At 39.7% G+C, this 280,000-nt stretch overlaps 15 protein-coding genes across 22 annotated transcripts in view; 9 read left to right on the top strand and 6 right to left on the bottom strand.

The window, feature by feature from the left end:
- Window positions 1-26,853, bottom strand: part of ctnnd2b (catenin (cadherin-associated protein), delta 2b) — a 47,238-nt gene extending 20,385 nt beyond the window's left edge. Inside the window, exons 1-9 of one of the 4 annotated variants that reach the window (XM_030773503.1) lie at window positions 26,725-26,853; window positions 18,995-19,107; window positions 10,127-10,161; window positions 9,168-9,284; window positions 6,530-6,699; window positions 5,646-6,183; window positions 4,896-5,039; window positions 3,462-3,777; window positions 1,933-1,989 (exon numbers count right to left, since the gene is read on the bottom strand). In XM_030773503.1, the coding sequence (XP_030629363.1) occupies window positions 1,933-1,989; window positions 3,462-3,777; window positions 4,896-5,039; window positions 5,646-6,183; window positions 6,530-6,699; window positions 9,168-9,284; window positions 10,127-10,161; window positions 18,995-19,107; window positions 26,725-26,853 (1,619 nt within the window). The remainder of the gene's footprint in view (window positions 1-1,932; window positions 1,990-3,461; window positions 3,778-4,895; window positions 5,040-5,645; window positions 6,184-6,529; window positions 6,700-9,167; window positions 9,285-10,126; window positions 10,162-18,994; window positions 19,108-26,724) is intronic. The other 3 variants (XM_030773505.1, XM_030773506.1, XM_030773504.1) reach the window with 3 other exon arrangements.
- Window positions 26,854-44,513: 17,660 nt separating this feature from the next.
- On the bottom strand, window positions 44,514-45,392 carry LOC115812110 (probable G-protein coupled receptor 141). The gene has a single exon (XM_030774601.1). The coding sequence runs from the start codon at window positions 45,390-45,392 to the stop codon at window positions 44,514-44,516; it is 879 nt and encodes a 292-aa protein (XP_030630461.1).
- An 8,436-nt stretch (window positions 45,393-53,828) lies between these two features.
- LOC115811539 (retinol dehydrogenase 12) lies at window positions 53,829-56,015 on the top strand. Its single transcript, XM_030773781.1, has 7 exons — window positions 53,829-53,851; window positions 54,147-54,262; window positions 54,593-54,748; window positions 54,867-54,971; window positions 55,115-55,324; window positions 55,555-55,747; window positions 55,913-56,015. The coding sequence occupies exons 1-7, from the start codon at window positions 53,829-53,831 to the stop codon at window positions 56,013-56,015; spliced, it is 906 nt and encodes a 301-aa protein (XP_030629641.1).
- Window positions 56,016-57,829: 1,814 nt separating this feature from the next.
- LOC115811858 (protein transport protein Sec61 subunit gamma) lies at window positions 57,830-59,601 on the top strand. The gene is made up of 4 exons (XM_030774253.1): window positions 57,830-57,948; window positions 58,139-58,267; window positions 58,713-58,815; window positions 59,200-59,601. Exons 2-4 carry the CDS (start codon window positions 58,174-58,176, stop codon window positions 59,207-59,209), a joined length of 207 nt encoding a protein of 68 aa, XP_030630113.1. The 5' UTR covers window positions 57,830-57,948; window positions 58,139-58,173; the 3' UTR covers window positions 59,210-59,601.
- Window positions 59,602-62,320: 2,719 nt separating this feature from the next.
- Window positions 62,321-70,850, bottom strand: LOC115812109 (oxygen-regulated protein 1). The gene is made up of 4 exons (XM_030774598.1): window positions 70,796-70,850; window positions 69,207-69,890; window positions 68,306-68,465; window positions 62,321-68,112 (listed from the first exon to the last, which is right to left on the bottom strand). Exons 2-4 carry the CDS (start codon window positions 69,873-69,875, stop codon window positions 62,354-62,356), a joined length of 6,588 nt encoding a protein of 2,195 aa, XP_030630458.1. The 5' UTR covers window positions 69,876-69,890; window positions 70,796-70,850; the 3' UTR covers window positions 62,321-62,353.
- A 2,382-nt stretch (window positions 70,851-73,232) lies between these two features.
- Window positions 73,233-76,639, top strand: tcea1 (transcription elongation factor A (SII), 1). Its single transcript, XM_030775375.1, has 10 exons — window positions 73,233-73,359; window positions 74,248-74,310; window positions 74,411-74,516; window positions 74,644-74,746; window positions 74,943-75,088; window positions 75,337-75,393; window positions 75,637-75,791; window positions 75,917-76,063; window positions 76,166-76,237; window positions 76,397-76,639. Exons 1-10 carry the CDS (start codon window positions 73,285-73,287, stop codon window positions 76,403-76,405), a joined length of 933 nt encoding a protein of 310 aa, XP_030631235.1. The 5' UTR covers window positions 73,233-73,284; the 3' UTR covers window positions 76,406-76,639.
- A 5,639-nt stretch (window positions 76,640-82,278) lies between these two features.
- rgs20 (regulator of G protein signaling 20) lies at window positions 82,279-91,876 on the bottom strand. Of its 2 annotated transcripts, none has more exons than XM_030775614.1 (5): window positions 91,748-91,876; window positions 83,781-83,944; window positions 83,261-83,350; window positions 82,571-82,805; window positions 82,279-82,467 (listed from the first exon to the last, which is right to left on the bottom strand). In XM_030775614.1, exons 2-5 carry the CDS (start codon window positions 83,939-83,941, stop codon window positions 82,279-82,281), a joined length of 675 nt encoding a protein of 224 aa, XP_030631474.1. In that variant the 5' UTR covers window positions 83,942-83,944; window positions 91,748-91,876. The 2 variants fall into 2 exon arrangements, with proteins under 2 accessions (XP_030631474.1, XP_030631473.1); XM_030775613.1 differs by lacking the exon at window positions 91,748-91,876 and adding an exon at window positions 86,055-86,117.
- A 1,493-nt stretch (window positions 91,877-93,369) lies between these two features.
- Window positions 93,370-119,821, top strand: atp6v1h (ATPase H+ transporting V1 subunit H). 2 transcript variants are annotated; one of them, XM_030773962.1, is made up of 13 exons: window positions 93,370-93,514; window positions 94,752-94,851; window positions 95,282-95,371; window positions 96,708-96,821; window positions 99,007-99,111; window positions 102,190-102,243; window positions 103,670-103,767; window positions 104,746-104,938; window positions 109,845-110,023; window positions 110,227-110,352; window positions 111,785-111,886; window positions 113,748-113,861; window positions 119,422-119,821. In XM_030773962.1, exons 1-13 carry the CDS (start codon window positions 93,411-93,413, stop codon window positions 119,483-119,485), a joined length of 1,443 nt encoding a protein of 480 aa, XP_030629822.1. In that variant the 5' UTR covers window positions 93,370-93,410; the 3' UTR covers window positions 119,486-119,821. The 2 variants fall into 2 exon arrangements, with proteins under 2 accessions (XP_030629822.1, XP_030629824.1); XM_030773964.1 differs by lacking the exon at window positions 102,190-102,243.
- Window positions 119,822-129,174: 9,353 nt separating this feature from the next.
- On the top strand, window positions 129,175-131,220 carry oprk1 (opioid receptor, kappa 1). 2 transcript variants are annotated; one of them, XM_030773622.1, is made up of 3 exons: window positions 129,175-129,419; window positions 129,916-130,268; window positions 130,685-131,220. In XM_030773622.1, the coding sequence occupies exons 1-3, from the start codon at window positions 129,175-129,177 to the stop codon at window positions 131,218-131,220; spliced, it is 1,134 nt and encodes a 377-aa protein (XP_030629482.1). The 2 variants fall into 2 exon arrangements, with proteins under 2 accessions (XP_030629482.1, XP_030629481.1); XM_030773621.1 differs by having other exon boundaries at window positions 129,916-130,285; window positions 130,696-131,220.
- A 4,838-nt stretch (window positions 131,221-136,058) lies between these two features.
- On the top strand, window positions 136,059-138,752 carry chmp5a (charged multivesicular body protein 5a). The gene is made up of 8 exons (XM_030774233.1): window positions 136,059-136,127; window positions 136,572-136,676; window positions 137,168-137,214; window positions 137,366-137,459; window positions 137,743-137,814; window positions 138,086-138,194; window positions 138,304-138,419; window positions 138,656-138,752. Exons 1-8 carry the CDS (start codon window positions 136,059-136,061, stop codon window positions 138,704-138,706), a joined length of 663 nt encoding a protein of 220 aa, XP_030630093.1. The 3' UTR covers window positions 138,707-138,752.
- A 655-nt stretch (window positions 138,753-139,407) lies between these two features.
- Window positions 139,408-142,195, top strand: bag1 (BCL2 associated athanogene 1). The gene is made up of 7 exons (XM_030775207.1): window positions 139,408-139,496; window positions 139,837-139,962; window positions 140,078-140,160; window positions 140,274-140,387; window positions 140,779-140,886; window positions 141,036-141,098; window positions 141,219-142,195. Exons 1-7 carry the CDS (start codon window positions 139,460-139,462, stop codon window positions 141,306-141,308), a joined length of 621 nt encoding a protein of 206 aa, XP_030631067.1. The 5' UTR covers window positions 139,408-139,459; the 3' UTR covers window positions 141,309-142,195.
- Window positions 142,196-142,309: 114 nt separating this feature from the next.
- On the bottom strand, window positions 142,310-144,690 carry myl12.2 (myosin, light chain 12, genome duplicate 2). Its single transcript, XM_030773768.1, has 4 exons — window positions 144,620-144,690; window positions 143,529-143,735; window positions 143,162-143,323; window positions 142,310-142,860 (listed from the first exon to the last, which is right to left on the bottom strand). Exons 2-4 carry the CDS (start codon window positions 143,710-143,712, stop codon window positions 142,688-142,690), a joined length of 519 nt encoding a protein of 172 aa, XP_030629628.1. The 5' UTR covers window positions 143,713-143,735; window positions 144,620-144,690; the 3' UTR covers window positions 142,310-142,687.
- A 2,524-nt stretch (window positions 144,691-147,214) lies between these two features.
- myom1a (myomesin 1a (skelemin)) lies at window positions 147,215-168,244 on the top strand. Its single transcript, XM_030773756.1, has 37 exons — window positions 147,215-147,357; window positions 150,276-150,407; window positions 150,867-151,047; window positions 151,401-151,558; window positions 151,743-151,835; window positions 152,042-152,130; window positions 152,792-152,827; window positions 152,998-153,159; window positions 153,516-153,677; window positions 154,418-154,559; window positions 154,776-154,975; window positions 155,166-155,222; window positions 155,445-155,569; window positions 155,693-155,876; window positions 156,239-156,413; window positions 156,607-156,728; window positions 158,304-158,500; window positions 158,877-159,003; window positions 159,342-159,526; window positions 159,807-159,921; window positions 160,013-160,169; window positions 160,467-160,573; window positions 161,164-161,208; window positions 161,330-161,466; window positions 161,992-162,136; window positions 162,465-162,524; window positions 162,662-162,729; window positions 162,866-162,991; window positions 163,908-163,976; window positions 164,289-164,376; window positions 164,520-164,558; window positions 164,758-164,863; window positions 165,424-165,587; window positions 166,099-166,135; window positions 166,524-166,546; window positions 166,852-166,907; window positions 167,171-168,244. The coding sequence occupies exons 1-37, from the start codon at window positions 147,215-147,217 to the stop codon at window positions 167,429-167,431; spliced, it is 4,473 nt and encodes a 1,490-aa protein (XP_030629616.1). The 3' UTR covers window positions 167,432-168,244.
- A 738-nt stretch (window positions 168,245-168,982) lies between these two features.
- Window positions 168,983-190,459, top strand: lpin2 (lipin 2). 2 transcript variants are annotated; one of them, XM_030773829.1, is made up of 20 exons: window positions 168,983-169,191; window positions 175,735-175,935; window positions 178,797-178,892; window positions 179,086-179,396; window positions 179,638-179,745; window positions 179,899-180,031; window positions 180,290-180,656; window positions 180,906-181,005; window positions 181,188-181,375; window positions 181,583-181,676; window positions 181,778-181,847; window positions 182,126-182,218; window positions 183,047-183,129; window positions 183,454-183,601; window positions 184,458-184,606; window positions 185,769-185,855; window positions 186,093-186,245; window positions 186,567-186,681; window positions 187,129-187,232; window positions 187,512-190,459. In XM_030773829.1, the coding sequence occupies exons 2-20, from the start codon at window positions 175,744-175,746 to the stop codon at window positions 187,657-187,659; spliced, it is 2,739 nt and encodes a 912-aa protein (XP_030629689.1). In that variant the 5' UTR covers window positions 168,983-169,191; window positions 175,735-175,743; the 3' UTR covers window positions 187,660-190,459. The 2 variants fall into 2 exon arrangements, with proteins under 2 accessions (XP_030629689.1, XP_030629688.1); XM_030773828.1 differs by lacking the exon at window positions 168,983-169,191 and adding an exon at window positions 171,985-172,257.
- Window positions 190,460-191,561: 1,102 nt separating this feature from the next.
- On the bottom strand, window positions 191,562-203,003 carry emilin2a (elastin microfibril interfacer 2a). The gene is made up of 8 exons (XM_030774597.1): window positions 202,915-203,003; window positions 202,097-202,222; window positions 199,739-199,932; window positions 197,615-199,549; window positions 193,215-193,598; window positions 192,823-192,873; window positions 192,393-192,533; window positions 191,562-191,893 (listed from the first exon to the last, which is right to left on the bottom strand). Exons 1-8 carry the CDS (start codon window positions 203,001-203,003, stop codon window positions 191,562-191,564), a joined length of 3,252 nt encoding a protein of 1,083 aa, XP_030630457.1.
- Between the last annotated feature and the right edge of the window lie 76,997 nt (window positions 203,004-280,000).

Genomic DNA, 280,000 nt, shown 5'->3' with positions numbered 1-280,000 from the left:
ACTCTGTGCCTCTTTCAGTCCTTACAGCCATCGTCACTGAATCACCTGAATAGACATAGCATTTAACAGCCCCGTGTACTTAAAATCACTCTACGTGCAAAGCCATTTTTCTCATGTCAAAGATTAGAGTTTGCTTGACGGGCGCTGATATACAATCGCGCCGCATTTCAAAGTGACGTACTCAACGCTCCACGCTTGTAAATTTCATCTTTGTGTTCCAACATTATTTGACTTCGCAATGTGAGTTCGCAATGTGCTGTAAACGTTTGCTTTGGAAGGCAATGTCTAATTGCGAAATTTAAATTGATTACTTCTCTTGACTTTGTTTTATTTTCCGATCAGCAGTGGAGAGAGGAGAGAGTCGAGAGTCGTTTATACTGAAACTGGTCCCGCGTGAAGTCCTGATTCCATATCAGTTTGACAGAAATGAAATCCCAAGAGTCGTTAATGGAAATATAAATATGATATGTACAGCTGGTCACACTGGGGATAAAGCTGTGCTGGCAGGGTGTGAGCCAGTGACCCACTGGTGACCCCTCTTTACGAGATGGAGAACTTGACAGCGTTCGGTGATTCAGTATACACATGCGTGAACGCTCCTGTGAGACATCTCGAACTGTCTGATGTGAGGGGAAGGTCAGAAAATGTCAGTCGATGTGGACTGTCAAAGTCTATGACCCATTCATCTCTAGGCTCTTGAACTGTGTATGGATCAGAGAGTCAACTCAACTCGCCAAGGTTTGCCATGCTGAAAAGTACGTCTCAATTTTACAAAAAAAAATTAATGCATCAATCACTACAGACAGCAAGAGACAGCACAGTGGATCTCAAAAATGCAAGAAGATTCGACCCTTTATCAAAGGAAACTTTGATTCAAATGATCAGATGTATGGGTCAATGGCTAAAAGCCATATTCCTCATCTTACAGCTGTAATTTTACCATCTGAGACTATATCAGATGTTCAAAGTCTGATTCCAACTGCAGGGTAATATATCCCATATGAACATAATGTTATTATGAAAACAAACAAATAATATGAAGAAAGCAACGAGGGAAATCACTGAGTGTATGGCTAAGATCCCACTGTGTTTTAATCTGTTTAATCACTAGAAAATATAATCTGAGATTTTGATTTAGACTTCAAATCCTACTGTCAACAAAAAATGTTTTAAGAATTTCCTTTTTGTGCCATTTTGTCAAATATTGTACTTTCAAACTTAATATAAACTATCATATCGGAAAACGGCAATTGGCGGTCCGTTAATATGTATAAAATTGCAAAGACAGATTAAATCAAATATACTGAGGCAAACAAGAACAAGAAAATAAACCGAACCATGCTGAAACACAAAATGACAATGTACAATGGATAATCAACACAAAGGGAAAAGACAGACACAATGTGATGCTCTTTGTAGCAAAAAAGGACAAATAGTTCACAATTATATCTGCACTAGAACTTTTCAGTAGGTTCTCCATTTTCAGAGGCATGTGACTCTCTCCTTCTTGAATAAACCCCATAAAATCAAAAATGTACTCAGGACTAAACAACTAGACACTAATATGCCTCTTCGTAAGTCAAAAATAGCTCTGGACAAGACAACATTAATGAGTTAACCAATAAGAGGACAAATGCCAAAAGCTCAAAGAAAAAGTCATAAGAGTCAAAGCTACTTGATTTTGAGAGTAAATCCATTCAAATCATTATAAAAGACAACTATTGTGTCTGTTTACATCTATTCTAAATCTTCTTTGCATGAAAACAACAAACAAAGCATGATTTTTTTCTCAAAATAAGGGCACTATGAAGCCAAATAAATACCCCCCCCCTCCCAAAATTGTCATATTTGCAATGTACTATCATCAGTTTTGAATAAATAGGAGATAAGCAGAGATTGTAAAAATGAAAAAATAAATAAATGTTGGATTACTTTGTCATTCTTTGCTCGGCTTGATTTTGATTCCAGACAAGGAATTCAGGGTCGTACCTATCAGGAGACAGGCAGAGAAAAAGAGAGGGTAGGTGTCTAGCACAAAGGGATTTGACATTAAAAAAAAAAAGTAATAATAATGCTGTTTTGAGTTTTACCTTTTTTTTTCTTCAATGCATAAAAAAATAACATATTTGCATTTGACTGTAGACATGCACTTTTAAAACACTGAAGTTGTGGCTGGTATGTATTAAAGAGGGGTCTCACAGAAAAGTTCAAGGTCCAAGTCGCCCCAAAGAGAATCAATATGCAATAAAACTTCATGTTGGACTATAAACGTTCACCTAAAATCCTTTAAGGCTACACTGTATCATTAGATATACACCATAAAGTCGATTTCCAGTGCAGTTAGCATCAAATTACATGCTGGGCAGTTCAGTTTCTGCATCATAATCCTATAGAAGCCATTGAGATTACAATGGAAGACTCTAGCATATATAACTATATAAATACATGTGACTTAGACCATGTGAACGAGGTTATTGACAAGTGACATTTTAAAATAAAAGATTAGATCAGCACATTTTTGTAAACTTTACAAACATTATGAAAACTAATTCCATATCCTTTTGTTACTTTATGTTCTTTACTATATTCTCCTCTATGGTTTTGAGATCACATATGTGAAAACGTATGCTGTGTCAGACCCACCCTTTAATATTCAATATCACACGAAGGGAATTAAAGAAAACATAGACGTTTAACTGACAGTTCATAAATGTACATTTGTCTGGGCATGTCGGGGGTTTTGGTTGCAGCCAACAAATGCATTGCATCACAAAGCATTCCACTAGGTATCATTCCAGTAGCAGTGTATAAACATAAACGGGAAATCAAACATGAGGAAGAAATTAAAGGGATGACAAGAAATCAATAAAACAAACAAGCTAAAAAATCAAAAAGAATATAAACACAAGCCTAATGCTGCTTTCAATTCTTAATCCAAGCTAGCGGTTATACTGAATGCTAGCGCTGGCCTCTCAACATTTACAGTCAGTATTTTATACTGTGATCCAATGATGAGTTTGCTTCATATTAGTACAGAAAAGTAGTACATTAAGTGGAATAAGAAAACATGAATTAAAATGAGCTCTGCACTGAGCTGAACCTCTGAATAATGAAGTCCTGATAGCATACCCTGTTGTGTGACCTAAGCTACCTGCTGGCATAGGTCTCTATGACTTTCTCGCGTTCTGCGGTACATATAAATGCAGACACTCTGAACATAACATGGGAGATAAAACAAAGTGAACCCTATAACATGCTGTAAAGTGCTCTCCTAACAAAGGTTTTTTGATACATCATTCATGTCAGTCAGGTTAGTCATTCTTCAGTAACCACATGACAGACATCTCATGACTGATTCATACAGGCAGATGTGACTTTGGTAGCTCTGTGAAGTGCTTCCCATTCCAAGTGCCCTGTCTATCAATGAGAGCCAGTGTGGATTAAAGAGCACCGAGACTCACCTGGGATCCTTCTGAATGCTATCCACAGAGGACGAGCGCACCAGTGTGGCCTCTGGGGGCAGAGTGGGCCCAGATTTACTGTAGGGAGAATCTGTGGAAGGGCAGAACTGAAGGGTGCGGTACGGGTTGGCGTAATCGGCCGCGGCGGAGCCGGGTCCGGCGGGGTAGCCGGCTCTGGGGAAGGTCCCCGTGGCGTTCTGGCTCCCTGTGCGCTGCAAGGGGATGGGGTCAACACCAGGGGAGTTCGGGGCTATGGCAGGAGAGTAGGGACAGAGTAGATAGTTCAGGACCTGTTCACAAAACTGGTTCATAGGATCTTAGGTACAGCAGAGGAACAAACGTATCAGCACGAGAGCCACGTGTGAGAGGAGAGGAGAGGGATAAGAAAAGCAAAATAAAACCAGAGTCAAACACAGAACCACACACACACACACACACATACACATACACAAAGCAAATTACTAAAATTACTAGCATTACTGGAAAATGCTAATACTCTGTTCATGGTGTATTTCACAATGATCTAAAATGCCCTTGTGAGTTACTCATTACAAAACTCAGCCAATAATTAGTGCTTTTATAATCATAACAATATCTTAGTAGCCCTAAGTAACAGTGATCTTATTAAAAAAAATCTTGAGCAGTATACAGAAAATGTTAGACATACTTAAAATGCATTGTAAAGACGTATCATAAGTCTCTTGTTAGTGCTGTTGCATTCTCTTGCCTATAAAGATCTCTATTTTGAATAGAACATTTCATACGTGAAGATTATACATCTAAATCTTTCTGCATATCACCGGTTTATTTGAGCATGTCCGTTTAGGTCAGTGAAACCAAACAATAATTAGGGGGTGTGTAGGCATAAAGGGTGAATGTGAGTGCCACTTGAGGCTAAATGTAAACTTCATAAATAACTTGAAGGACACTCGTTTTCTAGGACAGTAAACAAGATGTTCATTTATCGAGGCGTACTTTACAAAGTCGCTGCCTTCAGGTTTGGCGCTTAATATTAATTTGTTTTATGAAAATGTCTGAAGGCAAAACAAGATGTAAAAAAAAAAAAAAGACAGCTCAGAAAACATACTGATAAGGGGATCCAAACACCTGAGACTGGAAAATCAAGATAAGCTAGAACAACCGCTGCAATCTGATAACAAAAGATGCAATTAAAGTGCTGTTATTTGTCTGTTTACTCTCGTTGATAATGGAAACACTGTGGAAAATCTGCTCTCTGTGTGAATCGTAAAAACACAGAAGCATTTGAAAAAACTTAATTAACAAAGAGCTTTATACCTATGACATGTATTTGCATAGTATAGTGACGGTGGTGGGGGTGTAGGTGTGTGTGTGGGGGGGGGGGGGGGGGGGGGGGGGGTTGTGCATTCTGTTATGTGATTGACAGGAGAGAGAGGTCAGATGTGTGAGTCTCACCCTGGCCCTGGTTGAAGTTTCTCAGAGGAGCTTTCTGATAGACTCTGTCCTCATAAATGGGGTCAATGTGATGTTCAGGAGACTGCAGAGGTCTTAACTCAGAGCCCAGGTGACTGTGTTGGCTGCTGTAAGATGCCCTGGAGCCTTTAAAAAAAGGAAAAAATTAAAAAAATACCACAAACTGCCGTCACAACCAAGCTGCTCTAGATATATGCTGCACTTGCTAAACGAACATCCCTAGCTTCATTTATGCTCATGGAGATTAGAATATAATGTATATAATGTCATACTGACAGTATAGACTCACTCAGATTTTGATATGAGAAAGCTGACGGATAACCAAATATGGTCATTTAGCCAGCTGGAATGCACGCTACATAATCCTTCCATGTTGCATTACATTGTTGTGAGGATTATAGAAACCTCTGGTTTTTGTCATTTAAAATCTGGCTAATGAGGAAACACTACTTTTTTTTACATTTAAAGCTATTTTTTTCATGTTTGTACGCTGTCCAAGCCACTTTTAAGCTTTTTTTTTTTTTACATTATTCCGATGTTTACAGCATTTTCTGGCTAGGCTCTAGATATGCTAATGCAAAAACCGCAGGACTGTGAGCCAAAAATATCCTTCGTGTTCTTTAGAGTGACTTCTCACATTCTCCAAGGACTTTTATGGGACTTTGTATATCGACTTTCCACCTTTATTATGGGGAGTAAAAACCTACTTGTGCTGTTCTGTATTGAACTGACCTGCCAGGCTGCCAGGTCTCTGGAGAGTAGCGTTGGCATACAGGTCGTGGGATATCTTGTACTGGTCAGAGGAATGCAGCATGCGCTTGGTAGGCGAGAGGGTGGCGTAGCTGCCAATAGCTGAGCTGAGCTGGTGAAGAGGGGACGAGCTGGAGATGTTGCCCTGGACAGAGGCCATGTGGAGGGGGGACGAGGACGAAGCCGCCCCCGCCGCCATGTTGATGGGAGAGCTGGTGCTGTAGGATTTGGCCAGCCTGCTGGGGGACTGTTTGGGCGACTGCTGCAGGGTGGCGTAACTGGGCATGTCGGAGGCAGAGCCCAAGCGCTGGAGTTTGGAGGGCGAGCCCAGGGCCTGCACGGAGAGAGGGGAGCTCACGCGCTGGGCCGGCAGAGTCGCGCAGGAGTAATACACGGACGCCGAAGGCTGCGCGTCAGGCATGTGGAAGGCGCTGCCATGACTCGTGCCGAATGAGTCTCTGGACTGAGCCTGAGAAGCTGGGTCACCTCCAGCGAGCTGGGCTGCACGGTTAGACGTCACCTAAAGGAAAGATGGAGAGACGGAGAGCGAAAAAGACAGCGAGAGCGAGAGAAAGGGGTTTAGCGGGTAGATTGGATCATAAAACATTAAACTGTAATACTGAGGACTGAAATTGTCAGCATGAAAAGTGGGCTGTGAGTTTCTCAAAGACAGAAACGCACCAACCATCATGTTTTTGTCAACATCAAGCCTCTGTTTTTTTTTTGTTTGTTTTTTTATAACACTTGTATGATAGAACAGTGCTCTGTCTGCACTGATAAAACTAAACGGAACCGCTAGAATGCAGCCGAAACAATGACTGTGAATGTAGAGAGCTGCACATATGCCACCAGCCATTCGTACTCACCTGATTATAACTGTGCACAGCCCCACCCACCTGGCCACCGCGTGGAAGGGGCTGTGGGGTCGGCAGGTCGCCGAGAGCCAGGGTCTGGTTGCTATGGTAACCACCGGGATAGGGGAAGGTGCCCTCTTGATTGTTGAGCTGCAGTGCACTCTGAGATAGGATCCCTGTTCCTATGACGGCAGTTGATTTAAGAAAAAAAAAAAAAAAATAAATAAATAAAAGAGCAGCAGGAGAGAATGTCTTAATAATAACCTTCTATCTTTTCATTCAGTCACTCTCTCCCCCTCTCTCTCTCCCTCTCCCTCTCTCTCACTTTATATTACTTCGTTTTCAAACATCAGTCTGTGCTACTACCTTTCTCTGTCTACCTGTCTCTGTCTGTTTCAACCATTGCTCTTTCTTACGCACCCTCTTTCAACCTACATCTTCTTTCTCTCTCACAGACACTCTCTTTCTCTCTCTCTCTCTCTTTCTGTCGTTTTTCCACTCTCTCCCGACACCAGAATGAGGAGATGGATGGAGTGGGCATGCATAATTAAGCAGGGCTAGCAGCGAGTCAGTGAACACACATGTTAGAGAATGAGGTCAGCAGGACCAGAAATCATGCTTTAAGCCTGTCTAACTCACAGGCCATTTCACTGTTAAACAATTTACATAACCCTGTTATCAGTCCCCCCCGTCGCACAAAACACATAGATCTTGTTTTGAATGCAGATTTGTTTATGGAAGACTACTGTGAGGGTTTCAACAATCCTGCACTGCATGTGGTCAAAGATCCAAAATGCTAACTCACCACACTTGCCAAACATTAAAGCCCATGTTTACACCATTTTAAGACCTTGAAAGAGATATATGTGTGAAATGACTGATCTTTAAAATAATCCAATAGAGTTTTCTCTTTAAAAGATCAATTTCTCTTACACAATCAACCAAGCAGTTAAAATAAACCCACGAGATTTGCTCTCTTCAGCCACCTCTCTTTGGATCTTCAAAGTAAATCTAAACTGTTCTGTAGGACTTCATTCTCACATTAGTGGAAAGTCAATAAAGATCTTATCTCACATCAGTCTCTACAAATGAGGAAACAAACACACACACACACACACACACACACACACTCACACACACAAAAACCCATAACGGCTCAAGCTCTTCCTTAGCCTGAGAAAATCATAACAACTGGGACGTTGGTCTAACCCAGTAATATTAATGCCTGTTCAACTACGGTGGATGAAAACTTCACCACTAAAACCACTCCTGTCAGGTTTGTGCGCTGAGGCGTTTTGTGGTAAGATTTTTGAGTATTTCATAAATGCATAATCATCCTTTATGTTTCATCCGCAGACCCAGTTTGACCATCTTAAGAGATGTGAGAGTGCATTTACGTTGTTGTTTTTTTTCCTGTCGTACGGAGAGAAATATCTGTGTGCAGGTGGCTGGTCACTAAGTGTGTCTTATCTATGCAGGGAAAAGGGGTTTTATCTCTGCTCTGCCTGACCCGTAACTCAGATCAGAGGAAGTAAATTTTTCATCAAGCAGCTATTTTTACCAGGCAGCAAGAGTGAGAGGGAGAGAGCAACACTACTGTATCAGAGGAGTCAATACCACCAGCACAGAGCTCTGGAATACAGGCTTCTCTCAACGTACTGGAACATGAAAGATCAGCTCCGTTCGAATTGCTTATCTCACAATCAAACGGCTCGGGTCTTGTGAAGTCTGTCTTCAACATTCTTTTTAATGTTGACTTTCTACGCTTCTATATGCGCTGCAGCTTTGTAAATATTAAACTATATTTCAAAGCTTCCGTAGTATTGATATTATAGGGTTTATCGCAGTTTTTTTTTTTTTTTTTTTTTTTTTAAAGTAAATGTGCACAGAGCTATAGTGTACTATGTAAATACAGAATAGCGCGGTGGAAAGATTTTGCCCTTGGATTAGACGTCAGCCAAAAGTAAAAATCCAACAATAGTTTCTCAACAATCTGTAATCAAACCCTCAGAAAATTTAACATTTGAAAGTAGCAGGCATTAGCCAAAGGGCCTTTTTGAACTTTCAGATGTCTCTGCTTTTCAGATTGTTCTCTGCATATTTCTCCATTTCAGATGAGATCACCCTGATCTTTTCACTGGGATGAATATGCATGTGATTACTCGGGAAGAATTTTATTCGATGATTTACCCTCTCCTCTTCAAAATTTGTTCTCTATTGTGTCCAAGAAGTGCTGTCAATAGCTCAACGAGAAGAAATTTGCACGTCGAGCTATTGATATGCATGCAGAAAGCACCATGGCAGGTAATACTTTCCAAATCGTCTTCTGAATAGTGCACCCAACACAGGCATCTTCAGAATGAATAGATGTGGTGAAGAATCAGACAGAGAACACAGAATGTACACCTGCATAGATACCTGTTACCTTTTCTGATGAAGCGTATTCATACTCTCTATGACATCATTCACAAACAGACACATAGTGCCTGATCACGCTTCAACAGCCTAATACGTCTCAGACATCAACGGTATACTTGTTCTATAAATACGACTTAAAGGTCAAAATAACACATAATGAAGATTCCATGGGTATTGTTTGTGGCTGTAACCTCACTAAAAGTAAACCAATCAAAATCTGAAGAATGCTTACTGTCGCCTGCTGAGAATTCCTGTGAGTCCAGAATTCCTGATTCCTGGAGTGACCTGATGCAGGAATCCACGAGTTCCAGGCCAGTCGTAAGCTCTTCCTCAATATCCTTTGGACCGTCTGCATGAGAAAGGCAGGAGGTGAGACAGAAGGATTTTCCCAGGTGCAGTCACCATTTATACAAGGACAGCGACTACTGACACACAGCAAAATCTCAAGAGGAAATGAGCGAGCAGAAACCAACAACATACACAAAGCAGCATCCCCACTGGAGATGCATTTCGATTGTTGCAACATTACGTAGCGTCTGTTTAGATCTGTCTGTGTGAGTAGGCGACGACTTGTTTTGATCAAAGCTGGTAAGAGATAAAACCTCACACAAGTGGTTTTAAACCAATTAACCTCTCACCATCTGGTTGGAAGCTAGTGAATTAAAGTCCGGCTTCAGTCATTCATATGATTTGCAGCCTTAGTTACTCTGTGCTGGTAAAGGTGTAATTTCATATCAAGCTTTAATTCATCCTATTGGTTCTGAACTTTTCAATCAAACATGAACCTTAGCCATTATTCATTCCGCGTTCCTTCCTTGCCTCCGATTCCCAGAGTCTATGTTTGATGTTTTACAGGGCAGAGGGTGTTATCTTTGGCTAACATTCTCCTGTAACACAATCAATCTACTCAGATGCGCTCGTATTTTATCGAGGCGGACGTGGTTCTGCCGCGGCGTGGACCTGACAGATGATGACAGCTGCTCGCATGCCGTTTGACAAAGCGAGCGCTACTTGGAAGACGTTTGAAGTGTCATGAATCGTGAATCACGCGGACCATCCATCTGCAATAGTCATCTCTGATATTAAATGCTGAAGGAAGTAAACGGTTAGCGAGTGCGAGTGTACGTACGTGTCATCTACCTCAAACGGGTCTATATCGGTAACAAAGCTATTAAAAACAGTAAATATTACCTTGGTTGTTCCAGCGAAACTTCTCATCTGCAGAACTGTAAAACAAATGAATGAAACAGCTATGTAGTAGTGGCATGACATACATATGAGATGCTGTAAATTACTCTCCTCCCCCCCCCCCTCTCTATCTCTCTCTCTCTCCCTCTCTCTTTCTCTCTCTCTCTCTCTCTCTCTCTCTATACATATATATATATATATATACACACAGTACATATATTACCTCCCACTAATTTCACAGTCTAATCCAGATCTTCGTATGAACAACAGAAGATGATCAATGCATCAGAGATTGCATTGTACTGTCTCTTGGTATGATCTAACTAAGAGGTATCAGAGTTTGGACAGGTTGTGTAACGTTGACTGGAGAAGATATGACAGTGTGAAGAACAACAGTTTAAAGTGCTGCAAACATGACTGCAGGGGCCCTGTTCCTAATGCACTGATGCAGTTCCTCTGGGATGTCCAACCCACACAACAAAGCAGCGCGCGAAAGACCCTGAGTGCAGTAATGCATTTCTAATCTGAAGTAATGCATATTTTATCCATAAAATACTAAAGCTCTCTGCGCTTTTATTGCAAACACCAGAGGCTTAATTTGTTGTTTTTGACAAAACAACAATCATGACAATCAAGGCAATTAACAATACTGTGTTTGTATAGAAGCATTTAAACTGTGACTTTCCGATCATACTTTCTTCCACAGCTCAATCCCTCTCTAAATTTGCCTGAATAATTTAAAACACATCTGTTTTTATTTATTTATTTATTTTTTTTTTTTTATGAAACAGTCCTTTTCTTTAATCTCACAACCCACCCACAGATCAATGAGGAATTATCTCCATTTTTGGAACACACAAACAGTGATAATGATAATTATGGATTAGCAGGAGATGGAGGCTCTGAAGAATATGGAAGTCCATATTTAGAGATCGATGTCAGGGTGTGACCGCACACGGCAAACAGCATATTGGCTAAGACCAAATGACATCAGGGGACTAAACACTCATTCATTGTCCCTGTGGCCGTGCAGCAGCTGCGAAATCATCCCATTGATTTTCCAGCAGCAAGTGTGTGTGTGTGTGTGTGTGTGTGTGTGTGTGTGCGTGTGTGTGTGTGTGTACATATTGTGCGACTGTCTGTGTTTGAGCACAGGGTGACGAATCACAGTAGAAAACAAAACACCACATGTTAATGAGACCATGAAGCTGCCCCTTCTCAAAGCGTATTCATCGCCGACTCTTCCAAGAACAATGAGGGGACAGCCTGACATAGACCTGTGAGTGAGAGACAGACACAGGCTACGGGGACTGAGTACTAGGTACTCAGACTTACTAATGAGGAGACCTAACGCAATCTAAATCAGACAGTCACAACTTTCAGCCAAAGTCTATTCAAATTCACTCAATTACTGACAAAGCCTTATTATGTTAGAGCGTCCAGTGACAGAACTGAAGTGAGTGTATCATCCGAGATAACAAAGAAACTTTTTCATTGATATTCAACATTTTTACGCTCAATATTAAAATCAACTCAGAATATATGCTCCTCTTGTAAATAAGCCAGTCACATGGTATGCTTTTTCCTCTAAAACAGATAACACATCACACAAAAGGGCTCACAAAGAATTTATTCCAGCAAGATAAAACGAGGCAGGTGAGAGTGAGAGAGTTTGCCAGCAGGGTAATCATTAAAGCCTAATAAATTCAGAGAGTCATTTTTATTCACTAGACCCTGAACTCCTGAATAAAGAAAAGATGGATGGAGTGATCACTTTTTGTCTGTTGTGGGTCAGTGTGTGGTCAAACAGTTCATCATTGTTCTTTATGCAACCCATTTCCACAGTCAAATAACAGCAGAGGTAAGTTCCCCACTGTAACCTGATTTACCTGCCCTTATTATAACACTATGAGCTCTACCAAACTCCTATTCATCTATTCAAACATAACGAGTCATCTTTTATGTACAAATGCATTACCACTCATAAATAAATATATATCGTCAAAAAACATTTTTCCAGCAAAACTGATAATTAGTAACAGGTCATGTCCATTGTTTACTAGTGGTTTTGTCAGAATCCATTAAATTTACATTTTGGCAATTTCTTCTTTTTTTTTTTTGTGGTCTTATTGAAAGTCATGCAAAAGTATTGCCAAACTGGTTTCATTATGCTATTGCCACACCTCCTGCACAGAGTGCATTAACAGGGCAAGAAAAAAAAAACCCAAAAAACATTCAAACTACAAATGTGCGTGTTTTTAATTCGTAGAGGTCCGGACCGATGTCTTTTTCAGGGTTTGGCTCGAAAGCTCAAAATTAGATGTTTCAGGAGGAGACAAGTGACTGCAGTGGAAAATGGAACGATTTTTGGCAAGTGAGAAAATAACTGGATTTTTTCGATTCAAGACATAGCTTTTTTCAGTCATTCAAAACTGTGAGTGTGTGAATCAATGTGTGTATGTGTGCACTCTCTCGCATGTGTGTGTGTGTGTGTGTGTGTGTGTGTGTGTGTGTCTGTGTGTGTGTGTGTGTGAGTGTGTGTGTGTGTGTGTGTGTGTGTGTGGGGCCAAATAACAAAAAAAAAAAAAAAGTGAAAGTGTGCTATGACAGGCGAGAACAAAGCAGAGAGCTCCTTTTGTTCCCCCCTAATACATGAGAAAGGACTGAGAGAGGGAGGCTTGCCCCGCACTGCTGGAGGTCACTCAACTCCTCACAATACTCTCACACAAACACACACAGACACATGCCAGTCTACGGAGGAGCTGCTCCTTCGCTATAAATAGCTCACGGTCTCCTCTTGAGAACACGAGAAAAAAAATTACTCTTTCCATCTACGTGTTGAAAACCAATGGAAGGTGAAAAAAGGGGGGGGGGGGACTGGTTTAAAACTGTGTCTCTCATAGAGTGTAATTTGCGCACTTGACCAGTTATGTTCCATGCTCAGAGAGGAGAGGAAGATCTCCATAGGAAACGTAGAGGTGAAAGGTTTACTTTTCTCACATCCACTGGCCCCTGCCACAGTGTAATTCTCCGCTCTGTTGGCACCGGTGCCTGATGCACAGTGTGAAAGGAATCAGTGTAATTGTACTAATGAGGCCAGGCCAAAGGCACTCATCCGTGCAAAAAATCGGGATACCCATCATTCATCTGCAGATCAGCATGAGCAACAGATCAATGTCAGGACAACGGTACGTGTGTAAACTAAACACAGAGATTGGCCTAACAGAAACCACGCCAGCAGAATGGATGAACAAAGTCATTTGACTCATTGAATAACAGCACATTTGAATTCCAAGAACTAGGCCTGAGCATTCTGACCTAGAAAAAGCAATTACGTCTAAACTAGTGTCTATGGTGTTTGTGCAATGTGTGTATGATAATATGATGAAACATAGCTTAGCTGTCTATAGAAGTACCACGAGATAAAGCGACTGTTTTCTCGACAAGCAAAAAAAAAAAAAAAACCATGAACAGGTTTTGTGCTAGAGATTATGGACGTGACTTGTTGGAGATTATGGACGTGACACTCTATGAGGCTTTATTATTCTCATGTGGAAATGAAGCCAGATCCCAAACAAAGTGACAGAGAGAGAGAGAGGGAGAGAGAGAGAGAGAGAGAGAGAGAGAGAGAGAGAGAGAGAGAGAGAGAGAGAGAGGGAGAGGGAGAGGGAGAGAGAGAGAGAGAGAGAGAGAGGGAGAGAGAGCGAGAGAGAGAGAGAGAGAGAGAGAGAGGGAGAGAGAGAGGGGGGGGGGCTCCTACTAAGGTTACTAAGGAAGAACACGCTGAGTCATGGCATGCTTTATGAAAGGGAAAGTTAGGAAACAGAAAGCACATTGCTGTGTAAGTGTCACAGCAGTTCCGTAAATACACCGTGAATCTAAAACATTCAGCACTTTGTCAGGCAACAAAGAACAAGCACTTTCACTACAAAATGAAATGCTAAAGACCACTGGTATAAGGCCAAGACACACGCTTAGCTACATCTAAACCACTAGACAGTGTGCCTGACAGCACAGTAGTACAACAACCTGTCTGGCCTTACATCAAGACACATCGACCAGCCACAACAGATATGTTGTACATATGAAGACAATATAGTTCAGGTCATTTGGCACATCTTCCTGTGATATTAATATAATACAATGCCAGCTGAACAGAAGCTCAATAGCGGCCATGTGCTATCCATGAAAATACCATGGAGAGAAATAAATGATATACTTCCCCACTTATTGTGTACTTATCTCCATTCTCTTTGGAATTAGGATATAGGGGGGTGTTTTTATAGTGTTGGTTTCAGCCAGTGATATGTGCCATATGTTTGGGGAAGTATATTCCTGCTGCCCCAGGATTCTGTAATGTTAGGGTTGGGGAAACAGTATCTCAGAGGAGACACGGTGTGACAAGAATGGGTAGCACACTCTTATAGCAATGCTCCAGCTGGCACACACACACACGCACGCGCGCACGCGCGCACGCGCACACACACACACACACACACACACACACACACACACACACACGCACACACAAAGCTGTCAAACACGGCCACTTCCTATGCTAACTCATTCAAACACTGAGTCATACGGTGTTAATGTATGTGTGTGGAGTTCTGTTCGTCTTAAGCAGAGACATGTTCCTACTGTTGAACTAGTACCCTGTGATTCTGTTTGAACGAGGAAGACAAGATTACCCCATTTAACCCACGATAATGTTAATGCTAACAGTCTCAGGGAAGCTCATTTTGTATTCTTTAGAACATCATATTACATCTTAAAGCAAAAGCTAACCTCTGCTGATGTAAGGGTGTCCAAATTGTCCAATACATCATTTCAGTAGATCAATATTTAACAATGTTTTTTTTTTGTTTTTTACATTTTGATATTCAATAAGTGTATGAATGTGCTATTTCCCTAACTGCACAGACAAAATTAGCGTGATAACATTGCATAAAGACCAGTGCTAAGAGCTGCTGACTTATCCCACCTGCTGTAAGGACAAATGTGAGCACTATTAACAAGACTATACATCACTCAAAAAACATGCACTAACGAGAAACAGATTTTTTTTAAAGGTTTATAAAAATCATTAATTCATTTCATCTGAAGTCAATACCATTTACGACCCGGGAAATCAGCGTTGCTCTGAATGTATTTTAGGTTGTTACAAACAATGAGCATTCGTAGTGGAATAAGTGCAGAAGTCATAAAAGAATGAATGTTCATTTTAAATCCCCAGTCGTACTAAACGCTTAGATGGAATTCAGTCAAAAAAAAAAAAAAAAAAAAAAAAAAATCACAAAATCGCAGTTGGGCAGTCATACATCAGAGATTACGGTTTCCAGTGTGACCTCCTTCTAGAATTCTCTGGTGGTCATTCTCTCTCTGTACAGTCTGTCTGTTGGGCCGGATTCTTCCCAGCTGCTCTTGTGACTGGATCAGGAGTCTTTCAGTCACCGTTACTCAGCCTGGGTTTAAGTCTGCAATGTTAAGCTGAAGTCATACAGCCCATGCTCTTCTCTCAGTCTGGGGGAGCAGAGGCTTTCATCTCCTCTTAAGCCTGACAGATTGGCTGCCAAATCAATACGCTCTGACTTCCCCCTACTGTACATGGTGGATGCTTAGTATGAGTCAGCCAGTGCTGCAGACACCCTTAATAAGCCTAATATCCTGTCGAACCAGAGAGGGTCTGTCTGGGCACGGACACCCTGGGGTTGGCGAACAGACACGATGGCTTTTATGGGGCTTATTACTCAAAGCATCCATTCCAGAACTTCAAATGCAGCAGTCTTTAACCTTGTCACTTCACCAGATCGATAGGAAAGACCTTATGGATTGGGATGGACTTTGTCATTTAGCATTCTACTGATGGCTTTTGTTTACAAAAGAGAGAGAAGTGTGTGTGTGTGTGTGTGCGCGCGGGCGCGTGTGTGTCTGTGTGTGTGTGTGTGTGTGTGTGTGTGTGTAGAAGGAGGGTTAAGGCAGAGTGGCAGATGGATATTTAAAGATGCTGGGATTCCTATTAACCTGTGTGCCGTTATGTGAAACTGTCCTCTGACGTCCAACCCACTTTTTTTTGAAGTCTTGTCCTTATTTATAATGGATATAGCACAGTCCCTATTTGTCTGTACTCTTCAGAAGTCAAAGCCATTACCTCTGTGTGTCCTTTAAAAAAACCCTCCCATCCATGTATCATCTGAACATAAAGATGCCAGAACTTTTTTTACGGTGCATCGTGAGGATGGCATTTAAGAGACTTATAATGCAATTTTATATAATACCGTTTTAATGGAACCTTCAAATGGCCTTCTACATACACTTAATTTGCATTTAAGACACACTTGACCTGTATATTAGCAATAAGACGGTCTTGATAAAAAGCGGAGCAAGTCACTTTGTTGAAACAGAAACCGCAGATTCCAACACATCATACTGCTACGTTTTTCGTCTGCCTTTTCTTAAGTGTAAGGTTGGCGCATTAAAATGAAATACCTCAAGTCACAACAATGCAATAAATTCATGAATGAAACAGCTTATGTTTATAAGAAAAAAAAACAACCCTCGGTTTGAATTTGTGCCATCTTTAATAATTAAACAATAGAGCGCAATTATTCCGGAATGAAGCATTAAACCTGTTACACACGTCACCACTTCAAAGCCGCACGATCCCTGCTTCTACTGTTCTAGAACGGTCTCTATTGGCAACGTTCATTGCAGTTCCTATACAGAGACAGTATGACCAAAAAGCCCACAGGAGACTGCAGGACTAATCTGGCAGGAAAACAGTCTAACAGCTTTAGCTTAATACTCTCTCGCTGCGCTCGGTAGACAGCGTTTAGCGAGAAAAACCTCACACAACAGGAAGAAGCTCGACAGAGAGCATTTAACACAGAGTCAAAGGACTCACTCAGAGCAGCAGATGTTTGGGGTAGAGCCTGGGTTTGGGCCACACAAGCCCCACAGTGGACAATAAGACCACTTAGGGTGGCATTTTCCGGGGCATTAAACACCAACGCAGAGGCCCTTAACACACACACCAATCAGAGTTTTGGGAGAGAGAGAGAGAGAGAATATCACTGATTACCTCAAGATTTATCACCAAATTTAGGCTTGTATTCACTTTAACTCAAACTTAAACCTATGTAAAAAAAAAAATACTCTCATTAAATAGTTACTAACTAGTAAATGGTCCAAAGCAAGTCCTAAAAATGACATTACTCTTCACAACATTTCTCACTGTTTTAACACAGAAAAAACTCGCAAATAATAATCTGGATTTGGACCGTTCACCCGAGTGAATAAAGGTTTGGGTTTCACCTACTGTACGCAACTGCTTGAGAACAAGATGTACATAAGTTACAACAAGCAATACTGCCTGAGGTTTAAGGTAAAAACATTTCCAGATTGTCAAATCTGCTTTACAGGACTACTGAGTCATGCATGTCATTGCATTTAACTTTCGTGCTGAAGTAAAGGCCACGAAAGCGGTGGAAGAGATCACAAATATCTTCTGCTTGGATTAAAACTCAACAGCAGAATTGTCACACAAAACAGAGTTTGATAAATCTGCAGATGTGAGTGTGATGGTACTCCCATTTAAGACTCAGCTGAGTCATGCGATAACAACCCCTGGGAGGACAGAAACCCAGGCAGCGTCGTTGTTTTCATGTGTGCGCAGAGCTTTTTTTCTGTGTGATTTCTAAGTGGATGATTCTGATCATGAAAACGATAATTCTGTGAAGGTTGGAAAAGTGAACGTCACCGTACCAACGACCACGACAGAACGACATGGCGTAAAGCTCTGGGTGCGAATGCGTTCTTGTTGAGCTTGCTCTCTGTCGTATGACTCAGATACCCACTGATTAGGAGAGCTATGTCTGTGTCTGTCAGGATTAAGTTCACAATCTGATATGAAACCAAACCCCCCCCCAAAAAAACAGCCTTTTTCTGTCCACTTCAGATTCTCCACTTCCATTCTCATACATATCAGTCATGAAAAACAGTTCAAACTATGATTACTAAGGTAAATTATGAGTCTGAGGTTACAGATGATTGCAGTACAGACCAGCATGATGCAACAAAACAACAACAACTACAGCAACATTTTTTGGAGCTTAGGACATTGTGACATGCGACATTTTCATTGTCGGACAGACAACAATAGCTAAAGCAGAACAAGCACATTTTTTTTTTGGACACTGAAAATGAGTTATGATTTTCACCACCCAGATCCCATTAACTGCTTGATCTTTGAAGCCACCGCGTTTTTGCAGGTATAAAACCGGCTGAGCTAAGTCATTTTCGGCATCACGTTTATGTGCTGCAGAGGGTTGAATGGTTAATTAAAGGTCAAAAAATTAACACTTTCAGACACTCTAAGTGATTACTTTCATGCAAATGAAGATGAAAGTAACACTGAAAACATTATTGATTAGTTTCCAAATGTAAGGTCTTCTCCATAAAAAATTATTTTGGTCATTATTTTGACTTTCTGAACAACATTATTTAAAAATTATTTAATCACTGTTTTAGATATTTTAGATATTTCAAACTTGTGTTTGAAATATCTAAAATATCTGGTTCATCACAACTCTTTTTGGTCCCAGTTCATGCGTGGTGTCCTTAATGGCTTTTTTTTTACAATCTAACTGTAACTGTGCAGCTGTGTACGCCCAAATCAACCATGCATGCGCAACCGTCCAATAACGTGGAGCCTGTGTAGTTAACTTCATCAGTATACTATTAAAAAGTACATAAATACAGGAACAAAAGGAGCAGATAAGTGTGATAAAAAAAAAGGACTGAAATAGATTAGGACAATGGCTATTACTTTATAAGGAAGTAAGGTAGTAGTGGATCACCATGGAAACCCACCTGATGCTGCTCATGCTTCCCGTCTCAGATCCCAGCTTGCATCGCTCCAGCTGGGTGGCCACAATCTGCCTCTCTGCCTCCAGTTCACGAGTCAGTCGCTCAAACTGCAGCTCCTACAGCACAAAACAGAGCGCGTAAACCAAACAGTCGCTTCTGCGGTCACTGACATTTAGACAAGAGACCCCCAATTACCAATGTCCTGTAAAAAAAAATCCGTATAGACGCGTGTTTGTTCGTGTGTCTGTGTTTACCTGTATGTTTGTTTCACCTGTGTCTGTATTTTTAACCCATACTGACACACGTTGAGAGATAGAGAGCCCCTGAAAAGTAATAATCATTTATATGACGTTACCTAAGCTGCACTGCAGTATGTTTCTGTTCTGGTTAACCGAAACAACCCTAAGGCTAAATCACAGCCTGACAGTTTTTCGATCAGAAGATGAGCACAGAGAAAAAAAATAAAGAGCAGGAGGCATGACTGTACTATTTTACATGTTAAGAACACTTTAAACAGGAATGCTTAAACTAAATAAATTACTGCATCAATAATTAACATATTGAAGGGTTTTTTAACAAGATCTCATTGAAAGTCTAATTAAACAGGAATGGCCTCACTTAGATTTGAGCTCACAAATATTTGTGCTCCTCTGTTTGTAATAACAGAAAACAGTGAGCACAAACTATTCAAAATCCAAGTGAATTTGGTCAAATAAGTCTCATAACAATATGCGTACTGCACCAATGGAGATCTCTTAGCAACAGCACAATGTGTGCCCCTCAGAACCCATCTTAATTAGACATGCACTGTTTCACATTAACTGACAAACTTGTCAATGTTAAATCAGAGGATGAAATCCCAACACACCCCTTTAAAGAGATCACTATAAAAATCTAGTCTGAACAAAAGAGAGAGAGAGAAAGAGAGAGAGATAGAGAGAGAGAGCAGGGGAGAGAGAGACGGCACTGTGTGCTATGCCCTGGGCAATGGCAGTCAACGCGATGCGGCTACGTCCATTGTGACAAGGCAGAAATGAGTTCACTTAGCCACAAGGTCAAAGACTCTCCTCAGGGACAGTTAGACCAAAGACTGCATCACCTGCCATTTTGGGCACAAGCCCAGATGAAGGCTACAAAAATGCCCATTCAACACGTGGAAGAAAGGTCTACACATGACTACAGTGAGTCCAAGTGAGTTGAGCTAAACCGCCACAGATGTACCAGAAATAAGAAACTCTATAATGATACGCGAATGATTTAGATAAAGTTGAGCGTTTAAACAGCTCTTGGCTTGTCTAAAACAGATCGAATAGATGTAAATTATTTGTGCCTGTTGGTTTTTCACCTAAGCGTCACAGGAGAAGAGCATCCCCAAACACAGTGTTCTAGGGCAAATGTTTGAATGAGAGAGGCATGGTATTTTCAAACAGAAACAGGAGCTAAAATCAGTATGATAATTACAGCAAAAACAAACATTGTCTCTGTTTACTTTATCTCAGAGCCCAGAAAACATGAATGAAAACCCATTAAGTCTAAATCTGATCCACAAACACAGAACTGCAACAAAAACAAAAAAATGCAAACTAGGCTACGCGCAAGCACAATGCTTTCCATTCCTTTGCATGCGAGTGTGAAAAACACCTGTTGCCCTATCAGATAAAGTATGGACAAAAAAAATAAAGAAAAAAAAAGAAAACGCATACCTTCACATGTACCATACTCCAGAGAGTGCACAGACAAAGAGTAATCCAGCATTCGTAACATTAACATCCCGTTACGATGTGCTCATCTCCACTTATCAAGGGAAAAAAAGTCATTAGAGAAACTGCAAAACCCTGGTAGTGACTGCCTTCTAGCCATGAAGAATAGGAGTTCAGTCAGGCACAAAGGTCACCATGGCAACGGAGAATTTAGAACCCCTTTGGCATTATTTATGCAACATTGCATCACAAAAGGTCCCTCCCACCAGCCTGCCTGCCAAATCCTGCCGCCCTCCAATCACTCTTCCGCCTGCTCCTCTCCTCTACCTCTCTTACCGACACCATCTGCGCCCCCCGCTGCATAGGGGGGCGGGGGGGTGGGGGTGGCTGGGCCTCACTGAAAAGCTCACAGAAACGACAGAGAGAATGAAGTGTTTTTCAGGGGTTGAGATGGCAGAGACACTTAGCTCCTTTGGGCTTTGCTGAGCTGTGAGCTCCATATCTCCGGGGATGCTGAGGTGCTTACTTTGCTTCACTGACATACTATGGACTGCCCTCCTGAGTAGAGACTAGACTAAACCCTCAAATGTGGGCCACAAGAATTGGTTAAATATAGGCACTTTGTAAAAGCAGCAGAGAGGGAGGGGAAGAAAGAGAGAGAGAGAGATAGACAGAAAGAGAGAGAGAGAGACAGACAGAGAGAGGTCTACTGATGCATGATCTAATTGTCATCATTGGCTGTACTCCATTCAGACTCCTTCGGTCCAGGAAGCATAAGGCAATGTTGGAAGTAATCCAATCGATATAAGTTTGTTTGTCCATGCACCTTTGAATATCATACATAATCATGCACCTTGAACTTTAAAAACTTCCTCAACTAATGCATGAAACCATATGTAATCCTCACTCTGAAAACTGTGCTCAAGTGTTATTAGGAAAAGCATAGTAAAATACAGGGTGTTCGACAAGGACAAGGAAAAGAAATACATACCCATGAGTCCACAGTGCTGTACAGTAAAAAAAGACCATTAAACCAATTACTGGAGAAAAAGAATAGCTAGGGAATGGTAAATTAGATTTTGCAGCTTTAGGAGCTGAGTATAGTGTTCTGGTCTAAATGCCTAATTGTGCCCTGTGGACAAAGAATGACATTTAACTTGTCTTCTTTTTTCTTTTTTTTTTTCATTTGAGACCATTTGATTACAAAATGTCAAACTGAGTAGACCACAAGTTCCTTGTACAATTCAGTCCGATTTTTAAAAGTCCGCTAATCTAAACAAGTTTATCCACAACTTAAACCAGACCTATACTCTCATACAGTCACCTCCATCAATGTAACCCTGTCCAAAAAAAATGGAAATAAATGACTTATTGAAGAAGTAACATAGGTAAACCTGTTTGGTTCATAAAATACCATTCACTACCACATTTGAAAATTACCATCACTGTTCAACCAAAGTGAACCTCTGTGAAACAGGCGTTTCTAACCTCAAGTCCCTCTGTCCTCAAAGGCCAAACAAAAATCCCATTGCATTGCTCATCATTTAATGCTGATTGTTAGATAAAGTGGCTGTGCATTTGTTTTTTTTAAAGCCATGGATCAGCCTTTGCTTTTAGTTACCATGATGTGGGTCATCTCTTAGCGCCCTAAGCCATGCTAAAAGCTTAGACATTCAGTTCCACTTTACCATCATTTTATATTTCCCATGGAGACAGACCGGGAACCTGATTAAAATGTCAACACTGCCCAGTTTTCAAGCGGTCCAGAGAGAGGGAACGCAGCCTGAACTAACACACTTTATCACTCCACATAAAAATCTGACATACTTTAATGCTAACCGCCCGCCGTAATTAGAGGACTCCCCGTGTAATCGATTCTCTCGATGCAGCCGGTAGTAAGTAAAGCTTTACCAAGGTGCTTCCATTTTTATGACGCTACATCTACCAGCACTGTAACTCCTAATCTATTCAATAAACTACATCTCCAAACAGCACTGTAACTCCTAATCTATTCAATAAACTACATCTCCAAACAGCACTGTAACTCCTAATCTATTCAATAAACTACATCTCCAAACAGCACTGTAACTCCTAACCTATTCAATAAACTACATCTCCAAACAGCACTGTAACTCCTAACCTATTCAATAAACTACATCTCCAAACAGCACTGCTTTACTGCATACCTCTATAGTCTTACAGAAATTGATGATGAGAATACTTAAGAGGCACTAGACTGTAATTTAACATTTGTTTCAGCTCCCAAATAGAGTCTGCTTAATTCCCATCACAAAGTCTCTGTATGTGCTGAGCAAAACAAACATGTGTTTTGGGAGACTGATATGACACTAAAACGGCCTTGCTTACTTTATCACTGTATTTACTGAGTACTTACTTTAGCACTGTATGTACTGAGTACTTACTTTATCACTGTATTTACTGAGTACTTACTTTAGATCAGTTGAGGTCATATGTTCTTGATGATCGCTTTGGCAAATTAAATGCCTCTGTCGATATGTGGGTATTTTACTAATGTGAACTGTAAATACATATAAAACATATCTTAATTATAATGAGGTGCAGACTGGAATTACATTAACTCGTTTCATATTCTCAAATACAGTTCCCACAACCCAAAAGCAAGTGCGAAATTACAAGAGCTTCATTTAATTTAATATATGACTTTAATTACTTTATGACCAAAAGGATTGCAATGACTTATCTTCTGGCAAAAACCCATTTGTTCAAACAACCATTACAATCAGACAGTGATTAAAAGAGCTGATTAGCACTCCCTCAGAAAAACGAATAATCACAGTCAGAATAGTGTGGGAGCGTTTTTGAACACTTGCTAGGTCTGGCATCAAGTCTGGTAAACAAAAAGAAAAAAGAAAAAAGAAAAGAAAAGAAAAGAAAAAGAAAAGAAAAGAAAAGCAGAATGACCACCTTAACATGGCCATTCTCGTTTTAAACAATAACCAGTCATAAAAAGACAAGTGAAGTCCAAAACGAGTGGAATCAAGTAGTAAGCATTCCTGAATATCCAATAAGAATCACCGGACAGATAACTTCAAATATTCCAAGTCATTCCAAGATTTTTTCCGTGTAACCCGGAAACCTACAGAATGAGAGAGTGTCGTCTTTGCATTCAGCTTTGCATGTCATTTCGTCATACAGCATCGTGTGGATTTCCTGTCTTCACCTATGCAATTTTACTAACAAAAGCCTTGGCATTTTGGGTAAGCCTGCTACGTGTTTATGTGTAAAGGTAGAACACAACAGGGCCAGGCAAAATGTCTGCTTGACAAAAACAGCCCCGCTGGAGTACACTCCAGAGAATGTCATTGAAAACAGTGTGAAACATGACGTAAGCCGTGACATTGGCGCAGGGGACAGGCTGTAGATGTAATGAATGTGTGGAGAGTCATTTCTTGATCCCTCCAGAGGTCAAGTCGGATCCGAAACCGCGGGGGTTTGAATCCTCCAGCCGACGCTTTTGCAAGGAGACAAAAAGCCGCTGATGTCACACTATTCATTTCTGTAATTCAAACCGTTGTGTTGCAGCTGGCGCAAAACGCGTTCCATCATTGTAACGATGTCAGTAGCTAACTGACCTTATCGTAGGTTACTTGTTTTACCACACTGTGAAAGCAGGAATGAATGCCATTTTACCAGTGCTGTATAGTGCAGTCATCTTTATTTGCTGGCGTATGCAACACAGAAAAGTGCAAAACAAGCAATATAGTTGTGGGTTTGTGGTCATTTAGATGTTGATGTGCACACAGTGTTACTACAGAGAATAGAGTGATGATTAAGGTTTTGGACATGGTATATTAAACAGCTCTCTCTCCCTTTGGTTTTGCCTGAGCACGTCTCAAAAGTCTCATGTCCTTTCTTTTCATATTTTCCATGTGATCTTCACAGCAATCTTCAGAGTTGCCAAGTCATATGGCAGCTAAACAGAAGATTGCCATCTAGTGGTGGATCAAGAGCGAATCTGGTCATAACAAAAATAACACACGTGCATACTGCAGGGGGTCTAGGTTACAGATCAATTCCGTATTTTCAAAAGAGGCTTGTGTATTTCAAATGAAAAAGAACACGGAATTTTCAAATGGAATCCATTTCTGAGTGTACCCCATGTAAAACAAACAAACAAACCATGCAGAAATACTCATAAGAATGTATAGAAAAAGAAGAAACGAATTTTGCAGTTAATCATTCAGGAGCAACAGTCAAAGGATGTCCAAATCTCATAAAAATCCAATACTCCATCCCAGTGAAGTGTAGAGGGGTGTGGTTCACAGTTGAACTCCTCAATAAGGCAATGCACAGGAAGTGGGCACATTCTCCCAGTGCCCTCAAGTGAAAGGCATCATAAAAAAGGATGACGGGCTTTTTTATTTTTATCTCGACCGCTCTCTCTCTCTCTCTCTGATAGGAAAGCTATTAGAATGGCCCACAGCGGCCCACGGCTCTGGCCTACTTTACCATTCCCCATGTAGATTTCCGACCCTGAAAGCTTGTCTTTTTTTTTTTTTCTTTTTTTTTTCAGTCCCGTTGTTAAAAGCGGTAGCGCAAGCAAAACCACTGCCAGGAAGTGGAGGGGATGTCAAGATCTATAGCCATCTACACTTGGCCTCGGACTGACTCCAGAATGGCTTCTGGCCATCTCAGTGGATACGGATCAAACGTGAAACGTTATTTGTTCAAGCTGTACATTACTGAACACTGATATCATACTTCCTCAAGTGTGGGGCTTCTATAAGCTCTTTGTCAAAACAGCATTCGCCCAGAACTTCAGGTTGGTCGTAATGTTTCAGCGGCGAGTGATTCAATTTGTATTCTTACCGCGATCTTCTGCTTACGCGGCCGTTCAACCTGACTGATGCACTAATTGTAAGTCACTTTGGTATAACAGCATCTGCTAAATACCAAATTGTAATAGTTGTAAATTGACTACTCATGTGCAATGACTGGTCTGTTTTAACATTATGTTGAATGATTTCCAATGCAGGCTACCTATTAGCAGTAATTCTAATTATTTTAAACAATTATCTGTAAATATGTGATATGGACCATGATAAATGTATTATTTAATCGTGGGCATCCGTAAAAATGCTGTTAAAATATGTCTAACTAATAAGGTGCAGGTCACACTTAAACTTCACTATCTTTCTTTCTGATCTCACAATCAATACAAAAGTTAAAATTCAGTGCAACTCATCCTCATTTGAACATTTAAGGTGAACAGACATACTCTCTCCAACCCAAAACAGGGTTCAGAAGTTTAAATTACTGGGGCTATTACGTGTACTATTCACCAAGTTCCCCTTAAATAAAATGTGAACTATCCATCACCAAAAAAAAAAAAAATCTAAACTAAAAAAAGACCTAAACATCAGGCCTCACTGACACATGTAATCGATGTATATGATAAATAACATTCAAATTCAAAACTCTGTTGTGCCAGAAAGAGCATCTGTTTGTGTATCCTCTGTGGGAGAATGTAAGGAATGAAATGGGATGGCATAATTACTGTTTACATGAAGTAGTAATCTAGAGGAATTGCAATTAAAGTCTATTTTTTTAGTTTGTCATATTTTCTGGTTAGGTTTTGGGCGAAACGGACAGAGCAGAACTACAAATTAGGCCTTTAGTAAATAGATGATCTATGGGGATTTCTAAATAACTCCGCAGGGTGTGTACCAGTCTTGTGGAAGGTTACAGCAAAATCATTTTAAAATTCTTTATTACGAATCAGTGATTAAATAGTTCATAGAAGAGGAGGCAAACTTCCTCCTGGTGAGTGCCGCGCCCCCAGCGTGAATTCGGCTCAAACCCCAATCTATCATGCTGGGTTCTAATATCCAGATGCTCCTAGGGACCTCTTAGCTGCAATATGTCTTAGACTAAGGCTGGAACAAATTCAATCAGGAGGGTAGTTCAATCTCCAGGATGGGGGGGGGGGGGGGGGGGGGGGGGTTCAGCCTCAGCTAAATTTGAGGGCCACCCTCGGTCAGCAGGACCCACCTGTTCTTTGACGGAGGCCAGGATTGCCGAGGTGGTCTCCGTCTCAGTTCCTCCTCCGTTTGAGGCGTTCAGTACTGGGCTCAGCATGCTGGGGTTCTCTGGCTCAGTCGGCTGGTCTGGAACTGGCATTACTCCTGCAAAGCAACATGGGAAGTGTCGCAGTGTGTCAGACAGGAGACAATTGCCGTTTTAAGCCACGACAGCTATGGAAAAAAAATAAACCCTAACGCACAAAACCTGCGACAGCCGGCTATAAATATACTATATGAAAACATGTAAATACTGCAAACATGAAATCTGTCAATGTGATACTCCACAGCAAAACATTTCATGAACATCTCATGTGTGCCTGTATGTGGTACACCAGACATCATGTATTATACATATCCAGAACATTTCATCAGATGTTTTAATCGTCAATATTTTTTTAAACTTTAACAAAAGAACTACAGTATCACTGTTCATTAATAACTCATATTCGTTGTGCAGTTAAGCCAGGCGTCTGTGACCCAGCCTTGAAATTGAGGAAGCAGCAGTAATGTCTACTTTAGCACAACCTTGTGTATTATCTGCAAAATAAGAGGACCTTCCTTTACTAGGACAGCACTCATCCAACGAGAGTTTCAAGGATCGTAAGAATCTGACATGGATCTGTTTTCTCTATTTTGGATATTCACACACACCCTCATTCTCGCTCTCTCTCTCTCTCTCTCTCTCTTCCTCTCGTTCTGTCTCTGTCTCTGTCTCCCTCCCTCTCTCCCTCTCTCTGTCTTTTCTCTCTCCCTCTATTCACTGAGCACTCTCTCGCTCCTTTCTCTGTCTCCCTCTTCTCTATCTCTCTCTTATGACCTACTTTTGCTCCTTGTCCCTCATGGTTTGTGACTCCCAAACATGGCTCTTGGTGTCATCCTATTATTTGGTGTCGTCAGTTTTTTAGTAAAGACCTTAACATTAGACTGCCTGTGATTTCAGTAATGAAATCTGACTAAAACGCTCTGGGACTCCCAAATCACTGCTCTCTTTCTCTGAACAGCACATCATTCTCTGCCACAGTTTCCCTCCTTCAGACACCCTCACCACCGTCACCACCTCCATCACCTCCTCTCCAGCCCCAAATGTTAGCCGGTGCTCCTCCGAAAACATGCTTCTGCATGAACAGCAGGAGTAGACAGAAAATGGCTGCTGACACGCAGGGTATGTCCAGTGAACATTCAAAACAATGTAATGAACACAGCAAAGCTTTACAAAAGAAACCCAAAGCTACCACCTGAGATATGTAAATAATAACCGCTAAAGAATACATACTTTTCAGATCGATTGCCTGATAAAGCAAATACAAAATGGACCTTCACCTCTTATTACATCTTATTAGTGTTTTTTTTTTTTTTCTTTTTTCTGCAAAGCCTTGTGATGTCATTCAAACCCTTTATAGTCTGAAGAGTGGGAGAGAGATTTCATCATTTCTGGGTCAAACTGATGACCAATCAGAAAGGACAGACTCAGGGTACATCAGAGTATGGCAGCTTAACCAATAATAGCACCAGCTGCTGGTGTATATGGTGAGCGGGTTACGGCGGATTACACTGTGTGGTGATAATGTTGGTTACGCCTCCGTATCCGATAGATAACATCCTGAAATGAAATGTCAAAGATAATCTTAATCATTCCGAAAATTAGAAATCTCTACAAACATCATAATGCATTGACTGTCACCATAAGTCACTTTAAGTGTAACTGTTGAAGGGGGGAAAAGACTGCCAATCCACATTGGTCAAAAAATATAACTTAAGGTTTTCAGTCATACCACAAAAAAAGCATAGTAATGAATGCCTCATGGAATGCATATAAATGTTTTAAAATGACAAGTGCTGAAACCGCCCGTGATAAAGGACATCTCTGTTTCTAAACGCAATCTCTTTTACATTTCCATTTACTGAAGACTGGAAAACCACACAAAGCCAGATGACCTCGCCCAGCCCTCAAAAAGATGGCTCCCTCGTCTTTTCATTGAAATGAACCACATTGTTTCACTTATTTAGCGACGGCTCTAATTCAGCAGGAACACCTCCTTCTTAGTTTCCTCTCGCTTTTCAAACAAGGATACATCTGAGCTAAACTCTACAGCTGGGAGAATGGTATCAAATCCAGGCCCCGTGGAGGTTTGTCAGATGCGGCATACGAGAACGGGAGATAGATTTCGGTGCTGGAGTATAAGGAATGCCAAATGTAAGAATACTGGCAGAGATTCTGTGTTGTGCTCCGATGATATTTTTTTTCCTATTGTAAGTGAACAGTCATTAAACCTTCATCAAACCACCATTCATCTGTTAATTAAGCATAAACTGTAGACAGCATCTTTTTTTCTCAGATTGCTGAGGAAAATAACTTTGATTTACTGTTTAATGAATTGCCTGCGAAATGGTGACTACTGTAAACAGGTTTTGTTTGCTTGTTTGTTGTTTGTTTTGCTTAGCCTAAATAGCTGTCAATACAACAAAAACAGACTGTTTGTATCTGGTATTCTTTTGGATATAACGACAGGTTGTTATTTTCTGGTAAACTTATTGTGTAATGCTGTATCAGGGAAATTTTAAACAAAACAGTTCAATATCCAATGTCAACAAAACTGAGACCTGCCAGTAAATAGACATTTACTCACTGGCTCAAAAAAGGTTTGGTGTAGCAGGTAAAAAAACACCAGTAACACAAAAAAGCCTATTTTAAAAGGACATGAAATAAATACAGAGGCACCGAAGCAACATATACCTTAAAAGCAGAACTTTAAAGTGAAATCACAGGGGGGTTTTTTTTCGGGAGCAATTTGATAGGACACACACAGTCTGCTAAACTCAGAATCAACTGACTCATCTTCAGGTCTCCCAATAAACTGCTTCACTAGTCTCTATTTTTTTTCCCACAGTTCTATTTCTAGTTGACTGCAGATTGGTGCAAAAATAAGACCATCTTTCATCACGTTCAAATTTTCCTCCAATTTGAAAAATCACCTGCCTCGAAGGTAGAAACCGAGAATGCAAAGTCATAACAAACAGAAAATAGATGGCAGATTGTTTTCTTAAGATTTTAGAGCTTAGCATCCTTGAAATCATTGAACTTTGGAAATTTATGAAATCTCTGATCAAGCAACTTCAAGTGACGAACGTTCCTGAGACCTAGACCTCCAGTTCAAACTGCGGCATACAATTTCCTGTTTTATTTTGAATAAAAGAGAATCCCACTGTGCATCGTTCTGCGGATGTGCCCGTCTTCCTCCAGATATTATCATAAGCATGCTGTAAAGCTTATCAGTTAGACAGCATCACTTGGCGCAAGTTCATTTAAAAACAGGTTTCTCAAACATTCATAGCATAAAATGAATTCCTCTCCTTGTATGACATACATTTTTTTAAAAAAAAATTATGCCATCCTTGTATACCCGGTTTTACATGTGAAGTTTGAGGCTGTGACTGTTGGATACAAAATCCATAACAACAAATCTTTTATTATGAAAGGATTAATATACTCCACTGTTTCACAACAGTGGGAGCATAGCACTACATTTACTGGTGTATGACTGAATACACCTGTCAGCAAAGATAACACCATGTGAGTCTGCTAATTGCAGCCCATGAGCTACCTGCAGCGTCCTCTGAGACTCCTTAGACTCCATAGCAACCGTCTCAACAACAAACTAGTGTCTAATGATATATTCCTGAGATGAATTCTTATATTCTTCTAAAGGTGGGAAATACTCTTCTGATGACATTCTTGCAAAGTGTTTTTTTTTTTTTTTTTATTTTAATGATGTATCAACACAAATGACAATGAAACCGAACAAAGAGAATGTTACAATCCTGGGTAAATAATTTACACACATTAAATTGAAAAGCCAAACAGATGCCAGAGATTCAGTCAATCAGAGAGACATAAGAGCAGTGGAGCAATGCGAAGAATATATCACAACTGTTGCTTGCCATTGTGTGTGTGTGTGTGTGTGTGTGTGTGTGTGTGTGTGTGTGTGTGCGTGCGTGGGTGTGTGTGTGTGTGCGTGGGTGTGTGTGTGTGTCTGTGCATGTGTGTTTTAAATACCAAATTGATTGTACTGGGTATAAAACAGAGATATACTTCTAAGCACACTGGAGGATTAACATTGTTCAATGAGGTCTTAAAAGAATTTAATCTGTTCTTCCAAAGCCGGGAACACTCCGGGATGATGTCAAATATCCAACCTCAACATGGCTCTGGAACTGCACATGGTTCCTGATGCTGGAGCATATTGTGCTTCTTCTGCTTTGTGATCACAAACAGGCCCAGTTCTCTGACAACTAGAGCTAAAAGCCTAATTCAGTACATAGCCATATGAAATTAAGAACCGGTTTTATGATCTTAACTCCTCTTAAGAAGAACTGGGTAGTCAGAAGAGAATTACACAGCATTTTAACTAATGTGAAAAGGGATCATTAGTCTGTAATGAGTAATTGTAGCACACGAAATTAAGGAGAAAGCGGGAAAAAAAATGGTTACGCCTTCTTAATATATGATTATCAATAGAACTCAAAGGGCAATTATATACCACTGAGGTCTTGGTGGTGCTAGTTAAGGTTTATATAGATATGTCACACAGTCAAAATGGCACGGATATGCTTCTCTTAGAAAAGCAGTACAAAGCAGAGGCAATTAAAGTGCTCCTCGACTAACTCTCTCAAAAGACGGCTGGGCGTGACATCGATGATAAAGAGTAATTATGTGAGACTTGCTGTGATCAAACAGGCCCTACTGCTTATTAGGGTTTTCTCTCACACTCTCTCTGGTGATTATATAGTGAGGGAATGCTCATTTTTCAATGACCACTACTGTTTGCTTTTATTGTCATCAAATAATACAACACGACAGTACATTAAGGGGACTTTTTTTTTCCTTTTTTTTTTTTTTTACAGTCAAAATCCTGCAGTGAAAGAATAAGATTAACAAGGTTTGCAATTCAGGTTCCTAGGTTTCTTTCGAAAACTAAACTGGGTCAGGTAAACATTTGATCTCCTCCAATTTTAAGCAGTCGCTCCATCGGCTACGTCATGGCGGTTTATCCTATGGTTTGATTTAGTAAGCCAAAGAGCTCCTAAAAAAAAAAAAATGTTTCTTGGAGTCCAATAAAGGTTCATTAATAGTCTCCACCTTTCTTCTTCAATGAAAAAATTGCAGTTGGTTAACTACTGCTGTATTCCAAAATAAGCCTGTAACACTTTTTCTTGATATGTAACTTTAAATATGCCAACATATTGCCTGAGTAACATCATTTGTTGGTTCTTCAATACATCTCCCTGAAATGCAGCAAATAAGCAAACATGCTTTACGTGGTTCCTTCAAGTAGAGAATAAAGAGAGTCCAGAAAGATGCCTGTAGTCTGTCATCCAAACTGATCCATGGCTTCCCATGCTACGTGGCTGATTGCAATGGGTTCTGTGAGATCACTGACCTGGTGAAAGATTAATGACCTCATTCATAGTCTTGAGATTGAGGATGGCTGGATGCATGATTGCCTACTGTGGTCTGTGATACACAAGGCATCTCTGCATGACACGGGCATCCAACATCAAACATCTCCCTGGCCTTTACTTCTCCCCCTGCCCTGAGGCCAGTGCATCAGTGTCATGCCTAACATACACACATGACCATCCTTAGCCAAGTGGATGAGTGTCATGGCAGTGGAACCACATCCACTGGCGTTTAGCTCATTCATTCCGTTATTCAGCTAATTTGAGTGTGCGTTTACACACATCCGTAAGAGACCTTCTCTCCTACCTGCACGTGCCGATTTATTTCAGGCTATTTTGAGACAACGTAATATTCTGTGTGTGTTTGTGTGAGATAATGAGTTTGCTGACATGGTGGCCGAATGGTAATTGGCCACAGTGCAGAGCTACAGAACACCCCTGCTGGTAAGAGAATAGCACAGTGGCAGGAACAGACAAGCACCACAGGACTGCTGAGCAAAGAAACCAAGTAAAGGAACAGGCCTGGCCTCTGTGGACAGAATACTGTGACATCTTCACCCGGGAGTCATTCACAGCAAATATATTGACCCAATTCCAATCTGGCAATCAGTGTTACAGAGTAAACAAGATGTTTCAGACGGTGTCTGTCTGTTTGTTTCAGGTACCGCAGAAATTGAATGATGCCCTAAACCATACTGGATATATTACTACGCTGTAAATCTTCATCCAAAACGAGTCGACCCATTTTATGCGCGTATAATTATGATAATGATGGAAGCATTGCTATGTTTGTCTTGGCTTGGTTATTATAAGGCACAAACATGTTTCTTTAACAGGCCTGTAGTAAGGCAATAACTACATATGTTACTCAAGATGAACAGCAAGACCATAACAGAAAAGGAAATTAAAAAAAATAATAATAATAAAGCAGCATTGTACATCTGACACGGACTTGGCTTGGAAAAATCTGGAGAAGACATCCATGAGATGTATTACAGACTTGAGGGAACATGTGACCAAAGCCTATAAATTATTTCACAATACAGTATGGATTAATAGCTTAACAATTAATCAAGTTACACCAGATGGCACACTTTTGTAATTTCTAATTACAAAATAGGTAAATGTTAATTCTAACTGTAATTCCAAATGTGTTATTTACAATTTTCACATAAGGTCCCTCACAGATTTCCTACAAATGTAATATTTTCTGACCAAAACTACTACAAAAGAAAAAGACAAACACATGCCCTAGAGATTAAATTTTGGTCTATAAATCTATATTTAGATAGCAAGAGCCCTGCTGTCTCTCACATATTTCATATTTCATGTGTCAGTGGTTTTCTTAATCACAAGAGCAAATGCTCAGTGAGCACAGCTTGTCTCTCCCGACTGCAGGTCGTCATGATCCAAGAACGCTCAGACTATCAGGTAGAGACCGATCTTGACACTCCCATCAGATTTTGAATTGGTGATTCAGAAGCTAAGGGGGAAAAAAAGACTTTTTGGTGGCGAAATGGAGGGTTGTCCATCAAAAAAAAAAAAAAAAAAAGAAAGAAAGAAAGAAAGAAAGAAGAGATGTGTTCATCTTGCAAAAAGTATACAAGAGAAAATGGTTCGCTTGCGCAATGTCAATCTGGGCAAGAGATAGTGACAGAAAATGACTTGCTGTGCTCTCCCTGGGGAAGAGAGATATCCAATAGGCTGCCTGTGGCAGTTTAACAGACAAGATGGTGGTGATTGGGCGCAATTAGCAAATACTTAGGTTTTACATTCATTCTGCGTAGCTTAGACAGTGTCCCATTTTCAAACCTTGAACAGTGGAAACGTTGCACATGGGGCAACAGTGGAACGCGCATTTCACTTGGGCGAACAAAAACCTATGTAGCAATCGGCCGAATATCTCACGGGCTTTTGTGATACGGCTGGATCTCATACTCTGTCTTGGCACTGATTATGAGTGAATAATAGCAAATGTATTGATTTCTATTGTACGCTTTTCTTTTTTGAAAGCGCTGTTTGGCCCCAGCAGCGATCTGCAATCAGATTTTTTAACTGATTTCACGAGGCTGTGTTATGATTATGCTTATTCACAAAGATGATAACTGAAAGGCCCATGTCTGCAGAATCAACCACATTTAAAGTCACGACTGGCTTCTCTGTCACCAGAAGCTTCACACACTGAAATATTATGAGAAAAAATGTAAGATCCAGGCGTAGAGACTGAAGTCACGTCAAATATTCATTGATCTCACTGCTTATTCCTTCAGAGAACTGAAACACTGTTCCTCTTACACAGGAATGTGATCAAACCTTAACTAACGAGGGTACCAAAGAGCAGCCTGATAAAAAGAGAGGGAAATTTTTTTTTCATGTGTGAGCATTGCATGGTGAACACTGAATTAAATATACAATTCAAAGATCCTGAGGATTTAAAGCAGAGGTTTTTTGGGGACATATGCTAATCTCTTCTTTGTAACTCCATAGGATTCCTCCTTTTCTTGATTAATGTTAATGAGTCATTCCTAATGGGATGTTACATCAGTAGAATTTGAGAATAATGTGTATTAAATATCAAAATGCAAAAATATATATATATATCAGTCTATTTTCAAATCCTGATCAGCAGCTAGGATGGATGGTAAATGAAATCAACCAACATTTTTTTTCCCTTCTGTACGTGGACCCCCTTTCAAGTCACGTGACTTTTCTAGATCCAGAGAGATCCTGAGATCATCACAACGCTTATAGTGATACAAATATGATGATGACGGGGAATAATAAGCTATAACCAAATCCCTATTATTAACACTAATGCAGCCCATTTGGCGCAAATGCACCATTTAAATAATTAATGATAATAACAGCACTCCAGTCAGAAACATTTTCAGAAGCAGTCAGTAGGATTAATGACCCTAGCCTGTGTCCATTATCATCCATCATGAAAGGGGCTATGAGAAAACGTCAGGCTGTAGCATCATCCGACAAACGGTTCGCGACTTAACACATCACACCTGTCCATCAAAAACAAAAAAAAAAATCACAGTCAAACAGATGAATGACGAATTAAAAAAAAAAAAAAAAAGCTTACATGAAGGGGCAGTCGTTTTGAATCACAGGCACAAAGCAACAACCTGTGCATCACCTGTGAAATCACATCGCATATGGTTACCTCCAGCCACTGCACTCCTGCACGGGCACTGCCGTGTGAATGAGCATGCTCACAGTCTGTGCATGTGACCTGTGGTTCGTGACATCCTCTGTCATCATCATCGCTCACAGTTCTATGGAGATCCAGAGCAAACCACCCTTGGATCCAATCAGGTGAACTGATGTAATGTAACATTTCTATATCTCCAAGGTGACTGTGAATACCTCAGATCCAAATGTTACCACCATGAGAAATCTTTGCAAATCTTTCACATCACTGAGTTCAAAAGAGAGTTTTAAGTGTGTTTTTGAGAAAACAGTGGGTTCAGTTTTGTGTTAGTCATAAGCAATGTTATTTCTTAAATGTTCAAAAAAAAAAGCATGCCAATATTTGAAGGTTCCTTGCTTCTTAATGCAGAGAAAAACGTGACAACAGTGTGATGCACAAATGATGAGGCAGAATCAAAGCAAGCCCACTCCACTTAATGGGATGAGAAGCCTAACCTAGAGGAAAATAGGTTTTTGGTTGACAATGATATAAGGATTTATAATATACTGTGATCGTATAATTCAAATAAAACTAACATTAACTGACAAATTAGCCGCACAAAGGAGATTCAGTGGCATAAATTAGTAAAGTTGTAAAATGAGGGAGAGCTGAATTGCTCCACTCATCCTCTCGCAGGGATTAATCTGAAACGGAGAAGTACTTAATGTCTTTCTTTTACTTCCCTACAATCTACAAACAAAAAGTATTGGAACATGCTATCATACTGTATGTATTACAAAATTGCTCTATACGAATAGAATTTAAAAAAAAAACGTAATCACTTATAAGTACATACACTGTGGAATGCATAAAATAGTGGGGGGAAAATACATTTCAGGTCCAGGTACCATGATGAAAACATGAAGACCTTCAATATGTCTTTAATAATTTCTTTTAAGAAGTCAAGGAGGACCGACTTGGGAAAAAATATGTATGGTGTAAGATTTCATTTAGGCCTAGGATGGTGGCCAGCGCAGTGCAAAAAATGGCCACTACGTGAGGCGTCATGTGCGATATTTGCTCTCTAACAGTGTAAAAATGCTTAGGCTGAATCAATTCATAGTGTTTAAAGCACGGTGAACCGCCTATAATAAAGACTGCAACCAGTTTTCTTAACAATGAGCCCGCATGCGATGTAAATGCAATAGTGTCAATATTGTAAAATTTTTGGTAGCCACATAGTGAAAACATAGAGACACATTTGTGTGCAAGTCATGAATTACACGAATGAAATATCATATTCAACCAAAGATTAAACTGCGTGAAACGTAAAAGGCGTAAATCCAGACAAAAGACCGATGGTCTATCGAGATGCTCGTCGACCAGTTTAATCTTATAAATACAACACTGAAATTTAGGTCAATAGGGAAGTAATACGTTTTTTTTTCCTCTCAGCGCAAAACCCCCATCCGCCTTGGATGGAGAATCAGTCTCTAGCTAATGGATTCCATTTTCAGTCCTCAACCAACGCTCCATACGCCCATTCAGGCGAGAGGATCAAACAATTTGTGAATCCTATGAACGCACAAACTGACAGAAACAAAAGATCCATTGCTGGTAAAGCGAGCAAAAACTGATAACCATTTCTTGTCCCACCCTAAGACACTATATACATCCGCTGTATTCAATAGACTTCGGCTATTAATGCAGCGAAGGTGTGGAGTATGACATCTGGAAAGGCAACTGGAATGACATTGCGCTTACCGAATAATATCCAGGGGGACGACGCTCTTTTTGACTCCCCTGATTACTGCCGACAGTTCAAAAGGAGTGGAATATAACAATCATCTCTCAGGGCTGGCATTGAAAATAGGCTGTTGGCTGGGTGGTAGTAGGGAGGAGTATGGATAGCATCCGTTGAATAGACCATCCGGGGAAAACCGCTGGGCAGGAGCGAGACCGGAAAACTGCGGTGAGCGGTAGGAGACAGCGTCTCTAGCTCTCTCCTCCTCTCATCTGTACCATCCTCTCTTTCAAACACCGTACTGCAGTGACTGCACATGGGAGCACGCAGCGACATCTCCTGGTCAAATCCAAGGCACCAACGTATTTCCCACAATTTACAAGACGCAGAAACTGGACCCATTTTTACGACCTATTTGTTGTCCTCAGTGATGTTGATTTTCTTCTCCGTATAGAAGAGCAGGTTCCTTCTTCCTAAATAAATAAATATACCTTCTTTGTACTTTTCATTGTTTAATGTGATACCAAAGGGATTTTGCGCGGCATTTTATCTCACATTTCGCTTCCATTTAAAACTGCCCCCCCCCCCCCCTCCTCCGTAGTGCATTCCCGAAAAACGCCAAATTTTCAAGTATTGATTTCCTTGCAAGATTTACTGAAGTTGTCTGAATTCATTTAGGCTTTTACATCTGTTAACACTTGCAGTGTTAAGTACTCTTGAGAGGGATGTTTTCATTTACTCAAGCGAGAGTGGGTTATATAAACACAGAAACGTGATTACATAATTTAGAGTTAAATGAACACTGTAGAATTTGTTCTGTTGGTAGACCTGAAGTGGGTCAGCTGACAACAGCGTCTGTACATTTTTGGTCCCAACAAATAAAAACGTATGTAAAACAGGTTGGTTCAGCGTGGTCCAGTATGATTTTTTTCCCATGCAGCTGCAGAGAATATTACTTTCATTAAATAAAAAAAATCATTGTGAAGATTGACAATTCCACCTGCATTTATCACATTAGCGAATGTTCACTGATAAATACATTAGACAACTTTCATGTAGGCTGTGGGTGCAACTGTGATGTCACCAGGCCTGAACAGAGAAAGGCAGATGGGATCTTCATGTTGAGACATACAAAGCAACAGAGGAGTGGATAAATATTAACCACTTCACCTCTAGCAGCCAGCAGAACATTCGATAAAGATTATATGTAAGGAAGATGTATGGGGAGTAAATCTAGATCGAGATATTTCCAATTATTGATGTCAATGTGGGGTTTTTTATGATAGAAGGAATTACAGTAAAATGTGTGTGTGTGTGTGTGTGTGTGTGTGTGCGTGTGCATGCGTGCGTGCGTGACTGCGTGTGTGTGTGTGTTTGTGCATGTGTGAGCGTGTGTGTATGTGTGTATTTGTGCATGTATGAGTATGTGTGTTTGTGCATGTATGAGCGTGTGTGTGTGAGTTTGTGCATGTATGAGCGTGTGTGTGTGTGTGTTTGTGCATGTATGAGCGTGTGTGTGTGTGTGTGTGTGTTTATGTGTGTGTATGTGTGTGTATGTGTGTGTGTGTGTGTGTGTGTGTGTGCGTGCGTGGTTAGGCACTGAGAGGTTCTATCCAGATGCCCTGAAAAGGGGACACTCATCTAACCCATGAGTAATGTGCAGGGCCCAGATGGTAGACCGAATCTTAGAATGCTCAAACTCATCCCCATGAGTCATTTAACAAAGAGGAGTTCATAAGTTAATCAGTCACTGGGAAAGCTACACTGAGAGGACCAAAACGGGACTTTGGTCAGGACACTAAGGTTACCACTAGACTCTTACTGAGAGGATCCTGAAGATACATCCGCTCCTCTTTCCCTCTCATTCTAAAGCTGGAAACCTGAAAAGCACTTTAAAACCTTTGTACACATCAGCACCCAAGACCAGAGGGGTCGATGTCTCGTTCCGACTCCTCAATATTGTTTCCAATTGCAATATATTTTTTTTCCCCCAAGACGTCTATCATCCTAATTCACACAAAGCTCAACTCTGCTTCGACTTTTTTATTTAAACATTTTGTGGCTGTACCGGAAGAAATATATAAATATATATTTCTGTTCAAATAAATCCACCTTACTGTCCACACTTCATAAGTTTCATGTTCCTTAACCTGCCTCTCAACACTTATTGCTACATTTTTAAACTCTTCATTTTTTTAAGGCAGAGGACTTTCTCACCTGTATCCTTCTAAACCGCTTAAACCTCCACGCTGGCTGAAATGGGTTTATTTGGGATGAGTGTATTCTCCATTTCAGCCATATCATTCTCTTGACTGCATGGGCAAATTATGACGAATGCTGATCCTTAAAAGCAAAATAAGATTATTCTTGGTCCTTTGCCAACTACAGGACTAGTGCGCAGCAAATTCATCAGCCTCACATTAACTCTAAAATAGTTAAATTAGCTTAAGTTAATGCTAAACTTCTCAGTATGGCAAAGCTCTTCATGTTAAAAGCCCATCTCTGGTGTGATCATCTTTGCTGTGGTTAGGCCAGCACTTATACAACCATGTTTGTAATACACCAATTATCATCATGTATGGACAAATGGTCTCCCTTTTCAGGCAATAAGAGGTCTTTTCAAAAACCTAAAAGAGGTGGTTTGGTTTAAGTCTACACATCACAGTAGACTGACCTGTTCTACATGTTCTGTGTTCACCTGCTATTGTTTCATTGCAGTTCATTGCTAATCTGTGTCACTGTAGCAGCTCCCATCTCAGACCCATCTCAGGCGTATACACATAGGTGTTCTTCGAGAGAATACAGTTTTGCTCGTCTTTGTTTGTATTTTAGTTGTTATTCATGGACTTGGGAAAATTCACATTTACACGTATTCATTTAGCAAATGCTTTTATCCAAAGTGACTTCCAAGGCAGGGAGGGTGCAAACAAAGAAAATAGCCATTAAGGAGCTGACTGTTGCTTATTCAGTTAAGGCTGAAATATTCAATTAAAGCTGAGATGCATGACAAAATATATGACAAAGCAATGCAAGGATGTTGGTTTGGGGGGTTGGGGGGGGGGCAAAGGTGATGTAAACAGAAGAATATCATTTGTGTGTCAATCTAAGTCTCGAATGAAAATTCAGTGATGATGTCATTTGAACAAACCACCATTGTATGGACACTGTTGTAATCCTTAGGCAGAGCCTATTTCTGTGAGTCGACAGCCAAACCTACCGTCACAGCACAGTCTGGCCCCGTGGACTTCCGATGTGGATCAGCGTCCACCCCTGTGTGGATACAGAGAAACTCGTCCACTCTGTGACCCCGAGGAAAAGATTAGTGAATGAAAGACCGTGGATTTAGTCTTCCATTAAACACACACTTCACACCATAGTATCACATCCTGTCAACCCAGTCAAACAAAGAAGGCCAGACAATGTCAGAAATGTGACCTTGCATGAACTCAGTCATGCTGATGTTTGAACCAAATCACTCTCATTTGAAATTACTCGCGTAATTCAGAGAGCCCTGCTGTACTTTCATGCTACTATGTTGCAGAAGTACACACACATGCCTCAGTTAGCTGTCTCAGCAATGGTTTGAATTCAGCATTGGTATAAAGAGATTTTATCACACATAGAACTGTCTCACACCAAATCAGATGAGGCTTTTATTGTGCTCCTGAATCTAGTTTTTAGAATACCAAAAAAGAAAACGATCTTTGCTCTTCAGAACTCTCTGATCGATTGCTCGTTTGAGTAGTCCGTTATATATGCGTATAAGTGCAGGATGCAAACGTTATATTGTCATGGGGGTTATTGCGTTTCCACACATATTAAGTGTGTAAATTTGTCGTCATTTCTTTCTCACTGGTAGGAGGTTATATTCGTTATATTATGTTTTAAGGTTATATTCGTGCTCTTAACTACTCACTTCTGAGGAGCTCATGAAATACATCTAGCAGTTGTACAAATATGTTGGGAATATTCATGGCCCCTTCCATTTATCTTAAATGTGATACATATAGAAGTGCATTACACACACACACTGTGACTATGTGTGTGTCTGTGTGTGTGTGTGCGTGCGCTCATGCACATGTGAGTGTGTGTGTGTATATCACAAAAGTAGTGATAAAGCTTCCCAGTGGATTCCCACTTCTGTACTTTGTTCTTTATGTAAATTAAGTCATGAAATTTACTGGTACAATAGCATACACACACACATACACACAAAGAGAGGTGAGGCAAGGCAAGTTTATTTACATAGCACATTTCATGCACAAGGCCATTCAATGTGCTTCACACAAGGCATATAGAACATTAGATAAGAATTACAGAATAACATAGGTAAATACAAATAAAAAGTGATAATATAGTGTATAAGAGAGAAAAACCAAAGAGTTAAAACTGAAAAGTAAGAGAATACATAAAAAGAATAATAGTCAAGGTGCATAGGCAGTGCAGTGAAGTCTAGATTTAAAAGTGGTTAGAGTTGGGGTGCTTCTGAGGTCTTCTGGAAGTTTGTTCCAGCTATGTGCAGCGTAGTAACTAAACACTGCCTCACCATGTTTAGTTCTAACTTTAGGAATAGTAAACTGACCAGTCACAGATGACCTAAGGGGTCTAGAGGGTTCATATGGTGACATCATGTCAGAGATGTGTTTTGGTCCTAAACCATTGAGCGATTTGTAAACAATCAACAGTATATTAAAGTCAGTTCTTTGACTAACTGGAAGCCAGTGCAGAGACCTGAGAACTGGTGCAATGTTCTTGTTTACGTGGAGCTTTCTTGGTTTTAGTTAGAACCCTAGCGGCAGTGTTCTGGATAAGCTGTAGCTGTCTGAGAGCTTTTTTTCAGGAGCCCTGAAAAAAGATCATTACCGTAATCTAACCTACTGTAGATAAAGACATGGATGAGCTATTCTAAGTCTTGTTCAGATATGAATCCTCTATCTCCTGCTATCTATTCTCTCTAACTTATGTATAATATAAATTTGACTTTACTATAGACATGTAAGGCCCTTTGAGACTATAAATAGTGATGTTGGGCTCTAAATAAACTTGCATTATTATTATTATCATTATTATTACATTTTTAAGATGGTAATGGGCTGACTTTGTGATTAAGTTGATGTGGCTATTAAAATTTAGATATGAGTCCATAATTACACTTAGATTTCTGGTTTTTAGTGTGTAGAGAGAGAGAGAGAGAGAGAGAGACTAAAGGTGAGTGCTAACTTTCAGCCTTTCTTTATGGACACTAAAAACAGTTATCTCAGTTTTGTCTTTATTTAGTTGAAGGAAATTCAGACACATCCGATCATTGATTTGTTTAATGCACTGGAGCAGCAAATCTATGGGACCATAGTCACTTGGCGAGAGAGCTATGTAAATTTGAGTGTCGTGCACATAAATATGGTAAGCAATCTTGTTATTTTGCATAATTTTGCTTAATGGCAGCATGTAAAGGTTAAATAAAAGAGGCCAGAGGATGAAACCATGGGAACTTCACGCATCATGTTGATTCGCTCTGATACACAGTTCCCAATGTAGACAAAATAGTCCCTGTGCTGCAAACAGGACTTGAACCAATTAAGGGCCGAGCTGAAAAGTCCGACCCAGTTTTCCAGTCTGTTTAACAGTGTTGTATGGTCTATGGTGTCAAAAGCTGCATAAAGATCCAGTGATACTAGAACTGAAAATTTCTCAGAATCTGTATTTAAAAGAAATGTTATTAATAAGAGCAGTCTCAGTCCTGTGATTGGAAGTTGTCAAAGGAGCCATTTGATGTTATACAGTTGCTAAGTCACTGGTAGATGGCCTTTTTGATGATTTTACTTATGAAGGGAAAGTTTGATATAGGTCTGTAGTTGCTAATTACAGAGGCTCAATAACTGCAGTTTTAAAAAACTTTGGATGTAGTGGTGGTATCAATTGTTTTGTTTGACATGGAAGTATGGATGGCTTGTCTAATACCATGAATTTTATCGCTACGGAAGGTAGCAAACTCATTGCATTCACACTAGTGGAAAGGAGTTCAGGAGCTATTGATGGTGGGGGATCAGTTAGCTTATAAACAGTGGCAAATAGAATGCATGTATTATTGATATTACTATTAATGATGGATTGTCCAGCCCCTCTCAATTTTGAATTGTAATTATGAAGTCTGTCTTTACAGATGTCACAGTGAATCTGGAGTTTTGTTTTCTACCATTTGCACTCAGCTTTTCAGCACCCCCTTTTTTTGTTTGTTTGTTTGTTTGTTTGTTTTGTTTTTTCACAGATGTAGCATTTTTCCACCATGCTTTTTGCTCACCAGAGATCAATTTGACCCTAGCAGAAGCAAAGTCAACAATAATATTCACTAATATTTTGGAACTGGGGTTATATAGAAGATCATTAACAGAGGTTGAAATAAGGGTTGGTGACAAAGAGATAGCCACCTTGAACAATGCATTAGTATTCTCATTGATAAACCGTTTTTTAACAGTTTCTGATCTGATATAGATGTCAGGGGTAATAGACATATGAAAAAAACACACCGAAGTAGTCAGATAAGGCTAGGTCAACTGCAACAACATTTGAAATACTGAGATATTGATATTAAATCCAGAGTACACCCCCGAGAGGAGAGAGAGAGAGAGAGAGAGAGAGAGATGTACATATATTCAGGTGCTCCCTGACTTGGTTCAACTTACGATTTCTCGGCTTTGCAGTGAACCGCACTTCAAATTTTGAATTTTGGTCTTTTCCCGGGCTAGCGATATGCAGTAGGAGACTCTCTCATGATACTGGGCAGCAGCAGGGAGCCGCATCTCCCACTCAGCCACGTGATCACATGAGTAAACAACCAATACTCTACAGTGTACTGTGTTGCCCAGCATTTCTGAGCATGTTGAAGGCTAGGCTAAACTATGACGTTTGTTGGGTTATATGTACAGTATTAAATGCATTCTTGACTTTCGATGGGTTTATTGGGACTAACCCCATCATAAGTCAGGCAACACCTGTATACAAATGTCCACATGTACAGACATAAACAAATAGTTTAGTATGATGCTTCATGTGTCATACTAGACGTATGAAACAGTCATGTCATAATGTACATTTACAATATATACTCATCAAACATTATGCAATTACGTTCAACTGTGACAGATGAAATACTTGCAACACATTCATGATACTGACAATTTTTTATACTTTATGTTGAATATACAGAATAAATTAACATATTCATATGCTGTTCATAACAAAACAGGGGTCAAAAGCACCTGCAAACATACCACAACAGCAAAAGCATTGCGTCATTTCTGCATTCGAGTTTGATGATCCGAAAATCTAAATTAGGCCTTTAATGCATAAGTCCCTTAAAACCACACGGAAGGCCAAAATATTAAAAGTTTTTACGTCAACCAGCCACTCAGGTCTCTGATCAAAAATGACAACAATTAGAGCATGCGGGCCTACAACCAGGCCTACTGAGAAAAGTTAGCATATCAAAACAGCTGAGAGCAGTGACTGCCAAAAAAACTTCATTTTGCATTTCAAGATCAGGATGGTAGTTACTCACATAGTATATTCTGAACAAATGGTATGGCATGAAGCATACAACCATCACTAGCACAAAACACAGGCTCTTTATCTGGGCCCAGAACTCCTGGTGAGAAAACGATGACTGACCGTATTTTTTGTAAACACAATACAAAATGTACAGTTGGCAACAGGCTAAACCTATTGTAGTCAGGAGAACTCCAGCGCTGAGAATGTAGTTTATCGTTACTACCGCCGGGTTTTTTAATGCCCCGCCGAAATTGAAGCACAGGGTTTCGTTTCGGTCTTTGCTCTGGCCGTAATTTTCGAACGTTACCGGGAGGGCCACGCACAGAATGATTACCCAGACCGCCAAGCTGGCACCCAGCGCATGAAGCCTCCGGTAGAACTCCATCCGGTCGGGTCGCTGAAAGAAGTTGACGTAACGCGCGACTAGAATAACCACGTAGAAGATGATGGCCACGTACATGTGCGCGTGGATCAAGCTGCTCACTAGCTTGCAGAAATTAGTACCCAGGTGCCAGTGGTTGACAGCATAGAAGTAAATGCGGAAGGGTACAGACAGCAGGAAGAGGATGTGGACCACAATGAGGTTGACTACAGCCAGGGTGGTGACTGAGCGTATGTTTGACTTAAGGACGCCGATCATCATCGCAACGCTCACGATCCCCCCAAGGAAGACAATGATGTATATGCCCAGAAGAGAGTATCTGTAGGCTGCCGGCAGGTCATAATACGTTCGATTGCTGTCACTCCCCATCTCGCCGGCCTTAAAAAAAAAAAACAAACAAGAAAGATTAAACCTGTGTATGTCATAATGCATTGTACAGCAATCCCCAAGTGACACGATCAGTGGAAAGGTCACAGAAGGTGCTCTGGCATGCGTAGGACTATAATCATGCTAAAATGGTTGCTTTGATTGTCTCCTCAAAGGCTTAGGCACTTCAGACCTTGGTACCAAAAAAAAAAAGAAAGAAAGAAAGAAAGAAAAAAAAAAGGCAGAATTCATGAAAGGGCAGAATTGTGCCGTGTGGCTAGAACTGGAGATATCTCTGGATTTTTTTTATGGTTTGTGTTTAATGCAGCTAGTGTTAATGCTTTCTCATTGACTTTTTCTTTTGGCCTTGTGTGATGTGAATGAATGTTCTGTTCCACCATGATGTATTTGATAGAAGCAAAAACAAAATCCTCTTTAATTGCCCTAATGTGGATTTTATATTACTGTTGTTGTTTTTTATTTTATTTTTCCTCCTCTTGGTTTAATGTTATTCCAAATGCGAAACTTTTCCTTAATTTTAATTAACCTGGAACGCAAAACAAAGCAGAAAGATTAAAATTGCAGAACATTGTTGTGTGGTAGGGTTGCAGTTGGTCACACTGTGTTCCCTTTTACAAACTCTGTGGTCAGCCAGGGAAGTTTCCAATACATTTGCACGTTACATTTTTAACGCACAAATCACTGTGTTCATGTTACAGAAGTTAAATAGTTCTCTTCTGCCCCTTGTTTTCTGCCATCTATAAGGACTCGTTTTACTGTCATATCCATTGATTGTTTATATTTTTTGTTCTCAACTAATGTATAGTGAGTGGTATTCCGACTGTAGATTATGAGTCAACATTTTGAGCATAAGCATGACTTTTTTTCCCCAACATGGACTACAGTTTAAATCTTGATAGCACAGGTATTTGGTTTGAGTCACACTGTTGAACTCCACAGCACAGTTAAGGTCTAGGTGCTGAATTGTTGAGCTCACTATACAATATTGCAATATGTATTCCCATAAGCCCCCACAACTCCTCTTCATTTGCATAAACTAAAAACCCCATAAACCTATGCCCCACCAACTTGTTTAAATCCAGGTTTTGAATCAAGCTCACCGAAATACCTGGACATGGGTATTGCCCAGGTCTGGGTCTAGCCTTAACTTGAAACTAGTTTGAGTGAGTGATTATATGAGAGGTTTGTAAATGCATGCCAGGTGAAATATCAGAGGTCCAAGGTCGGGACATCTTAATTTGGGGGTGGGTCAGTGACACGGCCAAAAAAGATGCTGGAGCATTTCCGTGTCCGTTCTTGTCTGACCTTGAATTAGTCGAGTAACACTGGAGCCTGTCCAGGACAACAGAGATAACCTTGGCATTGTAACAACATGTATCAACATTAGAAATCATAGATTTGTTAGAACTAAGGAACAGGTTCAGGCTGCAGGTCAATGGCAATTATATCAGTAGTGCAGCACAATGAAAAATACAGAAATGTAGCCATACGATAACTGTTTCAGGTAAAACCACGACACAGTTATCGGTGTCATGTATGAAACCGCCGAAGACACATTTGACCGTGTAGAGTACTGTGCCCCTTAACCACCCTAAAACCATAACCACATCGGAAATTAATACACAAACAAATAAAGCAGAGAATAGCTGTCTTAATGAAGTCCTTTTCAGAGCACTAAAGAGGTGTTTGTTTGTTTGTTTGTTTGTTTGTTTTCTTTTCTTTTACAGCAGACTCCACAGAAGGGTCATGATGATTAGAGCCGTGACGCGTAATGGAGAACACTGATCGGGAAAGTGAGGCCACATTCTTAAGTAAGACATAGAACATGAAGTTGGACTAGAGAACATCAGAAAATTTTGCTCATCTTTTCATATACTTTTTGTTGTGACCCTCTGTTCCACAGTTGCTGGAACCAGTGAAGCTTTTCGAGAATTTGATGTTGCTCTGTGCACACACCCGTGCTGTTAATCTGTTTGTTGGCTCTTGAGTGGAGTCCATACAGTGGAAACTGCCTGTATGCTAGTAAAATTCTATCACATTATGTCACACAACATAAGTAATACATACTTCTTTAAGTGTCACATTCAGACCTACATGAAGACATGAGGTTAGTAATTTGTTACACAATATCCACTCGCTGTCGTTAACAGGAAGAGAAGACGGACACTACCACAGAGGTTTATGCCGAATAATGCAGACACCAGGGTCGAAGAAAATAAGTTTACATCTATGCCCAGGAAGCAGCCCTGCAAGAGGCCCAGTGCAGGAAACCAAAAGTAAAGAAAGTTACTTATTGTGGTGTTTAGTTAAGATAGTGTGTTTTCTGCTACACTATAGTATTTAATGCTATTCAAATCAAATACAGTTTAATTGCAAGACGTTAAACTTAATAGACTGTGCAAAAGCCATATGAATGAATAAAGTCAGGAATGCATTGGCACACCCATTCCTCTCTTAAATATGCTATAGAGGAAATGGTGCTTCCAAGATGTAAAACCAATAAGAGCACAGGGCAGGGGATCAGACAATGCGGAACAGGTTCCTTGATCATTAAGTGTTTGACCTTGTTTCGTTTTATGAGTGACTAAACAAGACATTCCATAAAGCTCCTCAAAGAGAGGAATGTGTATGACCCAATCATAAAATACCTCTTTGGTTTTCTGAATGCACTTGATAAGCAAGAGCTGTGGAGGGTTTGATTTGGTTTGGTTTGGTTTGGTTTGGTTTTGTTTAATTTTGTTTTGTTTTGGTTTGGTTTGGTTTGGTTTGGTTTAATTTTGTTTTGGTTTGGTTTGGTTTGTTAAGCAGTAGTTTCGGGAGCTGCACCTCCACTCTATAAAGTTAACTTTCTTCCTCTGTATTAACGGTTTTGCTCTGTGCCTGAGGTGATAAAGATCACGAGGAAAAAGCTCTGTGATAATTTTGTTAATCATTGTCTGTATTTTTGAAAGTAACCCACAGTATGCACAGGCTGTCCTGCTGCCGGAGATAAAGAGCAAGTTTAAAATAATAATTTAATAGATAAAAAAGAATGAAATGCTTTTTGATCAGCTGAACTTAAAATGCAGTGAATCTGCTCTCTGATGCTCTAGACATGTGACAAACTTTGTTCGATGTGTAAGAAAGCCCATATTGTCAGGGAGCAGGAAACCAGTTTTGAGGTAAAGGAAAAAAAAAATCGAGGTGTGAAGTTAAGTGCGTATAAACAGACGTGTGGAGAAATACACAGAAGACAAACATAGAAATCACAAACACAACCCTTGCACTGAAATTTAGAGGATCACAAGCTCCAGCTGACAAGAATTCCCAAAAGCACCGGCCAATAACATCAGTCTATGTTCAGAGACATAACCCAGGGTTCCCAGACGCCACATCAGTTAAGTCTCTGCTACACAGCTCTGTGAAGTGTCCTTTAGGGTCCAATTCCTACCTACCATCTTGATGGGGTGGGTGTCTGAGGGTATGCAGTTGACCATGTTTCCCTGGGCAGGGTTATGCAGACAGGCCACTGTCTACTATATTAGCACATATGTGTTCGTGTTTTCAAGAAAATCTCAGATTATGCTTGAATAGGTCTTGTAGAGTTATCTTCTCAGTCATACATTCAAAGTTACCAAAGGCAAAAATGTACTGATGACAGAAGTGAGTATACCGAAAAAAAAAAAAAACAACTTATTATGTACATTATGCCTGAACATTTAGCAGGCATAATAGACATGAGGCCTCGGAGGATCAAATTAAAAAGCAGAAAGAGGACAGTGTGTGAGTCTTCCTAGGTACTATAGCTGATAAAGTCTCACAGAAAGGGCTAATGAGCACACCACATCAGATTTTTACCACTAAATATGTGTAAAATATTTTAAAGCATTAAGACTGTTATAACTATTCTGCTCTGTTTGACTACGTTTCTGAGCTGCAATTCTAAGTGCCATTTTATGTGGTGGCTGAGTGCATGCAGGAGCGCACTAAAGAAGAAGTCACACTAGAACACTGTGAATGCACTCAGCATATTTTGTGCTCAAGACAGATAAAAGAATGTAATGAAATGACGTTGTTTGTCACACTGTATCAATACTCTGCTATTCTCTTTGTTCGGGGGGGGGGGACTATGCCTACCCTGGTAGAGTGCACTCTCCCATTCCCATAAAATAAAGGTGTAATGATTGATCACATCTGAAGTTTTGTTGTCTCTGAGACTTAGCAACTCCCCATACGGAGACACCAAATTTCCCTTCCTACCAGTTCAAAGGCAAGTGACATATTTTCAGTATGGCTGCTTCCAGTGGGAACTGTGGACACATATGTCATGCATCAGCCGTCAGTCATGGCTAAGGGTCAGCACTGTTTGAGGTGTAGAGTGTTGACTTTTATCGTAGAGGATAAAGATTGGGGAGCGTGCGTGTGCGTGTGCATGTGTGTGCGCATGCCTGTGTGTGTGTGTGTGCATGTGTGTGTGTGTGCATGTGTGTGTGTGTGTATCTGTGTCTGTGTGTGCATGTGTGTGCATGTGTGTGTGTGTCTGTGTCTGTGTGTGTGTGTACGGGTGGGGTGGAAGATGGGATGGGGAGTCGGGGGGGCAATCGGGGGGGGGGGGGGGGGGCCTGGGTGGGGATTGTCTGACAGACTGGAGTGTCATGCAACCTTGGAGAATGCAGTAAATGTTGAAAAAAGGAAAAAATGACACCCCCAGTCAGTTCAGGTCCAATCTCACTGTGAATCCCCATAAATCTCCTAGCGTACATTTACACACACTGGAACTGATCTTCCATTAAGTAATTTAATAATGACCTTGTGCGTTTAAGGTAAAATCCGTTTTTTTTTTTTCAATTGTTTCTAACAACAATGCTTTGACCATTAAAATACAGTTCCTTTCTGTATTTACTGAATAAAAGGTATGTCTTTTTAATACCTGTTAAAAAAAGACAACATGCTCTATACTTGCTTGTTATACTGTCCACTGTAAAAGAAAAGCCACTTTTTGAGCTTTCATTATCGTAATGAGAATTCATGACTCTACACTGTTTTGCTAGAACAGAAACACAGTAGAATACATGGATTGCATTGTCTTGTGTTAATAGTGTATAGGGATCCAACAATTTTTACTCTTCATGATTGTAGATCTAAATCCAGTGTTAGATTTGCTGTTGTTGTTTTCATAGTCATAGCTTTGTTTGAGGCAAATCACTTTTGCACTAAAAAAAAAAAAAGAAAAAAAAAAACACCCTGTAATTACATTGTCATGAAGTGGAATATGCACATCTGTGGCAGAAGTTGCTAAATACTTCCTGTATTAATCAGTCTCATGTAATGCATCCTCCACTGGGGACAAAACATTGCCTTTTGCAGCGTCACTTGCCTTCTATTAATTTCATACACACAAAGAGTTTTACATTTGTTCACCTTGATTTTATTGTTTTGTATTCCTAACGCATTCTTCTAAACCAGTTTTACATCCCATGTTACCAATTAACCACTGTTTTCACTTACGGGCAAATAATTAACAATGGATATCAGAGTGTATTCCATACTACATCAATATCTGGTGTTTTACGACCAGTATCAATACAAATTGAACAAACAGTAACAAAGGCCAAATTGAACAAACCATATGGAATACTCACCACTGCCCAGTTGTCCTCAGTGAATAGTCACAATGATGTCTCTTTGGACACCACCTGTTTCCTGAGAGGATAATAACATCCAAGAACTGCTGGGTCCAAACGGAGAATTTTTTGACTTTGAAATTAAGAAGAGAGAGAGAGACAGAGAGACAGAGAAATGCCTAAGCGGTTTACAGTATTTTCCCATGTGTTGCTGTCCCTGGTCACATAAGAGCGTTTTCTGTTCCTGCTCACTTTTAACGTCAGCCAACCACAGCCAGCCCTTTGAGGAAGTGCTACTGTAACTCTGCTCTGTCATAGTTTGTCACTCAATTGGCATCATATCTCTTTCTCTCTCATTCCCCCCTCTCTCATTCTCTCTCTCTCTCTCTCTCTCTCTCTCTCTCTCTCTCTCTCGCTCTCTCCCCTTTTCTCTTTCTCTTTCTCTTTCTCTCCCCCCTCTGTATCCCCCCCCCTCTCTCTCCCACACACACACACACAAATCCCTGATAATGATTACACCTGATACCTGTAAATGCAGTTGTGTGGTTTTATAAAGTTTGTGCTATGCTTACGTTTTTACTCAATTTAATTCTATGTACATCCTTTTTTTTTTAAAATTTAATCTGCTACACATTTTTACACTGTCCTAAATGGACAAATGGTCAAATTAGACCTATGATGCAACACCAAATCATATCACCACTGAACTTTTCAACCATGTTTAATGAGCTACCCCTTAGCAGAACCATATTCTCTAATTCTGAAATAACCACACCCATCCTGTATTAAATATATGTGCATATATTTCAGTTTCTCCAGGTTTGATTTACTGCATAATGGGCTTTAGTATTTTATAAAGTGTGTATTGAAATTGTCGTTCAGTGACATTAAAGGTGGTGTGAGTGACAAATTTTTAAAGATAGCATGGTTGTGAAGTGAGAGTGTAGCAACTTCCCTCCTGTGAAACTACTGTGATCTTGCAATGGGTTGCAATGTACTGAACCTTCAGAGTTTGCAAAAAGGGCTTTCTATTTGTTAATAATTGGGATTTATATTTCATATGTCTGAGAGTGAATAAAACACTTAATAGATTATTTAAAATAACTGTAATAGCTATACAATATGTTTTAACTATTGGGTGATAAATATCCTTAGAAATTAGGTAAAATGTGTACTGTAATAACTTATAGGCAGTGCAAATATTGCACACAAGATGGCGCCAAAAAGTACTAATAACCAATCAGCCTATCTATCTATCTATCTATCTATCTATCTATCTATCTATCTATCTATCTATCTATCTAACTACATACCTATCTACCTACCTATCTATCTGTCTGTCTGTCTGTCAGTCTATCTGTCTCTCTTTATATCTGTCTAGTGCAGGTGATGATGTCCTTGTGTCCTTTTTTTTTTTTTGCATGCTGCTCCGCACAAACACCAGACACCAGGATTAATCATTATCAAGGAGGTGTGTGCATGTGTGTGTGTGTGTGTGTGTGTGTGCGTGCACCATGTATTGCTATCTTTCCGGTAAGTCCCCAGTAAGATAGCATAATCTGAAAAAAGTGCCTGGTGGGGACCAAAATGCTGGTCCCCAAGAGGAAAACAATGTTTTTCTAAACTATATTGTTGTTACTGATAAAATAAAAAATGTAAAAACATTTCTTTGGTGAAGGTTAAGGTTAGAGGTAGGGATAGGTTAGTATTCTTTAGTTATAGAATAATAGGAGTCAAAGGGAAGTCCCCACTAGGATATGAGTACAAGCTTGTGTGTGTGTGTGTGTGTGTGTGTGTGTGTCTGTGTGTGTGTGTGTGATCATTTTGGGGGCAGATCTTCTGACAACTTTAAGAGAAAGAACTGAGAACTGCTGAGAAAACTAACTCTGGGTCCTGAATTATAACTGATAAATATTAATCCTTCAATTGCTGATAAAGCCTCTTTGAGAAAGTCAGCTTTCAAAATATTTATTTATTGGTCATCCTGTTGCTCGTTTTAGGGGTTTTATTTTCTCTGGAGGGAATAATAAGAGAAAATTCTGAAAAGCAAGCAAAACAATGAATCAGGAAATCAGGAAAAAGCAAAAATATTCGTTAAACTTCCTTAGAAATGTTAGTGAACTCTGAACTTACTTTCAGTGTCTCTATCCAAAGAGCATTAACACAATCTTCTTACATACATTCATAAAACTTCCAGTCTTGGTTCTCTTAGCTTACACTGTATCCTGTTTTAATTTCTGCAGCCAAATGTTTCAAAATTAAAACATGACAAAGATAATGTCAGATCCCCAGGTTGGCAATGGGACATAACTGTCTCAAGAAAAATCTCATGTTATAAATTCAGTCAGAATTCATACTCTTAGTAACTACTGTTTGAGGTTATTATTGCTGACTTGGGGGGGGGGGGGGGGGGGGGATTTTCATAATAAAAAGTAATGAAAAATTTGAAGACATTAAGGTGCTCTTGAAAATGTAACCATATTTTAGTAGTTATTGTAAGAATTACAGTATCTGATTAAAACCTGCTTTATGAATTCAAGCGAATTTAATCTAAGTTTTGTATGTATGAAGTATCAATTATTGTTCCTGTTTATTTTTCCAACAGGTTCAAAATTACACACTAGCTGTGGGAAAGGAGCCTCTGTGGCTTGAATTCTCAGTGATTAGCAAGGAAGATTAGTGCATTTACTCTCTAATCCGGAGCAGTGCTGAGAAGCAACTGCGGGGGTGAGCCCAGCTATTTCCATTGCCATATCATGTAAAACTCAATGCAGAGAACTGAATTTGTGAAGGATCTCTCTGCTGTGGGAGCAACATGTCAAATATATACACTCTAAGGTAAATGACAACAGATCTATTCACCTTTTAAAAAAAAAGAAAAAAAGAAAAAAAAGAAATGTTATGTTTGGAATTTTTTGCTACTGAAATTATGGAGTATTTTGACTTATAGTGTCTTGCGAGTATGCAGAAACGTTTTCAGTGCAATGATAATGCAGTTATCTTTTTTTTTTTTAATTATGATTCTGATAGAAATGGCAATAACATTACAATATGCACTCATATGAATGTAATGTAATGCATGCAAATGATTAATGATTGATCATTTTTCCTTTGGATATGCATGTTTCCAAAGGGCCTTTTTCTGTGGTCAGTGGTCCTCAGCAGTACGACTTGATGGAAAAACAGTGATTATTACCGGTGCAAACACTGGCATTGGCAAAGAAACTGCACATGATCTGGCAAAAAGAGGTATTCTTCACATTCATTCTCCACTGGTGCACAACTATAGGCAACGTATGTGCTTGTAATTTGCAGCTAAAATCCTTGAATACCTCAGCAAAAAACAACGAAGGCGCAACACTTCGAAACTCTCGGTTGTCATGTTTTTCGTTTTCTTTGGCCTGAAAATTCACGCATGTCATGCCACGCCATGCGCGGAGTCATACTGACTCCTCTTTTGTCAGGATCCTTATCTTCAAACATCTATTCACAAAACATCTACTGAATCGGTTTCTCATTGGTTACCACTTAGAGGACTGTACATGGTGACAGACAATGGTTTGTTGTGCTGTTTAACAGGGGCCAGGATCATCATTGCATGTAGAGATATGCAAAAAGCTGAGGCTGCCCAAAAGGAGATAATTGAGGAGTCTGGGAACCAAAACATAATCATCAGGAAGCTTGATTTGTCTGACACCAAATCAATCAGAGAGTTTGCAGAGGGAATTAACAAGGGTAAGTACAGGTTCCCCCTAGCAACCCCCCAGTGTCCCACTGAACGTGGACGTGTGTGTGTGTGGGTATAGGCATGCTCGCTCCTTTAAGAGCTTCTAAATGTTCCTTGTCTTTACAGAGGAGAAACAACTCAACGTTCTCATCAACAATGCAGGTATCATGATGTGTCCCTACTCTAAGACAGCAGATGGCTTTGAGATGCAGTTTGGGGTCAACCACTTGGGTGAGAATCATATTCACCGCATGGTCCGACTCGTAATACCATAATTAAAACATACCTCAGTTTTATCTTCAATATTAATGTAAACAAAAAAAATCACAGTTTCTCAAAAAGACTACTACTGTGATGATTGCTGTTTCTTTTAGGCCACTTCCTGCTTACCTTTCTGTTGATTGGTCTACTGAAAAGGTCAGCACCATCCAGAGTTATCATCCTCTCGTCCATGGCACATGCATGGGGCTCCATACAGTTGGACGATATCAACAGCGAGAGGCGCTATCACAGTAGGAGGGCGTATGGGCAGAGCAAACTGGCCAACATCCTCTGTGTTCGCTCACTGGCCAAAAGACTCAAAGGTTCGTGTCAAGTTCAAATCAGGTAACGATCAGAACATAAAACGTACTGAAAGCTAACGGGGATGGTACTGTCTTGTGTATTATTTTAAATTGTTGTGTGCTGTTTGTTTATTACCGGAGACTCATTTTAGAGAGAAATTCTTTTTTGTTCCACGGTAGGATCATATGTTAGAATCTAACGGTTTAGAGGACATTTAAATAAGGTTCTATATCATGTATTCTTGTATCAGACACAGGTGTGACGGTGTATGCCGTACACCCAGGCATAGTGCGGACAGAACTGAAGAGACACATGAACCTTGGTTTACTCATCATGTGGAAGATCGTCAGGCCTTTCACCAAGACAGCCGTGCAAGGAGCCCAAACCTCCATCTACTGCGCGGTGGAACCAGAGCTAGGAACAGAGAGCGGCGCGTATTACAGGTGTCTGCATCTAGAATCCGTGTGAAATATTCAGTGTGCCTGTCAAAAGGCTCATCTGTTCTGTATTTTGCAAATACGTGGGAACTGTGCAGGTGAGTTTGAGCACAGTGGCACGTGCACGCGTGCATTTTGGTCTTAAAACCACTTCTGTTTATTCATCCACAGTAACTGTGGGATCGGGAGCTGCACGAGAGCTGCCAGAGACGACGAGATGGCGGAGAAACTGTGGGAGCTTAGCTGCAAGATGCTCGGAATAACCTGGGAATGACTTGACAGATCTATCAGTAGAAAAAGTTATCAGTGAGGTCCACACTGAGTTTAAATTTCTAAGAGACACTATGATCATTGCATTGTTACTGGTATACCCTGTGCCAAACCCTGAGGACGATTAAAAAAAGAAGCCACACTTGGTGAATTACACCACTGCTAAACAGGAAGTTATCTGAGACTTATCTGCATTCTGCAACTGAGGAATTTATGGGACTTTCTGGTACGACTTTGCCCTGTCACCTGTAAGCTAACCTAATCTGCTTGGGTTTCAAACTATATATATCCTGTTGGGCTGTGTCACAAAAGTACCAGGAAAATATTTCCACTTTCACGAGTTGCATTAAACTAAACATTGTCAATTCCATCTGTGGTCCACAGACTGAAAACTCTAGTCTACTGTACATGTACTTAATAAAATTTTGAATTTAAAACTTCAAACACTTACCCATCAGAGAGGGGGAAGAAAGTTACCACTAGCAATATGTTATGAATATTAGCAGTTGTTTCTCTGACTTTTTTTGAGTTTTTGAGCTAAATGTGCAAGGAAACAATGACGTTCTAGATTTCAAGTGGTGTCCAGGGTATATAGTCACATACTCAAACAGAATACTAAATATTGTTGAAACTGAATTAAATAGCGTGATTTGGCATACTTATGATTGGATGCTTGAAGACACTGGACTCCTGAAATTGCTCAGAGATAAGCAAAATTTTAGCAATGCAGAAAGAATCTTTCACACAGTGACACTTTCTCTTCCTTTCAGCTTTGGTGTTGTCATGTCAGCAAGTATTTCTTTTGTTGGAGTAATACACAAAATGTGGTCCATGATGCTGTCACTAAATGAACTGAACAAAACCTGGGTTATATGACGTCCACAGCGTTTCATATCTTTGGCTTACTTTGCTCGTTGTCTCAAAAAAAAAAAAAAAAAAATCAGAAATTAAGAATCAGAAATTGTTGTTTTTTTCTGTTTTACGCCAGGAACTACACTTTTTGTACAGAGGGATAAGGCAGTGCCTTTTGCAGGGACCTCGGATGTCGCAGTGTAACACTTTGTTTGACCGGATGCGCTTGCTGACGTTAGCCGTGGCTCAACCAGACACGAACACCCAACTCTCGCAAAAACAAAACAATAACAAACAAACAACAAACAAACAAACAAGCAAACAAAAAACACCCGACCCTCGCATTGCGAGATGAGCGAACTACGGCGGGTACAATAATAATAAAAATAATAATAATTATTATAATAATAATAATAATAATAATAATAATAACATATGTTTCACATATTGTTCTGTCCTTGAATTAATGCTATGCGTTTCAACACGTGATTCCGCTTTGTCTAATTCATTTTACTTTCCATCTTAACAGCAGATCTGGGGTGGGCTTCTTAAGTTATAATGGAATCATTGTTCCTAACTTTGGACCACTGTTCCATTGTCTGAAGCAATTACCGGACAGACAAAGCAGATTAGAGCTTTAAAACCATTAATCAGTCACTGTAAGGCACACGTTCCAGCGTTTATTCAACATTTCTACCTTTGAGGTACAGTGTAAATAAATGATACTCCTGCGAGGCGAGTCAAAGGAACCACCATGGAAGCTCTTTTTTTTATTTCTTTTTGGCATGGTTTTATCATATCCGCCTCGTAGTTTTTAATGGCAATATAATAATTTTTGATTCCTCTTTAACCTTCCGGTAAACGCCGAGCTCCAGTCCATTAGGCGGCAGTGTGCTAATTCTACACAAACCACAACACGCTTTGGTCTCACGCTCTACGCATGCGTAAAAACAAGGCAGCGTCAGCTTTGATTTTCATACGTGGCTTTAAACATAAGATAAGTACCTGTATACTACGTGTTACACAGTCGCGCTGAGGATTTTACAAAGAAAATCGCGTGTTGCCGGCCTAGAACAACAGCTCGGGTAAGATGTTTCAATATCCCGTTCTGATATTCATTTGCTGTTTTTTGACAGTTTTTGTTCACCAAGGAAGTAATGCACGTATTCAGACAAGTTAGTTCATTCAGTCGAAGTGACAAAGATACTGAGTCGTAACTGAATTAATTCACTTGATCCAAATTTTGACCATCGACCTCTCATCCTTAATTCATAGACTTAATTCCGTGTTCAATCGAGCAAATCAGAACCATGGACCAGGTTATGCAGTTTGTCGAGCCCGGCCGGCAGTTTGTGAAGGACTCCATAAGGCTCGTGAAGAGATGCACCAAACCAGATAGAAAAGGTAAGTTATAGGCTCTTTTCTCCCTTTGATAAATACAATATTCATAATTTTTTATTTACTTTTTGCTCACTACGGGGGAAAGTTTACGATATAACGCCGCTGTGTCGACTCCAAGGCGGTGTTTTTCACTCTCAATCCTATAGGAACCTACTTTATCGCGTAATTATGCTCTAACTACCCCTGCAACACACTGTGTTCACTTTTACTCCTTGTCATCAAGCCCATGGGCAGTCAGAAGTATACCACAGGGCTTCTGAAAAATGCACTGTCCTCAGGCTTATGTAATGGACAGAGGGTTTTACTTCAAGCAGTACTGAACAGTGTGTATTGAACACCATGTAATGATGCTGTGTAATGTAGAGTCTGTATAGGTGTCCTAGACTGCCTCATACTTTTTGATATGTAGTGTATGTGCTGAACAAACGTTTTTGTTTTTTTGTATAAGAATTTCAGAAGATTGCTATGGCCACCGCAATTGGTTTTGCAATTATGGGCTTCATTGGGTTCTTTGTCAAACTCATCCACATCCCAATCAATAACATCATCGTGTAAGTATGGTCTTGTGCTAAGATATTGTATATTCTTTTATTTCCCTCTGTCTTCACAGCCACAACAGTATCTGAGAGTGGTCTTCCTACACATTTGTACCCTTGAGATTTTAAACATTCTTTTTATTTGCTCAGCTGTGGTTGTATTACAGACACACAGCTTTGTTCATCATACTTAGCTGTACCTTTTGATATTTGAGCTTCATTAGTACCACCAAATTCATAGTAAGCCAATGCAGAATAGTATGTTAAAAAATGAGAATAATACCATTTTAATACATGGATTTAGTACAGGTGACGTGTAGACAAAACTCATCATAACTGCATTTATATGAATGTCTCTGCTATCCTTAAAACAAACACAAAATGTGTCTTGTGTTTCAGTGGTGGATAAAAAGGAACTTGGTGATTGGACCGACAAGAAGAGAATTGGACAGAACTGTACAAATGCCACTTTTTTTGTTTTTCTTTTTTTTTTTTTTCCCTGTTTCATTTGTAAATTAAACCATGACAAATATGTATCTTCATTGTTAATAGAAGGACATTTAAGTCATTTTTTTGACTTGCCAGTACTACCTTCATACAGCTCATTATAAAAGGACACTGACATCTGTATTTATGTAATAGCAATGCCTTAGAGAAGACTGTTATACAGTAACAAATGCACCAGGAGGTAAGCAGTTTTGTTTCAACACATTTTGTGAAATAATGTTTCACTGACATTACGTTGTACATAATTACTGTTATAATGTATACATACATTAAAGAAACAAGATGAAGCTTTTATTTTCTGATTGCTGAATGACCATGGTCAACAACTAAACTACTTATAGATTCGAAGGTTAGTCAAAATAATGAAATTAGTCAATAAATAAAATTTGACATTAGAAATACCCTAGGATATTGGTCTCCAGTAGAGACCATTCACTCCACTCAGAGGTATTTGTAATCAGAGCAAGTGGTCAGCGCATTTAGTTGTGCACACTGATTTAATAAATGTAATTAGAATTAGGTTCATCTCAAGAACTACATTTAACCCATAAAATTAAGAGTACTAGAATGGGAAAGGTGTGATGCCATCCGTTCACTTGTATTACCAGACTGGCACAATTATAACATTTAAAGAGGAAAAAAAACTATCGAAGTCTTACCCATTCTGTACCCTATAAAAAGTACACCAATGCTTAGTGAGAAGATTGGCCATAATAACGTGCCAATGTTAGTTGCAGTCTTGATTAGCTGAAACATTCAGAAATGTTTACAGTTTTGATATGCCAAGTTTTTACAGTAAATCACAGTAGCTTGTTCAAACTATGTCATGATTTTGACACCTTGGTCCCTCTGAATGTTATTTGACAAAATAAGTTAAAAAAAAAAGGAGACATTATAGGATAATGTTGTAAATTTGAAGCTTGAAGATTTATAGTTACTGACAATCACCACATACCAGAAAAGACATCCATGCTGTAGATAGCCCCTTGCAATCTATTTGTTTTTTTTTTCATTTAGACTTGAAAGGACATATGTATCATTTCATTAGCCTGAGCCTTCATTTAATGCAGGACACCCTTTCACTTGCCAAAGATTTCTTGAGTACAAAGATGCTCAATGGTACAAGTCATTTGAGGTGCAGCTACTAAAGAAAATGTGCAAACAACTTCACTCTATTTCAAAATACATCTCAAGTCAAAATGGTTTCAGTCTTATAATTATTTCATGGTATTGTAGACTGTGTATTTTGAAGTGCTGATATCATGATTGGTGTGCAACCTAATTATCACTCTTGACTAAAGTGTAAATGAACTCAGTATTTCAGTTTAAAAATGCTCTTATATACCGTCAGAAAAGAATCAGTTGCTCATTGTTGATAATGCATTGTATTAAAGAAACACAAAGACAATAACTTGTTCTTATCAGTTACAACGTTTTATTACATGTAAAAACGATACTGCATAGGAAATCCCATTTAGGTAAGTAGTGGTGTGAGCTACCTTCACATAGCAACTTTTACACAGTATAATATCACTGTATACCTGAATACAATTGTTTGTGGTCTGCTACTGTTACTAATATGATCCAAATCAAGTGGAATAATGAAGAGATCACATTAATCCGTGTTTCTAACAGTTAAGCAAATTGGTTTCACGGTTAGAGTACATAGTTTCATAAATACATTTTAAAAAAGTGTGTTTATCAGGATTGCATTCAGGTCCACTAATGAGAATTTTTAGACTTACTTTAACAGTTTTGTGGTTACTTTATATCAGTCACCTCCTGTTTAGATACCCTAGCTGACTGGTGTATCAAACCAGTTTTGATATGTATAATTTGAGAGAGGAAATGCAGCATCAGGTGAAGGCTTACCCTCACATGTGAAGGGTCTAGGGAGTTAATTACAAATTGTGAAAATGACAAGCATTTTTAAGGGAGTTTTTACTGCATGGCTAATCATTTTGTTATGGTCATTTCTGGTTATATTGTTTGATTTATGAAAAGGTGAGACTGTGTGGAGTTCTTACAATGGCACAAACACAGTGAAAATCAGTATAGGTTTCTGACTCTAAGATCCCTAGAACTATGTCTATGCAGTGTCTGTCAATTTAAGAAAAGTTCATCAGGAGGATAGACAGAATGTTATTTAAACAGTGAAGTCCTGAACACCTCTAATATAGTCTGAAACACTGTTCATAATGTCAGGAAAAAGAAGAAAAGAACATGAAAAAATTGCACATTTTAAAGGAGACTGTCATCGTTGGAGAGCAAAACATAGAATAATTAGGACATTGCTTAACTGAACAATTATGAACCTATGTGAACATCTAAAAATACATTTCTGAAAGGATGGACATCTGGTGATTAATGACCCAAGGACTGTCTAACACATTATGAGTATTTAGGCACAACTCATTTCATTGTCGACATACACAAGAGGTAAGTGGAAGTTGTGGTAAGTGAAACGGAAACTACAAACATCAAACACTGATAAACAGATACTAATATTCCCAGTGGAAATGAATATTCTAGAAGAATGCAATGTTGGTTCTGTTTGTGAGCTTGTTTGTTAATTACGTGTTCACATATGTATTTATGTCCATCTTTACGTCCATTTTCTGTTGGATGATAGATGTTTAAACGTATATTTGAAAAAAAAAATCCAATATCAATTAGGATACTTGATTCCTCAAGTAAAGCAGTTCATTACAGGGGATTACCTTTCCTTGATGGGAAAAACTTATATAAATATATCCCCAGTACTTAAATCTCTTTTCTGGATTTTCTATACATTCAGTGCTAAGAACTCAACATACAAGTCCTAGACCAGGCACCAAAGTTAAAAAAAAAAAAAGGAAAAAAATCCTAAGAAAATACAAGGATTGCAATTTGTTTTATCATTTCAAGTTTTGCCTCTGTGAAATTACACATTCATGGATACCCGTACGGAAAATCATAAGCTGCTTAAGAAACCCTTAAATATGAAATTATCTCGTATTATAATAGCTACAAATGCACAGTTGGATCCAACGTTCCCTTTTGGACCTTATAAGATTGGACAGTACTGCCCGCACCTGAGGTTTAGTCTCTCTGTGGTGTCTTCCTCTCTCAGCGCCTGGCTGCCTATTCTCTGGGAGTGAGTAGGTTTCTCTCCAGTAGGAGGTTCTACCACAGCTCCACCCTCTGGGTGAACCTTACCATCTGGCATCTTGAGATCCACAGAAGCAAATGATGAGAGACTCCCATTTTTTCTTGCCCACATTTTAGAAGGCTCTGCCACTGGAGAGACCTTGAGTTCCCTGCTCCTCTTAATGTCACTTATCCCTTTACGACTGTTGATACTCTGGTCATCCTGGAATGGATCAGAATCGCTCCCATGTACCATATTAAAATATGTGCATTTAGGTGTTGGTGGCTTTGCCATGTCTTCTAGTTCAGAGGAGGATATAACTGCCATTGGTGAGGGTTGGCTCTGAAAGTGTGAATAAGGGACATCTTCACTTGTGTTCTCTTGGCCTGTGTCCGCTGACGTAGTGTCTGCATTTCCATACATCCCCATGGGAACAGGAGGGGATTTACGTATGAGGTGGTTCTCTTTAAGGAGCCACCTGCCCTTATCAATAAGCACACCTTCATTTGGATCTGTCTGAGAAAGAATGCGTTGCACCAGTTCCGACTCCCCGCTTATTGAGCTTGAAGAGTTGGAATTTATGTGGTTCTGATTTGTGTGTTTGGTCATGGAGTCCTGACAAGATTTTGGGCTGATGTTGCTTTTTGTACCAGGACTGTCAAAGTCATGATGTTTACTTCCAGAATTAGGTTTCATGGACCCATTTTCTTTAGCTCTGCTTATAATATGTGATTTCTCAGAGCCTTGCATGTTGTTACGTTGAGAGACAGATATCTTTGGTACATTGTCTTCTCCACTATCTGTCAAAAGCTCCAAAGAGTCCTGTGTCTGATAGCTGCCTGTGTCTGATATATCAGACCTATAATCAGAGAGATCTGAAGTGTTCGGGCTGGGGAGGCGCCTCTGGCCATATGTACCGTTGGCATTAGTTCTTGCCAAGGCTTTTTTCATTTGTAACCCCTTTGGCTCAATTCTAAGGTTTCCACTGGGGTCACGGGTAAAAGTCAGAGTGGAAGACATCAAAGCTGAGTTGACACAGTCCAGAAGCTCCTGTGTGATCTCGACTGAGGGATGTATAAAACAGCTGTCGTCCTCAGCCCAGTCCGTCACTCCTGCTGAATTTGACCATTCCTCATTTCTCTCTCTGTCTTGACTCTTGCATAATTCAGGTTCTGTTTTTACTGAGTCTTTGTTCTCAGACTCTGAATTGTAGGTTTGTTCCTGTCCATGATCTATCAGTTCATGGTCTGATTTTACAAACACTTCCCTCATTTTCTCTACTCTGTCCTCCAGATAATTGTCTTCTGCAGAGCTATGTTGTTTCATGGTGTCATTTGCTTCAGTTAATTTGTGGACCACATTTTCAGAATAGGATTTAAGGGTTTCACATGATTCAGACTCTCTGTCTGATTCAGAGTTTTTAGCCTCAGGTTCTGAAATGGAATAGTGCTGTAGTTCAGCATCTACATCCTCACATGCCGATGCTTCAGACTTAAGACTTTGATTGCATCTCCCCTTTTCACTGCCATCAAATGAATCATCATGGCTATGTACCTGGCTGGTTGCTTTTGACTGGTTGCTGAGCTGTCGCTCTTGTTCAGTCTCTGAATCTTGACTTATCCATGGTTCAGGTTTTTCTTTGTTTGAGTCCTTAGCCCCCAATTCTGAGTGCTGTATTTCATCAACATCCTCACATAATGATGCAGGAGTTCCACCTGCATGTTCATTGTCTTCCAGTTCATTGCTGTCCTGCTCCTCTGTGTAACTATTCTCATCGTCAATGGGACTGATTGTTTTTGATACCTGTTCTTCTTTACTATCCTCTGGGTCTTGACTCCTATGTGACTCAGACAGAGAGTCCTCAGGTTCTTGTTCTGAATGGTAAGATTTGGCATCTTTATTATCACACTCTGACTCTGGGGATTCTTGTATATTTTCCTCTTCATTACTACTCAGGTGCTCAACACCTCCCTCAGTAAAAGGAGCGCTCTGGATTTCATTCACGTCACCTGTGTCACTGTCATTTTTATTCGACTCAGAATCCCCTGTATCCTGCTTTTTAAAGTCAGCTTCAGACAAAAGACTGTGATGCTGTGCTTCTGCATACTCAGTCTCTGATGCACTTGATAACATATCAGACTGCTCAAAGCTACCGGTCACTTCTTTCTTTTCAGCTTGGCTGTTTGATTCCTCGTAACCATCGGGTTCTTCTGTGATCTCACTTTCTGCTACAGTCTCTCGGTTTTCAGAAACAACAGAATCTTTCCTGTCTAAGCTTGTTGTCTCAAGTTCTGCTACTGGGGTACGATCTAGCTCGTACTCTTCAACTTCAGATAATGTTGAATCATCTTGTCCTTGCTTGGCACTCTCCTCTTCAAGGCTTACATCTTCTTCTGGAAAACTTGAATTCAGCACACATTTGGTTTCCTCTACATTTTCATCATCACCTTCTAATACCTGATCTTCTACACAACTTTGTCCTTCCTCTGTGCAGCTGCTTCCAGTTCTATGGACATTGTCCTCTATTTCTGAGGTGTGACCGTGGCTCTCTAGCTCCTCTGTTAGCAAGTCATTGTTTGCTTTTTCTGATTCGGGGGAGTTAGGGGGCAAAGTGGAGACTTCTGATGTAGTATCCGCTTGCTTACCCTCTGCAATGTCCTCTTCTTGGCTTGCTCTCTCCTCTGAGAACTGTCTCTCTTTCTCCAAGTGAGCAGCTTCTTCTAATGTTCTTGGAGTTGCAGTGCGATCTATGTCTTTGGTGACTCTATCTGAATGACTGTTAAGGCTATCAGAATGTTCTGGAAGTTCTTCTTTATCGTAACTGTTATCTCCTTCAACCAGAGATGAAATCTCCCTACGAAGATCATCAGACATGTTAAGCTCCTCCATCAGTTGTTCAATACCAAATGAATGACTTTTGTTTTGATCTTCCCCCTCTGAACTGACCTCCAGAGCAAATTCCTGCTCTGAATTCCTTGGTGATGGTGGGGGACTCTCTTCCAGATCATTTCTTTCTTGGAAATCTTTCCAGCTCTGCTGTAATTTGGAAGAGGTTGAGCTTCGCAGACTTGTCAAACTAGCCCTGAGTGCCTCCTCATCCTCTATGGTGGCAATTTTCTCAAGGGACTGCATTACTTGCAAAGCTTCTGAGCCGCTGTCTGCATTACTTCCACGTGATTCATCTCCTCCAACGCTAGAAATACCATCTCTTAGAGTCATTACTGACAAAAAAGAAAGAAGGGCTTTAGATGGAGATCCAAATGCAGAAGCCACATGAGATGAAAAGTCAGGGAGGCTGCATGACTTCCCCATGTTTTCTGTTCGGGTATGATTTGAGGCCCTCCTGATGGACTGTATAGACAAACATAGCTGCTCTAAAACAGGTTTGACCCCTGATCTGATATTCAGCTTAGTGTTTTGTAACGTCTCCCTTTCGACAGGTGCTAGGGCCTCAGTTGACTTGTGCATTCTTGCTCTGCTCTCCTCCTCTGCAGGTTGTATCCGGACACTTGGCATTGATTTACAAAAGGCCCTTAGTCTTTGTGGATGCTCTTCCACTGGTTCTCCATCACACCTGATTTGCACAGGTGGACGAGACAATGGTCTTTCAACAGTATTGTCCTCAAGAGAGTCGCTTTTCTCTGGTGCATTGCATTTTTCAGGTTCACTGTTTTGATCTGATGTCTCTGAGGAGTCACAGCCTAACTGAAACATAGGCTTTGACTTGTTTTCTGCGTCTGCAGAAACAGTCTCTTCCATATAGGGTACAGAATCTGGCTGCATTTTTTCAAGCCAGTTTTCAACATACTGATAAACATTAGGAAGCGAATGGAGCGTCGGTACTGAGGCACTCTCACTCATCTCCCAGTTTTGTTTTGGCGATTTGGTTCTAGTTTCATTCATGGATTTTTGTTTAACAAAGGTCCTTTTGATTTGCCCTGAATGGGAGGATGGTAAAATGTCTAATATGTTTTTCTTTATGGGAGGCCTAAGGGTGTTGGATTCATTAGTGTTTATATTATGAGTTGTATCATTGTTGATTGCATCTTTTAAATTAAGCTCTTTCTCGAGTGATGCAACTTTCTGATTCCCAATGTTCAGGGTCAGCGATTTACTTTTTCTTATGTTGTCTCCTTCCTGTTTTATTTTCTTTTTGTGTGTTTCAAGTCTCTGGCTGCGTCTGTCACTCTCTGCTGTACTCAGTGTTTTTCTCACTGATCCTGTATGGCTCAAACTGTCTGGAGATTTAATCTTTTTGACATCCTTTAAAGAACTGGAAACACTGCCCTTTTGTCTCTTGTCAGAGCTAGGGGTTGTGGATGATATACTTTTCTTTGATTTTGCTGTTTTTGGTGTTCTTTTTTTCTTACTTTCAGTATTTTTATCCTCTGAACCCTCTTTTGTCACAGACTCTGAGCCGTCTACCTCCTTCTGTGTTGATTCTGACTTGGATTCTACCAGAGTGTGTGTTTCAGTGTGTCTGTTGTCAGTAAATGAGGACAAGCTGTTGCTTATCTTTTGTTGAGGGGATGATTGTCTTGATGACAGTGACAAGATTTCATTCTTCTTCCCATTCAGGGAGTCAGAACTTGTTGACAATCCGGTGAGATCCACATCACAGTCATTGGTAGAGGAAGATGGCCCTGAGTCTGTGGAACCCAGCTTGTTTCTACGCGGAATTTTCGCACTCCTGGAAAGCCCTTTATTTAAATCAGTTTGTGAACTTGCAAAATAGTCGACACACTTTTCTTGCGTTTCACGTATATGCAGCATGGTTTCCGTAATCCCCACGCCATTATTGTTCAGTTGAAGAACCTCTGCCACTCCAGGTGATCTGAGGGAGCCGTAAGACTGGCTGTGCTTGACTTTATTGGATTCAGTTCTCCTGGGCTTTGGAACAGGTCTTGTGCTGCTGCTGCGTCGACTTACAACACAATATCCTTCAGTAAGCTCTCCCTCTGCTGTACGTTCCATGTAGGAATATGCTCCTACGGTGTTCTCCTGAACTTCTGTATCTGATACCCTTTTTATACTTTCCACTGAGGTTGCCTTCCTTCTAACGGATCTTGGTCCTGGTGTGGGTAGCCTCCGAAAAGTGGGCTTGGACGTCTCTAAGTTTTCAGCTGAGCTTCCACAGTATTCTGTACTCACCTCGTTGAACATAACATTATTTTCATGTGGAGTCGAGCAGCTCTCATCATATCTGTTAAGGCCCCGTGACTTCCTGGTCGGGTCAATCTTGTTATCCAGAGAGTCAGGCCCTGACCCAGTCTGTGAGGAGCACACTGTCCTCTCTTGGCTTCCAGTCAAGGTGCGGCTAAGGGTTGTAGTCCAGTGGATCATCTCCTCTTGTTTTATAGTGAGTCTAACCTTCATTTCTACTGTCATGCTTCCATCCTGGTTGACTCTGAAAGATTTCTCTATGTCATCTTCAGCAGGCATGCAGATAGGGACAGTTCCTTCCTCTATGCCTGCCATACAGTCAGATGTCTCCATGTTCTCTGATTCTGGCCTTTGGTTGTTTATCATCTCTACTGAGTTTGAGTTTGACTTCTGTCCATTCTGCTCATACAAACTCCCATTGAGTGAGTTGTTGATTTGACTCACAAAGTATCTCTCAGACGATAGAGAGAAATTCCTTGACCTTACACTGCTGCCCAATGATTTTTTTGTTTCTTCATATGGAACAAGATCCAAATATTTCCAGTTGATATACAGGTACAAGAAGCATGGCACAAATTTGAATGTGATAAAAAAAAAGAGGATGAAACATCAATTAGAAATTATGTAGTTTAACATAAGATCAGTTGTTAATATGACTTGTTAAATGTGCTGTTCTAGGTTGGTCATTTAAAATAGCAGACTCACGTAGCTGGGGCTGTGTCCTGATTGGTCCCATTGAACCAGATATGCTTGAATGTGCAGGCTGAGAGGGTCCTTGAAGGTCATAGTTACCGGGTCTGAAGTGTTCGTTACCAGCTGCTACGACTACATCAGAGCACAGAATAAGGCCAGGCAGACCTTCAACCTTGAAGAGAAACAAATTGATTAAAAGACAGAAAATCTTGCCGTTCTAAACCAAATAATATATTCATCATTATATTCAACATTTTAACACTTTTAGTACATAATTAGCATGAGACTGATGTACGCAGCATGTACAATGATCTTTGTGTTTCTTTTTATCTGTGACAGAAACAGATTATAGCGTGGTATTAATCTCTGCCAACCTCACACCAACTGTGATACAACACGTATACTACTGTCTACAGGCAAACAGATAGGTAAGGCCAATTAAAGTGCTTTCTCTCATTTGAGGGTATGAAATACAGAGGAAGTGATTTTTAAAATGTCATGGGGTCAATATCAGATCAGGGGTCAAAACTTTGAATTTGTCTATACTTTCAATAAACAGACCTGTGTGCTGCTTTGCCATGGTTTTCAAAGAACACTTAAGCTGTTGCTATGTTTTGCAATGCACAATTTTATCCTTAAGTGCTTACTGGAATTCACCTCGTATCTGTTTATCTCCAAAGCCTTAAAGAAGAATCAGTACAACTACTGATAACGCAACTATTTTAAATCTTTCAAACTGAGTACAAATTATAGCACTAATCATAATTTTGGTTGACTTAATTTTGGTATTTCCAAGGCAGAATTCTTTGATTACATGTATGTGCTATTTATGTTCTTGATTACATTCTACTCTCAGCTGAGAAGAAGAACAAACAAAAGTACAAAAAAAAAAAAAAATGAAAGTGAGTCTTACTCTCCTGCCGTCAGAGGTGTACAGCTTCACCACTGGGAACTGCAATACTTGAGAAAGATAATCCAGAAGTGCATCAAAAGTGGGAGCAGATCTTCTGTTCAGAACTACTATGCGTCTAACAGTGGGATCCCTGTTCTTGAAAACTATCAGCCTCTTTGGTGTCCTTACTGTTACGCTGTTATCAGTCATCTTGGCTGCTCTGACGCCCACTTCACCTCTCTTAACCAGCTGCCGTATGACCGCTCTGCGCGCCTGCCTCCCAGCACTGACAGGTCTTGGTGTGTTCCAGGGAACCTGTCTCCGATGAACTTCCTCCAGATTCAGAGGCTTGACCCTCCTCTGGTCCGAGCACACATAAGAGGCCCCATCCTGCAGCTCCTCCAAGGCCCGCACTGTGTGTGTACCTCTGGGTGTCGTGACAGTGCGTACTCCGAAAGGTAGAGGCACTTTCTTGGAGAGGGCATCCAGTAGAGCATCAAACGTCTTGAAGGTACGGCTGTTGATGACCATACGTTGTCCGTTAAACTGCGGGTCCCCACTCTTGTAGAAACAAACTCGCTTTGAGGCATGGGGGTCTGAAGAGAGGGGCACTGTTTTGGAGGCCAGTGTGTGCACACTCCCCATGGACACACCCAGCTGGGTCGTGTCATGTTGGGGAGTGGAATTCATATCAAATGGGATTGGCTAAAATGAACAAGATTTAAAAAGTGAGTTTACATGGAAATAGCTTTCATATTTATATAAAAGACACAATCCACATGTTATAGGGATCAAGTATATTGATACTTATGGCTAACCCAGACAGTTATGTGAGTAAAAAAATGTTATTTTCCTGTGGAGGCTTACTCCAGTTTTCAGTTCCTTACCTAAAGCTGTTTTAAGCATGAGCAATTTATGTCCTATATGTGGATTTGACCAACTGATTCTTCAAATTCTTCATTTAGGCCACTGTTATACAAAATATCATAAACAACCACCGGCACAGTAAAACAGTGGTTAGTATCTACTTGTCTATGTAGCTAGAATAGCACTGAGCACGGACAATCGGAAGTAACCCCCCTACTCAGTTTGGTTACTAACAGCTAACACTTAACATGATTCAGGTAAGAGGCCAATTCTCATTTTTACACTAAACTTTACTCTGTTTTTATGTGTTTTATTTTTAAAATTTGAACAGAAAACAGTAATTTAAAGGACATATTCCATTATCATTCACACTTATTTTAAAGCCCCCTGAAAGTGTTTCTTTAAAATGTATAAGCCACACAATGTATTAGAAAGAAATTCACTCGCTATGCATTTCTACCACATTATTTGGGAGGACAAACTCAGAACAGCTCAGAGATATCAAAACTCTTATTCATCGAAGTAGTCTGTACACTTAAAGCATATCACTGGAGTTATTTTTATATACTGGATCCCTAACACTTGCTGCGTTAACATGAACATTGTCATTAAAGTTACAATTACCAAACAACTAAATTGAATGAATAATTACATTTAAATGTTGTAGTTCATTCCTGGACTATTAGTACCACACCATATTCATATAGAAAACAACTAAAACTCACTTTAAATGTTTTGCTTACCTTGTTTCACATTTTCAGAGAGACGATTCCAGCATTGCATGGGAGAGTGTAGCCCATCAACTGAAAAGATTATCAACGACGCTTGTGCGGCTATTTTTAGACGATCTGCATCAGGGTCGATTTGCGTAATCTTTGCTCACAGTTAATCAGCATTTTAAGCAATGTAAACTTAAGGGAGTGTTTTTGGTTGAAGTAGTTACGTTAAGACATCAAATCTGAACAAGTGCCTAACTTTACCCTATGCCTAAGCCCAGCATTACTGAGACTGTGTTGATAATTTTGGTACTTTGATAGGTGTGCCACATAAAAAAAATGTCTGGCTTAATTCAAAAAGACATGTATATACCTATCAAACTGGTATAATAACCTCACAAATAATTAGGCTAACATTCCCAGTATCTGTTTGTTTGTTTGTTTTTTTAAGTTAATGTTTTGTATGGTCAATCTTATTTGTCCACCTTGGGTAAGGGTTATCGAAGCCTTCAAAAGTATTAATATTGTGACCTGTACCTTTCTTTTTCCGTCTTTTATTACATTCTCTCCAGCTGAACCTGTGTCCTCACCAGTGTGTGTGAGAACACACAGATGGCCCTAGGTGTTTCTAATTTTCCTGCAGAGATGTAATCAGATTTGAGAAGTCTTTGGCTAATAAGGATTAGTGCGGAGAGGTTTTATACTGTAGCTGACAATGAGGGAAAGTCTCTAAAGATAAGACATGTGCTTCACAGTGGGAGAGCATCGTTGCTTGTGAGAGTCCAGCAGGCATAAGGCGATGCCCATTGGTTCACAGCAGTGCTTTGCTAGCTCCTAACGCTTTATGACAGGGGGAAAAAAAAACAACTTGTTTTGTTGTATCTACGTTGAGGCCCAGACCCCATTTTCAAGTGTATTGGGTTCCCCTTGTGCTCACATATATTACTGCTGCTTAGGCAGTTGGCACTAACTTGGGGTTTCCAAGTCAAGTACATTTTTGTCATCACCATGAGGGAGAGAATAGAATCATATGTAGATGGTTCTGTGGAATTCATGGTAAAATTACATTTAGATAGGTACATGGGGGATTTGAGCCAGCCATTGCTAGCTACATTATTGCTGCCTCAGATTTCCAGAATATTTCCAGGACGTTTGTTGTTGTTGTTACAGTGTGTTATCGTAATACCTGAACTGTTATATCACATTTCATTTTAATGTTCCTTGATTGACATACATGTGTTCTGTGAATATTTGGTATAATCCACATTGATTTGAGCAACATGTTTTGATGGTTGAAAATCTGAAATAGGTGAAATATAGGCTGTTTTCCGAGGTCAGTGTATTTGTTAGAATAAAATGCATTTGTTCATAATTAAATGAATATGCACATAATTATACACATTAACTGACAGTGTTAAACAGAATGTTTTGATTTTAAATTTGCTAGAAATATTATGCTTTGTGTTCTTGCAACGCCTCATTCTCAGCTGCCACATTGTTTTAATCTTGGATTACAAAACCTTAAAAAAGCTTAGGCAAACCGTAGTAGCATGCAGAATTCTCAATGTCGTTTCACATTTTCAACGTACAGTTTCCTTTTATACATTTCCCCCTGTCCTCTGAGAAGGATGAAAGATGACTGTTTTATCACAACATACGTTTTCTATGAGATTTCCATAATAATTGATCGATGTTGGGGATACACTTACGATAAAATACTATTTTTATTCACCAGAATGATTTTTCATTTCTAACTGCAACAATCATATCATGAACAGATTTTGTGTGGTTGTACTCACAATAAAGATTTATGGGCCTATTGTGTTCTACTTTGGCCAGCTACTAGTCCGTGGGTTCCATCTAGTGGTTAATTGTGAAATTGTATCGCTTGAATTTCTCTCTCAGTCGCTCACGAACATAGTGCTTTTTACCTTGCGACAAGACAAACTAGTCCACGTTGAGTGTTTGTACAGCACATTAAACAATCCTCTGTTTTGATTAAAATGTTAAAACGAAGTGAACTCTATCGTACACTATTCTGCAATTTACTCGGTGATATGACGCTTTAATTGGGCTAATCGTCTACGCAAAAATGTAGTTATCAATCTGATGTCCGACCTGTCAAAATATGAATATCACACTAGCCTCTTTTGGGACAGTAATATTAAATGTGTTTTGTGAGTCAGTGCATAGACATACAGTACTGGTCTTCCATGTGTTCAAGAATCTAATATTATAAGTGAAAAATCTTGATAAATTCTAAGCAAAATTGGATATGTTTATAAACACACACATTCTAGAATCTGCCAGATCAACGGAGAGTCGTTCACTTCAAACACGACTTCTAGCTGATTGATTATCTTTCCTTGTTGCTACGATTAGTTGGGTCTGACTGTCTCAGCTAAGTGCTGTGTCTGTTTTGGACAGTCCGCTGCCGGTTTGTTGTGCGGTGTTGTGGCATCAACGGTCTTAACTTTTTAAATACTCTCTGCCTTTAAAAAAAACAAACATTCATAATGGGTAAAAAGGAGGAGGAAGAAGTAATTAGGATTGCAAAAAAGATGGATAAAATGGCGCAGAAGAAGAATGGGGTGAGGTGTTTTGTCATGAATGAAGTGTGTGTGTGTGTGATAACATTAGCCAAGCTAGCTAACTGATTAGCGAAGATATCCTTAAGCGAAACTATCCGTGCAGATAGGGTATCGACTTAATTTACGAACCTAGTTCCCATGGAATAGTTCTAAACTACTTATATTTTCCATTTCTGGTGATATGCACTTATTAATATTTGTAGACAGCAGTGGGTCAAATGACTATAGCCTAAGCCGCACAACTTGAGGGGGAAAGAGACGTTTCGTTTCGCTAAGCTAGTTGGCTACACTCAAAGCGGAGCTAATTAGCAAAGTTAGCTAAGGCCAGTAGCATACCTTGCTAGTGTTGACTTAAAAGTAACTGGGGCACCTACCACTTAGCAAGTTGACTAGCCTGTACCTACAGTGCAGTGATAGAGAACGAGCAAGTGTAGTTAGCGGTAGCAAAATAACTGCATTTTTTGCCAACAGCGGAGTTTACGGTCAAGTTGATGATTGTACGTGTGCCGTCGCCTGCTTTTGAGTCGTTTGACCAGAAATCTCAACGTTTGGCAGCGCCTGAGTAGGCTAGTGTTATTTGCTAGCAGCACTTAGCGCGGTAACTTCCATCGCTCTGGTTTTCTCCTTAGGAAAATGCTGAATGCAAGCATCGTTTTGCAATGCAGCACCAGAACCATGCTGCTCACTAAGTGACTAACAGTCTTGTATAGTCTAAACGTGTGTAGCCCATGTAGTAACAGGTTATGCAGTATGAGTTAGAGAACAAGTGGTTGCCCCTTGACATTCGCCCTTGCATGCTCATAGCTTGTTTAGCAAAATACACAACGAAAACAGACAAGCGTTGTGATGGAAATACAAGCTAACCACGACGCTATGATTCGTTTTCAGGCGGGCGCGCTGGATCTTCTCAAGGAGCTTAAGAATGTACCCATGACCCTGGAGCTACTTCAGGTAGTGTAAATGTGTTAATGGTGGCAGATGTCATATTTTCACGTGGTGCTTCTTTGATTACAGACATGAAATAATGACCTGAAAAATCTTTTATCTACAGTCAACCAGGATTGGGATGTCTGTGAATGCCATTCGTAAACAGAGCACAGATGAGGAGGTGACGTCGCTGGCAAAATCCTTGATCAAATCTTGGAAAAAGCTCTTGGGTGAGCTGTGCAGTATTTTTAAATAGAGACCGAACGAGGCGCTTCATGTGTTGCACGCAAGCTTGGATGGATATTGAACATGCTGTCACATGTTGAGATACTGAGTTTTGTTTTGCTGGGTTTGTAGATGAGCCAGGTGGTGGAGACAAATCCTCTGATGAGAGGAAGAAGGAGCCCACAACTCCAGTGGTGACTCCATCTCAAGACAGTCCTGAGCCAAGGGAGGAGAGGTATAACATTATTGAACAAAGTTTCTCTATGCTGCTTTCGGATATTTAATAACACAAACCCTCACAGAGATACCCTTAATGGGGCTCAGACTAAACCAGCAACTAATGCCAAGTTGTAATATCGTCTTTAAAAAAAAAAAAGTACGCTTGTTTTCATTATTTCTCTCTCTCTCACTCTCTCTCTCTTATGAAATAGTTCAAGCAGTAATTCAAGTAGTAAGAACGACAGTGTTGAGGTCACACCCAACACACTGATTTCCACCTTCCCTCGAGCACCGGGCACCTCTGACTCTGTCCGCATCAAATGCAGAGAAATGCTGTCCAACGCCCTGCAGACAGGAGGTAGGTCAATTAGTTTACATTTTCATTTACCATATAATGAATCTCTCATAATTTAGTCACTTGATTGAATAGTGCAGGTAGCAGGCAAGGTGTAAACATTTAAAGTTATGCGAGCGTAGTCCAGTGATGTATGTATGTAACAGTGTTTGACAGTTCATGAGAGCAACGTGTGACATGGCATCATAGTTTGTTTGGTTGTTTATTGTGTGACGTTGAGATTCCTTTGTCTTCCTCTGTTTTTCTGTTAGATGACTACATTACCATCGGAGCTGATTGTGATGAACTCGGAGCTCAGATTGAGGAATATATCCTTTTTTTTTTTCTTTTTTTTTTTATGGCAACTGTTCTCTTAGAGCTGGTGTGATGACAGTGAGAAAGGAATGACAGTTTTAAGTAGAATGTGGCAGTATTCTGTCTATATTGCCTCGTAAATAGTTGTTTTTATTTCTCCACACTTATGTATTAACATTTTCTACACAGCATCAGCCAATTTTGAGCCTTGTTATAATCCAACCGTATGTTAGTCTTCTTCTTTAACTGACTGCTACGCATCTTCCTGGAGTTCAAAAACACTGACATGAAATACAAGAACCGCGTACGAAGCCGAATCTCAAACCTTAAGGACCTCAAGAACCCCAACCTGCGGAGGAACGTACTGTGTGGAAACGTGCCTCCAGACCGCATCGCCAAAATGACCGCCGAGGTAGGTTTTTTTTTTTTTAATTGACGTTTTTAATTGGTTCAACTACAAAAACGTTCTTTTTTTCTATTATGTGGATCCTCTGTGAGTTCTGAGCGAAGTTTATGATGTAATAATTGTTTTTGAAGGAAATGGCGAGTGATGAGTTGAAAGAAATGCGTAAGAACTTGACCAAAGAAGCCATCAGGGATCACCAGATGGCCAGGACTGGCGGCACCCAAACTGACCTGTTCACCTGTGGGAAGTGCAAAAAGAAGAAATGTACCTACACTCAGGTAGGTGTTCAAAGCCGTGACTTGCTTGAAAATGCACATCTATCAGTTCACTTGGTGATGTATGGTTTTCTGAGTAATTTGTACGTATCTGGCTTTCCTCAGGTCCAGACTCGAAGCGCTGATGAGCCAATGACCACATTTGTCTTTTGCAATGAGTGCGGAAATCGGTGGAAGGTATGCTATGCTCTCTGTCTTCTATCTAGTGTATTGACTGGGAAGTTTTTCAGAAGTGACTGTTAACCCTTTACCCTTTTTTTTGTTGTCTTTGTTCACACAAAAGCATACGTCATGCAAAGCGGCGAGGTTAACGGTAACTCTAATGTGTTTTTACAGTTCTGCTGAAAATAGGAAGAACATTCTCTGTGTGCAGAGAAGTAGCTCAATTCCTGGACCAGGATTCTGTATCTCGTACAGATAGAACATCAAACTCCGTGGTACTCAGTGCACAGTTGCCACAACAGACGCCATCACCGTTTTAATTTGAATAGTTGGTCCACAAACATGTCCTGTGTTTTAACTTGACGTTTAGCTAGACTCTGCCTTTGGACTATGATCAATGTTTTTTTGTTTGTTTGTTTGTTTGGGTTTTTTTTTTTTTCCCCGTTTCCCCTGTTTATTTTATCATCACTTTTTTTTTATATATATATATATTCGCGTAGGTGACGATTTTAACAACATTCATCGGTAGACGTTGTTGCTTTGCCCTCATGAAAGGTATCATTTATTTAATTTGTTCTGTGAAGGTTGCCCAATAAATTTTAAAAGAAGAAATGCTTTAGATTTTTTTTTTTTTTTCTGTTGGGTGAATTTATGTTGAGGTTTAATTTGTTTATTTTATAAATATTTCCAGTTTGCTGCCCATTCACAACGATTTTCATATTTATGTGCATGTTAACTTCAGAAATGTTCCTGTTCACGTGTCTTTTTTTTTTTTTCTTTTTTTTTTTTGTCAACGGTAAAACATTTTGAATACAAAAATGGTTGGTAAATTACACACACTTCTTAGTGTCTTTTTTGTCGTGATATACTTTGACTTTTCCTCTTTCCCATAGAAACAGAGGTTCAAGTTTCTGTCAGCTCAAAACCTTGAATTTTGGAGCTTACACTGTAACTATGCTCATTTATATTGAACACCCACACAGTTATCCCATGAAAGTGAAAGATTAGTCTACGCTGAAGACTTGAACATATTGCTTGACACACACAGTCTGTTGCTCAGAATCTAGTTTATTGCTGTCTAACAGGTGTTTTTGGTCTGCCCATTCTGTTTAAAAAAAAATCTCCCAGCCAGCTGTATCACTTAAGCATGAATAACTTTTGTTAATAGTTTAACCTTTTAGTGTTTCCCATTAATATTGTTATGATTTATGGTACTGGCTGTAGTCAAAATTGAATATGCAAGGATGTTTTTTTTCATAGGGTTGCTGGTACAATGGTGAAAAGAACGTTTTCTAAAATTGACGTGAGTTTGGAAGTCAGACAAAGCCATGTTATTAATGCACAATGCAACAATACGCAATTCCTCATTTTGAATATCCAGGCTTTCCTTTCTTTCTTTCTTTCTTTCTTTCTTTTTGTTAAACTTGTGCAGGCTGTTTTTAGAACATAGCATTCACTGAATGTGAAGCCTTATCTCTAAAAACATGATGAAAAACTTAATTTGTCATTGTGTTTTGGAATATTCCTCTCAAAAAGCAAGATTCTGAGTGGAATCCTCTATTGAGAGTTACTATAATTTGAACAAAAACCTTGTTGGAAAAAGGCAGTGCCATGTAGGAGCATGTGGATACATTCACATGCTTGCCAAAAATGAACAATTTTACCCTGAAAGATTTGGACAATTTGATGCCCTCGTAAGAGTAGAGGAAAAAAATCCTTTATTTGGAGCAAAAAGAGAAAAAAGTCTCTCCGGCAGAATTCTTTTCCAAACGCATAACATCCCTTAAGTCACTTACTCTCTGCCCAAGAATAACAACAAGTTTTCTGACGTCTTTCGTGAGTTTGCAGAAATTCTTTACAATAATTTTTGTTCACTCTTTATCAGGAATTGCTAAAAGTCAGTCATATCTTGCAGTCAGTTTCTTGACTGCTGTCAGGAGGGCGGACATTAATGCACCTTGGGGATATGTCGGTTTTGGAATTCTTAATCTAAAGTTCCCGGAGAAGGCTTCTTGGCATAAAGCACAAGCTTTTGGGGATTTGTGTGAGACACAAGGTTTATTTTTCAAAATGAACTTCAGCTTTCTAAAAAAAATAAAAGGATAATAAACTGACAATAAGCTGAAATTTCATCTCATATGAGAGTAATTACAGATGCACATCTGCAAATACAAATAGCCTTTTGTTGGTTCTCGGAAAACTCTCCTGCCACATTATCATTGGATGTGACAGATGTTAGTAGCATTGTTTCTACCCAAAGATTCCAATTTATTCTTTACAGTTCCCCGCATCTGACCTCCTATGTTCTTCTTCTATCGAAACCATTTGTATAACTGCACAAGAAAGAGGCATCCTCCTTTTGGAAAGCCAACCGCGAGCATGAAGCGTAACAACAGGACTGTAAGCTTTTTGAGCTCTCAGCCTTTAAAACTGATCACAGTAATGTTCTCAGATTAATGATTGTATCTCTTCACATTATAACTTCAGTAATGTATAGCAGCACGTAACAATATCTCTGAGGAAAAACATTTCTGTTGGTAAAAAAAAAAAAAAAAAGATAGGATTACTTTAAGCATTTACATTATTACTGGTTAATCACATTTTCCTGAAGCGAAGGATCAGATCAGATTTATTTATTTATTTGTTTACTTCCTCTCGGTTTACGGGGCTTAAACGCAAAACTCTTTACTCCTTGGTTCCCGGTACTGTGCTTGAGACTTTCACACAGAACATGCGTGTGTCTTAGCGTGGTATTTACATTTCTTAGCCTCTACCCAATCACAGACGCTTTTGCTGCTTCACCTCCCCTTGAAGTCTTAACTAACCCTTTTGTGTTAGAAAGGACTGATTTAAATAACAAACAGCCTTGCGCTGATTATGTTTCTCCTATGCTCTTGAGCACATGAACGACGAACCGCGGGGCCGCGGCTGATGCAGTCTAAAAGGCGACCACCTTTTTCAACACATTTGACGATGAACGCTAATTTGTTTCTTCCATATACAGACAGCAAAATTGTAGTTCTCAAAAAGAAGAAAGACGTGATTCATTTTAGATGGTCTTTTTGTGTGTGTGTGTGTGTGTGTTTACGCGTACCAGTCTGGCTTAGAGAGAAATATAACAGAGTGGACAATGTGATCCATGGCTCTTTTGTGAGATTTGCAGGTGCATCCTCTCTACTACAGAAGAGGAGTGGGCAGTATCCCCATTATATTCAATTATAAACAGGGGAGACTGCAATCATTGCTTCATTATCCTACTCCTTGCCTTTGAATCAAAAATGTGACATTATATACCTGAAATCTGATATGTATAGCGCTATCACCCAAACATAAAAAAAAAAAAAAACCAAAAAACAAAATCTAAGTTTATACCGGATTATTACATATTGTCTTTTTCAGACCTGTGTTGCTTGCTTAGGATAATGCACATAAATTAACATTCTTTATTAAGATGTCACATGTCACTCTGCAATAAAGCAGCTGAGCAGATGCTTGAAAGACAGGCCCCGCAGAGTATTTCTATGCCCCTGATCCACAACTACTTGAGGTTTGAACTCATAAATACATGCATGACCTTTGATCTATTATAGAGATTACTTGTGTTTTACTTACTCGTGTTTCTCGCTCATCTTTGATGTCTAATGCTCCGTAAAGACACAGCTGTATTAGTTTTATCCCTCTATAGAAAGTTTAGGAGTCCACTGGGAAACAAAGGGTTGGGGTTTAAAACAATAAAGGCTGTTTTTACAGAGCAAATTCCAGAGGTTTTGCGGCAAAATTTAAAAAAAAAAAACATTGTTACTCACGGATCTCTTGCATCTTCATTCAAAAACGTTCAACCGAAAGATGTAAAATTATTGTGCTTTATTTTTATCTTAAAGAATCCAAATGCCCACAAATCATTGTTTTTTTTTTCTTAGTCGAATAAAAGAGAAGAAAGAACTAAACTGTTTACTGTAAACATTCACATATTATTAATTTAAAAATGTAGTCGTAAACTGATTGTAAAATAACACCTTCATATACTTAACAAAACAACAACGAAAGAAAAAAAAAACATTTATAGGCAGTATCACTCCAAACCATTGGCTTAGATTGTGTTTGAGGTTGATCTACATGGTGAATCCATCAGCTCAAATTGCACATATCAAGTAAGATTACTCTTTAGAGAAGTTGAAGTGCCACCATGAAAAACATGTTGGCAGACATATATCTGGACTCAGATCAACATGCCCAATGAATTGTCCTTTTCTTTGACTCTAAATGAAAACATGTACCTCTTCTCTTAAAATACATGAGATGAACCCAGTACTAATGATATATATATATAGATATAGATATTTTTTTTTAAAAAACAGACAATGAACAGTATTAAGTAAACTCAGGCCAAATCATCTAGCACATTGATCAAGGGCCCAGAGTCTATTTCTGTGGCAAGAGTTTTAATCAACTATTGCCATAAAAGAGATGTCACAAAATTGAATGTCAAGGCACTTCCCCAAATGAGGATCTTGTCTTTGAGTGACACAAAAGTCAGGCAACGTAGTAATTCACAGAACTAAAAGCAATAGTAAAAAAAAAAAAAGAAGAAGAAAATAAAAGAAGAAACTTGGCAACTCCAATTCTAGTTAGTGATATTGGAGGAAAGCTAGTTTTAACACAGTTTAGATGGATTTGGCTACATTGGTGTCACCTATTACTGAGTATCTTAGGAATACAACCTGTTTCACTCCATGTAAAAAGTGAATCAAAATAAACATTGAGCACCTGATCCTCTAGCCAAATAACTACTCTGTAAATCTCATCTATTCCTATTGACACTGCTAATGAAAGTAAAAATAAATAAATCAATCAATCAATAATACTTTAACAGTATGCACAACACCAATCTTTAGGCTATTCATAGTCCACAATTTCTTTGGGTATAGGAACATGAAAAGCATTTTTTGTGTGTGTTTGTGTGAGTAACAATATGATTCAGTGATTATAAAGGACAACCAAATCTCTCTGTAAATTCAAGAATTAAAACAAGTTCCACACATTGGAAAGTACTTACAGCCAGTAAGATTTTTTTTTTTTAAGATTTTGCTTTTAAAACAAAACATTTTCATCCATTTTCATCTGCCTTGTGAGATAATGTTACCTACCCCTAGCTTAATTTTTTTTTTTTGCCATAAATAGTTCCCTTTAAAATATGTTAAATTTTAACACTTTACTTTTGAAAATTGTAAGAATTCTAAATTTAACCCAGCTGTTGCCTTTAATACTGATAAAAAAAAAAAAGAAATACAAAAATACTCATGGTATGACAGTATGGTCTTGTCAGTGCCAATTGGAGGTGCCAAGTCAGTTTGACAGGGAGAAAATGATGATGTATGCAGCCGAACAGGACTTTCTACGAGAGTTTAAAAGTTACAGTACCCCACTGAGCTGCCTGCAGGTAGCATTGATGTGTTGCCTTGACTTGAGCTTTGATTCTCATACGCAGTGTTCAGAAGTGGGCACTTCCTGTTACACAAGATTCCCTTTTCACTAAATATTGTCAGACAAGAAAAAAACAATGCTGAGGAAATGTACTATAATATATATATATATATAGAGAGAGAGAGATAGAGAGCCCATAATGAGCATCACTTTTTCCTCCAAACAATAATACAAAAAATATAGTAAGAAACAATAAAATAACAAAAAAAATTCAAACACAAATAAAATAGATTATTATTATTTTAAAAAACATTAAAACACACTGATAATCCTTTGGAGTGTCTTGCTATGTTGATCTGTAGCAGTACTTGTGGTGTCGAGCCCTCAGGAGATTTGAGACATTTTTTTTTTTTTAATCCAGAGACCTGGAAACCTGAGTGTCTTTTTTTTTTTTTATCAGGTACAGATCGGTATAGCATTTAAATCCCTGGGAGGACCCAAATCAGGGGTCCATTTAAATATTTTCAACACAAAGAGAATGTGATAACCGAAAAAAAAAAAAGATGAATGGATGGGGCGGGGGGGGGGGGGGGGGGGGGGGGGGGGGGGGGGTTGGTGAGAATCACAGAGACCTAGGATTCCGGAGACTGCTCAGAAAGGCTCTTGAGCAGGTTTTTGTATACTGGGGAGTTCATGAAGCGTGGGTACGAGTCTCTTTGCATTAGCGTGTAGATCTGGAGCTGGGCATCATCAAAGGTGTGGGACGTGGGCTCCAGCATATTTCGGTTGATCACCTCTCGGACCCTGGAGTCGAGGCTCACCTGAAAGGGAGCGTTAAAAACACGTCCCAATTTGATTTGAATGTGGTTAACATTATTCTAACATTTGTCGTGTATATATATACCAACACGCAGACATACAAACCTCTTTGGGTGAGAGAATAGAAATGTAGTCTTCATATATAAGCCTCGCCTTCTCCTCAATAATGGTCTTATTGGTTTCTTTGCTGAACTCCTCACAGGCCAGCCAAAAAAGCATGTTCTCCTCACTGAATTCAGTACGCAGAAACTGCCGGAAGGCACTCCTGCCAGCAGGGCAACGCATCAGCTTGTCAAAGGATTGTCCCCATGAGCGGACCTCCTCCACAGTGGGTTTTGGACTGTCAGAGATAACAGTACGCTGTGTCATTGGGTGTACATCAGTTAGTGTGGTTTAACTCTGACAAACCTGCCAACAGTCACTGAAATACCTCTAATTTCTTTTCACCTTAGGGACACATGAAAGGTTCTTGATTAGTGAACTGGCTGAAAAGTGAGCACATGCATTATAGATTTTAGACATTTTTGCTTCCTAATTACCTCCTCAAGAAGCATTATAAATACAACACTAAACATATGGACATCGACAATATCCTTAAAACAACAGGAAAAATGATCAGGAGCATGATATGACCATGCACAGCACTTCTGTTTTATACCATTAGAAATTTTTTATTTCACTTCTACCTCTATTTTTTAACACTTAACAACGCCAATAACTCAGAAACTCATCAAGAGCTGACTCAAACAAAACTTTTCAGATGGAAATGAAGGAGCAAAAGGTGAGATGACTGACCTGTCCTCGATTTCTCCTGTCCCTTCCCCTTTAACATCGTAGGAGGCTCTCCTGTTCCTGTTCTCTCTGTCTTCATTCCTAACAGTGAGACTGCAAGGTAGTAAACACATCATGATCCCAAGACAGAGTAAACAGAGAGCATAAGGAGGCCTTCAGGCAGCTTTTGGCAGGCATTTAGTTCAATTCTCTTGACCTTTAAGCACTATCTTCAAAATCCTCTACTGTGAGCAACATATGACTGTCTTAGCACGCTTGCTGATGCTCATATGTGATCTCACAGCAGCGCGAAGGCAGCGGACATGCTTTAAGATGATCAACATGATCAGCACTCGCTCCGAGAGATGTGTTGAACATGCTTCAATGATTCTAAAAGAAGCTTTTCCCCAGGTTTGTTAAAACGAGCTCATGCTGGTGGTATCTGAAACTGTCCTTTCTGTAAGGCAGCAGGTAGGTCGATACATGCAGAGTGAATAGCATTAGTGCATTGCGATGTGAGGGAATGAAAAAACGGTGCTCATACCAAGAGCAGCTGCAGCAGCAGCACCAGCAGAAGCAGCAGGCGTTGGAGCCACGGTTCCCCTGGCCCTGCTGGTCCTGCTGGGTCGGTGCAGTGCCCCCCGCCACCGACTCCTGCTGCACCGACATCTGCCTCTTTCGCATCTCCATCCGCTCTGATCCCATGGGCTACGAAAGAGAGAGAGAGAGAGAGAGAGAGAGAGAGAGAGAGAGAGAATACGCCACTGAGACAGACCCGGCATCGTCGGAGAACGCACGCAAAAACCGTACCACCACATACAGAAACCTCTCTTACCGAAGGCCTCACCCCACACACACACACACAACCGAAGTAGTCACGACTCAAAAAGAGCGGTCTTACAGATGGGACTTCGGGACTATTCAGAGAAGTTTCATGCAGAGTAGACGTCGACGGAAAAAACGACCCAGGACAAATTTATCACTCACCACGCAATGCTCGATGCAGAATCTTGGATCTTTCCATCTCCTTGCATCTTATATAGAGCGTTTAGTGTTATGTTTGGTGAGGATATAACAAAAGGGATAGTTTTTGATTGTCAGAGCAGTCAAGTGGAGGCAGGTCAAAGGTAATTTAAATGTATTTTGCACCCATGTGCAATATGCGGCCATAGCCTGAGGCCCCACCGAAACCACACTTAACAGAAATTGAGAAGTGTGGAAATTATCTCTGTCAAATATGAACACGTTTTGATTTTTAAAATTCTCGGAGCCGCTCTGACTCGTCTCAGGCTTGTTTTAAGCATGTCCTCAAGCACCCCGGATGCGATATATTTTCTGCCGTTCTGAAAATAGGGAGGACCAAGCATGACAGCACTGCCTTTACATTATCAGTGCGACGATACAGTTAAACGAAACAGATCAAAGGTACAATATTATGTAGTGACTGGTTAGTCATCTGGACTTAAATGTCTTGAATAGAGAAAATGGTCATAAATAGAGGATACTGATGTGAGAGAGGAAATGTAACACATTAAGATAATTGGCGATATGTCTGTGCGGTTCTCAGTGAGTGAATATATCTGAAGGATCATGCTGATGCATGGGGCAAAAATATTTTTCAAAATTAACGCCTTTCTTTCTTCTTCTTTTTCTTTTTTTTTTTCTTTTGCAAAGGTGTGAAGCAGAACAGACAACACGGTTCCCTCAGGTTTCTCCCTTTTCATTATGTCAAATGTGCTTATTGCACAGTAAATTTAAACTTGTGTTGTCATGTGGGTGGGCTTTAGCTGTTTCATATCAGCTCACATTCTGCTAAGCTTTCTGGTTCTGTTTCCACTGCAGTAAGCTTTAAGGCCTCCTCAGCTCTGTAATGAAGCAATCCAGTGTACTCACATACATGCATGTGTAGGCCTGCCATTCACTTTACAGCCAAATATTACAACTGGTTGTCAACTAAATGAATTACAATGTACATAACCCAAAACTACATAATTAAGGAAATCAGATTCCCACATTAAGAGAGAGAGAGAGAGAGAGAGAGAGAGAGAGAACAGATGGATGATGGATGATTGAGAGCCACATCGATCAGAACCTAAACAGAAACTCAAGGCAATCACTGTAAACCAAAGGAATCACTGCCAATTCTTAAATTCCTCTCATGAGGAAGAGCACGATGTAAAAATGTTAGAATATTTGGTGATGGGTGGAGGGGGCGGGGGGCAAAAGGCGCAGCACGTATCCAACTGCAGTCGGATCTCTTTATCACAGTCATTCAATGCATATGAAATGATTTAGCAGGATTACATATTCATCCAAACGAAGCAAAGATTCGAAAAGCTCATAAAATTTAAGGTTAAACGTCCGTTCATTCACAATTCGGTCCGAGAGCCGATGAGTATGTTTGTACTCAAAGTGGTTGACAGAAAATAGCCCGATATGGCTCGCTTCATTTTAGGCGATGCGAAACAAGGAAAAAAATCACATTGAAAAATTTCGAAGGTTATAGCATCAATCACTCCACTAAACTGCCCTGTAAATAAAAAGAAAGGCTGTAATAGCCGATGCGCAAAGTCGAATTCAATTTCATTGAAAAAGATGCACAGTGTTATCATCGCATATCATTGCATTAGAAAGTGCCACCATGAAGAACGGCTACAATACCGCTCTATCGCCCAGGACAACCACCGAAAAGACATTTCTCTGAGAGGAACCGTGTATCTCAATTATGACATGCCATTTTCCACAATTAAAATCAATGTGATCTTCTCGGATGATATATTGCTCATTTAAATATACATTATCTGATGCCAATACTTACAATTTCACCATGTATGCCCAGAGATAAGAGGTAATTCTTTGCCTTGATTACATCCGTTGGCATAAGGATTTTTTTAAGACCGGCTGCTTTCTGTCAATGCGCATGCGTTCCCTTTGCAAGTTGGTAGTGGCAGCGCAAATCCTCTGAATGCCACTGATCTATGGCCCCTACGTTACTCCTGTGCGCAACAAATTTCTGGGAATCATATCCACATTTCCGATGTAAAAGAGACAAACATTCTAACATCGCACCTTTTAGAGTGAATCATTACGGACCCACCATCATCAGGTTTCGAGCAGTAAATTGTAGCTTTTACCTTGTCCATAAAAATGGTGCTCTGATGGATTGAGCATCATTGCCTTGGCTTACGAAAAATGTAAGAAATAGAATAAAATAATACGAAAATTAAACCGTTTGTTCTATCACTCCATATGTAGATTAAACTGAAACAGATCACATTGAGTCATATGAAGACTATTCGGAAGATAAACAGAGATATTAAATTTGTTTTCGATGAGTAATTTCTTTTACATTGACAAGTGATGCTGAAAGTGAGCATGGAGGGGGAGGGGGTTAACAGGTCAATATCCTCGTGCAAAGGTCACGGTAAGTTCACACAGTCAGGATGAAAATATCTAAAATAGTAAAATTGTCATTCCCCTCTGAGGTATCATCCTTGAGATAATCTGTTTTTTTTATTATACAAAAGTCCCACACTGACATCTGCTGGATATATAACATCTGCTGAATATATAGTGTAGTACAAGACACAGTGCATGCAGTAACAACATATTATAAGATAATCAAAAAACAGATAGAGCTTATAAAATGGGCTGTAATATTTACATTAATGTGTATGAGAACACGTCTTTACATTGTCATGTTTTTCCTTTTGCGTGTCCTGGTCTCCGAGATAAACCCCTCATATGCAATTTGAAGAGCCGTGAAGCGAGGATTTCTTTAAAGTCACTAGATATTAGATTTAAGCACAAACGCTAGGTGGCACTGTGGGCACATATGATTTTTACACTTCAAGTCTAATGTCCTAACCATCGTTGGAGGTACAAGTTTTTCTTCTCTCACTATGCGAAATAAATATAGAAAGCATGATGAGGGATTTAATGTACCCACTTGTGTCTTACTGAAATAAGTCCTACAGGCTCAAAATCAACTGTGATCTGTGAGGTTCAAGCAGACCCGAAGAAAAAGCTTTCGGGAACTAAATGGAAAGAGCTACCTGAAACGAAGCAGTCGACCAGTTGTCAATCTCAGTTCAGCGCGGAGTACTGTTCAAGGAACGTGCTTCCATATTTGGTGCGCAGGCGTAATTTATGTATATAACGTTATAATTTTGGTGTTCTTTGCTTTGTTTTCTGACACATACCACATCAGAAAACAACAGAGTATGTTTTTAATTATTTCCACTGGAAATAAAAGCACTTTAGATCTCGTTCAAAGGGGTGCCTTTTGGTTGGGTAATTAAAAAAAAAAAAAAAGAAAGTGAGTAAAATGACAAAGGTTGAAAATACCAAAGAAATTAACAAGCCCCTTTTTCTTGCTGCAGGTGAAGTTCTATGATCTGAGACGATCATTGAATCATGGCTCAACAAACATGGAACACAGAGTCTTTCATCTTAACAGTCAAAACATTCTGATTCTATATTTCAACAGTCTACTTAGTGTTGATGCAGACTATCTGCACTGTACAAATGACATGATAACAAATGTTTGCGTATTGAAATCAAAAAGAGGAAGAGCAGGACGAGATGACGTGTTACTATCTGGTATGTTTTCTGTAATGGATGAATGTGATTTGGCTACATTCATCAACTTTCAGACCTTTTTTGAAATCCCTCGGAAACAACGATTGATAGACTGATCATAATAATATGCAGCACTCAATCTTTTCAATTAGTGAAAAAAAAAAGCCGTTGAAAAAGTATTGCTTTTCTGGTATGCAGCACAACAAGTCTTCGGAATTGTCCCTTTCAGGCAACCAGCACATCACAGCTGAATAATCAAAGCAGTAATGGGTGAAATTCAATGACAAAGCTAGCGGGCGAGAAAAAGGCGTTGGCTAACATTGGTTGGTGAGGGAGATTAAACCATTTTAGTGCCACCTAAAGACCTGGTCTGGGTCAGCACCACGGACAGCACCTTCCTCCACATTGTATTACATGGTGAAAAAGACAAACGACCTTTACATGACGACAAACTAGTTTTTTATACTAAAAAAACTCTATAAATCCAAGCGGCATAGATTATTTGTTTCAATCAAAACATGTAATTAACAGACTGACTGAGTCATCATGCCGATGTTCACTTGGCCTTGGCAATTAATACTGTAGTTTTAAAAGGATGGACAATCCAAACCATGTCTAGTTTTCGTCTAACTATCACTGGGTCTATATTGTCATAAATTCATATTGCTAAAGTGGTGTTGTCTTTTTTTGTTAAAGTTTTGGTTGCCTACATGTTATACATATGTAATAATCAGGCTTTGATGATGGAAATATAGGGTTCTCTTACGGCTGCTAAAATAATAGTCTGATGGGTTTGATTTTATACTGCTCCATGGATAAATAAGCATTGTTATTACAAACAGGTGTGGATCACTGTTGATATTTGTTACAGCTTTTGAGCCCTCTCTCTCTCTCTCTCTCTCTCCCTCTCTCTTTCTTTCTTTCTGTCTGTCTCTCTGTCTCTGTCTGTCTCTCTCTCTCTCTCTCTCTCTGTGTGTGTGTGTGTGTGTGTGTGTGTGTGTGTGAGTGTGTGTGAGTGTATGTGGGTGATTGGATGAACGTGGTCCACTGGGTGCTGGATTGGTTAAAGTTCCTGCCTACACATCATTACCAAGATCCTGCCAACCACTGGACATACATGCCAGCTAATGCAGGAAACTTGGATATAAAAACCCTCTCCCTCAAACCTGCCCTGCTTCAGCCTCTTATCCTATTGTGCACTGTGCTTTTGGATATTGTCAAGTATTTGTCCACAGGTTGTGAATGGGTTAGCCCTTGATGGCTGTGTATGTCTGTGTGCTTTGTGTTCCAAGGTAATTATAGCCATTTTGTGTTTTCCCATTTCGCTCCTGCAAATATCTGCAATATTTGTACCCCTGCACTCACACTTAGTTTTCTGTTACGTATTAGTCTATCGGGTTTACTGGTGGTTGGTTTTGTTTGTTTATTTTTTTCTTGACAGAAGTTTAGTTTTAGCATAGTTAGGTTTTCTAGCAGACATTACTTTGGACCTGCCCTTTATCTTTTCTGGGTGTAGCTTAATTATTGTGTAATGTTATGCAACAGTTTAGTTAGAACATATTGCGTTATATATTTTTCTTTGTTGGCACATCAAACTTGTAAATAGCTCATCTTGTCGTCTATAAAGTGTAAATATTCTGTAAAACATGCCTCTCATTCTCCATTTAAATTTCATGTTTTTCTGTTTTGTTTTGTTTTGTTTCTGTCTGTTGCCTTACTTGTCATTTAATTGTGTAACTCCCCTTAGTCCTAGCTGACACTCTTGGGTTTGAAACAGTATTTAATGCTAGAGTGTGGGTGATTCTTGGGTGCTCCAGCAAACCCACAAACCAATCTGGAACAACACAATGATTTTACATCTCCCAACAAAACCATGTACTAACATAATAATGATTCAGAGTAAGCAAATGATTCCTTATGGAGACATGATTCCATGTGTTTGCCAAACTGGATTTATCAAAGTGTGAAAATGCTTCAAAATTAAGTACATATTAAGTGAAGGTGACATTTATTTGCCTATCTATTGCTATTATTTTTCTGTCTTCCAGATTTTAGAAGGGACATTGGGCTAGTGATTTGTAATAATTCTTTACATCCATGAGTCCACTTTGTTTACCATTGGGCCAAAGTTTTTGTATGAAATTACCTTGTACTAGACTCTCTTCCAAAACAATAACTCATGTGTGAATTGATTGTAAGCTGGTCTTCTTGACCTTTCTGGTAATTGCCCTCCTGGAGCTGTTTACTGGGTAGTTGTGTGCATTCAAAGGGATCAAGGCCTGGCAATGAGGTTCATGCCATTTTGAAAATTGATTGCAACACAAAGCCTCTAAAATTTAAATTTAGTATTCCAAAGTTTTTCAGGAATGTGAGGTCAACAACTCAACAAGTCAACAAGAAATTGTAGGAGCACTACATCATATCACATCTGTTAGTACATTAACATGATATGATCCATTGCTGGCTGTTTAAGAGATATAGTTGGCAAATTTAGGTAATGTTAGCTTTTATTTGTAGTGCTTTGCCTGAACAGTAACTCTAATGGCATATACAGCTAACACACACAGTCATAGGATTAACATGAAGTTTAATGAGAGAGAACTTCTCATATGGGCAAACTGACATACTGGGTGAGATACACAGGAAGAGCAGTATGGTGATGACGGGTTATTTAGTGTGCATAGTCGTATACCGTCTGCAAGCACTTCATTCCGCGGCATACACCCACGGTCCCCTGGCCACACTTTTAATCCAAACCTACTCACAGCACAACCAACTGGAACACAACAACACATCCTGATCTCAAATGCTTTGCCAAGAATCGGACAGTTGAGGAAGTCTTGCTTTAGTCTGTCGCCATGAATAGTAAATCTGTGGTGTTTCTATCCAAGTACTGAGTAATCCCCATTTGTCCGTTATCTATAAATAACTTGTCTACAAACCCCTGAGTAAAATTACATATAGAGACGCTGAATCTCTCTTCATACATTAAGAGCACTATTTTACTCTTTTAATGCAAAACCCCAGTTTTAACAAGTCAGATGTTATGAAGTACAGTAAAGACTTTAAAGTTTTAGGGCTAAGTTACTGGGCATATGCCACATAACACATAGGGCTATTTTTATGCCAAACAACAAAGTGCCCTGTAAATGCTGTACGCTACCCAAATAGTTATGCAACTGAACAGCTGACATTATTTAATTAGTTTACTGTGTTTCTGTCAGGAAGTGCCACCACAAATAACGTAATTAAAACCTCTAAACTATAATATACGGACATTATCATAAATATTTTCATTTCTACAAATATACATTTTTTTTTATTATTAATAGGCTAAGGAGTAGGTGTTTCCAAGAAGGCCACATGACAACAACCTCTTGATCTTGAGGTCATCCACCTGTTGTATTGGCCATGTGGGTATCATGCTTGGACAAACGTACCCCACTTTCTGATTTTTTCTTTTATAATAGACATGTAAATTAGTGATATAATTTACATGAATCTTAATTGCCTTCCTTTTTTACCCATAAACTACTTTAATGTAGCCTATTTTTTCTGAAAATAATACTTGATAATGTTGATAATCACTAGATACCAACCCTAATTTTTTCCACTACACTGGATTAGAGTTGTCTGCCATGCTTCTAAGACATCATTGTAGTAAGAGTTTTAAAGATCATGACCACAACTACGGATAAATACATAGATATGTGTTGTATTTCACTGTACTTTTTAGTTTTTCATAATGTGATGTTCAAATAGCGTACTAAAATGCTTTGCAAACATGGACATTGTTCAGTTCTAAAGGCCTAGTTGTAGTTTACAATTACTTAGAAAATTCATCTTTGTAAGCATCGTGGGTGAATGTGTCATTGTTATCATGCTTATGATTTTGGTTCCGTTGCTATTTATTGAATAGTGTAGTCTTACCTGGGCAGATATGACATCCCCTGTTCTTTTCTCTCCCTGTTCGTGCTCATTGTCACTGTCATAGTTGCCTGAAGCTAGGTAACCCTCACTGCGCCGACAGGCAAAGAGTAGCCTTCGTGACCGTGCCCACATCAAGGAGGGACCGTGGTGCTGAAAGTCTATTAGAGCAGGAGAGGCCAAAGCTTCCCACCATCCGACAACCCCACTACAAGGCATGCTCCGTCAGATGTCTATCCATGCGGCCAGTCTGATGGAAAGTTGTCAGGGAAATGGAACAGAACAGAATTCTTTGGCCGGGTCACATCACTGAATCATTCTGCAAGCTAAAACTTGGGTAACACTCCGGATGTGCTTGGTATCTTTATAGTGGAAAGGGCAGACAAGGATTATGGCTGCACCTCCCATCAAACACAAGCCTGATCCCTCTGCGGTTGTAGTTTAGTGCCTCTCACCGGCTTAGTGCTGATTAGAGAGAGGGAGAGAGAGAGAGAGAGAGAGAGAGAGAGAGAGAGAGAGAGAGAGAACAGCATGTAATTTCTGAATTTCTGACTTCTGAATTATAAGTTTCTGATGCCAAAGTCTGATGTATTCAATCTGTATGTCTACCAGAGAGCAGGCACACACGGATTTCTACATGCTGGACAACATTTAGAAATGTGATACAAATGTCTTCTATGAGCAGTCGAAATTTAAACACGCAGAATTCAGACACATAATGCTTCAATTCTGATTCACACATCAGCCTGTAAGTTCAGGTATCAGTGCTCCAGTAACTCCACTTGGTTGTTGCCTTAATATCTTTACACCTACAGGGGCATTTTTTTTTTTTTTTTTCAGCTCACATGACACCATCACATGATAGTCTCATGACGTAATGTTGCGGTCTGTCAGCTGAGGGGACAGCAGGTAAGCAAACCAAGAAGCTTTCTGTGTTTCTAGTTTTTAATTGAACTTTGAATTAATTTGACAACTGCTGTACAACTGTCCCCACATTCTGAATTGATTTTAACCATATTATATGTTTATTGTCTCTTTGCCACATTAATATATATGGATGATAATATAACTGATTAGCTAACCTTGCTAGCGCTTAGGTCTGGCTTTCCAAGATCAGCGCTTAGATCTGTTTTTTCAAGATTTATGTCCGAGACTCAGGCACATTATTTTCATTTCCGGACATTTTAAAACAAGATTTCCTCAGGATAGTATTATAGCTCGGTAGCATAGCACAGGAAAGCCGTAATGTCTTGTTAAGCTAGCTAGCTACCCCGCTGCCAGTTAAGGGTTGTATTGCTAGCTTAGTCAAGTTATGCTAGCATGCAAACCCCTTTGGTAAAGTCAGTTTGTGGTGTTAGAGACTTGTTTTACCAATTGTGTCGCCTTAAGCTTATATTTACTGCTATTTCTAATATGTCAGCTTCCTGTTAGTCTTGCAGCGATGTCAGATTTATTTGCCAAACCAAAACGTACGCCATACTAGTTGTGCATAGCTTGTTAACAATCTGTGGATAACTTTGTCCTTGCAAAATTCATGTTCTCATCTTGTTCTTAGTGATTCGTGCATGATTCTCTTTGTTTCTGCACACTGGCAGACAGATTTGTAAAATTTGATTTATCAGCATATAGGTTTCTCGAGCGGAATTTGAACGCAAATAACATCAAGATGGATATACGAGGAGCAGTTGATGCTGCCGTCCCAACGAACATCATCGCCGCCAAGGCAGCCGAGGTTCGCGCGAACAAGGTCAACTGGCAGTCCTACCTCCAGTAAGTGAGCTATAACCTGCCCAAATGGGAATTTTCTCCTCTGTCACATAACACTGGGTCAATCTGTATCATTTATGAAAAGCATGGTATGGAGTATAACGGTACGTGAAGAAGGCCCTGGCTATTTTGTGCCAGAAGTCTTTTGAGGTTGGAGTATGTAGAGAGCATATTTAAACCTGTCGGTTTTTCACGTCACCTGCTTTTGTTCTATGATAGTCCGAAATTTCCACATTGTTAGGGTACATTTCCCCATTTTTCAAAAATTGCACACAAAAATGGGAACTGCTTGTTGAAAACCCCTTCACGATCAAAATGTTTGAGTCAGTGTCTGGTGACCACAGCTCCTCCTCTTACGATGTGTCTCTTAGTCGGTTTACCCTTGCTTAAATGAAATGTTTCTTCACTGACACCCAAAAAAACGTGGGATTACAGAACATTTGTGTTAGTTTGCTATACTGGAAGAGTATAAATTCAGTTACACCAAGCATAGTCTGTTGTTTTATGATATGTGCAATAACAAACTGACATAACCTTTGAGTCAAATCAGTTTGTTTCTCTTCATGCTTATGTGTGATATTTACATATGAAATGCTACAGTGAACAAGGCAAGCACTTCAATTAGGAACTGTCTGTGAAATCAGCATTCAAAACAGAATCTCCATTTTAGAACTGGAAGTACTGCATCCAATTCAGTTCCTCTCTAAAATAAAATACAAAGAATGGGTTGATATGGGGATATTGTGTGTGTGTGTGTGTGAGAGAGAGAGAGAGAGAGAGAGAAGGAGAGAGAGAGAGTATGTCACATCACAGCTGGCTTAGTGGTATTTTGCTCTTTTGCTCCTCTAGTTCAGATGGAAACCTTGCCCAAAGGCTATTTGTTGCATACAGTCGTGGTCATGTGAATATACTTCCTGTTCTTTGTCTATGTCACCACATTAAGAGTTCTAAAATATGATTAATGAGGTGGTTATGCCACGCATTTTGTAGGGTGAATTATTATTAAGGGTTTCAGCATTACCATTAACATCATTTCTGTAAGATCATGGTTACAGAAAGAGCAACCTTTTTCCTTTAGTCTTTTTGTTTCATCCTTCAGTTGCGTTTGCTCTTCAGTTGGGCTGTTGGTTGAACAACTTTTTGCATGTCGGTGGAGAAAAAAAAAAAAAAATATATATATATATATATATATATACATGCTTCTAGTACTGCTACTAATAAGTGAGTGGTATTTTTTTAGGGGTCAGATGATATCAGGGGAAGACTGTGAGTTCATCAAGAAGTTTGAGGTGGCCCATTCTGAGGAGAAGCAGGCCATACTTACCAATGAGGGACATCAGGTATAAACGTCATGATCACCCTGTTGCCTTGTTTTTAGGGAAGGTAGTCAGATGGCCCAGACTGTTCTCTATAGAATCTCCATCATCTTATTCTGTCATTTGCCCATAGTTTATCAAGTCTCCTTTTATGTAATCCTTTTAAGTCTTTGCATTTCTTACATGATTTTTAGCCAAAAGGAGAGTGCACTTATTATGCCCTTTTGCCTTTCTTGGTTTGTTTTGAATGTATCAGTTATTACATTTGAGGGGTTTTTTTAGCATTAAAGTTTATTTTTACATTAGAGTTTTGCTATACTTTTGTAAAAAAAAAAATATATATAAATATATAGATAGATAGATATAGATATAGTTGTCTACAACATAAGCAAGTGAAAAAGTTTTTTCACTTATTGTTTCTGTAGGATCTTATTGTGGTCCATTTTTGTTTTAGTGTGCGAAGACATTTCTGAACCTCATGGCTCATATATCTAAGGAGCAAACTGTTCAATACATCTTGACTCTGATTGATGACACGCTACAGGTAAAACACGCTAACACACCCACAGATGTACACAAGCTTTACAGCAGAAAACCAGCTTATATGTAATTGATTTGTCATCACTCAGTATGGATGCATACAGGGGTTTTGTAATACATGGAACCGTTCTTAAAATATTCACAGCATTTCATGAAGGATGAGTTATGAACTAAAAGTTTAAGCGAACAAAAAACACCAGAGGTTACTATGATGAGGCATGCAGTATGTGGGCCTTATGTACCTTTTTTTTTTTTTTAAATCCTTCAAATCAGCTTTAGCATTTTAGAATTAGAAATGGTGTGAGGCAAACAATTTGTCTGTGACTGATGAAAGCGTTAAGACAGCCCCATATCACATCATTTTGTCAAAATTCACAAAGACTGAATGTACCTTTTGTGTTGAAAGTTCCCTTGAGCAGTGGTGCTGAATGGATGCATAGTGTTCAGATGTCTGTGAACTGTTCTCATGTCTGAATGCCTGTGGTCTAAATGCGATTAATTTCCATTATTTTGGGAGATACCACCTCGGAATACAAAAGGTTTTTTTTTGGTTTTTTTTGGATATGTGAAAATGTCTCATATTCCTGTGGTGACTAAAATCTGTTATTTTCAGAAAAAGTGTTTCCATGCCATTTTTTTCTTTTTTTTTTCTTAATCAGAAAGGGCCGGTCAATTTTAAAGGGAAAATTGTGAATTCTAACTTTCTTATAAGTTAGGTCATGTAGACTTTGAGATAAAAGAAAAAAAAAACCAGGAAGTGGCAATCCAGTTGATCAGAAATAGAAACATTGAATGTGGCAGACTAAATCTTATCTGGCAGCCCAGTGATGCAGTCCCATGCATCTTTCAAGAAATTACAATCCATTACAACCCGCCAAGCATGTCTGTGAAGCTGAAAGTTGTTGATGGCGACTGTATGACCCCGTGTGTTTGGTAGCGTGTAATTATGGTTCAAACTTTTCACCACTTCAGCACTAGACAGTGAAGTGAGATGGTCCTTTGTAACTTGTCCTTTCACAGCTAAATTATGCCTTTTCAAAGACGTCTTGAAATTCATATGCAAAGCTGTTACTGTCTTGAAATTGAACCAGACTCCTCATAGAAGACCTCTCTAGTTTCTCTGCGTGTAAGGCTTTTTATGTACGCCATCTGTCCTCATTGATGAAATTAGCAATTTGTCTCAGTACTTTTTTTTCTCCTTTTTTTTTTCTATTAACAGAGATTTCCTTTATGTTACTGGTCTTTATACTTGGTCTGACACATCTTACATAGTTATCAGGATTTACAGATTATTTTTAGAAAGTCATTCTCACCTGACTTTCTCTTTAATTACCATTCAGGAAAATCACCAGAGGGTGAACATCTTTTTTGATTATGCAAAGAAGACCAAGAACACAGCCTGGTCTTACTTCCTCCCCATGCTGAACCGACAGGACCTCTTCACGGTCCACATGGTGAGTTCCTAGATAAAACAGAGCTCCATTTGTGACCCTAATAAAGTTATGTGCCCCACTGAATGTACTGTTATGTTTGCCTTTAGGTTAAAGTAATTATCTTTGCCTACCTCTAAGTTAATGTTATCAGAAATAGCTCCCTATAATGACATGCTCATTTACTTACACAATTTTGGGCTTAATTGAATCAACTCCCTCTAAATCTGCTGTAGTGACAAATGAATAGTTGCCTTGGTGCTATCTCAGGAAAGCATTGTCTGCTACTTTCTCATCACTTAAAATTATCTGATGAAGAGCTAAACCAATTTCTTTTTCCTTCATTGGCAGTTGCGTAAGCAGTGGTAATTTCTGCCAAAAATTTTGGGTTAATAGGTACCATTACAGGTTCTTTCAATCTGGCTGCCATGTGAAAACCACTTTGAAGGGGTTAAAGATAACACATTACCTTAGAAGATTTGAATTCGGGGACCACGGGTAAAATCTGTCCTTAAATAATAAGGAAAGTAATTATTTCACAGTTGAAGACATTGTTTTTCAGGCTTAAAAGCCTTCAACCTTTGGTGAGTGTGTCAGTCGTAGAGCAGTGCATCTTGAGTTCTCCACAAAGAGTCCCCTGGCTTCTTTTGTAAAAAAGATAATTAATAGCTAAATTATTTCTATGCACCTTCTCAGTCAAGGACAGCTACAGTATACTCTTCAGGAGTGAGTTTTCACAGCGTAATTACCCCGTAGGCAGATGACGGCAGCAGAACTTCAAAACTGACCTAAAAGAAGAGGATGTTGAACTTTTCATGGTCCTCACGTCCTTTCTTAATGAAAGCGTCTACAGTCTTACACATGGAAGTCGTATAAATGTCATGTAGTTTGGAGACGTCAGCGGGGCTTAGAGTATGCAGTCATTGCTTTGTCAGTTTTGTGGAAGGAAGGGAAATGAAAAGAAGCTTTCAAGGACAAATTGTCTCTCGAAGTGCTACTATAAAGGCGTGATCCTGATTGAAGCATTGATGCTATTGGTAATGCTTTTTTGCTTCTATTAACTGCTTAGATAAAGCTTATCAGACACAGTAAAACAGAAGTCCTAAGCATTTCCAAACCCTCATCGACCATATATCTGTTTTTCCCCTCTGTTCCTTTTCAAAATGGGTGCCGATCAATACAGATAATTTGATTTTGTTACCATGGAGTTTTGCAAACATAAACTGCATATATAAGTTAAGATATTGACCAGCATTTGGTGCCAGTAATTGTCTTTAAAGAAGCTATTGGTCTGTACTGGTTTCATCACTCTGTAGTCAAGCCATTTATTTTAGAACTGTAGCATAAATATTTTACATTTTTTGAAGTGTTCTTTGTCACTAAGTTTTTTTTTTTTTTTGGTTAAAATTTATTCTAGGCAAACCCCTGCAATGCCATAATAGTACTATAATGGTGGTTTTTCATAATTTGTTTTGTGAGAGACGCGGTAATTTTACAGGGTGATTTTAACAAGACAAACAGGCTTAAAAATACTACAAACAAAGCGTGTCACAAAATATATTTTAATCTAAAGGACAAATTAGTTGCTGATTAAAGCATCTGTTTTTTATTCACTCATTTTCGTGTAGCAGCTTTATTTTTATTGTTATCACTTTTTTTTATCTGTTTTTACTTTTTTCACATATGGCAAGATTTGCTAATGGACCTCAAAATGAGAGTAATTTACGAATGCAGCACAAACTGTCAGTAGATTCCATATGGTGGAAAATTAGACATCTTCCCTGAATTTGTCTGAAAACATCTGATTGCTTGTATTCTAGAATGTCCAATAGCTGTGTGTATGTCTGAAGCCACTGTTAGATGGACTCGTTCATATGTGATCCATCTGAAGATTGATAAGGTTGTAATGCAAAACAGTGACTTGGTTGTGCAATAACTTCTAAATTGCAAAAATACCATTGAACTAATGTTAAAGCACCTTCAATCTGAATTTGTTCTGCATCATACCGTTTAGAAATGTATGAAAAATGAAAAAAAAAAAGACCCTTAAATCTTGTTGTTATCTTTGTTTTAAACAAACAATTAAGTCCAAATCCAATTATTGATCATCGTTGCTGTTGGATGTTTGGGATTTGTGTGTATGTACAAAATGCTGTGTGCTGTCCAAACGTGTTCATCATCCTCAAAGTTTTGCTTTACATTCTTGAAGGCTGCAAGGATCATTGCCAAGCTGGCTGCCTGGGGTCGTGACCTTATGGAAGGAAGTGACTTGAACTACTACTTCAACTGGATCAAGACCCAGCTTAGCTCTCAGGTAGAAAAGGTTTACACCACTTTTTACCTAATAAACACTTGAGAGAACCATAGGAATCACTCAAGTATGAACACAAAACGTATATGAGATAATCAGCATCCAAAATGGCCAGTCTGTGATTGAACTGTGGTGTTGAAGCTGTAGTGGGTGCACAAAGCACTGCTTAAACTGAAATGCACTGGTGTAAAATTTTCACCAAGGAACAAATGCAGTTGTCTTTGCAGAATAGAGTGTTTATGTTATTTCTGTAAGGATCAGTAGTGTAGTCCTTAAATGAACTGGCTTATCCAGATAGTCTCAGGAAACGTATTTCTGCACAAGTTGCTTTCTTTAAGGATCCAGAGTAACATAATTATATCTGCATTTTCTCAGTGGTTTTCTCAGTAGTGTTATGAGTTTCTCAGTTTTTATATCTTTTCCTGATCAGAATTGCGTTACTCACGTGTGTTCTTGCTTTTGTGACTGCTTTTCTCGTTCAGTTTTACCAGTAGCTCCTATTCAAACCACTCACGTCCCGATGCAAAATTTTCTCATCGGTGTGTGTGAGCACTTCAGTTGGTTCCACTCTTTTCCTCCTGTTTTCATTTTTAGCATGCATTGTTACAAGTCTGTGGCAGAAAATGAAATCAGGAGTCAGTGGTAGAAAAACATGCTGTGTCAATGCATTAGCCATATTACAAAAGTTCACAGTGTGTGATTCAATTTCACAGGTAAGAGCCTTTACCTCTAAGTATGAGAACTGAACCCAGTTTGGCCCTTTCTTGCTCAAATTCTAATTAACAGTACATGTAGTGCGCTGTTCAGTGGTTTGTGATCAAGATAAAAGAAATTGTTTCGTTTACCAAACTAATTGTTCGAAATGATACAACATATGCTGTTCAACAAACTGTACTCCTTATTTTAATCACTTTAAAATTTCCCGTTGCATTTCTTGTAAAGCTGAGATGTAGGTCCAAAATTATAGGTCTCATTGTGGTTTCAAGGAAATATGCCTTTGTAGTTCCCTTTGAAGCCATTTGCTGAGGAAATTTATCAGTTGGATGTTTCTTTGCAATTGGTTGCATGGCAACCAGGCAGCATTGACATCTCTTGTGTCTATTCACCTAACTCATTTTCAACCACTACGTGCCAGTCAAGCGTTCAGTTTACGTTTTCCATTTGCTGTCTCCAGGAACTAGTTAGGTTACATCTCCATGGACTTGCGAGTAAATAAGCCGTCATTAACGCAAGCGAAGAAGAGCAGATTTTGTTTAGGATTTGTTCACATCAGAAAAGACAGCAAAGAAAGTTTTTTCGCTCATTACATTCAGTTCTTAACGGTTAATACTGAAATAAAGGCTTAGATGGCGAGCCGATATCCTCAGTGAAAAACCTTTGGTCAACTTGCTCTTAAGTCCTCAGTCCTTCGAGATTTCTTGGCTTTACATAAGCTTTGGTGGAAATACTTCAATGATACTGCGCAAAATAAAGGATGTCCATGTGAACATGCCCTGTACTTTGCCAAAGCAATCTCAAAGACCATACATTAAAGTTTGTTGTTTTCTTGACTACATGGTACCTTCACCTGTAAGCGCTGTCAGTCTGACAGCCTTTGTAATGTGCCTTAAAAACGCTGTAGCGAGGTGCATTGATTGGTTGGAAGCGTAATCGTACAAGTACACTCTGTCGGCCGAGCTGCTTTTAATGGCGCTCTCAGGACCTTTCGATGATAACCCCCTAGAGACTGGCAGGAATGACTGACACCGTTCTACAGTGGCAAGCAGTGATGCAGACGTATATTGACCAGCTCAACGCTCACAGATCTTTGTCCTGAAGATGCCCTCTTTACATTTGGCTGTTTAACATCTAAATGACCGCGATGTGTGTATATATGTGTGGACAGTTCTCATCTTTGTAGGCCTTAAGTGCAGTATTGCTTATTGATTATGGATTTTGAAATGCAAAATCAGTTGATCAGTGATCATTCTCTATGTTGAGGATTCAACCGTTTTTTACAAAATATAACATTTTTAAAAAAATCTGTAGATGCTCAACAGAAGGTTGTGGTTCTGCTTCTGAAGTCATTGAAGAACATAAGCACATTGCTTAGTTTCAGTAGTCTGAAATGTGGTAGCAGTTAAATATTTGGTGGTTAGTTTGGGGAGTGTAGGGCAGCTCATGAAATTGGTGTCAAGGAGATGTGATTTCTTGCAAGTGAGTCATCGTGTTAAACTGTGTCCTTTTTTGACCCCTACTACATGTTTTCATTACAAGACTTAGCCTTTTGCTCATATTTTTTCCCTCAATTTGGAGATATAGCTAATGACCTAGAATTCCATGTGAAGTTGTTTGAAGGAAACTTGAATGTTTTTTTTTTAAATATGAATCGTGATTTCCGGAGGTGATGCACAGAGTAGAGAGGGTAGTGATTCATGCCGCACAATGCAGCATGGTTAATTTTTGTTGTTGTTGTTGTTGTTGTTGTGAGAAGGCAAAGACTATGCTGTATTTTTCACGCACCTGTAAATCATATCATGTTTTCGAAGTGAAAGGAGAGAGAGAGAAGAGGCTTTTGTTGTTTACAGGGTGATAATTGGCTGATAATATCTCTGTGTTAGAGATGTCCTGTCGTTGTCAGTCAGCGTATTAAGCAGTCTGTTCACGTCACCAGCTTCAGATGTCATGCGGCACTTCCCAAGGACGTGTGAGGAGAACATTTACCGCAGACGTTTAAAGTTCCGCACTGCTCAAATTCTGTGACAGCCTTGCACTGTTACTGTTTCATTCTGCCGGCCATGGCGCACAGCAGAAAAACAGAAACTGTGAAATCATCACGTTGTGTAATTGCCAAACCTGGCACAAACAAATTTTGTATCTGTGGATCCCAACTGTAAATTAAATCCAGCTGAGCAGCTTCATGGTATTTATTTGTTTTTTTTCTTTTCCTGCTCTTTTTTCTTTGTTTTTTTAAATTTTGCTCTGTCATGGTGCATGGTTTTCCGACATTCTTCATGAAATGAAACGACTTTTTGCTGCAAACATTTTTGATAATAGCCACAGTAGACTATTTTTTTTATTTTCTTTTTATCTTTTTGTTAGAAACTACATGGTACAGGTCCAGAAACAGGAACAGGGACCATCTCTCCCAGTGAAGTGAGTACCTGCAATGATGCCACAAAATGGTGGATGAGCTGCCGCGTGACTCTGTGAGATGCAGCATTAATGGCTACCTATCTACCGCATATCTCTGTCATTCATTTTCTCCCCTTCTCCAGTCTTTCTCTTTGCAAAGTATTACTCCAGCTCTACTTTTACAAAATTTCTCGCATATTAACTGGTTTCTATTCATCTTCACTCTTCACCCTAGTAGTGCTCTTACTGTGAATTTGGCTACACTTAGTGGTATGTGGAGACACAACCTTTTTTTTTTTTTCTTTTCTTTTTTGACGTGTTGATTAAGTGCCGCACAGAAAAAAAAGGAAATAAAGTGACACGTCTTTAGATTAAAAGAACGTGGAAAGATTATGCTAATGCTCAGCACTCTAAATCTCCCTTTTTATTTCTCTAGTCAGGATTTTAACATTACCGCACTGGAAAATGCTTTTTTTTTTAATTTAATTCAGCATGTGGTATAGTGGTATGCAGCCTCACAGCACAATTTAAAAAAAAGTGTAGAGTGCTGATTAATGGGGCTGGGTAGAGAAATAAAGTGGCAACAATGTGGGAATTTCTTGTGTAGATACAGTATGATCTATAGGTATGCACATACTCAGGTATAAGACTGTGTATGGATTTGTTGCCATTCTTGTATGACACCTATGCCCGGTGAAGAAAAAAAAACCATAAAAATAAGATTAGAAATAAAAGATAGAAAGGATAGAAATAGAATAAGACACGAATAAGAAAATGTTTGAAACAGAAAAGAAACCATCTCCCTCTACTTTGCAGCTCTCTGCAGTCTTGTTATCTGTTCTTATTTCTGGACCTTTTCTTTTATGCGTATTTTTCTTATTTTCCCTGCTAGTGTGCAAAGTCCACTCTTTTAGAATTAAATTACTCTCTTCTCTTCTCTTCTCTTCTCTTCTCTTCTCTTCTCTTCTCTTCTCTTCTCTTCTCTTCTCTTCTCTTCTCTTCTCTTCTCTTCTCTTCTCTTCTCCTCTCTCAGTCACTTTTCTGCTAACCTTTCTTTGATTGGCACATTTTTTGTCCAGGTTTCAGGGGCCTCTGCTTTCTCTCTGCTGCACTGTGGATTGCCTCTCTAATGGAGCATGTTTGTTGAAAGTTTTCATGATACAGGTCATTGCATGTCCACAAGTGAATGCTTAAGGATTGTTTTAACTGTAATCTCACCATCCTGGTCTCTCTCTGCTAGCTCCTATGGAAGATGGGTTTGCATTCCCTCGATCATACAGTTTTTCCATGTCTGATTGTACTGTATGTTCATGTGTGTGTGTGTGTGTGTGTGCGCGCGTGCATGTGCTTGCCTCTGTGTGCGTTTGTGTGTGTGTGTGTGTGTGTGTGTGTGTGTGTGTGTGTGTGCGTGTGTGTGTGTGTGTATGCTTTTTTGGATCTCCCACAGAGCTCACAGTATGTGCAGTGTGTTGCTGGCTGTCTGCAGTTGATGCTGAGAGTCAACGAATACCGATTTGCCTGGGTAGAAGCCGACGGTGTGAACTGGTAAGAGAATATTCCAGACCTTTTGGCTCTTATTTATCACTTAATCTAACAACTGAGATTAATGATCGTTGAAATCCTTTGAATCCCTCGAACTCATTTGGTCTGGAGTCGGGGTGTAATGGTACACAGTAGTCACGGTTCGGTTCACGCCACGGTTCAGTGCGCGTTCGGTACAACGGGGAAAAAAGCAACAAAACCCCCCCAAATGCATGAGGCTAGATTTCTTTCACTTATTTTTTAACAGAAATTAGTACAAGTTACAGTTTGTTCCACCTATAGTGTCATATAGTCCCCCTTGAGGTGGTTTGTACAGCCTGTAGTGCATTAAAGGTACCATAGAATGGAAATCACTCTTTTCCTTCACTGAGATGAATGTGCTATGGAAACTTTGTTAAAGTATGAAAACATGTTCTACTCCTACCGCTGTATGATCTATGTGAAGCCTTTCAACAACCTGTTCTGAATTCCATGTGTTTGTGATGTCACGACTGCACATGGTCACATACAGCAGCGTGTAGTCAATTTTCGGCTATTGACTGCCAGCATTGCCATCTATGATTCACAAAGAAATGTGATTTACTTCTTATTACACTGTACAAGCAAACAAGGACATAAGGTCCTTGAAAACTTATGTTGTAATTTGTTTGCACCACAATCAGATCCCAAATCTTAGAGAGAAGAGCACAAACCAACTGTGAGGGAGTGAGATGAGAGACTCGTGCTTGTGAAATTTGGTTCCGCATTACGTTCATCAGTCGTGGCACACAGGCCACCGCGTATTCTCCGAAAGACTGCATGCACCAATCCGTAACATCCGTACCGTTTGGGGGCGAATACATGTGCCGTTACACCCCTACTTAAGAGTGAACTTCACGGTATGCGTGAACTGAAGTTTTGAACGTTGCTGCGTCAAGATGGTGCGAGATGAATTCTGTGAGTTTCTGTCATTCTAACCTGCGTTTAACCTTGTGTTTTCAGCATCACGGCGGTGCTCAGTAATAAATGCGGCTTCCAGCTGCAGTATCAGATGATCTTCTGCGTGTGGCTCCTGGCCTTCAGTCCACAGCTCTGTGAGCAGCTGAGACGCTACAATGTGGTGCCTGCTCTCTCTGACATCCTGCAGGAGTCTGTCAAAGAGAAGGTCACTCGCATTATCCTGGCTGCTTTCAGGGTACGTAAGATGAGCTCTGTCTCCTATGGCAGATACAATCTCCCCTTACCCAGGTATCACGGCATTTTGGTGATAGAGATGTGGAATCGTAAACTGCTGTGCTAAATCCTCCTTTGTACGGGAATTTTTTTTTTTTTTTAAATAACGGTACCAGCTCTTATAAACAGATTAACTTGAGTCAGGTCAATACTGGTAAATTCAGAAGTAAAACCGTATAAATGTAATGTTTTGAAACTCGTCCTTTTTTTTTTTTTTTAAAGTGTTTTGCCCTGTCCAATTGTCTGTGCTCTTGTAAGTCTCTCTCTCTGTTGGTAGTGGTCTTGATCAGAGTGAGTCGAGCTCACTTTGCCCTCTCCACATGCGAGGTCAGTTGCTGCGTTTCTCCACACTACATGTGCTTGTAGGAACGTGCTTTCTGCCTGAGTCTACCCCAAGACTATAGGTGTGGATGTGTCTAAGCATTCTTCATCACCATTTAGTAACAAGAGGGGAAATGCACATTGCCAGGCTTGCAGCTGCCCAAGGAAATGTGACCAATTGATTTCCCTTTGATTGCAGGCCATGGTGTGAAACAGCTGGGAGCTGACTCCCAGATGTACTAAGCAACTCTGCACTGCAAGCCAGTCCCTTAACTATATGTTCCGCTCTGTGGCTTGAAATCCTTTGTATTGTCTGTTTTGACGCGCATCTTACAAAGTTCTCTTCATTTCCACGATTAAGGAACCTAAAAAAAACAGGGCTCTTCACTTCACTCTTCACTCATCAGATATCAGAATTTCCACACTGTCCAGAAGATTTGAGATAAGTCTTGTAAGTTGTCAAACAAAGGTACAGGAACTTGGCTTTAGAGATGTGTACTTAAATTGGTCACATGTCTACGTGAACTTGCACACACACACCTTCTCCTTCATTGATTACAGACAAGATTTCCTTTGGCTTCTTCAACAGACTCATTAGAATGTACTTTACTGTAGATGTTTGCCCCAAAAATGTTTTATTTTTTGTATATTTTGCAGAGGAACACAGAGAACCCACTTTTTTTTAATCATTACCACAGTCTGCACTTTGATCAACACTTTTTCAAATTTCAGGAAATGGCTGGTGCTACAAACTATGTCTTCATAGCTTCAACTGGTTGTGGTCTCCTGTGAAATTTAGTTGCGACCTAATGACAGTGCTGATTTGACCAGAAAGCATGCCTCAAGAAAACAGGCTACATTTTTATGATAATGTTCCCTTGTTTGGAATTCATGCTTATATTAACCTGAAGATGAGTTGGATTTGATGGATAACCTTTGCCCTGAGAGCTGTGTGGTTGCATCTGCACCAGTGTTTGGTGATGAATTTGTCGCTCATGTCCCCGACAGTATTGAATTAGAAAGCAGCGGTGTATTCATCTCACTTGCCAAAGTCCTTATTAACTCGTGCTGCTCAGGAATTGTCTCTTTTTTTCTCCGACACATAATTAGACGCGTTTCCTTTTGTCGGCGTCGCTAAAAGTGCGGTGTAATGATCTGTTCCTATGTGGGCATATCTGAAAACATCACCGCAATTACGTTATTCACCATTTAGCAGCTGGTACATTTCAGAGTGCAAAATCTGTGTCTCTGGAACAGACAGGTCAGTGCTCAATGTTAATGAGATTAATTGGTTAATCAGGAGTTTTGGGGGTGTCATTCTTTTACCTTTCCTTATACTTATATGTTTTGTAATATTGTTTATCAGCCTGGGTTATTTTGGGGTCGACGTTAAACATCTTCTGTTGACCGCATTCTCGCTATCTAGTTGTGTAAACACGGACCAGCACAAAGGCATCAGTTAGAAAAGTATTGGTATGTAGTTTATTAGCTCTGAAAATGTAGACAGTAAATTCTGAGGATATGAGAATTTTCAGTGTCCCTTGTCAGGTTACCTTACCGCAGTCCACACTTTTACAGCACATTCAGCCGGCAATGTCTTCTCCAGTTTAATATGCCAACTCTGTACAGTGACTCTCATAAAATAAATTGCTTGTGCAACTCAAAGGGACAGCATTCACTCTATTAAAATTTGGCCACTCGTGGCTAATGTGAAGTCCTTTGTCCTTTCGAACGATTTCTTTTTTTTTTTCTTTTTTCTTCCCCCCCCCGCACAAAGTCCTTGGCGTCCCTCACGCAGCTGACAGCATCACAAGGTGCCGACACGAAATGAATGGCTGTCTCTTAATTTGTCAGTTCTGTAAGATTCTTTATTGTGCTGTAATTCTGTGTTTTATCTGACTGAGAGCCGCCGCGGAGCAGTAACGTACCCTCTATTTGCTATTAGCATGTGACACTTTGACTGTGTTAATCTCAGTCCTGTAATGTTGCTGTTATAGGATTACGTCTATCAAATACGGAAAAGTTTGCATTATTTCAGAGCGTTCTCCTTTTTTTTTTTTTAAAAAAATGTGATTCTCTAAATCAGTCTTTAAAAGAATAGAAACTAAGGAGGGAGAGGGGGTTCAAGCCTTACCTAAATTGTAAGCAGCCTTGTTGTAGCTACATACAGTACAGAGCTAAGTGGATGTAGTTTCTTTTCATTTAGAGTAAATTATTTTGAGACTCCATACACTATGTATGTCTCTACACAATGTACGTTTTGTGTTTTTTTTTTTCTTTAAATCCACTTCCTCTCTCAGTTTTCTGTAGCATTCAACTTCATTAAATATGTACTCTATTCATTTCCTCTTATCTTTCAGGACATTGAGGCAGGCGTTGTCATGGTGACTGAGAAAATGTTTTCCCCATTGTATATTGTGACTTGTGGTCGTAAGTGTCTATGATAACCTGCCAGGACTGTTGGTAGATCATTTCTTTTCTGGGTATTGTGTATCGGACCCTCTTTGTCGGAATAACGTGGCTGACTTTTTTTTTTTTTTTGGATGTCTCAACAGAACTACTGTCTGTTTTGACCATTGTTGGTGTATTCCATCAGTCTTTGTTGCAAAGAATGACCGTTCAAACCGTAACAGGATGTGGGTACTTCAGAGGGTAAAATGAAACTGATGTAGTCATGCACATAATTATTGATATCCTTTGGAGTTTTTAAGAGTCTTAGTGCTTTGAGTTCCGGCAATGCTTGTACATTTTCTGGTTTCGGCCATGTGACGCTTTTGAATGTGACAGAAAATCAAAGCTAAGAGTGACTTATTCTTTGCTCAGATCTGAGTCATTTGAGCCTTTTTGTGCCGGAGAGAGCAAGAATACATTGCCATTTGTGCAAGGAGGGGAAAAAATAGGGGGCTTTCTTAAAAAGCTCTCTGATGCTATTTGAATTGTGTTCGTAGCTAGTGCACTTTAGTTTGATCATCCTTAACAGTAGAGATTTATTTTTCAAAAATGTCAGACTATTGCACAGCAGTGCAGGTTTTAATTGGCTTCACTCAACGTCTAAACAAAATGTCACTGGATCACACGGATAAATTGACACCGAAAGGGCATTTATGTTATCTTTTAGAAATAATTGATGCATAAAACTGAGAGCCTGTATCAATTTTTACACTAAACCAACAAATAATAATTCTCTCATTCATTTTTAATAACCTTTAGATTCTAACCTCTTGTGGATGTCTATCATTAAACAAATGGGCCACGTTCAGTTACTTCTTCCTGACATTAGCAAATGAAACCATTTGTATTGTTCTCCCCATGGTGATTAAACAATTAAGCTGGAAATTATGCAGAATAGTGTATCCTGTTGTGTAAGTAGACACATCAGACCAGTCACTAAAATGCTTACTGTACTTCTCACGTGCGCATTCTATGGGTGCTGTAATTTTTAAGAAATATCTACTGTTTTGTCTGTAGTGAAAGTAGTTAAGTGCCACATAAAAAGTAAATGCTGAAGCGTTAGACTCCTTTTGTGGTTTTCAGTTGATTCAAACATGCATTCATATTAATGTGGCTGGTATATAAATACTTACAGACAGTGCAGGCAGAAGTAGTCAGGAGCTTTCAGGCTTTTTGAGACAGTATATGTAATTCACGCAAACAAGACATCCTCATATGAGTTCCAGCCGGATAAATCTCTGGAGGATTTCTACTTGACGTGAATAACCTTGATTGAATCCAGGCCTAAGTCTAAAATGAATACCATGGAAACACTGCTCCAGACTGAAAATCTGATAAGAGGAATTATCACCATGGTTTCGCAGGTATCTGGGTTCTATATTGAGAGATGGCCTTGGTCTCTCTTGTGAGTTGTGTGCGTGGAATTGAAGTTGTTTTCATTTACCTTGCCTTTTCTGCATGTTTAACGAACTGTAGGTGTACAATTTAAAGCACAAGAAAAGCCACAGACTTTTGTTTGAATACAGTCGTGTTTCTCTTTCACAGACCTTAATCACAGTAATTACTTTCTTAGAGGTTTAGAACACTTAACTGAATGTCTCAAGGTGCCTGACGCTTATGTGAAATAGAAATCACCACTGGGCTGTAACAGTAGGATAAGCACCACGTCGCTTTCCGCTCAAAAAGCGGCCAAAGCTTGAGGCACCAAAACCGTGTTTTAAGATCATTCAGCCGTATGCAATACCACCCAGCCGGCTCTTACGGTCCATGGCTCACCCCACCAAAAACAAACCACCACGCTGTCCAGTCAAGATAACGGTGTGTGTTCCTGTATTTCCCTCTCTCTGTGTTTTTGTTTTGCTAGTTGTTCTTGCTTTGCCATCCTGTGTACCTTGGGTATGTTCTGAAGATATCTCGTGTGGAACTTTGAGACTGTGTAATTATACCAGCCGTATTTTATCTGAACAGCATAGCGGTGATGCTCTCGCATCCTGTGATTCTTTAAATCAGAGCTACCGGCAGATGAATAGCTAGTTGATTATGCTCTGTGATGTCTTAACTTTTGTTTTTTTTTGTTTTTTTTTCTTTATTTATAGAATCTCCTGGAGAAGTCTGCAGAGAGGGAGACCCGTCAGGAGTATGCCTTGGCTATGATCCAGTGCAAGGTTCTTAAACAGCTTGAGAATCTCGACCAGCAGAAATATGATGACGAGGACATAACGGAGGACATTAAGTTCCTCCTGGAGAGACTGGGTGAAAGCGTTCAAGATCTTAGGTACTGAATATAACATGTGAAAATCCAACCGAACCATTTGTTACTTTTGGCATAACTCGCATAATAATATTCCAAGATTTGTGTTTTTCCATGGTTTTTGAGAACTTTGGTATTCTTTATGCTTTCTTCTCAGTTTGAAATCTTTTTTTTTTTTTTTTTTTTTTTAACTATTCTACTCATTTTCCCCTTCATGAATTGTGCAGCTCATTTGATGAGTACAGCTCAGAGCTGAAGTCAGGCCGTCTGGAATGGAGTCCCGTGCACAAGTCGGAGAAATTCTGGAGGGAGAATGCGGTTCGCTTGAACGAGAAGAACTATGAACTACTGAAGTAAGAGCTGGACGTTTTCTACAACCTTAATTTAATACCATGGCATTATCAACATGGCACTGACATATTACTCTAAAAGACAGATTTTTTAGTTATCACACACGTATAATCACACAATAGAAAATGTCCATGATTTGATTTCATATTTTGTTTCTCAGGTGACACGGAGACCGTTAAGACCATTTTTATTAGGTGTTTATAATTTTATAGCAGGTGTCTGATTAGAACTTGGAGGTTATGGAGTGTGGTAGGGCTCACAAAATAACAAATTATAATTAGAGAGTGAGTTAAACTACGTGACTACGTGTCTTTTGGACGGTCTTGATGGACACTCTCTGCGTCTTTGTGTGACACATCCCGTTTGTCCTCCGAATGTGTGCAGTTTTATTTCGCCGTGATGAAGGTGAACGCAAATGCAGGCTTGGAAATGAGCCCCCCCCCTTTTTTTTTTTTCTTTCTTTCTTTCTTTCTTTCTTTTTCATTTTCATCATTTGTCTCTTAGTATTTTAATCATGCATCAGTTTGGCCCTTTTGACATTCAGTTTAAGTCCTAATCTAGTCATCTCATTTCTCTCGTCACCTCATTCTCCACAATCAACACTGTCTTCATTTCAACTGGAATTTATATTTTGTTTTTACCCCCCCTCCCCCCCTCTCCTATTGTCATTGTGTAGGTGATTTGTTGAGTGCTTGATCCCTGAATGACTGTCTCTTCATCTCACACCCATCGTTCTATTTTAGCGACATTGGTCGCTAATTTCAAGTTCTCTTGTGATTGCAGACACGTTTCATTCCCTGTCTGTTATTCGCGCGTATAGTTAGCGCAGACGCCAGCTCCGAAAGAAACGGTTCAAATACTCAGGGAGTTCTAGAACTACACTTTAACGATTCCTTATTTGGTCTTTCCTGTCGGTCAGGGTGGTATTTCAAACACAAAGCAAACAAATGCTTTAAATATCACCAAGACAAAGATTCCAATAATATATTCAGCTATCAGTGTTGCTTTGAGAATCATTAATTGTATCAGAGATTGCTAGCTCTGCTCACTATTAGAGTAACGGTCCTGTATTTCTCAGTACTGTTTTTAGTGGGACTTGTTTTCGCTTTGTTTTGTTTTGTGTTTTTAATGAAGATGAGTGGTACTTCTCCTCACGGGCAGATACCAATATAGCAGCAGGATATGCCTCGTGTGTGTTGTGTAGTTCATGCTGATAAGCTTTCCAGGGAACCTCTCAGTAGACCAGTCCAGCCATTTATCTTGGCTTTATCGCTTTTGCTACTGTTTTATTATATTTTTCCGCTTCCATCTAAAGTACACATTACGTTCTACAGCAGTGACCGAGTAATGTGTGTGTGTGTGGGGTTTTTTTTTTTCTGAGTGCATGTGTAATGATGATGATGATGATGATGATGATGTTTTTGCTCTTAACAGAATTCTGACCAGGTTGCTGGAGGTGTCTGATGATCCTCAGGTCATTGCGGTGGCAGCACATGATGTTGGAGAGTATGTGAGACATTACCCACGCGGTAAACGGTGAGAGAAGCCCGTCTTATCTCTAAGTCTTATCTCTCTCTCTCTCTCTCTTTCTCTCATCCTCTTTCAGTCTGTCCTTTCTCTCTCTCTCTCTCTCTCTCTCTGTCTGTCTCTTTCTCTCTCTCTTTCTCACTCATCCTCTATCACTCTCTCCTTTTTCATTCTATCTCTGTCTCTGTCACGCTCTTGTCCCCCCCCCCCCCCCTCCCCCATTCTTTATCTTCTCTTTCTTCTCTCTCTCACATCCTCTCTTTGAGCTCTTCAGTGTGGCCTTCTGCTCTCTCTCACTCTCTCTTACATCTCTGTATGTCGATTCCTGACCAGTGCATTATCCTCTCAATCTCAAAATGCTGATCTCATTGTCTCTGTGAATCAGTTAGGAAAAGAGCCATGAGTGTGTCCTTACTTCCCCTCCCATGTGTCGGCCTGGATGCTGATAACTTCATTCTTGCATCTTCAGAAGTGGAAGAAAAGACGGTTTCGAATCTGTCACACGGTCCCCGTCGGCATATTAATACTCCCAAAGGCTCTCCATTAACATAATCTTCTGTTTTATTTAACGATGCAGAACACACGCTATCGCTTTGGAGAATTTGATACAGACGCGTCTGTACACTATCCGTCGCCATTCCGTCTTCGCTCTATCTTCTGACTGCAGCCTCTCCCTCCCTCACTCACTCACTCCTCGGGGAAATAAAAAGAAAAGAAAAAGTTTAAAAAGGAAAGTGTAGTTATCTCTCTTTCTTTCTCCTGTTTCCAAGGGTATGAGAAGAGGGCCTCGCTCTCTCTCTCTCTCTCTCTCTCTAATCCCTAGACTCAGTCTGCGAGGTCCTCAGGGTCACCAGCCGTAACACACACTCTCATTCTGCCTTCTCAAACATCCTCATCATTGTAATAAGCTGACTCCTCTCCATGGGGGCTCGTTGGTGTGAATCACTGTCGGTCTCAGCCCTGTAATTGGCCCACTCCAGAGCAATTTAGCCTCAGCAGATCTCTTGTAGATGAGAAGTTCTTCGAGAGAATTGCCTCAATTTCATTAGGGTCTCGCACAAATTTTTTCCTGCCATCTCGTGTATCTCTCAGAGCTCCTGTTGGTGTCTGCTGATTTGTTTGAAAGGGTGAAAAAGTCAAACATTCCTCATAATAAGTTCTAACTCTTATTCTAAAAGGTAATGTAAAGGTTTGCCACCTCTGCTCAGTGACAGTAACAGTTAAACATTACTGATGGCCCTTTCACTCTTCTAATGTTACCGCGTCTTTATATGCATAGGGTTAGGCCTTGGGATTTGTGTTCAATTCCTTATTGGCTCAGCAAATGAAGCAGATTGATAAGTGTGTTTAATGTATTTTATATCTGAAGAATCAAACCTTGTTCAAGGGAAATTCGTACTTTGTTTTAGTATGTGAGAAATAATGTTGATGATTATCTCTGCGTTATCGTTCTCTGTGTTAACATTCCCCCTGAAAGATACCACATGGCCCGGTATAATTAAAACTGCGCCAAGATCTGGTTCACCTCACCAGTTCACCATCCTTGGCATAGGTGTTGACAGGGAAATGTGAAGGTCTCTTATATCCAGCAGTTTTTCTCTGCCTGAGAAAGAGCTCTGTTGCTGAAAGGCCTCTTCAATTTATTGATTAGCAATGCAGCTGTTGCACTCTATTATTCCCAGATATCAGCTCAAAGACACCAAGTGGACCAGAGCACTCGCATATCATGACGCACTGGAAGTACATATTCATATCTCACACTGTGTTTTTTCTCTCTCTTGCTCTCCCTCTCTCTCTCTCTCCATCTCCCTCTCTCTCTCCATCTCCCTTTTCCCTCTTGAATCTGTTCTGTATGTCTTTCTTCCCGTAGAGTGATTGAGCAGCTGGGGGGGAAGCAGCTGGTGATGAACCACATGCATCACGAGGACCAGCTTGTTCGCTATAACGCCTTGTTGGCCGTGCAGAAACTCATGGTTCATAACTGGTAGGTTCCACTCAGACGAGCATCAAACGTTTCAGTTTTAGAACGCTGTGAAATCTCTGGACAGTTAAACATATGTAATAGCTGATGTTTTTGACGCTGAATTCACGTCAACCTGGAAGCATTTCATACGCAAAGGTGGCAGTCACGTGACGCGTTGCTGTCAGCTGACAGATCACGAACGGAAAAAAACAAAAAAAAATCTATTTCTGGAGGCCCGTGCAGCGCGGCTGTTAAGGCGGTGTCAGTCAGCGTCAGTCAGCACAAAAGCGTGTCCTGTCTCTGGGAATCGGAGATAGGCCACACTTTCCGTCTCTGGTCGGTCATCCAGGGGAAACGTACTCGCCCGTGTTCTGTTGTTCCGCAGGGTGGGTGTGTCAGCCGGGGTCGCTCTCCTTTCTCGCTGTTCGTCAGTTCTACCTGACGCTCAGGCGCCCCCGTAATTGTTTTTATGCAAATAGAACTCCCCTTCTCCTAATGCATTACATCGCTCAAGGGTGTTACACAGCTTATACTGAGGGTGGGGAGAGAAGGGGGGGGGGGGTTAGTTTTAACACGTCTTGAAATCAGTTTGTAGCACTCTCAGTCATCCTAACAGAGAGAGCTGTTCTGTAATGGGGAAGCCATGGGGAGAAAATGGCTGGGTTTTTAGACAGACGACATCCACCATTTGGACATCACTTACCGTAACATTGCAGCGAGAGGCCTTGTTAAAACAAACTTTGAGGCACAGGAGCTCAGTAAAGTTGATGTAATATATTATTTTCCACTTTACCAACCAAGGATGGAGATATACATCAGTCAAACCTGTTTTGACAGTCAGTTTAGGAAAAAGAACATTTGCTTCTCAAATTCGATAATTAATTTCTGTTTTTATCTTATAATTATTTCCTGTCGCTCTTTTTATCTTATGCATGTGTATGTGCATAAGATAAACAATCTAAAACGTAGCGCTTGTCTATTTTTCATTGTGTCTTTGACAATGCTAAACTGTCTTTACAGGCAAAGTGCTTCTTTGTTGCCATTTAATTGCACAAGAGTTTTTCTTGGTATCAAAGTCTCAAATAACATCCATAGAAAAAGAGTGATGCTTTAGTGAAGCATCTTAAAAGTCTTTGGTGGGTTTTTTTTTTTTTTTTTTTTATGCATGCGTTGATCTCTCTTCAAAAAGCCAAAGAGGACGTCACAGAGAAATGCGTTCAAATCGTTTCGACGTTCAAAGATTTGACGAGACTCTTATCTCACAAGCTGTAAAGGCTGAAAAATGTAAAATTAGAATGTGACGCATAGTGTGTCCCCAGGCTTAGACTGCTGAAAAGCCACCTGAAAGACAACATGTCCTTATCTGAATGAGTGGGTCAGACTCAGAGGCTGTAGAGCTATGCAAATGCTTCTGAAGACATAGATATGTCATTTTCATGACTACTGCTCTTCTGAAGACATAGATACATCATTATCTTGACTACTGCTCTTCTGAAGACATAGATACATCATTGTCATGACTACTGCTCTTCTGAAGACATAAATTCGTCATTGTCATGACAACTGCTCTTCTGAAGACATAGATACATCATTATCTTGACTACTGCTCCTCTGAAGACATAGATGCATCATTATCTTGACTACTGCTGTTCTGAAGACAAAGATACATCATTATCATGACTACTGCTCTTCTGAAGACATAGATACATCATTATCATGACTACTGCTCTTCTGAAGACATAAATTCGTCATTGTCATGACTACTGCTCTTCTGAAGACAAAGATACATCATTATCATGACTACTGCTCCTCTGAAGACATAGATACATCATTATCATGACTACTGCTCTTCTGAAGACAAAGATACATCATTATCTTGACTACTGCTCCTCTGAAGACAAAGATACATCATTGTCATGACTACTGCTCTTCTGAAGACATAGATACATCATTATCTTGACTACTGCTCTTCTGAAGACATAGATACATCATTATTGTGACTACTGCTCCTCTGAAGACATAGATACATCATTATCTGGACTACTGCTCTTCTGAAGACAAAGATACATCATTGTCATGACTACTGCTCTTCTGAAGACATAGATACATCATTGTCATGACAACTGCTCCCTGAAACACCATGTCTCACCGATCTCTAACGTGACTGTGTTAGATGTTTTCTCCCCTTTCCTTTTTCTTCTTTAAGGAAGATTCAGTCTGAGGAATCACATTAGCTATTAATCTGGGAAAATTCTAATGATTGTATTGTTAAGTCAGAAGGCTGGAGAAACAAATCCCTCAAGTAATTTATTGATTTCATTACCTCTTGCATTGGTAAAGCAAAATGAAAAGATGTTTATGGAAAACTCTGGTAATGAGTAGGGGCTCCGAGCTAGATAATGAATATTAAAAAAAATCATCTCAACAAGCCACTTTATCTCAGTGAAGGACAAGCCCATCAGCACATTCTGAATGACTGCAATTATTAGTTATTAACTAAATTGCTGATCTGTCTGTAATTTAGCAGATTAATTGCACGTATTGTAGTGGCAGTCAGTGGGCCCTGCTGGGAGGCACTACTGAGGAGTGCAGAAAGCAAAAAGAAACAAGCGATTGTAAGTTTTGACTGTGTTTGTGGGAGAGAGCTGATCATTGACTTTCACCTCTAGTCTTTCAAAAAGCCTTTTTTTTTTTTCTTTTTTAAATCGGGATGCAAAAAGGAAAAGACTTCTATTAAGAAATCCGGTTTGACTGCACAGGCATCGAACCGAGGGCGCGCTTCAAGAGCTGTGGTTGAAAGAAAGGTGAAGGTTGCCTCATATTTTTCATTGGGAACCCATTAGTTGAGATTACTGCTTAGTTAATCATGGGAGTTTGAAGTTATGCCTTTCTGTGTTTGGCCAGCTAGTTTTCAAGGATATTTATGTGAAGGTGGCTATTCACTGCCCACTCTCTGCATTGTAACTTACTTCTTCATTCAGAAACGCTGACAGAGTGAGCCTGCCTCTGTTTCCCTTTTATAATCTATTCTCGTGCTGAAATGGGTTTTTTTTTTTTTTTTTTTTGTGCACGGACTAGCAGACCACTGCTATTTGACATGGCAGGCGCGATTTCTGTTTCTCAGTGCATTTTACAGCGAACGGGAATGCAAGAAAGAAAGCTTTTAATGAATGAAAATTGGCAAGTGAACTTCGATCTATGTTGAATTGCACCCTCCTGCAGCAAACCCGTGGTAATTTTCCATCTTAGACCGTGATCCTGGTCTGAAACCTAAAAGCAGTGTCTCTCTAGAACGCAAACTCTCTTCACAAGTGGATCTGGTGTCATAATAAAATATGGCTATCATGTACCCCGTTCCCACTCCAGAGAGAATGCCCGTTGTCATGACAACCGTGTGTGGCGAAGCTGTTGGCACAGATGTAAAGTTGTGTAAGTCCACCGTCTGGGTTTCCCCATGGTATCTGTTGTTGTGTGACTCTGCATTCAGGTGTAGGCTTTTTGGCCTACAGTGTTGAATTACAATGCCCAGTGCCTTCACTGTGCTGCGCCTTCATTCAAAACATGTGTTGTCTTTAAGGGAGGGAGTTGGCAGATTTGTTTCAAACACAGTTGCAGGCTCGGTGTAAAATCTCTAATCAGACCCCCTTCTCGTTTTAGGGGTTCCATTTACATTTCGGATTTAAATCTCTCACACAGCCTCCCTGAGCTTGCCTGGGCCCAGTGAGGAGTGAGATAATATTTATAAGATAATAGTTAAAACAATATTTTCACCCTCTCACGCATAGATGTTTGTCTGCTTAATGCAGAAAAACCATTTGGGTATGTTGTGAGGACAGTTTCATGAATAAGAGAGTAGGGGCTTTTAACTGATATTAAATTTAAATGATGAGTTTGTTATTGATAACCGCGTTATATTGATAAGTGCAGTCTTATTACCGCTTCAGTGTTGCTAAGGAATAGAGCGATCGACAGATGGTTTGAGTTAAACACTATAGTCTTGATATAATGTGAAATGGTTTGGCTTAAAGCCATATGTCATATCAGTGAGACTGGCAGGGGTTCTTTGGACCCTGACTTATTAGAAAACGTCATTTGGAAAAACACACTTTGCTTCAAGCCCTTTTTCCTATGGGACGGACAGAGCGTGGCTTAAGCGTGGTCCAAGATTTTCTGAAATTTGTCTTTATTTTTCCCCAAACCAAACCTACGAACACAACACATTAACACTTTGTGAATAAAAAAGAAAGTTGCATAATTGTCTCCTCTGTTAAGGGCACTGGTCTGTGAAATATCTTTTTTCTTTTTTTTTAATGTGATATCAAATTTGGTAAATGTTGTGGTTTGAAATGATCCAAAACCTTTTTCTTTGAGGACAGTTCACTGAGCGTCACGCAAAAAGAAAACCCTTATATGAGCTAATGTTGCGCTCAACTGGCCTGTCCTCATAAAACAGGTTTGAGATTGTCGTGTTTCGCCCTGTAGGTGTAATCCATTCGCAGCTACACCGCGTTCACGCTTTTTTTTTTTTTTTTTTTCTTTTTTCACTCCGCATTCACACGAATGACGTTATCGGCTCTCTCCTCTCAGGAACGTCCAAGTATTTATGTAATGAGCGGCAGGTGTTTAATGAGTTTAATGAGCGGCAGGTGTGTACCTGTTTAATAGTGAAGAGAGGATTGATTGTGTTTCGCTAATGAAAAGCAAGCATTTGCCAAAGGACGGAAAACCGCGGTTTGGGTGGCAAGCCAAGTCTAAAGTCACAGAGCGTGAAGAGTTTTCCTCTTCGGTTTTGTTTATGCATCCGTTTTTACAGATGACCAAGTGAATAAAGAAATGATCCGGTGCATGACGTAGATTCATTTATAGATTTAATTTATCACGAGCAAGTTAATCACCATTTGCCATCATTGATCATTGTCATTCACAATTAAAAATTTGGTCAAATTTAGCCCAGATGTCCTAATTAAAGGGTTTTTTTTTCCCCATCTGTTGATCTGTATTTTATTTTGTAGGTATCCTGTAGTATGATTATAAGGAAAAAAAAGAAGGAACAATCTTTTGTTTTCTTTAATTGCCTTTTGGGTTCGAAGGTCCACACCTACCAGAGTAGCTTGTCATGTTCCATTTTTTTTTTAAGAGCAGTAGTTTAACCTTGCCCCGAAAGCAGGGGTATAGAGTCTTGTTTTTATCTAAAGACCCACTTGACAGTTTTTTTTAAAATGAAACTTCATTTAGCAGTGTGTCTTGTTCCACTGTTTTACAAGATAGTGGTTCGTGTTACTGACTAGCTACCTGCACTCTAAGAAAACAAGTTATGGGAGGCTGCAAGCTGTCATGTGTGTTTAATAAAAAAAACCAGGTGTGTTTTGCACGTTATATTTCTTGCAGAAGTTAATGCACAATGTCAGACAACCATAACTGAAACAGATTATGATTATTTTTTTTGTCCATGGAGCGACGGAATACACAGCCATTTGAAAGATTTTCCCCATATAACACATTCCTTGCTTGGAGATACTGATGTGTTTGTTACACCGCTGAATACTTAGGTACAATGATTCTCTTCTCTTTTTTTTTTCAGGGAGTACTTGGGAAAACAGCTTCAGTCCACAGAGCAGGCTCCAGCTGTGGCCGCACGAAGCTGAGCTTTTTGTGTGTGTGTGTATGTGTGTATGTATGTGTGTGTGTGTGTGTGTGCGTGCGTGCGTGTGTACCTGTGTGATTTGGTGTGTTTACTGCATTGTGAATGTCTGTCAGTGTCATGCTTTGGATTTATGAGTCCCACAAAGATCATATTGGTGTTATGGATGAATATACTGTATCGATATCCTTATAATCCTCCCCCACAATCAGTCATAAGAAACCCCCTCCAAGAACTTAATTTCATTCTGTAGAACAGTGTGTCCTCTTGATTAGATTGGTGTTCAAAGGTTTAAGTAGATCTCAAAACTAATGATGTTAAATGTTATTTATGTATTACGTGTGGAACACTGAGTATGCATTCCAAGAAACAATAAAGAGTCTAATGTAAATGCTGATTGAGTATCTTCATTTTTATTGGTTTTGAAATCTGCAGACGTCATTGTATCAGCTGAAAATATTTTCACTTCTGAGACAAACCAAATATCTTATCAGGCATCTCTTAGGTGATATTCTGTAACTATATCAAAAATTAAGTTTTATTTTTCTGTTTTGTTAGCTTATTGTTCATCTAAACAAGTTTCAAAAGAGACAGCTACTCAGTTGTGTATATTACTGGGAAACTTTTGCGTCAATCTGATAACTGGGTTTACATAGCAGCGACGTGGATCTCAGATAATTATTATTCATGGAGAGAGGAGTTCAAACACAGAGGGTTAAATGTGTATAAGACCTGACAGTTACTAATCCACAATCACATTCATGCATTTTATTTATTCATAACCTAATTCTTTTAGGTGTGTTACTTCAGTGTGTTCCACCGTTCATTATTTTATCTACACTGAGACGGCTAAAAGAAACAAAACAAAACAAAAAATGATTTGTAACTTAAATCCCCGGTGCTTAAAGGAACACAGATTGATTTCTCTCACTTCACTCAGACATAGGCTGCGTGCGGTGATCCCTCAGTCACGAAAATGCTTTAATCGTATTATTCCTCCCAAGGTCTATATCCAGTTCCCAATTAAATCTTATCCTTTACATTTCCTCCTGAATTAAGACACGATGTGGAAAAACTGGGTCTGATCTGAATGACTGCAATGTCATTGAGCGCGGTACTGTGTCACGTCTTTGTCCCGCTAGGCCCGGGGGTTGAACGATTTTAGATCTCCTAGACATAAGATAACACATAAGTAGATTTGTAGTGTTGGCAGAATATCAGTGTTTACTTCACACAAAAGCTGGAGCTGGAGAACCATGGGTTGTCACTTCAGTTGTTTGATTTCCTCATCGTTCATGTATTCAGATTTTTTTTTTTTTTTTTTTTTGGACAGTTCTTGATGATACATTGAGATAGATCTCTTAACTCTTTGCACAACACGTCTACATACATGTTATGCATCAGCTGGTGATTTTTTTAAATGTGGATATTGTTAGAAAGTCATGGAGATGTGATAACCTGTGGGATACGTGAACTGTAAAAACTGGCTTGTGATATCATTGCAACATCAATTTCAAATCAGTGTGTGTCCCCAAAAAATCTATTACATTTTCTGTTGGGGGAAAAACATCAGGCTCAGATGCAGGCTCTGGGTAATTTGGGTCTAGATACTTTGGGTGTGCCGTCCCCCCTTTCTCTCTCCATCTGTCTAAATGGAAAACAAACTAATGTTCTGGATATATCAGTGAGCCAATAGGTGGACACTCCATGTGCCCTGCAAATACCCTGGTAGAAATAACCTTGTCTCTCTAGTAATCACACTTTCAGCCTGAGCTGGATTCCCCCTGGATATTAGCTCTTTTGACTGCATCATTAAAAAATTGCAATCTCTCTCTCTCTCTCTCCCTCCCTCTCTCTCCCTCTCTCTCTCTCTCTCTCTCTCTCTCTCTCTCTCTCTCTCTCTCCCCCCCTCTCTCTCTTTCTCTCTCTCTCTCTCTCTATCTATCTATCAATCCTCTTGTAGAAAACTTGTATGTTATAACATGTATCTTGTTTCCCTGTACCCTTTGTAAACAAACAATGGATTGTTGAAAAAATGAGGAAGTTTTGGAGTGAATAGCCAAGCCCGCTGCTTCGCTTCGTTAATCTGCTATTATAACACTGTTCAACTTACATTAAATAATCACAATGACAATATCAACTACATAATCGCTTTACATAACAACAAAACACTCGGTGTCATTACCCAAACTCTGTGAATTTACATAAACAAACGAAGTAGATTCTCCAGGGGGGATTTTTATTTATTTATTTATTTATTTATTTATTTATTTATTTATTTTTGGGTCATCATTTTGCAGTCGACTGCTTCTTTCCTGTCAAAAAACGCTAGAACGACAGTCCCGAAACCAAGGACCCTCCTGCTTCTTTCAGCTCACCAATGTGGATGTACTTTGGTTTTGGCACGTCTGACGGCAGAAATCTTTTCATTTCCTTGATGAAGAACCTTTAAAAAAAATACTAATGTTTACATCTCTTCCACTCATTGTTATGAAGAAGAGCCTTAAGATAAATGTTACTCGTTTAGTTTTCTTACGTTCATTTTCTAAAAGAAGAATCTGAAAACAGGAGGTACTGAATATTTATTTTGTTATCATTCTCATTTTTTTTTTTGAAGAGCTGCGTGGCTGTTTGCATTCAATTTGTTTTCTTGACTTAAATCTGTACATATATAAAACAAATGAAAAACTGAAGTTCTGGTTCAGTTTTCTTTCAGCCCAAATTGTGATACAAATGAAAACACATGGCCAAAACCTGAGGTACAGATGAACCGTGATTAGGGTCTAATTATGTCCCAATTAGTTTCATATTACAGTACCATGAAAACATATTGTGACATTGATTTTATCTCATTCGAACTTCTCAAGATGTTTCAAATTGCTAAGCCTAATTAAAGAGGCAGTTCTGAGAATAAATAATGGGTTCTTTTCTAGATTTCATGAAGCGATTCATGTAAGCAGAGCATTGGGTTAAAGTTTATTCTTGTTACATTGGCTGAATATAATCATATTTCCTGTGTGGTCCAATAACATTAATTTGCAACGGTAATGTAAATCTTGTAAAGCGGGTGTCCCTTCTAGACTTGAGGTCTTACGGATGTGAGGGGACTTCTCTAAACCAGCATGAAAACAAGGATTTTGGATTAGCTTCTGTTGGAGTTACTCCACATAAAAAAAAATCATTATCTGTATTCTTCTAATCAAGTGTTGTCTCTGTTACTAAGCCCCCCCCCCCACCCCAGTTTGACGCAGTATCTCATTGCATTTCAAAAATTAAGCAGTGTTGGAATGCAGAGCTGTATAAAATTCAGTGTCAGTATTTCTGTATTTGAGTGATATTTGCAGTGGCTCATTCCTCCTTATGTGACACAGAAGAGTGTGAATAAACTTAAAAAGATCCTTCTGACAGACCCCTCTGAGGTTCATTTATTGAGGAATACAGCAACAATTTTTCTGATGGAATAAAAAAAGGGGGGGGGGGGGGGGGGGATCTTTTCTCCCCCGAGACCGGTAATGATAAATATGTCCGGTTTTCAGTTACTCGCATGAACTAGAGAGGGGATACATTCTCTTTGTGATTTTCCTTTCAAATATTGTATTTCTATTCATTTTATTTTACTTACAGCACGTTCCAAGTGCTGCCCCAATACTTGTGTGAGTAAAGATATGAACGTCGACGTGACCTTCAGCGCTGTCGGATTTATGGTTTCTTTATTCTGGGATGACAAGGTAAAACACATGTCCACAATCACGGAGGCACCATTGAAAAACAGTCCCCAAACAAGTGTATTTGCTGCATGTAGAGGAAGAACAGGGATTTGATCAAGGCTGTGAAGAGCAGCAGCCAGCTTAAGCCATGGCTGCGTAACTCTGGTGGAATATTATCGACTCGGGGTATTGACCAAATCACTCCGCCCTTGTTGACACAGGTTACCTGTTGCCATGGTTACGGTCAAAACAAGAACAACTCAACAAGAGTGTCAAGAGCAACTCAGTTCCATTCTAACATTTAAGAGAGCCACAAATGGTGTTGCATTGCATGTACCGGGATGCTGCTCTGCAGCTTACAATGTTTTTTTTTTGTTTTTTTTTGTTTTTCTCCTGAAGCTCTTTGAGCGTTTGTCATATAGCATTTGTCTATTCCAATCAAAATATATGGTACGGTGCACAATAAGCTTTCAAGTTTGCAAACATTTTCCAGTTCAATATTTACCCTTTAATGCCACACAACACAGATGACATGGTCACTAAGGGACTTTGGTATGGATTTGACATAAACATCAGGTAGTAGGAACTCAGTGTCCTTAGACATCACAAAAGGTTGCCAAGGACTGGTCACTGCCCTTTCGGAAACCTCTTCTGAAACCATGTCTTTATGACTCTGCTGACACATTCTCCCACTGAAACCTTTGCCATTAGAGGCTACTGTACCTCCAATGATCAGATGCAATTCAAAGATCTAACAATAGACTTCATATTAATGCACTTTTCTTTTTTTTTTTCTTTTTTTTTTTGATGAATCCCTCGATGTGTCTGTCTCGAGTCCCGTCTATCCAATTGAACACCTTCACGCTGAAGCATTTAATCAGTGAATAAATGAATCTGACATTTTTTTTCCACCATCTCTCAGCTCCTTTTCAGCAGGAGATCCCATTCAGCTGATTGCTGATATCAGGCACCTTTATGTGACGTGAGTAGTAAAACGACTATTGCTCTGGGACCGTGGCCTCGGAGCTGCTTTATGAATGAGGGACGTATGTTGCAGAAGAGGGAAGACTGACAGAGTTACTGATCTTCCACAGCTGTACATTTGCATTTAAAAAAAAAAAAGAAAAAAATCTCTTCACGGGTTTCGCGGCCTTCCAAAAGGTCATCGAGATTTACATGTTCGCGTCTTAAAAGAATAATTTAACAAAGAGTTCTTCACCGAACTCCGACCGTGTGGTCTCAACTTCTTTGTTGTGGCTAACCCCCTGTCCACATGCGTCTACACCCCTGCAATCTGTTCACACTGCACCAGGAAAAGGGACAATATAAACCTGTAATACGAGTCTGTGCCATTGCCTTGATTTAATGTTCAGTTTTCCTTACTCCAGGTCTGTAAGCTGGGGCTTGATTATTGCACCGTCAGCTCTGAGTTTATGGACAACTTCAGTCTTCCCTGCTAAGCAAGGGTGGTACAAAACTCAACTTTTCATCAAGCTAACCTGAGAAAATAACCGAAAAGAAAAGCAAATGTTCTTTGCACCATACATACAATTTAGCTTACCTATACTGCCCCATAATATACCATTCTGTTACTTTCCATTTAATTCAGTTCTGTTCAATAAGGCCCAACAACACAAAATACAATAGTATACAGACTTACAGTAATTATCCATAGATGTATTGATCTGACAGCACCGCTTCTTCATATGTTAGCTGACTGCTTTCATATTAATTGCCCTCTTTAGACATTGCATCTATGAAAACACACTGTAATGCTTGAAATATGAGAGAATGACTAACGATTTGGGTCTAAAAATTAATCTTGGAGCCTTTAAGGTTATAATCCCATCTCATAGAATCAATGTCCTCTAATGTGCACTTTTTTTGTGTGCTTTGAGATATTGGCAGTGGTTATTAGTTTTCTTTATAACTGAATATATATATTTTTTTCTGTGGTTGTAGCAACTTTAGTTTTCCATTAAAAAAAGTCATTATCAGTTATGTTTGATGTGGTTTTTTAAAAGCTCAGTAATCCTTAACTACGTTAGCTGATCAGTTACATGTTCGTCAGCATTATCCCATTTAAAGAGCTCCTTTGTATTTGGCTTAAATGCCCTCCTTTGCTATTGTTTTTCCATTAAATACTACTAATAAATTTGATGTTTTGAGAGTCAGGAACAAATTCTACTGTGCAACTGTTCTGTGGTTAACTGTTATTAACATAGAGACTGCTGTTTGGGATTTATCCATGTTGCATATTTGATATTTCTTGCTTTGTGGTTTTTGTGATCTTTGTCTGTTTCACTCTGTTTCACGCATCCCTACATGTCTCAGGGTTAAGTGAAATTTGGAATGAATCATGCACTGTGAGCTGTGGCCTAGGTCTTAATAATGAAACTTTTGTTGTCATGGTAACTCCATGTCTCTAAACAAACTACAGCCTGTCTATATATCCTTATTTTCTTACTTCAAGGTCATTGTGGAACAGTACACTCCTACACTTCTCTCTCTCTCTCTCTCTCTCTCTCTCTCTCTATATATATATACACATATATATGTCTGCCTGTCTGTCTGCTTCTCTCTCTCTCTTTCTCTCTCTTTCTCTCTCTCTCTCTCTCTATATATATATATATACACATATATATGTCTGCCTGTCTGTCTGCTTCTCTCTCTCTCTCTCTCTCTCTCTCTATATATATATATATATACATATATATGTCTGTCTGTCTGCTTCTCTCTCTCTCTCTCTCTCTCTCTCTCTCTCTCTATATATATATATATATATATATATATATACACACATATATATGTCTGCCTGTCTGTCTGCTTCTCTCTCTCTCTCTCTCTCTCTCTCTCTCTCTCTATATATATATATACATATATATGTCTGTCTGTCTCTCTCCCTCTCTCTCTATCGCTCTCATTTTCTCTGTTGCTCATGCATGCACACTTAAAAAGTCTCTTTTGATCTCCTCAGCACTAATAAATCACATGCTATCTCTTTTCTTCTCTGGCCACTTGGAATAGCATATTCGTTTGGGCAAGATGAATAGCAGCAATTGAAAATCTCCCTAATCTTCAAACTAATCTTTACACTTTCTCTTGCTTCCTTCTTGTCTCTAATAATGATCATTATGCTGTTTTTTTTACATGAAATTCCAGGACAACTGGACTTGATGCCGTATTTTACTGCTCATTCCTGAAATATGCATAATGAATGATCTAATGAAATAAACAATGCAATTATTGTTGCATGTGATCTGGTCATACAGGACTCGTACATACAGAATTGTGCTTCTTGTCTGGGTTCAGAGCATTTTAAATGAAATGAAGATTTGTTCAGATATTCTAGCCATTATTCTTTCTCAACAAGAGCATCAAAACTTAAATATGAACACACACACACACACACACACACATCACACATCTACATACAGCATTATAGTGATAATCTTGAATTTAGGCTTGTAGAGCTTTGTTGTGGGGGGCGTTTGACTACAGCCATGAAAATTCTTCGAACACCTGAGCCATTTGCCTTAAGTTATGTATGGCTGAAATACATTTAGTCCTCTTCATGGTAGGCTGAGCTGCTGCTCTACTGGCTTCCACCACTGTAGTCTTTACCACTTTTACAATACGGGTGAAATAAGGGCAGTGCAGTCTTTCAGGTCCATTTTCAAAATGTTGCTATCAGTAATGTAACAGGTTCTCTCTGGGAATTCCATTACTTTAACTCAAGATAAAGGTGTCTGAATTTATTACCAAGCCCTTTTCTCCCCTTCTGTAGACCAGAGATACCTCAGTAAAAACAAAATTGTATAATGATGTCATTCTGTGTCCTTTAAAGAGTCCTTGTATGTGGCATTTTATCATAGGATTCAACACAAATACAGAGGTTCATTTCAAAATCATTTACATCAAAGCACCAATGGAAAGAGACAGTCGAAGCAACAATGCACTATACTGAAGATAAGATGACTGAAGTCCAATATGGATTATGGAGAGACATGTTTTCACTCATGCATTAAGTGGCTATGTGCAAAAGGCGAAATTTAAAAGGGCACTAACCCCAATGAATCTCTGATCGTTTTGACAGAGCAAGTAAAGTTATTCAGTGCCATCTAAATGAATTGTATGTTGGCTCTTGACTCCATTAAAGTTAAATGGAATTTTAAAAGAAAAGCTACATAAAGTCGCCATGCTACAGACTACTCTTCAGGATTTGATGCACGGGAGTAAAAACAAGAAAAAAAAAAGAAAAAAAAGAAAAAAGAAAAAAGAAAACAATCATGCCAAGAAGGTAATACCTGTCCACGTCTCTTAGCAACATGTGAAGCAACTCCACATTATCCGAGAGGGACAGCGAGAGCGTGAGAGAGAGAGAGAGAGAGAGAGAGAGAGAGAGAAAAAATGGAAGCTCTGAATATCTCACACAAATGTATGTGCCATATGTTTATAATGTCCATTAGTGGAAAGAAAAGACTATATTCAGGTGGCATCTGATCAATATTGCAGTGTGCATAAAAACACAAGAGGAGCCATTAGTGCCCTTGATCTTGCTCTGAGCTGAAATGCTGAATTGTTCAGGCTTGTTATTGTTTTTCCCTCTCAGTTCATGTGCTGAGGCCACAATTGCAGCTTTCTTTCTACTTCCACATGTGGGCTAAGTCAGTGTTATGTCCCTCTCATCGCAGGGAGACAAAGTAAAGCCATTGTTCTTGTGATGGGAGAGTCTATAATCCAACATCAGTCTCCATGTGAACATGGAGAGTAATACCATGTGAACATGGAGAGTGGGATCACAGGACTGCATAGACCTGTGTCATTTTTCATTGAGGTTTTCAGCTGATTTTTTGTCTCTCTTCGATAGATGTGGCCACTGACGTATACCGCGAATGATATTCTCTAGAAGGAACTCTATCTTATGTCAGAATGTTCAACCCGCTTTTGGCTAATCAGGACGTCATTAAAGTGTAAACCCCACTGACCACTGACAGCGTCTAAGGAAAAAAAAATCATTGACGTTTTTTGAGTCTGGAATTTTTTTTCAGTGAAAGCTTTGAAGTGCTCTCGCTCTCTCTCTCGCTCTCTCTCCTCGTGTGTATGTGCGCGCGCGAACGCGCTCTTGTGTGTGTTGTTGGCTTATGGTTATGTGCAAGAGTAGCGTTAAAAATCCTGTACGAAACCTAAGCAAAGAAAGTAACTATCTTTAAATGAACTTTTCTGCCATAAAAAGACAGAGAGACGGCAGAAAAAAAATGAAAAGTACGGAGAGAAGGGGAAAAGAAGAAATCCTGCGAGCCCAGTTTAAGGTCAATTTCTCATAAATACTGATTCCTTTGGTTCCGTTCTAATTACTGCTCACAAAGACAGCGATGAAAAGCATGTATGTACAGAAATTATGTATTTATGACACTCTGTCATCAGCATATTTTAACAACACATACACAGTATCCTTAAGCTTGTGCTGGATACTGTCACAGCGCAACTCTGATGTCATACGGAACGAGCGGCAGAGGTAGGGCGCACTCGTGGGGTGGCAGTCATCAACTGACTTGGTGCAGGGCATCGAAAACCGCGCGCTGCGCCTCAGTCTGAAATAATCCAGTATTTTTTTTGGAATCCATAAAGTTTAGAGATCTTGCATTTCAAAACGAAAGAAAATAGAAGGAAAGACAAAACTACTTTTGCACAACGAAAGACTCCAAGGTAAGCTGTCTATCTCTCGCGTTGGGAAGGCTAGCGTGGAAGGTTCACCTTTGTGTGTGAAACGCTGGTCAATATCCCTCATAATTTTAGATGTTAACATTTTTTTAAATAATTTGATATTTATAAGATATTTTACATATTCGTTTTTTTTATATTTATATGACGGCACGTTCCTTTTAATATGTGCATTTCATGTTACATGATGCTTCAACATATCATGGCGAGCATGAAACTTTTTCATTAATTTGTTATTTTGTTTTCAGTTTTGTACAGCACTATGGACAGCAATGTGTTTCAGATATACAAGGAAGACAAATGTCCCTCGGCTCATCCAGCGGAGTGCTTACCAAACTTCACATGGCAGCCTGGCTTTTCAGATATCTACAATTTCACATCTAATGGAAACTGGACAAACGAGCCAGAGCCTATGTCCCCTATTATACCCATCATCACCGCCGTGTACTCCGTGGTCTTTGTGGTAGGACTGGTGGGAAATTGCCTGGTGATGTATGTTATTATCAGGTAAGAAAGAATGTTCTGTCCACTATGGTAAGATGTGTGTGGCTACCTTATTTAAAGCACTTTCATTTTTTTAAGAGTGAAATTCTCGGGTGTTAGATCATTACAGTTGCAGCTTTCAAATGGCTATTAAACTGTTTGTATTAACGTAGAACCTCGAAGGTATGAAAGTATGAAGTGCGGCATAAATTTCTGCATAACGTGTGTTGAATGTCTGACGAGCGGTTGAAGAAGCAAACTTCACGGAGCGTTCCGTTTGTAGAGACTTTTAGCACCTTCTAGTGGATATTGTCTCGCAGACTGAATAGGGCCGAATAGCACTGATGATGATGATGATGATGATGATGACGATGACGATGGTGATTATTATTATTAGCTGTTGTTTTTCAGGATTTTCACATTCTGATATCTATACAAGGTCGTATATCATTTAAAGAGGTTTTTTTTGCTCTTTTTTCTTCTTTCTTTTTTGATTTTTTTTTATTTTTAAATATGGTAGATACACAAAAATGAAGACTGCAACAAACATCTACATTTTCAATCTGGCTGTGGCAGATGCTCTGGTGACTACCACCATGCCTTTTCAAAGTGCCGACTACCTGCTCAATACCTGGCCGTTTGGTGAGGTTGTCTGCAAAGTGTTCATCTCCATTGACTACTACAATATGTTCACCAGTATCTTCACTCTAACTATGATGAGTGTGGATCGCTATGTGGCAGTGTGCCACCCAGTTAAAGCCCTGGACTTCCGCACCCCGGTCAAAGCCAAGCTCATTAACATCCTTATTTGGGTGCTCTCTTCAGCAGCTGGAATCCCTGCAATGATCCTTGGGAGTACTCAAACCAACAATGGTATTTTATTCCTGCATGCCACAGTGGTAGAAAAAAAAAGGCTTCGTTTTACCTGGGGTTAGCCAAAGCTAGCATGCTAAACAGCTGTTATAAAATTCTTTACCATTTGTATTTATGTTATGTATTCACACTAGTTTCATTTAACAGTCCAGAGTAAGTTTTCACAGTTTCAATATTTTATATGCAGTTCAGTATTACGCTTTTTCACATTTATATAAATAAAAAAAAAAGAAACAAAATTATGGTTGAAACTGTTTTAAACTGAATGTTTAAAGGGGTAAAGATCTATGAGATTCACCCATACATATGAAATCAAGGACACTTTCTGAGTGAAAGATGTATACAAACGATGCCATACTATACTTTATGTCTTTCAGTAAAATAGATGGTAAAGAGTTCCCGTGTCTATGTCACAGGTACCACAGAGTGTGCTCTGCAGTTCCCAGACCCCTACATCTACTGGGACACCCTTATGAAGATATGTGTCTTCATCTTCGCCTTTGTAGCACCCCTCCTCATCATCACAGTGTGTTACACCTTGATGGTGCTCCGACTTAAGAGCGTTAGGCTGCTGTCCGGCTCTCGGGAAAAAGACCGCAACCTGCGGCGAATCACGAGGCTTGTCCTGGTGGTGGTGGCTGTTTTCGTTATCTGCTGGACGCCCATTCACATCTTCATCCTGGTCAAGGCGCTCTTGCCCGGAGTCCCTGAGACCACCGCCGTCATGGCTGCTTACTTCTTCTGCGTCGCTCTGGGCTATACTAACAGCAGCCTCAACCCTATCCTCTACGCCTTTCTGGACGAGAACTTCAAACGTTGCTTCAGGGACTTCTGCTGCCCTGGTCGGACCTCCGCGGACGGACAGGGCGTGAGCCGAGTGAGGAGCACCATCCGAGAACACACGTGCCCAGCGGAGGGCAGAGGACCAGAGGGCCACGGCAGGCCTGTATGACTAGCCGTGGAGCTCTCCTCCATCTCCTGTCATGGTGGGGAGGACTCTAATGACCTTGGCTTAACACAGATCACCACTGCCATCTAAAGAGCACGCTGGGCTATGGGAAGAGTCTATGAAAAAGGCTTGTGATTTCGTTACATGAGTGAGATTCGAAATAACAGGGTATATTATTATTTCCTATGTGTTCTCCAGTGTTTATTAACCTAAACCAATACAGGATTGAATTCATGTTCAAACTTTACTCTTTCTGTTATGGCATTTGTTCTTTATTGTTATCTCTAATTTATTGATAGAGGACTGTGAAAAACTTTTTTTCAGATCTTCTGGTGGTTTTGGACAAGGCTTTAACAACTACTCATTATCTTCTTATTTGATATTTGAGGTCTGTAGAGCCGGTGACCAATAATTTAAGATAAAATAAGATTCTTTACCACTTATTTGACTTTTTATTGATCTATCATGTCACATTAGTGGCATTCAGTAAATCTGAACCTGAAATGCAGTACAAATGACATTAAGGTGAGGAGAACATTGAATTAAGCAAAATATATACAGAATGACCTGTGTATGATTTTCATCTGGACTCTCACTCTTGAAGGAAAGTTTAGTTTCTTCAGGCTTTTTCTTTTATTTCTTTTTTTGTGTCCCTGATGAAACATAATAGCAATTATGCCATCTTTAGATGAAACTAATTAACAAAACATTTGCATAACTTAATGCATTGGCATTTAGAATGTGTGAGGTCTTTCACAGTTTGTCTGTCTCAAAAAAAGGGAGAAAAAAGTTTATGCATTTGAGCAGAATGTGTGAACTCCTTTGAGGCCTTTGTTGCCTCCAGGGAAACTATACATGTATGTATGCCCGTAAGTGAAGATGTATGCAGTCTGAGAATAGAGTATATTCATCAATGCCCAGGGTACACATCTTTGGCCCTTGAGTCTATAAATTGTCTTGGATTTTGTTTGACTGAGAAACTCAGGAATGTTCTCCTGGCTGCATATCAATCCTTGGGCCATGTAAACTGTGTTACCTTTACTTTATTTCCTCTACTGTTTTCCTTTAGTGAGTAAAAATGCAGTTCATGACAGCTTAAAATTTAAGTTAAATTCTTCTTCTTCTTCTTCTTCTTCTTCTTCTTCTTCTTCTACTTCTTCCTCCTCCTCTTGGTTAAAATACAAAGTGAGGCAGCACATCTAGCTCTAGGTGTTAATGCATTATTTGCAAGGGTTTTTATTTTCACTGTTTTGTTTAATGCTTCTTTGTCATTTTGTATATATAGTGCCTAACTCGCTGCTGTGAAATGGTTTTATAGTGGACCACAGGGCTAGTCAGATTGCATTCCCATAAAAATCACTAGATACAAGGTCATTGTGTGTGGTTTACGATACCTAAAAACCATTTCTAACAATGTACCCATGTGACTCATTTCTCTGAAAAAAAAAAACAATTTTTCGACTTTTTTTTTCTTTTTTAGATTTCTGCTTACCTGATAAAACATCCTTAGTTAGGGTGGCGCTGTAAATTTTGGGCAGAGGGCTGCATGACACTTGACAAAAGAATTGAGTCTATAGTCAAGTTGTTCATGCGAATTGTATATATACATATTTATATAAAGAAAAAGATAAATAATGTTTATTTGCATTCTGTATCAGAGGAATGCTATTAAATTCAAAATCTCTCTTGCCATTAAACTGTCATTAAAGACTCAGTCTCAGTAGCTGGTGCAACCTGTAATTTACTCCAAATAGTGTAGAGTGTGCTGTCAAGATTTCTTAAATCTATACATTCTGTCTATACATTATATACTGTAACTTTGACAGTTAACAATGAATTGAAATGCATTGCAGATTAAGCCTTTGACCTGAGCTTTAAGTATTGATCTTCGGTATTCTTGAATGTATTGGACTGGTCATCTTAGTGTCTGTGATGTTTGCTTAATAGTGCAGCTGTTTCTTCATTTTTTTTTTTTTAAGTTTTTTAAAAAAAAAATTTCCTCTTACAGAATTGTTTTTGTATATCAGCATTTTGACTGGATGTTTTTGGGTAGTGCAAGATATAATCTAGTGCCGAGTCTGGGCAGCTTTAATGCTCAAGATTTCTCTGTGCGCACCTCTACACGGTATTAGCGATACATGAAACCATTTGTTTTTTAAGATTCCTGTTTTTTTAGAACATACCTGTATCATGCCGTAACGTTGTGCTGTCAGGGTTGGTTATCAGTACATCCTGTATACAGCAGCACTTAAAAATTGCATAAATTACATAAACAATCTGTATACATCATCTATTTACAGAAACCATCTGTATAGAATCACACAGATGAACTTATCCCCTAACACATATATCACATATAACTTATAAGAAAGGGATTGTCCTCGTGTCAGGATATGTGTATCTTTTATTGCGACAACATGAAAAAAGTATATTCAAAGCATAAATGATTATTGCAGTATGTTGGTGCGTTAAGATGGAATGTGTTTTTTTTTTCTCAGTGATTCTGCAGAAGCTCTCATGCTTACAATAGTTAGAGAAAGAACACAGCAGATGCTTGCAATTACGATTAAATAGGAAGTTATCACTCAGCTCTAGAGAAAGCTATTGTGTAGATGTTACTGTATTTATTGTTGGCTAAAATGTATTATTACAATGGCAAATTTGAAATGTATCACTGGAGTTTGTTCATTATTCTGACAGGAGCTGTGCACTTTCTTTTCTATGGAAAGTGCATACACCCTCAGTGTGTGATACTGTGGAAAAATCGTATCTGTGATATTTCATGTCATATTGCAAATGACTTATTTGTATATGACCTGTGTTTAGAAAAGCCTAAAGTGTCAATAAATGATAATAAAGATTGTTATCGTATTTTACCAGACTTGTCACAGTGTCACTCATTACAAAAGAAAAAAAAAAACCCTGGAAAAAGACAGTATTACCATGGCAACACATTGCACTTTTATCTTACTGAAGCAAGGATGATTTCTTTTCATTGTCATTTCCTCTGCTGTGACATGATAGCGTTTCAAACAGGGCAGCCCTAATGAATGATGCAGTAATTTGGAAAGGAAAGAAAAGAAAAGACAGCGAAAAAACAAGAAAAAAAAAATTCTGTCCTCTGAACTGAAGAGATTCTTTAATTTGATTTTATGCACATTTTACTTGATCTGGCATCTATTCCATTTTCTCCTCAGTTCAGTGATTCGAAAAGTGCTAACAAGAAAGTACTGGTGACTCTAAATAAATGTTCTGCATTTCAATTAATCCCACGAATGATCTTAATTAATCTCAGTTTAAACCATCTCCGCAATTCACATCATATCCCCAGTGTGCACTACATCAGTTAACTTTGTCATTTTTTCTGCAATGCTACATTATGGGCTCTTCCCTAAATGGTATTTAATTTGTGATAAAGACTTTCTTCTAAATTACATTATTATTTTCTATCAAATTACAGTTCTCCCTCTTTGCTCCCTACTCTTTTGTCTGTGTACGTGTTAAAAAAAAAAAAGAAAAGATTTTTTTTACTTACATTCCAAATCAATTAATTGTGTGGTGCCTCAGGGCAGGACTGCGCTGTGACAGACTTTAATGGTTTGAAACAGCACATCAAGGCCACCTGGGAAGACCGCGAAACATCCATTTATCAGGACAGCCTTGGACAGGAACTCTGTTCAGCTTCTATACTTGCGTAGATATAGACACCCAGCGAACACAGGTCTGTCAACAGGCTGTACTGTAAATTACAAGCGGGTACAAAACGTAACCGCTGTGTTGTCTTTATCGATTTTTCTTGGTTCTGAATGACATCTTACACAGCACTCCCTGGAGGTTTTGTATTAAATGTGCACAAATTCATCTGCAGGTGTGAATGGGTGAGAATGGACTGCTGCAAGGATTGGATTTCATACAGACTCTGTGATATGCTATGATTCACTGCGATACTGAAAAGCGCCTAAAGATGACTTGGCTCATATCCCCAAACTTTACACACTTTCAGCATGAAGCGGTCTGAGGCAGTCCTCCAGGACATATAACTTGACTGGGGAACGTGATCACAGAATCTTATGAGAAGAGAGGGAATGAGGATTTTGTGGGAGGAGTGGGGATCAATAATCACTGATTTGAAACAGAATATGAATATGGTGAGGTGGTTTAAACCATGTAACATCTTGCTGTTATACCCATATAAGTACAGGTGAAACTGATAACTGAAAATTCTTATTATTATTTTCAAGCGATTTTATTTTCATTGTTTTTGTTTTAATGCTTCTTTGTCACTTTGTATGTGAATTGGTTTTATAGTGGACCACAGGGCTAGTCAGAATGCATTCCCATAAAAGTCACCAGAGACAAGGTCATTGTTCGTGGTTTACAATACCTAAAAACCATTTCTAACAATGTACCCATGTGAATCATTTGTCTAAAAAAACAGTTTTAGACAATTTCTTTTTTTTTTTTTTATTTTTGCTTACCTGATAAAACATCCTTAGCTAGGGTGGCATTTGATTTCGGGTTTAAGTACTGATCTTCAGTATTCTTAAAGTATTAGACTGGTCATCTTAGTATCTGTTCTGACAGCAGCAAAAGCAGCAGCAGCAGCAGCAGCAACAGCAGCAGAATTACCAATTACATGATGTTGCTGTAGTTGTTTATTTTTACAATTTGATCTTATTTTATCAGGAACAAAATGTCATACTCTTATGTTGTATTCATCAGATTTTATAACTCGTGACTTTTATTTTAAAAACCCGGCATTTAATATAACCCGGAAGTACAATGTTTATTTAATAATAACGGGTTTCAAATCTGCAGCAAGAAAGAGTGCTTCATAAACAATGAACCGAATTTTCGGTAAGGCCAAGCCTAAATCACCTTCTCCAAACTTATCTGACTGCATCGGAAATGTGAGTATAAATTAATAGATTATGTCATCTGCGCTGTTGGCTGTGTCAAATTAATAGATGACTGATATTATGAACCTGGCCAATTACGAATTCAGCATCGGTTAACGTTTGTTTTCAATAAAACATATCTAATTAATTAACATGATCGTGTGATATTTAGACTCAGTGAAGTTTTGGCTGTCAACCCTGAGACACAGCTTACTCTGCAAGACAGGGCAGGACGAATGTACTACTGTAATGTTGTTACCGTGTGCGATAATTGTAGTGGAATTTGAACCAGAATCACTGTCTTGTTTAGGTTGTTAATTCAGTGTCGTCGCTATCATTCTATAAACGAATGCTCCATCTTTTAAATCTGTATGTAGTACAGTCGTGTCACTGAGTCTAATAGCAACCTCTCATGAATAAACTGAGTCTGGATATTGTTTTGTGCTTTACATTAAGATTGATGCAAGGACAGAATCTATTGATAAGAAAATCGCAAGACTTGATGCAGAACTGCTCAAATACAAGGACCAGATGAAGAAGATGAGGGACGGCCCATCAAAGGTAAGCATGCATCAAAGAGTTACATGGGAAGAGATTCACATTGTCCTGCATTCTGGATAACATAGTTGGTATGGCGACATTGCGCCTAGATCAGTATCCAAGTTTACTTTTATATCTATGAGAGGAGCAGTAGCTGCACTGGTTTTAACATTTCTGCTGAAAGACATGAGCAGGCTAGGAGGGAAACCAATGAAACCACCCTAGCTCAAAGAGACCACCACAAGGGCTGTCAAAATCCAAATTTGTCCAGATTTACTGGATTATGAGATCTGTTGTGGTGGATGAGTCCTCAGCAGACTCAACAAGAGTATTAAGCCATACAAGCAGTAATGAAAAAATACCAGTTAAGATGTATAATAGTTCTTTTGAAAATGGTAATATATGCAACGAGTAACATTTTGTGCTTCTTGCTATAATTATTTCCTTGTAATTTACACAATATTCACACTATAGTATTGAATGTAGTAGTTTAATTCTTTTTTTTTTTCCAGAACACGGTGAAACAGAAGGCTATGAGAGTTCTGAAGCAGAAACGGATGTAAGTCACTTACTCCCTGGATCTGAAGACAACTCAGAAACAGTGGAGAAACATGTACTGTGTTTGAATTTAATGAACTGTTCGGGTTTGATCTCACCACACATGAGAGGTTGAACTACTAATCTAGCAATACTGTTCCCTCCCCAAACAGGTATGAAGGTCAAAGAGATCAGCTAGCTCAGCAGTCCTTTAATATGGAACAGGCCAACTATACCATCCAGTCACTAAGGGACACAAAAACAACAGTAAGGGTCAACGTTTTCCCTTGTGCTACCCCAATTCTTGCATCTGTTTATATGGTACCACAGTGTTACCTCAGAATTTCAGTTTACATAATACAACAGTTGTTTACTGTTATACAAATAAAATTAGTACACCTTCTTCTTCTTCTCAGTATTATTATTATTATTATTATTATTATTATTGTTATTTTGTTTTTGTTATGATGATGATGATGATGATGATGACGATGATGGTATTGATTGTTGTTGCTATAATAAATATTGTCCTGTATACTCTTTTTTTTAGGTGGAGGCTATGAAGATTGGAGCGAAGGAAATGAAAAAGGCTTATAAACAAGTGAAAATAGATCAAATTGAGGTGTGTGACATTTATTTATATTATTTTATGAATATATTTTGACTTTGTGTACTCTGTACTTGTTAACAATGTTTATAGGATTGTCAAGGCTGCTCAAAATGTATTTTCACTTGAGCCAAAAATCATTCATTAGATGTTGACTCTTTAACTCTTAGTGACATTGACAATGAGGATGAGGTGGTGCATAAGAATATCAGGGTATCTTTATCCATTCAGATAAAGATATTGGTTACACCATAAGGTGTATGTCATGGTCTCTTATACCTTTCAGGACCTACAAGACCAGCTGGAAGATATGATGGAAGAGGCCAATGAAGTACAGGAAGCCCTTAGTCGCAGTTATGGCACACCTGACATTGATGAGGATGAGCTTGAAGCAGGTGTGTGTGAGTGAGTGTGTACACATATGATGCTTAGTTTAAGTGTGCTTGTGTATGTGCCTGTCCATGTGTAAACATTTATGGCACAAAAATAATATGTCTCTTGTAGAACTGGATGCTCTTGGAGATGAGTTGCTGTTGGACGATGACACCTCTTACCTGGATGAAGCCTCATCTGCCCCTTCCATACCAGAAGGCATGCCTAGCGACAGCAAAACCAACAAGGTCAAACCTTTACTTTCCATACTAGTGATTAAAGTTATGATGCAGCTTAATGTGTGCAATTTCATAGATGTATGGTAACTCAGCAGTTGTCCTCAGTCAGTGTATCCATATAGGAACTCTATAGCACGGTTTAGTCTGAAGAAATTATAAAGAAATTTCATGAAATTTTGGTATTGTTTACTCAAGGATTTATAATGGAGTATGTTTGAAAGTATTGTGTTTTTCATTTCTTTCAGGATGGTGTCCTTGTTGATGAGTTTGGTTTACCACAGATTCCTGCCACATAAGGGAGGGAACGATGGTGCTCTCTGACAAAGAACATTTTATACGATTAGGAGGATAAACGTGGCACTCACAGTTGATTGGCCTGGAAACACTAATACATAAAGGCCCAGTTTGGAAGATGCTTAGATGTCCTTTTTGTTCTCATTGCATTCCAGCATGTGGCCATGTAGCAATGTCTCTATTTATTTTTGTTGTTGTTTATATGTTTTTCATAACCCCTTTTGGTTACAGTATTGCCCTCATTTCAGATTTGTCATAGTTAATCCTGTTATCTATGACTGTGTATAATTTGCTGCTTTGTCATCATCTGAAAAAGGGGGGGAAAACAGTAATAGCATTTGTGTTCACTATGTGACATGACATTATTGTTAATTTGTAATTAATACATTAAATTATACTTTTAAAAATAAATCTCCCGTTTTCAGTGTGTATGTGCAGCTGACCAGAGAATCATATTAAAATTTGTATGCATCTTGAGTGCAAGTGAATAACAGTCATATAACCTATCCCATGCTAACACTGAAGGCGTCCTGCCCTGCTTCCATGACAGCAGTCATTTCGGCAGTGCTTTGACATCCAAGCTACTCTGATGGGCACATGGTACTTGCAACATGTTTTCATGTCTGTATTCTGAAGAACACACATCAGTCTACTCTGCGCCTAGTGGCCGACAGTTTCCTGTATATCCAGGAAGTGTCAAACTCTAATGAACAAGCGTTTCAAACCGAACTAGCCTGTCAGCTAACCGCGCAGAGATGGCCGAGAACTCTATCACAGTGACAGTTGCCTATGGTAAAGACAACAAATGCACGTCTCGTATTTTTGTATATGAAAAAACATTAAGGGATGAATACAGTGGCTGATTTGTGCTCAGGTCCATTCGTAATCATTTAGCGAAGCCTTTCAACTATGCATGGTGATGCTAACGTTAGCCGGCCAACTAACGTAGCATGTTTATATTACATGTTTTATGTCGAAAGAAGTGATCATGTCTATTTTCTCATCAAAATCATATACCACAATGTACTTACATACTTTAAAGTTTCGTTTCAAGAGAATACATAACCAGTTAATAGACAATGTTTGCTAAATAACTTCAATCATGCGCTGTTCGGCTGTAAACTCCACACAGGCGCTACGAAGCACAATATCACGTTATCAGGACAGGATGGAAACGAACCATTATTAAAGGATTTGTGCGAAGCACTGACAGAAGCCACCGGCGTCCCGGTTGCCTCTCAGAAAGTCATTTTTAAAGGTAGGTTAAAGTTCTCTTGTTGATCGGAATCAATAGTCCTGTGAAAGATTTTAAGATGCCTTGATAGTATCCTATTTACTTGACAGTATAACGACTGAACTGTTCTATTCTCCAGGAAAATCTCTTAAGGAGATGGATGAAAGTCTCTCTAGTTTTGGGATGAAGCAAGGTTGTAAGCTTATGATGATTGGGAAAAGGGTAAGGAAGAGAGAAAGTGTGTTACATTTGTATGGATAAAGAATTTTCAAATATATGGTTAAAAATGCCATAGTTTCTTGATGGTTTGGACATTTTGTAAAATCCCTGTACAGAACAGTCCTGAGGAGGAGGCAGAGCTGAAGAAACTGAAGGACATCGAGAAGTCAGTGGAGCAAACAGCCAAGAAGCTAGAGAAAGTGGATGGCGAACTGACAGGGCTGAAGAATGTAAGATTGCTTCATTCAAGCAAATTTGTAGCGGTGGTCTCGGTTTCCAAACGAATCTCTCACTTTTTAGTGCATGAAATCCATTATTTACCCATGAATAATCCACGAACTGCCGTAGCGTTAAGTAAATAGCGGATCTAAGAACGTCTCTCTGAAACAATGGAAAAATTATGAAGCTCAAACTCTGAAAATCTCTAACTGATAATTCTTTTTTTAAATCTGCTGTCCGTGTCAGTGGCGGACGTATGTACTGCTAAAGCAGGGAAAATGATGAAGTGATGTTTTTGGCGCATGAAACATCTCACTGGCTGTTGAACGTTTTTGTAATTTCCACTCCGTTGTTGGAATGGTGGCGTACACATAACCATTTGACAATTTTGCTCATTCTTAGGGTTTCTTAGCAAAGGATCTGCAGGCAGATGCCCTCAACAAACTGGACCGTAGGGTCAAAGTTGCCGCTGAGCAGTTCATGAAGATTCTAGAACAGATTGATGCTATGGTGAGATTAGTCATTCCTTTCAGATCAATAAAGTTTTTTTTGTTAAAGTTTTATGGGTTTTTTTCACCATCTTTGAAGAGTTCACTACACTGACCTACAGTCGTTACTTTGTGATAAAATCAATTAAAATATTTCTTTATTCATTACAGGCTGTGCCTGAAAACTTCAGCGACTGTAGGATGAAGAAAAAAGGATTAGTGAAAACCGTTCAGGTATGAGTGCAGTGTCATTTCACGTAAGCACGGTCAGTCATGACAGTTTATAAAGATTGCAATGTCATGTGCTTTCAGAAGTGCTGCCTAACTTGAAATGTTCCTGTTCTCAATTCACAGGGATTCCTTGCTCAGTGTGACAAGATTGAAGCTGGCATATCAGATCACCTTGCTAAGATTCAGTCGAAAAATCTGGCCCTGGCTGAGTAGCTTTCAGTCCCGAGGCTCTGAAAAACTTTTCCCTGAAAGTTGCTCTGTGAGCAAACGTAGAACCGCAAACAAGTGAGCTTCAGTTTTGGAGCGGGTTCTGTAGAGTTTATTTGAGTCATGGTTCCTAAAAGCCAGTTCAGATCAGCATTGTGATGGTGTCCAAGACCAGTCTGGTGGGTTGTGTCATGAACAATTCTGAAAATTCATTACAGACTTTTTTTTCTTTTGTCTTTTGAAAAACATCCCTTTGGTGCTGATAATTTGATCTGAGTTGTGTAATAGAGGTCTAGGTTGGATATGCAGCGATGAATAATGGAGCATAATCAGCAACTTTGTAACCCTTGTATTTGTGTGTTAAGAACATCCGATACACTTTCTCCCTCAGAACTTTCCCGCTGACAGAATCCAGTAATGAAATGATACATGGTGCTCTGAAATGTATTTTTATGATGAGAACTATTTAATTTTCTTATCTAGAGCTTTTGAATGCTCCAAACAAGGTGCAGGCACAATTTAAAAGTGAAGTTTAAAAATGTCGTCTCCTGTAATGTAATAAGGTCAGAGCTCTGGTTAGCACAACTCTGCTTTTTGAGGCTTGTCAGACTCAGAGGTGTAAAACCACTATTAAATTTCAAAGCCAGTAAGAGTAAACTCATATCTTTTCATTGTTTTATGAATATAATGTTATTTGTGGACAGATTTTCCATCATGTTTCAGTATATTGCAGGGCTGACCTGAATGTGTTGTGTACGTTGTGACTGTACGAACCTTGAAGAGACTTACAGTGAAAAGTCATGCAGTTCACCCCTCATGTTTGCAATTTGAATAATTAATTTCTCATTTCTGTGTAAATAAAATGCTGCTTCTGGTGTGGTCTCATATCACTCCTGTCATTTTCCTTCGTAATTAAAGCCTTCCCTGAATTCAAGAAGTGTTTTCTTTGTACCCCCTCAATTCAGAAACTATCTGAAAATACATTGTCTTTTAGTGTCATGGACTGATAAAGCTTTATTTCAAAAGTTAACTTACAAAACGTGAAAATCCAGCTTAAACCAGGTAAATATGAGTGATGTCATATTCTGGGATTTATTGCAACCCTCTTATACAGGTAACAGATACTGTTATGCACATCATTGCTTTTATGGTTTTTTGAATTCAGACTACAGTACAAATCTGCTAAGATCTGTCTAGGACAAGGTCGGCAGGTCACATGATTAAACAGCCCTATGTCTTACCTTGAAGTTAACCTTCTGCAGTTTCCACTATGAGCTTAGGCATGTTGGATGTTCTAAACCAAGTAAAAACCAAAGACAAACGCACAAAGGATAACATATAGACAAAGTTCTCTGAATGTATGGTGTCAGCAGTAGTGTCCCATCTCAGTCATCTTTATCCTTGGCACCATGTTTTAGGATGCGCGTGAACTCCACATAGTTGAAGTTTCCCTTCTTGTCAATGGGCGCCTCCCTAAAGAGCTCATCTACCTCCTCATCTGTAAATCTGTCTCCCATGGTGGTCAGCAGCTCCCGAAGGTAATCCTCTTGGATGAAACCTTGAGAGACGTGGAGACAATGACATCATAAATTAAAGAAGGAAGTCAAACAAACTCACTTAAAATCAAAACATTCGTAAATGCTTTACAATGTCGTTTTTTTTTTTTTCTACATCAGCACAAGGTCTTTTACGGCTCTGGCTCACCTTCATAGAAATTTAACATCAGTGGAAATAAACAGCAAAGGCACACAACTTTATATAAAAGGGTATTAACACAAATATGAAAGCAATAGACTTGAAAGTGTTTCTCTGAAACCGATTTTAGCTATGAAGGGCTGGCTACACGAACACAGCTTTACCTGTACCCTCTTCATCGAAGCATGCGAATGCATTTCTGATGACGTCCTCCGGGTCTGTGCCATTCAGCTTTTCTCCAAACATCGTCAGGAACATTGTGAAGTTAATAGGACCAGGGGCTTCATTCATCATGGCCTCCAGATATTCATCTGTGGGGTTTTTACCTAACAATGCAAAGCAGAGTAATAAGTGGAAAGATTATGTTCTAACATACCTTCTCAGTTCAGACTCCCATTCAGATGGATATTCTTCTATGCTGTCATTTATTGTTAAAAAAGAAGATCTTATTCGTCCTTGAGGCAACCAACTGGGTAGATTTCTTTAATCAGAAATTTTGGTCTGGAGTTCAGAATTGTCCCATGGGCTTACCTAAGGAAGCAAGCATGTCATGCAGGTCCTCTTTGTCTATGAATCCGTCACGGTTTTGGTCGATCATATTGAAAGCCTCTTTGAACTCCTGGATCTGTGATTGATCGAACATGGCAAACACGTTGGAGGTGGCGCGCTGAGGGCGCTTTTTAGTGGTCTTTCCCTTGGCTCTTTTGCTCGACATTGTGGCAGATTTGCTTTAGTTGCCTAGGAAAAATACAGCAAGTGCTTCAATAAATACTCCTCTGAAAAAAAAAAAACTAGTTACACAGCTTATCCTGGTAAACCTTTAAATACCATTCTCTGGTGTCAATTTTGAAAATTAGCGGGTCATCACAGTTTGTTTTTACAAGAGTTCTGGAAATTAGTTAACTAGCAGGTCTAAGTCACAATCACACCCCGAACACTTATACCACTACATGGGACTGCAATAAATTGCGTACCATAGAGTTATTGTTCCCAAATTCAGAACAGCTTTAGAGTGCAGGTAGGTTATATATGGCTTACCCATGTACTCCGAATGTGAAATTCTAGAGCAAGGTAGGTTTAAAGGCAGCAATGCTTATCAATTCTATACCTAAATTAGTCACAGACAATCTACGATTGGTTACCTGCCAACATTAATCTAACGTCAGTATGCCTTAGCAATAGCCGCTAGATACCGTTACAAGCACTGTTATCTGTTATTTCACCCCTTTGCCGAGTGTTTCAGTCAAGTGCTGTCATTCAGTTGTTTCGTCCCAATGTATATCGAAGCTATGTCCGGCAGGACCACAACTAACTAAATTACCAACATTACCTATTTAAAACAGCATTTATGATTCCTACTTTACAGGAAATGCAGTTCTGGGATGACACCTACGCCACTGATGCTTAGCCCAACAGCCTTCAAGCTAAATTGCTATCTTACACTCCACTGGATGGCTAGTTGGGCCTTGTTCACTAGCCAGCAGTGGAGCTGTATTCTTACTTTGTTAGTCAGCTACGTGGGTAGCGGAAACTGTAAGAAGACATTCTCTCGTAAGGGATACACACAATTATGAAAATTCTTAAAACACCCAAAAGACATTTTCAACTGAGAAGAAACATACCTATGATGGAAAAAAGGATGACACTAACTCAAACCGCGAAGCAGTGACGCCGGTTCACACCCCTCCAGCACGCCTAAAGTGATGGGATCGGACTGGAATATTCCACCGTAGTCATTCCAGGGGTGGATCTAAATTGGCCAAACCATAACCAGCATTCAACGCAATCCGTGGAATAATCAGAGGAATGACCAACACAACTGACAAGCCAATTAATAAAAACTAAATAGCACATGTCATCTAACCACAAGAGTCTGACAGGATGGGATATGACAGCTTTAGCATCGTGTATGAAGAAGGGCTCAAAAATTATATGTTTCACTTTTTCATTGTACTATAATTAATTTGCATCAGTTGTTTTATTAGAGATTTGAGCCATTGAGCTCTGTTTTAATTTACTGGTATGGACAACCGCCAAATACAGAGTTCACTGAGCAGCCTAACGGAATGGCTTGGGAGAAGCTCAGATCAGATGTTGTTTTCAGTAGCTTTCGCTCACTTCCGTTGTCTTACCCCCTGCGTGACCCCAACAGTCGGAGTTCATGCAATAACGTTGCCACTCAAAGTGGGGCATGTACGTAGATAAGCAGTCTAGATTTTTAAAAATATCTTGTCGAAAGACAATCTCTGATGAGAAATTGTCACTCATTGCTATTTCATCTCCCCAGTTTTCTCAGATCAAATTAATATATGACAAAGACATACAACTCGGTGAATAGTTGTCCCAGTGAAAAGAGAGTCATCCGTTTCCCTGTTGTAACCCACAGCAACAGACCAACTGTCGATAAATGAAATATGACATTTTAATTCCGGAACAATGTTGTGTTGCATGATCTCAGACAGAACCGATATTGGTTGAATCTAGACTCAGTCTATTTCAGGGTGTCTCAGTCTATTTCACTCATTGGTAGAACACCACAATGAACTCAAATAACTACATTTTAACTAGTGAAAAGGAATAAAGAATTTAAAAAGGAAATTACAAAACAAAAGAAAACTTTCTGTCAGGATCATAACCAACTGAATGCGGTATTTAGAATAAAGAAGGGATAAACATGAAATGGAATGGGACAAACATGAATGGAAAAAAATATTGACGGTATTGTCTTGCCTCAAACTTCGCGCGGCTTTACTTACTTCTTCGTCTATGCGCAGCAATTGAAATGGCCTTGCCCCCGTCAGGAGCTATATTTAACGGGACAGCTGGCCATACAAGGTTGTGACCAACTGCTGCATTCTGCCGAGTAGCAGCATTATTTTTGTTCTGTGGAGTCCCATCCTGTTGGCAGCCCCTGTGTGCCGCTTTGCCTGGATGTTGACTTGCTTGGCTACTTTTGGAGTTGTATCTTCTCTTCTCATTTTCTAGGAGTGACCCTTTTAAAGGTTTTTGGTAAGTACTGATATGATGCACATATTTTCAAGCTGCTGTTAATTTGAAATTAGAGCAGGGTCAGTTCTGTGAATTCACTCTATCAATTAAGTCTTTATCCATAATAATGACCTGTATGGACGCATGACCTGTAGCTTCGTGAATTACTATTCCTTTGGCTGACTGTTAGCTCATTTGTCGAATCTTCTTATGTTCTGTAACGGCAATTGATTCCTGTATTGTGGCAAAATATTATTTTTCTCTGAAAACTTGCAGTGCCATATTTGAACATGGGCACGGAAGCCCTGTGCTAAAATCTTATTCACATACCGTTTTAGGCCTTCAGAAATGTCAAGTTTCCCTTCTCCGTGCCACTCCCGTAAGAGTTAGAGACAGATACAGAACGCTGAAATTTATGGCCTTCATTGGACATGCATTTGGAAGTGGTATATTTCTTTTCAAAATGCAGTGGTCTTTGTAAGCTGCTTTAGAATTAATCAGCTCTGATCTACACGTGGACTGTGTCCATTTGTGATGAACAGGAAAATATTTTAATTTCTCTTCCTCTGATCTCATAAATATTCATTGTGCACTCTTAAAACGATTTCCCTCAAAACGTGGAAGGCTTTTTAATAAAACATTTGATTAAAATAAACATTCGTGAAACAAGCATGAAATACTTGTCAAGTGGTTTTAGGCAGTTTCAAAGGTTGCTATGCAATTTAAAAAAATATATACTACAAGACTTTCAGTAATTTGAAAAATTAAAATGAATTAAATTAAAAAAGAGACTGTACGTCACCTGATCAGTCCTACGGTTGATCTATCCACACATTAATTAATAGACCCACACAATCCTTCAACCAATGTTACCCTCAGGGAAAATATTTAAAAAAATCAGTAACAACATAATCTCTTCAGTACACCCACTGTACCACAAAGCTCCTCAGACTGATTTTTCCAGTAAACGGAACATCACGTCTCAGAATGAGCTCTATGGATGAAAATAAAGATTGGTATTATAACAGCAACTGAAATCGCATTTAATCACTAATGATAATTGTATTAAACTACAGTATTCTTATTGCGAGCCCATGAAGACATTGAAACGAAATGCCATTCAATTAATGTGATATTGAACACTAACTGTGCCTCAAGCCACAAATCAGGAAGGATAAAGGGGTCCACCAGACAGTCAGAATTTAGATCAGACTAAGGATTCACTCAGGATGTCAAGATCCACTGAACTGCAGCAGCAGCAGCAGCACCAGCAGCAAAAGGACCTGGAGACTCACTATGAGAGCAGCTACCACCTTGGCTCCAAATCATCATTTACCCGCCGGTCCTATGCTGCTCACACGAGCAGCCATGGGTAAGAGAACAGAGGGAACGATTCTCCCTGTGTTCCCCTGTGATGGAGCATGCTGCCTATGCAGCCCATGAGTGCTTTATACCAGTATGTCACTGGGGAAGCCATCTTACATACTAGCTGCTGTTTTTTTTTTTTTTTTTTTTTTAATTAAAACACACATCCCCTCCCTGCATCTCACAGACTAAATTTGTGCCTTTTTTCAGCGCTGGTACTTATTAGCAGTGTTGAATATATTGACCAATGCTCTAATGCCTGTCTAATATCGCTAAATGATTTCTAAAATGTCTGTAGGTAAGTTTAGCAAAAGGCTTTTATAACACTAATTTTGCGAAGTAGCCTCACTCACACTAAATGTACCCTCAGATGTGACGAGCAGTAACCTCAATACAAGGATATTACTCTCCCGCTCCCTCTGTCCTTTCTTTTTGCTACAAAATCACTTTAAAATGGCCTTCAGGACAACATTATAAGGCTCGGTTGGTTGTCATAGTAACAGCAAATTTCACTCTGTGGATTATGCCAGTCTGTTGTTTTTGGGAACTTGGGGTACAGTTCTGGATAGCTTTTGTTGTGGCTTCTGGGTCTTGTAAGATAAGGAGTGTGATAAAAAGGACAGAATGTTATGCGTTTAGTACTTCTTCCTCTTCTGTATCTGGAATTAGCTACAGTGTGTCCTGGCATTGACAGGTTACAACAGATGTTATTTACCTGATATTATGAAAAATTGTTCATATCTTTCTCCTCAGATAATGTGCGTTGGAGTGTATTTTGAGGATGGCAGTGATTGCCACATGTTCAGTCTAAAGGATAGTCCTCGTGTGAAATTAAGCTACATCAGAATTAAATTGCTGTGTCCAAACTTCTATTGATAACTGAGAACATGAGGAGAATATTTAGGTATTAGTGAAATTACAGCATCATTCTGAAAATGGCAGCAAACCCATGAGCTCTTGAAAAGATTTGTTTCACATAGTACTTACAGGTTAAATGCTAAATACATTAGCATATACTGTATGACCTGACTGGACAGAGAATTTGAGCCTCCACGGGTATGAGCCAAAGATATTAATGGTTCCCATGGCTATTTCTGGTTCCCTTAACATGGAACTTAGACAGAACTGTATAGCTACTGTAAAGAGACTGCTCTTGAACATGAGATGAGTAAAGAAAGCACATTCAGATTTTTTTTTTAGAGGTTTCTGTATTATTATTACATTGCATTCTTAATTTTAAGCATTTTTTTTAAACAAGTAACAAAATTGCTTTATTGAAGGTAAAAAAATGTGCCACTTTAATTTTAATGGCAAATAGATTTGTGTTCACGCTAATTAGAGTGGACATTGGCATTTGATTTGATATCATCTTCATGTACCGAGCTATTATGTCCCATAATTGGAATACAGCGATTTTATAAGAAACAGTATTTTTACTGACAGATGAATATTTGATTATTTGGGTGTAGATTTGTAAGGTTACTCAAAAGTGCCCTTTCAGATTTCTGCATTATTTCTCAGTCTGTCGCGACTACGGCGTTCTCTTTGTGTTGTCGTTACTGTAATGCGTTTTCAAATGAATCCACTGGGATACAAAAAGAAGGATCACGGAAGCCTTAACCAGTAATTTATGGTAATGCAGGAGATCAGACATGAATTACTCCTGGATGCCAGACTCCTGTGGGGCACTGTTGTTCCCTATTAATAACCCGTCCAAACAATCGCAGGCCGGAAATGTTTCTGACAGTTTGAAATGTGTCAGGGTTAGTCACATACTTTTGTCTTTTCTTGTTGTGGTCGCCTGTGTTTTTGTAACCACAAATTGCAGAATGCAAGATGCTGTTCCAGCTGACATATATCTTGACCCATTTCAAGTTTGTGCTAACAATTTTTGCTCCAGTTCTATTTGGTATTGCGTTGACTGGGGTATATGGATTACATTAACTTAATATAATGTATACATAATATGTATGTTGCACCCTTCAGATGAGTATCTTTCTGGTCTAGAGAAAACTGTAATTGCCTTTGTTGTGACCCGTCTTATCTGGATTGGATGCATTGTAACCCTTTTGAAAGTATTTGTAAAGCTACAGTGTTTTCCAGGCAAAAAGCAAGCAGTTTTTGACAATATTCTTGGTCAGTTTTAGAATTAGTGGGAGATATTTTTTGATGCCAACATAACATTGAGAATTGTTATTCAAACAAATGAAACTTTGAATTACTGAAATTGTCCTGTCTATTTCAGGAGAAAATCCAGAGGTATTTTCTTGTTATATTGGATCTCATGAATTGCCTGCGGGAATTGATATTGTCTGTTTTATATGGCAGAGCACGAAAAAAGAAGTTTTGTAGAGAATTCTGCTCTGAAAACTTTGTAAGTCATATTTGCTGAGGTCTGGTACCTTATGTCTGGCATTGACACATGTGAGACACAAACGTATTTCTGTGAACATTATGCTCTGTGTTGCTAGCATGACTCTATTGTAGAGTCTCCAGCTTATTGTCTGTAAAACATCAACTCTGCAACTCATAGCATTTCAGCAAACAGGGCAACTGCAAAGCTTAGCTTAGCATAGGCAAAATAATATATGTCAAGCTTACTATAAAACTAAAAGTCTTTTAAAATGATATTCAGAACAATGCTTAGCAGGGCTCCTTTCGTCCCCTTCTTAACACATTAATATCCATTGACAATTAACCTGAAATGGTTTAGTTAACAATGTCAAAATAGTGGCCTAATGCTTTTCAATCGATTAAAAAAATATTGAACTATAGTGTTACCTTCTGATTAAAGTACTGTTAATCACAGTGGAGGCCCAGATAACGGCATTGGTTGGCTGGCCCCACTGCTGGTCCATCACCACTCTGGTGAGTGTAAGTGGCTCTTCTGTCAGCTAATTGTCTTTTGCTCTTGATCAGACTTAGTGTATCAAAGCACACTAAGAAAAAAGAGGAGAGGACTCTCACTTCAGTTTCCAAGAAAGCCAAGCGCTCCTACCTGGCTTTTGACAAGGAAAACGAGGTCATTGGATACGTCGTGCCTGTCTTCCGCAGCAGGTAAAACCAAAGAAAAAACAAAACAAAACAGTGTTGTCTATTAGAACAAGCAGACATAAATAGAATTGCAGAATCATTTTAAGTGATCATTTATATGATCACGGTACTGATTATGATGATAGTTATTAAATATATAGGTGACATTATTTGAAACTATTTTCACAATGACCATAATGTTCACAACCCATTTGCCATCAGTTCAAAGAACTGTACTGAAAATATCTCAGTACGGCCGAGGAAATTGGGGGAAACACAGTACTATGGCTTTTTTTTTTCTCTAGTCCATCACTAATGCACCTTGCAGCAACTCGACAGCTAATCATAAAATCTTTGAGCAGTTGAATCATGTACGTTGAGGTTAAGTTTGAAAAAGATGTGAAAATGTAGGCAAATACAGTCTTGTGTTATGGATTGCGTTTGGGAAACGTGGTAATGATTTTTGATGATTGTCCTCCTCAGTCATTTAGCCACACAGGAGCTTCTGGAGAGCCAGGAGGCGGTGAAGGAAGAAAGTGTTGGCTACGTTGTTATGAGAAATCTCTTTGCTAGAGAAACAGAGTCTCACGAGATGAAGCTGGAAAAGAAAACCAGGAAGAGGAGCATGAGGGAGTCAGCAGACCGCCTGGCTCTGGGCAAGAAGGTCGGCACCCAGCGTGGTGTTGTTGTACTAGCGTGTGATGTTTGTCCTCAGTTTCAAAGACGTGACCGTATAAAATTGGGTTTGCACTCGTTTGAGTATTTCAGAATTATTTGGAATCATCAAACTTTCTGAAGTATTCATATATTCAAAGAATAAACTGTGCTTATCAATGGTAATTTTCTTTTTTTTTTCTTTTTCTTTTTTTTTTTTTACAACAGGAGTTCTAAGATGATGATCTTTTAATATACAGTGTTATAATATGAACGCTAGTGATGCGGTAAAAGAAATTAAACCCATAATACCATTCTTTTGATATGTTATCTCTTGTTCCACTTCATGGTTCACTTCTACAGATGCAAGAAAAGGAGGAGTTTCAGAGGAAGATGAATCCAGACAGCCTGACTCACCCACCGGAGTTCATTGTGAAGCCCCGTGCCCAGACAGTGTGGGAGGGAAAGAGCGTTAAACTGCACTGCACTGTGGCTGGCTGGCCCAAACCCCGTGTCGCCTGGTGAGGAGTATATATAAAAAAAAATGTTAACAAACAACCAGTTTCAGTCACGGGGGGGAAAAGCCATGATTGAGGATACGCCAACCGCATCACGCGTAGGATTGAAGCTTTTATTTTGGTCTGTTTTATAAGCGTGTTCCTAAGACTATTTGTTCTCGTCCTCATTTTCCCGTCTCCTCACAAGGTACAAAAATAATGTGGTCATCGATGCCAAAGCTCACCCTGACAAGTACATCACTGAAAGCAATTACAACATGCACTCCCTGGAGATTAAAAGGTAGATAGCACTCACAGTCAATTACTGTTGTTTGACGTTTCTGTTAAAACAGACCGGAGTGAATTACACACGTGACTGTGCTGTGTTTCATTACATAAGACATGGCGATAATGTGAGTTTGACAGTGACAAAAAAAAAAAAAACCTACATTAGCATAACTGCAGTCTATTTAATGAATGTCTACATTGTGTTTTTGTGGAACGCAGCTGTGATTTCAGCGACACTGCCGAGTATCGTATTTCAGCCCTAAATGTCAAGGGGGAAAGCTCTGCCTTTGCTTCTGTCATTATTAAAAGTAAGTGACACAAATCTTCTCTCTTTTTTTTTTTCATCTGAGACTTGCATGTATGTGTGGTTTCAGTTTGACATGATATAAAACTTTAAGTACTGTTGTGGCAATTCAGTCAACTCTGTAGGGAAAAAAAGCTCTGTTTCTATTATGGGCAAAGTATGACATCTCTTGTCAGTCTTTTCTGTTGTTTTGTACACAAATTTGGATTTCGAGCTGACATACACAATGTTTGTATGGAATTTATGTGAAAACGTTGCACACAAGAACTGAATCCACCAGCTCTCTGTGGGCAGTCTAGATACAAGTAGCATGTTTCTTTCATTTTATACATATGAAGAGCTGCAGAATACCAGATTTCACAAACATGTTTATGCTAACATCACAATATGTGATTTATAGTGTAAGAGCTGATACATTTAATATAAACAGGGTTGTTACTGGGTTTCAAAGATTCTTTTTTTAATTCCCTGCCATTCCATTCATGGAGATAGTAGCACATCATAAAACACACAGAGATCCTTCATTAACTTTAGAAGGGAGCCTGAACTTTAACCCATGATTTCAAATCATGTTTTATTCCACAGACAGAAACATTGAGTTTTATTTCATTTGACAACATGACATATAACGTGACATCCTTTTTTGTGTCATTTTCTCCCTGAAGGGTTCAAAGATGGAGAACAGGTGACTGAAAAACCACGTGAGTTTTAAACAGTTTTAAATGGTTTGACTTTGTTTGCAATGTTCTTTTCTCATTTTATCTTAATGACTCGTCAATAGTACAGTATTATTTACACCTTTGAATGATATCATTTCAATATCTACAAAATAACCCGAATGTTAAGAGTGTACCATTTTTGTGCTACTCAGATGGCTTCAGTCCTGAATATGGTGTCACGTTCAATACAACCGTTATTGACAAGTTTGAAGTTGCCTTTGGTCGCGAGGGAGAGACCCTGAGCTTGGGCTGCACAGTGATTGTCTACCCCAGTGTGAAACGCTACCAGCCTGAGGTCGTGTGGTACAGGGATGGTGGGTATGAGTGTGTTCAGGCACCGACAAAGAAACAAATTAAAAAAAAAAGAAAACAGTTACCGCGGGCAATTCCCGCTGTATTTTCCAGCATTTTTTGAAAATCGAAATCGAAATTTGAGTGAAGTTACATGAAACTCGTTGATGAAATCCTGATGTAATTTTCCACGTTTTCGTAAACCAGTGGTATCTGCTCTTTGTATTTTGTCTGAACAAGCAATGACATCAACCTGAGCAGCCTGCACTGGACGGCACTCTAAACAGTCTCTGTCTAAACCATTCAGTCACCACCTGTTGTGCTCACTTATTACTGTCTGCTTCCATTTATCACTTGACATTTCTTGTTGTTCTATCAGGTGTTGCCTTGAAGCCGTCTAAGTGGGTGCACATGCACTGGAGTGGTGAAAAGGCCACCCTGACCCTAGTACACCTTAATAAGGAGGATGAGGGCCTGTACACCCTTCGTGTCAACACCCAGTCTGGCTTTGACTCTCATTCTGCCTATGTCTTTGTTAGAGGTATGTGTGCATATTGATACATTGAAAGAAAGTGTCAGAAACACTAAAGGCCCCTTAAACGACCACACAATACTGCTGGTAGGTTTCCGTTTTATGTGCCTCTCACTAAGGAAAATGTATTCAAAACATTTTTTGAGACTTGTATTTCAAATGGCACCATGCTTACTACAGAACTACAGTAATTTTCCTTAGACGTCAATCCAAAAGGTCGTAAAAAGCATTCACCTTAATTTTGTGAAGATACAAAAATGGCACATTCACTATATAGATGATAGAGAAGACTTCAAAGTGGTTGTGTTTGCTGTTTGTGAATTTGCTTGTCACGCTTTTTGTGTCCTGGGTCTTTAAGTTACAGACTCCCTACTGTATCATATTTCTCTTGGGGAATGCTGCTTCTATATCAGGCTCTCAAAACCAAAGACAGTCACACCTCTCTAAAATTATGGTCTAAAAATCTATGATCATGTCTGACTGGTATTAGTCAACTCTCCCTTACTTTTCAGCTTGTCGTCGTTGTATGTCATACCAAAAGTATAAAAGATAGAACTGAATTTCTCTTAGTGAACAGATGACACCAGAAGGGTGTGGCTCCCAGCGAAGGCTCGCAGTGTGTCATGGAGGCCATGTCGTTTAGTTTAGTTTCCATAATTAGACAAAACACTGGCATGGAACTCTTTTGACAGGTGTGTGTGTGTGTGTGTGTGTGTGTATGCTTGCGTGCGTGTGTGTGTGTGTATCAGATGCTGATGTGGAGGTGGAAGGGGTCCCTGTGGCTCCTCTCGATGTGCGTTGCCATGACGCCAATAAAGATTATGTGGTTGTGACCTGGAAGCAGCCAGCGATTGAAGGCAGTAGCCCCATCCTGGGATACTTTGTTGACAGGTCAGAACCCTCATGTGCTTTCTACATCAGCACCAGTGAAGCCTCTGTTGGATCTTCTCATTGTGCTGTTTACACTGTGTTATGAACTTAGCATGATATTTACTCGCCCTCATCCTGCTCATGAAGTGAATTTAACACGGTTTTTGGGGCATGGTTAGCTGATCTGGTGAAGGGAGTGTTTTAACCATGTGTAAATGCGCTGTACTCTGTTTGCAGGTGTGAGGTTGGCACCCACCACTGGGCTCAGTGTAATGACACTCCTGTGAAGTATGCCCGCTTCCCAGTCACTGGACTCATTGAGGGTCACTCCTATGTCTTCAGAGTGCGTGCCATCAACATGGCAGGGGTCAGCCTTCCATCCCGGGTCTCTGACCCGGTGGTTGCCATGGACCCGTCAGACCGTGCCCGACTGAGAGGTTAGTGAATTGGCATTTTTTCTGTGGAGACTTCCTGTGTACCCACTCACTCACTCAGTCACTCACTCACTCACTCACTCAGTCACTCAATCAATCAATCAATCAATCAATCAATCAATCAATCAGTCAGTCAGTCAATCAATCAATCAGTCAATCAATCAATCGGTCTCCCTCTTGATTTTTGTTAAAGCTGATCCTTCTGCTCCTTGGACTGGTATGATAAAGTTCACTGAGGAAGAACCCACAGGTGAGATATAAGAACCTTCATCTTACATTCAGATTTCACTAGAAATGATCCTTGTTAGAGATGTCTGACATCCTGCTTTACACATCTTAATCATGTGAGCCTGTGTCAGCTTGATAAACAGCTGTGAATGACTTGCACAGGCGTGGATATGTAATTAACCTTGAGTCTGAGCCTGCTGAATCCTGGAGAACATCTTAATAGTTTTTTTTTTTCCTCAATCAGTGGGTGTGGTGCCTGGAGAGCCTTCCGATCTGGCTGTTACTGAGGCAACCAAGAGCTATGTGGTGTTGAGCTGGAAGCCTCCCGTGCAGAGGGGACACGAGGGTGTCATGTACTATGTGGAGAAGGTGAGAGAATGTTTGTCATGCGTGTTTTAACTTTACAATAGATATGTTAAAATGAATAATTCGGAATAGTTGTGACTGAAAGCGTCAGTGTCATGGCGTCACTTATCTCACTATCGTTTCCAGTGCATTGTGGGTACAGACACCTGGCAGAGAGTGAACACCGGCATGCCAGTGAGGTCACCTCGTTTTGCTCTGTTTGACCTGGCTGAGGGAAAGTCCTACTCCTTCCGTGTGCGTTGCTGTAACTCCGCAGGGGTCGGGGAGCCATCTGCACCAACTGAGGCGACCACTGTGGGAGACCGACTGGGTGAGTACGTGAGTTACATGAGTGAGTAGGAAGAAAACGAGAAGTTAGGTGGACAAATTACTCGAAATAATAACAATATTGGAAATCATTTTGTATAAGAGCATCTGCTAAATGAATAAATGTAAATGTGAATGGAAATATCACAGCTGCTTATTCGGAAAACAAGTCAGTTGTTTGACAGCTGATTCATGTGCTTTTCATAATTAACTGTGCAATGTGTGCTGTCAGTTATTTTGAATAATTGTCATATTTGGTTTAATTTTTGATTAAACACTTTAGAATCACGATGAATCTTACAGTCCAGTCTTATTTAATGTATAATTACCATGTCATGAACTATTCCCTGGTTTCATCCTTGTTAGACCTACCGTCAGCGCCTGGTCCTATAGTGCCCACCAGGAACACGGCTACCTCTGTGGTGGTTTCCTGGGGCGCATCCCAGGAGGCCAAGGGTCTAGTGGGTTATTATATTGAGACCAGTGTGGTGGGCAGCAACGTGTGGGTGCCCTGCAACAACAAACCAGTCAAAGGCGCCAGGTAATGCCAGCCAGAGTAGGTCCAGACTTCAGTTTAATAGTCCTCAAAACATGTAATAAATAGGGGGTCTATAGTTAACCTTCGTCACATAGTTGTCACCTCCTATTCGTCGTGTAACCTTCTGATGATAGGGACTCTTTCGTTTTTCTTACTGGAAGATGTGAGGTTAATCAGCCTGTCTGCTGGTTTGTAGGTTTGTGTGTCATGGGCTGAGCACAGAAGAGAAGTATGTGTTCAGAGTTAAGGCAATCAATGCTGCTGGATACAGTTCAAGCTCTGCAGAGTCTGAGGAAATCGTGGTGAAGGCGGCTGTAGGTGAGTGGACCACTTTCATAAAGTCAGAGGGTCAGATGTGGAGGTTACGGTCTCGCCAAGGAGAAGTCAGAACCGACGTACAAAACAAGAAGTCTTTCTTTTTTTTAAACCACGCATATGACCGCCTCCTCCTACACTCTGCACTCCCCTGTTTGCAGCACCGTTCGTCCTCATCACCAATCACGTTTATCATTCACAGTCTTTCTTAAATCGCCCTCTCCACTCAGTGGCGTAGACTCGGTTCTTCCTGTGTCCACAGGAAGCCAAACATCTGAGCCTTTTTCCATCTTCGTGTTCTTTTGCTTTATCTTATGTAAAGCAAGCACTTACACCTGCATGTATGTTGTGCTGCACTAATCTCTGTTCCTGCATGTTACGTGGCATGCTTCAGTGATCTCATCTCACTGTAACCTTCTAATAACACTTTCACCAAGAGAAGCTGTTTTTTTTTTGGCGGTCAGACAAAAAAAAAAATGATACCACGCGGTTAAATAGACATAATGCACCACCCTGAATACAGGGCTTTTTTCCAATGTTTCCTAGTTCTGCTTGCTCAAAATAGGCGGTAAAGGGAGGTCAGGACAATGGTCGTGACTCATACTGACGAGATTGGCATTCATTTTGCAGTAGCACATCAAAGGCGTATTGAACGCTGGTCAGCATGTCTTTTTGTGATTTAATATGCCTCTGTCCATGCTGTTTGTCCCCTGCTGTGTCTCATGAGTCAACTGCAGGGGGTCTGATGCTTGCCGTTGCATGACCAGGGTGAGAGGTGAAACGTGAGTGAGACAGAGAGAGAGAGAGAGAGAGAGAGAGTCTGACTCCTGTTCAGAGACTTGGGCGTCGACAGTAAGTAAAATCCAGATACTCCCATCATAGTGGGTCAGTGTCGGATAGGAGGGTCAGGAACAAGGACCATCTCATTAAAAAGAAACAAGACAGAGAGACAGAGAATTAGAGATTTATGTCAGAGCGTAACTTGTCTCTGAGCTGGACAGTTCAGTAACATCCCCCCCGACTTGCTGTTTAAGGCTATTTATAATCTAAGATGCATATGCATTGAGATTTTTGTTTGTCTTTGATTGAGTGATGGGGTCAAAGCATTTACACAAAATCGTTTTCAGAGATGTGTGCCTGTTATGCCTTATGCATGATTTAAGAAGACTTTTTGGCTGTTTTGGCCATACTAAGAATCAGCCTTGTTTGCATACTTGAAAAAAAAAAAAAAACTTAATTCTGTACTGACCAATTATGCTACAAACATTACTGCTGCAATTAACTAAAGAGAAATCATGCTTTTTCAGTTGTTAACTAATTACAATAAACCTCAGATTTTATATACAATCACACAGTTATCTCCCACTTCAGCACAGGCACCTACATCCAGAAATAGCAAAAAAAATTATCTTAAGCTAATTTAAGATGACCATTGCTCTCATACTCTCATGATACTTTTAATTAGAGGGTTTTTTAATCCATGGTTTACACGCAATTGTCAATCAGGACGTGGTATAAGAGGGAGAGCGTGATTGACTTGTGTGATTCTGTTGTTGACCTGAGTGGTTTGTGTTCCAGCCGTCCCTTCTCCACCCACTGGTGTGACCCTGGTGGAGAGGGTACGCGACTACATGGTGCTGGGCTGGAAGGCACCCGCTGATGACGGCGGTGCAGATGTCCGTGGATACTTCTTGGACTACAGGACCGTTAGGCACGGAGTTGCGGGCCGTTGGCATGAGCTTAACACCCATGCTGTCACGGAAACTTCATACAAAGTGAGTGCAGGGGTTTTCGTTAATTACAATTTTGAATTATAATTAACATTTTAATTATTTAGCAGACTGTGATGCTTGCAGGTCATTTATAGTGTGCAAACTATAAATAACCAGGATCATTAATAACTGAAATACTGAAATGACTGAAATAATGAATGAATTCATGTAATTTCCCTCCTCGAGAAAATGTGCCTTTATTTAGGCATCTCAACTCAAGGATTTTACAAAAATAATGGCCAGTTACAACTACCACAAGTATTATAGTATCATAGTACTATACTATAGTATTATAGAATATAATATTATGGATTTGAAATTGACTTGTCCTCCTCTCTGTCGCCCTCTCCCTATCTATATGTTCTCACGGGCTGTTTAGGCAGAGGACCTGAAAGAGAACACGTTCTACCAGTTCCAGGTGCGTGCTGTCAACATGGCAGGCATAAGCGAGGGCTCCAAGCCCAGCGCTGCACTGGAGTGTAAGGAGTGGACTGTCGCAGTGCCAGGTGAATGAGCCGCCTGCTTGTTTTTCAGATGCCACATAAAAGTTTCTGAAAATAGGCGCTGGAAAAAAAAAAACAGGGCACGGTTTTCTTTCGGGTTTTATTTTTTTTCACAGGGCTTTGAAAGAAACATAATGAGAACAGAACACGGCCGGCTTTTCATCGGTGACCTGTTCCGTTCCCAAAAAAACCCCCCACAAATTATACAATGCTTTTAGCTGAAGAAAGTTACACTCTGTGTGTTTGTCGAGTAGTGTTTATTCCCTTTTTGTCTGTCTCTGGAGTCTTAGAAGTGTAAGCTTGTGTTTTGATAATGGTCTTATTGTATACGTCTGCTTCAGGACCTCCTCACGGCCTCCACGTTCTGGAGGTGCGGAAGGACTCCTTGGTTCTCCTTTGGGAGCCGCCCACTTTCAACGGCCGCAGTCCAGTCACCGGATACTATGTGGACATCAAAGAGGCCTCTTCTGGGAAGGGCACCTGGAGGGGCGTGCATGAGAGGTCTACCAAACTGACCTACATGAAGGTGAAGAAATGAGAACATAGCTCGCTCGTTATGTCACTCCCACAAGGACATTTAAGACTCTGTTTCTATTTAAAACATTGAGCTCACTCAGTGTGATCTACAGCATAGTGCCGCAGGGGACCTGTGAGAGAGAAACTCTTTGAGAAAGTTGGTACAGCAGGGAAGGGGGGGGGGGGGTGGACTTGTGCAGTTATGAACATGATCGAAAGGACTAAGGGGAGTGGGGTCGACAGAGGGGTTGTTCTTATTGTTCAGTGTCTTTCTCTGTGTGATTATTCAGGTGACCGGGCTGAAGGACGGCGTCTCCTACATGCTACGTGTCCATGCCAAGAACGTGGTAGGTGTTGGTGGACCATCCAAAGCGACAGAACCTATTCTGGCCCAGACTCGCCCAGGTGAGCCTAACTGAAGGTGAAATGCTAAGGTATCCCGTTTTTCAGGTTGCATTTCCAATGTTTGCGTAAATGAACTTGGGTTTTTCTCCAGGAACCAATGAGATCATCGTGGATGTGGATGATGACGGTGTGATCTCTCTGATCTTCGAGTGCTCTGAAATGGCAGCTGATTCTCAGTTTGTTTGGTCCAAGAACTACACGGCCCTCACAGACACCTCTCGCCTTACTGTTGAGACTTCAGGGGGCAAGTGAGTCATCGCGTCATTAGTCCATTAGTTATTCATTCTCTCTGATGTTTCCCCTCAGTTCAGCTGTACACACATGCGCTCACTTCTGAAGTTGTTATAACGGAGCTGCTGGAGCATCCACTTTTGTTTGAAACTCAAATCACGTTTTTTTTTCTTTTTTCATGAGACATGAGAAAACAATGTAAGATGCCCCAGAACGATTCTGCGCGTTTATTGGCAAACGCCACTACGGTTTCGCGAAATATTTTACGGAGAAGTTGCTCCTTATTTAGCTGTGATTTGTTTCTTTGTTTACAGATCCAGAGCCATCTTCAATGATCCCTCTGTGGAAGACCTGGGCATTTATTCCTGTGTGGTCACCAACACAGATGGTGTTTCTGCTAGCTACACCCTCACAGAGGAGGGTGAGTCGTTGTTTTCATCTCCCAGGCATTTTTGGGGCGATCTTCCGTCTCACTCCGGCTGGTATGTGTGTGACGTCTGTGCCTCTGAGCCAAGGAGAGTTTGCTGACCCCACCTCATCCCAGGGGATTAACCAGCAGTCAAAGTTGCTATGTCATATCTTCATTTAGCCTTATGGGGGAAAAGGAGGCCACCGTACCTTGTCTTTTTCCCAGCGGGCTTAGGTGAAATCCCAAATTTTTATGCCTATTTTCTTTTTTCTAGCCACAGTCCTCAAGCACTTTTATTGGAAAGGCTAAATCTCATTCCTGTTTGATGAGTATAACAGCACCGCGACAGTGTTTCTCAACATCAGTCCTTAGGATCTACTAATTGATGTTGCCCTGTTCAAACTACACTAAGAGAAATAGAGCTGTAATGTGGACTTCTGTGATTGAGACTGGAAACGCGTTGAAACACTACATGAAATGAAAAGCAACGTACAAACAGTCACAAATAAAATGAGAGAAGTTTCCAGGAGAGGGAGTGACGCTGCGTTTATGATGTGGAGTGTTGCTAATGTCTTTAATGAACTTATGTTTTCTGTTTATAGGATTGAAACGTTTGTTGGACATCAGCCATGATCATAAGTTCCCCAGTAAGTAGTTCTCCATTTATTAAAAACAACATTATTGCATTTTACCAGTAATTTTAATACTTGTAGTTGAGTTGTGTAGAGTTCTGCTGTAGCCTAACTAACTCCAGTGACTGTTCCGCAGTTATTCCCTTCAAGTCTGAGATGGCTATTGAACTCCAGGAGAAGGGACGTGTTCGTTTCTGGTGCGAAGTGGGCAAGTTTACCTCTAACTGCGAGGTGGAATACATCTTCAACGATAACATCATCACCCAAGGAAAGGTATGACATATAAAGAGAGAAAATTTCTCTCTCACTCTCTCTCTCTCTCTCCTCTCACACACACACGCACAGGCGTGCACGTACGCACGTACCCATGCACACGAGTGCACCTTATGTGCTACGTTCCAGTGACCAACCATTCACTTCCATTATACCAAAATTATAGAATAGCAACCCAACCCTAACCCTGGCCCTCACCAAAAACACTTTCACCCACGATTATATATGCGCTTCCACATGCAGTTGTAGTTTTGCCAATTACAACAATATCTTTTATTAAAAAAAAGCACTTGTGGAATGATTTTTACCAGGGAGGACTGTGGTTTTGACCCTGGTTTTCAAAGTGCCCCTAGTAGAACCGTGTTGAACAGTAAACTATCGGTGAGACGTCTTCTTAAGTTAGCAAAAAGATACACACACACACACACACACACACACACACACACATTCACATAAAAGTAGCACATTGCCTAGATAAGCTAATGCTGTGTTTTGAAATTGGATTTTGTTGATCATATATTCCAGAAATACACAATGAACTTCGACAAGTCCACTGGCATTATTGAGATGTTCATGGACTCACTGGAAGTTACAGATGAGGGAACTTTCACCTTTGACCTTGTTGATGGGAAAGCAAAGGGTCGTACCAGTTTGGTGCTTATTGGGGAAGGTATGATAATCGTCATGCTACATGTCTGTTAGGTTATCAAATCTTGGCTGTAGTTGTCACTGCTTTGTCTGTATATATCCTCTAGAGGGCAGCAGATGACAACTTAACTGCACTTGCATGAACTGGATTCACACGGCAGACATCCTTTTGAGTCACAAAATTTGTTCATAACCAAGTGGAAGGCATGAGAGATTAGAAGTTATGAGTTATTGTTGTTGTCCTAGGTTTTGAAAAATAAATCTAGAATAGATCATACACACTGTTCGTAAAATATCCTGAGAAAATGTCTCTGTTTATTGTTCTCTGTTTTACTCCTGTGATCATGCAGAGTTTGCTGAGATTCAGAAGAAATCTGAATTTGAAAGGGCAGAATGGGTCCGCAGGCAAGGTATGGTAAACACAACAGACATCGTTTTTGCATTTCAGAGCTTTCTTCAAAAGTTCTCGGTTCGCAGAAAGTTTATGGCCTTTGTACCATCCTCATATCAAACAAGAACAAAAAAAGTCGTATTTCTCCACAAACAGGTCCTCATTTTGTGGAGTACCTTGGTTTCGAGGTCACCCCACAATGCGATGTGCATCTGAAATGCACGGTAAGGCTGGATGACACTGGAGGAAGCAAATATACAAAAAAAAAACTACAAAGTAACTCAAAACTGCCTTGATTAATATTTTATACTCTCTCTCTGTCTGTTTCTCTCTCTCTCTCTCCCTCTTTCTCCCCTTTAGGTGGGAAATATAAAACCAGAGACCGAGATTTGCTGGTTTAAGGATGGAATCGAGATCGATGAGGATGATGAAGAGGCTAAACAGATAAGCATCGCCGATGGCGTGTTGACCTTTGACATCGGCAAGGTCAGGTCATGTCTGGCATGCCTGGATGGGATTTTGAGATGGGGGGGGGGCAGGGGTGAGGGAGGGAGGGGGTTGCAAATATCAGAAACAAGGCTAATAACAGCTATGCTACTGGCAGTGCCGCAGTGCTGTAAGATTTGCTAATAAGCTGCAGGCTATGCTTGAAGCAGCTCTTCCTCTCTGATACATGGACCCATAAATTTTAAAGGATACGTGTGCCTCTTTGAGTCTGCTTCTTGGATGGAACAGATAATATTTTTCAGCATTTCGACTTGTACTTTACCATTAAATTTTTATTATAACCTGTTCATCACAGGATGACATGTAGAGGTTTATTTAACGCAAATCAGTTCATGTCATCTGTTACATTTATGCATTACCCCTCATATATCACATGTTGTATATTTTGAATTTGTTAAATACATTTATTGTTCATATGTAATCCCTCAGTGAGTAGTCTGAGAGGAGAACAAGGGACAAGTCAGACCATAAGGACAGTCTGTGTCCATTTCATGACATGAATTTATGTCATCCTCTACATGATATTTTTTATATTTTTAATTTCTGGTCTACATTTACCATGAATACATGGTTGCATAGTGTAAGTTTTATCAGGGGAACCATTGACAAGTCAAACTGTGAGTGCAGAAATGTTTCCATGCTGTTTCTCTCTTTTATGTTCTTACCATGTTTAACTTTTTAAAAACACAATGTGTGTCATTGAAGTGGTCAGTGACAGTTAATATTATTAGCTGTAGTTTGGTTTAATGTACATAAGTTGCCCAGAGAAATATCAGTCACATTTGAGTAAGAGAGGAGTGAAGCTACTGCATGCAAATGAGGAGGAGTGGCAGAACTTCCTCGCTACTCCTGCAGGGGGCGCTGGCACTAACCGCTATATCTGTCTAATTTACAGTGTGTTGTAAAGAAGGAAAAAGAGGAAAAAAAGAAACCCGCTGATGAGCCAAGCCCCGGAAAACCAAAAGTGTGGAGCATTTCCTCTATAAGTTCTTGTCTTAAAAAAAGAAAAAAAAGAAAGAAAAATCCACGTTTTTCTCTGTTTTTATGTCTTTTATACATGTTTTTTTCTTCTCCTAATCACTCACATCTGTTCTAATCTTTCTTTGTTTTGTGTGTTAGCCTGCAGCATCCTCCGCAGGAGAAAAGCTTGCCTTTTCGGTTTCTTTAGCTTTGTTTGATGCCTTCTTTTATATTCAGATATTTTTCTAGCATTGAACAAACCGTTACTGATATTCCTTTCTCAACCCCCTTCAACTCCCTCCCCCGCCTGCCATAGATTTCAAAGAGAGATGCAGGTGTATATGAGGTAAAACTGAGAGATGAGAGAGGTAAAGACAAGACTAAGCTGGATTTGACTGAAGCAGGTAAATAATACCCCCCCCCCCCCCTCCCCTCTCTCCTCAGCAGCCCCCTCTTTTTGTGTCATTTATAGTGTAAACTCAATTCATTTGAAATACATGGACCCATGAGAAATAGAATTCTGAACACATGCTATTGTTTTTTTTAGGTTTCCAGGCTGTGATGAATGAACTGTTCAGAGTTATTGGTGAGCCTCAGTTTAAAATGTCTCATATTTTTCAGTGCCCCCCCCCCTCCCCCTGCCAATTTGCTTTTTGTTTCTTGTCATTCTTCCTTAACATTACATGAAGTCTAAACAATGATCTTTTTAAAAAAAAAAAAAAAAAAAAGTCCTTTGAAAAAGTTAACATTTTCTTCTCATTTTTCTTCTCCCTGTCTCCCCACAGCTAACTCTGCCGCTGAGCTCAAAGTTATGAGCACAGAACATGGAATTATTCTTTACACATTTGTTACGTATTACACCGAAGAACTGCGTTTTGGCTGGCTCCACAAGTAATACTTCCTAATTTTGTTATGTACCGTGCTGTCTGAGTCTTACTGTCTCTGTCAGAGTGTTCTAATCTCAGCAACACAACTGAAGCTGGCAGCCGACGTGCAATGTTTATTTTTAAACGTTGGTCCTCTAATCTGTGTAACATCTGCATACAGACGAGTCTTTTTTTTTTTTTCTTTTTTCTTTTTTTCAAAGGACGTTCAAATATAACTTTTGAGTGAAATAATAAGTTCTGCCGTGTGTCAGGCCGTTGAAATGTGAAACTCTTCCAAAGCAGGATCGTGTTTGCACTTTCCCAGGTCGCAGTAAATTGAAAAAAAAAAAAAAAAAAAAAATCAATGTTTAATTTTCAGACTTCACCCTACAGTTTCAAAACTTCACCGCAGGATCTTGATAACTGGTTCAGAAAATGGAAGTTGCTTTCAGCCTGACCTCATTTTGGTCGCTATCACATAGTGAGCTCTGTGCTGTACATCACAACATTGTGTAATGGTGTCTGTGTAATGTAACATGGATATATGGCCCCGTGTGACATCATCTTGTCTCTACCCCCTGTTAGAGATGCAAAGATTTCTCACTCAGACAGAGTTCAGTGTGGAGTCACTGGAGAACAGCTGTGGCTTAAGATCAATGAGCCCACAGAAAAGGACAAGGGCAAGTACGCCATCGACATCTTTGACGGAAAGGATGGCGTCAAGAGGGTCTTTGATCTGTCTGGACAAGGTGAGAGCCAATGACTCTCTCATTCACTGCGAGGGGCACCAAATATTGTATCATACTGCGTGTGTGTGTGCGTGTGCGTGTGTGTGCGTGTGCGTGTGTGTGTGTGCGTGTGTGTGTGGGTGTGTCTGTGTGTGTGTGTGCGTGTGTGTGCGCGCGCGCGTTTGTGTGTGTGTGCGTGTGCGTGTGCGTGTGCGTGTGCGTGTGTGTGTGTGGGTGTGTGTGTGTGTGTGTGTGCGCGTGCGCGTGTGGGTGTGTGTGTGTGTGTGCGCGTGGGGGGGGTGTGTATGTTTGTACAGTGTGTAATGTGATTCCTTCATCTCTCCCTCTCAGTCCTCCCATCCCAGTATTATTCCCTCCATATAAACAATACACAGACAGAAACATCTTTGATTAAAAAAAAAAAAAACCCTTAAAACTTCTTTGATATACATTAAAACTTGTGGTAATCTTTCCCTTTGTATGGAAACTGCTTCACTGATATCTGAACCCAGTGTTCTGTTCATATTTACAGCATGGGAAGAGGCATTTGAGGAGTTCCAGAGGCTGAAGTAAGTTCTGTAATAATATAGGTATAGAAATAACATTACTTATTTTAATTACCTCTAATTACATAACTTATTTATGTAAATACTTACATCATTGCATCACTTGTGCAAAACAGCTTTGGGCCAAATAAACACATGTGATATGTGGAACGTGTTGAAGTCATGTAGGTGTTTGCTTTGCGGAACGTCTCAGAGGAAAAATACTGATGTTTCCATCTTTAGCATTTTTTTTTTTACATAATCCTAATATAAGTGCGTCATTGCTTGAAAGTTTTGAGCTCAGACATTTCCTCATACTGAAGTGTGGAAGTAGCTTGTCTTACCTCGACAAGCTCTGATACTATTTAAAGAATCTAGTAACAGTGAGCTTATCTCTCTTTTCCTTCCTCAGGGCGGCAGCCATTGCAGAGAGAAGTAAGTCATTATCTCAACTGTCATTGTTGAACTCCTCCTGAAAAACAAAAACACAAGTTTTGAGGTTGACATTATAAAGCTTAGTCCCTTTGGGATATATCAGAAATGCATAGAGGCAAAATTCGTTTTGTCTGAAATGCTCTTCAGATAGGTATTATCTAAATGAATAACGACGTCAGTTCTTATGATTCACCCAGCTGCTGTTGGAAAATCTAGGCCTGTGATTTTTTTTTTTTTAAAGAGAAGATCAGTGTTGATTGATTGTGTAGTTTACTTTCTAACCTTCTGCCCTGTTTCTCTCAAAGACCGGGCTCGTGTGGTGGGAGGACTGCCCGACGTGGTCACTATCCAGGAAGGCAAGGTAATACCCCTAGTGCCTCTGTCTTATCTCTATCACTCTGGATCAGCTTGTTATGCCACAACCTATTTCTGTTTATATTCTTCCCTAGATTTTTTATTTATTTAGCATATGTTGTGGTCTAGATAACCTGTGGGCCTGTATATCTCTTCCTTATTTTATAATCAATATCGTTTATTTGATGACTTGTCAGAAGGATGCCTTTGCTGATGTGGTTTTTTTGAGCACGTGTTTGGTCATGATGTTACTTTTATTGTCCTCGTCAGTCTTTGAACCTCACTGGCAACGTGTGGGGAGACCCTGTTCCTGAAGTGAGCTGGTTGAAGAATGACAAGGAACTGGTGGCTGATGAACACTATACTCTGAAGTTTGAACATGGCAAGTTTGCCAGCATCACCATAGCGGCTGTCACCACCGTCGATTCCGGGAAATATGCCCTGCTGGTGAAGAACAAGTATGGCACAGAGGCCGGCGAGTTCACTGTCAGTGTCTACTTGCCAGAAGAAGAGGAAGAGAAGAAAGAGTAAAGAGAGATGATAACACAAGGGGAGGCAGGAGTTGAAAGATCACTGTAATTCCCAAAGTATTCTACAAGGAAGCATGTCCATTCATACTATTCCTGTTGAGCAATTAAAGCAGGAATGTTGTTTGGTTACACAACATATTGTATCACGATTCTCTAAGAATCTTTTCGGAAATTGGGCTCGGTAAATTATTGAAACATTATGACCCTAGTAAACACTTTTCCTTGGCCTTTCTTTTTTTTTTACGCGCCTTTATGGTGACATAATTGTTTCTCCGTTGTGAAGGGTAAAAACTGATGTTCACAATAACCCTCAGACAAACAGTGTAAGTTTATTTTCCTTATTTCCCAAAAGAAGCATTGTTTAGATTTTGAGAATAGAGATAAAACACATGCTTGGATTGCTTTGGGTATTGCCTTACATAAAAGCATAAACTGGAATTATTGCAGATGTTGAATTGTGCCTCTGTTGTATGTTTTTATCTCACTGTGTGTTTTTCTTTCTCTGTATCAGTCCAACACTGGCTGTATCACTGTTTCTGTTTGAACTGCCAGAGAAAGTACCTGTCTGCTGTACACAAGGATAACAATTGTGAATGTACATGATAACTAAATTCAGACAGTATTTGTTTTACAGTTTAACATTAATACTGAGATAAACTTGTACTATCCATCTTGTCAGAGGTCTGTAAAAAAAAATAATAATAAGAGAGGAGTTTCTGCTTAAACTCATTTGTTGTACTCTTTTTTTTGTTTTTGCTCCATGTTTAGCCCATTCAAAAGTTGGACACAAAATATACAAGCGCTAGTTGTACTTAAATTGTAATCTAGTCCAGGTGCAAACTGAATGTGTATATTCTTAAAGCATTCATGTGAGATAAAGCTTTTGGGAGTGCTTTTGTTATGTGTTGTAGTCCAAAATGTGTGTTCTGTGTGGTCCCACGTTAATCTGCCTTTTATCCATGAGAACAGTGCACCTAGCAGTGTTGTGTGATAACAATACAGTATTAAACCATGCAGAGTGCCTGTGTGTTCAGGAACTTTCGGCCATCATTTGCATTTGAAATACTGGCATCTGATGTAGTTTTCTACTCAACTTTTTATTGTTATTGACAATGAACCCGTGACTCATCTTTACAAAACACCTTAAAGGAAACCAAACGTATGATCTCTGAAATGATGCTATGCATTCTAAGCCGTCATACTTCTGACCATTTTGCTCAGAGAAATGAGTGAAGGGGAGATCCCATGTTTTTAAACACTGCTTAATGCCAGACATTTCATCATCATATCATTTGACCGACTTTAGGTCCTATGAGATGAACAATAGTGACAACTGATGATAGTCCTGCCATTTACAAAAATAATAAAACTAGAAGTGTATAAGTGTCATTGTTGGTAGTGCTATCATTGGACTGACAGATGTAAAGCACATGAATGGATTCTCGAGATGTCACGTGGTGGTGTCGCATCACCGCTGCCGCTGTTGTCGGCAAATTGACCGAGTCCGACCCTTGGCCATGGAGGAGTTTCCGTCAAAATACATCACGTAGTAGAGGAGAGAGTTCCAATGTGTCAGCGTTTGATATAACGTAGAGGTATGTAGGGTTTTTTGTTTTTTTCATGGACAGAAACGAAGGTTTGGACGTTTCATTACTAAAACAGCTGGAAGCTCACTGAAAGCGGAACTTCGACCAGTAACAGAAGAGACAGAATCTCACATCGATACAGATACCCTCATTCCACTGCTGTGGTTCATACAAGGTAAAGGAAAAAAAACATCAGTTTTGTTCGTTATAGTTATATGTACATAGCTCAAGGTGATATTTAGATTAGCTAACATGAATTCCTGACTGTCTGGGGCGATATTTATGTAATTTATGTCACTAACTTGGCGATTCAAATCATCGTCATTGATTCGTGCTAGCAAACCTCAGTCCTGCTAGCAAGCTAAATTAGCATAGCTAGCTGGGTTCTCAGGTTTGAAAGTATACATGTACTCTATGTCGCCGCTTCTCTGTGACAGCTCTCAGGTTTTAAAAAAAGAGCCAGAATTTTGTCAGTAATTCAGTATATCGAATTAGTTCAATTGCCTAGCACAGTGTATGATCAGGCGGAGTTAACCGTCATACATTCCCGTGGTTTCGGTAGATTTTGAACATCTTAATAAAATGCTTATGAGGACAAGCTAGCTCCCAGTTTAACTGTCTGATTATTTGGCGTGTGGTTTTGTCTGTGACTGTGAAGATATAATGATTTTAATGATAACTGATAGTAACTAATAATAACATTAATTAAATAACACCTTACTCTGGACAAATCTATTTGAAAGTCGCGTTTGATATCTCCAGTAAGTTTATGCTTGTAATGAAACGTTGGCCTGTCCTGTCACCCAAGCTCATCAGAACTTGGAAAACTTTTATCATCAGTACTTGGCGTCATGGCACCACTGCACAGATATGCTACGTTTTAGTTCATACACATGTGCTATGGCCCTCAGAATTAAAAAAAAAGTTTCATTTTGTTTGTTTGACTGGTCACATTTTGTGTGTGTATAATATAAAATAATCGTTCAGCTTGTAATGTCCCTGTTACCTAGAGAGTGTCAAATAGGAAACCTTGATTTATCCCACAAGCTTTGACTATCAAAGTATTTCAGGGTGTTTTGCTCTATCACGTTCCGTGACAGACGTGTAGGCAAAAGTCAAACACTGATTAATCACAGTAAGGACTGTGGTATGGCCTACTGTTATCATTAGGCTATAATTATCATGTTGTCTTGCATCTTTTTTTTATATGCCACTTGATCAATTTCTTCAACACCAGAAGTTCTGTACCTCTTTCATTTGCAATGTTTAAAAACCTGTCTTGCAGAAGGCAGTCCTTCCGCTCAGAGACACTCAGAATGTCAGTGACCAACCACAGCTGGCAGAATTCTTAACGTCAGTTCAGTTTCTATGCGAAATGTCATGAAACCAAATGTGCTGTTCTAAAAATGGGTTAACTCAGCTTGTGCAGTTTTTAGCATACTGACAGTGAATTGGCAGTACTTTTCAGGTAACTGCACTTTGTTGTTTATATGGAGTGCAAAGTAGTATTTGATTCTAAAGGTTACAATACTAAATTACTGACCAATCAATAATTTATGAGACATTGAAACTTGAGCAGATCCTAAGGCTTTTAATAATGAATCGTCTTCGTGCGTGTTCATGGTCAAAAACAGACAAACTAAACAAACAAAAACTGAAAGTGAAATTATGGTGCCTTTTGTAGAGGGCAAGCTCTTTTTGTACACGGACAAATACTTCCTTAAGAAGCAGAGGGAGTTTTGTTAGTGTTTGATAGTATTTGGACTTAAGTGTCTTAAAAACATAGATGTTGTATCTGGGTTGATAGGTAGCATTATAAGTATATGGAAAATTGCTAAAAGCGTGACCTGTGTCTTTTTTTAAATTGTTGCCATGAGCTGGACTTAAACTTGGTGAATGATTGATTTCAGGGATGAATACAGAGATTTGCTCACATGAGAAGCATACATTGCTTGGCCTGACTTTTTTTTTTTTTTGTAATTCTTCATGTTATTATTCATCCCCCATGAATCTATACCGTGAATAAAAAGTAAACAGCATAATCCGGCTTACCCCGAGTCACCTCTGAATTGCGTTAACCCCTGCTGTTATCACACTGCGAAAGCAGCTGTACTCGCCATAAAAGTGCTATTGTTATGCCATTGGTATCAGTGGGTTTTTGTGGCCAGCGGAGATTGGTTATTGAGAAATAATTACACTTGCCATATCTGGCCCCACAAAGCACACACAATGTCTCGGTACCCAGTGTTCAGAAACAAAGACAGACTCAGCTTCTAGCCTTATCAATTTTGGCCCTTAGGTTTTGATTACAGAGAACAGATTATATGGCCTGAAGGACTACCAGAGAGTCCCACGTGCTTTATTTAATATTAGACACACACTCAGGATTGTAAACAGTAGAGGAGGGCAGGTGGACTGAATAAGTGTGTCCTGGGTGATTTTTTTTTTCAAGTTGTTACAGCCTAGTACATACTACTTCATGGGAAAATCAGAAGCAGGACCACATGGGCATGTTTTGGTTTTACCTCAGACTACAGAAATGGCATCATCATTGGGTGCTGTTGAAACCTTATAGCTGTGACATTGTCATTCCTCTCTTTGGCATATTTCTTAGCAGAGGAGTTTTTTTTCTTGGAGTACTCTCCGGCCCCAGGGACAGTTTTGGGTCGTTTTTTTTTCTGAGTGAGCTCTCTATCTCACGTGACTACGGTGTTGGCGCCATTTGCCCATAGACTCCTCCTTCAGCCCCCTTACCGAACCCTTTATCAGACCACACCGCTAAACGACCCTTCACAGGAAACGGCTCTCTTATCAGTCTCTGAAGCACTGACCCCCATGACTCTCTCATTGGCTAGATAGAGGCTGTCCCCTCTTCTTATTGGTTGCAAAGCATCAGAAGATAGTAAAAAGTGAAAAAAGAAAGTAAATATGTTTTAGTCACTTACGTAAGAGGGTCCAATAACATCACACAGAGTACGCTTGTTTGTGTTTATGCCAGGGAGGGTCAGGCAAAGGCCAGGTAGGGAGAATATTTGAGATACAGTCAAGAATGACAGAGAGACAGAAGCTTGTCATCAGGGAGGAGGAGGACTGGACCTGAAGCAGAGTAGTATGAGTTTGGGATAAGGACACAATGAAGAGGCTGCGCTCTCTGACAGAGTTAGAACCTTTAGGTAGTGCCACAGAGGAGGAGAACAGCGAACAGGATGAAGCCTCATCCCTTAAATCATCCTGGTCCTTGGTGAGTCAGGTCAACTTGCCAAAAACGTACAGTGCCTTCAGCACCTGGGGCCGTGAACCAGTTGCATACTCAGCTTAGATTACCAACTGAAGTCAATGAAGGCATTTTTTTTTTCTTAACTTTTGTATGTATGTTATGTATATGGAGTCCTGTCTCTTTGACAAGCATACATTGCATTGTTTTTTTGTGAGTGCTTAGTTTGCATTGAACCGTTGGTTAGACTAGACCTATTATTCACTCACTCAAAACTGGTAGTGCTTGTTTCAAGCCCCGATGAATAGTACTGGGATAAGGTTGCCTGTATTCACACACAGAAATCCTCACATGGGCCTAAATAGGTGAAAAGTATGATTAGTCGTGGCTTATTCTAACTTGCAGTTTCCCATAAGTTATATCTAGTGATCTGTAGTGTGCCTGATGTGTTATGTTGCATCAGTTATGTAATTTACAACGTTTTAAAGTCTGTGTCAGGTGTCACAGTGAGGAGGTATGACTTAAAGAACTCTAATCTAAGGCTGTTATCATTGCAAGTCTTTTGGTTCAAACTCCAAAGTGGGTGTGGTGATGACATTTGATGCACTCGGCTCAGAGGCAATCTCAAGACCTCTCACATCTCCCACAGTGCATCGTGTGTTGTTAACAAGAGAGTGGACCTTTGGAATAAGAGCAGGGGCATATTTGAGAACAGATGGCATTCTGTTAATGTACAGCGAAACATTAAATAATCAAACTTAGCTCAAACTACTGACCTACCTTGGCTTATATTTAAGCCACCGTGCTCCATCTTCTCTGTTTTACAAAGTATGATTTGTGGAGGAGTTTAAGCGAGATATTGAGTAGACAAGGTAGAAACCTGTTAGTTTTAGTCCTGTTTTGAAATGACCAAGCAGACTTAGCATTATATGCTTGGTCATTAGCATTTGCACAGGCTAGTCACTGTTTGGCAGTGGTTTCCATGGCAGCCTTCGGGAGCTTCTTTCTATAATGAAACAGTTAATGGGGTCAGGCCTCAGGACAGGAGAAAGGCAGAGGCCTTATCCAGTTTCCAGATTGATTGTCAGTCTTAACACAGGACTCCCTTCTTCCCTTAGGAGAAGTAGAGACACCTGCTCCAGGTTTATGTTTCTTTGGAAGCCCCTCATTCTCTCAAATGGCTTCACAGATGATTTGGAATAGAACAAAGGCCATTCTGAATGAAGCTTAGGAGCAGCTACGAATAATTCAAAACAAGATAAACTCTAACTAATGGATTCTTAATAGCCACGTGTCATTTATGGGCAGAAATTTGATCATAAAATATCATACAACATTGGTGGAGGTTAGAAAGGCATTTTACAGAGTTGAGTTTTTCTTGTTTTTAATCTGTATTGAGTTCCGCTCTGCGTTGGCGGTACGAGCATGGTTTCTGTCATCTATTTAACAATATGAAAATGTTTGAATTATATTTGTCCTGTGGGTTTTTTCAGTAGTGTATATTAAAATTGTGAAACAGAAATTAGTCTCTCTGGAGATAGACGAGCAGGCTTACTGTTCCCTATTAAGTGTTTGCAAAGCACATTTAACAAGGCAGGTAATTTATTATAATATCTAGACTTTGGGGATCATTATTTCCTCAGAGTTCTGTGTGTGTGTCATCATTTGTCATCTTGTGTGCCTGCCAATACAGCCTGGACTGTTTATGCAAAGGAAAGTAGGTTTTGTCTTTTGAAACCTCATGCATGTCCTGAAAATGGCATCGGGTTGAATGTAGGAAGCTGCTGTTGTGTTGTAAGAAAACAGGCTCTTCCTGAGTGGAGAGTCTGTAGAAAAAAACTAGGTAAACAATACACTGAATAAACTCCAGAAGGCTGTCTCACATGTTTACCATGTTAAACGGTTTCCTTAATCTTTTTTTAGCTTAAGACATTGATAAACAGTTCTTTTTTTTTTTTTTTTAGGTTTACAAATATGTTATCTCATGTAAAATTAAAAAAAAAGTCATACTGTAGATTCTCACGTTTGCTTCATATTGAAAATAATCGCTCCGTTTTCTCCCTTTCCGTTTAATACAAAAAACACGTCACTTAAGAAACGTTGCTCAGTATCAGATCTTTATGTTCTGAATGTTCTTGACTGTTGAGAAGGAAGCCAAGAGATCACAGACCACAGTATCACACGTGACAGCTTCTCTCCTTGTCTCGTCGTGTTTGTTGCCAAGTGCTGATGTTCCTTATGTAGTCAGGTGTAAGGCCCTCCTCTCCCTATCTCCTTTTGCCCTTTTCAAACCACTCTATGTGTCTTATTAAAATCAGACAGTAAACTTTGTCTTACATTATAGTATGAGCATGTGCTCTGGCATTTTTCCTCAGTGTATCTCAGGTCGTTCTCAGTGACAGAGTTACACAAGCACTTGTTTTATGGTTCGTAAAATATGTGCTTCATTTAGGCTAGTTGATGTTGGTCAGATTTTTCTGCGGCTCTGTGAACGGAGAGCTAGGGCTGGCTCAAGGCTGCTGAGGTGATAAGGTAATGTTATAATGTACAGAGGGCAGATAATGGAAAGACCATAAACTAGAACGGATTTGAATTTATTCCATTAACAGCAACCATCGACTTTGCATTACGTGCCCTCATATCTACACGTGGTGTTCCACTGATACAAGCTCGCATTCTTTTCGCCCGTTGTCACATCATAAACATTTCACAAGTCAGTCACCTCTGAGCTATGTTTTCCTGTTTGCTCAAAAACTGCTTTGTCACAGGTAAGGTAGTTAGGAGGTCTGTTGTAGGCCATACTACAGTCAGTCTGTCAGTCATAGGACATAACTAAGAATACTGTGCCTTTAAAGAGTGAGACAGCAGGAGCAATCAGCTTGTAGGATATCAGCAGTCGTTGTGGCTGTTAAACTGTGAGGCAAGTACAGTGCGGTTTCTGGATCTTGCTCAGAGACAGCGGCCTGGAGGACGTTGAGGCCACCAGTGCGGTGACAACCCCAGGCCTGTCTGCAGGCAGGCAGATAAGAACTCTCCAATGGCAGGCCTTCCAGAGGGAAGCCTCACTAAAGAGCGGCAGCTCAGGGCAGAAAAAAAAAAATAGATCTCGTTCCAGAAGATGATGTCCCTCCTGATGAGACGAAAGTCAGAAAGAAGAGGCCTGCTAGGGGGTTACCACTTCAGCTCCAGATCGAGCCAGAAAAAGAGCTTTTGAAAGAGAGCATGAAGGGCACGGTCTCTTACTGTTTATAAAACTGGTCTTCCCACAGACTGTTTATAAAACTGGTCTACCCGCAGACCGATAGGACAAAAAAAAAAAATAATAATAACAGTGTCATTCATATAACACTCTAAATGGAACAGTGGGTCATTACATGAATCTCTAGGTCTCCAGAAGAATCCATAAGTCGTAGCGCAACAATCCACTGCCTGTCTTCTTTCATGACACAGCATGTGGTGCTGAGGCATTCATTAATGTATTAATGTTTCTTATTCACTGACTAGGTGGACACCATGAATTACGTGGGACAACTGGCAGGCCAGGTTCTGGTGACGGTTAAGGAGCTGTATAAAGGCATTAACCAGGCCACGCTGTCCGGCTGCATTGACGTGGTCGTAGTACGCCAGAAAGATGGAAGCTTCCAGTGCTCCCCTTTCCACGTTCGATTTGGCAAACTGGGTGTGCTGCGCTCCAAGGAGAAAGTGGTAAGTAACGGCGGAAAAATGAAGGAGGGAATAAGAGATGGAAAGTGCTGAGGAACGGAATGGTTTCAACATTGAATCTAGGACAAGGTATCTAGGAAAGATAATTAAATGCTCCTCCGTCAGCGAAAGAATGAAAATGTGACATTTGGTCTAGTCTGAGATGTTTCACTTCATTCAGTCCATCCTAGATTGGCACTGGGACATGGAAAATGCTTCTTTAAAAACGAAGACTGTCGCGAGGAATTCTTGAAGTGGATTTTGCCGTTTGTTTTGACTGTAGAAATGTCTGGATTCACAGGTATAATGTAGAACTACTCAGAACTACTGTGTCTATGAGAAGATTTCCCCCTTTTTTTTGGTGTGGTACTCAAGTATTAGGGGATCTGAAAGTTACACAAACAACCACCAGAGGTAAAATCCAACCATTTAGCGGTTGAAATCTTGCATCACAAAGTTGAAAACAAGGTGTACTTTTTGAACAGAAAAACATGGACAAAGAAAAAAAAAAAAGCCTAATCAGTTTTGGACACTGGCCATGAGTTTTTCAGGGACCGGGTGATGTCCTTGTTTGTGTCCATTGTCCTAAACTGAACTCATAACGTTTGGATGAAAGAGCAAACACAGGGCCAGGGAATGTACATTTATCAACTGTTGTTTTACTGGTACATGTCAGCACATTTCAGCTTGTTTTTACTGTGAGATGCATAATTCTTGATGCTGGCCAGTTCCTTACTGTGAAATTTTGATGAAATGGAGAAGTGTTGGTAACACGTTCTGCATTTTGCCACATCTTGCATAAACATTTCTGTGAACTGGTGTACGCGTGCTCCAATCGCAGTGCATGGGAAAATGTCATGCCGGGGAGAAGGTTCATTGCTGTATGTAAACACTCCTCTTTTTTCCATGTCACATGTTAGAGGTTACTTGAGAGTGTCTTTGGCACGGCGCAAATTAAATAAATACCTTAATCAGCCGGACTGTAGGAGTGCATCGTTTATTTATTATGTGACTGCAGAAAAAGAACTTGAAGCAGTCAAGTTTTGGGTTTTTTTGTTTTTTGTTGGTTTTTTTGTTTTTTTTTGAATTTTTAAATTTTTTGCCAGGAGAGAAAGACAGAACCCCTCTGATCATTGAGACATGTTGCTTTGTAATGCAGGCTGGGTAAGATTAGTCTCGTTTCTGAAATCTGAAAAAGGGAACATGAACGGAGTACTATCGCTCTTTCAGTAATAATCAAACTCTCCCATGCAATTTTCTTTTCTTACGAATATGAGATTTATATATAGCTGTAGAAATCCTATAAAACTGGAGGTGTGGAAGAGTTTGGGGAAATATTTGGTGGCGAAGAGAATGAAAAGCGGTGGTCGCTATGGCAACAGGTTTCTGAGAATAAGAGGTGGTTAGAGGAGGAGGAGGAGGCAGGAGGATGAATAGTGTCTCATCAAGGTTTCTTATATAATGGAGAAACGAGAGGTGGGGTGAGGTGTTTCCATGAGAAAGGCATTGGAGTTCAGATGGTCGAGTGGAGAACAGAGCTTTTCCTTGGACTCCCACATTCTTCTCTAGGCTCTTTGTTTTAATTGGTTAAAGGAACTGTGGTGGCGTTGTGTCGGTGCAGCTCTTAGTCTGACGCGCCAACTTATCAAACTCTTAACTGCAGCCCACAGCCAAATGCCATCCTTACTTTATTGCCGTTCCTTTCGCAAAAAAGGCGGAAGACATGGAGAGAGTAAAACAAAAACAGTCCTAAGGGACTTTTTTTTTTTTTCTTTCATTTGAGTTTCTATTATCTACAATCCTTTCTATTCCTCCGTTTGATGGGAATTGAGGATTTTCAATATTGAACTGCCTTATATGTAATGCTGTAGGGATGCGTTGGAGATTTTCTCTGGGTCATTATTTGTACCATTAAGATTCTGCACCATCACTCTGTGCCCATAAATCACCTAGCAACCCCCTCATACCAAAGGCCAAAGGCAGTGGGCCAGACTAAACAAGTGGGCCAAGCGGAATTAGAAAGCAGAGAATGGAGAATGAGGGTTTAGAAAGGGCACAAAATCAATGTGATTAAAACGTCATGAGGATTGGCTTGATCCTGCAAATGTTTCTGTGTAATGTACGGTTGTCAAATGAGACTCACACACACGAGTCACAGGCTAGCACGTACGTCGAACTGTGTAATCCTGGAGGATCAGGTTTTTTTGAAATGATCTCGTTCACACTAATGACGTCGCCCTGGAAACGCTGGGCCGGCGTGGTCTCTTTTGCTAATTGGGTTTGATATCCGCACAGAATGATCTACAGCCACAGGCCTCGTCCGTCTCTGAGTGGAGCATTAAAAATGCATAGTTGGACAGAATTTCACTCGTTTGCATTCAGCACATTTACAGAAGTTGGACTGTGAGGTTAGGGCCAGGAGAGACTGTGTTTGAATATATAGGGATGTTTCTGTAATAGTGTCTTTTCTAAAGATAGGCTGTCTGACTGTGTTTAGCAGTTACTCACAATGTAGTTCTCTCCTAATTGTTTCCTAAAGAACACTAAACACAGCTGGTCTTCCATTTGGTGCTTCTCCACAGTTATCTTTCCCTTCAAAAACATACAGAGGTTGGAAAAATACTGCACTAGATATTCTGTAGATATTCAATGCAAATGTCAAAGTCTGTCTGCCATAAGAAATGTAGCCTATTTATGTTGGCCTGTACTGAATGTTTACTGTTCTTGACCTATCATTGCAAGTCATATCTCTACAGATAGTGACTGTCATGAGTGGTCAGTCGCTGATGTGTTTTGTTGGCAGGCGCCGGTCTGAAAAGTTACTCTAGCCTATTTTTAATGTTGACATATGCTGTTGTCCTCAGATTGACATCGAGATCAATGGGGAGCCGGTGGATCTCCACATGAAGCTGGGGGATAACGGAGAGGCCTTCTTCGTGCAGGAGACAGAGGAGCGGAATGTGAGTGCTCTTATCTAGACCCGCACGTGTTTTATAAGACGTTCTCGGGCCTTTGGACACGAAGCGTTCAATTGCTAGTTCTGCAGTCTACTTATTGTTGTGCAAAGGCTTCAGAAAAAGATATTTAACTACAGACACACCTTTTGTCATCTCTTGTCTGTGTTGTAATGCTGGCTTTGTCTGTGTTGCCCAGGAGGTGGTACCGGCCCATCTGGCAACCTCACCCATCCCCTCAGACAGTCACATGTTCTGGATCGGGTCGGAGAGGGCACCGGGACAGGATTTGGATGATGACCCACCGGACCCTGAGGATCCCCCTGAACCCACTGTGTCCAGTAGTGGCTCGGTCAAGAAGAAGAAGAGACGCAGGAAGAAGCACAAAGGAGACGCGCGGAGGGAGGAGCTGACGCCTCCCGTCTCTGTGGGCACGGCAGCTGGTGGCCAATCGGACGAGATCTTTGAGATGGACATGAGCTCAGATGAGGAGGCCTCTTCAAACGCACGGTACACAGAACGCGTCCCATCGTAGGGCGTGGCTTTGTCTTTTTAGCTCTCATCTCGGCCCTGCTTGTCAACGTGTTGTAAATCTGCGAACGAATGTCATGTTGTGGTCGTGCTTGGTGCTTTTCCTTGACGAGTACACTTGAGATTTTTGATCTAACTACAGAGCATGATATTTTCAAAGCAGAGACTGTGTTCGACAGTAATATTTTACTATATCTAAAAGACACGCTTTGTTTTCCAGATCATCGTCTGTCAGCACAGCAAAGGATACTGAGCCCAGATTTCCTACAGTTTCTCATCACCTTGACAATCATCCATTCTCTGACGGAGACTGGTCCCCATCTGACAGGTACTTGCCTATCCATCAAAAAACACAAAATCAGAAAGCCATAACAATGCATTGTTATACTTCCAAAAACACATATTTTTCTTCAGAAAGAATTTTGACCTTGCTGGCTCCCTCTTTCACTTCAACACGTAACGCCTTGCCCTGTGTTCACAGCTCCAGCCATAACCTGTCCCAGGCCTTCTCTCCAAAGAGTGACTCTGAGCTGGTGATCCGGCCCTCAGAGAGCATGCTCAGAGTAGAGTCCCACATGCAGTGGACGTGGGGCGAGTTCCCAGAGCCCACCAGGGTAAGGCCCAGTCCACTCTCCCACTGATACAGACACACAGACTCCGTCCAGTAGAGTTACAAACGCCAACTTTTTATGAGATGTTGGGACATAATACTTATCTGTGTGTGTGTGTGTGTGTGTGTGTGTGTGTTGTACCTCTTTTACCTTGAACGAGTCACTCAAACGGCATTCTCTTTTCTTTTTAAAAAGAATGAATCAATCAGGACAGACAGTCTAGCAGTCTAGCAAACACTGAAAAATGCTTCCTCGCTTCAGGTTTCCAAAAAGGAGAAAGCTGAAGTGCCAAAGACGGTGACCATAACGCCTTCGGAAAACACGCATTTCAGAGTGATCCTGAGCTCCGAGGCCATGGAGGCCGAGGCGGAGGGGGAAGGTGGTCTGACCGGAGGGGAGCGGGCTCCTGTATGTGCCATCGTCAAACCTGAACCGCGCACCCCCGTCACCCCACTGTCCCCGATAACCCCCACGGAGCCTATGCTTTCTCTGCCTGCTGGCGTGGCCACCTCCACTCCCTCAGACCCACAAACTGCTGCTGCCGCTGCTTCTGTTCCCACGTCTGCACAGATGAGTGGGGAGAGGGGCGATGCTTGCTCCAAGACAGACTCTCCTTCCAAGAAGAAAGGTTGGTCTGTCTTTTCTCTTTAAGTCACAGTAATGGGAAATTCAATCCCATGAGTGTGAAAAATTGAAAATGTCTCCCGAGAGTATGTCTTGCGACAGGATTCATAACTCATATTCAAGGAAAGCTTGTTGATTATGGTAACGATTCATTTTTGCGAGGCACAGAGAGCTTTGCCGTGTCGACTTTGCCCTCTGAGATATGACTGATACACAGTTGCTTATGGTTCTGATCTTGCCCTTTGGTCCGCAGGTGTCCCAAAGAGGAGCCAACACCAAGGCCCTGAGGACATCTACCTGGACGACCTGAATGTACTCGAACCTGATGTTGCTGCTCGTTATTTTCCTAAGAGGTACTGGGCCAGACGCACTTCTGACTAGAGCTTCAGCAAAAAACAAGGAGGAATTTTAAATCATCAGACAGCCCTCATATGAGAAGGGTTTCAGGGACAAAAAGAAAATCACTTTGTGGATGCTGTGTCATTTGCTGTGCATCCTTGTCATGTTTGTGGATTCTTTTGTGTGTCCCTCTCAGTGATTCAGACCCTGGCTCCAAGCACTGGATGGACTCTGGGATGCGTTCTGGATCCCAGTCTCCGCAGTCCGTGGGCAGCGCTGCAGCCGACAGCGGAACAGAGTGTTTATCCGACTCTGCCGGCGACTTGCCCGACGTCACGTTGTCGCTGTGCGGGGGGCTGAGTGAGAACGCGGAAATATCCAAAGGTATCAGTTATTCACACAGAGAGGAAGACTGGCCTCTAGAGGGGGTGCTTTGTCTTTTTATGACTTACAATGTGGAATGTGCTGAATTTGGGGAGAAATGGGAAGAGGATGTATCTGTCATGGCATTTATCCAAATCAGAGCTGTGGGAGTAATGTTTTTGTCATACTCTTTTTCTGTTTGTTTGTGGGGTTTTTTTTTCTCCTCAGAAAAATTTATGGAGCATATCATTACCTATCATGAATTTGCTGAAAATCCTGCGATCATCGACAATCCTAATTTGGTTGTAAAGATTGCAAACAGGTAAGATGAACATTATTTGCCAAGACCGACTCTTCAAAAAGCTGCGCTAAGCGCTATTTTAATGACGTCTCAAAACAAACGTGTTTTTTGTTCCTCTGCAGATATTACAACTGGACCTTGGCTGCACCTTTGATTTTGAGCTTACAGGCGTTTCAGAAGACCTTGCCAAAGGTATTTCAATCCAAATTCCTGCTAGAACCTACTATACGCGCTCCGAATATTTTGAATGCCTAACGAAGTAGCTCACTCTTAACAAACCAAACACATTTTTACCTCTTCACATCTCTCTCACCCAAGAGGGGGTTATTCTTCAACCGTACAAAGCTATACAAATTGAGCAATGCTGCTGTGTCGCACGAATCCTCGGGGTTTTTTGTGCGGACGCTGCGGCGGCCGTCGGATGAGAAATAGAGGTGTGTGATTTTTCCCCTCTTTGACCGTGCGTGCAGGCCACAGAGGAAGCCTGGGTTAAAGAGAGGATGCCGAAGAAGTCGGGGCGCTGGTGGTTCTGGAGAAAGAGAGCGGACAGCACCATCAAACAGGTAACACCGCCGCCGACATCAGTGTTGCTTTCACAATTAACCAGGCAAAAAGTGAAGAGCTTTGAGATGATGGTGCCCAAATACACAACAGATAAAAAAAAAAATAAATAAAATAAAATCGACCGCAGCTGACGTCGGGCAGAACGCTTTGTGTAGTGTTTACTGATCATAGCGTAGTCTTCTGTAAGGCATCCAATAAGTCCCTTTTTTTTTCCTTCAGGGCTTTTAATAACTCTGCCGCTGACCTTAAGTATTCCCTTCCGTAAAGGAGCCTTACTGATCGCGCATTCATCATCGTCTGCGTCATTCTGAGTACAAAAGGAGAACGTCTCTCAGATAACTAAGTTAGGCTGGACTCCACATCTCTGATGAGTCTCTTCACTCTCCTTAGCCTCTCTAGCCATCAATCATATCATACATCAAAGTCATTCTTTCCACTCATAACACACTTATGGAATTAGGACTGCATTAAGCTGTGCTGTGTTACGGCCGCAGATGGACACGCTGACAGCTATAAATAGACTGAACACCTTATTACTCAAGAGACTTTCATTAATAACCGCCAGAGTTACTGATACACACAGATTAGCACAAAGCACCACCTTATTAATCACTGCGAAGTCGCTAATGTGTTCTGGAATTGACCATAAACAAAAAATTTGTTTTGCAAGGGACGAAGAAATGTCAAATCATCCTTTTACCAAACTGACCTGCTTCTGAAATCTTCGAATCAACACAGACTTCCTGTGTTTGTGGTATCAGTGGATTTACTGCCAGCTGCGCTTGACGCATATTATAACACCTTGATCTGATATTTCTGTCATGCAGTCAGAAAGCACTGGAAAACTGGAGATGAAAGAGTCGCAACTTGAAGGTGGCCCTTCTCTCTCACAGGAAAGTCATACCCGCAAGTGAGTCAGCTCTACTACTTGTCTATCTGCATATGCTACTACAGGCTTTTAGTAGCGAAGTAAGGCTGTATAAATTAGCAGCAAAGATGAGTCATTCTACTCACTTTGATGATTGTGATGTTAAATGAACCTTTTATTCTATTTCTGGAAGGTAAAAATCAGGGCATTTACACTTTAGTTCTGTTACCGGGCTTGAACTATCATTCACCAGTAGTAAACGTGGGGATGTGTTGTCACTGAGTATTAGAATATTAATTAAATACTCAGTGCAACTGAGTCAACTGACTGATTAAATGTTTTTTTTTGTTTGTTTGTTTTTGTCAGAGCTGAGACCAGAGACTCATCCAGTGATGAGGAGGGGAAGGAGGTGAGCGCTGCCTCCTCTCTTGAGCGAATGGCCCAGTCTGACTCCCAGAGCCACAGTAACACCCACTCCTACAGGAAGTCTCTCCGTCTCTCCTCCGAACAGATAGTGAGTGCCATTGCTCCTGACTTGTTTGACAGATTTATGAACTTTTCCCTGTGACACCTCATTAAGAGTACGATTCCGTCTGAGCAATCGCCTCAAACCCCATTTTTAGCCGCTGCCGTTCACTGACTCACCTCACACTTGCCGAAAACACGCAGCAAGTAACGACCGCTTAATCCCTTCTCCAAAAGCACTTCTGCAAAAATCAATAGGAACATTCTCCTCTACAGGTTTTCTTCAGAAGGATTTATTTAGATTCAACGCTGCGGCTCCATACAAAGCTCACTTTTCCTCAGGGCTTTCTATTAGGTAGTAGCTCCCTCTGCTGGCCGTGCACCTCAGGCTGTACACACACACACACACACACACACAGTTTGTTTGCACACAAATGATTGCAAGTAACTTATGACAAAGACAAATGAAACTCTGTAATTTTTCCGAAAAGACATGCTCTCATGGTGACGTCAGTTTTGTTTAATCAGTGCAGTTTTGCTAAAGCGTGGTTTACATGGTCTTTGACACAAATGGTGTTTGTGTGAATGTGGATGCATCATAGAGGAGACAGAGAATCATAGAACATACCTTCTCCCACTCAAGATCAACCGTGTGCGCTGGGAGAATGGTTATTTACTCCCACCGAAGCCGGTATAACTAAGTGATGGACTTTGCACAACGTAATGGAATTAAGAAGTGTATTAACTTTGATGTCATCTGTCAGTTGACAGAACGAGCGGGCCCACATGTGGCCCGACGTGATGAGCGTAATAAGATTTTGCCGTAATGACACGAGCCAGCGCTAATCTAATCGAACGTTCCAGCGAGGCATTGTGACATAATGAGTGTCTGCTTGTGCCCACAGGCTAGTCTGAAACTGAAGGAAGGTCCCAACGATGTGACGTTCAGCATCACGACGCAGTACCAGGGCACCTGTCGCTGCGAAGGCACCATCTATCTGTGGAACTGGGATGACAAAGTCATTATCTCAGACATTGACGGCACCATCACCAAGTACGTGGTTTCCGCCTCTGACGTGTCGGCTACGGTTTTACAGTGATTTTTATTGGCCCGTCAAGGGTCCGTCCGTCCGTCAGCGTGGTTATTCTTCACTTACTTGTCCGTTTACTGTTGTTTCTCTCAGGATAAAGAATGGGTTTGGCAGTTTTGCCCCGAGCGTGCGGATTACATCAAAGTTCATTTGGCTGTACCTCAGTCACACGTTATTGCGTACAGCGTTCGCGTATTAAACAAGACCAAATGACATTTTCCCCCAACAAGTCAGAGCCAACATCAAAGACTTGACTCTTTTATCCTATAAAGCCGGGGGGAAAAAAAAAGCACCGGAAAACGCAGAACTACATAATGATCTGCGTAACGGTCCTCTAATGATCATCACAATGGATCGAACGGTGTGTTCTTTTACACGGCACCGTATAACCAGTGATCCTAATGTAGGCGAAGGGCGTCTGCAGCTCAACGCAGGCCAGTTCATGGCATTTTAACGTGAGTTTTGGTGGCGCACCTGACTGTATTTCTAGGTTGAGCTTGGCCCTCCTTTTGGACTGCTAATTACTGCAAAAGGCAGTGGTAATATTACCGCGTATGCGCATTCGCGCAAAAAGGATGGCCCCCGCCTCCAGTCCCGGCCTCCCGCTCCCAGAGACTGGTGGGAGGCAGACATCAAACGGACAGATTGACTGGCGCTTATTATTTCGGTGACCCCCCCCCCCCCCTCCCCCAACCTCCCGCCTCGCAAGTCTCTCTGGAGCTCTGATGCGGGGCTGTCTGCATGGAGTGATCTAGCTAGGGTTGGACTAGGAGGAGGATGTCACCATAATGAGCCAATTTAAACCGTACTCGCATACGCCACAACACAGACGAAGCGAGAGATAAAACGCCACGGTCGGGAGAAGGGGTCTCATTAGCGTGGAACACCGTTTGAGTTTTTTGGCGAAATGGCAGAAAATTCTAACCACTTTGCAAGTCTGTTAACTCAGAGAATGTAAAAAAAAAAAAAAAGAATCTGTTCACGTATATGGTGTCTATTTTAAGGAACGAAAGAGTCCAACCAGACTAGGATTCCCTGAGTGGATATTTACAGTATGTTTGTGTGTTTGCTACCCCATGCTCATACATCGTGTTCATTGCACACGCCTGTGTTTTGTGCTGACAGATCAGACGTGTTTGGGCAGATCTTGCCTCAGCTTGGGAAGGACTGGACACACCAGGGTATTGCCAAGCTTTACCACTCCGTGGCTGAGTGAGTTCCTCACAGATCTATAACACCATTTCATTTATCCATTCTCCCCTCCTCAAAGGATTTTGATTATAGCTCTTAATGGAAACTTTATGGCTTTCATCCTGTTGGCGTTTGGAGGAAGAAAGGCTTCCTCTGCACCAGAGGAGCCGAGGGGCCTACGATAAGATGCTCTAGCAGAAGTGTAGCGTGATTGAAGTATTTTGGTGATTGTTTGTCCATTTGTTTCGTGCTCTGTAGGAACGGATATAAGTTCCTGTACTGCTCAGCGCGTGCCATTGGCATGGCAGACATGACGCGGGGGTATCTGCAGTGGGTGAACGATGGGGGCATTATCCTGCCCCGTGGGCCTCTCATGCTGTCTCCCAGTAGCCTCTTCTCTGCTTTCCACAGGTATCACACTCAACACCTCAACACAAGCCGCCCACACACCAAACCCCTGTACCATTCAGACTTTACAGTCCTTCTCTCTACATGCAACACGAGTCGCCGGTGACATTTTAAATGTTGTCAGTACTTCATGAAAAGGTGAAGCCATAAGGGACGTTCCAGTGTTTCTCAGTAAAAATGTGTTTTATTTTAACATTTTAAATAATATTTATATTTAAAATGTGATTTGAACTTACGAGTACCTAGTTTTCTTTTTTTTTTTTTTTGTATTCGTGTCTTTTTTTTAACCAGCAGGTGTTTTTTTTTTTTTTTTTCCTTTTACAGGGAGGTTATCGAGAAAAAACCTGAAATCTTCAAGATTGAATGCCTTACTGACATTAGGAATCTTTTCCATCCCAACAAACATCCCTTCTACGCGGCATTTGGAAACAGAACCAACGTGAGTCTGTTATGTTACGTTGGCTGAAAGTAAATGATGTAGTCACATGGTAGCTATGTCTTGAAGGGGTTTGTGTCATCAGGATCTGGAGCCCATGCTGAAGTGCAATTCTATATATCTAACACACGACAGAGCAGTTGGACCAGCTTGCTGGGTTTGCGATCGAAGCTCAGCTGAGTAAATAACTTACGGTTGGGGTGTATCCTGCATTATGACCTGTCGGTTATGTCTTCAGACATGAGCGCTTCTCTCCCGTCGGCACAGAGTTATGACAGTTAGGAGGAGTTCCACACAAACAGGAAAAGATTGTTCAGGTTTTTGCGTACGAGTGCCGAGTGGAAAAGAGCTGCATTTTTTCCATGCCGTGAGATTTTCCATGGCTGATGGTGTAAACTTCAGATATGCGTCTCTCATTCTCTCTCTCTCTCTCTCTCTCTCTCCCTGCAGGACGTGTTTGCCTATAAAGAAGTAGGAGTGCCAGTGTGCAGGATCTTCACAGTAAACCCCAAAGGCGAACTCATACAGGAGCAAACCAAGGGCAACAAATCCTCGTAAGCATACCCAGCACGTGCATTTCAATCCGTTTGCCAGTTGAACACGTTCAGTTGGCAGCGGGCGCTCTCCAATTCAAGAATCACACAACAAAGCACTCTCTTTTTACAGAAGAGCCGTGAGCGAGCCTCCTTTGGGTAGATCTTTCTAGTAGCAGCACGCTGTTATGAGTGATTTTATGTGACGTTTACAGCAGAGCTGATGGTCGTCGCTGTGCAGATAGAAACATCTGTGTTGGGTGGCTTGGCTCATGGTTGCTCTCTCTCTCTCTTCTTTAGGTATAGCAGACTGAGTGAGCTGGTGGAACACGTCTTTCCTTTACTGAATAAAGAACAAAGCTCAGCTTTCAGTTTTCCAGAGTTCAGCTCTTTTTGCTTCTGGAGGCAGCCCATTCCCGAAATCAACCCCGAAGAGCTGCCCTCGTAGTCGCGATGCGTCGACCACTCCCACACGTGACATTGGATCCCAAGGGCTCATCTCATTTGCTTGCGGGACATTAGACACTAAAGAAACTAAGCAGTCATTATGTCATATCATTTTGATTCTCGTTCTGGCTTCGCTCGGCACCGGAGACCTGTTCTCATTTTTCCACCGTTGCATCATTTTCCAAAGTTCATCGCTGACGCTCGGCCAAAACACCTGCTAACACTGGCAGCAGCTACACGGGGGACCTCTTCCAATCTTTTACGGTCCCTTCGCCGGACCTGGACTGCACCTGTGTCCGCTTCACGTTCAGAATAAAAGAGGAACTTTCTAGCCCCACGGGTCACTCAGAGACACACGTGCAGAGCGTCAGAGCAATGCCCACGCCATAATGTCACTGCACCAACTCTGCTAAACCCATCCCTGACCGTACGGTCAGCATCCCGCCCCGAGAACTCGCTGCGGACAAACTCGACCCGAAGGAGAAGAGTGGAGGTGTCCCCAGGGCGCGGTATCGCATGACAGCACTTCACCTAAAGGGATAAACAGGTCCTGTCTGGGAACTGGAGTAGCGAGTGCTGCTCTGGCAATGCGTCGTGGAAACAGATGTTATAATTTCGAATTTGTGTGACGGTCTGGAGATGATTTAGCTGCTAATGATCCGAAACTGCTCCAGAACCCAAAGGATTTGTTTATCCCCTGATTGATTCAGTGTTTACAGTTATGACTGAAGATGGACGACGGACGGGAAAGAATGAATCGAGTGAATCTGTGTATCTAGTGTGAAAACTGTGTAAACTTGTGTGTATATTTAATTGTGTGGTTGAAAGGTTGTTTGATTGTGGTTTCTTCTGAATCACACTAGTAGTTAAGATATTTATTTAAACAAATAATTAAAAGAAAAAAAAAAAACGATATTTTCTCAGAGAGTGAATTACCTAACATCAGAAGTAGTTATTCTAAATGATTTACCTTTTCATGCACTGCCTATACTTAGCTCTGAAAGAATACCTGTCTAACAATGAAGTGTCCTGATACTATCCTTGTGTGATGAGTTAGCGTGACAGCGTCCGTTAGACGTTGTCATAATATGCACTGAACTGACTTGTGTTCCAGTTTGGCACAGACGTCATCCTGGAGTCCAGGAGGATCTGTCCAAGCTTGAGTTCAGTCTCTGTAGCCCTATCAAACATGCTTATTCACAGGCAACAGTGCACTGAGAATAAAGGTGTAGCACACTTTGGGTTACTTTTTTTTTTTTTTTTCCACACAGCCATTGACTTTCTCATCCTCTGGCTGCTTGGTAACACCCCACCAATCGCACTTTCTTCTACAACCAAGCGAAAATGCGAAAATCGTCTCGTCATAAAGAAATAGCACTGTTGTTTCAACCTACGCTTGTTTGAACTTTGGTTGTGTGTATGCAATGCAAGAGTTTCAGACCATATGCCCTTCTGTTCTTAAACTGTTTAAAACAAGATACAGGGGTTAATGAATTAACGTCAGTATAGCGTCTGTGCCTGGACAGTAAGGTTCTGACAGACTTTCACACCTTAATGTGCTGCTCCTAAGCTGTATTGAAGCTGAGTGACTGGCTTTGGGAGGACCTTCTTAAACTGTTTTTCAGCCAACCAAGCCATCGTTTGCTTTGTTAGAATGAACAATGGTGTTAAAGACATGGAATCTTTGAAGACTGAAGATGTATCTGACAATGTATGTAAAAAAAAAAAAAAACGGCTGATGAAACGCACCACAGCTGTTTTGTGTGGCTAATGGAGGGTCAGCTGTGCTGCTTTGGGCCATAAGTGGCTGTCGATGAAGTAGAGGTAAATTGTTATTAACATTTTATTTAGATGTAAGAGGAAGCACTGACATTTAGAACAGGATACATTTGTTTTGTTTTGTTTTGTTTTCCTCTAGGAAACATTTTCCATCTGGTCAAATTTCACTGTGATCCTGTTGCGACTAAAGGAAAAATGTCTTGATTCTTGAATATTTTGTCAGCCAATAGAATAGAAAAAAAAAAAGACTTTGGCCCACTGAAACTCTAAATATTTACCTGTTTAGTGGTTGAGTCCTTTTAGTTTCGACAAGGTGTTGTTTTGTCGCACTGTGTGCAACAACTTTGTTAAAATAGGCAAACACAAACCTAAAGCACAATGGGAAGTAATTTATTTAGGACTGATTTTCATTTACATATAATAGTTGAATAAGTTATTTAGGAAAATGTGGGCATTCCTCATTTCATGTTTATAAGCAGACTTCTAATTTGATAGATCTTCTGTTAGCATTTTTGTTTGTTTTATGGTGTTTGGAAGTGAAATCTGTCTCTGTGTTAAGTATTAACAACGTGAACCCATTCTTTCTATGAAAGTAATACCTCTTGTGTGGAATAAACACACTCACCTTGTATAAATCTGAAATTTATGGCAAATGGGAAAAAAAAAAGGTAAAATTAAATCGCCTTTTGAAAGCGCTGAGGCAAATGTTAAACATCGAACATTCTTCTCTGTTCTCTCTCTTTTGCTCTCTCTCTCTCTTTGATGCCTTTTGGTTTATGTGTGTATGCTTTTATCTCTTATTGTATATGATGTGTGGGGAAATACGTGCTTCTGTTGGTTTTTCATTGATTTTGATGTGTTAAGCTTGTTATTGATTGCTTTGACCAGCATAAATACCTTTAAATGTATAATTGCTGTATGGATTTATGGAAACAAACAAACAAACAAACAAAAAAACAAAATATGGTTTAAAAATATGTTTATGAAACACAAATCTATTAAATTATAATTACCATAACAAATGAGTATATTTGAGATGTCTTTGTCGTACACTCATGACACTCCAAAAGTAAACCACAAAGAACACATAAGGAGGGCCATAAACGCATTTATTGCTTTTTGAGTGTTAAAGTTTTACAAAACAACTTGAACTTGGTGGTGGGTGGAACTCTTTTGTCTGCTCTAACGAGTCTTTCATTCAGTATTTCATTACCGCTCATATAGCATTTAAAGGTTTTTTAATAACATTACCAGGTAGACACAGTAGATCTGTTACTGCGATCATAACCCTGGCTTCAACAACCCAACGCCGCAATAAAGGTGTCACAATAAATAACGGAGAGTCTGGCGTTGAGGCCAAGGACTGCAGCTGTGTATATGAGAATAATTGCTTTGATATCTCTTGAGATTTAGATAAATTTCTCACACTCCGTTTCCAAGAACGATTGCAAATGGGTGCTTCACGTGGTCCTCAGTCCTTTCTTTCTCTCTTTAAACGGAGTATTCTGATGCTTCCATTTTAAACACTCAACAACCATGAGTGAGCATGTTACAATGTTTCTGATGTGTCCTAAAATTAATAAACTGTACACACAACGTTAATGTAGTTCTCATACAAAGCCCCGTTGTGGTATATATTTTCTGAAATACTAAAAATAATTAGGCAGTGCCTTTTGTTTTCATAAAAAAGATGAATGTGTATGTTAATTTAAAAACATCAAAATATATAAACTTTTCTTATAATTAAAAACGAAGGAGAAAGCAGATTTCATACTTTTAAAAATACACATAGTAATGCTAAATATTATGAAAACAATAGTGTTGGTTTTGATTTTTTTTTAATGTGTTTTAATATAAAGGCAGTCCCTTAATGTTTTCATAATGCACTTAGTGTTCTCTCTTCTCTCCCGAGATGCTTACTGAATTACTTTAAAAAGTGACACAGCTCTCTTAGATTAATAGTCAAGGCCAAACAAAACATTTGTGCACTGTTCCGTGTCTTGAATGTCTGTCTGCAAGGTAAATGTGTGGGATTGGTTCTGAATAGCCATGTTTGCAATGCTTTCTTATATATATATATATATATATATATATATATATATATATATATATGGTGTCTGAAGGCTATCTCCTAGTCTGAGGAGTGTAGAGGTAGACAGCACTGAAGGTGGAGAGCATCTCTCGAGCATCAGAGAAGGCCAGCTTGCCTGCAGTTCTGACCAGGGATACGCGGTCTCCGCGGCGAAGAGGGAGGATGAGGCTGATGGAGGCTGACCCCCCGCACGCACAGCGATCCTGTGTCATCCAGGGGAGAGATGTGTCCTGGTAACCCGCTGTGTCCAGCTTCTGCACGCTGCGATTGGACACCGAGAGCACAGCCTCCACATGCTCGCCCCGCTGAGCCGTCAGAACAGCAGTGATGAGGTACCGACCGTCCTGGGGAACATAGAAGATTCCTATGGAGAAGAAAAGGAGGCAATGAGGAGACATTCAGCTCGCTTAGCATAGCGAAGAGACTACAAAGAAGGAGATGATGGTGATACCAGAAAAGATAACGCAGAACCCGAAAGCTATATTGAAAATAACAAGAGAACTATGAGCGTTGAAGCACTGAGGAGTCTATAAGTAGTAACATTACTGCAAAACAATGGGGAAAAAACTTCCTGTTGTTTTTCTTGATTCCTTTTATAATAGCAGGTGGTCTGAAACCGACTTCCCATGTTCTCAGTTCTTTGAAATTCGATCTAGTGCAAACCAGCATTTATGTTAGATTATCGCCTAAAATGATGGAGTATTCACTTTCAGGCATACACTGGTGCCAATGGGTGGTATCAACCCATAAAGAAGACAATATACTTTTGTATCCTCTTCCCGTGTAAACTCCATAAAATTAATGAAATTGGGTTTGCTGGTCAATGTTAAGTAGGGGTTTCTGGTATGATTTCTGTATTTTACCTGTTTGAGGGTTGTAGTATCCTCCATCATTCACCAAAATTTTGTCAAATAGGATTATTCCAAAATCTCCAACAAGAGACCGCTGTGTAAGTCCAGCAGAGAAAGAGAATGGGTCAAAAAGGGCGTTGTTCTCTGATTGGACTGCGGAGAAAAACACGGTCAAAGTTAAACACCATGTATTCATTTCTTTTCTGATGAGTACAATATCAAATTATATCTTACTTGTGATTAATCAGAAAACTGATGGGGGGGGGGGGATTATACTGACAATCAGATTTCCCTGTTTTTTGTTTTGTCCAAGAGGCTTTCAGGGTGTGCAGAGGGAAAAAAAACCCCCACCACGCTCCTGTTTTTTTTATGTTACATTTGACATTAATTAGCTATTTTAGGATTTTTCCACTGTGAAGGACTGTATAAGTTCAGACATTACCTGGTGTTGCAACTGGTGTTTTTGAAGCAGGGTTCCATAGAACATGTGCCTCTAAGAAAGTAATTCACAAATCCATTTAATAACCATTCTCTCTGCCCAACATCTGGTGGTTTAAACTATCAAATAAAACATCAGTACCTGTGATTTGTAAAAAAAACCAAACAAACAAACAAAAAAACAAAAAAAACATATGATTATGAATTAGAGATAATATTGTAATTACCTGGGACAACACTGGGTTTAAAAGACACACGACTGACATGAGGGTAACCTGTGAAGGAAGAACGAAAGAGTTCAAAACTGAATAGAAATGATGAGTCACAACACTTACATACTGTGCTATGGGGACCATCACAGTACATCATCAGTATGACGTATGTCATCCTACCCACCTGGTGCACCTGCAAATCCTTTGATTGGATTTATAGAACTCTCTGACCCCTGGTTCCGTCTGACTGTCACCCTGCGCATAGTCCCAGGTGGCCCGGCCTCCCCGGCCTCCAGCACCGGCCGACGAGGGATTGGGGCCACATTCAGGGTGGGCTGGTGGGGTAGACTGGAGGGCTGGCGGTGGTTTGTGGGTTGCTGTGGTCTGTGAGGTTGGCGTGGGTAAGGTGGCTGGTGAACAGTGGGGGGTCGGTGGACAGGGGGATGGATCGTGGCTGGAAACGGAATATTCAGAGGGATGTGGATATGATGAATGGTGGATCGTCTCGGTAGAGTGGGAGTCCCTGAATCAGTGGCAGAACCAGGTCTCTCCTGCTTTACAGGCGCTCCTGACAGAGAAGGGAGAATGGGGGCGGGGGGGTAGACTTGGGTCAGCTTGTGGAAAACCGCACGCAAAAATTACGCCATGTTGAGTACAAGGAAAGCCAGAGAGATAAATCTCATGTATCTGGCAATTAACAATGGAAACTTCAAAGAAATATGAGTAATCTCACAATGATCTGCATGAATACCTGCATTTTACAATCTGTTCATCCATAAATGCCTCTTTGGACATTCAACTCCGCAACACTGCTGTTAGGGCCCTAATTAACTGCATATGGTTTGATGCTACTCTTGATTCAATTGTAAAGTGTTAAGTCTATGAAAATGATCTTGAAAAGCACCAAAGCAGGATCGGGAACTAAAGGAAACGTTTATCAAGCATTAACATCTCATTGAAACCATTCTTTTAACTCTGTGGCCTATCTAACAATCCTGGTGCCTATGGTACCCTGTGTGACGTCTACCCTGGTTCAAATGACTAAATGAGAAGACCTTTGAGGGGAAGCACAACCCCCAAAAGACCTTCTCTTCCGATGACTCAAACATGCTCAGTCTCACCAGGTATGACACATCCCTTTTCATGCTCACTTCAGACCTTTCCAGACACCCTGACGTTGAACAAGCTTCATGCCTGACAAGTTTAGTGAAGAAAAAAATCATAAAAAAAAGAATATTCACATTATATCATTTCTTTGCCCTGCAGCCTCTCGACAGGGAGGTAACAGGGTGTGAATGTTACTCCCAGCCCTGCGAGATACAGGGAACTAAATTGAGAGGTGTAAATGCGTCATTCTTGACACAAGGGTCAATTCCAAGTCCTAAATTCAGCGTCTCTGAAGGCAGTACATCTCAGACAACATCTTGATCTGTTGGATTCACTTCCAGGACCATCGGTTGCTTTATTAGAGTTCATGCATCAACACTGTCTGCCTGCATTTTGTTGTTGGACCAACATTAGAGAAATAGAGTAAACAAAAACACAGGACCCAACCCACCCACATATGTCTCCAAGGAGATAATTGGCATCTGACTGGTTGTTTCCCACGAGCTTATTTGGCAGTCAGAGAAAATCATAGTTATCACACTGAGGTCTGAGAGCTGAGGTCCAGAGCTATACAGACACAGATGTGCAGTCTAACCAGTACTGACACACAGCAATAGTGTCTCAAAGGAGAAGAACTAAGAGAATAGAAATAATGCAGTACATCACTGAGAAGCAGGATTACAACAACCTATGAACGAGTTGTTTGGTAGAATATGACTTGAAAGATACTTAACCAATAGCAGGGAAGCGCGAGTCATTTTAAGATAACTGCATACGTCTCTGACTATGTGCTTGTGTGTGTGTGTGTTTGTGTGTTTATACACTGCTTTTTATGCACATCGGCGTTACTTAAGATACTTATAACTGTAGTCCTATGCCTTAATGTGCTCAGGGATGCATCTTCGCCTTGGCCTTTTCCATTTTAAGTACTTCCAGATGGGTTCTTGGGCCCTGATTTGGAACTTTGGGACTAGGTCCAGATGGGGAACACTTCCAAGTTCTTCAATTCAAGATCTGTCTGGCTCCTCACAAAGGTCGAGCAACAGTTCCCCAAAGTGATCAAATAAATCCACTCTGATTATATAGCTACAAACAGTGTGTATCTGAACCCTGAATTTGAGAAGAACACACACAGGCCCTGGGGGATGTGGGAAGAGGGAGAGGATCTCTGGCATCCTGAAATCCTGAGATACTAATCAGCAGGAAAACAGAAAAAGAAAAAAAAAACATACCAGAAAAGATAAGTATGTGGGGGATGGGTATACCAAGTCAAACAGGGATTTGTTAGTGGATTTCAGGACACTCAGAACGCAAACTTCCAATGAGAAAGGTCATAGATCATATCACAGTGTGGGGGGTGGGGGGGGGGGGGCGACCGGCAGAAAAGGTTATGGGCGAGGGAGAGGATGTTGCATTGGTGATGCTTGCACAATGAACTCAGTCAGTAGCAAATCATTAGCTGACCAGAAATCCTGAATGAAACTGATGCTAAGCCATGTCTTGAGTTACACACTCATCCCTACTGGGAAATATCAAAGATTAACTGATATCATTTCTGAAAACCAAAGTGTAACCATTTAAATCATGAGAAACTTAAGTGCGGGATCCAAAGTTACAGTAAAGGAGTTTCCAGGATTGCACAATTCACCCCTATCACAATTAGCTGCAAAACTGAATGAGTAACACATAAACAATTAAGAAATAGGCCCTACTATTACGACATTTGATTTGTCGCTTCTCCTATCAAAGAACAAACTCTACTCAGAGCAAACAGAACAACATCTCTACAGATTCTAACCACACCCTTGAAAGAAACTATCAATAATTATTCCAGTATATGAAGGGGTGTGCGCATGATGTTCTTTTAATTCATCCAGACAGAAGAAAATCCACTTCTTGGTCGCTTAAAAGTAATCATACTGGGGACAATAACAGAGTTGTGCAACTTGTTTTGAGAGTATTACTAGCTCATAAATAGCTACTTTTACCCAGCACATCATAAATGCCAAAGGGTGACCTTTTGATAATGTTGAAGGAATGCTGCTTTTTCTTTTTTTTTTCCCCTTGGAAATTCAAAGAAGATACATTTTGTATATAAATTAAAACATTCACTTGGAATAATCGAGGAAATTGGTGACAGGAAAATGAAAAGGTTAAATCCAGGTTAACAGATTTTGTACATTTGTGGAAATGAGGGTATCATGTCTGTGAACAGAGGTTATGCATAAGTGTTTCAAATTAGATTTGGGGTCCACAGATATTGGATATCATAGATGAAGGGTACACTGTAAGCCCTTGTCTCCACCCCTGGCAGGAATGATGATATCACTGTTTAACGGGAGGCTCCCTGGAATCTGCACGCATTTGTGACATCACACGGGGCTGACGGACTGAACATCTGCAGTGGGGTGTGGGACAACAGAACCCCGAGTCTATCAACACGGCACCTCCAGAGGCCCCAAGCTCTGACTCAGGGGTTTAATGAATACCAGACCTGCACACTAGAATTGAAGTCAATCCTGGTATCGTAAGTAAGTCCTGTTGTGTGTGCAGTTAAAGAAGTGCATAACGAGCAAGAAGACGATCTTAAAACCGCATAACACAGCAGCTCATAAAGTCTACTGTGGTAGAGTGGGGGGGTAGAGTCTCTCATATCCCCATTCTAAAGTTGCTGACGGTCGTGATGTGCCATATGTTTGAACATGCTGCAAGACTGATTCATTAAATATATAATAAACATGTGCAGAGTGTTTCACAGATAGAGCCTAGTAAGGGAAAATGGGCCAGAGAACATGTGGTCTTGTTCTCAAAAAGAAAAAAAACAAATCTATCCTTGTGAGAGACTTTTTTTATGATAATTTATTTGAGAACAGAATGGTATAGTATGTATCAAATATGTCTTTTCAGTAGGCCTAAGTTTCTGGGGACCATTTTCTCAGTGGTATGATTAAACCTCATGTGATCAGAGATTTGATTAAAAATTGAAAATGCTTCTCTCTAAAACTAAACATTGAAAACGTATGAGCCTATACTATTTCTCCTCTTTTGACGTATTGCAGGCAGACGCGAGGGGCTCACCAAACCCTCCATGGCCCCCTTCCTCTCAGTAGCCCTGCAGGCATACATGTGCATGTATCCCATTACAGAGCAGGCACAGAGAGAAGCTGAGACAATAGAAGTATAGAAGATTGATCCCTTTAAGGGAGATCTGACTTTATGATGTTGTCTATAGATGGGTAAAACAGCATTTAGCTCATGCTAAGATGGAGACCAGATTCCATAACTTAGACTTAAGTTCAATTCCTAATCTCCAATTCCAATCTACCCCTTGGCAAGAAAGTTTACTGTCTTGTGTCACGACCTGTGCTATAGTAATGCATTTGTATTACACATCCTGAAATTCAATATCTCAGTTCCTATCAAATCTTAGTGTCTTGAGACATCATGCTAGTTTTGCACCATTTTTAAATGACCAACCTTGTTCTTTAGCTGTGACATCTTTGAGAATCTGATTGGCAATTCCAGATAGTTGGATCTGGCAGTTTTGCAAGGACCTCTGGAGGTTGCTGATGTCTCCCGAGTGACTCCTCTGAGTGGAATTCACCTGCCGCACAATGTCCCATAGCCTGGCAATGTGTCTTTCCAGGTTTTCTTTGACATCCTGAACGTTTTTTACTCCATCCGTTTGCCCACATATCTTTTCTAGGTTGGCCACCCGGCTATCCATGGCAACCACATCTTCAGCTACCTCATCTGTACTCTTCTTGCAGCTGCTCAGCTCTGTGGTTACCTGAGTACTAAGCCTGTCTAACCTGGTTCTGAGCTGCTCTACCTGTCTGTCAGTAACTGTACCGCGTCCCACAGGTTGAGATGGCATTTGCACTCTCCCTATCTGCCCTGCCTGACAACATGTGAAGTTCAGACTCTGGAGGTCTTGGCTGTACTTGCTCACGAAATCTCCCAAACCTGTCACAGCCCCTGTGAGACCATTAACATTATCCTGTAATGAAGTAAGCCTGCTCTGAAAGTCCTGCATGTTTAACTTATTGCGGCTGTCATCCGATGACAGTTGGCCAACAATGTTCTTGAGCTCAGTAAGCTTGTCAGCATTATTTCTGACAGCGGAGTGCAGGGCATCAAGGTCGTTCCTACATATCTGAACATCCTTCACAAGACTATCCATACTCGTTGGAGTTGGGGTTTCAGATGATGACTTGCAGTCTGTTGTGCATGTCTGTGCAATGGCATTCAGCTTGTCTTCCATGCCCTGAATTAGATACTTGTGAGAGTTGACCTCATTTTGCATGGCATCTACTGTACCACTTAACATCCCTGGGAATGAGCTGTTGCTCATTTCTACCAACATGGTAGTGAACTGATCCTCCATGACGTTAAGCCTTTCGTCCAGGAGCTGGTGGAGTTTAGCCACCTCATCCGCGATGTCCTTGCTTAACTTCTCCTGCACAAAGAAGCTGTGCGCCTCAGCGTTTCTCTCTGTGACATTCATTCTGTCTTCCAGTTCTTCTATTCGAGGGCCAAATAAATCCTCCAGCTGCAGCATGGACAGGTGCTCTAGCTCATTATCGACTCGTGCGTTCAAGATACGGTGTGCTTCTGCGATTCGTTCTACCTCTTGCCGTAGGTCGCCGTCATCTTCGTTCCGTCTCGCTGGAGTCGTTTGTCTGTGTGTGCGCACCAGCCCATCTGACTTGGCCAAATCCAGTCGCAAGTCACGGATCTCTTTTCTTAGGTCAGCCTCCTTGTTGTCCACAAGTTGCGTCAGGCTGACATATCTATTTTCGCGACTGTCATCACAGGCCTTCTGAACGGATTGGATCTTGTCATCGCATGTGCTTTTTAATGTGGCCACGTTGTCCTCCATTTCTTGAGCAAGGTCCTTCCTAAGCTTTTCAAACTTTCCATCAATGTAGGACTGGAGGATGTCAATATCTGAGGCATCACCAACAGTGATTGGGGGACCCTGAGAAGCATCCATTAGCATTCTGATCTGCCCTTCTTGCCCACTCAAGGCACCCCGCAGCTCCTCAAGCTCCTTGTCTTTGCTCTTCAGAGCATCTGTCATGTCGTTCAGCCTGGCCATCACCTCCTCCATTCCTTTCTCCCCGAACGTCCGGCCTTTCGTTGCCTGATGTCCATCTAGGTGAGCCCCATTCTCCTCACTGTCTCCCGTCTTTGCACTGTCTGGTGGGCTCATGTTGTTCAAAAGAGTGACAAGCATCTTGTTGGCGTCTACCTGAAAGTCTGTCCGGAGGTTGTCGGCCATGTTTGACATAGCTGCTTGGAGGTCCTGCACTGTCTGAGAGAGGCGATGCATTTCTGCCTCCAGCTGACGGGCTTTATCGACTCCACTCGATCGAATGCCGTGACGTCCTATCTCTCTTCGCTCTGGCCCTGAGACGGAATGCAAATACCCCTTTTGGTTACAATTACTGACAAATATTTTATATTTACCAGAAATATCTGGTAGAAATGATTGCGGTTTCCATAAAAATACTGTTATTCTTAGTCATTGTAGATGGTAATTTTTTTTTTTAGTTCAACATGAGTGTTAGTGCAGCAGTTACAATGAAGATGTCTTACTTTGTGTGTGTCTGGCCTGTCCAGGACGCGGCAGTGGATGTGGACGTGGTTCAGGTTCAAGCACAGTTTGTCTATTTGGAGTCCCTTTCAGCTCTGTACAGTCTGGACCCTGATAACCTGGGCAACACCTCCACTCCAATTCTGTAACAGTCTTATAAGAAATCCTATACGTGGGGCGAAACTGACTTCGGTACCTAAAAAAATGGATTACAGCAAGATTTCATTTGATGTTAGAACTGTTTCAATTGATAGTTTGTTGAAGTTGTCATGTTGACTGACTTTCCGGTTATCCAATAAACTACTTAAAATAAATAAATAAATAATTTGTTATGATAAAAAAAATTTAATTATTTTAAATAAAGCAGCCATTCATCTTATCCCCGCCCATCCCCGGCACCATTACATGCACAATACAAATGTGACCACAAATGGTTGTGTGTATAAAAGCCATGACTTGTAAGATAGTTGCATATCATTTGTGATATAATTTTCTTTTCCCCTCCCACGTTCTTAAAGAAAATATCTCAATGAGGAAGTTTAGGAGAGTTGTTGTCTCCTGTAAAGTAAATAAATCTAAAATAACCAGAGATTGCTGTTTGACCTTGGAGGGTTTTGTGTGTCTTTGACTCTGAGCTTGTTAGACTTTCAGTGGGTATGATAGATGTCCAGAGGACATTCTGCTATAATTTGTTTGATGCGGCTGGTGATTACTCCATCTTTGTCTGAGTCAGGTTGTGAGTCAGTAACGATTATTATGAAAGTCATATGAAATTAATAAATTGTACTCTGAGTCATTAACTTTTGCTGTGTGGTATGGGTGGAATAGTCTGGTTGTTTCCCGAGCTTTACATGCACTTCTCTCTGGCATAAATTTTGCAGCGAAGATAACTCATTCTGCTACGACACTGAAATGTTAGACAGTAGTCAATATTTTTCAAATATTGAATAAAAATAAGTTGGCCTTTGTGCAAGACAAAAAAGTAAATTTTATTACGCTTTGTAAGAAGGAAAAGGAATATGTATTCGCGTTGTTCACTGAAAGCGAACTACTGACAAACACTGACACTGCTTCATTCACTTTAAGCAGAACTCTGATGTGGCCTCTTATCTTAAACAGATAACACATCCCTCTGAAAAACAGATTTAAAACAGGCAGATCCTGATTTGTCACATTTATCACACAGGTCTAACTTTAAACTCTCTTATCACCTTTTTTGTCTTGACATGTTACACCAAACTAAATCCCAATTCTCAAATTAACTCTAACGATCTGTCCATGGAATGGAGATTTAGAAGACACAACTGTTTGCATCATATCCCGCAAAAGAGGTCATTTATTGCATCTGTGAGTTAGATTATGCATGGAAACCAAACCGGCTTGGGCTCTCACTTCGATCCTCCCTAATGACACTGAATATTTCCACATACTGAGCGGCTGAGCTGCATTGACGTGGTTTGAAATATAAGGAGGAGAAATGTGATTAACTCCAAAATGTTGCTATGAATGGTGATATGGGATTATAAGAAAAAACTAAAGCCCAGTGACCAGGGATTTTAAATGTTTACCTCAAAGGCAGCATTGGCTGTATCTAAAAAGGATGGCTTATGATCTGGTGTGAGAGCCAAATATTTTGCATGACATTTTATTTTATTTACTTATGGATAAAACATCACTCAACCATTCTGACTGTCGATGTAACACTGAAACCCAAGTATGATGAGATTAAACATGGATTCTCAATTTAATAACAGTCTAAAACAAAAAAGCTATTGCTTTTGTGTATAAATGATGGATATGTCACATTAATGAACTGCTTAAGTAAAACAATAAATTACAAAAAACAAAAATCATCTTTGTCATTCTGGCTTCATTACGGAAATGTTGTGCAAGAGCATTCCCACAAGTAACACTGAATATTCTATTTATGAGTGTAGTCTGACTCCACAAATTACAGCAAATCTTCCAAGTCTCTTGGTAGCTTTAAAGACAGGACAGTAATATTCAGTTTATGGTTTAAAGCTTGGGATGCGTTGCTCTGCAACCAAGTAATGCTCAGACACTCCTTTCAATAGAGTAGTCTGCCTCCCCACCCAAAACAACTCTGAGTGATTAAAAAGAACCTCAGCTGGGTCCTGTTGATCGAAAAATGTATCCTTCATTTGGCTGTTAAGACCAGACCAACCAATCAACCAAGCAACCGAAAAGCAGCGTTTTTTGGGAGTCAAGGTTCCTCAATGCCCTATTTGATCATGTCGTTCTCGTGTGTGTAGTGCTGGACTCAACCACTCCGAGCAGCGTTTAATGTATTTGGACACTTCTTACGAATTTCGCCCCTCCCGGTCCCTTGAGGTACTTACATCACTTGTTGCTCACAGTCCGGTTGATGCGTCGGACAGGGCGCAACCTCAGGCTGAACGAAACTTTCCACGTTTCCTTGCACTGCGCAGCTGACATTCTTCTGTACTATAAATGCGCACCAGTTTCTGAAACAAAAGACATATAACTCATGAGTATCAAAGAAGCAATGAAAACGACTCAAAAGCGAATAGTCGGCAAAATATTCGGCCGTGTTAGGTAGGCTACTATATAGCCCAGGTTATCTTGGACACTCATTCGAGCAAAACATTGAGAGATAAATCACTCCTGTCTTGAAGTGAGAAACATGTAAAGTAAATCTAACGTGTAGAGTCGGACGCATACCATATTGATTAATGTTTTCCTCTCTGCTATTTCAGACCGAGAAAGTGGGTTCTGTTGTGTTTTCACAAAAATGTGACAGGTCCGGGAAAGCCCATTCGTTCGACTGATATGACTTTTGTGGCGCATTATCCGAAGAAATCTTACTTCTGCTGCAGACCCAGCCCCTTCTTCTTTACGAAGAAACGATTCATATAGATAGTGTGCAATAAACCTCTCTTTTCTTCGACTGTAGGTGGTTACTTACTGTATCACTGCATTATCAGTAGAATATCCTCTCTTTTCGGAAAGTAACATGGACACTGCGACTGGGCCAGACAAAGACGCACCATTTGGTGATATATTTCATAATAAAAAAGGCCGTTAAAGTGAAATATGTCTCTCTATTTACGAAACTCTCGGTCTGGTCTAGATCACCATAATTCACATACGAAAGCAGAAAGCGGCGTTAAAGGAAATTGCAAACTGAATTACTCACTTGTTTCGATGTCTGTGAAGCGCTCCAGAATATGCTGTACCTTGGAATAAACTAGCCGGGGACCCGTAGGTTAGAGAAAAACTTATCATTAACAAAAAAGTCCATCGCACTCCAGTGAAAGATTTCAGACTCTTCATTGCGAAGATAAAATGCAAACTAGAGTTCGGTTTATTCCAAAGATCGCCCAGTAGAGTTGGGGGAAAATATGAATTCAAGCAAGCAGCTTTGAGAAAGTTTGAGGAAGTCCAGAAAAACTGACGCGCGACCCCTTGGGGGTTCACCCCGCCGCCCTATCAACGGGGGGTAAAACAAGAAAACAATAGCGCCCCTAAATGCCCCGTAGAACTGCTGAACAAAAAAAAACTACGCTTCCTTGTCGAAGAACATCTGTTTTTGTGTTCGTTATCCTGTGTAGTTCTACAAATACATGTGCTGTAATTCGGAATTTAGTCAAATGCCAAGCACATATTGTTTTAAAGCACATAGACGCGTTCATTGTACCGATCACATGTCCAACGTCAGTACCCTGATTTATGAAAAACAGTACACCGTGAGATGATATGACGTGGTAAGTTTTAGTATTGTTTTTAAGTGTTTTCTGTACATAATACAGTCGTCAAAATGTATGGCTAATGCGCTATGGGTAGTCTAATTTGCCGCCTAGAATGACTGCAAAAGAAAAAGCTCAGTTCATGCTTAACCCTGTTAGGCCTCTCCCCAATAAAGATCAGTGAGAGAAATATAATCTTACATATTTCTTCAGCAGTTTATTTTTATAATATCATCTACTGACATACATTGTGTCAGCACAGAAAAAAACTTTATCATGTCAGTTTTTCCCTTATCAGAGGAAATTCAAAGTTTTCACGGAGAGAAGTGAAAGCAACATCTTATATTTCCGCTAGAGTGTACAGACATCTCTCTCCCCCGGTCAGATAGTTGGTACACTTCTGCATGTTGAGAGAGAGGGGGAGAGCGAGAGAGAGAGAGAGAGAGAGAGAGAGAGACAGGATGAGCAGCTCATAGATAAATGTATAGACACACTAATTTGCCATAGCTTGAGAGGGCAAATATGACATCCCAACCAAAATTAAACTTACGCATCTGACAATATAAATGATTATATGTGTGTGTGTGTGTGTGTGACAGGTTATGATGAATATGTTATATAAGTGTTTGAAGTCTGCTTTCAGTGGACTGCTTGGTTTTGGCAGAAAATTCATTTTCATGGATGGCAGAAAGAGGAAGTCTCCCAGATGGGACTATCAGCTGTCCATCCAAACTGGATAAGACTGGACAGAAATCTCATTCCTAGACTATCAATATACATCCATACACATACAGATGACTGTCAAAAGAAAGGAGAGGCTTTTATGAAGTAAATGGGAGATACGTAAAAGTGTACTGAAAGCTGATGTTTCTACACAGATGTGGCTCCAGAGTTTATTACGCAGTTGATATCCTAGCATTCCTCGATCATATGTAAGAATACTGGGCAGACACAGTTACCAATTATTTTGACAACCACAGACAGAGCACGAGATGTCCGTGACTTGGAAAGAGGGGTGATTTTTGGACCACTGTTGACAGAAACTTCTGCTAAACTCGCCGGCTTTTGTCTGTATTGTCTATGCGCTGATTTAAAATGCAAGGCAAATACAATTAGCAACGTTAAGTCTGTGCGCTACAAATATCAGTCTAAGACATGAACAAGGCAATTTAATCAAGTACAGTTGAGTGAAAACTTCACATAGAGGCATATTATATTCAGGCCGCAGTGAATAAACTTTTTTATGTAACCTGAGTACCCTGAAGAATGTATGTTTGTGAGTGATGTGACGAACACAGACGGTGGTCCACTGAGCAATGGAAAAAAGTCAGGTGGTTGCATGAGTCATCCTGCAACCTATTCTCAGCCAGTGGTTGAATGTATGTCTGCTTGCGAATATACGGCACATTCTTGTTTATCGTGTTGAAGGTAGCGTGGTGCATTTAATCAACTTGGCTTTTAATTGACAAACCTCTCTTGACACTTAGAGGACGAGTTAAATGCCAGCAAATACAAAGCCATTCTCACCTTGATCGTTCTGTTCATATGGTGTTCAAAGCAGTTCAATTCTGATGCGAGTGGTTCCATTCCAGAAGGATGCCTCAATCCACATTGTAAAAGTAGTAACCGAATAGTTTGATGAGCACATGCGATGCTTTCTCAGCTCATTAGATTCAGACAACCCAGTGAACAATTACATAAGTGTGTATCTCAGGTGCTACAGCACGAAGCAGGCCCAGAGAGACTGTTTACCACTATCATCAATAAAACAGCAACGATGGAATTTCTCATGGAAGAATGGTGTTGCATCACTCCCACTGAGCTCCAGATACTTATGGAATCAATATCTTAGATTATGCTAAAGGTCCAGCCATTTATTAAGGCGTTTGTTGGTGTTATATTCATTTTGACAGTCACCAGTAATTGTCAGATATAATAAACCCTTTTTGGACGATGTAAAACTGATATATGCGATTTCTGTTTTTGAAGTATTCAGACATATCTTCTCGCGTTTCTTTACTGCGAAAAAAGACACCAGCAATTTGATTTTTTCTAAAGAACATACGGCATTTTTGTGGATCTGATATGGTCTGAAGAGCTGTTCTACAACAGCTAACTAGGGTTTCTGCACTAGTCGCTGAAAGCAATCACAGGCTTGTGGGCGTGCTGATTTAAACTGTTGCACTATGCGGGAGCCTTTATCCGAAATTTTACGCTTCTACTCGCTTACCAACAGAGGGCAGTGTAGCTACATGAAACGTTGCATATCGAATTATTAATCACGTTTTTGACTTGGCCTCAGTGTTACGTTATCGTTGGAATAATTTTGAGCACGCCAGCCGATAGCGTCCAAATTATTGATCGACTGTTTTTCTGTATCCTAACTAACAGCGTTGCATAAAGGTTCTTGAATAACGTCTCCTCACTTTAAGGATAGCCAACGGCAGACTGTTCACATTTAAACTGAATGATTATACAAATCAGATTTCAAAATGTGACTCAATTTTATTTCTGTTTATGCAATATGATTCATTATTGTCGATTGTAACTCTGTTGTGAATATGCTGTGGAATCTTGCTTATTAAAAACGGGCTTATGTTTTGAAAGATGTGGGCACCACAGAAACACCTGCATCCCCTGAGATCTGAACCCTAACTTGTCTACGGTAAGTTGTAATATTTCTTCTTCATCTTCTTCTTCTTCTTCTTCTTCTTCTTCTTCTTCCTCCTCCTCCTCCTCTACTTCATTCTCTCCGCCCTTAAATTTTGTTCAAAACCAAACCATTTCAGATTGGAGCCCTCTTACACAGTGCTCAATGCTTCTTTGGAACTACAGAGAAGGTGTTTGTTGCTGTCCCAACCTATTTACAGCAGATTTAAAGATGTACATAAGACACTGTAAGATGCTAAGGTTGTTCTTTATAACTCTTTAATTTTAACTTTAATAACTTCACTTTGTGCAAAATAAGAGAATCTGTTTGTCACTAATGCATCACTCAGTTGAGACTCTGCAAGATCACAGTTGTTCAGAACCAAAGATCAGATGATTCAGACTAGGTGCTTTAGTGTAACACCTGTCACGCTTAGAATGAAACTTTTTGCAGGTCAAGCTAAATGCCATAAGTGTTTCTTTAGTGTCTTAAACTCAGTGTAATGCTTGGCATCGAGTGAAGGCCCTCTGCCCCCACCTGTCCTGACAGCGTGACACTACAGAGCAGTGACTTGGACATCTTGTTGAATTTCTGTGTAATTGGATGGTGTGATCAAGACTCTATAGTCAGTGTGGCATAATGCTGGTGTCCTGACACAGGCTGAGTCATCATGAGAAGCTGCTCCGCCCCAGCCGACAGCACACTTCCTCTGCCAGGACATTCGCCACAGATTGGCCCGCAAGCTGACGGTGCTCACACACTTCTGTGGCATCAGTCTGTGCCCAAAAAAAATAAAAAAAATAAATAAATAGTCTGCTCCCACAATGGCTTCAACGTGTCTTTTTGTTCCTGGCGCAAAACTCCCTCTCTCACTCTCCCTCTCTCTCTCTCTCTCTCTCCCTCTCTCTCTCTCTCTCCCTCTCACTCTCTCACTCTCTTTCTCTCTCTCCTTTTTAATCTCAGTTGTTTATGTGAAGATCCTCTTCTCTCTCACCAGCCCGCCCCCTCTCAGCAAGCCGTGTGGGAAATATAGGTGGTGAGGTAAGCCCACTGATGCTGTCTGTGGAGAGGTAATGGACAGTATCTCTGGAGGAGAACAAAGGCCAGTCTGTGACCCACTGTTTTAGGGCCGTGGGCTCCTCACTGACATTGTGCTGGATGGGTGATTCATCTGAGTGCTTAAATTAGGACACAGAGCAACTGTCTCAGTGTTCTGTTAGCAAGAGCAAAGTTGGATCTAATTAGTTTCACACTCTAAACAACCTTTGTTGGTTGATTGTTTACACACCATTGCATTTTTAAATGAAAGTATTACAGAACAAATGTTGTCTTATTGTATGAGAGCATCGCAGAAGCAGAGACATATTCAGAAATAACATTTTCATATACAAAAGGGACATTGAACAGATGGCTAAGATGGTCATACAATATGAGGAATGTACATTCTTTAGTGTGCTAAGAAACCTATAGACAGATTCACACACACACACACACACACACACACACACACACATACACACATGCACACTCATGCACACATGCGCACGTATGCACGTACGCACGTACCCATGTGCGCACATGCACACGCACACGCATACACACACACACACACATACGCACGTACGCATGCACATGCACACACACACACACACACACACACACACACACACACACACACACACAATGTAGTATAATTTATTGGACGTAAAATGTTAATATGGCCATAAGCCTTACTCATGAATTTTTGATTAGGGCCAAGGCAGATTCGTCACCTAAAATGTTAATGAGGCTAGATTGTATTGGGGTGGGAAGAGCCTTGTCAGAATCTGAACAAATGGTATGGATGAGCTGAATCTATAAGACTCCTTGTCTGTAGAGAACCATACAAAGGGCAACCTTGTCTGCTAAGGTTGATGTGCAGCTACAGAAAACAGAAATAATGAATTGTGTTGAGTGTATTAGGAACTGGATGAGATAATGAGTCCATTTGTGATGTGTAATTATTTTTATTTCCAGTTACGTGCCCCACCCATGTGTCAGAGACATGTCACTATGTGAAGTTCATTAATCTTTCACTGCCAAAGCAACTCAAGGTAGGCAAAGATGATGTATCTACTATCTACACTCCATGCTGTTCATTCACTGGAAGCTTGTTTTAATAAGTGACCAGAGTTCAACCTATTTAAACAAGCATTTAGACTCACAACTTCGCAGCATATTAAAGTAGGGGGTTCAATTCGGTACAGAGTTTCAGGGTTTTTTTTTTTTTTTTTTTTCAATTCTCGAATATGAGTTTGTTCTAATTGAAGATCAGAACCGAAGATCAGAATGGAAACTGAAACATGTTTCATTTGAGTTAATTGAAAGTCACAGAATGTCCAAATGTATTACATAGAAACAGAATACAATTGCTTCTCCCTTCCCCATACTCCAAAACAACATGCAGGCATTCTGTAATCCTTCCCTTACCTGCCTGAGCTGAAAGCTTTTTTAATGCGGCAAGAGAGACGGTGAGGCCAGATACGCGCAGGTTCTTGGATAAAACATTCAAGGAGCTTATCATGGTTACATGAAACATTTCTGTGTAAGAATTTACAGTCATTTACAATTTGTTTCTATTTTTGTTTTCTTACAAGACAAATGTCTACTTTTTTTTTTCAATTCAAAGGCAAATCCTGTTTGCTTGAAATGAATATCAGTACGTCTTACCTGAACCCAAACTGGGTAGGTATACAATTGTTTTTGGCTAATATGTTAGCCAGAAGAGATTTACACTTAAATACCCTACTCGAATACATGAGTAATTGGATGTTTGTGAGTTCATTGCAAATGTTATTGATGGTAAAACGTCAGTCAGTTCAATTCTAGGTATGTATCGCTATTTTTGGATTCTTCCTCCTTGGTCTTTTTTTTTTTGTAATATCCTATCTCTCCTCATCCCAATTATCCTGAGTTCTCCAAAACTAGAAGTCATATCTATCTTCCCTGTCACGGCTTCTTTTCCTCATTTATTCACACCTTCACTCTAATCTCTCCATCTACATCTGCATTTGTCAACATCATCCTGAAGCCAGCCTTTCACAGAGCAAATCTGCAATATTCACCTTTTTAAGTTTTGAGCTGACCTGTTTAGATCTTACTAATGAAACTGCTTTTAAATTGGCAAGCAAATACTGTGATAATTTTTTTCCCCCTGTTCTTTCTGAGGAATAAAAGAAGCCAAGATTTCTTAGCGCTTTTCAGATGGAGAGGGAGAAAAGATAACCTTGACCATTGACGTGCAAAGACATCACTTTCCTTTGGTTCAATTAAGAGGAAAACGTTTGAAAGGGAACCGTGACCCATCATATTCAAATCGCTGCTAAGTGTTTGTCGATTTAACGTGTAATCTTAGTGAATGTGCGGGTGAATGAATCACACTCGGAAAACAAAGAGTGTGTCTGGTTTGAATCGAGATTGTGACGGATAGAGTCTGAGTCAGTCGTGAGTCAAATCTAATGTATGTGTTTGGGGGGCATAACTTGGACACAGATTGACTACGGGACAGATAATACACGTTGTGATATGTCTCATATATCAGTATACCTTTATGATACTGCCATGCCAGTTTTTGAAGGTCCAAGAGTAAAAAACGGGTTTAAGGCCTTGATCCGAGTGAAAATATCCCTTTACATTTCAATCGAAAGGCTTATCATCTGGGTATTGATCTGTCTTCTCTGTGACTCAGCGTGCTTTCAGCATTTCATCGGACCAGCTGGAGAGGTGATGTCATAGGCTCTTACATCACAGAGGTGCGTATGGCCTCGCCCACTCGGCCCTGCTCCTCCTTCTCCTCAACCTCCTCCAACCTCCTCCGACTGCCCCACTGTCCAATGCGGAAATGTAATCATTTAGTTAGCACCAAGAATATCTGCTTTGCCCAGACAATTCAATATTCTGACATGAATTTCATTTCCGAAAGAGTTTGTATCTGTCACTGGCAGGCACCAAGCCAGTCAGTCTATGAGAAAGCAAAATATGACAAGGGTATTCTTAGATACATGTTCAGGATAACGCGGCGTAGCCAAATAAAGAAGCTGATTAATATCTATAGATAGAATTTATAGATAGAAATATTTTATACACGTTTGTGTGTGTGTGGGTGTGCATGAACATGATATATATATAAGTGTGACATATAAATATATATAGTCACACATCACAGTCATGAACACACACACACACACACACACACACACACACACACACACACACACACACACACACACACACAGAATGCTTCTGTTTTTCTATTTCAGTTGGATAGAAAAGGCACCAACAGGGGCACATCAGATCGTCTAATGATTAGTAACTGATAATGGCCAAATTTGAACTAAAATATCATCAAAGGAAAAAAAAAAAAAAGACTGTAATCTCAGCCTAGCACTTTATCTCTTTATCTCATGTTACAGTGAAGGCTTGTGCCAAGTGGAGCTGGTGATTAGGAGAGCCAAATCAATTATACATGCTAAAGTTCCCCTAATGTACCACAGAGACATTACCACCGTCTCTACCTCCTGTGTCTAGCCACCACTCTGTGACAATGAAAATGAGAGGGGAGAGGAAAGGAACAGAGGGCATGGAAGAGACTGATCGTGGGGCTGCCAGGCTAAGCTTCCACCTTCAACAAGTAGGCAACAAGTTAAAAGTGACGGTGCCCTGAAATCAGAGAGAGGGGGACTAGTCATGTGCGATCGAAATGAGAATCGTTTTTTTATTTATTTATTTTTAAAATCTGATTAATGTCCGATTCCTTTCGGTCGAAAAGAAAGCCATGTTGTGAGACAACATTTCGAAAGAGACTATCTCAGAGAAATGTGTTGTATCGCCCAAAGAAGACAAAAACAACAAAGCCTGAAGAAGTGGGGAAAGAAGAAGAAGAAGAAGAAGAAGAAGAAGAAAAAAAAAAGCTTATAACAGCTCTCACTCGGTGAAGCCCCTTCATCCACATATTGCAGTAATGCTTCAAAAATCAATACCGGGCCGTGAAACAGGTCAAAATGCAATAAGTGTGCAATCTGTCCGGGAAATAACATTGGCAGGAGGCAGCGTCACTGTCTCACGGGAGAAGTTCTCTGACTAGGCCGGTAAGATCAGGGTTAATGCATTTCCCACATCACTGGGTTCCAACGTCAGACCACAATATCTGAAATGCCAGATAACGCAAAAAAGACAACCGTCTTTATGATCTGATTAGCTGGTGACTGGACCAACCGCCTGTTTCCTCTTCTCGGGTTCTTTTCTCGTCCTGTTTCATTTCCAGAGCAGGCCATCTTCATGCAGTAGACCATAGACCATTAGCTGATAATTACCATGGACAAATAGACATAGATAACCTTGTTGAGGACTAGCCCCGCTAGCTGAAACCTCAGCATTGACTCTTTCTGACCAGACCTTACAGGATCAACTGTCATCAAGTCCAGCTCGTAAACAGATCTTCAGTTTTTATTGCCTGTGAAAAGTTGATGACCTTTTGGCAAACAGCCCCCCCACCCCCCACCCCTCCGAAAACATAAGTAATCCCAGTCAATTCAATATCTATCAACATAAGACAAGAACTAACAAAAGAGGACGTAGGTCTCACATATTTGCAAAACGACATTAAAAAAATGGGTTTCAGAAAAGCACTTAATCTGGGACTCATATTTTTCATACCAGACCCAATATTTGGCATACGAATCCCTAGCTGTGGCTGTGTGCCAAAGTTTACAGTGGGAAGTCAGTGAATCATGAGAATATCTGTTTCTCATAGCTCTCATATTCTTTTCGTGAGGCTTTGAATGTAACCCCACAGTTTCCAGTGCTATAAGGAGATAGCAGATGTGAACTTGGGGCCAAGCAGAAGATCGTGCTGCCATGCAACAAAAGCAATCAGGGACACAGCGCTAAGGTAAAAAGAACCATTGTACTTGTTGATTAAGAAAAAAAAAAAAAGCGTTCCCACGGAAACGCAGGTGAAACCGTTGAAAGCTTCCACTCTTAACCTTGGTTCTTTTTTTTTTTTTTTTCCCCCAGCTGTGTGACATTGCTGTGCTGAAGCTCACATTGTTTCTTTTCCCTGTAAAGACAGCATGAGTCAAGTGTATGGGTGGCATCTATTTGAAGTGTGCTCACTAACTTCCCAAGGGGAAAAATTGCTACAGGAGAGTCAGAAACAGGCCAGGGACATCAGGAATCATATATTTTTTGAGGGGGCATTGTTGAATGATGTTTTTGGAAATTTTTCTTAGGGTTTTATTTATGCATTAGATTACTCATGAATTATTCTGTGCTTGTTGCAGGAGGCAACTGATTAACGGTGGGAAGCTTATTTAATGATATGTAATCTAGAAATAGCTAAATCCGCCCATTTTACATAAATGTGGCCTGGTTTATCTGAGTTTGCAAAAGCAAAAATCTTTATATATATAAAAAAAAAGTTACTAAAGTTACTGTCACAACAATTACAAAACAACAACACTCTTAAAAATATATAGCACACGTAATGAAAAGCCATTAATACACAAGCAAGCTCCCTATCCATATAAGTTAAATTACTCTTTATTGATCCTCACCGGGAAATATGTCCTCTGCATTTCATTTATCTGAACGACTTAGGAACAGTGGGTAACCACCCTGTAGTGGACCCATGCCAGTTTAAGAGTGCCCTGGTCAGGGACAGTGGTAGGGGCATCTGATGTCTACAGTCCACAACATGCATAGTCTATGAAGCTGAATTAACAAGCTGACTACATAGTGAAATACTTGTACAAAGCGAAAGGCATGTGCACTGAGGGGAGCCTTTTTGTCAAGACAACTTTGAAGTGTTTGTAGTCAGGTCTTTGGGGAAACACAGAATCATTCATGAAAATGAAAGATAAAGATTCTTTTTGATGAAAAACCTAGGAGGTGCAACTCGACCACATTTTAGAAAAAGTGTAGGTTTATAAATTTACCTAAAAATGATTAAACTTTACTTCTAGTAAAGGAAGTTTGATGTACTGGGTTTTGTGTTCGTCGACGTCCTATGTAAGTAAATCTTTGGGAACTTTGATATTATCCAGTTGTGCCTGGCGGTTGGGAATATTTGGACGTTTGTCTTCGCGCGATTTAATCCTTTTCATCTCAGTCCATCTGTTCTGTTTTAATTCTTGACATAGTAAAAAAGACATAAACAACAACAATAAATTCTCCTCTGTGTTTACATTGGTTATATTGCTGAGATTACTTATATTCCTAATATCCTTTTTTTTTTTTTAAATGTCTGCCAGTACCAGCTGTTCACTGTTAAGAAACAGATAAAAGTCCATGTATAGATGTATTTATATTTCATTGGGCCTTATGCCATGCCTGGACATCATTGTATGTCATTGTTTTGAGCTAATTCAGTTAATTTAATAGAAACAAAACTGTGAGATAATTGTGGACTTTTTTGAAAACTGACTGTACCAGCTTAATATCGTACAAGTGCAAAGTAGTTCGCAAAGTAGAGATTGCATGCAACTTCCTAATCCATTATTAATTTCAAATCAGCATGTACCTGGCACTTACAACCTACTTTATAATGTGTTATGAGAGACCTGAGAATTCATATGACTTTGTATAAACAGTCATGACTGCGTTCAGTTGCTCAACATGGAATCTTGAGTCTTTGTTAACCATTTTAATTAGTTGGTGAATAGGTTCATAAAACAATACAGACAGTTACATTCTGCTAATTCACTGCTGTGCCAGCTTATGACACATTCAGTATAATCACAGACTTCAATCAAAGTCTTACATAAAAAAATGTGCTTCAAACCACAGCCTGTTTGGTCTGTACGAGCTCATATTGTTGACTGAAATAAGCAAATACCACAGGTGTTAAAACCTCTGAGATTTTCCCCTGTTGCTGTGCTGTCTTGGCTTCCAGTGAGGTTAAACTAAGAGAGGACATCTTACCTTGTATGAGGAGGCTTGGAGCTGTCAGCAAACGGCTCAAGCCAGTGAGCAATGGCATTTTCATTTGACCTTAACGCGACATAACCGTAATGGGAAACCATCAAAGAGCTATGCATAAAACCCAAAAATGGATTTCAATCTTAGGTATGAACATTGATATGCAAAAATGTCTAAATCATCAACTAGATCCGTATTTTAGTTGAATGGATTTTGTTGCTTTTCAAATTCCTTCATTTTCTCTCTTTCTCGCTCTCTCTCTCTTTCTCTCTAAAAGGAAAAAGGCAGACCGCATGAAATGACACAAATGCATTGAAATGCCAATATGTCTGAACTCTTTCCAACCCCCTTGGGAGGAAAAAAAAAAAAAACCCAAACAATTCTATATTCCCTTTCTTGAGGTTATTCAGATCAAATACAAGCAATTACACAAAATAAAACACAAGGGTGTTCTGAATGATGAATGTTTCGAATGATGAATGGTCAGAAAAAAAAAAAAAACCCTCTACACATTTGTTAGAGTTTTTCAGGGTTTTGTCAGGTGCAGAGACATACAGTTTAGTCACAGCAGTAGGGTGGTGACATGACAGTGGATGCACTCAGGCACTTCATAGCACAGTCTCTTCTGCAGTATCTTAAAATATAACACACGCCTCTCTCAGCTCATATTTAACCCTAATGAAAAATCAAGATAAAATGCAGAGAGGAAAGGGAGAAATTGGACAAACCATTTAGAGGGAGAAATCAGTAAAGCAAGATTTTTTCTTACTCCAAAGTCTTCATCCGCTCACTCATTTCCTCTTATGTTTCTCCAAGGAAGAGACAACATGAGATGACTGGGGCAGATCAATTACTGGCAGGGAGTGTCATTTGGTGGTTTTCATTTTCTCGTATGCCTTGGTTAAAATCACTTTTATTGCTGTTTTTTCCTTCTCCAACTCAAGTCAGTAATGAGACAATATTTCCCCTGTGTGAGGATATTGAGCTGAACTTTACTTTGGGAAACTTTATTAAACAAATAATATAGCTTCTAATATAGCTTCATCCTGTAGACTCCACTTTCAAACCATTTTCAAAACGGGAAAGATGTGATTAAAGACCGTAAAAAATTTAACTAGTGGCCTAAAGCATTAGAAAAAGATGCATATACGTATATATCTTATACACACACACACACACACACACACACACACACACACACACATGTGTGTTTATGTATCTTCCTAATATATATGTTAGACTTTCTGCCGTTATGAGGGTGCTGTTTAACAGATTTGATAGGATGAACCATTCAAGTATATTTAAAACAAGGCTTACGGGAGCCCTTTAAAGCAAAAGTAAGAGGGACCCAGCAGTGCCAAATCCTCTCATTAGATTTACTCTTTAGCAGATAATCACGCGGTCCAGTGGGAGGGGGATGCTCCAGTTTCAATTATTTATTTATCTAGTGAGATCAAATTCAATACCAGGCTGAAGAAATGAAAGGACTTTGCTCCAAACATGATTAATGTCTTGTCAAGGGAAGTTATGAAGAACTTATTCAACAGGAGGCTTTGGGAGAGCACAGTGGGCCTAAGTTTCCTTTACAAGTTAATTAACCAGACAGTCACCCAACACCTCTATCAGTACGCTAGCAAAGCTGAGACAAAAGGACATCGAAATAACCCAATAAGTAAGACGGTTGGAGGTTTAGTGGGTGTGATTTTGTCTGTCCTAGCTTACAGAACGCAACCATCACAGTGGCTGTTTTTCAGTGAGGAGCATCATTGTCAGGGTGTTTCAGATTGCCTGAAATGAACCTGGAGTTAAAGGAAAATCAGGATATAAATAAGACTAGTATTAGCTCCAGCTGGTTCTGTTGGTTGCTCACTGTGCGTTGTGTTCTGTGTACTAAACAGCTAGCGCTTAATTTTATTTTAATTTTGAAAAACAGAACATTTTTGATGGTAATACATTTTTATAATGCTGATCTCTAAAATTGTCCACTTCAGTTTTTCAGCTATATTGCATTAATGTTCATTTAAGAGAATCAATATAGAGTCCTCCAACACACGCGCGCACACACACACACACACACACACACACACACAAACACACAAAAACACAAAACCACAAACACAGATACATATGCCCTGGGTTGTAAAGCAAGGGAATATGTTGAGACAACTGAAAGCTTAACAACCGTTCATTATTGGACACACAGAGGCGTATAAGATGTGACTAATTTGATTCTCGCAGCTTTGTAAACCCTGCCCGCCCCTGTCTCTTTGTTCTTTGGCTTTGAAATAGTTAAAGAGCGTGTGAGGATCCATGCTGAGGAATAACTTTAATTATTGTCCTTTATCACACCACACCTGCTCATAACTTGTCATCTTCTGTCAGGGAGCAGTTGCCAAGGAAACAGTTTTAGTCTGCAAACCTAATCTTATCGCACTTGAATGATTGTGAAGGACCACATTAGGATCTTCCAAAAAAAAAGCAAAAAAAACAAAAACTGGAAATCAAGATCTTGGTAAAGACTTACATTTGAAATAAATATATATATTTTTCTTTTTTTTTTGGACTGGAGGGAATGCTTAGATCTCTGAGGGGCATGTTTTGGGGTGCGAGGGGTCAGCTTGTTGATAGGGAGAACAAAGCCGTGTCTTGTCTGGGAGCAGGTTGTACGTAAGGCAGCTGGAGAACACCAGAGAAACATTCCCCTGAGGAACACAGAATTCAAATGAGGGAGCAGTTATTACTTCCTCTCATTTCCCAGTCTTCCCCAGTCCCACACGATACAGGGTCCCATCTGGGCTTGGCTGGCTGTTCCCCCGGGTCCCCAGGGGCCATGGGTGTGCGTGTTTCTATATGTTTGACCGTCGCTGTGTAAATCAAGTGAAGATTTATTGCTTCAGGAAATTAAAGAAAAATAATTATCTTAGCAGGTCTACAGACTAATTTTAATTCCCAGAGAATCTGGAGGAGAACAATAGAAAAATTCTTCATGGGTGTATTACGCTGCAACAGAGAAAGTAGTTCTATTGACTATGTCGTTTCATTTACTAAGAATAGAACAAAAAACATCATTTGGAATCTAAATTGCTTCTAAATTGAAAATGTCGCTTATCTGTTCATTACATACAGTACAAACACACAAACAAACAAACAAGTAGATAGGTATATAGACAGACAGACAGACAGACAGATAGATAGATAGACAGATAGATAGATAGATAATTAAATGAATGAATGAATGAATGAATGAATGAGTAGGCTATCATAGTGTAGTAATGGACATAAAGGACAAAAATAATGCATATTGTACTAAATAAAATAAGTGCTAAATAATTGGCAATAATGTTAACTGTACACCAATAAGCCTTTTATACCTCTCTTGACTCATGGGATCTCGGGATAATTCTGTCTCTCATCTTCATAATATCCTAAAATAATAACCAGGACTCCAATAATTAAATAGGAGCCAAATAGAAATTCATGTTCTCAAGCGTTTCTTTAAGAAAAGAAAGGAGAGGAAAAGAAAAGAACAAAAGAAAAAAGGAAAGAAAAGAAAAGAAAAATGAGAAGAAGAGGGACAAGAAAAAGAGGTGTATCACGGTGGAAAAGAAATGTTCTAATGGCTCAGACTTAATCTTATTTGTCATTGTACACCACATGGTAACACAAAGGGTGCACATTCTGTTGTAAACAAGTGCTATGTCTGACAGAGACACACATCTTCACATATCTCGGCTTCAACGAAACACCAGCTGTATTTCTAAACACTGTTTGCAATCCAGGGGCTGTCATTCATCATCGTTGTTCAGACCTGGCTGACTGTGGAAGGAAGCAATTGGCTGGCTTGTGAAGGGACTCTTGTAGTTTGACCTCTGATATTCTACAGCTACAGAAGGATACTATGCTGAGTGTAGTTTTCATCCAGACAATAGGAGATCAGTGTGTGGCAGTCAAACTCAGTCTCCATGAATGGGGGGGGGGGGGGGGGGGGGGGGGGGGGTTGTTGCAGACAGGAGCTACTCGTGCCTCAGTAAGAGATGTGAGAGAAGCCGCGAGGGAGGCAGGGGGACAGGGCTGTACATCATGCTCTCAGACTGGATGATGAATTGGCCGACACTGCCCTGAGAGGAGCTGTCATAGCCGTCATCTCCATTGAGCTGTCTGGAGCTGTGTCTCCGTGCACAAAGCAACCCCCCCCCCCTTCAATCCTAAAAAGGACAAACAGAGCATAAAAGAATGATGCAACATGTAACTGGTCGTTAGTTCAACATAAACAAATCTGCTGTGAATAATGGTATTTGAGTTTTGGGGTGGTGGGGGGTGGAAGGGTCGGGGGGTATTGAAGTCGATGGGGGGAAAAAAAAAGAAAGAAAAAAGCGGATATCGGGCATCTGTGATTGAGACTGACCTTAATTCATTGGCAGGCTGCCACTCATCCAGATCAGAGTTGGTGTATCTGAAGGACAGGAAATAGCTGAGCACAAAAAAAAAAAAGGAAAAGAAGTCAGAAAATTGAAAAGTCCAAAAATAGCACCTTGGAGGCACACTTAACTGAGGGGGGATTTGGCACCCCTATAAAAATCTGAAACCTCTCTGGCTGATTGGTCCCTGTAATCACCTGCTAAAGAAAATCTCATTATTCCAGGTCCTGATCTCTGTGTGAAGCATGGAATAGTAACTATGGCTCAGAGTGAATTAAAACTTTGACCCGTGTGATAATTGTGTGTGCCTGAGCCAGGTCTGCCGGCGGGCAAGTACCCACTGGGAGCATTTCACGCGGTCTGACAAATCAGAAAGCAGTCCTGGAGCTGGTCTGGCCTCTGGGATTGGTTCACCGCCACACGGGTCAAAGGGCCGGTTTACCATCTGTGTCTTACTCTGTCTTTGTACATGCAGTTGGCTCTGTCCTGAGCATTAGGACCATTACAGAGACTGTATTCTTCCTGACAAATTTGTATTTCTCACTAGAACACAAAATGTCTTACGCGTGGTGTTTTAGCTGTACGAAAAAAAAAGTGCCAATTCTTACCTTCGGCAGGGAGAAGAGAAATTGATTTGTGAGAAACCTATTTAAGTGAAAAGAAAAAAAAACACCCCCCTGCATGACAGGTAAAATTGAAGTTAGCCACTTGAAGTTTGTTTCGACAACACCGACTGTCTAGGAGGCATCGGCTTTGGCTGTCACTGTCTTAGAGGCATCGCTGAACAAGCAGACATCTCTACCCCGGAGATTAGAGCGCAATAAAAGAGGATGAGCAGTCCGGAAAACCCTGGACACTTGAGTCTTACTGGAAATCAATCCGGAATGGTCAGAGCATCGGAGCCTACGGAGTTCAAACCTGCAGGCAAAGGAGGGAAGTTCTCTTGAAGAACAAAACTGTTTAGTTGTACTTGAGCTTGAGAAGAGGTTAGTGAGAACCAACAAAACATAGCTGTTAATGCTGGCATGTTTGTTCCCTTAAGCTACAGAGTATATGCTGCTGAGGAGCACTCATCAAGGTGGTAGAGGACTACTGTCGTTGTTTTAGTTACACTGATAAAACCCACAAATGCATAGTTCAAAGTAAAACTGATTCTCCACTCAACTCTAAATTCTTCAACATAATACACATAAACAAATTACCATTAAGAGTAACAAACATAAGAGATGATTTCAACTTATTTGATAATAAAGAAAAAGCAGACGATAAAAGAGGAATATCTTTTTTTTTTTAAAGACAAAATTATCGTAAAAGAAATCTGTTTCTTTCTCATGTATTACAGCAATTCAAAAAGAACAAGCACAACCAGTCAATGGAAATACACATACTGCCCAAATTAAATTTCGGTAGCAAATGACAGATGAAAGCACTCCATTCATCTTAAGAGATGTGATCAGGGAGCTCAGAATGAAAGACACATGCATACATCCATAGCTCTCAAATGTAATATGATTAAATATATATTTGTGTGTGTGTGTGTGTGTGTGTGTGTGTACATACATACACCCTATGGATATTATATTATTGATTCCTGATTTAATATTCAAAAACTCAGCATAAGCTCTTTTAATCAAATTTCACCAAGGTAATCTCTATGAATGTTATGATCTCAGTGGCCAATGAAATGTCAGCTCTGACATATTAATAAGTCAAGTTAATCAGATCAATAAGCTAGACTCACTGCATGCATCTCCTTCACATGTTTGTTCATTATTTATGGACATAAAAAATAGGCTTTTTAGAATTTGTCAGATTTCACAAAATGACAACAAACAAACAAACAAACAAACAAACAAACAAACAAACAAACAAACAAATCCTGTCTCCATCTGTGAAAGGCCGTGTACCAGGTGTACCCCTTGGGAATGTGCTTACTGGTATTTAGCAGAGCTATGATTCCTAACTGTAGTTTGTGGGCAGAGATTCGGATTTGGGCGAGTAAGTTTTAGACAACAGTTGCACAACCGAGAGAAGGGCTGATCCGAGCACAGGTGGTCAAAGAATGATTCTGCATTACGGAAAAAAGAAAAGTCCTTACAACTTCTGAGAAAAAGGACTTTGAAAATTTGACTGTGTAAATAACAAAGTGTGTTTGCACATGGTGTACAATCTTTCATACCCTGAGCTCTAAAGAAAGAGGAAAACAATTACTGATTTTCATGTGCACCACTCTAAGGACTTACTCACAACACAAGCTGTCAACAAACACTTTGCCAAAGAACCATTAGGTTGCTGAGTAGGAAACAACAGATCCCAACAAATGGGAGAAATGCTGTTGACGAATGTTTTATCGGTGGAATTATGAAACAATTGCATCCATTTTAGGTTAGAAATCATGACCTTCACAAAGATTGTATTGTGAGATAGTACTCTGAGCGTGTGTTGTTTACATTTTTTTTTTTAAATTTTTTTTTAATGCATGCTTATTTACTCTTCAATTTACAAATGCTCTTGTGATGAGTGGTAAGGTTTTTTTCCATTCAATTTAAAGCTTGCATGTAACAAGAGAGCTGTATCACTTTGTCCATTCCCGTAGTGACTAACAGGCGTAAAAAGGGCAGTGGTCCGATGAGAATCTGTGCAGTCAAATTCAAATCTAATCCCATTTCTCAGTGAAGTGTGAGGATCTGATCCACTGCCACCCTGTAGTGACCCAGTGTGACTGCTGATACACCCCACCCTGATTAAGCAAACATTCTCTCTCTCTTTCTTCCACCCATCTCTCTCTCTCTCTCTCTCTCTCTCTCTCTCTCTCTCTCTCTCTCTCTCTCCTGCTAATGTCATCAGGGATATTTCTAAAGAGAAGTCAATGACATTTGAACAATCATCAGAGAGAGGAATGGCTTTCATTAGATCTTATATTCCCCTGTGAATGGGTTTCATCTGTGCTGCCATGGTTGCAGAGAGATCGCGGGGAGTACATTTGCATGGAGAGGCAGCTTAAGGGAGGACCTCAGGCAACAGCAGACACATCAAAAGCTGGCTAGCTACCCAGCCAAGGGAATCCCTCCATCAATCCAAGCAGTATGATCTATCACGAGTAACCTTATGCTCAATCTCTGGCCCCGCCCATTTGACTCCTAAAAGATATAGCTGATGCACTATTGCCTTTTGATGTCATGACATAAAATTTCGAGAGGAATCACCAATCGCAACTTGAGCTTCAAAGCCGACTATTTGATAATTTATCAGGTGAGATAAGAGATCAGAGACTTCATGAGATTCTTCACTCATATATACAGAAAAAAAAAAAAAAACCGGATTTAACTTCCCTCTTTCACCATCTATTTAGATTTTCATTTGTCACTGTGTTTAAGATATTTCCAACACTTATATAATGTCTAGTGAATCAGTTACGCATTCCTCTAAGATCTAAGTAATTAACTGTTTCCAATCTCTTCCGGAAATTACTTCTGCTGAGAGAATGTAGCTAATCTGATTCCGAGAGCCGTTTCGTAAAATCAGTGCCATTATTAAAAAACACGCATCACTGTAAGAGTGATGCTCACACTCTCAACCTCTTAACTTTACTTTCAATGGTGCCAGTCAATAACAATACAGACAACAAGACAGGCCGTGTGGAAAAATTCTCCTTGTTAATTTACGACTGCATGTGTCGTAGGATGCTGTTTTTGATTCTCATTGAAAATCTTTGAGTGTTTCAGTTACAAAAGGAATATAATTGTGAGTCAGAGTCCCTCCACAGACTCCCTCCACAGAGACACAGAGAGTCACTCGAAGCCTGAATGCCTACTCCTCTGTGTACGGCTTCACGATACTCCCATAAGGGATACGAATAAGAAGAAAACTATGTTGAAAGTTTAAGAGGAGGAAAACAACTGAAAATATATGAAATAGCAGATGAAAACCTTCAACCTTTCAAGCTAATGGAATTATAACGATGATGTATGTTTTGTACATCTATAGTTGCTTTGTTGCCAAGAATACGACAGCCAATTATAACCTGTTTTTTTTTTCATGACATTAATTAGGTATAAGAAGGACTATTCTTAACATACATTTCAGCTGTTAATACCCATTCCTGTTCCTTGTTTTTGAACAGTTCAAAGATAATCTCCACTTTCTCATCAGTCATTATGGCAGCTCACTTGCACTGTTTCACAACTGAAAATGTATCCTTCACCATAAGATTAACGTTGGACTCTACGTCTCTCTCTGCAGGGAGATAAAACCTTTGTCTTGCTTATTCTTTATTTGGTTGGACTCTAAATCTCACACAGAACCTTTAGGTCAACAGACAACAGTCTGTACGTTTCTCTCTCTGTTCCTGTCTCTGTCTCTCTCTTACTTTTCCTGCCTCCCTCCCTCTCTCCCTCCCTCTTTCCCTCCCCCTCTCTCTCTCTCTCCCTCTCTCTCTCACACACACACACACACACACAAACACACACACACACACATATACACACATGCTCACACTTTCTCCCCCAGATCTGCATTTCACACCTCTAAAGACAATGATTGCTCCTGAAACACAGAAACTACTCACAGACACTTTGGTTTGTCTGAAGCCTGTGGTGTGCAAAGAACAAACTGTTCCACAAATTCAACTGGTTGCCTGACTGAACTAACAAGTACTAGCTGATCGTGGCATCCAGAGGAATGCCCTGTAGATGTAAGCTATATATTATACTGCTTTATGAAGGTGTTTGCTATTTACAACATTAAGATATTTAACACAAAACAAATGTATTTTTCACTCACTGTACATCCATCAACATTATGTGATTGTGTACCCACAATTCAATACGCAGGGCGTCATTGTTGGTTTGCTAATTCAGACTCAAAACCAGCACAAACAAAAAAAACCCCCCCCCCCCCCCCCCCCCCCGACCATCTTCTACAGTAAAACGTATTTACCCTCAAGTTCCAGTAACAGTCATTAAATTTGTCCAAATGCATCAGTAACCATCAGAGAGCAGGCAGAGAGTGGGTGCCACTGACACTTTCATGCCTGTCTGCCTCCTTAGAAAACCGCAAGAATACCAAAACAACAACTTAGTGACTCTAATTAAAGTCATTATAGTTGTTGCGGCTCTAATGATATTATGAAGCATTCTCTGTTACACATTTACTGATAAGCTTGCTTTCAGAGGTTCTACTTCATTTATGTAAACAAGTTCACATAGTGCACTGGCAAGAAAAACAAAATAATCTCTGTGAATGAATATCAGAATTCTATTGTTTATGAGGTGAAACATTTGATTCTGTGTGCGTTAGAGATTCGATAGTTATGATTCATCAATACTACACAGAATACTGTATGACTACAGAATAATAACAAAACAAACAAATGATTGGGAATTTATGAAATGACTGGAGGTTTGGAATTAGTCATTATTAGCAGGTGAATATTACAATACCGCGTTTCCACTTATCATGTGCTGTGTGTATTGGTAGACACACTCTCACACACACATACACACACACACACGTAGACATACACATGTATGACATGAGTGAGAGAGACGGAAAGAGAGAGAGAGAGAGAGAGAGAGAGAGAGAGAGAGAGAGATGGATGTATAGCAGAGATAAACGTATGTGATGTGTTTATTTCCAAATGTTAGCTGATGTAGATGTTTTGCGGCAACGTTGAGTGAAAAACAGGTTCTTTGACAATACAACTTTTTGGAGTATTGAAGTATTTGCTTGTATAATACCCAAAGGTTACACAACCAAAATTTTATTTCTTGATCCATTGCTTTTGCATCCAGACACTGAACAATAATACCATGCTATAAGTGAACTGAAGCAGGAGCTGACAAAATGATAAACTGAGAGATTCACTATCAATATGAACCCCATCAATCATTTCCCTTCAATGTCACTTTAAAGTCCTGTCCTTTCAAATTTCACCAAATTTGCATTTAAATCCTATTTAAAGTCAGAACACCTCACATATGAATTCAGCAGACATACTTTGAGGGGAAGTAACGACAGAAAGAAAATAAAAAAACAAAATAAAAACACATTGGTAACAAACTTCCCCCCTTTGCGATAGTGAATAACTTTGTCAATAACAAGCAAAAAAAAAAAATTTGCGAGTATGTGTGTGGTTGTATAAATGAATGTGTCTGACTAAGGCGATACAGATAACTGGCTAAGGATATAATGGTTTTCCTCCCCCACACAGACAGCAGGGGGCTCAGCCTTTAAGCCCGGCTGCACTGTACGCCCTCGATTCTGCAGTCACTGTTAGCACACATCACCACAGCAATCTCCCACCTAATGGCTCCCTCAAATACCGTGTCACATTTTAGACTAATACACAACTTCACTTGATTAGTCTTATTTCTGCCCTTACCCTTTTTCTAGGCTCAAGTCTCGTCGCATGAGAGAGTCTGGCTTTTTTTTTTTTTTTTTTTCCCTCCACCCTCCCCCATCAATTACACTGGGAAATGAAATTTGGATGCTGTGGACAACCGCTTGGAAAAAAAAAAGGAAAAGAAAAGAAAAGAAAAGAAAAGAAATGAAATGCCCTGTCTTGAGGATGTGCCTTCTAATTGTGTTTATTTGATTGTCTTTTTGAGAGGGGATCAAACTGTGAGAAATTCAGAATGATGAATTACTGCTCCTGTTTTTTTTTTTTTTTCGTCCTTTTGTTCCCTCCTCACTTTTATGAAGCTGTGTGACTGTAGAATATTCTCCAAATATCCATGCTTGCATCTTCAGACTGTACTGCTTGTATGTGTGTGTGTGTGTGTGTGTGGGTGTATATGTGTGCATGTGTACATGTGTATGCTCATATTTTCTTTGGTTCATGTAGGCAGCTAATATTTCACATGATGACATAAGAAATGTCACTTCATTATCTGTTTGGATCTGCAGTCAATAAACAAACCAAACATTGGAACCCAAAGTAAGAACAACAACATATCCACATATCCAGTCTTTTGCACCTTCATTTCTTAGAACATGTACAGAGGTTAGCAAACTTGTTTTTGTTTTTTCCTGCTTCTTTCACTGTGCGTTTTTTATTTTATTTATTTATTTTTTTAAAAATAAAGTGAGTCAGCGTGAGTACAGGCCTCTATAACTCTCCTTGAGTGGACGTGGGGGCCATGTTTGAGTCCCTCCCGTGCTGTGTAAGTTGAATGAAGATCGCAGTGTGAGACTTGATGGGCTTTCCCCTCTGGGATCCCTCATTCTGGTCTCATCTGCAGCCAGGCCTCCCACTCCATCCCGATCTGAATACTAAAAAGAGCACTTCTCCTTTCCCTACTGAGAGTATCCTGTCAGACAGGTAAAGCATCTCAGAGCAGCTGCAATATGCTCATGAATAACAAACTCCTTTGGTACTGATATTCCCTGTCTCACCCCCCCCCCTTTTTTTTTTAATGTTTAAACATTTGTAGATAAATATATGGTCAGATTGAAAAGGTTCTGGAACCTGAATGAATTCAAAAATTCATAAATTTGGTTTCTGAGATACCTGACAGAAGAAGCTGAACCCCATGCACAATTTATCAAAGTGAATGTTTCTGCGAGAATTTCCGTACCAATGCAAAACATTAACCATGCAATAGGTAAACACACAAATGCCTGTACGACCGGTTCTCTATATTAAGTTGTATGTATGCAGCAAGCCTCTGTGAAAGGAGTTTTCTCTGTCTCTCTGTCTCTCTCTCTCTCTCTGTCTCTCTCTGTCTATCTATCTATCTAGCTATCCATTTATTTGTGTGTGTGTGCGTGTGTGGGTGTGTGTGTGAGTGCGCGCGCGTGTGTACGCACACATGCGTGTGTCTAGGTCTTTTAATAGAATGACTGGGAAATCGACAGTGACCTTAAAGTCTGACGGATGGCTTGGATGGCGGCAGAATACAAAGGCAGACATGAGTCCCCTCTTGGCTTAGCTTAAGGTCACCACTGCTGGCTTGAGTCTGAGTGTAAAAGGACAATTCATTTCCAGAGCCTTCAGCTACAGAGACCTGGGCGCTTTTCCTGGCTCCTACCCCTGTCTTCGCATAGTTAACGACATCAGGAGGAATTAGTGGGACTCTGAGAGTAATTAATTTCTGGGGAAAGGCAGAGGCTGACATTAGAGAAAGTGGTAGCCCTCGACTTAATTGACGTGGCTGGTTTTTGAGGCATACCGTCACACAGCTGTATCCCGTCATACTGGAAAAATGTCATGAAGACTCAGTGGGTTATATAAAAACTGGTGGAGACTAACCCCCCCCCCCCCCCCCCCCCCCCCCCGCCCCCCCCAAGATGGCAAAACAAATTTGTTCTAATAGGCCTGATACTGTTGGATTTGAATAAACCACCACATTGGTTGAGATTATTTAGTGACAGGAGAAGAGGAGAAGGGTGGAGAACATCATTTACCAAATCACGACCATGCTGTCGTTCCAGTGCGGTCCATGATGTCACTGACTGACTAAGTTTCCAGATAACACATGAGAAAGTTTGACTTGGCAAAGTTTTAAGAGAGCCCAACACATCGAAATGTGCCAGAAGCTCATTTTTATGCTTGACTTTTCAGCAGTAGAACATCCTCTTTTCAACAGTAGGAAATGTTTTTTTTTTTTTTGGGGGGGGGGGGGGGGGGGGGTGGATCCTATGCCATTATATCATGCATCATGCTTTCTGTGGGTTTGTAAAGGTTTGCTTGGGGCAGTGCTCTTTAAACTTTCATCTATCAATGCATATTTAAATAAGCCAGGGACTCACCATTGAGCAAATCACTGGGAGAAAAAGAGTGAAGCTGTGCATACATTGTAATTGGGTTTAGGCATGTACTGATTCTTCCTGGGTAGCCTCTGAGGGGTGCAAACTCAAAGGCATTACTGTCTAATGAGAATTTACTGAAGCATGAGAGCTGTAACAGAATTTCCTGTACTCCTTACACACACACACACACTCACACACACACACACCCACACACACCCACACCCACACATGCTACATTTGCAAACATGCAGAAGGTAAACAAAGTAATGGAAATCTTGAATGAAAAAGGTAGCCTCTAATTACAACAGTATTGTAATCTTTGTGATTCATTGTGACCAACTATCATAAAACTCACAGAGCTAATACCAATATGTGCAGCTACCATTCAGAAATATCTTGTAACAAAAGCCAATGTACAACAACATATGCCTTTATGCATGAACAAAAAAACCCCCAAAAAAACCCTGGGCCTCTAAAAAGCCGAAGAGAGTGATATGGTCGGATGAGTTGTCTTTTCTTCTTTCACTCCCACACCTGAATGGATTTATTATTAGAGGAAGCCAAAGGAACTCTTCAGCCCACACTGTCTGTTCCCGACTATTAAGCGTGGTATCACGGCATGGGCAGCCATCTTATGGAATTCACTAAGTTATCATTCTGCAGGGGCTTGTAAATGCTATGATGATGTTAACACCTTCAATGACTTCCCAAGTCGTCAGATTGAAACAACATATGAAGAGTTATGAAGAGTTTTCAGAGCGCGAGAGAGAGTGTGAATGCGAGGTTGATTTCCAGCTCTCACGAAAATAATATATCAAAGAACTCTCTCAAAGGTATTCGCCATCAAAGAATGATCCAATATCCTACAAGAAACACTTTAAAAATGCATAACATAATTCCAAAGAAACAGGGAAGCTCTTCTGGCAAAAGGTAATGGGTTGGCCATCTCCTGAATAGTTGATATTGCTATACTGTTTGATGTTTTTATTATTTTGTCTGTATCCACATGCTCCATCAGTCATTCAGTACGGCCAGTCTTTCGCTGTCCGACCACTCTAACTCTTTAATGAAAACCTCCTCTTGACTTCATTCTCTGGTGTCAGCCCCCGGGATTATCCACAGATACTCACCCTGTGAGAATGAAGGGGGCGGTGGATTTTCCCGATAATCCTCACCTATTGCTCGCACGAACATCAAATCGCTTTCTCTCTGTCTGTGTATGTGTGTGTCTGTGTGTGTGTGTGTGTCTTCACATGTGAGCATCGCATAGAACAGCATCGCAGAACAGAACAATACACACCTTTATTTACAGTTATAGTAGTCTTTTAGAAGACCACCTTTTGATTTTCATATTATATATTCCAGGATATTAAACTGAGTTTAACTGAGTGGCTTTTTGGATTGATCGCAGGTTTTTGTTTCCAAAGGTTGCTTCTTACTAAGGCTTCTCCAATGCCATCAGTTCTTATTAAGCACATTGTGGGAACAGCATGTGTACGGCCTATTAACCCTCCCCAACTTTCACTGAGGTCATCGCTAATGGAGGGGGAGTGACAGGATCTCCCGTCATCATTGCATTAGCGGTAATTCAGTGATGAGGAATCCTGAATACGGTCATTAGAACTTTACTCTGTGTTTTGGGAGCAGTGGTTCTGCCAACCATTTCTAACTCAGGCAGGGCACGTGCATGTGTGTGTGTGTGTGTGTGTGTGTGTGTGTGTGTGTGGGAGGAGGAGGGGGGGCCGGGGGCGTGCATATGCCCCAGAGGCTGACTCACTGATGGACGATGAGTGAAAGAATGGATGATGGATTAGGTCTGAGATGCTGACAGCAGCGCTAGACTCCTACAGGCCTTTTTTTGGGGATTACGACAGGTCTCACCTCATGTCCCCTGGGGGGTGTGGTGCTCACACCCTGCTAGAGGCGAGGCCATGTGAGGGCAGTTTCCAAGATGACATCATGGCAGATTCAGTCTGTTGCGGCAGGGAGACAGCAAGTCCAATATGCATCACGACCAAAAAAACGACTTGATTACAAAGTATTGTCTTTCCTTATAAAGTATTGCAACATCAAAGTGAGGAAGAGCTGGCGCGTGCGTATGTATTGTCTGATTAAAGTGAGTTTGTTAGTGTGACTGAGATTTGAAATTCTCTGACATGAGTACAGGAATAAGATAAATGCTTTTTATAGTTTTGCATCGCGGGTTCCTTCTACAGGGAAAATATGAAAATATTTTCTCTTATTGGTCAGACTTGAAGGCTACCAGATGATAAATTCCGCATTCCTCAAGAACTATCGGTTAGAAGTTATTTCAACTCTGAAATAACAGCGATATTTATTGAGTTATGAGTGATATATTCATGAAAGACTATGCTTATATTACCTGTAGCTTCACACATTTGTGTCACAGTTTCTCAAGGTTGCTTTCTATGACCTAGATTGATTGAACATCAACTCACATAAAGCCGCACACTAGAATCTAACTAGTGCGTCGCTGCACTGAGTAAAGACTCATCTGTGTGGATAGTGCCCCCCCCCCCCCCCCCCCCCCCCCCCCCAGCCACACACACTCCTTGTTTTAATATAGCTTTACTTATATGAACTTTCAAACATTGGTCTGAAACCAGACAAAGAGAGAGGCCCAGGCATAAATCTCACAGGAAATGACGCAGAAGACGGTTTCAGTCCTTCTCATATAGACTGGTTCACACTGAGGTCAAACAGCTCCAGAGAGATAAATTTACTCTCAGGTCTCACCCATAAAATCAAAAGCCTCTTCTAAAGGTGAAATAATACAACGGCCTGAGAGAAGAGCGTGCAGACTGTATAATAGCAGGCATTTCTTATCTCCCCCCTTTACTTACTGACTTGCTGACAACACTGAGACATGAAACAGATGCCTTATTGCAATGAACGCTGACACTGAAAACTGATCTGATTAGGCTACAGCTAACACTGACTAGTTCAGCTATTAGATTTTTTTTTTTCCCTCCCTTTAGCCTTTTAAGCCTGTGTAAACGTTTCATTTATCACTTCATGTTTGCACTTTTTGTACTGTGGTGTACAAAAGATTAGGGACAATGTTTCTCTTGTGTGTGTGTGTGTGTGCGTTTTTTTTAATCAGTGAGAAACTACTTTAATTAAGTGACTTAAAAAAGAAGAAGAAGAAGAAGAAGAACAACAACAACAACAAAAACCCCACTGAGGAAGAAGACACAAAATAAAATCAGAGAGAGAGAGAGAGAGAGAGAGACAGTGTTTGGGCGACTGTAAATGACATGCCATAAATGCACATCTGATGTACAATTTCAATAAACGTTTACTGGTTTAGCAGACCAATCAGCTGACTCCTCAGCCAGCCCCCTGCTGCCAGTGCGCTAGTTATCTGTCTCCAGTCCCTTCCTACACACTGGGATGGCTTTACACAGAGATTGAATGCTCACTGATGGCGATATGAAAATAGGAGAAAAGAGCTTTTCTTAGAATAGATCCACATGGGTGGGGTATGTATGTGTGCTTCTGTGTGTGTGCATGTGTGTGTGTGTGTGTGTGTGTGTGTAAATGACAGAAAGAGAGCTAGGGGGAGAGAGTTCTAGAAGTATGCATAGATACAGTACTTTCATTCTGTTGGCCACTGTGGTGAATTCAGTAACCCCCTGTGGTAAGATTAAATTAAATTTTGTTTTGTTGTTCTTTCAACATCAACATTATAAAATTCTTAGGTTATACAATAGTTTACAGTTAGCACACACACAAAGCACAAATACCCTAATCTGTTAGTATCAATATCATACTATCAATAAATACCAGTCTATTAACTAATATGACAGGATTAATTTTTAAGGCTGTAGGAACAACTTTACTTTGGGGAAGAAAATATTAAAGGGGTTGGATTATAAACAAGCCATGAAACAAGGAACAGTAGGAAACATCCTAAACTGCTTACAATCTTTTCGAGCATATTTTATGCATTTTAAAATGTTTTAGCTGTGTCATCTCGCAAGCTGCAGTTTCATAACTTGCAAATAAGTCTTTTCTGTCAATCCATTCTAACGCTGTGCGCAGGACAGCCGCATCTGAGCTAAAGTGGCAGAGCAGTGAATCCTTAGAACATTCCAGAATAAAAATCCCTATAGCCGCGTAGCAAGAACCTTTTTTTTTTTTGGTCTTCTTCTTCTTCTTCCTCTTTTTTTTTTCATAACTGCTCTTAATAAAATGATGAGTCTGTCAAAGACAGAGCCATTTTCACGACCCTCATTAGTGAAATCTCTTCACAGTCCAGATGTTCAGATTGCACAGTGTGCAAGATTATTAGAATTCACCTCCTTAATGAAACATATTCCAGCTTCATGTGACCCGACCCCAAATGTTCTATTTCCCCACACTCACACTAGGACACCTCTGTTGATTGTTTCATATATTTGCGTTTGAAAAAAAAAACGGGTAATATGCGGTCATCGTTACCGCCTGCATTCCAAAAACCTTTGCTGATGACTGACTTTCGTAACTGATTGCAAGTGACAGGGCCTATCTGAATTTGCATTCATTAAATCTAAAAGTGCTGGTATAATTACAATATGCATAATTAATATAGCAGCAAGGTACTGTGTGATTTAATAAAAAATAAAAAGTTATGATTTGGAACAATCCAAAGTTACAACCATGCAGCAATGACAACATCAAGGTGCGTAAATTGACTTTATATCAACAGGCATGTTACGGTGAATGAGCTGGTGTAAGTTGACTTTATATCAACAGACATGCTATGGTGAATGAGTTGGTGTTTCAAGATACTGCCACTAGAGCTCACTCTCTATCAAAAGGAAGCTAATTCAGAACAGTCCAAAAGTTAGCCAGTAATTATGTTCCTCTTCTTCACATAAAAAAGCAGAAACCTGGCTCTTCTCCTGTCTTTAGTGATTCTCCCAGGGAGAGAAGTGTTTTGTTTCTGAGAACTGTCTGTTTCCCTGCAGTAATTGGAGCTTCTCCTCACAACTCAAGGCAGTGGACTGCCAATTAGGTCCACAATTTTGTAACCCATAAGGACTTTTATTGACAACAACATTATGCACCTTTGGCAGACTGTCTTCAGTTTTCATTATTCCACAAAATGGTGCAAGAGGGGCAGATAAAGAGCCAAAGAGCCCATGTCATATTTTAACACTATTAAAACCTGTTAAAATATTCTCACTCCACGTCATCCGTGGACCATGGAACCGCGTTGCATTGACGTAAAAGGACTGTGTCCTCTACACTGTTCACCTGTTACTTATATGATAATAGGGTTTGGTCATGATCTAAGCTCATTTTAAAAAAATGGCCAAGCAATCGAGCAACTGAGTGAGTTCAGAGGTGATCCACAGTGTATATTCATTAGATGGCATCAATAATTAATAAAATACCCCTCAAAACCACATCCTCCCACTCAGCCAAACAGTGTGGCAGTACTTCCATGGTGCCTCACTGATGCATAATTCTTGCTCAAAGACTAAAACTCAAAGAAATCAATTTGCATTTGTAACCTCAAGTTGAAATCATATAATGATAAACCCACCCTTTTTGTTTAAACTCTGTATATTCAACACTTTGGCCTCATGGACTTAGTAGTTTTTTGATGACAAAGGCGTACAGATGTACGAAACAGATCATCTCCCAGTGTTGGATGATATGTTTATACAATCTGTAGACTAGATGACTCCTCACTTGTTCTTTCACTTCACTATTTCATGATGGCAATAATGAATAATGAACTGCCTAACAATTTCTGTTTGACATTCATCAGAGTAATGAAACATTACAATTTGTGACATCAGCCGAGTGAGATTTGTATAATTTTTTTTGCCAAATCAACGCCAAACCATAATGCTAAAATAAAATATATTATATTTCATAACATATAACATACAGTCATTGTTTGAAATTCTTCACATTTTGTATTCATGTATATAATCTCTTCTTTCTTTTACGTCTGTGATAGCTTGTGTCCTCTTGTCCTCTTTGCTTTGGTGGATGCTAGAAGTGCTTTGGGAAGTTCTCTGTGAGGATGTGTTGACCCCTGAGAGAGGCTTTAGAGAACCACTCAATCTGAGACTGTGTGATGACACAGTGTGCCATGTTTCCAGTTCACTCATCAAAGAACGGATTGAACCTCCCCAAACTAGAGCCTGTTAAGACCAACTGTCAAACAGAGGGGACAAGGGAGCCCTCACACTGGGAGCAAGAGAGAGCGGGGGGACAGAACCCAACTTGTGACTGAGTCAATTAAAGCAGCACCCTTTTGAACACTGCTGACTTTAATAAACTGCCCAAACCATAAAATCCAATAATTCCTCGCTTGAAAAGGATGGTTTTGACAGACAGGTGAGGTTGTGGATGAATGGACACCTCTGTGGAACTGCGGAGCTTGCGAATGAGAAAGAAATAAAATCAGTGCTCCGAGCTAGTTTACTTTGTACTATCACCGGAAAAATTCAGGTGAAGGTCTGATGTAAGAACACGTACTCTTTTAAAGTTCAGTGAGACTTGTTCTTGCCATTCGTGTTTTTCCCCTCTAGTGTGTAGTTCTGTTGAATGTACTTTGAAATATTCCATTTCATTTGCTTCAACCAGAAAACAATAGCTCGAAATGTTAGCAAGCAATTGAGTTAATTCTTTTCTCTTCTGAATTTGAACCAGCCAAAATTTGTCAGTTAGACAAATTAACATATAACTTTCCATTAATGCAAGCAGTAAAAGTTTTAGGTTTTGAGTGGAGGAAATGGCAAAAAATATGTTTACTGCACATTAGCATGTTTGTTTTTTCAATTAGATCATTTCTACCTCCAGATGATATCGAGAAATCATAAATTGTGTTTTCAGCATTTGAGCCATTTATTGCTGGGGAGGCGAGTCTACATGATAGGCAATAAAATAATAGTTTTCTGATGTCACCACTGTTAGTCGCCACGAATGGCAGCTTTGGACATATTGATACAACTGGCATGAAAATACAATGAAGCCGTAGATATATTATTTTCTCTTATATTTGATAATGACAATCAAAGTGCAAGGCGCAAACTGAATTGTGAGCACATTATCATAAGTTTCCTTGTAAACCATCCTTCTATCTTTCTCTTTCTCATGATCATAAAATACATAATTCATCATTATCCTGAAAACAGCGGTGATGCACTTTGTCCAGCAGAAATCCAATCAGACGATGATCTGCATTCCTTGTTGATCTGATTGTATTGTTTGTAAGTGATACTATAATCTGGTAATAATCCTTTTTCAACCTTTTTTTTTTTAAACGGAGGTAATGTGCACCACATGACTCAGTCTCCAATGTGGAGTCATCTCTAGACAAATTTGCTGTCATGACGACCAACTTCCTCTGGGAATCTTTCGGCATTCTAACTTGAATGACTCACATTTTCTTTCTCTCACCTGAGACACTTCTTTACCTTGAGATGTTCAAAAAAGCTGGCCCTCATAATCTGAAGTCGAAACAAAAAAAATAAAAAACAACAAAAAAACCAGAGGTATCAGACCAATCAAGCAGCCTCACCGTTGCATTCTATCCACGAGGCACATTTCGGAATGCTAACGCGATCAAGACTGGCATAAAGAAAAAGAAAAAAGTAAGGTTTGCTTTCACTGGAAGATAATTAAACTGGCCTTAGGCTTGATTCAGTAGGAGATGCAGACCATAACTGTTGTATAACTGAATTGAAGGAGACAAGTTTTGAAGTGAAAGGGCCAAATTAAGTTTGCAATCTTGTACTTTGAGGAGGAAAATTAAATTGAGCTGAAAGCAGATAACATTTTGGTATAAGAAGTTTACAGATATAAAGTTCAACAAATGCTCATTTTTATTGGACACATCAGAGGCTTTGATCTGGGATGTTTCCTCATGTACATAAAAGAAACAATTATTACAGTTGTAATTATGTTGTTTTAGATGGTGTCATGTTATACCAGCATGGGCATGATAAGCAAATGGGACAATGTTAGTTTTGAATGAAATATGGTGAGAGATTGTCATCTTTTGGACATACACTGTTTACTGGCAAATATTTCATGTTATGGAGGAAGACTGAAGCTGCATTATGACAGCATGTATTATATGTACTCCACCAAATGTATACAATGTTGTCATACCAAAAAATTATCATATATATTCATATACATATATTTCGATCTACATCATGAACAAACTGTCACTTCATATAGCAGATTTTATGTGCTCAGGTTGTTCCAGGTCTTTGCTACAAACAGTGCCATGGTTTTATCATTAGAGGGCAAGGTCATAACCTTGGAGATACTATTATATGCTTTACTCCACCATAGTCCAATCTTGTGCACATGTTTGGATCCATGGATTCATGCAGTGAAGGACTGAAGACACGAGCGTCTAATGTCACATGTTTACCGTTAGTGATATAGACTATATATATATATATATATATATATATATATATATATATATATTACAAACACATTGAAGTGAGCATCAAGCTCAAAAAATGAATCAGCAGGAAGTTCACTTGAGGGTATGAGGGAATTGGTCAATCTAAAGGAATCATGAGCTTCGGAAAAAATGCATTTAGGTACACAAAATTGCTGGTGCTCTATATGCGTGGTGTGCATGCCTGCAAAAGCCAATGTATATATTTGCATGTTTATGTGTTTGCATACATAAATGAGTGTACTGGTGACAAATGTATCCTACGGATCCCTATTCTCTGTTTGTGATGAGTTTTTACCAACTGTAGTTGATTCTCCTGACTGTCTTTGAGCTCTTCGTGATCGGTTATAGATCAAGCATTCAATGTCATCTTTCATGTGAGGCCTGTATTAAGAAATACTTCAATCAATGTCTGTTTTCAAAGCTGTGGTCCACTCAGAATCAAAGAGGGTAGCAAATTGCTGACAGCCATAGAGCTCTATGTATAGCTAATGAAGTCACAGATGTTCTCAGACACTCTTTTTAAACATATGAATAAAGTCAATTTGAATTTGTACTTCAGATTTTGGCCAAAAGAAAATATAACTAACCAGCTATTACAGAGCTTAATTTATTTTGTGTTTGCAAATCAGTGACATAAGAGAGCGAGGAGGTTATTCATGAAGTTCTCAGGACCATTTGTTAGAACTTAAAGCCAGATGAATCTGTTGATGCCTGCAGGGTCACAACATTAAAAGGGAGGCTCAGTTGAAGGACTGCAAGCTGTATTTTCTCATGCTTTTGAATGGCTCTAGCCAAATGAACTCTGTACTTCTTTTAGAATGTGTAATTTAGAGTTCCCAAGGTAAGTAAATAAATACATGAAAACTATCAAGCTGACTAGTCCATATATTACATTTTAAGCGATTTGAAAATGAACCGCATGTTTACATCTGTATTCATTTTCTATTAAAAAAATGTAATTCCACTTAGTGCTTGGCAGGCCTGTGAAGAAATCTTTGGCATCGAAAGGCTAACTAATCTAGTCACGTCTCAGCTTGCTGAAAGGCATGTGTACTTATGATAAACACTTGTAAAACCCACTGACATTAAATTTCCTGTTTCTTGGCAGAATACACTTATAAACTCAGTGCTTGAAAATCAGATTTCTGAATCACAATTGACAGAGTTAGAAAAAAAAGATGAAAAAAAAATCATACACAAGGAATAGCCAGTGTATTAGTAGCAGGTATTTCCACATGCGTAGTTCCTGAGTTACTTAAGTAATTGACATTCCATTAAGATCCTGTATAAAATAGCGGTCAGGATCAGTTGACCGAACACGGCCGGAGGAAGAGATGTCACAAACAGCACTACCCTCAGTGGTCTGTGACTGCTCTTGTTGTTGTTATTTCACGAGGAATGACACTTAAGGTAACGTTAACATGGACATCTGAGGGGAAACATATCAGACTGAAGTCATCTTTGGTGAGGTGAAAAACACAGTCTCCACTACAGTGATATCTATGAGTTGCTTCGAAAAGCAAGGAAAACCAACTCCAAATCAGCGGAATGCAAATATCGGCTGTGGAGAGCTGTAGTGGTATGACCCTCAGCAGGACACTGTAAGGCCACAAGAAATGATACACGCTGTGGTTCTCTGGTATTCAGCTACACAGAAATAATTGCACACAAAAAACAACAAGTGTTCTTTGAAGAACAAACAAAGACACCATACACGAGTATTCACTTCCTTACTCTAAAGCCTTTGAACACCTTTACCAGTGAAACAAAAGGTCAAAACCCATTAAAGCCTGAGTGAACCAAACCAAAGGAAAATGCCACACTCTTGATTACAGTTGCCTGCCATCGGATCCTCGATTCTAAAGGATAAGAGTGGAAGAATTGTCAGCAGCCATAGACTGTGCCTTAAGAAGAAATTCCCCTACCTTTTTTCATGTTACTCATTAATGAGGTAGAGGCAGCTCATGAAGGAGATGATTAGTGGCAGCTGTCTGTTGTTGGTGTGGCAACAGCATGATGGTGCAGCCTTCTGAATGCTTGCACAATCTCGAGTGTGAGCGAGCAGTTTCGTCGGCGACAGCCCACCAAGAACTTCAGTGATACTACGATCAGGCTGAAGAGAACAAACCCTCCATTGCACCCTAAAATAAACGTTGCCATACAAAGCGGTGCAGAGAACATGGAGGACTACTCAGCAATGGAAAAAGTAATCTCATCATATATATCATAGTTCACCATGTCATAAACAAGTGAATAAGGACATGTGGTGTAAAGATATCTACAAGTAAGAGTACTTGAAATTATGAACCATTTAAAACGATGAGGTATTCGGGTGGCTCTTATAGAGTGGGTGCATTTTCTTACCACTTAACCCCTTAGAGAGCAGGAGTAACACCAATAAATCTAAAGCCATTCTGAATGTTTGCCTGTGATGGCAGTAAAAGCATTTCTCTCCTGATGAGAGAGGTCTCCTCCAAGATTACAACCGAACAGGAATGAATGATGACCGAATGCTTCTCTTAGCATGAAAATTACATAAACCACATACCAGGGCTTTCTTAGTCACCAACTGTCAATGTGATTGAACCCTTGTGAGAGATTCTGATGGCGGTGCCCTGAGATAACCCTCAACAACATACCATAAGTTTGAAGAACGGCAATGGCACCCTGCCAGAGTTATAGACACCTGTGGAATCTATGCCAAAACAGCTCGTGATGCCGAAATTCCCATAAGACACTTTATATTTGGCTTCTGGCATTTGACAGTTACTTGCATATGCTGATCTCCAACCTTTCATTTCATTGCAAGTTTTTTTAAATTTTTTTTTTTCTTTTTGGAAGAAAAATAAAAAGTGTAATGATAGGGTCTGACCAATGCCTGAAGAAGTAAACGTCTGTCACTAACTTCTTTTGCATTTCTCCAGTACGGTATGTGATATATCAGTGCTTGATATTCACCACTGCACATACAGCACCCATGAAACAGTTATTAAAAAAACACAGGTTTTTGCAATAAATAATTCACCGAGGATTTTTTCCTGTTTGAATACATTATTCTTGTACTTGAGCATCTGACAGAAATGGCTATAGTAAAGATGAATGGAGAAATCCTTGAAATAGTGGTAAGCCTCTCCTAAAAGAACATATTTCTCAACTTTGGCGGTTACTCATTTGGAATGTGTCAAATACATTATGTACATAAGAATTTAATGTACAGTTTAAGAGTTTAAGAGATCCATTCCAAACAAGTAGCTATTAAGACACTAGCCTTAATAAATTAGTCTAGTTTTATTTATACTCCATCTCATCTTGTATATTCTACCTTATTTGTGATTGACTCTTCAAAAAAACATTAGTCTTCTTCAAGCTTTGTCTGTTTAGATAGATCCCTCTGGATTTCTTTCTCAGTTCCCATTGATATGGCCATATGTTTTTATTAATTATGAAACTGGCTTGCCCGTTATTTGTGACAATCAGTGAGAAATAAATATTGTTTTTTGTAAAACCGTAGTTCCTTTCCAACTTGGAAAGTAAACTATAAAAAGTAAATGTTTAGAAAGACAATTCCAACAGACAGCATTGTGTGGACTTTTGCAGATCATTGATCATTGTTGGTGGTTAGCCAGGAGGCATAGCATGTGCCAAGGCTGGATGATTGTGCCATTTGCCCATCTGCTGGGCTGATTCATGATGGTCAGGTGCACAGAGCCTGCATGAGCATCTATGTCCTGATCCACTGGCTGTTTCCACAGTGACTCTCTCATAAACAGTTGGATAACCAGAGCAAGGCATGTGACACACAGAAATCATCACACAACTTCATATTCCACAGTTCGTGCAAGTGTCTGTTTGCTTTTGTATAGAATGAGGGAGAGAAAGTGGGTGTGCATGAAAGAGAAGGAGATGGCAGAAAGAAGAGTGAAAACAGTGAAGTGAGAATAAGAGGTCTTGAAAGACAGGATGAAATGTAATGGCTATTTGTCAGGTCTACTTTACGACAGTCGTCTGAAACAATAAGCGCCTTCGGAATTAAGTGCAAGCTTGTACACTATGAAAATGATTAATATGACAAATGTGCTGCCACTCTAGAAAATCTCAACACTTCACAAACACAAAGTGTAACATCAGTATGCCAATCAGTGCTTTAGCATTGGTAGGAGAGGAAGGCTAAATCCCATGCGTGTCTTAGTCCGAATCATGCTTGGCATAGGTTACATTTCAGTGTATTTTGCTGTTAAGAAAAGCAAGTAGGTTAAGACCTAACAAGGCTTATCAGTTAATATTTTAGGGACAATTTGACAGCATTGTATAATGCCAATTGTACTGATAAGTATTACTTACTGGATGTACTTTGGTTCCAACCAGTAGAGCAAAATCCACTTAAACTACTTATTCCTTGAGGATACCTTTGAAACTAGACTTAAATATTTAGTATACCTCCCCAAATCACTGTCCTTTGGTAGACTCCAGGGATGAAATTTATGGCCCACTTGTGCCACAATTCCACAGGCTGTTTTCAACTTTAGATTGAAGCACTGAATACACTCCTGTAAAAACGACCGCTGTAAAAGATACCTTGCAGCGAGTTTTGGCTTCTGTCAGACAAACTGCCTTCTTGCCTTCAGCAACACAGAAAGACCTTTTTTATTTGCTGAATCGGTTGAATGTTACAATACTTACTGAGAGAATGGAATGTCCTTGGTGTTGCCTAACAACCACATTCTGGTCTGCATAGCAGGGAACCTGACTTGTACTAATTGAATTTCAGTTCTTTTGAATGCAGACAATATTCAGAGCCTGTGAATCTATGAATGTACAACGTTGAAATTAAATTGCCAACGCGATGTTTGTTCCTGGTCAAGGCCTTGTTATTCAGAACATTCCCTCATTCTAAGAGAACATTTCTAAGAAGAGAAGCTGTAACCACGGGCTTGAAAGCATTACCTCACCTCTACCGCAATGACATTGACTGATACAAGTTAGATGACACAGACTTTTGCTTTGACTGAATCTTAGTCCTTCACTCAACAGAAATACAGAGTGTATGACTATGAAGCTCGTGACTGAGAGACGATGACAGAGAAGATTCCAGATAGGATAGGGCTGCAATGGCATCGTGACAGCTGTCCCTGTTGTCAGCACAGCCGTCAGTAATGACTCAGAGATTCATCTTTGTCATATTTCTCACTGGCCCGTGACAGACAAGATATTAGATAATTTAAAAGATTGCTTCTCGTGACTATTTACATTGTAAATGCAAAAATAGTGTTCCTTAGTCTCCATAACGTGCAAGATTCTGAGATGTTGTATTTCAGTAGTGGGGATACATCTTTTCTTTCATGCTGGATTTCCTGGCAGACCATAAAAATGAGATGTGGAATTTACATAATCAAGGCAGCAGCTTGCATAGATTTTTGAGTTGATTTAACATTGTGTCTATCAACAAAATGGGTGTGCTTTGCATAGTTGAGATTTACCAAAACAAGTAAGTCTTGATAATTGTGATTAGTGAGCTCTGGAGTCAAAGAAAAATACTTTGGTTTCCAAAGTTGAGCACACTTATATTTTGGAATTAATATAATTAAATGATTAATTGTTTGAAGAAGTCAACAAATTATGTGCACGTTGAGTACCAACTCAGACGGGTTCAAGTAAACTTACCTTAATTTTCTTTCCTAAAAGTAGTTCAATTTTATGAGTCCCTGTTAATTATAAATGTGAAGTGTTCTGCAACTTCTAAAAGATACATGGCAACAGATGCCTTAAGTGTTTTAAAGTTATTTCAAAGTGGTATTTTAGGGGTTTTTTGTCCATAAAAAAACATTTATAACATCCATCCCCCATTTAATTTTTTCACAAACCCCAGTCCATTGCATAACATGTAGATACATCAGCAGGACACGAAGAGTAAATTAAAAAGGCTGTTATAAGGCTTTAATTTATTTGTGTCAAAATGGCCCGAATGTCAAAAATATATCATTTAATGACATTAAATAACATATTTACTTTCAAAGAGGATGTGATATTATGCTGAGATTATATTTTAAATTTCATGTTCATTTAACAAGTTGAACAGAGTTAGAAGTTGTAAATGAAGCCAGGAGCTTTCACATTTCGCAATTAAAAGCAATTAAATTTTAATTTTGTTTAGGCCTATTGTTTAATCTCTCACTATTTTTTTCCAGAAATGAAGAGTACTTTTTAAAATTCAAGAAAACTAGAAATTGAACTTTCTACATGGAGATAACACACATTTAAGTAATGACCAAAAGGACCACCTCTCAAGTCAACTGAAATTTTTCCCACGTGCCCTTAGATCTACTCAGTGATGCTTTCATTTAATACATTAAACTGGCATTAATATAGCCTGAAAGTTGATTAAAGATCTTTGTTCTTCTGATATTTCGGCACACTTCAATGCTGTGGAAAAAATGTTGTGACACTAGTTTAACTTTTTGAGATTTTTACTGCTTGAGAATCTACAGTGCCATTCAACTAGGTAAAACAACTTGAAGTTCAGTTTCTGATCATATTGCTGTGAACGGCTTGGCTCTTGGAAGGACCGTGAAATGCAAACAGGACAAAATGTTGCTAAACCCTGTGTTTGCGATACCAGTGTCGCTGCTGCCTTTGACAAGCAGGCAGCGTGGGACCATTTTGGCTGGATCTACTCTCAGATCTGGAGGGGGAATTCACACTCACTGAATCTGACATAAATAAACTGGCACTGTCTGATGAACATAAGGCGCAAAAGACATCTTAACCAATCAGCTCCGAATGTGTTGAAAAATATTTTTCTTCTAAATGGAACATTTTTTCATGGAAACACAGCAATATGTGGACAACATCAAACAACTGACATTTCATTATTGAATTTCTAGCAGTCAAAGCTCGAGCTAGAGGCAATTTAAAACAATCATTTGTAAAAGGAGAAGATAGCTGGGTGATCAGGTAAATATGGAGAGATCATAAATATGATGTAAAATTATCTGTGATTTAGCTGGCTTACACCACTGTGAAACTTGTGACTGCATAAATTTCTTGGTTTGTTTGGCTGCCATTCACGTGCATTCATAATGAAACTCTTTGGAATGCTTCCTACTGAAAAACAAATGTGTATGACAGAATCCACCCATTGTTTGTTTGTTTGTTTGCTACAAGGAAAATTGTGCTTCCAATTAGCTGAGCTACTGGCCCTGTGATTCCCATGCTGGCACATGGCAGAGGTTGTGCATGATCAATGGGATATGCCCAGGCGTAAAAAATAATGAGAGGTGACTGCTCACAAGCTCACAAGCACTCGGTCAAATGTTTCATTGCCATTTTATGGCCCTCAGAGCACTGGCTGGCATCAGGAGAACACCCTTTATATGTGTGTGTGCGTGTGTGTGTGTGTGTGTCTACATTAGTGTGTTTGTGTGTGTATGTGTATCGTGAATTATTCCAAACATGCAGTACTTACAAAATGAATTAATCGTTTGATAGTGTTTAAATAGTTTTATTAAAGATTTTTGAATGTTTCTCACCTGTGCCTTGCGACCAGATTGATTATCCTAATCAAATTTGAGTTTTCAACAATGCTGTGGATTCTAATCAACGAGGTATACATATGTAAATAGATAAATGGATTTCTTTCGCCAAATAACAAACTGTTCTGCTTTTAATTTATAATGCCTCATTAAAGATGGTGAATCAGATGTTTAGTTTATCTTAGTGTCAGCACTGGATCATAAAATACAGAGCTGCCTGTAATGACTGTTTTCACACTTAAAATGATTATCCTTCAGTTTCTAACAGAGAATGTACTTCTGTTGTAAAGACGTGTCAGTACTACAACACATTTGTAGAATAATGCATACGTGTGTCATATGTGTATCTGTTACAAATGTCAAACACACATACGTTATACAAAATAAATAAATAAATAATTAAATGACATGGAAAAATATTTAACTATGTAAAATATTTAGCAACAAATACAATGAGTTGTTGTTTTCAAAACTGCACTTATCATTTTCCTAAACTGTAATTAGACTGTGATATTTAGAGAGGTCTTATAATAGCATTGTCTATGGATGTTGAGTTGTCAGCATAGTTCTTCAAAAAAAAAAAAAAAAAAAACCTGGTGAGAGGTACAGAAAGACTTGTGATTTTTATGGCTAGTGTTGTTCTTTCATGCCCACAGGACACTGATTTTAGTGGAGTGGCCTTCATTAACAAATTTAATCTCCAGGAGATTCTCCGCAAAGGTTAGGTCACAGCAAGAAACAATTCAATTAGAACTCGTTTGACACATGCAAATGACATTGTCCAGCACTCACCAGGCTGTTTGAGAATTAATTACTATCAGTTACGCTGCCATTGACACTCAGGCTGGTGACATCTGATGCTCTCTTAAATTTGCATGGGGAAGAATGTCATTACACCATATTTTACCACACTGCCACACTACATATGTGTTATTGTGACACCCAGGGGTCTGGTCCACTTTGAAATACTGACCACTGATCTTGTCAACAAAGGAGGCATTGCTTAGAAGAGAAAAGGAACCATTTAGCCCTTTTGTAATAAGATAGAAGACTATGGAGGGCTGTTTTTTAACTAATAATATCATAGGTCAGTTGCCTAGTACCCAACAGAGAAATGAACTGAAAAAAGTGATATGACAACAGTCCTTCTAATCTGTTGGTTGTCGGTACATTTTGTACCAATTTCACAGGTTTCCCCTGGTTTTTCTTCAAATGGCTGCATGTGGATTTAGTCCTTTGGTATTTCATAGCTTTATGTGGATTTGTTTCCATGGTATCAGATAGCTTCATGTGGAATTGTTTCTATGGTGCTGAGCAGCTTCCTGAGGATTTGTAACTGTGGCATTTGATAGCTTCGTGTGACTTTGTTTCCATGACATTTGGTTGGCTAGCATTCCCCTTCTGTCTTGGACTTTAATTTCTTTTAGAGATGTTCAATAAAAATATAACGGCTAGAAAAAGGCATACGAGTTGTGTGGAAACATACTATCCTCATTTAAATCTTTGTCACTGGATATCGTCAGTGTTGGAAGATTTCGAGATAAAGAAAAGCTGCACAACACATTCAGCCAAAGATAGACAAAACATAAATGATCAGAACCAGCTTCTGAGATTGTTCTTAGACTTAAATAAGCTAACTGTGTCATGTGAAACAAAGGAATTCAGGCTACCTCATATTTACAGTACTGTTTTTCAACTGCTTTTCATGTGCAAAACTTCAATATTTATCATTCTTAAGAGGGCAATGGTGATAACAAAGATCTCTCCCCCTTGTTGCAAAATATTCTTCCATTTTTTATACGTTTAAAGGAGATCATAAAACATAAAATCCTGCCAGGCAGATTTGTTGTTCAAAGTGAACCTTGAGGACAAGAATCTGTCCCCAGTATCCTGCAGGGTACAGCTGGAAGGGAAACAACTAAATGTTTAATAGAACCTCAGTGACATCAAAGATGGAAGGCTGAATGACGTATACGCCAATTAGGCTTCAGTTGAAAAGTTCATGTTTAAATAGTACTCTCTTGTCCCCAAACTCCTTGAAGGTTGATTTTTAATCGAGCTGAGTTCTCATCAGTTTTATGACTAGTAATTTCATCCCAATGAAAATCGTTCACAAAGACACAACCAGCGTCCCTGTCTTAGTTAATTTTTTTGCACAGATTATTACAACTAAACTGACCCCGTACCCCCTATACACCTTGGTTTTCAAATAGGATCTTATTTGTGACCCTATTCAGATGTTACCATGCTCTGCTTTAGATGCACTTATTCTTCAGTAATCTACTGTGGTTTGAGACATTTCTCTACAAGCAAAAAAACCCCCCACAAACATATTAAAATTTAATGATTTTTATAGTTTGAGCTCTGGCAGCCACTCACTGTGTTTTGGATGCTTGTCATTGAAATTATGTGCTCTCCTTAAGGAGCAATACTCATGACGCCCCTCTTCCTCATTATAATGGTCTGGTGTCTGAAAATTGTTGTTGCATGCCACATAATGAATCAACACTGATACTCAAACAATGCAGACTGACCAAACAATCTGAATATATATGTTTTTTTCATTATTTGAATAGTTAGAACAAACAAATAATGTGAAGTTGGAGAGAGATGGAAAACAAAACAAAACAAAACAATATCTTTTCTGCTCACAAACATTTGTGAACATGATATCCTCCCATATTCTCATTACCTTGTGTGCTTTTGTTTGTAATTGAATTCAGGAAAATGGGCTGTGAATTGTATTTAGATGTCATTACAGTGTCTGTCCTGAAAGAGAAAACAAAGAGGATTATACCTAGACAGACAATGGGGTCCCAGAAAAGCAGTGTGCGTTGTTAAAGCCAGAATGGGTGGCATGAACTGTCACACCTCTCACCACCATGCTCACACCTTGGCAAGCGGCATTCCGTAATGGAAAAGCACAAGAAGAGAGGACAAACTGGGAGCGGGTCTGGTTGGATAGCACAGGGGATGCTTGGCTAAAACACCCACCTCTGAGACATTTGAAATCTGTGTACACGGGCACATGTGTCAGTCTCTTCACATAAATGAGTTACGCTTGCGACCGATATACCTGTGCACGACAACAAAATACAATGAGATAGAAAATAGAGGCAGAAGTTGTTTTTTTTTTTTTTTAACGTGGAGATTCATCACATTGCTCTTTACTTGATAAATATAGGCTCAATGTATGGACTCTGGGCTCACTGCCTACAGTATTCAGCGTTCGGTTAATGGTGAGAGGTGGCACTGACAGAGCTGTAAATGTTGCGATCACAACAAATGCTGAATGGTGACTCAGTAGTGCTGTGTTTGTAAACTCTCGACTCCAGAAAAGTGGGGAAAAATGTTCATTTTTTTCCATCTTTAGCATACATTAATGTTGTAAAAAGGTTTAATAGTCTTTTGTTCTGTAATTAAAATGGTCATTTGTTGGTATTTTAGAAGGCTTTTCAAAAATGTAATAAGGATTTTTTTTAAATAGTAATTAACACAAACTGTTTCAGGACAATATATTTTTATGCATACGGGTAAATTACATTTCAGTTAGCTGTGGAGCTCTATAACAGGGTTAACATACGTATTTTGTATTTCCACTGACAAATTACTTATCTAAGTGATAGATACAAATATCTCATACCTCTTTTTGCTTTCAGTTTTATCTAATGGTGTGTTTACAGATTTTGTGAACATCAAAAGTAAAAGAAGTTGACTTACGTTGTCAGCGTCAATTTCAAAGATGTTTTGGTGGTTGACAGAGGTTGACAGTATCATCATTAATCTAAATGAAACAGAGAAAAGTCTCTGTATCAGAGAGCTATAACTTCAGTCAATCTGTCTGCATTAGTTTTCCAACACAAGAGTACCTACCTTGTGTTTGATCTTAAAGTCACCCATTTTAAGCAACAGAGCTGTGCTTATCTTTTGAAGATTAATGACATCTGTCGTACCTCTGAAATACTGTTGTTTCACTCCGTCATCTTCTTTTACTCTTGAGACGATCGTTTGAGGGACTAAAATATACCCACATTTATGTGTCTCAACAGTCTTCATTCATCAAGGATCAAGACATGAATTAATAAAGCATGAATTAAAAAAAGCAAGTAACTAATAGAGTTTATTAATAAGTAATAACACTGAATATAAAAGAACTCAAATAACTTCAAAGGTTTTAAAATAGATTCTGCATTATACTTACAAAATACACCAAGAATATCTTATTATGCTACCTTGAAAGTTGCAATGTTGGTGGTGGATATCTATACTGCTTTGATAATGCAAGACCCAGTCCTCCACATCTCTTTTTTTTCCCCTTCCATAAAGCGTTCAGCCTTTGCCACCTCCCAGTATATATTTATTTATATTCACATCTATTGTTTCCTTGTTAGGCGTTGGTGAGATACTCTCGAAATAGCTTGCTGTTCAAAACAAAATGAAGAGTAAAGTAAGAAGATGAAAAATCAGAGGGTGCGGAGGGTTTAGGAGTGGAGATAATGAAGTGTGGTATGATGGGGACCACTCATGAGGGGAGTCAGTGAGTGTGACTCATTTCCATGGTTGCTCTCTGCTCGGTGGCTTCCATATTTATCTAACAATACTTCAATAATATCAGTTTATCAGAACGTAGCTCTTCTCTCCACGCTTTTCTTGAAACAAAGATGTTATACAAAAAAAAAAAAGGCTCTCAAACATCTTGCTTAGACTGACAACATGACCATTGATTAAATCAAACAGATACCTTTGTCTATCTATGAAATCCACTGAGAGTTGTCATGACAATAATAGGCTGATCAAGCAAAGTCGTCATGCACCTGAAAGACATGAATCTATAAAGAGCTTTTAATCTAGACCTCAAGGATCACAGTAACTAGTTGGGAGGGTGGTATGGAATGCAATGTCTATCACTTTTAAAATGCATTAATATTTGTCAAGCTGAAGAGAAAGCACATTTTCTGGAGAAAAAAAATGTAAGAACCACAGATTTAGTGCTGGTTGGATTGTCTATTTGTGTATGTGTGTGGGAAGGGTTGGATGAGTTTTGATGAGATGCTTCCAGAGCCTCACAGAGGGTGACTAGACGAGGCTTAAACTCAGAGACTGTGGCTTGGATTTGTAAATCTCTTTGAACTTCCAAAATATCGTCCAGCTTGAGGATTTTACCCCTATTTTTATCCACGAAAGAGAAAGGAAAGGACATCCTTTTAGCATATTTTCTGTCCCACATGCTTTGACATGATGAGGAACATCTGATTATTGGAACAGACAGTTGCTCAATACTACAAGTATGCCACATAACATTAGTGGACAGAGAAGATACAACAATTTCAAATTTCCAAACTTTGGGGGGAGAAACACACACACACACACAACAACCTGTCCTCGAGTTGTGTCAAGGTTGCCACAGAACAGACAGCACATTCAGCAATAGCTCACCATTCTTGTCAGATTCCTTTTCTTTTCTAAAGGAGTGAAATCTTTTTAACAAGGTTATTTTTTTGTTGCCACTTTTGACCTTTAAAGTCTAGTCTGTCCAATAATGAAAGACATATCAAGGAGATCCGTCAAAAGAACACTGCAGAACAGTGTCTTGTTGGCAGGCATAACGCATATCTTGAGGTTTTGATGCTATATGTTTTAAACACTACATTAGAAGTGCCATTTAATATTGACCAGACAAAGATTTGAAACCTTGCAATGTCATCATTAAAAAAAAAAACTTTCAGGCTAGTACTTAGTTTTTGCTTCTGTGAGACCTGTGGCTAACGGCACTGCCTAGTTCTGGGAGAGTCACTTCTCTGTAAGCACAAGTCTGATCCTCATTGCACTGTTTAGAAGTGTTTTGATAAAATGGGTTCATGAAAGTGGTGACCCTACACTTGCTATTCATTCTAGATGTTAAGGCACTGTGGGTAATCATGCCACATTATTTCTGATATTACCTACATCATCTAAAGACATTAATGGAGTGCAATATAACACAGCTGTCATAAGTCAAGTCATAAGTAATCTAGTTCTGGGAAACACATTCTCTGAAGTGATCGTTAAAGTTCGATATGGCAATAAATCTGTAGGGGGCTTTGAATCAACGAATATGATCTAAAGAGCCCACCCATGCAGTAGAACATATTCAATGCATATTGAAGCCCCATTTTCCCCTTTCAGCAGTCTTTTCTGAATATGATATCTTAACATTTCCTTTTTAATCAAAAAAGGGGAAGACATAAGTATCAAAAATCTCAAAAATTAAATTCCTTCCCAGACTATAGTAACTGACCAGCTTCTTGATGGGAACATCACACACAGTAATGCCATATTAATGATGGAAATATTCTCTAATGCTAGGAAATATCACATAAGTGGACTAGATTTCAAAGGATTCCATTTCCTGATTGCTTTGTAAATAGAATTAAATATAGGATGCTGATTCCTTACAACATGAAACAATGCAATTTCTAGGGTTTCCAGGGTTGAGGTCATAACTGGACAATCTTTGAATGAAAATTCTGTATATTCATCCTTCCAAGAAATGTTGTCCATGCAGTAAGTCATAGGAGAGACAATCAATCCACTCAAAGGCGGCAAAAGTAGTAAGTTCCTACTCTAACCTCCTTCTTACCAACATATCAGTTACTGAGCAAACAAAAGCAACTTCTCTGCTTTCATTTTTTACTCAGCTACACGCAAATATTTAGCTCTCAGAGAGGATGGATAATGTGTCATTCTCACTCATATTTCACAATTTTCACAATTTCATTTTGTTGTGAAAATCAGCAACTTCATCATTCATGCTAATTTTATTTTCTATTTTTTTTTTTCACAAAAAGGAGCATGTTGTCTGCTGTCTATTGAGGAGTTTGCAGGCAGTTAGTTAAGGAGCTGAACTGAATATTAATGCTCATAGCAGAACTGGCTGACTCATACTGGTTAATATCCAGTGGACATTCACTGCTAACTTACTTGACGTGTGCTACTACAGATTTCTGTCACTCCCTTATGTCCTCCAGTTGTAGGATATGATACTGCTAGGTCCTCCACTGCAGAAAACAGCAATGATGACTTTGACAACACAATTCTACAGAAATTCTTAATTCCTCCCTGAGAATAGTGAATTCTACAGAATTCTCAATTCTTTCCTGAGAATCACAGGTTAAGTGATTTTTTTTTAGCTACTCCAACTTTTTGTTACGCTATTGAACACAGTTATTTGCAGGTCTCTGCTCAAGAAACATACAGCCAATCCATCACACATAGAAAGCTTCAGACCAGTCTCTCATTTCCTATTTCTGTGAAAAGCTCTTGAATCTTGAATGAGATTAATCTAATCTCGCCACAGAATAATCTGCTGGAACCCGTGCGGTACGGCTTCAAAAGCTACCATCCCAGGGAGACTGCTCTGCTAACTGTTGTAGACAACCTGTGGATGGCAAGGGCAGCCTCTAAGTTGTCAGTCCTCATTTAAACTGGACCTATCAGCAGCCTCTGACACTGTTAATCACCAGATCCTCCCGTCCACTCTCTCTGATCTTGGTATTACAGGGACAGTACTCCGATTGGTTTGAGTCCTACGAAGCAGGGTGTTCAAAGCACGTCAGGCAACAGCTGGAGAGCCGCAAGGATTGGTGCTTGGCCCCCTTCTCATCTCACTGTACAGCACTTCATTGGGCTCTCTCATCCAGAGACATGGCTTCTCCTACCGCTGATGATACGCATCTGAACCTGTCCTTCCCTCCAGAGGATACCACAATCTCAGCATGCATCTCTGCATGCTTCACTGACTTTGCAACCTGGATGAAGGAATGACTTGTGCTTACATACGCCGGGTCACTCATTAGGGTCTATGTTCTATCCTGCCAACTACAGTCTGTGAAAGAGTGGCAATTAGCGATTTCAGCACTGCGCAGCAGAAAGTCACAAACTACTCTTTGCATGTGTGCTTCCTTGATGGTGGAATGAGTTGCCTATGTTACATCCGATCTGCTGACTCCCTCACAATCTTCAAGAAGCACCTAAAGACTCATCTGTTTCATCAAACTTTTACCTCCACAACTACGAATTGACCCACCCCTTCACTCAACTGCTACCTACTGACTCATAGCTCAAATGTTCCACTGTATCTTGTTCTCTCTACAATGTATACTACTTGGCGCTCCCTTATAAATACTGCTTATGCTGTCCTGTGTGCATTCACTTTTATAATGTAAATTTCCTGGCACACTATTACAGGTATTACGTAGTACTTATTTTTGAGATACTTCATGTCAGAAGGTACACTGTAGCTTTGGTTATAGTGCAACTGACCCTTTTTGTTGTTATGCCAGAAGTATAGTTTTTGTGTTGATCATTGTACATAGCATTGCTATTATTAGCATTTACTTCTCCTTTCACACTTTTGTAGCTCTAGTCTTTTAGCACTATTTCTACCTGTATCTGATTGTAACTCACTCTTTTACTTAGATCGATTTTTCACTTGCACTTGCCTCTGGTCTCATACTGAAATTAGCCGCGATCCTTTTACCACTCTTTAAAAGGCAACTCGCTAGGTTAGTATTTTGGATAAAAGTGTCAGCTAAATGTATAAGTGTAAATGTAATGTAAATGTTTTATGGGCATATATTTGTCTCCAGGTAAAAATTGCAGCCTCATAGAACAAGCTATTGACCTGTTAAGTCTTTGTATTATTCTCTGCTCATTCTAGTACGGTAAGCAAAATAGACCTGGAGCAAGTACAGCCCCTGTACCAGCTCATGTTGTGAGGTGAAATTCACACACTGAAATCAGCTGTTCTCAGATCAGCACAGACTCCATGCTTTGTAAGGAGCCACTCACGACTTCAACAGGACAGACTCCACAACAGCTGTGCAGAGACACACACTGGGGAAAACATACTGAGGCTCAGTATGAAACCTCTTGGGAATGACTACCATCCACTCTTCTCCTATATAAAGATTCTGAGTCATGACTATAACAAGTATGCATGCTTGTTTCATCTCAGCCATGGGCGAGTTTGTAGTCTGGGAACGTATGTCTTTCTCACACCTGAAGGAAAGACTGACTAAATTCTTTAACTGACTATTAAGGCTAATTGGTCCTCGTAGTAAACACTGATCCAGAAATAAGGAAAACACGCACAACTTGAACAGTGAACTAAACAAACAACAAACTGGACATTCACCTTCCAGGTACTGCAAATTTATAGGAGTGATGACTTTTTTTCTACCAAATCTCTGCTTTTTAAGTTCCCATTATTTCCAGTGAATGAAGCCAAAGTCAGTGTTTGGGGACTCAAACAATGCACTTATGAGAGATAGGTTTATACAAAGTTTCCACTTTCTTTGTCTGTATACCAAAATGAGTTATTGCCTTGTGTCAGTAAACATTCTCTGTCTTATACAAGTTAAAGGCTTGTTTTGGGGATATTTATTGTGCTTTTGTAATACCTCTGTGCTGTCCATGCTATCTGGATACATGGGTTGTTCCTGGCAGCCTACGTGGGATTCAAATGATTATGTCAATACTGGTCGAGTGAGGGAACTCACGTTTAGGTAATCATCATCATCGACTGCTCATTAGGCCCAGTGCAACACAGCTTACTGACAGGTGATGTCAATTATTCTCTTACATAACATTCATTAAAGTCTCCACCACAGCTCATAGGTACAAGACAAAATCTATTATATTCTAGCTCTGTTGAGTCAACGTGTTAACCCCTAAATCTGTGAGCACCACACATGAGGCAGTAACACACAAAAAAATCAATAGTAGTCTTCCTAAGGGATCTCTCCCTCTCCATTAGTATCATTATTTGATTTCAGTGAGAAATGCTTCAGCAGTGATGTCGTTTTGACCATTTTGAAAGAGATGTAATTAGAGGACATGAAACTTTGCTGTGTGTAATCACAGACTGGTATCAGATAGTGTTAGAAACTTTCCTACTAATTAACATCTTGGCTCACAAGTTCAAAATCTGGACCTGTTCTTCACCTTAAAGTCCAAAAATTTCAGTCAAAGTATTCAGTCTAAGTTCCTTTAAATAATTTGTCTGTGGTCTGATTTTCTTTCTCAAACGTTCAAGCAATCTCTCTTGTCCCCCTGGGTCAATCATTTCTTCATTTAATTTCAGCTGGAGAGACAAGTCATATTGTGAAACATCTTAAATCTTCTTTGCCCTCTGAAAATACGTAACTTGCCTTAATGGATCACATTTATCAAACAACAATGATTCTCTCCATATTTTCATTTATTGTCCTATTATTTTAACCTCCATTCATCACTTCAAAACCTGAATTGTCTCACCGCTCTCTCTTTTATGGTGCACTGTTCCTATATCCAAAAACTATAGTAATAGGAGGCAATGAAAAGGGACAGCAATTTTTATATTAAATTTTTATGGGTAGTTGTTAAACAAAAAAGCTAAAACATTTGTCTTTGACTATAAGTCTGCTACACTAAGGAACCAGTTTTCTTCAATTGCTGGAAGGTTCAATTAAACATTGATGTAGACAGAGAAGAGAGAGATATCTTTCCATATTGGTGCATAGCTATTGCAAACTAGAAGTACTTTGTGGTTACTGTGCGCTCTCAATCAACAATGTGATTATAAGTCCCTGAAAGCAGATCCATTAACTAAAGTAATCCCTGAGACTACCCCCGATTATCACTAAAACTCCTACTATAGTCACACAAAAAAAGAGTTAATGATGACAAGATCACAAAGGTTCTTTTCAAGCACCTGTGTTGCTTTATAGTTTTGCAGACTTAATCATTATAAAGAGGATTACATGTAAGAGGCCTCTAATGAGCAAACATGCACTTTCCTGGGTGTTTACTCTTTGATGTTTCCTGCTGATATGGTGACACATCCCCCACAGGCGCTCAGTGTGCTACAGATTCATTGGTCTACGAGTCTTAACGTGATACTGGCCTCGACCTTGGCAGTTTGTTTTTCACTATATTGAGACGATAAAAGTCTACGAACTCAAATCAGTGCACGCGGTGGAGAAAAAGAAAAAAACGCATGCCATGGCAGGAAATATATGTTGACTTTTTCTGTGACGATGATGGCCGGGAGCATTTTAATTTTTACTGAAATGAAACTTGCATGATAAGAAAGGTGAGTAAGTGGGTCCCAGTGACCAGTTGTTTATGTTTGCATTTACCACAAGGGGTTGCCGTTCTCTGGAATTGCCAGAGGTTTGCCATACCCCCACCCCTAGAAATCTGAAGTCTAGGAAAAAAATAAATAAAAATGTATAGGTCTGAGCTATACTATTAGCCATCTGAAGAAAAGGGAATAAGAACAGGGGGTGTGGCTAACATGTATGAAATTGTTCTCTGACCTTCTGCTGGTCCAACGTCTGCTGCAGAGTGCAAATTATACAATGACAATCGATGGTTCAACTTTTTCTCCAGGGCTATACAGAATAAGATATATAAACATTTTGACCCCCTGAACCGTTGTTTTTACCTCTTTTGGGGGGGGGGGGGGGTCCAAGTCTTAATTAGTCTTAATTAGGGGAGTCAGATCCCCCATCCCATTCACCCCCCCCCTCCCCCCCTCAGTAATTCGAACCATGGTGTGCTGCATTGATCCGAATCCTTTTACATATATTGCACGTACACTTTTAAAGTAAATCTCTTCAACCAATATTTCCTTGCTTTTTTCCCCCCCTTTGTTTTCTCCCCTCACAGTCCCTACGTCCAACTCCCCACCTCCATCACAATAAGAGAAATAATCTCACCCGGACGGAGATATTTGTCTTTCATCCATCACTCTCACCTCCAAGGGCTTAGCACAGGGACTGCAATACATTTAAACGGAGGGCTTAATCGCTCAACAAGGCCCTTAATGCTCAGGAAAGCTGTGTAAAACAGTGGAGGGGGGGGAAAGGGAGAGAAGAAAGATGGTAGGATAGTGAGGGAGATGGTGAAAACGAGAAGGGGGCATAAGGTGGCCAGAGATGATGGTCATCTGTTCAAAAACAACAGAAGATAAATTGAAAAGGGAGACAGGTTAGAGCTCGAAATTGAACATGTTGAAGTGAACTATGGCTGAAGTCAGGTTTTTTTTTCTCCTTTGGAAGTTAGGTGTTTAGCAGGGCGAAATTTTGCCAAGAGCAAGTTGAATGCTGAAGTGTAGTCATTCTTAATCCCATATCTTTATTATTCAATATGGCATTAATGGGTAGGCTTCACCATCACACAAACAATTTACATTTTAGTCATAAGCCCTGAATCAGTGAGTAGATTTGATTTATCAGTGCCCAAGGGAAAATTACTCTCACTCATACATATTTGCATATGATAAAAGAGAAATACCATAATATACATAGACGATGAATAACGCATATTGTGTAAGCTTTAACATTCCCAAAGCTGCACCAGATTTCTCCCTTAAATTTGATTTTACATTGGGGGATTATTAATCTAGTGACTTAAATTCTCTTTTCAGTTTACTGAGTGGATGCAGCAAACAAAGTCAAATTTAGGAACTGCACCCATCGATAAGTCCCTATATGGAAACAATGTGCAATTCATTATGATGCTGACATAGTACCTCATAAATTTTACTAGTCTGTGAATAGTTAAGTCGTCTTGGAACTATTTTGATAACACATTCATATATATTCATGTGAAATGTTACAGAATCTTTCTCTCCCCATTACCTGTGTGACAATTAGATAATTACTTATCTGCCTATGTGATTTACCTCAGTCTTCTCTTTAAAAATCTCTTTCCGATTTATGCTTGAGTTCCTCTATAAACAACAATTATTGTCTTCCAAATATGCAACATTAATATTGTGGGCTATTCAAGGCATTGTCCAAATTGTTGTAATACGAGGTGTGGCTATTAAATAATGAGACTAATGCTGTAATTCAAGTGTAATGATTGTTTAATAACAGTGATAATGACTGTTAAATAACAGTCTCTTTATCGACGGAGACCATTTCTGCAATTATTCTGATTCTGAGTTGTCGACCATTTTCAACGATTTGTTCATTTCGAATGCTGGTTCTTGACGTGCCTAGCTGTCCACAACGTTCATCATCCTTGACATCCTCTTGACCTTCACAAAATCTCTTGTGCCACTCGAACACATGTGCATGTGACACGCATCCTTCCCCATAAACTTCGGTTAGCATACGAAAAGATTCGGTAGCCGTTTTGCTCAATTTCACCAAAAATTTTTCAAATTGAAACGTTGCTTGATTCTTGAACTGACCTTTTTTTACGTCATGTCAGACAAAACACATCTACTTCAAGTGATGTGTAACAGCTGAAGACGCAAGCAGATTGAAACTCTCAGGGGTTGTTTATGGTTGTTTAGGGGTCAATGTATACCATGTGGTTCGCACCTACATGCTGTGGTCCGACTTACATAAGCCTAGTCTCGTTATTTAATAGACACACCAATAATGAAAAAGGAATACCACCCCTCTTCTCTCTCTAACTCGGTCTTTTATAGAAAGGCAAGCGGGCATACAGACAGACAGACAGATAGATAGATAGATAGATAGATAGATAGATAGATAGATAGATAGATAGATAGACAGATAGATAGATAGATAGATAGATAGATAGATAGATAGATAGATAGATAGATAGATAGATAGATAGATAGATAGATCTAGATTTCTATCTATAGTTCAGCAGGGAAGAAATGGTGTATTGATTGCTGCATGTTCATTCAAGGCTCCCAGCTCTATTTTTAGCCTCATGCCAATCACAGCCCTAACAGGTGAACATTTAACTTCTTCTTGTCTCTGCCCTAACACAAAGTTTTCCTCTTGACCTGAGCAGAGGAGAGGGCCACAGACTTCTTCCCAGCAGTTTACATACCAAGATCAGTGTTAACATTTCTGCTTATTGTCACTTGGGCAATTAGTATGATTCCAGAATGTGGCAGGGCTTCATTCTTTTCTCCTGAACCAAAAGGAAGAGAGAAAATCCCTTATAAAGTTATTCCAAGTTGTTCAGTAAATCCAGACAGTGAAGATGAAACAGTAGATATCTCCTGTCAAATGTAGGGGATGAGTTGTCTCTTTCCCTCTTTCCTCTATTTAGAAAGATAATTTTGAGCAGCAGGAATGTGTTACCATAAACTTGTGGTTCACAGTAATGTCACTGAATCACTCAGAGAGAAACAAAAGGAAAGAGATAAATTGCTTTTCAGAATGAAGAGGAATAGAAACAATCTCTATACATTTTTTTGCCCAAAATTTGCATCAAATTCTTTTTGCTTGTGGTACAAATGTCACTAAGGATGGTGAATCGGTCCAGAGCAAAGACATAGTAGTTTCATCAAATATGCAATTGTTCATGTTATCAAAACACTTCCTAACATATAGTAGAAGTCACAGATACTTGTAACCGCTCATGCAATCCATACTAAAAAGCAGAATAACTGAAGCTGCTTTTTCTAATTGCAATTTGTTTGTTTTTGTGTTTTATATCATATACGACTGAATTATATTAACTCCTTGCTCTCATATGAAACTCTAAATGCATTCTGAACATTTTTCTTAGGGTATCACTTTGCTCTGTTCCTCCGCTAAATCAGCCTAATGTTATAAGAGTGATTTACACAGATGTGTTCTTTTACAGCACAGAACAAACCTGCAAGGTAGGAGAGCTATTTCACTGACTGTAGATCCATACCACAAATTACATCTCTCTAATAAAACGCTGATATTGAACTCATCAAACATTTTAATTGGCACTTGTTTCATACAAGAGCCTCAGACTGCTTTATAGTGTACCAGTGGGATCAGGTCAATGCCAAGTGCTGTTAACAAAATAAACATAGCATTTTGTTCTTAGAATGTCTAGAGGACAAAATAAAAGATTCAATATGTTGCAAAAGACAGAATACTCATAAACATTTGGGGAATTCAACTTCATTTGAAATTATTCCCTTCATTCGAAAGATCCGGAGGAAACAAATGAGAATTTTACTGTTACAAATTCTAATGCAATCATGGTGATCAACGTTACTATTAATCACAAAACACACAAACTAACAAACAAACAAACAACTACAACAACAACAACAACAACAAACACTTTTAACAATTCCCCAGTAACAAGTTCTTACTCATAGATAGCTGAAAACAACAAAGGATTTCTGTCATCAGATGATAAACGTGACCAAATACTGTTTTGTTTGTGGGGTTTTTTTTTTCTTTTCTTTTTTATCAAGAGTTGTTCTATTCTGTTCTCTGAAAGTACACGGTTGATTCACAAGCCCAATTAGACTCCTAGAGCTCTGATGTCTCTCTCCATTACACAAGGCTGATCTTCCTGTCGAGTTCCCCACACGTCAGGCACCAGAGACCTGCTGCAGCACACAGATCAGGTGTCAGGGCTGTGACTTAGCCCACACCCAATTAACACAGAGAACCAATCAGTGGCCTCATTAGTATCTGCCTGACATTTAGTTTGTCTTTAAATAATGTTTAAGTGCCTTGTCTGCCTCTCAATTTACTGTGAAATGGATGTCGACTGAAACTGAAGCAAAATTTGGATTATATATGCTTACAAAAATATAATAATTGGTGGATTTGCTCGGGTGCTTATTTGGAGTTTGTGACCAAATTAGGAAAATATTGTGAAGCCTGGAAGTTTCTTGGAGAAAAACTCAAAAATGGTTCCCAAAGAGTCAAAGAACTTCATGCATTCGAAAGGGTACAACAAATGAAATCGGCTGCAAACAAAGACAACTTTGTAGAGTTGTAGTTATGATCTAAAAATTGAAATGCAAATGATTTGTGACTCATTCTCTCTGCATTCTTGAGCTCCTTTTTTTTTTCTCTACCCAGCCTCCCCCCTTCCCCCCAACCTGCATTATTGGGATTTTCTGATTTAATTGTTTTGTAATGCAGGGGCTTCTTAATAATGACTCATCCATGGAGGAAGTGAAAATCGCACACTAAACTACAGGGAGTTCAGAATCGTGCATATAAAAAGATCTCATACAGCTCGTAAAATCAAAACATGCCTCTTTAAATCACTGTAACATCACTAAGACCAAAGGAATGTATTTACAAACATTAACTCTAATCAAATACCTCTCTCTCTCTCTCTCTCTCTCTCTCTCTCTCTGTCTCTCTCTCTCTCTACTCTATGTCTCTCTTACACCCTTGCAGAACACCCTCACCCCCCCACACACATTATAAAGGTCACAGATGCTCAAATGAATGCGAATTAGGTGGAGAATTCTGAAAATGAGCCCAAATTCTCATTTTCCTGGAAGCTAATTCCAGAGGTTTGCATAACAATCATTAGAGGAAACTGCTCTATTCACGTAGGCTGAATCTGCATTGGAAAAATGTGTGAAATTGAATAATTTCTGAAAGCAATTCAATTGCCGATTTTTTTTTTTTTTTAATCATGAAATTGTTTATTGTGAAAAGATAGAGGATATTTTTACACTAACTGAGGCTCTTGTGTGCTGCTTTTTTTGCGTGTAAAATGAAAAACAGAGCCCAGGTGACTTGAATTTGCAGGGATGGTGTTAAACAATAAAAGTAACAGAGAAAATGTACTGTCTTAGCACAGAGCTTTTGGCACTGCTGCAAGGCAAGCACAGTCTCCAACCACTTAACCATGTTTGAGAACACTTTGGTAGACCGAAGTTGAGGGCAAATTTTATGAACATCTATATTTATTTCACACCTTTTTTTCTAGAAAAGTTACTACTCACATATCATGTGTTTCAGAGAGTAACCTCAAATGACCCCCCACCCCCACCCCCCACCCCCGCCTTCCCCCTCCCCAAAGTTCTACCGGGTTTGAGGTACTAAAGTTCATGTCTACTGAGCTCAAAACTAATCATCAAAAAGCCAAGACCTACATGTTATAGCTGCTGTAATTCAAACACGGCCAGTTGCATATACCCTAGGTTTGTTTGCTATTCTCTAAGTGCATCTCAGTCCTCACCTTGCCGTAGGTCTCTCTCTCTCTGTTGTGTTATGTCAGACGTAACTGTTGACCTTTTATATTCCCATCAGTCCTTTCTTCACACTGTTATTCCTCTGTCTTTCTCATGTTCCTCTGAAAGGGGATATATTATTTATTTTACCATGCTGTGGGGAAAATGTTTAATACATTAGATTTCTGGGCCTCACTTACCACACACTGCAAGGTAGAGATCAATCTGCCTCAGACTTGGCTTCTGTTTCTCTTCGCCTCACAGTCCGCCCGGTGAATCTTAACCATACGCTCATCACCTGACAACGGAACCGCATCGCGGGTGATATTCTGTGGGATGATCATACGTTAGTTTAAATTAAAGTTAATATAAGTTTCCGCTTCTGACATTTATTGGAAAAGTCGTGGAAAATTTGAAGTGATGATATGACGATCTTGTACATTGAAATGACTAGATATTAATGGATTTCACTTGAGCTTGCATAAAATGCACATGTTTGTCGGCTACATGCAGCTTACGGGTGTCTCACACTGTAAGTGGAACAACGTTTTTCTTTTCTTTTTTTTTTAAATTCAGCACCATTAACTAAAAGAGATTAAATGAACGCGAGACATGGAACAAAACCGCTGCAGTTGCTGTCTCGTAATACAAACAATATATGCGTAGACAGGGGATTTACACTGTCAAAATGAGTTCTAAACCGCAGATTGAGAGTGTAAGTCTTGTGTGAATATTTCCTACCATCTCTGTATTTTCTATTGTCTTTCCTTCCTTGGCTTCATATACTGTATTACATATACTGAAGATTTGTCACACATTTTCAGTGTTGGTCTGTTGGTTTGTGAGAAGACTTGAGACCGTCCCTTGTTAGCTTGATACATTCTCCAGTTGATGTGATCTCAGACGATGAACTCTTTAACTCAGAGGCTTCTCCTTAGGACATGTAATTATGTTAAATGCCTGTGTGTGTGTGTGTGTGTGTGTGTGTGAGTGGTCCTTTCATCGGTCTGCTCTTAATCAGACGTGGGCAGTTGACTGCTCGTTAACTGACCTCCTCATTATTCTTACACAGCTCAGCAGATATGAGCAAAAATGCCACAGTTGTGAAAGACTCCGGTATATATATAAATATATATAAATGCTCAACTCTCTCTCGCTCTCTCTCTCTTTATATATATATATATTTGTGTGTGTGGAGAGAGTGGAGAGAGAGAGAGATGTTTTTTTTTCCATTTATTTATTTTTTTTCTGATGGAATATTCTAGAACTCTCTCTCACTCATTTTCAAAGCCGCTTATACTAATTAGGGTCGCGGGGGTGCTGGAGCCTATCCCAGCGCTCATAGGGTGAAAGGCGGGGAAACACCCTGGACAGGCCGCCAGTTCACACAGACAAACACACTCACACACAGATTTCTACCTAAGGGCAATTTAGTGTCTCCAATTTGCCTAACCTGCATGTGTTTGGATTGTGGGAGGAAACCGGAGCTCCCGGAGGGAGCTCACGCAGACACGGGGAGAACCTGCTAACTCCACACAGAGAGGACCACGGCCGCCTGGCAAGGAATCGAACCCTCGACCTTCTTGCTGTGAGGCGCTACCCACTGTGCCACCATGCCGCCCAATATTCTGGAACTGCTGCAGGATAATCATCAGTCCTGTTTTGTTGCATGCTTTTAATCGTTCCTTATTTGTCTCAGTCTCACAAGTAGGGACTAACTTTGCAGTATGCTTCTTTTCTGTTATGGCCCTAACATACAGTGTTCAGTTTGTTTACTGATCACTAAACCTTTTCCACGCTCAATCAGACATGCTAGTATAGAGCAAGAGTAAAGAATGGGCTATTGCATGACACAAATTATCGGCCTCTTTCTCGAAGAAGCGTAATCTAAAATCCTCCTGGCGTTTTGTTAAGTGTTTGTTGTACTTCACCAATTGGGAAGTGATTAAGAATTAAAGTAGATATCATAGATGCGCAGCATTTTAGGTATAATGTAGCTATCACAAGTAGGGACTAACTTCGCAGTATGTTTCTGTTCTATTATGGCCCTAACATATGGTGTTCAGTTTGTTTATTGATTTCTAAACCTTTTCTTCTCTCAATCAGACATGCTAGTATAACGCCTACTTAATTATACCCTATCATCCCGCTCATACCCTGCGCTCTCGAGATTCTGGACCATTAGTCGTTCCAAGAGCTCAAAAGGAGGTTGCTGGCTACCGAGCCTTTTCCTACCGCTCTCCCTTCCTCTGGAATAGTCTACCTACAGAAATTAGAGAGGCAAACTCTCTTCAAAATTTTAAAACCAAACTAAAGACTTATCTATTTTCTCTCACTTATGGATAATATCATTTTGATTTGACTTTGTTATGGATATGGAAAGCCCTTTGAGACTATAAATAGTGATATTGGGAGCTAAATAAACTTGTATTATTTATTATAATTTATTATTATTATTATTGTGTATCATAGATGCACAGTGTTTGCACAGCAACAGACATCACATACATGAATTACCTCAACTGGTATATGTAGGACTCCAGGCAATCTAGCTAAACCCACCGTGTTGCCATTAACAAAAAAAGCAAAAACAAACGAACAAACAAACAAAAAGCATATCAGGTAAATAGAATATTTTTCATAGATAAATTAAAAGGACATGATTAAAATGAAGTTCCCTTCATTTGATGACTTCATTCTTCCATCTTACATGCTGTCTTGAAGAAAATGCATGTATCTGAGGAATTAATTATCTGTACATCAGTTTATGCACAAGGCTCTGCAACAGTAACATACTTTACCTTAAACTAAAACATTAGGAGTGGAAATACAATGTAAATCCCACATGTCTCGTTACTTCAGTTCGAGTTGCAAGACTGCTGCCTATTTCATAAGGTAACACAACAGCTGAATGTATTGTTTTGCAGACCGCCTTTACCTGAGAGAGGCCATCATTAGCCAGACAGTAAGTTAACCTGCCTGTTAGGTGCAAGAGGATACTGCTGGGACTGACAAGAGACTGCAGAAGCATATGGTCGAGTTACGATGCAGGACAATTACTCAGGAAGAGAAAGACTGTAAACGTTAGATTTTCAGTGGAATTAAGAAACTGAAATACATTACGAATCGTCAATAAAATTATACTCTAGCTATGTAATATGTCTGGGTTTTTTGTTTTTTTTTCACCCCAAGTGGACATAATTGACCTGTCGGTCAAATGTGGGTTTTTTTTGGACCCCTTTCGTAGGAAAGCGTAAAAGTAACCTTCCTTGTCTCGCTTAAATTAATCATGCTTAACAGCACGCTGCTTCATGACAAGCGAGATTGTGAAAAATGTCTGTTTGAAATAGGACTGACTTCCTTCCTCTCAAGCAGGGTCCTGGCAGGCTCCAGATGTGTGCTGAGTGAGATTTATTGGCCCTAAACCGAATGTGGGCTATCTGGGTATTTGCGGGCTAATTTACGCATGTGCACACATCAATACTGCAGTGCTGGAAATGCCTGCTGTCTCATTCAGGGGTGGCAAGCGTGTCCCCGTTTACACGAACAGGGCTTGCCTCATTAGGCTGTGCAAATGAGAGCTAAGGCTATCTCAGGACAGCAGCTTAGCATGCAGAGGATGCAGGACAGTACCGAAGGACACGAATGTATGCATCCATGATGAGCGAAATTTCTACAGTCTACAGTTTAATAGAAACAACAAATATATTTATCAACATTTTTTTTCTCTTCTTCCCAGAGAAAATTTTGCAGTCATTCATTGTCACTCTCCACTAGTGAGTTAATAACAAACTTTATTACTATATATATATATATATATATATATATATATATATATATATATTGTGTCCTATTAAATTAAACATTCAATTAATTAGCTTGTTTACCAACAGAGCACGCAGGTTTCAAAGTGTCACTGGTCTTTCATCCTGATTTGTCAGTGGAAAGGAGAGGTCTGTGACTGAGTCGGATACCTAATTACTGGCACATGAAACAGAGCGAGGGTGGCTTTTTGACATCCACACGCCGGAGTGCCAACAGTGGGAGACTTGGCGTTGTCACCAGGTTTTGAAGCAGGAATTCAATGGGATGAGTGGAGGTCTGGCCTGGTGGCTCGCAGCGTTCCATTCAGGTGCTTCATCCAGTGGCTTAGAAGTCATTACCACTTAGTCCTCTGCTGAGCCAGCCAAATGGTGCTGAATTACAGTCTTGGACTGAGCTGTAACCCCCAGTTCAACCATCCAGATTCCTCCACACACAGAATTCTTCGCCATGGCAGAGTATGTAGAAACTTCATTAAAGAACGACCTTTGATCTAGTTCAGTTAGTCAAATGAATGTGAGCAGGTTCTCTGCCGCTAGGTTACTGGTCCTAAACTTGGTTTGAAGTTGTGTTTGTAGGTGTTTCACACTTCACATTTAATTTTTTTTTTGTTTTTTGTTTTTTTGAATAAGACCAAATGGTTGAATCCATCTGGCATTCACTGCTTTGAAGACCTTGATGAAAGAAATGTCTTGCCTTTATGCAGAAATGTTGTATTGAACAGTACCTAGTTTGCATCCCTCATTTAAAAAGATTAATTTAGTGTCATTTGACAGCTGTGACTGAGAGTTACTGAGGATTGTGCCATAGTTACACAGGTGATTGAAATGTTGTGAATCGGACCATATAATAATTAAGACCAGTGGTCCTGTGACGTGCCATATATGGAAGTACAGTCTGCGACTTATTTTAATAAATTACATGTGGTTGCTATCAGGTCTGTGGAATATTTGTAAAGTAGGTAGAACTCACAGTCCCATTGAGAGTGTGTTCTGGTCATGTAAGATCAGTTCTGAGTAGACTCGCTAGTGATTGATCAAGTTTCAGAAAAGTACTAAATGTAGGCCGTAACCCTACATCACGTGGACACGCTTCCATATTGCCTTCACTGGCCTGACTACCATTCGTGCTGCCTTCAGCATTTGCTTTTAGCCACTGCTGGAGCCAGTTGATAAAAAGAGTTTAGAACCACTGGTCAAGAGAGTAGTGCATCTAGTCAGACATTAAATGGTTAATGGTGATCTGCCTTCATTCTGGTTTAAATGACTTAAGTGACTCTCTGGGACATTGTCTCATAATTCTCTTGAATTTTCTACTGAAATAAACTATGATTTATTTAAACAACCAACCTGAAGTCAGCATGATACAAATCTTTAGGTATTATTGTGCAGCTACACAGAAATAAATTCATTAACAATTTTTTTACTTAAAGGGCCTTTGAGCTATTAGATAAGATCAGCTTTTCTCACGAAAAAATGTATATATGTGCGTGTGTGTATGTGTATATATATGTATACACACACACACACACACACACATATAAATATATATATATACATTTAAATTTGAACTGTGTGTATAGAACAATTGATGCATGCCTTTGTATGATGTTGTTATGGTGATAGGACACATTGTGAGGAATTCTCCAGTCCCTGGTAACAGACTGTCACTGATGTTGTCTAAGGACATAATAAATCAGAGCATCATGATAGCCTGACTCGGTTGGATGGCTTTTGTGTCATTAGGCTGTGTTTGGTCTCCTCTGGCTTGGTGTGATGGCACACTGCTGATCTTTGGACCTCCAGTCAGGGAGAGATGCCAGATTACTGTGGACCTACACTGAGTTAAGCCCCATTAGTCATTGTCATAGTGACAAGGTCAGCCAGGACACTCCATGCCAAATTGTACACAACAGAGAGATTTTGACTAGTCTACACTCCACTGAACAGCAAGCTTGCTTTGGTTTTTGATTAGTTAGAAATATCTGATCCGCACCACTCTCTACCGTGTGCATGTCCACTGTGGGGATGTCCACATTCTGACAGGCATCAAGTGGGAAATACCAACACTAGGTAAAAAGAAAAAAGAAAACCCAATTTCTTTTAGATCTCTCTCCCTCTCTCTTTTTTTTAATCTTTTGGTTCATCAGGGTTTCTGTAGCATCGTCTACCTCCAGGGACCTCACTGAAAGTGTAGCTGATATTAATGATTATAAGCGTAGAGATTGGGGAGATTAATGCTATTTGTAATTACCCCTTTAAAATGGAGCAGACCAAATAGTGGGGTGGTGTTGCTAATAACTGCTTTGACAAATTAGCAGCAGCATCATTATAAAAACCAGAGGGAAGCTCTCACCTTCATTCCACTATCTTCTGCACAATGTCACACTAGTACCTGTTTTTCAACAAAGATCAGAAGGGAACTAATATGAAGAACTAAATGTCACTGTCATATCTACACTGAAAATGTAATTTATATACAAGTTCCATATTTCTGTTAATACAAGGAATAAAACTTGGAATGACCTGTACATGCAGCATGAATGCAGTAGTGTATTACTGTAACGCAGAGAGAGAGATCTCTTAAAGTCTTACAGAACTAACTCGGAGGCACCCAGTGGCCTGTCCACAGGCAACCTCTTATAGATCTGTCAAGCTCCCCCTGTGCTCCCCCAAACTCTCACCCTGCTGGTACCTTTAAGAGATGGAAAAAAAAAAATTTCACTTAAAGACCACCAACATCCCTCTGTGTAATGGGAGGCCAGCAAACACAAGGGGGGGAAAGAAAAAGGTTCGGCACGAGAGGAAAAAGCAAAAATACCGGATAGGAAAAAATCATTGGAGAAGAAAAAGCTCACCTTGGCTTTTTCACGTTCCCTAATGTTTCAGAACACAAACATGAGCAAGGGTTCTTAGAATTAGGCATAAAATTTATGACCTGGAGAAAAATACAGCAACGTTACAATGGAGCACGAGAAAGAAATGCTAGGCAAAGGCTATTTTCAAGACGTAAACAAGCAAAATACTCAGTGAAACACATTTCGCACATCTGAAAGGGAACCCCTGAGCCAGTATTTCTTTGAAAGCTCTGAATGGAGAACAAGCCTGCAAAGGGTTTGGCTGGTTTTTGTAATGTATTACCTTTACAAACATTGTGAAGCTTTTAAGTGAAGCAGCAGACAGGTCGATTTTGCAAAAAAACCCTCGTTATTTCCCATTTTGTTGAAAGCTCTGTGGGATGTGATCATATGCCCCACCATATTCACGTATATCCTCCTCTCAGTTTCATTTTTTTTTTAATTGTTTAATTAGATGATTGACATGCTTCAGATGTTGACATACTATAGTTGTTATCTGACATTTATTCACATCACCGACTTCCAAACTTACATACAGCATTGAAAGCATCTCTTGTTCCAAGTAGTTCTTGACTTTTTTTTTCTTTGCCCTCACTACAAAAGCCTCATTTTCATTACTTTTTAACTCATAATGATGACCCAAAGGAACTGAGCTTTAACCCCACTTTCCATTAACCTAGTGCTTTTCACTCAACGTGAAAAAGGGCTAATATGAAACACACATTTGCAATTTGTTTATTAATACATTGTTTGTCATTAAACATGGCAGAGTTAAGTGACCCACATACTGGAGTCCACCGGGGGAGTATAATAATTTATTTTGTAAAATCCATGGAAGCAAGGTAAAAAAAAAGGGGGAAAGTCCTGAAAAAAATTGGGAAAATTCAATGTTTTTATACTGAGTGGAATAAGTGGCATTGCTATTTATTCATTTTTCTTTAGGCAACTGAAAAATACTTTGGACTTTGAAAAGTCGTTGAATCACTTGTCAGCTCTGGTATTTCTGTAGTAAGAGTCATACACAGATACTGTCAAATAAAGGTTAATCATGACTTCTTCTTTGACACTCTTATGAAATGTCGACAGATATGTCAAGAAAATGGTTGTAGAAAAACTCCGATTTAGTCTTTATACAAACTGAGTAATCTGTTGTAAAGGTTCCTTTGAGAGATTACCAGTGAAAACAACTTGTGTGTTTATAAGAAGAGGTGCTTAATATTGAGGTCACAGTTGTTATATCCTCTCTCAAGGGAACAAGAAATTCAACTTTTAGCATTAATTAAAATTGTTTTGAGCGCCCTGTTTTCTTTGTAACAATGTGTATGCGACCCCACATCAAAAGTAATTATTCCCCGAACATGACTTGAGGCTGAATCACAAGGCTAATTATTATGTAAGTATTTAAGGTCCAACCTAACATCTTCCCACGCGAACACTAGAGAGCATGGCACTCACTCTACTCATCTCTCCGAGGAATCAAGGAGACTTTTCTTGTTCAAAAGTGTTCACAAGAAGCACATTTTTTTTGTCAACTTAAAGCACAAACTCCAATTAAGAAGAAGAGACTCGATTCTTTTTTTCTTTTAAATATATTGTTACCCATACCTTGTTAAGGCTACAGCAATTCAAACTTTAGGCAAATTTGAGACAAACTTCCCTTTTCAGTTTACGCAAGTAGTGGGTGACATTTATTTTTAAGAGAATTTCTCTCAAGTTGAATAAACTCAAAAAGACTACGCAGCTCTAAATTTAGTCCACCTCTTCTTCCTCTTCCTCTTCTTTTTTTTTTTTTAAGTTACACCATTTGTTCTTTTGTCTAAAGTGAATGATAAACACGCACCTTACAATGCTACACGAGAAGTAAAAACAACTGTTTCGGTGATTTAATGGCGCAGTTAAGAGATTTGCCTTAATCTACAACATTTTTGTTTACCTTGGCACCGATTAAGATATTGCCTTTTTGCGTATTTTTCGACACTGGGATTAATTTCTCATGTCAACGCCTGTGCGGGACCAACCTAAGGATAGCACTGTGTGTGTTTGCATGATTTCCTGGCAATCACCCCAGTGCCAAGTCAGGCAGACATACACCTCTCCAATTTAAATGACTTCCTTCATCACCACAGTGTTTGGCACAGCCTCTGTCCTCTGGCTCAAAGCACCGATGAGTCACACTATACTCCTGGTACGAGCTTGTCTCGATCTTCACACTGGCAAGAAAACCTGCATGGTAAGGTGACTAGTTTGAAGCGAAAGGAAGAGAAACGTTATTGTCATGCTTTTAATTAAAAAATGGAGAAGGAGAAAAGGGAGACCTCAGGGAATTGGTCTGTTGGTGGCATTATCCAAATGTTCAGTGATTTGGTCTTTCTCGTTGGAAGGCATTAATGTTACTCTTTAAAGAGATAAGTACCACTCAAGAGAATGTAACTGTTGTTAATTTTAAATTATCTCTAATGATGCAATTAGAAAAAACCTGGTCTGAATCAAAATGTAATTTTGCTATGCGGCCTGTAACAGTGATGTCAACAAATTTGTCTTGTACATTGAAAAACAGAAAAGAAAAAAATTTTCTCTATGTGTGTTTATCTGTTTATTTATTTTAATTTTCACTGCTAATTTGAACCGAATTTCAAAGAGCTCATTACACTGATAGGGTTAATGCATCCTCCAAATTTTGTGACAATCCATGTACTGTGAAGCTCTTCTTATAGATAAAAATGGTGAATATTTCAAAGCAAAACCTGCATACTATTTCCAGACTAATGAAAAGAAAGATTTGTGCCTTTGACCTTAACTGCATATGTATATTTAATTTGAATCAAATTCAAATCTGGCTGTCAGAACAACCTGGAGAGATAAGTTCATTCTTCAGTTCCAGCCTAGATGATGTACTTGCATTTAGAACACAGTGTTACTTTGACCTTCAAGTGTCCTCTTAAAAAGTTCTCCAAGTTAGCGTTAGCCTACATCTGCACCGTAGTTAATGGCTACTGATAGCTAGATAAATAACCAACAAAATCATTCAGTAAGTCTAACCTGTTACTTAGGATATGGTACAACTAAATATTTAGTTTGTTGTAATTGATTAAAATGTTTAGAAGTTGTCTTTAAAATGTGACCAGGCTTAGACATTTGGTGGAGTCTCATTGGTATTCCCAGAGGTTCTTGACATTTCTCATTTGAAATTCTTATATTTCAGTATTGGTAAAGAAAATGGAAAAAAACATGTAGTTGAATTCATTAAAACTTAACCGTATAACATGCTTAAGCATTAGAAATGTAGCATATTTTGCTGGACAAATTTGTACTAGATTTTTCTCCTGTAGCTTTAATGGCCACAGCTAAGAAACAATCTGTTATATTAGGTGACACACGACAAACAGGCCACACCACTGAGCATCTATCACATAGTCTGACATGTTAATCTGCATCAGTCAAGCTGGCCGGCATGTGAGGCCTTGGAATCTATGAAATTAACTCGTATCCAGACTAGTGGATCTTGACGTCTCTTTTTTGGGGGAATGACTATGATAAATGAACGTAATAGCATTAATATCAACATCAACAATAATCCAATCACTTGTCACAGTCAAAATGAGTATCTTAAATGCAAAACAATTTTTAATTGTTTAACTGGTTACTGTCCAGATGTGACCAGTTCCGCAGGAATATACGGATAATCATTTCCTTTGCTGTTGTTTTTGTTGTTATGACATAAGTGAGTGTCTCTGAGGAGTGTGATAAATTTATGCCCTTCTCATTGGAAGTAGTTCAGACAGCGGGAACAGGTCTTAATGGTTGATTCATTTCAGTCTGGGAAAGTTTTCAGGCGCGTCAACTGCACTCACTCTGAAAGCAGATCTTTTGTATCATGGTCTCCAGGGTTTGAGCTTCTTTCACCTACGTAATCATTCTTCTGCATTAGCTACATTTTTTTGCGTTTCCATCAGACTGTTGTTCAATCTCGAGTCCTCATAATGTAGGATCTTAGTTCTTCTGGTTTTTGTACTAGCACAACAGGGATTTCAATGACTCTATCCAGCTTGATTCAAACTCCAGAAAATACAGACCTAAGCATCCACCTGCTGAAACAGAACTTCACTGATCTTATTTTCCACCATGTTGTGCACGATGGGTTTAGATTTTTGTTTTTCATACAAAACAGGCACAATGTTTGGATTATGACATGTACTCATCATCTGTGTGCGCTAATGAGAAGTGGGAATTCAATTCAATTTGGACCATCCTCTCAGTAGCTCCTTTTTCTGAGCTTGGGCCAAGATCTCTGTAGAGTTCTTGCAGAGTAAAGTGTGTGCGTGATCAAAACTATTCGCCCGAGTAAAGTGTGTGTGTGATCAAAACTATTCGCCCTCATAAAGTGTGTGCGTGATCAAAACTATTCACCAGACGTGTTCTTCGGAGGAGTGCAGACTCCAGTGTGTAGATATTATTTCTTATTTTGGAAATGATATCAGACAAGAAAGAAAGAACTATGCATCAGCAGCAGCAGTGAGTCCTCTTTACTTTGTGGGGTTTTATTGCATATATTTCATATGTTACAGTTTATATGTCAAAAAACCATACAAAAGAAATATTTGAGTGTTTATTAAAGAGCGGTGAAGCCTCAGTTGATTCAGTCTGAATGCATAAAGTTGAATGCTTTGTTTGTTTGTTTGTTTTTTAATACATAAAAAAGACAGAATTGTATTTCAAACCTTGTACAAAGATTGCATCTTTGGGCAGAAGTTTAACAAACAAACATCTGTTTGTTTGATGCTGATGGATTTAATTACATTTCATCAATACGGCAAATGTCCTGTTGTCTCTTCTTTTATAAATGCTTGTGTACCGGAATGTGTCTGCTAGAACAATAACCTCAACACAGACCTTTTCTCACTGCTTCAGTGTGACACTGTTTCCGTGGAAACTGGTTACTGCTGCCCGAAAACACAGCTGCTCTCCAAGGGCAAAATCAACTGACATCAACAGGTTTCATTCTTCCACTCCTCCTCAAACCTCCCTGGAAAGAAAAAGTAGAGAAGATTAATGGACTTATTATGTCAAAGTGAACCCAATGCACCTCTGCATTTGTTAATGAGTTCACAGCAAGAAACTGCTAACATCGTGTTGTTTCAATCCCACTGTTTTTTTTTTTTTAAATAATAATAGTAATAATAAAACACTGAAAGAAAAATATGCTATACATCATAAATCAGGCTGCAAGTCTGTGTAATTTACCTATTCCTACCACTGCTATTCCTCACTCTTACATGTTATATATATATGGTACTTTCACTAATTGTACACAATCATATCTAGTTTGAATTATTAGCATACGTACACATATGTGTAATAATATAACAATAAATTATAAGAAGTATGGCTACATATTTACGGGCATAATTACAAAATTTCTAATACATGAATTTCAGTGTTGTTGTATAAATTGTTACTAGTCTTTTTTTTTCTGTTCAGACCCTGATAATGAACTCTATTCTTTGAGATATCAATGCCTAAAACAGTCTACCATGACCTGAGGCAGTCACATATTCTCAAAACTCTTTGCTTAGCTTCCTCACAATTAGCAGAAAAAAAAAAAGAAAAACACCAGATCAAAGCGAGGTCTTGCGAAATTAACACTGAGAAGTTCCCAAATAATTAATTACTCAAATTATTAATTAGAATGCATTCATTTCTAAGAATGATTCATAGCGTTCGCAAGTCTCCTGCCAATTCTCCACAACAACAGTGATTTGAAACTGAATAGCTTGGCAGTTACACCGCAGTCTCTCTTTGATTGGCCTGGAATGGGGACTGCTGGGCATTTGGATATTTTTGCATGTAAAGAAAAGCTTCGGTAAACATTTTCACCAGCTTTCAGTTGTTAAGGCCTGTCCACAGATATCACAAACAACAAGAGTCCTTTTGGATTCTGGTGGATTTTTTTGGTTCTTTTTCTTTTTTTTTTTGAGGTGAGATACAGTGTCTGAGAAGTGTTTTCATTCCTGTCTTTATTATTTGTTAAAGGGGAGGCTCACAAAAGCCTGGGAATAATTGGGAACGTTCATTACTGCCAGAGTTTTGATTTAAGAGCACAGCCTCTGCTATTGCAACGTGGAAGAAATGTCTGAACTTCTGAACTTGACCCAAACGCTCATCCTGAAACAGAACCCAGTAAGCCCTGTACGTACCTATCAGGCATTTCCCGCTAGGTCCAGCATGTACTTTAAGAACAAATAAAGCTTAGCACTAGCACATCCAACTCGTGGCTCAGCTCGCGTTCGACGGTTCATGCAGCAGAGCAGACAGTTCTATCCGAAGACACCCAAAGACTTAACTCACGATCTGGGTCGTTCTGTGGATTCAGTGGATACACCAGTCCAGTATCCCATGAGGCCTAGCTAGCAGATACAATCTTTTACAGTTCGGAAACAAGGACGTAAGCTTAGGACATGCAGGCTCGCTTTTGTGTCACAAAATAGAAACTTCTGCGTAGCTAATGCATGCAACGTATTGGTTTGTGTTACCTGATTAAAAATTTGATATTAGAAACATTGTTTTTTTTTTTCAACAATTAAACGATAGCGCTGTTTGTTTGAACTTTTAAGGACGTGCACGTAATTGTATGATGTTAAACTGATTTGTTTTAGGCTATGCATGTTTATCGATACGTTGATTTGTTTTACCATTTTGAAATTTAAATATACAGGGAACATTAGCAAAGAAGGAATAAATAGCTTTATTGAAATTATGCAAAGTTTGAGTAATTATTTGATCAACATTAGATTTGTACACGGCCTTTTGCATTCAGCGTAAAGCTTCAGTGACTGCCGTAAGCTGAAGAAACGAAGAAACAACTTAAGAAAACGTACCGAGAGTACAAAAGGATCAAAACTTGAAAACCTGAAAAAAAAACCCAGTTCAGTTTCTCAAACTGTTCGAAAGAATTGGTTCACTAAAAGGGAATCGAACTGCTCACCACTATAAGCTAGTAGCTTAGCTTTAAATCGCCAGCTGTTCCCCAACACTGGCATTAATTAGCTAGTGTAGCTTGTTGGGGGTAGATGGGCGGAGCTTCCCTTGGGACGATGGTCTGTTATTTAGCCCTAGTTCGCTATTGTTCGTTGTACGTTTCCCTTTTGTGTCTAATCGAGATGTACATGTATTCTTTATCATGTAGTCTTTGTGTTGCATTGTTACATTTGTGTGATAGTTTACTGTACTGTTATCTGTGTACTGTAATGGTACTTGTCTGCGTGAATGATGTACTTCCCTTCTACTGTGTTAGAACATTGTATGTATCATTTCCTGATTTTCGTTGTTTCTTATTAAACGGTTATAGCGCTTAATAAGAAGCACAAGCAGTGTCATTACTCCGAATGAGACCCAGCTTACCACACAAGCATCTATCAGTGCCCAGGAGTGTTTTCAGATGGTGTGTCTTCAGTAGTTGAAGTCAAAGTACTTTAAACATTACTTTCATCTGAGCGCTAGTACAGGTCTAGTTTAAACTTTTTGTTTTGCTTTGATTGCTTTTGTGTGTGTGTGTGGGGGGGGGGGCATCTACACTTTAGTCAGTTAACACTAATGTAACACCTGCCTAATTTTAACAAATTTTAATTAAAAGTGTATTTTCCTGCAGTAGTGACCCCCCCCCCCCCTTTGATCAAAGTAACTGCTGGGATTTTATTTCCATTTCAGTCAGTGAATCCAGACTTCATAATTGCTGCCTTTCAATAACGGTTCCATTCCATAAAAATGTCACTTGCACTTTTGTGTTAGGTGTTTTAATGGTTATGCATTTTTTATGACAGCAGAGCTGATCATTTTTAGATCTCAATCCTGGTTCACACAGATTAAAGACACATTGTTATTTACAGTATATGTCTGCAATTTGCAGTATTTTTATTTTGTTTTTAATAAATTCTAATATAAAGAAAACTTTTAAGTAGTTTACAGTAAACTACAGTTAGAAACTGTTATGTGTTATTATCTGTTACTGTTAACTGTGTGTATGCTCCACTGGAAAGTCTAGCGACACTATTAAACGGTACACCTCATGTTCTGCTGTGAAATACTATAATAAATTTTACAGCAATGTAAAATTTGTCAAAATAAATTATGGTAGTGATACTGTAAAAATACAATAAAATACTGGTGACCACAGCTGCCACTATGTTACTGTAAACCTCACATTCTACAGCAGAGCACTGTAATAAATTTTACAGTAATGAACTGTTGAAGTAAATGAAAACAGTGATACTGTAAAAATACAGCAAAAAGCTGCCAACCACAGCTGCCAGTATTTTACTGTAATTTTACAGGAACATTTGTTACAGTGCATCAATATTTCTCTCCGCTACAATTTTAACCTACTAACTTGAATTTTGATTATTATGTGTGGCGCTTGTTACGGTCTGCATTGGAGTATCCCCCATAACAGTTCACTCTTTAATATTTACTGCTGTGTTCTTTCGTGTCTGACTTGAAACGAGGACGTCATGATGTGAGTGAGAGAGGGGTTAGAGTGGGTAATGCTTTTCTCTGATGTAAAACATCACGTGAAAGCTCCCCTCAAAAGATGAGTCGTTGTAGATTAGTCATGAGGAGAGAGAGAGTGGTTGTCGAGATGTACAGCTGTGACGTCGTGACACTGCGGACGTGCAATCCAAAGAGAAGCACAAAGTTGCCGACACTCATCGTTCTTTTGAATTTCCATTCATCTTTAAATATATCTCTCTTCCAAAAGGACCAGTGACCTTTCCTTTCACTTATTTCTCTTATTGCTTTTCTCTCTAACATCATCTCGCAGGGACACTTAAATTCTGATTTTCTGAATGATGGTTTTTTTTTTTTTTATCGTCCGCGACAATGAAGTAGATCATATCAGAAAATCTAGATGCGGAAAGTGAAAATTGAAAAGGATATCCTCGCTCGAGCCTCAAGTCATCTCGCAAGATCAATGAAAGACAGTGTGTTGCTAAAATGACCTTTATAACTGTTATGTTTTTTTGTGTCAAATCTATTGAGACTACCTACTGTGAGACGCTCTCATTTTTTTATGTGAGGCTAACCTCTGCCATGGGTGGGGACAGATCGTCTCTTAGATGCGGAAAGGAAAACCTGTGGGACTAATGCATCAGAAAAAAATGTAATATTTCACAACCTTTGGGGGCGGCACTAGAAAGAGCCCAGGTGTCATATTTTACTTGAAAAGCTTTCTATAGTAAGTACTTCATCTCCTACAAGCCCTCATGCATCTTTTAGAGGCGGCATCCCACTCCTCTCTCATCTCTGCATAACCTCATCATCAAAGGACTGATATTATCACTCACTCTGGGCGCCAAGGGCATTATCAATTAATGTGCCCTTTTGACTTGTGTCAGTACAGGCGTATGATCACCTGCAGATAGCCGACTGAGAAGGGGAATCAACCAGCGCCTTTAAAAAAAAAAACAAAAAACCCAGATTCATTCACCCTGATAGTCAGAACGCTATTGCATCTGCAAGACTGAAATCATTGACAGAAACACTACCTGTTGGGACTGTGTACAGTATTTCCCCCTTTAAAAAAAAAAAAGAAAAAAAGGCGGGGGGGGGGGGGTTGGCTTAGGAGACTTTAAATTGTATTAATGTAAGACCATTGCGAAAAGAAAATGAACAATTTGTCACCAACATGTCAATTTATTACCACATCCTCATTAAGAGTGATGTCAGTGTGTGTGTTTGGAAGAAATCAGATAGAAATAACCTTCAAAAGGGCCATTAGATATATATTAAAAAAGACTAATTTCCTGAGGACCTGTCAGGGATTAATTATTTAGATGTTGAAAATGGAGCTGCAAAAACAGTGTTGCTGAAAGCATGCCCAGCAATGACTGGCTCTGGTAAAGCAGATGGAATTTCCTTATTACACAGCCATCCAGAGGTATGAATGTCTGAATCAATAGTCTGGGATCATTAGAGTTTAAAACAGACTTTTCTTTTCTTTTCTTTTCTTTTCTTTTCTTTTCTTTGTTTCTTTTCTTTTCATACCATCTTTTGTCAATGAAATACTAGACTTTGACATATCTAAGATTACAAAGATAATTTAAAACATTCTTGGTGTGATGCCATTGTAGATTTACACATTTTGTGGCATTCATTAAGGTTATATTCATAATCTTTGCTTGAAGCTTTACTTCCTCAATTCTGTTACTGTCAGTGCCCAGAGTCAATGGCTTTGTGATCTCACCACCCTTTCAGTGAGAAAAAGTGAAAACACACCTCTTGTTCTCAGGTTATGACAGTCACAGAGGAGGAAGCAACCACCTCTCTTTATAACTAGTGACACCAACACATAATGAGATTCATTGAGGTTTTTTTTTTTCTGCTCTCAGGGAATGCAAGTGAAACACTTACAGAGTACATGATGTTCTATTTCAGCGACGTTGTAAGATATTTTTCGAAAATCTAACATTATTAAAGTACCGAACGTTTAAACCAATTCACACTTTTTTCGCAACACGGCAGCATTTCTTTCCATTTTTATGTGACACGATCGTTTCCTCTTGCATCTCTAAATGCTCGGTCTTCCAGAGAATTCCCCGGATGACGCAAGGTACAGACATTAATAGTCGATCGCTTCTTTGTTCCACTTGGAAGAGGGGGAGCATATGCTGGGGAGTGATAGGTGCGTGCTCTCTCGCTTTTTCGCGTTTAACGGATCTGTGTGGGCTGTGCTCAAGTTCACCGAAGTCTATGTTTAGCCCTGCTCCCAGAGCTGGGGGGGAAGACACGCACAGGGTGGTTGTGGAGACGTGCAGTTGCAGTGCCGGTTAACACCGTGTTCGTGCTTGAGCACAGCAGCACCGGGGATCGTGAGAGAACAGAGTGAGTGGCCCTCAGGGCCCCCAGATGGAGGAATAAGATGGAGGAGCCTCGGAGGAGTTGATGTGTTCAGCGCAGGAGCGTGGGAACTCATTCTCCTTCTACATATAAGGTCTAACCTCAGGCACCTCTGTTGTTCCATGTGGAATCACTCCATCCCTGCATTGTTAAACCTTTCAAGAAAAAAAAAAAAAAAAGAAAGAAAAAAAGACAATGATTTATACTAGGGGGAGAGCTTGAAAGACCACTTCAATTTAAGTGCAGCATTAATAGCAAAAGTTAGACTCTGTGTTTACAGGTAGGCTACGTTCGATGGATGTGTTATTCCTGCCCTGAAACCCCCCCCCCCCCCCCAAAAAAAAAAACTAGGATGACAAGGAAGGGGAAGTGATTTTTTTTTTTTTTTGCGATGGAAGTATGAGATAGAAGATTCCACGCTGAGAAGTAGGAGACACAAACAGCATAGCATTTGATGAGGTGTTAAAACAGTGGCTCACACTCTGTGACTGACACCAGACTGTAGCCCTGTCAACTCTCTGTCTATCGACTTCTTCACACTCTCTTATTCTTTGTGAAGCTCTTATCAAACTCCTCCTATGACAGATATCATCTATTACAAAGCTTTACAGGACTCTCTCTCTCTCTCTCTCTCTTTTTATCACATCTCCATTTAGTGTTTAAGGTCAAGGGCTAAGTTTCTGCTGACACGCGCGCACAATGCATTCACATAAGCCTAGATATGAACAGCAAAACTAGCCGGAGAAGTCAAACGTCTGCACTGACTTTTAAATGAACGCACAGAAGGCTACGAGATATCTGCTGAGCGGGAATACATAGACGTCTTCTGTCAAGAGGAGGCGGTTAAATTGTGAGTGAATTAATAGTGAACAAAAGAAGGTGGGCGTGACAGGTCAGATTTTGAGATATCAGATGGTTCTCTGTCAGATGTTTCATACTATTTGATGTTTTGAATCCTCGAACTGTTCATAAGAACAGAAGAAGAAGATATCTTTGGATGACCCTACAGAAGGCTTGGTGTAGTGACGGCTGCCAAAGGAGTGACGCTGGTGACGTGGTGAGGATACGCAGGGCTTGGATGGCATGGTATCATGCGTTCTGTGAACCAGGTCGCCGCTATCCCTCCAGTATCTGCCCTGGGACATCAGATGGTACACTCATCATACATAAGTCAGGAGGATGCATTCAGCCCTCTAAATAGCACCGAGTTTCAATTATTAAAGAAGCATTTGCTGAAAATACATTGTATTTGCTGGGTTGTTGATGCGTTGGAAAGATGGCACACTAAGAATGTGAAAAATACTGTTTCGTCCAGATTGGGGTTGAACACAAACAAAATATATTTTTAAATAGATAAATAAAGATAAAAAAGATTTTTTTTTAGTTATTGTTATGTCAGAAAAGCTAATGACATGCTGTAGACCCTTGTCACCCATCCTATATTCACAAAAGCTGGACCCCATCCCATCTTTCTTCCAGCAGTTTGTAGGAAGACAACAGCCAAGTTAATGATAATGATTCCAAACAGATGGGGAAACTGGCAACCGTAGGCCATGCATACAAATGCATGCAGGTATGTGTATGTGTATGTGTATGTGTATGTGTATGTGTATATGCATGTGTATGCATGTATCTCTCTCTTTCTCTCTCACTCTATATATATGTATATATATATAGAAGAATGAAGAATGATGACACATACATATACATGTATTTGAGACATATATAATCACCATATATATAAATAAAACATGTTTGTGTCCATGTTTGTGTGCAAATCTGTGCATGTGTATGTTCACATAAAAAAGAAAGAGGAAGAAAGAAAACCTCAAGACTTTATCTTTTCATAATGTTGTTTATTTTTTATTACAGAGATTATAACAGATAATATACCAGAGGAAGCAAAATGTCACAACCAATTTCTCTAAAATACGTGATGATTTGGATGAATATTGTGAATACTTTATTTAAATATGCAATCATTATTGCACGGTGTGGAGCTGAATTGGTTTGCCTCAATGATTTTTTTTTTTCTTCATACTTTACTGAAAACATATCCATATTTTATGACTGTTTTTTTTTATCGAAGAAGCAATTTAAATATTATTTCTCTCGCCCCTTATGGAATTTTCTGTTTATCACCTTTACTTACTGAGTATTACTTATGAAACAATGAACAAAATGTTGTTTGCTTTGTGGCAAAATAATGAAAAGATCACAAACGCAGGTGGTTTAACGAGACCACCAGTAAGGCACTGTAATAATGCATGGGAGACCGGGG

The sequence above is a fragment of the Chanos chanos genome, chromosome 5 (genome assembly GCF_902362185.1).
Source record: "Chanos chanos chromosome 5, fChaCha1.1, whole genome shotgun sequence".
NCBI lineage: Eukaryota > Metazoa > Chordata > Actinopteri > Gonorynchiformes > Chanidae > Chanos > Chanos chanos.
The sequence above is the reverse complement of the archived record's forward strand: the minus strand, read 5'-3'. Positions and strand labels throughout refer to the sequence as shown.

Coding starts and splice junctions, on each gene's coding strand:
- LOC115812110 (XM_030774601.1), bottom strand. CDS start 45,392: ATGGGGAGTGACAGCAATCGAACGTATTATGACCTGCCGGCAGCCTAC.
- LOC115811539 (XM_030773781.1), top strand. CDS start 53,829: ATGTCAAATATATACACTCTAAG. Junction 55,325..55,554: donor ACTGGCCAAAAGACTCAAAG/GTTCGTGTCAAG, acceptor TTCTTGTATCAG/ACACAGGTGTGACGGTGTAT. Junction 55,748..55,912: donor GAGAGCGGCGCGTATTACAG/GTGTCTGCATCT, acceptor ATTCATCCACAG/TAACTGTGGGATCGGGAGCT.
- LOC115811858 (XM_030774253.1), top strand. CDS start 58,174: ATGGACCAGGTTATGCAGTTTGTCGAGCCCGGCCGGCAGTTTGTGAAG. Junction 58,268..58,712: donor CACCAAACCAGATAGAAAAG/GTAAGTTATAGG, acceptor TTTTTGTATAAG/AATTTCAGAAGATTGCTATG.
- LOC115812109 (XM_030774598.1), bottom strand. CDS start 69,875: ATGAATTCCACTCCCCAACATGACACGACCCAGCTGGGTGTGTCCATG. Junction 68,466..69,206: donor ACACCTCTGACGGCAGGAGA/GTAAGACTCACT, acceptor TTTCTCTTCAAG/GTTGAAGGTCTGCCTGGCCT. Junction 68,113..68,305: donor CAGGACACAGCCCCAGCTAC/GTGAGTCTGCTA, acceptor TTCCATATGAAG/AAACAAAAAAATCATTGGGC.
- tcea1 (XM_030775375.1), top strand. CDS start 73,285: ATGGGTAAAAAGGAGGAGGAAGAAGTAATTAGGATTGCAAAAAAGATG. Junction 73,360..74,247: donor TGGCGCAGAAGAAGAATGGG/GTGAGGTGTTTT, acceptor ATTCGTTTTCAG/GCGGGCGCGCTGGATCTTCT. Junction 75,792..75,916: donor TCGCCAAAATGACCGCCGAG/GTAGGTTTTTTT, acceptor TTGTTTTTGAAG/GAAATGGCGAGTGATGAGTT.
- rgs20 (XM_030775613.1), bottom strand. CDS start 86,117: ATGCCAACGGATGTAATCAAGGCAAAGAATTACCTCTTATCTCTGGGC. Junction 83,945..86,054: donor TGGGCATACATGGTGAAATT/GTAAGTATTGGC, acceptor TCTCTTTCGTAG/CCCATGGGATCAGAGCGGAT. Junction 82,468..82,570: donor CTATTCTCTCACCCAAAGAG/GTTTGTATGTCT, acceptor GCTCCCTTTCAG/GTGAGCCTCGACTCCAGGGT.
- atp6v1h (XM_030773962.1), top strand. CDS start 93,411: ATGGATATACGAGGAGCAGTTGATGCTGCCGTCCCAACGAACATCATC. Junction 102,244..103,669: donor GGACCATCTCTCCCAGTGAA/GTGAGTACCTGC, acceptor GATCTCCCACAG/AGCTCACAGTATGTGCAGTG. Junction 113,862..119,421: donor AAACTCATGGTTCATAACTG/GTAGGTTCCACT, acceptor TTTTTTTTTCAG/GGAGTACTTGGGAAAACAGC.
- oprk1 (XM_030773621.1), top strand. CDS start 129,175: ATGGACAGCAATGTGTTTCAGATATACAAGGAAGACAAATGTCCCTCG. Junction 129,420..129,915: donor GTGATGTATGTTATTATCAG/GTAAGAAAGAAT, acceptor TAAATATGGTAG/ATACACAAAAATGAAGACTG. Junction 130,286..130,695: donor ATGGTATTTTATTCCTGCAT/GCCACAGTGGTA, acceptor GGTACCACAGAG/TGTGCTCTGCAGTTCCCAGA.
- chmp5a (XM_030774233.1), top strand. CDS start 136,059: ATGAACCGAATTTTCGGTAAGGCCAAGCCTAAATCACCTTCTCCAAAC. Junction 137,215..137,365: donor GTTCTGAAGCAGAAACGGAT/GTAAGTCACTTA, acceptor CTCCCCAAACAG/GTATGAAGGTCAAAGAGATC. Junction 138,420..138,655: donor GCGACAGCAAAACCAACAAG/GTCAAACCTTTA, acceptor CATTTCTTTCAG/GATGGTGTCCTTGTTGATGA.
- bag1 (XM_030775207.1), top strand. CDS start 139,460: ATGGCCGAGAACTCTATCACAGTGACAGTTGCCTATG. Junction 140,388..140,778: donor AACTGACAGGGCTGAAGAAT/GTAAGATTGCTT, acceptor GCTCATTCTTAG/GGTTTCTTAGCAAAGGATCT. Junction 141,099..141,218: donor GATTAGTGAAAACCGTTCAG/GTATGAGTGCAG, acceptor CTCAATTCACAG/GGATTCCTTGCTCAGTGTGA.
- myl12.2 (XM_030773768.1), bottom strand. CDS start 143,712: ATGTCGAGCAAAAGAGCCAAGGGAAAGACCACTAAAAAGCGCCCTCAG. Junction 143,324..143,528: donor TGACATGCTTGCTTCCTTAG/GTAAGCCCATGG, acceptor TTGCATTGTTAG/GTAAAAACCCCACAGATGAA. Junction 142,861..143,161: donor CTTCGATGAAGAGGGTACAG/GTAAAGCTGTGT, acceptor ACGTCTCTCAAG/GTTTCATCCAAGAGGATTAC.
- myom1a (XM_030773756.1), top strand. CDS start 147,215: ATGTCAAGATCCACTGAACTGCAGCAGCAGCAGCAGCACCAGCAGCAA. Junction 147,358..150,275: donor GCTCACACGAGCAGCCATGG/GTAAGAGAACAG, acceptor GATCAGACTTAG/TGTATCAAAGCACACTAAGA. Junction 150,408..150,866: donor GTGCCTGTCTTCCGCAGCAG/GTAAAACCAAAG, acceptor TGTCCTCCTCAG/TCATTTAGCCACACAGGAGC.
- lpin2 (XM_030773828.1), top strand. CDS start 172,150: ATGAAGAGGCTGCGCTCTCTGACAGAGTTAGAACCTTTAGGTAGTGCC. Junction 179,397..179,637: donor GAGGCCTCTTCAAACGCACG/GTACACAGAACG, acceptor TTTGTTTTCCAG/ATCATCGTCTGTCAGCACAG. Junction 185,856..186,092: donor CTTTACCACTCCGTGGCTGA/GTGAGTTCCTCA, acceptor CGTGCTCTGTAG/GAACGGATATAAGTTCCTGT.
- emilin2a (XM_030774597.1), bottom strand. CDS start 203,003: ATGATAAGTTTTTCTCTAACCTACGGGTCCCCGGCTAGTTTATTCCAA. Junction 199,933..202,096: donor GACTGTGAGCAACAAGTGAT/GTAAGTACCTCA, acceptor CCATTTTTTTAG/GTACCGAAGTCAGTTTCGCC. Junction 192,874..193,214: donor AGGATTTGCAGGTGCACCAG/GTGGGTAGGATG, acceptor TTACTTTCTTAG/AGGCACATGTTCTATGGAAC.